Below are 288,358 nucleotides of genomic sequence, written 5' to 3'. Positions count from 1 at the left end.
AAAATAAGTAACCTCTCCCTCCCACACACCAGCGGGCAAAAGATTTGAACAGATATTTCACCAAAGAAGATACACAGACTATAAATAAATACATAAAATATTGTCGATATCATTCCATAGAGATATGCAAGTTACAACCACAATGACATCTGACTACTATCCATTAGAATGGTAAAACAAACAGACAATCAAATTGACAATATCAAGTCCTAGCAAGAATGGAGAGCAACTGGAATTCTCATCCATGGCTGGTAGAAGTGCAAAATGGATCAGTCACTTTGGAAAAACGGTTTGGCAGTTTCTTGTAAACATACATTTATCATTTGACCTAGCAATTCTACTCCTATATATTCACTCAAGAGAAAAGAAAATATAAGGTCACTCAAAAATCTGTATGCCAATGTCTATGGTAACTTTGTGCATAATCACCAAAAACTGGAAACAACGTACATTTCCTGAATTAATGAACTGATAAATAAATTGTGATACATCCATAGATCAAAATACTACTCAACAATAAAAAGGATTACATTGTTAATACACACTACAACTGTATTCAACTATAGCTGAATCTTAAGGTAATTATGCTGAATGAAAGAAGCCAGACTAGAAAAGAGTACATACTGTCTGATTCCTTTCGTATAATATTTTGGAATAGGCAAAACTATAGAGATAGAAAACAAGTGGTTGCTAGCATCCAGAAGTGAAGGAAGTGACTGACCCACAGAGGAGCACAAGGGAATTTGTTAGAATAATGTAACTGTCTTATATCTTTACTCTAGTGGTGGTTATATACCATACGCACTCATCAAAAAACGCATACAACTAGGGACGGGGGAGCCTGGTGGGCTGCCGTCTATGGGGTCGCACAGAGTCAGACACGACTGAAGCGACTTAGCAGCAGCAGCAGCAGCAGCATACACTAAAAGGGTTTACCTGGTGGCTCCAAGGTAAAAAATCCACCTGCAATGCAGGAGATGAGGGTTTGATCCCTGGGTGGGGAAGATCCCCTTGAGGAGGGCATGGCAACCCACTCCAGTATTTTTCCCTGGAGAATCCAATGGACAGAGGAGCTTGGTGGGCTACAGTTCACAGGGTTGCAAAGAGTCAGACATGACCAAAGGGACTGAGCATGCATGCATGTATACACTAAAAATATTACTTTTTACCATTCAGAAATTAGGGCTCAATAAAATTTACCATATCCCCAAAGTCTTATATACAGGCTCTATCACAGATTTTAATGGTCATATTTAAAAAGTATAATTCCTCTCTTTCTCTTATGAAAAAATTGTATCATAACTGAGAAATCAATAAGGACAATAAAACTTTAAGTTAGAATGTAAAATACTTAAGATACAAAATCTTTGTGCTTTGAAATAAGTAACATTAAATATGTACAGTATTTAAATGTTTACTTATGTTAGTAATTTCGATCTTTTTTAGTTTTTGATTTTGTGAGTTAAATGTGAATAAAAGGTTTTGTTTTTGTTTTCTTCCTAGAGATATAGTACTGTTTCATTTTTTTCTTCAAATAATGTTGATGCTGGAGTTTCTCAGATAAACCCAGCTTGCCACCTTCAGGCAAGTGAAAGATTTACAGAGACGGTCACCAGAGATAAAATACTAATTTTGCAGATTTCTCAATCATCTGTAACTAATAATATCTTGGTCACTCTATTAGTGTCTTTGTGAGATTTCCTCTATCCAAAATCTTTCCCTGGCATTTACTGCAACCTTTCCAACTTTCAAAGCTCAGTTCAAATAGCATTAACTCCAAAAAATCTCTGGTCACTCTAGCTAGTTTTTCCTCCTGTAATTATTTAGCTCCTTGACTACTTGAAGGTAATGATAATCTCTTATGTGTATTTTTATGCCTCTATATGGCTATTAAGAAGGATGAATAATATGGTTGTGCTTTCTAATACTTACTGAATGAACACATGAATGAATGAACAGGAAGTTAAGAGTACTCTTTGAGCTTTCTAAAAAAATATATATATTTATTTATCTTTGGCCGTTCTGGGTCTTAGTGGTGGCACGCAGGATCTTCACTGTGGTGCGGGGGTCTAGTTGTGGCACACGAACATGTGGGATCTTAGTTCCCCAACAGGGACTGAACCCCCGTCTCCTGCATTGGAAGGCGATTCCATTGCATTGGTTCAGTGGATTCTGAACCACTGGACCACCAGGGAAGCCCCTCACTGAGCTTTTATTTGAAAGAGTTCCTGTTTTATTGATAGACTAATGGGAATGCCACACATTCATGCACAATTATTACATATATGTGTAAAGTATCAATTTTCACTGACAATGACTAAAAGTGTCACACGTTTTATTAGTCTCTGCATGAAATAAAATTTAAAACTAATTTCTTTGGCCCCACCACACAGCATGTGGGCACTTACTTCCCCAACCAGGGATCAACTCTCAATCCCTGCATTGGAAACACAGGGTCTTAAAGACTACCAGGGAAGTCCTTCAATTAAATATTATTATTGATGAATGATTAATGACTGCTTGGTAAGTGGCCTTGTGATACTTATCAAATCTTAATATATGCACACTGAAAAAAGAACAAAGAAAGAGAAGAAAGTAGGATGATGTTGATTTTTTACTTTCGAACTGAAGGGTTCAGAAAGAATTGCTCAGTCATGTTCGACTCTTTGTGACCCCATGGACTGCAGCACGCCAGGCCTCCCTGTCCATCACCAACTCCCGGAGTTTACTCAAACTCATGTCCGTTGAGTCGGTGAAGCCATCCAACCATTTTATCCTCTGTCGTCCCCTTCTCCTCCCGCCTTCAATCTTTCCCAGCATCAGGGTCTATAAGTTCAATGGTATGGCCATCTAACTGTTTTCCTCAAAATGCCTAAATCACTAACATCTACAGGAATGTTAATAGAATAGATAACAGTGGCATAGGGTCCACTACCTCACTTATAAAATTCTCTATTGTTTCTGTCTAACTGTCTGGTTTAGGGAGTGAGGTTCTTCTTCATGTCTCCATTCCCTGCAAAACATACAAGCTTCCCTCTCACTTTCCAGGCTTACATGCGTCCAGGACTGCTAAGTGACTAACTGGTCATAGTTTTGGCTTTTAACTTATTTTTAAAGGAGGAATGGTCCATACTTCAGGTGGTTCATCTTGAATGCCTGCCACTAGGACTTTCTAGTGAAAGATCCTCTTTCTCTTGGTTACTTCGAGGGCGCCTTATTCCTTCAATCAGTTCTTCCTTTCTCCTTACATTCTCTCTTCTCTCTGCCCTCTCGAGGCTCAGTCTTACCTGCCTGAGAAAAGCAATAACCAGTTCTTCAGCATGTACAGAAAGCTCCGATCTAGGCCTCTAGGTCGGCCATGTACTTATGTCTTTGTTTCTTCTCTGGTGAGGACTGGAGCAGAAGAAAACTCTTTGGTTTACAAGAAAGACAGAAATAAAGGAGAGAGACAGAGAGGAACAATCAGATTCATATTTGGGGATACAAATTTGTCACAAATGCAGATGTATTACACCTACTTTGATTAAAAGTTTCTTCTCCTTCTTCTAGCCCTGCATTCATTCTCAAGATGTGAACGTACTTTTTCTCCCTCATCACTACCTCTGTGTTTCAAGTCTCCTAAAGACACCCTGTAATTACACCCCCAACAATTTCACTGACCATGAATCATCACACATACACTGTATCAGCAGCAGCTTTTTCTGGCTATTCTCTTCTCTCCTTTCATTTACCTTCCTTGACTCTAATCAAACATCTCCAAGTGCATTAAGTGCATTTTTCAGTGTGCTCTCTAATTCTTTTCCCACCCACTTACAGTCTGGCTCTTATCTACTTCTTTTTACCAAAACAACTATTGGCTTGGTCAAATTCATGGATTAAAAAAAAAAATCCAGGGACTTTGACACTATCGCTCACTCTCTTTCTTGACTTTCTGTTATGATTAACATTCAACATATTGCCATTTGTCTGGTGTTTTTTTGACTTTCTGGATTTTACTGTATTAATATCTGTGATGATTTTTCTTTCTGTACCACTTGTTTCTTTTAAATTATAACCATGGTTCTCTACTCTCTACTCTCCTTTCTTTCTGAAAAGGATTTAAAAATTATGTGTGTGTGTGTGTGTGTGTTAGTCGCTCAGTCATGTCTGACTCTTTGCGACCCCATGGACTGTAGCCCTCCAGGCTCTTCTGTCCATGGGATTCTCCAGGCAAGAATACTGGAGTGGGTTGCCATTTCCTTCTCCAATTTAAAAATAAGATTCCATTTTTGTAAGTTTTTTTTTCCTCCTGCACTAAGGACTGAACCTGAGGCCTCTGTAGTGGAAGTGTGGGGTCTTAACCACTGACCGCCAGGGAAATCCCTATAAATATTGAATACCGAGACTCCTTCCTGTCTTTTGAAAGCTCAGAAGTACATTGTATGGATTCAAGAACATTTTAAAGACTGCTTATGAATCAATAGCAGCTAGGTGCAAGTCACAGTTCTCACACTTTTTTGAATATTATTTCCTTCAGGTTTTCCTTGTGAGCAAAGAAAACAGGATGTAGAGTCGATGTTGTTGAGAACACTGACTTTTCTTTGCAGATTCAACCCATGCATTTTCTTATTTTCAACCTGTACTTCTATCTTACTTGCCATTATAATTTGTAAACTCACTGAGCAGGAAATAACTGTTGATCTTTCAATATGAAGTAAACCTGAGCACATGGTTATTAATGACAACATGCTTTAAATGGCCTTGGTTTTAAAATCAATAGCGTTAAACAACATTTGAGCTTTTCACTTTTACTTTTTCTTATTCTTGGCTTGCAGGTTTTATTCTGGATCCTCTCGTTGGGTAATTCTCATGTGAGAATGAAATAATTTTATAATAGTTGATTTACAAACATTGGAAGAAAATATATTAGCCACCAAGATTTAGGTATTTCCATCTCCCATTACAGTATAGTGGTTATTAGCGTGGCTTTGAAACCTAGTCCTATTACCTCTTTGTTTTGTTATCTTGGGCAAATACGTGAGCCTTGATTTCCATATGTGAAAATTAGTGATAATTACTTTTATGGGTTTTTGTGAAGAAGAAATGAAAAAATTTATATTATACGTTTAACTGCTAAGCGCTCAATAAATGGTCACTGTCATTGGTCTGAAATGATTCTGCTCATTTTCTTAGAAAGGACTATTTTCTTTAAAAGATTTATTTCCCTATGGCTGCACTGGGTCTTTGTTGCTGCAAGCGGGCTTTCTCTAGCTGCAGTGAGTGAGGGCTACACTCTAGTTGCCGTGTGCGGGCTTCCCATGGCAATGGTTTCTCTTATTGCGGAGCATGGGCTCCAGGCTCGTGGGCTTCAGTGGCTGCAGCTCACAGGTTCTAGAACACAGGCTCAGTAGTTGTGGCACATGGGCCTAGTTGTCCCGAGGCATGTGGGATCCTCCCGGATCAGTGCTGGGACCCGTGTCCCCTGCACTGGCAGGCAGATTCTTTACCACTGAGTCACCAGGGAAACAAACTGAGATCATTCTGTCCTTTTTGAGATTGCACCTAAGTACTGCATTTTGTACTCTTGTTGACTACTCTATTTCTTCTAAGAGATTCTTGCCCGCAGTAGTAGACATAATGGTCATCTGAATTAAATTCGCCCAATCCGGGCCTGTCACCATAAAGAAGGCTGAGCACCGAAGAACCGATGCTTTAGAACTATGGTTCTAGAGAAGGCTCCTGAGAGTCCCTTGGACTGCAAGGAGATCAAACCAGTCAATCCTCAAGGAAATCAATCCTGAATATTCATTGAAAGGACTGATGCTGAATCTGAAGTTCCAATACTTTGGCCACCTGATGTGAAGAACCGACTCATTTGAAAAGACCCTGATGCTGGGAAAGATTGGAAGGCAGGAGGAGAAGGGGACAACAGAGGATGACATGGTTGGATGGCATCACTGACTCGATAGACATGAGTTTGAGCAAGCTCTGGGAGATTGTGAAGGACAGGGAAGCCTGGACTGCTGCCGTCCATGGGGGTCTCAAAGAGTCAGACACAACTGAGTGACTGAACAACACCATCATCAGGGAAGCCCCAAAACTGACTTATCATGCCCTGTACTCACCAATACCTTGCCAATACTACAAATGTATTTTTGCTTTTTTGTGGTTTCTCTGATTTGTGATAGTTTAAATTTCTAGCAGAATACAGGATGTTAGGAGATTCCTTTAACGGATGAGAGAAATCTGGGATGTCCTTCTATAGATCTATTCCTATAGAATGCAGGTTTGGAGATACAAAGTTATTAGAAAGTTGCTCTCACTCAAAATCTGATAAACTTGCATTTTAGGAGATGTTTATCAGTCCCATTTAAAAGGAGTTGGTATACATATATTTTTAATGAGTATAGCAAAATCTTCAGGTCCAATGACATCTTTTGAAGCCTAGTCAGATAGGAGAGTAGGGACTTCTAGTTAACGTAAAGTGATAATTTGAGTTGTCTTTGGCAGTAAATACTGGTTAAGTCTAACAGCAGGAAGAGTTGGGAAGTCCAGGAAATAATCTTCTTGCACCGCTTTTGTTATGATTGACACTACTTACAAAATTGCAAGTTTCTACAACAGAAAGACCTGCTTCACAAAGTACCTATGCTGAAAAATTCACCCCACCTGAATCGTTGTATATGCATTTAACTTTTCAATTCTTGTGGTTTCCAAGGAATCAACAACCATTAACATGAGCTTAGCGGACTTTCCTGACAGTCCAGTGGTTAAGACTCCTTGATTCCAGGGCAGGGGGCACCGGTTTCATCCCTGGTTGCTGAACTAAGATCACACAAGATGCCCGTGGTGCAGCAAAATAAATAAATAAATGCGATTAACTTCTCTGGAAATCAAATCATTCATCCAACCATCCAGTAAATTAAAAAAATATTAACAGCCCACTTTGAAACACTTTGCTGGGTCGAGTGTATCACAGTTTTCTCAAGTTGCTGCCCTGCGTCTAGCTGGGGGAAAGGAGAAGGAAATACGCATGTAAATCTAATTTAACATGCAGGGTCCTGTGCATGTTCACAGTGTCCCCGATGAACAGCGTGGGGAGCCTAATTTTTGACACTACAGAACAAGAAGTTCAGGTGTGCCTCTCAAAACCCGTGTGCCGTTGCAGGACATTTCAGTACGAGCAATTGTGGCTCAGCTAGTAAAGAATCCGCCTGCAATGCGGGAGACCTGGGTTCGATCCCTGGGTGGGAAGATTCCCCTGGAGAAGGGAACAGCTACCCAGTCCTGTATCCTGGCCCGGAGAATTCCATGGCTTGTATAGTCCCTGGGGTCGCAAAGAGTCGGACACCACTGACCGACTTTCACTGAAGGTGACAATGTTGTGGAATGCCAAACGCTAGATTTCAGCTCCTGACAAAGGGTCACATCACGTTAGGTATGTGAAGGTTGGATACGTCTGCAGCGACCACTGATTTAAAAAAAGGCGTCTCCTGGCTCTTGCGCACAAGCGGAGACCCTGGACAGGGCCCTCCCGGACGTCGGGGCTAGCTTCGCGCGCGGAGGCGCAGAGCACGCGGGAGGCTGGCGGGAAACACCCGGTAGCTGGCGCTCCGCTCGGCGTCGGGGAGGGCGGGCTCCTCGTGCCACGTCATCGGGCGGCTCCCCCGCCCCTCGCCCGAGTCGCACGCGCGGAAGTAAACACCGCGACGTCATCAGGGCGCGTCTTTGCCTCTCCCCGCCCATCTACCCAGGACCGGTGGACGTGCTCACCTCCGCTCGGGGCCAGGTCTATGTCCCGGTTTCCCGCCGTCGCGGGCAGGGCGCCAAGGCGGCAGGAGGAAGGTGAGAGATCGAGAGACCTCCAGGAAGAGCGGCCTTCGGCAGGTTCCGTCGCTGATAGAGGTGCGGTCCGCGGGACTCCGTAGAGGCCAGCGGGAGTGGTAGCACGGGGCTTTGGGGAGGGGGCGGGGGGATGAAAGTCCGCCTGAGACAGGAGGAGAAGAGGAGGCTGCAAGGTGCAGCCTTCCTGTCGCCCTCTAAGCCGGAGGCGAACTTTGCGTCCAGTGAGCCACTTTGGACTGGAGAGGGGCGGTCCCAGATCTAAGTTGGGCGAAAACCCTGCTGAGGAGCAAAAAAGTGCACCCCAACGCCGGGACGCGTCCTGCTCTTAAATAGGCTCAGAAAGCCTTTGTTCTCTACCCACCCGTTCCCCCCCACCCCTCCGCCCCTCCGCCCCTCCGCCGGGCCGCCAGCCTGCCTTTGGGTACGGTATGAAGGGAGCCAGTTTCCAGGAGCCAGTTTCCATGGTTACCCACCACTTGGCCTTCTGGGATATCAGTCGCTCTGAACAGGGACCTAACTTGAACCGTGAATCAGAAGCAAATACAGGTGGCTTTTCATTCAGCCGAGAGTTTTTCTACCCTGTTCCAGTTTTAGGGTCTATTATTTAATAAAATTGGGTTTTGTGCTTCTGGATAGGTATACCTGCAAATATATTGCCTTGTGCTAGGCTTACTTTGTCAGATACTTTGAGTCATGCATTAAGAAGTGCTCAAGTTGATCTCACTAAAAAGTTGCTTTGAGCTTAGAAACACTCGCTCGCAAATGGGATGTAAGCGATTTCACCGAGAAGTCATGGGTTGATTCTTTCCAGCCCTAAAATTCTATTGTCACTCTCTTTTTCAGTTATGGGAAATTGAGATATCTTTACAGGTCTTTTAATTGCACCTCCACCCCCACCCCCGCCCTGTCATTACAGAAGAGAAAGGATGCACATCACAGGAGGGAGGAACTACTCCAACTTTTCCCATTCAGAAACAAAGAAAAAAGCTTATTCAAGCTGTGAGGGACAATTCATTCCTTATTGTTACTGGAAATACAGGAAGTGGTAAAACAACTCAGCTCCCAAAATATCTATATGAAGCAGGTAATTTTATTCTGGGATAATATTGGGAGCATTTAAAAATATCCTCTTAAAAGCTAATAGGACTTCTGTATTACATAAATGCCTGTCATTTGTTTTACAGTCCGATTCTTCTCTTGGCACACTGTCCTTGTATGTTTCGCTCTTTTTTACAGTCTTATGTCGGATTCCGGAATTATTTGAAATGGCATTTTCAGTTACCATAAAAATTCCAGATAGAATTATAGGTAGATATTGATTCTCTGCTGTTAAGTAGGTTGTCTTGCAGTAGACTGTTGAACGTTAGGTATTGAAATGATTTTCAGGGGAAGGGATATATTGATATCTGTTGATGACATTACTATTTCTGGGTTCTTTTTCCAGAGTGATATCAGGTAACTGTTTATTCCTTGATTTTCCTAACACCAAGCCAGCTAACAAATTACCCTTACAGTGTCTTTCCTTTCAGTATGGTAAAACTTTATATCATAAGGTTGGTATACAGCAAAATTATGTTGGATATTATAAAAATTTCTTAGCTTATATATTAACTTACTCTGATAAATCAGGTCTTTTAAGATGCTATCTGTTGGGCTTCCCTGGTGTCTCAGTGGTAAAGAATCTGCCTGCCAGTACAAGAGACATGGGTTGGATCCCTGGTCTGGGAAGATCCCACATGCAGTAGAGCAACTAAGCCCATGCGCCACAGCTATTGAACCCTTGCTCTAGAGCCCAAGAGCCGCAACTCCTGAAGCCCTCACAGCCTAGAGCTTGAAACGAGAAGCCCATATACCACAACTGGAGAGGAGTCCCTGTTGCTGAAACTAGAGAAAAGCCCATGCAGCAATGAAGACTCAGCACAACGAAAGATAAATAAATAAATAATTTTTTTAGAAAGATGCTCTTAAGACATAGCACTATTTTACATACTATTAGTAAAGAAAAAAATACCATCAGTTATAAGATCCATTTCGCTTTCCGAGATACTAAAATGGTAGAACCTATGAAAAGTGGTATATTTAAACTTCTGTGGAAAAAGTAAGTCTATTTTAGGAAGTGTGTGGAATTTTATGTCTTCCCAGGGGTTAAAAATTCTTGGCTTACTCTTTAGAGTAAATCTTAAGACTGAAATTGGAAAAAAATCTAATTAAAATATGTACATTTAAATGGTTGTTAATATGTATTCTTATATATGTGAGAATGGTTATTATGTATATGTGTATGGTTATTCATATATACTCTTATTTTTAATTAATACTTAAATTTCCATGGTGCAAATGTAAGACAATGTGTTGTTAATTTTGCCTAGTTTTCTTTTAGAAATTCTTGAACAGTTTGTATCAATGGACCAGAAACAGTTTAATGGGAAGCAATGGTTAACATTTTTGTGTATTTTACCTCTGCATTTGGTAGGGTTTTCACAACACGGTATGATTGGTGTGACCCAACCACGAAAAGTAGCTGCCATATCTGTTGCTCAAAGGGTTGCTGAAGAAATGAAATGCACATTGGGATCCAAAGTAGGATACCAAGTTCGTTTTGATGATTGCAGCTCCAAGGTACCAAAGTTCTGTTTGTATTTAGTTAAGTAGTGTGAAGTTATAGAAAGAGTGGGAAAAGTTATGGAAGATTTTGACTTCAAAATTCCATCTGCATTTTAGAGAAACAAAGCCTCAGGTTAGAATTAATTTGTATTGCCCGTTATTAATGTCTTGTCCTGGGTGCCTTCCCTTTTCTCCTTTTCTCTCTTCTCAATTAGTTTTGTGACAGTTATGTTGATTTTTTCATAGGATTCCCTTGTGTATTTTAGCTGTAACAGTTCTTGACATGTAACTTACGTTTGTGTTCTTTGAAAAGAAATTTTATTATAGTAAAATATACATAAAATAAGATTTACCATTTTTAGTATTTTCAGATCACATTTAGGTAAACAGTGCAGTGGCATTAAGTACATTCATAGTGTTTTGTAACCATTACCACTCTCTATATTTTCTGAACATTTTCACCATCCCAGAAAACAGTGCTGTATCTCCACGTTCCCATCCTCCCACCTCCAGTAGTCCCTGGTACCTTCTATTCTGCTTTACATCTCTATGCATTTCTATATACTTAAAACGTGGAATCATGCAATTTTGTGTGGCTTGTTTCATTTAGCTCATGTTTTCAAGGTTCATCCATATTATATGGTTGAATTCTTGAAGTCAGTGGAAAACTGACAGTTAACAAACTTATTGAGCAAATATTTGTTGAACATCTTCTGTATTCATGGTAATAGTTCATAGCCACATTCAGAAATCCCCTCAGGATTTCTGAATCCTAAACCAGATGCAAAATAATCCCAGATTTGCTTATGGTCCCTAATAGGAATGGCTAGCAATAATGGCACAGAATAACTCCCCAAATACTGTCTTTGCATTCCTGGTGGTCACTGCTCGGATTTTTCTTTTCTCTTTGCCTTGTTTTATGGATAGCTCTGTTGTTAACTCCTATTCTCACCTTCTTTTAATGCTAGTCGGCTGATACTATTTTTGTAATAGGACAATGGTCAGGGAGGAATAGCATGAGAAGAATGGTGCCACCTTCCTTTATTTCCTAAGTTCTCTAAAATAGCAGCTGAGACAGAGGGATGAATCCCATTTCATTATTGTTTCCCACAGCTTGCTCACCAGAGGTCACTGCGGTGTCTTAACCACTTTCCACTGACTTCATTGTATTTCCTTATTGTTGCTTTATCCCAGAACATTCCCCTTTTACTTTTCCTGCCTGTGTAGATCACAAGTTTCATAATTTAGCATCCATGTTATTAAAATATATTATTAGACTATTTCATGTACTCTCTTAGTCAGATTAGTTTGATCCCTTGATGTCTGTACATTTGAGGGGAAAAATTTAATTTGCGAAACAGGAGTGCATTTCTGTGATTTTTATTTTTATGTGTATATTAATATACTCTGCTGTTTGAACATTAGGAAACAGCGATCAAATACATGACTGATGGATGTTTACTGAAACATATTTTGGGAGATCCGAATCTTACCAAGTTCAGTGTCATTATTTTGGATGAAGCCCACGAGAGAACTCTAACTACAGTGAGTATTTAACTTTATTACTTATTTATTAGACAGTTTTCTTTCTTTGGGAGTAGCTTTGTACTGTACAGTGAATTGCCTTCCCTTCCTTACATTTTAATCAATTAAAATCGGAATCCTTTGGTTAAGGAGAGCAAAATATTTAAAATAAGTTGGTTGTTATGTACACTTGTGACTTATTAGAAATTTACTTTTCTTTCAGGACATCTTATTTGGTTTACTGAAGAAGCTATTTCAGGAGAAGTCTCCTAACAGGAAGGAGCATTTAAAGGTCGTGGTGATGTCAGCAACAATGGAATTAGCCAAGCTCTCTGCATTCTTTGGAAATTGTCCAATATTTGATATACCTGGAAGGCTTTATCCAGTCAGAGAAAAATTCTGCAATTTGATTGGTCCACGAGATAGAGAAAATACTGCATACATTCAAGCGGTATTACATGTCATCCTTATTGTGTCTTTTCTGTATCTATGATTCTAGTTGACTGAGTAGTTGGTAATTCATTTTTTTCTCTAGTGTTTTAATGGCAGCCTTTATAGGTCCTAGGACTTTTGAGAATCAGATTTAATTTTTCTGTGGAACTGAGGGAGGTGGTGGTAGTGGTGGGGGGGACTTTATCTCCACTAGCATTTTATGCTTGTGTTTCTTGCTTTAGATTGTGAAAGTGACCATGGATATCCATTTAAATGAAATGGCTGGAGACATCTTGGTTTTTCTGACTGGTGAGCATTCAGTACTAGGTTTAAAAATTTTGCCCTTTATATGAGGGGAGTGTGGCACCACACTACTGTGTACCTTTGTTGGAAAATCTAGGCTCTACTCATTTTATCCTAGCCTTTTATGGTTATCTGAGTAGTTTTAGATGTTGTATTTATTATAAGATATGTAAGATAATTTTACAGTGCCCTAAAAGCACAAGTCTCCTTGAAGTGAAGTCGCTCAGTCGTGTCCAACTCTTTGCGACCCCATGGACTGCAGCCTCCCAGGCTCCTCCGTCCATGATATTTTCCAGGCAAGAGTATTGGAGTGGGTTGCCATTTCCTTCTCCAGAGGATCTTCCCAACTCAGGGATTGAACCCGGGTCTCCTGCATTGCAGGCAGACGTTTTACCCTCTAAGCCACCACAAGTCTCCTTAGTAAACATATGTAAAATACACCTACCTTTCAGTAGGAAGATACTAAATGGTAAAATATTAATATTTTTATTACCATATATAGAGCTGTTAACCACTGAACAGTCCTGGATCTGAATGACTAATTTCATTATTTCAAAAGACGTCCTTCTGGCTGCTTTCTTCTTTGAGTGGTGGGAGGGTGCTGTGTGGTAGCAGTGCATAGGGTGTGGGATCCGTGTCTCATCCGCATGCTTTTTTGGATCAAAAATAGAATAGTTACATCTCAGACTGGTGTGATTCTTCAAGTAGCAGCATTCTGCTAACAGATCTGAGTCATTTCATGGCTCACCTCCTACACTGCCTGTACTAATGTCAGAAGTGAGACATTGTAACAATCTCTCAGCCTTTTTAAGGAACTTAAGTATTTTTGACATCAAATGCAGTATCCCCTATGGTAATGATTAACTTTATTGAATCTTCCCCAAATACCATGTTAGCGAGATGAAAGACTTGATGACTGTAAATGTTTTTATTCCTTGAGAGATTTAAATTCCTTGGAAACTGGTATTTCCTGTATTTTTTATTTTATGTTGGGATTGGGTACAACTTGTGTTCATCTACTTTAGATCAAATGAGATGTTTAAAATATGCAAAACTAACATAAATCTAGAAAGCTTTTTCTTTTTCATTCTTAAATTAATTTTGCTGTTCAGTTGCTGACATTATTTTCTCCCCTCATTTCAGGTCAGTTTGAAATCGAAAAAAGTTGTGAGTTACTTTTTCAGATGGCAGAATCTGTTGATTATGATTATGATGTCCAAGATACCACTCTAGATGGCTTGCTAATATTGCCCTGTTATGGATCTATGACAACAGGTAATTACTCACTAGAAAAGAAAATTTGATTTTTAAAGAACTTCATATTGAATAATCTATTGGATAATCACATGTTTACAACAGTGTGCAGATAGTAAGTGTTTAGGTTAATGAATTTCACAAAGTGAACTCACCTTTGAAACCAATAGCCCAGATCAATAGTGTTTGGAGAACCATCCTTCATCCCTTGAGAGACATGACTTTTTTTTTTTACTGAAGCCTTTTTACATTCACTTTTTTAAGACTTTGGTCATCTATCCCCCTTATTGTTGTTAAGAGAGGGCAGTGTCCTCTCCCAGCAAAACAAAAATATTGTTATTAATTTTTTGAAATGGGGGCTATAATTCCTTGATAGTAGTACCATAAATCAAATCTAATTTGCCACTGCCACAGAATTTCTAGGAATCTTATATATCCAGACGTATCAGAGAGTGGATTGTTTTCTTTTTATGTAGCCACGCATACTAGTCTACTTTTCAAGTACAATGTAGTTCTTTTTTAAGTTCAGAGAGCAAATTCTAACTCTGATCATTCTATTTGTTCATAATAAATGTTACTGAATGAGGTTTAGATTTGTTTTGTATAACTATTGTATTATGGGATTTGACTTGTAACACGAAAGGGAAGTTAACCTGTAGTCTCCTATTTAGACTTTCACTGGGATTAGCATTTATGTAATGCAAAAAAGCAATTGAATGTTTTTATATTTTATGTGTAGTTTTGTTTTTGTTGAGTAGGTGGTTCTTACCCGTATATTAACAAAAACAGTTCAGAAACGTATGTGTTGGTAAATAACCGTAGACATGCCGTTTTAGAAATTCCTTTTGTGATGATGGTATTGGGCCCACACACTCAACATTGACATCTATTTTAAATTGTTACATCTTCAAGGGAATTCTTAGGGTCTTTGTTAGGTATTTAAGGTTCTCATTTATTTTGGAGATTCTATCTACTAATTCTTTTATAATTTACTTTGTAACTGATAAGGTAATTCAAAACCTGCTATAGTTGCTTTGTGTTAATTGTTAATACATACATACTTCCATATAAAGTTCATTCTTTCCATCTTACTGCCTCATTGAAAATAATAGTTCTTTATCTGCCATTGCTTCTTGTTTATCTTCCTGAAATTCAGTTTTTATACTATTAAAGCTTGCTAGTGACCTGTTCCTCAAATCTCATGGCATTTTTCTATTAGTTTGTATTTTGATTTTGGGTTAATAATAAGTCTCCTTAAATGCTGTTGTGTAGGATAGTTATTTGGTTCTTCTGACCACTATTTCCATAAGGCTGTTGCCTTACCACTCTCCCTGGCCTTTGTTCCCCTCTGAATATGACTATTTTCTAAGGTTTCTTCCTTAGCTTGCTATTTTCTTAGAATTCTCTGTTTTAGAGAGGTTGGCTTCTAGGATTCACCTGTCACTTCTTTGTGACGACTCCTGAAAGCTGTCTGTAGTTCAGTCTCTGGCACTCTAGGCCTCCTGGGTCTCAAGGGGCTTTCTGGTTTGCCTTTATCTTCTCCAGAGCCTTCGTTTTTCATCTTTTTTTTCCCTCATTGTCATTAGAATTGGGATCCTCAGTTTGCTTTCCTCGGTTGTTAACATATCCAGCTAACTGATTTTCCCTGATTTAATTTGCCATCCTATCTGCTGTGGTAAATATAATCTTCCAAAAGCATAGCTCTGATTGTGTCGGTCTCCTATTCAGTACCTCCAGTCATTTCCTGTTGTCAACTGAATTAAAATGCCAGCTTAATAACTTGCCGTTCATTTTCCTTCCAATATGACTTTAGCCAGCTTTCAGCCTTAAATATCAGTGTATGTGATTTTCTTTGTTGGTGTATATCAGTTCACTTCAGTTTCTCAGTCGTGTCCGACTCTGCGACCCCATGGACTGCGGCACACCAGGCTTCCGTGGCTTCATCACCAACTCCCGCAGTTCACTCAAGCTCATGTCCATCGTGTTGGTGATGCCATCCAACTGACACGTTGTCCCCTTCACCTCCTGCCTTCAGTCTTCCCCAGCATCAGGGTCTTTTCCAGTGAGTCAGTTCTTCTTATCAGGTGCCAAGCAATACCTTCGTCTATTTTATTCTCATAGGACTGTTCAGTTCAGTTCAGTCGCTCAGTCGTGTCCGACTCTTTGCGACCCCATGAATCACAGCACGCCAGGCCTCCCTGTCCATCAGCAACTCCTGGAGTTTACCCAAACTCATGTCCATTGAGTCAGTGATGCCATCCAGCCGTCTCATCCTCTGTCCTCCCCTTCTCCTCCTGCCCCCAATCCCTCCCAGCATCAGAGTCTTTTCCAATGAGTCAGCTCTTCGCATGAGGTGGCCAAAGTATTGGAGCTTCAGCATCTGTCCTTCCAATGAACGTTCAAGACTGATTTCCTTTAGAAAATCAGTGACTGGTTGGATCTCCTTGCAGCCCAAGGGACTCTCAAGAGTCTTCTCCAACACCACAGTTCAAAAGCATCCATTCTTCAGTGCTCAGCTTTCTTTATAGTCCAACTCTCACATCCATACATGACCACTGGAAAAACCATAGCTTTGACTAGACGGACCTTTGTTGGTAAAGTAATGTCTCTACTTTTTAATATGCTGTCTAGGTTGGTCATACCCTTTCTTCCAAGGAGCAAGCGTTTTTTAATTTCATGGCTGCACTGACCATCTGCAGTGATTTTGGAGCCCCCAAAAAATAAAGTCTGTTTGCACTGTTTCCCCATCTATTTGCCAGGAAGTGATGGGACCAGATGCCATGATGTTAGTTTTCTGAATGTTGAGTTTTAAGCCAACTTTTTCACTTTCCTTTCACTTTCATCAAGAGGCTCTTTAGTTCTTCTTTGCTCTCTGCCATAAGGGTGGTGTCATCTGCGTATCTGAGGTTATTGATATTTCTCCTGGCACTGTTGATTCCAGTTGGTGTATATAGGTAAATGGTAAGGATGAGAAATTGGGTTTGAGTAGAGCCATTACTGAAGCGTTTTGTTTATTTATTCCCCTTCTGGTTCCAGGGGCACTGTAAGGTGAGCTACTGGTGATCCATTATGATCATAACCATATTTATTGTAGCAGTTTATGACAGTGCAAAGAGGCATTCAGATGGAGCTGATGAGGTACTGAGTAATGGGTGAGATGGAGTTTGATGAAGCAGAGAGACAGTAGCATTCCTGGGATCTAAGGCTTTCTTTATAAGCCTGGTAAATACAGTATAGCACTTAGTTTTGTTGCTTTTGCTACTTTGGGTTGTGGGGAGAGACCTTAATACAGTGTTATTTCTTTTATTTCCTATTAGCTTGAGGAACAGAAAGCTTGCATTTGGGAGTGAGGAAGGGAAGAAGGGTTTCCTACCTATAGCCTGGAGTGAGGGGGTTCGGTCAGTTTAGTGATGAGGTAGACATTATGAGGTAGATATTTTATATTTGCTCTTAACTTCTGAGCTAGCTGTGAGTGTGGCTATTTTAAAGAGACATTTTTAAATATCTTGCTGCTTGACATAAAAAATTCTCATCTGTCAACTGTGAAGAGGTGCTAAGGTGTTCCTACTACTACCAGGTCATAGGACCCCCTGCTCACCGGGCTGAACCCTCCCTGACCCCCACCCTTGTGATGTTCATTCAGGCTCAAAATGTAATAGCTATTTTTGATTTCTTTTCCTCTGGCAGCGTTTTTGTGATTCTGTGTTTGCTCCTTCCTGCACTTGAACTCCTTTCCCTTTTACTCTCCCCCCTCACTGTTCGAAATTCTGCTATTTTGTTTCACAAGTGCAACCAACTCCATGAAAACCCTTCGTGCTGTCCCTCCTCACAGCTGGCTTTTCTCTCTTCTTTGTTTGACCCTCTCTGTGCTTCACTGTGCCTCTGGTGGCATTTAACACGTTTGACGTGTGTTACGGTTGTTTCATCCCCTGTGAGACTGGACTTCCTGAGGACAAGTACTGTGTGTTGAGAAAGTTCTAACTAAATGTTTTAGAGTTCCAGGTTTTTCTCTTTCTGCTTGATATTGTTATACTAATGTCTTATACCAAACTCAAGAGTAAGAACCTTATTCTTGTTTCTCTCAAACCTTTTGTCTTCTTACTTCCTCCTTTTTGTTCAGGTCTTACATTCCTTCATGTTTGTTGTGCATTTAGGGAAAGCTAAACCCCTACAAAATTTATGAACTGAAATATACTTGTTGCTTCATAAGTGACAATTATTTGCATTGAATTAGGCATTTTTAGCACTGAAGTAATTCTCTAATTCAGTGCAGAAGCCTTTTGTGGAGGGTGGGAATCTTAGATTTTTTTTTAAGTAATGAAAGCCATGGCTGTTTTTCTAGAAAAATGCACATATACCTATATATATATGAATATGTATCCATAACCAGATTTCTTTATTTTTTACAGATAGAGGCTAAGTGATGTTCCTGAGGTCACATGGTGAATCTAAATTTGATTACTGGTTATTTATTCAGTAGTGGAGGGTCTAACAGTACATGTGTTTCCACAATAGATGAAGAAAAGGAGAGGAGTTTTACCTTGGGGTGGTGTACAACATTTTAAAAGAGGAGAAACTACTCATTTAGATTATTGCATACATCCAAAAATAGTTTTTTCTCTTCTGCTTACAAAACAAAGATACTACTTTCAATATGTCCAGTACCAAGTGTCTAGGATAGTTTCCTTAAATGTTAAGATTAAAGATGTGGGGGAATAAGGCTAGTGAGTTTCACATAAAAGCTTTTAGTCTATGTGTTTTCTCCCCAAATGAAAAATTTTCTTATCTTAGAAAGAAATACATACTTTTTTAAAACAATAAAATCATCACAGTAAGAAAAATAATTAAACTTAGATGCCACCAACATGATTAAGTGATAATCACTATTAATATTTTGAGGTATATTGTTCTGACCTTTTTATTTATACATTTAGATATGTTTTATTGTTTACATTTTTTAAAAGAAAAATGGATTGATTTTACATATGCTCCTTTGTTTTTCTTTTCTGCCCTTTGTAGAAGTTTTAAAAGTACAGAAAAGTACCAAAAAATGCCTTTTCCACTATGCAGAATTAACCTAGATGGTGTCTCTCTTTAAAGAAAAATTACTCAATTGAGGGAAAATGGTACAGTTTCATTATAACGAATTCAAGCAGTGTACAAAATTACAAAGGTAAACTTAAAGAAATCACCTCAAACTCCATCCAGAAATAACCATCTTTAACATTAGAAAAAACATTCTTCAGATCTCTGTGTATGTGTGTGTGTGTGTGTGTGTGCGCGTGTGTACATATAGAAGGATAAGTAAGTAGGTAGGCTGAAAGAAATACCTTTTCAAGAGTGAGATTATACTATTAGTTGCTTTTTTAGGAAGTAATTTTACTTGAATTTACTTGAAGGAATTGTTAACTTTTAACTTCAAGTAAATCTTTACCATGAGATAATATTTTATAATAAAGATTGCTCTAAGTTTAAAAAAATGAAAATATTAAGCTGAAGTTAATATCTTCCTTCTAGACTATATTTGGTGCTTACTTTGGCAGCACATATGCTAAAATTAGACAATATTTGATTGGAGATCTTATCTATTGCCTGATTTGAAAGATGAAGACTTAAGTACTTATATTCTTCTATATCCTCCCCTTCTGATTTTTGTCAGTTATTTTTACATTGTTCAGATGTATTCAGTGTTTATCATCAATCCTTTTACCATGATTTTTCCATTCCTAAACTACTTTCGATTAATTTTAGATTGGGTAGATTTTAACCTTTTTTTTTTTTTTAATAGAAGGCATTCTGGGTGTTTTTGTTTTTTTGTAGTTCTTTTGTTTAAGAATGTCAGGCTTTCGCCTTTATACTTGAGCTACATCTTGGCTGGGTTTTATGTTCTTGGGTTACACTTTCTTTTCCTTAGAACTTGGTAGACGTTGTCCAGTTGTCTTCTGGCATTGAAAGTTGCTGCGGAGAAGTCTGAGGCCAACCTGATTTTTTTTCCCCTCCTTGTAAGTGATTTGTTTTATCTGTCTGATTGCTTGAAATTTCCTATTTTTATCCTTAAAGTTCAATAGTTTCATTTAGAATATTTTTTGGTGTTGAGTGTTTTATAGTAAAAATTTCCTGGAATTTTATGTGCTTTTAAAAAAAATCAACTTTATTGAGGTATACTTTTCATACAATAAACTATGCCTGTTTTAAGTATACAGTTTCATGAGTTTTGAGAAATGTACATATCTGTGTAGGGGCTTCCTGGGTGGCTCAGTGGTAAAGAATCCACCTGCCAGTGCAAAACATGCAGGAGATGTGGGTTCAATCCCTGGTTTGGGAAGCTCCCCTGGAGGAGAAAATGGCAACCTACTCAAGTGCTTCTGCCTGGAAAATCCCATGGACAGAGGAGTCTGGTGGCTGCAGCCAGTGGGGTTGCAGAGAGTCAGACATGACTTAGCAATTGAGTACACACGCACACGTATCTGTGTAACTACCCCACAAACACGATACATTGGTTGCCCTTTTGATCTGCAGTTTTAATTGTTAGGTTGGATTGCCTCGCTTCTATATATTTTAGCTTCCTTCCAGTTACTTTATCTTTTCAACTGCATTTACTGATTATCTCAAGCCATTTCTCTGTGTCAGAAATTTGATTTTCAGCTGTGTTAGTGAGGATTCTCAAGATATTTTTGATGCACCCAAAAATGACTTCCAGTGGGGGTAGAGTTTGAGCTGAACAGTGTTGTACTACTTTTATTTTGTTCCAGAATCATTTTTTCCCCCTTTGATTAACAGTTTCTGTTTATAGCTCTGTGTTCCTTTTATACACATTTCCTCTCTCTCTTATCTCTCTCTCTCTCTCTCTCTCTCTCTCACACACACACACACACACACATTCTCTTTCAAACATGTTTCTGCTTTAGGAACAATTTGAAACAAATTTTATGAGGATGTTTCAGTTGGCCTTAACATATAATTTGGAACATACATGTATCTTAGGAATGTTAAGAGTGTTAAGTGGTCTAGCCTCAGTGTCTTTATTTCTTGGTAGATTTTGGAACATCTTTCTGCCTTTTTGCCAGTCCTCCCTGCTCGCCTGTTAATTTACATCCTGGTACCTTATTAGGTGGGCTTACCTGGTGACTCAGTGGTGAATAGCCTGGTGGAGGAGACGTGGTAAAGAGCCGGTGCAAGAGATGCAGGTTTGATCCCTGGGTCGGGAAGATCCCCTGGAGGGAGGGCATGGCAACCCATTCCAGTGTTCTTGCCTGGAAAATTATATGGACAGAGGAGTCTGGTGGGCTACAGTCCATGGGGTTGCAAAGAGTGAGACACGACTGAGGAACTCAGCTCGCACGCAGTGAAAGTATTGTTTCGCCTTTTCTTTGTGGAAACTGAGAATGTGCTTTAGGATATATGTATTTAACTTTTCCCCTGAACCTTTACAAAGAGACATAAAATTGGCATATGTTTATACTTGTGGAATATGGTGTTAAAGTATATGGGTGAAATGTAAATGTGAAACAAACGTGAGTCTTGTCAAAATAGCAGGTTAAGGACTTTTTAATTGACTAGTGAACAGTGATAAACTGAAATCTTGCTTGAATTGAAGATGAAAATTGGGTACTTTTAGAAATGAATTAATTGAAAAACAGAGTTGATCATAAATATGTTCAGAATGGACATTTCTAATTTATGTAAACTTTTACAGTAATGTGGAATTTTAAAAGTAGAAGGATCTCTGTTATTTATACCATGCATTTTAAAAAATTTATCAATTCATTGAACTTTATTGAGCACTTTCTATGGTCCAGGCATTTTAGGTACTGGGGTGGGAGGGGAGTGGTATGTCTTGAATAAGAGAAAGTCCTTGTTCTTACAGAGCTACATTGTAGTAGAATAGACAGCAGATAAATGTGTAAACATATAATGTGAAATACCGGGTAGTGTATGACTCATTTGAAGTATCTGGAAGAAATGAGCTACCTAAATCTAAGAAACACCTAAAAAATCATTTTTATCACTTATGTGTGAGTTGCCTTTCTAGCACTTTTTTTTTTTTTTACTTAAGTTAATTTCAGGATGATGTAGAAGAGCAGTAATGGTTGACTTGGTTTTAAACTTGCCTGTCTATATGTGAATCTTGGGCAAGCCACTTGACCTCTCTGGGCTTTAGTTTTCTCATCTATAAAATGAGATGGTTGGCCTAGTACATGATTTTAAAACTGTGCTTGTCTGCGTCATTCCTTTTCTCCTTTGTGAGAGTTCAACTTTGGTCTGTTTTATATACTGGGAATACCTAGATCTTTATAAGGTTTTATTTGGAAACATGTTTTGTACTTTATTTAAAAATAGGTTTGGTTAAGATTTCCTTGGCTGCTGAGGAGAGAACAACTTGAGGTTGCTCAAGTAGAAAAATTTTTCTACATGAATGTGGGTATATCTTGTGGAAATCAAATGCAACCATGCATTAAAATTTTTTTTCTTTTTACAGTATATGTATATACTGTTCAGTATAAATATATATGTTGAAATATATATATATACAGATACAAATACAAATTTATATATACAAATATAAATACATATGCTGATAATTTCTTTTCATATGCCAGTAGATTGACTTGTGTACTCCCTGGAATGAGCAGGGAGTCACCAGATCTCCATTTTTGGAGATCACTGAAACAGACAATCTACTAAATCCGTTGCTTGACCCCTTGAGCTTTAGTGACCTTTTCCTTCATCCCACCATGACCACTCATTTGAAAACCTAGCATTGTAGACTTTGTCAGTATCATCATTTCTGACCTCAGTTTTAAACATCTTTCGGATGATTACTTCCTGTTTTTGCCCATTCACTCTTAGAATTTAACAATTTTCAGAATGCATCAAGACTTTTAACAGTTTTCACTTATCTCCTTTCAACTATGGTGTTATCATTTCCTTGCAAACAGTAACTCTCCTATTCTGTTCTCTGCTTAACCAGGCAGGTGGGCAAGTCTGGCCAAATCCATCTTTCTACTTGTTTTATACCATGTCTCTTAAGGCTTGGAGATCACCAGGCACCCAGAAATACTCTCTTGTGAACTGTTACAGATCATTCATTCTTTCCTGTCTTTAGACTAGCTTTCCTCTATATATATTAGTCACTTCCCTATGGTTTACAAGTTAATTTTTCCTCTTTGCAAGAGACTGGCCTAATCAAATTGAGCATCTCTTGGACCTTATTCCAAGAGATTCAAAGGAGAATGAGAACTGGTCCATTTGGAGAGAGGTTTATCCTTGGCACCATAAACTATGGCCAGAGGAGCAAAGTTACTCTAAGCATTGCTGCTGGGGCCCACCCTTCAGAATGCGTGGGTAGTGAAAATCAGGATGGTGTTACTTGTTGAGAGATGGAGTCATCTGAAAAAGGAGAAGGAAATGGCAACCCACTCCAGTATTCTTGCCTGGAGAATCCCAGGGACGGGGGAGCCTGGTGGGCTGCTGTCTTAGGGGTCGCATAGAGTCGGACACGACTGAAGTGACTTAGCAGCAGCAGCATCTGAAAAAGTAAAAACTGATTAACCTTAGTTAATCAGTCTTTAAAGCATAGAAAGGTTCTTAATCTGTAGTGCATGGATGGGCTTTAGAGAGCCCCCGAACATCCTGATATTGTTAGAAAAATTTTGAGTATGTGTACATATGTGATTTTTAATGGAGACAAGGCCCACAGTTTTTAAAGCCTCGAAGGGAGCTATGACCTACATAAAGGACTGCTGTAGGGTTAACTTTAGCAAGAGTAATCTGGTTCCATGGATCTAGATATCTTAATAGTAAAAGATGAGTAAAAAAACAGTTCTTGCTATTGTATTTTTAATTCAAGATAATTAAAGAGGTGAAGAAAACAACTTCTCATGGAAAGAAATGAGTTTTTCAGAACTTGAGTTTGACACATGCATGTTGTGAATTATTCTTTTCTTTTCATATATGTTTCAGATCAACAGAGAAGAATATTTTTGCCACCTCCACCTGGGATTAGAAAATGTGTCATATCCACCAATATTTCTGCAACATCTTTGACAATAGATGGGATCAGGTATAACTTTTAAAATTCCTTTTAAAGCCAAGGAAGCCACTTAGCTAATCGTAAAATATTCAGTTTGTGTCTCTGTGCCCGCCACCAGTTCCCCTCTCACCTCCTTAACTTGTAATCACCCACCGTTTTTTGTAATTATTGTTTTCTCTGAATAGGAAATGGAGTAGGAGGTGCATATAGTATTTCTGTTGATACTTTTAAATACTTGTACTTGGCAACTTGTAGCTTCCTCTTCCCAAGTGTAAGATTATGTGTCATGTTTCAAGGATTTCTCTAAGTGGGAGGCCAAACCTGTTTTTCTATGTTCCCATTACCAGCGGATACCTAAGAGGATCTGATATTCTCTTCTGACCTGTCAGCTCCACTTCATATAGTTAGCTTTGTAAACCCAAGTATTTATCTGGAGGTACTGTTTCTTGCTTTTCGGCTGTTTGTGAAATGGACTTTATATTTCAGTGTAATCAATGATGCCATCAAATTTTTGAGAAATTTTGTAGAGAAACACTTGGAAATTTTAAATCTAGACTGATAGCTAAATGAGAAGTTCTTTTAGACCTTTGAGCCACATTCCTTTTGGATGCTTATCTTTTGCCCAGTATATTTTATGTCCTTAACTAAGTCTGTCTCTGCCAAAGGATGACTGGACCTGCCCCAAAGGTTCTGTATGTTTCTTTTGGGTAAAATGATCGTCCAGATCTAAGAGGAAGTTTAATTTCCTCTGCTTCTCTCCTTCACTTTAAAAATAATGGTTTCACTAAGGGCTTAGGTGAGCAATTCTCTTGAGTAAATTAATCTTTGTAATATTTTGTTTCCAGCCAAGGCAATATTCATGAAATAGCGTCTTTCAGAATGTTCCCTTAGTGAATGATAGACTTAGTACTGTTCCTGACTCAGTTTTTTACCTGACTTGTTCTCCATTTAATTGGCCTAAAGTGGTGTTGTTAAAGAGTAAATGGAGTTAATTCTGAACCTGTTAGAATGATTTAGAGCTGATTTTCAAGTTTTTCATTTGTTGTTGTTTAGTCATTAAATGCGTGTCTGACTCTTGTGACCCCATGGACTGTAGTTCGTCAGGCTCCTCTGTCCATGGGATTTTCCAGGTAAGGATACTGGAGTGAGTTGCCATTTCCTTCTCCGGGGGATCTTCCCCACCCAGGGGCTGAACCTGCATCTCCTGCATTGGCTGGTGGATTCTTTACCACTGAGCCAGCCACTAGGGAGGCCCTTATTTTCTATGGGACAACATAAGATTTACATTGAAAAGTGAATAATAAAGTAGTATTTATTCCATATACAGTGTTGTGCAACCACCACGTCTATCTCGTCCTAAAACTTTTCATCACCCCCAAATAAAACTATATACTTTAAGGAGATGTTGCCCATTTATGCCTCCACCCTAGCCCTTAGCAGCCACCACTTAATGAATACCCTTTGTTGGGTATTTCATGTAAATGGAGTCACAGCATGTGATCTTTTGTGCCTGGCTTCTTCCACTCAGCATGTTTTTTGAGGTTCATCTGTGATGTAGCATGTATCAGTACTTCATGCTTTTTTATAGCTGAATAGCATTGTTATATGTGTAGACCATAATTTGTTCACCCTTTCATCTCTTAATGGTTAATGAACATATATGCTGTTTCTACCTTTTGGCTCTTATAGTGCCCCTATGGTGCACTATGACTCTCTGTCTGCAAGTGTTTGTTGAGTGGGCTTCACAGGTGGCTCAGTGGTAAAGAATTTGCCTGCCAATGCAGGAGACATGGGTTTGATCGCGGGGTGGGGAAGATCTCCTGGAGGAGGAAATGGCAACCCACCCCAGTGTTCTTACTTGGGAAATCCCATGGACAGAGGAGCCTGGCAGGCTACAATCCACAGGGTCCCAAAGAGTGGGACACGCCTGAGCACACACACATGCAATATGCTGAGTACTTGTTTTCAGTTCTTCTGAGTGTATCCCTAGGAATGGAGAGTTTGAGTCATATTGTAATTCTACGTTTAATGTTCTGAGGACCCACCAAACCATTTCCCACATTGGCTGAACTATTTTACATTTCCAAAATAGCAGTGGAACCAATAGAGTTCCAATTTCTTCACTTTCAGGTTTTACCCTTAACTGAAAAGTTGTTGTGTAGTTGTTAGTTTGATAGAAAAGAAGTATCCAAAGTGGTTAAAAATTAGCAAGGCTTTCCGTATTTTCTAGAAACTTAACTTTTTTCCATGCTCTTTAGATATGTGGTGGACGGTGGCTTTGTGAAGCAGTTAAATCACAACCCCAGGTTAGGATTGGACATCCTAGAGGTGGTTCCAATTTCAAAGTAAGTCTCTGTGTTAAGCCTTTTTGTTCAAAGAGCAGTTCATTAGATAATTTCTGATTGCTTTGAGAAAGAAAATGAATTACTTAGAAAAAAATCACAGAACATTTTGGGGACTTTTTTGTTGTTTTTTTTCCTAAAGGAGTGAGGCGTTACAGCGAAGTGGCCGAGCTGGCAGGACTTCCTCAGGAAAATGCTTTCGGATTTATAGTAAAGATTTTTGGAACCAGTGTATGCCTGACCATGTGATCCCTGAGATTAAGAGAACTAGTTTGACATCTGTAGTTCTGACCTTAAAGTGCCTTGCCATACATGATGTAATAAGGTATGTAGATAATTTGAAAAAAAAAAAGAAAAATTTGTTAGGGAGTCAGGTTTTTTCCTCTGAAATTTTTTTGAAGTATTTGACAGATATGGTACTCCATTTCAAGGTTTAACTAAACCCAAATAAAAGGTTTCTTTCCCTTGCTTTACCGGGTTTTGATCCCTTGCTCATATTTTAACCTTGGCTTAATGGAGTGTTTCAGGCTGGTGTTTATTTGGATCATTTAGTGACCACTGTTTCTCTGTAATGAAAGGTATACAATGACCTTAATTCCCCTTTGAAAGTGTTGTGTTTTATTTTTGGGGGGATTAGCATTTTTTATGCAGCCAGCATGGTACCAAGTACCATGAGAGGGGAATACTCAGTAGGTTTTGCTTTCGCTAAGCTTAAATTCTAATGGGGAAATGAGATTGAGATATGAAGCAAAGAACAGAACAACTGTTAAATTGTAGTTAAATGTTGAACTATATAATTAGTATGGGACAGAATATTGTAGGGCCTTGAAATTTTACCATTATAAAATTTATGGTAGAAGAAATAGTGAAAGAAGAGTATTGTCTTTGTCTTAATTTTGCTTTTAATTGCCTGGGGATGTTGAAGTGTCAGGAACCTAGGGAGAAGATGACCATACATTCTTTTCTTTTTTTCATGCATTCTTTAAATTCATAATAAGGGAAATAGTTACTAGATACATCCAGATATGTTATATATACTCTTGGAAAGCCATCTAAGATTTTTTTTTTTTTTGGATAGTTATTGTAACATCAGAGATTTTCTAGATGAGAATAAAAATCCTAGAAAGAAGAAAGCAGATATATAAAATTGTTTTTGTATATGATACATATGAGAAAGGCCATTTTAAAGAAATCTAATTGACCAAACAGATGAACTCAGATTGAAAGTATTTATAAAGGCTAACAGAGCAGCATATAACCAAGAATAAATATATATTAGAAAACTAGAAACAATAATTGCTCAATGTCATCTGCACTGAATTATTTTTCCATCTTAAGTTTTAAGACTTAGAAAGTACTGAAAATTTTTAAAATGTTAGAGACCAAAAAAGAAAAAGACTTCTTTCCCCACCCCTCTTTCTTTTTACTTCTAGTTTTATTGAGATATAATTGACATACAGCACTGTGTAAATGTAAGGTATACAGCATAATGACTTATATACATTGTGAAATGATTACTACAGTAAGTTTAATGAACATCCATCATCTCATACAGATAAAATATTAAAGAAATGGAAAAAAAAGTTTTTTTCCTTATGATGAGAATTCTTTCATATATAACATACAGCAGTGTTAATTATATTTACCATGTTCTATCTCCCCACCACAGAGAACCAGAATTTGAAATAGATGGCATAGTATTCATAGGTGACAAAAGAAAATGGAGCTTTTGTTGTTACTGTGCTTCCCCATTCTCCTCCATCAAGGATGATTTTAGGGACTTTCCTGGTGGGTTGCACAGTGGATAAGAATCTGCCTGCCAGTGCAGGGGACACAGGTTCAATCCCTGGTCTGGGAAGATCGCACATGTCATGGAACAACTAAGCCAATGCGCCGTGACTACTGAGCCACACGCCTCAACTACCGAGGCTGGCACACTGCAGGACCTGCGAGCCCAAATACTGAGTCTGTGAGCCGCAGCTACAGCTTGCATGCCTAGAGCCTGTCCTCTACAAGAGAAGCCCCTGCGATGAGAAGCCCAAGCACGATAGCGAAGAGTAGGCCCTGCTTGCGGCAACTGAGAAAAGCCTGAGTGCAGCAACGAAGACCCAGGACAGCCAACATAAACAAATAAAGAAACATTTTTAATAAAGAATGATTTTAAAACTGAAAAGAACAAGTCTAGAAAAGAAGGGATGACAACTAGTATATATTAGAAAATACTGAGAGAAACCCTAACAACCATAGATGAGGTCATCTTGAGGCTTTAGACATTATTTCCACAATACTAAAAGAACTTGCTGATATAATGTCAGAGGTACTGTAGGTCATCTCTGAGAAACTATGCAGAACAGGTTACCAGAAAATTGTGAGAAACTAAAAAAAAATAAATTTTTCATTTAAGAAAAGAGCAGGTTATAGAAATAGCTGCCTAGTAAGCTTTACATTGATTCTTAGCAAATTCTACCATTGTTTATTGGAAAAAGGTTTAAGAGAATATAATGTTGATTTGTAATCATCAATGTGAATCAAAATGGATCACAAAGAATATGTCCTCAAACCATTCCCTTTTCAGTTTGAAGACAGGACCATTCACATAATGGATGCACCACAAGAAGTGATTGAATGATAACCTGATGTCTCTTGTTTTCACCACAGTATTTAACAAGATTACATCTGACGTCTTTATGAATAAGAACATGACAGTACTGCTGAATTAGGGTATAGCTGCCAAATAGCCAAACCCAGAAAGTATTGATTAATTGTTCACCAAGCCTTGATGGGGGTTTTACTGGTAGTATGCTGAATTTCACTTTTTCCTGATAAGCAATTTTAATGAAAATATTAAATAAATGTATTAAAATAACGATTTCCAGATTTTTGATAAAAATTTGTATACCTGATAGGTAGATGATTAAAACTAAGATTTAGAATGGTCTCATAGGCCAGAACCTTGGGCAAAAATCACCAAGGTAAAAGTCTGAAAGGGTATATCTTAAACCCTATGTTTTGATTGCACATTAAAGAAATTCAGTGTGGAAAAGATCTGAAGTTATCACCACAAACTTAATATGAGTTTGCAGTTATTCTGTTTAAAAATTTTAAAAAACCCTACTGCATAAACTATGATTATTAATAGTCTGCAGTGTCCACATGATTGGGAATTATAGCATTCCTGTTCAGTGTTGGTCACTCCACGTTTGGAATTCAGTTTTACATGTCATTGTGTTTTATGAGGAGTTTGACAAACTAGATTGTTTCTAAAAAAATTTATGGTGGGTCTCTTAGAAACCAGATAATACAAGAAGAGTTTGACAGAATTGGTACTTGATATAATCAAGGGGAGAAATAATTGTCCTTTTAACACATCTAAAATGGCTCTTATGTAGATGAGGAAGCTGACTAGTTTGGTATTGCTCTAGGATTGGGGTCACAAAATCTGGTCCAGGCTCATTGATAGTTTTTGTAAATAAAATTTTATTGGAACACAGCCATGCCCTTTCATTTATGTATGGCTGCTTTTGCTTTAGCAGTAGAATTGAGTGGTTGTGACAGAGACCATATGGCCTATAAAACCTAAAATATTTACTGTCTTGCCTTTAAAAAGTGGCTTCCCTTGTAACTCAGTTGGCCTTTAGAAAGTGCTTGCTAATTCTTGTTCTAGCAGATAACAGGACTTGTTGGTACAAGTTGTAGGAAAGCTGACTATAGAACAGTTGACCAAATTTTTGTTTATTTATATTGAAATAGAGCTGTCAGTCCTGGAATGGACTTTTTTTGTGTAAGATATTGGACCTTTTGTCCCCTTTTGGACATTTTCCAAAGTGAGAAATTGGAGTGGATCTAAAAACTAATGGTGGAAAAAATAATCCAGTGCAGATAATAAGTAATTACTGTCCTAGTGGGCAGGTATATATTCACCTTGGTTATATGTCTCTCTGCTGTCCTTTGTGAATATTACTTTTTTCCTTATTTGAAGAAATTATTATCTTCAAGTGTGAAATAGATCCCATGCTCTAGAGGCATCTCTCAATAGTCATACTGACCTTTGTGAATACTGTTAATTGTCTTATGTTGCTTAATGATAGTGTGGTATGTAAGAGAATGTCCTTTCTTTCAGGGGACATGCTCTGAAATATTTAGGGGTAAATTGGCATTGTGTTTGCAATCTGTGTGGAGACAGTTCAAGAGAAACTAAGTCCATACATATCCCTACAGACAATAAAGCAAATTGGTAAAGTTAATTGAAGATACTTATCATTGTATCAAAAACCTTTTTGAGGTACTGTTAAATAATTTGTAATTTTTTAGCCACTTTCAGTTAATTCTTCACTGTTTTTTAAAATTGTAATAAAAATTACAGATTGCAGAACAGAATAGATGATATTGGCTATGAAGAACCTTTGTTAAGTAGAGAGGAGTCGTGAGAGTATTACAGCTAAGGGGGAATAAAGAAAAGGGCTTCTTCAATTAAATAGAAGAGTGTGATTCAGAGAAAATGTCCTCCTTTGTCGAATGCTGATTACCATCATAGAATGCTAAAAAAAAAAAGAGAGAGAAAAGAAAGACTTGAAAAACAGAAGGAAAACCTTTTAAAAGAAATTTTCAAATCTGTATAAAATCTTGCCATGTTCAAGGAGTGAAGTCTCATTTTATGTATCACTTAAACACACAGGTTCCCCTATTTGGATCCACCTAATGAAAGACTTATTTTGGAAGCTCTTAAACAACTTTACCAGTGTGATGCTATTGACAGGTAAAGAAGAAAAAACCCTCAAAACAAAACCAACTACAATAGATGTTCATCTCTCTCTTTATTTTTAAAGGGTTCTTAATACTTCCCTTTATCATTAGAAAGTGATTTGTTTGAATTGAATGGAATGGAATTGAAATGAATTGTTTTCCCTGAAATTAGAATTTGTTCTCAGTCTTCCCTCACCACAATTCTGAAATTATACCATAAAACTGTTTTTGTTTTTTTTTTTAGTATTGACAGTATTTAACAAGTAATTTCTGAGCACCCTTTCCATTGCCAGGCATTGTGCTGGGCACATCAAAATAATAAGCGAGCCAGAGTCCTTGTTCTCATGACTGTGATGGGAAAAGATTTTAAGAGAGACAATAATAATTATTATTGTCTCATTTCCTTAAGGACATTTTCCATGCTTCTGTAGCATTGTGTGTCTGTTATTGTATTACTTTATTCTGCCGTATTGTTTAGTTTGTTGGATATATAGGCCCTTGAGAGCAAGGAATTTTATCATCTTTATGTATTATGATTATACAGTAGAAGTGAGAAATAGATTTAAGGGCCTAGATCTGATAGATGGAGTGCCTGATGAACTATGGAATGAGATTTGTGACATTGTACAGGAGATAGGGATGAAGACCATCCCCATGGAAAGAAATGCAAAAATGCAAAATGGCTGTCTGGGGAGGGCTTACAAATAGCTGTGAAAAGAAGAGAAGCGAAAAGCAAAGGAGAAAAGGAAAGATATAAGCATCTGAATGCAGAGTTCCAAAGAATAGCAAGAAGAGATAAGAAAGCCTTCTTCAGTGATCAATGCAAAGAAATAGAGGAAAACAACAGAATGGGAAAGACTAGAGATCTCTTCAAGAATTAGAGATACTAAGTGAAGTCAAGTGGGCCTTAGAAAGCATCACTACAAACAAAGCTAGTGGAGGTGATAGAATTCCAGTTGAGCTATTCCAAATCCTGAGTGCTGCACTCAATATGCCAGCAAATTTGGAAAACTCAGCAGTGGCCACAGGACTGGAAAAGGTCAGTTCTCATTCTAATCCCAAAGAAAGGCAATGCCAAAGAATGCTCAAACTACTGCACAATTGCACTCATCTCACATGCTAGTAAAGTAATGCTCAAAATTCTCCAAGCCAGGCTTCAGCAATATGTGAACCGTGAACTTCCTGATGTTCAAGCTGGTTTTAGAAAAGGCAGAGGAACCAGAGATCAAATTGCCAACATCCGCTGGATCATGGAAAAAGCAAGAGAGTTCCAGAAAAACATCTATTTCTGCTTTATTGACTATGCCAAAGCCTTTGACTGTGTGAACCAGAGATCAAATTGCCAACATCCGCTGGATCATGGAAAATGAGAGTTCCAGAAAAACATGTATTTCTGCTAACGCCAAAGCCTTTGATTGTGTGGATCACAATAAACTGTGGAAAATTCTGAAAGAGATGGGAATACCATACCACCTGACCTGCCTCTTGAGAAATCTGTATGCAGGTCAGGAAGCAACAGTTAGAACTGGACATGGAACAACAGACTGGTTCCAAATAGGAAAAGGAGAACGTCAAGGCTGTATATTGTCACCCTGCTTATTTAACCTATATGCAGAGTACATCATGAGAAACGCTGGACTGGAAGAAACACAAGCTGGAATCAAGATTGCTGGGAGAAATATCAGTAACCTCAGATATGCAGATGATACCACCCTTATGGCAGAAAGTGAAGAAGAACTCAAAAGCTTCTTGATGAAAGTGAAAGTGGAGAGTGAAAAAATTGGCTTAAAGCTCAACATTTAGAAAACGAAGATCATGGCATCCGGTCCCATCACTTCATGGGAAATAGATGGGGAAACAGTGGAAACAGCGTCAGACTTTATTTTTTTGGGCTCCAAAATCACTGTAGGTGGTGATTGCAGCCATGAAATTAAAAGACGCTTACTCCTTGGAAAGAAAGTTATGACCAACCTAGATAGCATATTCAAAAGCAGAGACATTATTTTGCCAACAAAGGTTCATCTAGTCAAGGCTATGGTTTTTCCTTTGGTCATATATGGATGTCAGAGTTGGACCGTGAAGAAGGCTGAGTGCCGAAGAATTGATGCTTTTGAACTGTGGTGTTGGAGAAGACTCTTGAGAGTCCCTTGGACTGCAAGGAGATCCAACCAGTCCATTCTGAAGGAGATCAGCCCTGGGATTTCTTTGAAAGGAATGATGCTAAAGCTGAAACTCCAGTACTTTGGCCACCTCATGTGAAGAGTTGACTCATTGGAAAAGACTCTGATGCTGTGAGGGATTGGGGGCAAGAGGAGATGGGGACGACAGAGGATGAGATGGCTGGATGGCATCACTGACTCAATGGACGTGAGTCTGAGTGAACTCTGGGAGTTGGTGATGGACAGGGAGGCCTGGCATGCTGCGATTCATGGGGTTGCAAAGAGTCGGACACAACTGAGCGACTGATCTGATCTGATCTGATCTGAAGGGAACATTTCATGCAAAGATGGGCTCGATAAAGGACAGAAATGGTATGGACCTAACAGAAGCAGAATATATCAAGAAGAGGTGGCAAGAATACACAGAAGAACTGTACAAAAAAGATCTTCACGACCCAGATAATCAAGATGGTGTGATCACTGACCTAGAGCCAGACAACCTGGAATGTGAAGTCAAATGGGCCTTGGAAAGCATCACTACGAACAAAGCTAGTGGAGGTGATGGAATTCCAGTTGAGCTATTTTAAATCCTCCAAGATTATGCTGTGAAAATGCTGCACTCAATATGCCAGCAAATTTGGAAAACTCAGCAGTGGCCACAGGACTGGAAAAGGTCAGTTCTCATTCCAGTCCCAGAGAAAGGCAATGCCAGAGAATGTTCAAACTACCGCACAATTGCACTCATCTCACACGCTAGTAAAGTAATGCTCAAAATTCTCCAAGCCAGGCTTCAGCAATACGTGAACCGTGAACTTTGTGATGTTCAAGCTTGTTTTAGAAAAGGCAGAAGAACCAGAGATCAAATTGCCAACATCTGCTGGATCATGGAAAAAGCAAGAGAGTTCCAGAAAAACATCTATTTCTGCTTTATTGACTACTCCAAAGACTGACTTGTGTGGATCACAATAAACTGTGGAAAATTCTGCAAGATATAGGAATACCAGACCACCTGACCTGCCTCTTGAGAAATCTGTATGCAGGTCAGGAAGCAATAGTTAGAACTGGACATGGAACAACAGACTGGTTCCAAATAGGAAAAGGAGTATGTCAAGGCTGTATATTGTCACCCTGCTTATTTAACTTATATGCAGAGTACATCATGAGAAACGCTGGACTGGAAGAAGCACAAGCTGGAATCAAGGTTGCCGGGAGAAATATCAATAACCTCAGATATGCAAATGACACCACCCTTATGGCAGAAAGTGAAGAGCAACTCAAAAGCCTCTTGATGAAAGTGAGAGTGGAGAGTGAAAAAGTTGGCTTAAAGCTCAACATTCAGAAAACGAAGATCATGGCATCCGGTCCCATCACTTCATGGGAAATAGATGGGGAAACAGTGGAAACAGTGTCAGACTTTATTTTTTTGGGCTCCAAAATGACTGCAGATGGTGACTGCAGCCATGAAATTAAAAGATGCTTACTCCTTGGAAAGAAAGTTATGACTAACCTAGATAGCATATTAAAAAGCAGACACATCCCTTTGCCAACAAAGATCCGTCTAGTCAAGGCTATGGTTTTTCCTGTGGTCATGTATGGATGTCAGAGTTGGACTGTGAAGAAGGCTGAGCGCTGAAGAATTGATGCTTTTGAACTGTGGTGTTGGAGAAGACTCTTGAGAGTCCCTTGGACTGCAAGGAGATCCAACCAGTCCATTCTGAAGGAGATCAGCCCTGGGATTTCTTTGAAAGGAATGATGCTAAAGCTGAAACTCCAGTACTTTGGCCACCTCATGTGACGAGCTGACTCATTGGAAAAGACTCTGATGCTGGGAGGGATTGGGGGCAAGAGGAGAAGGGGACAACAGAGGATGAGATGGCTGGATGGCATCACTGACTCGATGGACGTGAGTCTGGGTGAACTCTGGGAGTTGGTGATGGACAGGGAGGCCTGGCGTGCTGCTATTCACGGGATCGCAAAGAGTCGGACACGACTGAGCGACTTAACTTAACTGAACTGTTGTTTCTCTTATCAGTGTCCATATTGTATCATCTTCCTTATATTGAATTGAATTTCTAGAGGTAATTTAAAGTAATCTAACTTATATCTGACTTATTCTGAGTGATAAACATTTCACTTGTACTCTTTGAAGGCAGAAAGACTTAAGAACTTTTTCTTTCCACTAAGGAGTGGCCATGTGACCAGATTGGGTTTGTCTATGGTAGAATTTCCTCTCCCTCCACATCTGACATGTGCGGTAATAAAGGCTGCTTCTCTCGACTGTGAAGATCTACTGCTTCCAATAGCAGCAATGTTGTCTGTGGAAAATGTCTTCATTAGACCTGGTAAGAAATTTATTGATGAATTTTTTTTAATTAATAGAGTTTATTTTTTAGAGCAATTTTAGGTTTATAGAAAAATTGAGGGAAAGTACAGAGTTTTCCCTATTATTAACATTTTTCAGCAGCATAGTACCTTTGTTATAATTAAAGAACCAACATTGATACATTATTATTACTGAAGAGTTCACTGTTTGTGTTGTAAATTCTGTAGGTTTCGGCAGATCTGTAATGACACATGTTCACCGTCAGAATATTGGGCAGAGTAGTTGCACTGTGTTCCACCCAGTCATTCCTGCATCCCTTCCCCCAAACCCTTAGCAACCACTGATCTTTTTTGTGTGTGCCTTTTCCAATATCGTCGACTGTATATTTCAACTATACAGATTCCTGTATTCCTGTACTGGAAGGTATTCCTTCCAGTGTGCTTTTATGGCTCCTCCGTGTCTTTTGGTGGCATGATAGCTCATTTCTGTTTTTTGGTGGGAGCACATAGACTTTCTCCAGTCATAGCTCATGGGGCTTCTCTAGTTGCAGCATGTGGATTTGGTTGGCTCGTGACATGTGGGATCCTAGTTCCCCAACTGGTGTCAAAGCCGTGTCCCCAGTGTTGGAAGGTGGACTCTTAACCACTGGACCTCCAGGGACGTCTCAGCTCATTTCCTTTCGTTGCTGAATAACATTCCATTGTGTGGAGTTTGTTTATCCATTTTCCTATGGAAAGACATCTTGGTTGCTTTCAAGTTTTGGCCATTACAGATAAAGCTGCTGTAAACATTTGTGTGCAGGTTTTTGTGTGAACATTGATTTTCAGCTTATTACCAAATTGTATGATAAGAATATGTTTGTATTTATAAGAAAGTGCCAAAGTGTCTTCCAAAGTGTTTGCCATATTGCATTCCCACCAGCAGTGAGCCTGAAATTCCTGTTGCTCTACATTCTCTACAGCTTTTTGTGTTGGCATTGTTTTGGGATTTGGGCCATTCTAATAGGTGTGTAGTGGTATTTCACTGTGGTTTTAATTTGTAGATCCCTGATGGCGTATGATGTTAATCATCTTTTCATGTGCTCATTTGCCATTTGTGTATCTTCTTTGGTGAGATATCTCTTCTGGTCTTTTTAAATCGGATTGTTTGTTTTTTTGTGTGTGTGCTCAGTTGCTCAATCATTTCCCACTCTTGGTGACCCCATGGACTGTAGCCCACCAGGCTCCTCTGTCCATGGAATATTCCAGGCAGAATTACTGGAACAGGTTGCCATTTCCTACTCTAGGGGATCTTCCCCACCCAGGGATCGAACCTTTGTCTCTTGCATCTCCTGCATTGGCAGGCGGATTCTTTACCACTGCGCCACTTGGGAAGCCCTTTGTTTTCTTATTGTTGGGTTTTAGGAGTTCATTGTATGTTTTGGATAACAGTTCTCTATCAGGTGTGTCTTTTACAAGTATTTTTTCCGAGTCTATGACTTGTTTTCTCATTCTCTTGACTTTGTCTTTCCAGAGCAAAAGTTTTTAATTTTAATGAAGTCCAGTTTATCAGTGATTTCTTTGATGAGTCATGCCTTTGTGTCATATCTGAAAAATCATCCCTGTACCTAAGTTCATCTAGATTGCCTCCTATGTCATCTTCTAGAAACTGATGTCCTTCTGTTCCAGCCCCATTTGTTCGAAAGACTCCTTTCTCCATTGTAATGCCTTTGCTCCTTTGTTAGAGGTCATTTGAGTGAATTTGTATGTGTCTGTTTCTGGTCCATGTATTCTCTTCCACTGATTTGTTTTTCTGTACCTCTGTGAATAGCACACTGTGTTGATTATTGAAGCTTTATAGTAACTCTTGAACCTAGATAGGGTTATTTCTCCAGCTTTCCTCTTCCCCTTGCTAAAACATTGTTTTAACTTTTAGTTAACTTTTAGTCTTAGCCACTGGGTCTTTCCCTTTTCACATAAACTTTAGAATTGGCTTGTTGATATCCACAGAATAACTTTCTAAGACTTTAATTCAGATTACATTGAGTCTATAGATCAAATTGGGAAGAAGTGACATCTGGACGGTATTGTCTTCCTACCCATGTATGTGGAATATCTATGTATTTATATCTCCGGTAATTCACTGAACATTTTTTTTTTTTAATTACTGAACATATTTTCATCACCATGTATCTAGCCCTGCTGCTGCTGCAGCTAAGTCGCTTCAATTGTGTCTGACTCTGTGTGACCCCATAGATGACAGCCCACCAGTCTCCCACGTCGCTGGGACTCTCCAGGCAAGAACACTGGAGTGGGTTGCCATTTCCTTCTCCAGTGCATGAAAGTGAAAAGTGAAAGTGAAGTCGCTCAGTCGTGTCCGACTCTTAGCGACCCCATGGACTGCAGCCTACCAGGCTCCTCTGCCCATGGGATTTTCCAGGCAAGAGTACTGGAGTGGGGTGCCATTGCCTTCTCTGGTATCTAGCCCTACAGGACATGAAACTGAAGATAAACGATTTTTCATTTTGTTATTGTTTAACTTAGTTTTTTGAAGTATAGGGGGTATATAATGATCCTGGCTGAGAAAATTTCCTTTAACTGGTAAAGGAAGATAACGTGGTGAACCTTTGCCTTGTTACAGTAAATTAGTAATATATTAACTTTTTTTTCTCTGTGATCAAAAGAAATGGTAGTTCAGCCCTTGTACCCTTAGAGAAAGGATTATTTTGAGGTTTTCATGTCTTTAGACTTCTGCTTCTTTCCTTTCTTAGCATGTCAATATGGGACACAACTTAGTTCATCATATGTAAGCTTTGCTCTCTTCTACTATGTGTGTGTGGGGGAGGCACAACTTGCTTTTCTTTTCAAGGAGCTCCTGAATTGATAGTGTATCTTGCCTGCAACCAAGACTAACAGTAGTGTTCTATCTCACTGGCCATATCACTTTATGGCTATGACTGTTGGTTCAGATTGGTTTATTATTGTGATGATTATAATGGAGGATAAATTTTTGTATAAAAATACTCTGTAGTCCAATCAATGTTCTACCTATCCCAAATAGATTGCAGTGTAGTATTGGTTTTTTTAATGTGTGTATGTGTGTGAAGGATAGGGAAGCCTGGTGTGCTGCAGTCCATGGAGCTGCAGAGTCAGACATGACTTAGCGACTGAACGGCATGTATATATATTTATATGTGTATATATTATTTATACTAGTCACATTTATATATATTCTTGTGTATACATATATGTATACACACATATGTGTATATATTATTAAATTATACCATTAACATTTATTTATATGTTATTCGTGTATACATATATGTACACATATATATGTATTATACTATTTACATTTTATATGCATTTTTTGTATATATGTATATGTACATCTATATTTTATATATATATGTATTTGGGTATACATACATTACTCCTTGGAAGGAAAGTTATGACCAACCTAGATAGCATATTAAAAAGCAGAGACATTACTTTGCCAACAAAGGTCCATCTAGTCAAGGCTATGGTTTTTCCAGTGGTCATGTATGGATGTGAGAGTTGGACTGTGAAGAAAGCTGAGCGCCGAAGAATTGATGCTTTTGAACTGTGGTGTTGGAGAAGACTCTTGAGAGTCCCTTGGACTGCAAGGAGATCCAACCAGTCCATTCTAAAGGAGATCAGTCCTGGGTGTTCTTTGGAAGGACTGATGCTAAAGCTGAAACTCCAGTACTTTGGCCACCTCATGTGAAGAGTTGACTCATTGGAAAAGACCCTGATGCTGGGAGGGATTGGGGGCAGGAGGAGAAGGGGACGACAGAGGATGAGATGGCTGGATGACATCACCAACTCAATAGACATGAGTTTGGGTAAACTCCGGGAGTTGGTGATGGACAGGGAGGCCTGGCGTGCTGTAATTCATGGGGTCGCAAAGAGTTGGACACGACTGAGTGACTGAACTGAACTGAAATGAACATGCACACAGACACACACATCTCTATTTATTTTATATGTATTATTTAGTTGTGTAACGTATGTGCACACGTCTATATTTATTTTATATATGTATTATTTGTGTATACGTATATGCACACACACACATATTGTTTATTTGGCTGTCCTGCATTTTAGTTGTGGCACATGGGATCTTTTAGTTGCAGCGTGTGGGATCTAGTTCCCTGAGCAGGGATCAAACCTGGGTCCCTGCATTGGGAGTGTGGAGTCTTAGTTACTGGACCACTGGGAAAGTCCTGCAGTGTAGTTTTTTTTAAGTATCAGAATTTTGATTCTAATAGTATCCTAATTGCAGTTTGTTTTTTTTCCCTAGTAAAATACTATATGCAGTAAATAAGGTTGGCTGGCTTTTGTTAGGTAGTATCAAAGCTAATAATACTCTTTTTAAAAACTATTATAGAGTATTGAAGTGAGAGTCAAGAGATCAGGATTCTAGACTGTTGGTTTGGTTTTTCTGGATTTCATTTTTTATTTGGAAAACCAGGGAGTTGGATTGAGGTGATCCAATTGTAACAGAAATGTTGAAAGAGTTGTACCTTTTATACCTTTTATATCTAGTTTCAGCAAGTTTTTAACATTCTGCTGCATTTGCTTTATTATTCTATTCTCTTTCTTTCTCTGTGCATGTGTGAAGTGAAAGTCGCTCAGTCGTGTCTGACTCTTTGCGACCCCATGGACTATGTCCATGGAATTCTCCAGGCCAGAATACTGTAGTGGGTAGCCTATCCCTTCTCCAGCGGATCTTTCCGACCCAGGAATCGAACTGGGGTCTCCTGCATTGCAGGCAGATTCTTTACCAACTGAGCTATCAGGGAAGCCCTTAAAAGTGAAAGTTACTCAGTCACAACCCTTTGTGACTCCATGGACTACACAGTCATGGAATTCTCCAGGCCAAGAATACTGAAGTGGGTAGCTGTTCCCTTCTCCAGGGCATCTTCCCAACCCAGGGATTGAACCCAGGTCTCCCGCATTGCAGCCGGATTCTTTACCAGCTGAGCAACCAGGGAAGCCCTGCATGTGTACATATATATATTTATAAGTATTTATAAATATGCAGTTTATTTCTTTTTCTGAATCATTTGAGAGTAAATTGGAAACATTGTGCTCCCTTACCACAGAATATTTACATGTAATTTACTAAGAACACAGGCAGTCTCTTATTTAACCACAGCACATTTATCAAAATTAGGAAAATTAACATCGATACCTGATGCAATACTATCATCTAGTCCAGAGTTCATATTCAAATTGTTCATTGTCCCTAGAATATACAGAAGTGGTTTTAGAATCACTAAGCTATACCACTGTGAAAGGCAGTCCTTTATAACTAGAGTTCAATATTTGCTTATAGTTTTTTTCTTCTTTTTTTAATTTTTATTGTTTATTGTTTATCTTTTTTTTTGGTTTTATTTCTCTCTTTGTTTTTTTTTTATTTTGAGGTAAAATTTGCATGTAGTGAAAAGTGTAAGTGCTGTGTCTGTAATTCAGTGAATTTTGTGAAATACATTTACTACTGTAACCCATACTCCTGTCAAGATCTAGTTTTATCACTCCAGAAAATTCTCTCAGTGCCCCTTCTCAGATTCCATCCCACCTTCTTACAGCCAGCCTCTTTTCTGATTTTTTCAGGTTAGTTTTGCCTCTTCTGAAACTTCATGTAAATAATATAATATGTGCATTTTTGTGTTTGACTTTTTTTGGTCAACATATTATATGTGAGATTCATCCATATTTTTGTATGTATCAATGCTTTGTTTTTTTTTATTGTTGACTAGTATCCTGTTGCATACTACAATTGGTTTATCCATTATCCTGTTGATAGACGTTTGAATTGTTTCTTGTTTGGTGCTATTTATGAATACAGCTATTTTGAACATTCTTATGCAAGTGTTTTGTAGATATATATTTTTTATCTTAGGTAAACTAAGAAATTGCCAACTCTTTTGGTAAATTTTGAAATCAGTATTGTTTTGGTCATTTTATATTTTTTGCATTTACGTATCAGTTTTTAAAATCAGCGTATTAGTTTCTTCAACATAAGCCTGCTAAGAATTTTGATAGGGATTTTGTTGAACCCTTTGCTGGCTTTTTGCCATTTCTTAATATATCCTTGCTCTAGGGATTATAATACACATCTTTAATTAAAATTTACTCAAAGTTAATATTTTATTGCTTCATGTGAAATATAAGAAACATTGGAATTGTTTAGTTCCACTTATTCCTCCATCATTTGTGTTATTATTGTCATATATATTATATTTACATACATTATAAACCTCACAATTTACAGTAGTATAATTTTTCCCTTAAGGCTTCATATATCTTTGAAAGAAGTCAAGAGAAGAAGAGAAAAATTAAGTTGTTTCCATAGCTAGAAGTAAAATTCCAGGTTTTTAAATTCTTATTTAGAACCTCTATCTGTGATAGACTGTTGATTGTTAGTTTTGTAGCCCTTCAGGTTGTTCAGGTCTTAGGTTTTGATTATATGTTCTTTGGTTTTTCTTTTTTATTAAGTCCTTGAGGTGGTTTTTGGTATCTTGAAGGCTTTTAGTTGGGTTTAGCAACAACTTTATTACAGTTTAGCAACTTCAGGAAAGGAGGGACTTCCCTTTGCTTGCCTAATATTTGGCCTTTAGATATCTATGAACATAGGACAGTCTAATTCTTTAGAATATTGAGGTAATAGCCAGAAGGAATGTCTTGTATTTTGTGCTTTGATGGGAAATTCTTAAGTAAGTTTTGTCTTTATGAAGCACTTGATGTCAGTGATGTTAATGGATATAAAGGATGAATTACCTTGAAAGCACTCAAATAACACAGAGATTTATCAGTGTTTTTAAATTCCAAACAATGAAAATATAACTGTAAAGCAGTGGCCTTGTCTATTGTCTTGTCAGAGTCAGGATTAGGTTTTATTAGGTTTACTTGGGCATCTGCACAGTCTTCCAGAACATCAGGACAACCTATAGTTTTTTGGTAGGTTTCTCTGATCTTTATGTTAAACATTCGGGTGGTCTCATATATGACACTTCCATAGGTAATACCATATTTAGTGGTGAAAAGCTGAAAGCCTTTCCTCTAAAACAAAGATGCTCACTTTAGCCACTTCTGTTTAACATTGTATTGAAAGTCTGAGCCACAGCAGTCAGACACAAAAAAGAAATAAAAGGTATCCAAATTGGAAAGAAGAAGTAAAACTTAATCACTGTTTGCAGATACTATACATATCTCAAGTTGACTCTTTTGAACTTTTTTCTTTGTTTCTTCTTTCCTACCAGGAGCTCAAACTTGAAACCTCTTGACACCAATGTTTTTAAGTTATTATCTCCTAGTGTCATTTATATTTGTCCTGCCTTTCCATTCTTTTTATTACCATCCTAATGGGGCTTCCCTGGTGGCTCAGACGGTAAAGCATCTGCCTACAATGCAGGAGACCCGGGTTCAGTCCCTGGGTGGGAAGATCCCTTGGAGAAGGAAATGGCAACCCACTCCAGTATTCTTGCCTGGAAAATCCCATGGACCAAGGAAACTGGTGGGCTACAGTCCATGGGGTCGCAAAGAGTCGGACACGACTGAGCGACTTCACTTCATACATGCCTGCTGCTACTGCTAAGTTGCTTCAGTCGTGTCCGACTCTGTGCGACCCCATAGATGGCAGCCCACCAGGCTCCCCCGTCCCTGGGATTCTCCAGGCAAGAACACTGGAGTGGGTTACCATTTCCTTCTCCAATGCACGAAAGTGAAAAGTGAAAGTGAAGTCGCTCAGTCGTGTCCGACTCTTAGCGACCCCATGGACTGCAGCCTACCAGGCTCCTCTGCCCATGGGATTTTCCAAGCAAGAGTACTGGAGTGGGGTGCTACTGCCTTCTCCAACTTCATACATAGAAAATTCTAAAATCTCTTCCAAAAAATTATTAGAACTAACAGTGAATTTAGTAAAGTTGTAGGATATATGATTAATATTCAGAAATCTGTTGATTTTCTGTGTACTAATATATGACTATCAGAGAAAGCAAGGAAGTAATCTATTTTGAATTACATCAAAAAGACTAAAATAATGTTAATAAATGTAATCAACAAAATACTCTGAAGACTTTTAAGTTATTGAGGAAGGAAATTAAAGATGATATAAAGGGGATGATATCTCATGTTCTTGGTTTAGAAGAATTAGTATTGTTAAAAAGTCCACACTACTCAAAGCAATCTATGGATGTAATGTAATTCCTTTTAAAATATCTGTGACACTTCACAGAACTAGAACAAATAATCCTAAAATTCATATGGAATCATGAAAGACCCTGTATTGCCAAAGCAGTATTAAGAAAAAAGAACAGAGCTAAAGATGTCACACTCCTTGACTTCAGAGTGTACTACAAAGCTACTGTAATCAAACAGCATGGTATTGGCACACGCACACACACAAAAACAGACACTTAGATCAATGAAACAGTAGAGAGCCCAGAAATAAACCTGTATACTTACGGTTCATTAATCTATGACAAAGGAGGCAAGAATATACAATGGAGAAAAGACAGTCTCTTCAGTAAATGGTGCTGAGAAAACTAGACAGCTACATACATCCTTGTGGAATGTATGAAAAAGAATGTATAAAAGAACGAAATTAGAATGTTTTCTCACTCTATGTATAAAAATAAACCCAAAATGGATTAAAGACCTGAAAGCAAGACCTGAACCAAGCAGAGCACTCTTTAACAGATGGTGTGATCAGTCACCTAGAGCCAGACATCCTGGAATGTGAAGTCAAGTGGGCCTTAGAAAGCATCACTACGAACAAAGCTAGTGGAGGGGATGGAATTCCAGTTGAGCTATTTCAAATCCTAAAAGATGACGCTGTGAAAGTGCTGCACTCAATATGCCAGCAAATTTGGAAAACTCATTAGTGGCCACAGGACTGGAAAAGGTCCGTTTTCATTCTAATCCCAAAGAAAGGCAATGCCAAAGAATGCTCAAACTACCGCACAATTGCACTCATCTTACACGCTAGTAAAGTAATGCTCAAAATTCTCCAAGCCAGGCTTCAGCAATATGTGAACCGTGAACTTCCTGGTGTTCAAGCTGGATTTAGAAAAGGCAGAGGAACCAGAGATCAAATTGCCAACATCCGCTGGATCATGGAAAAAGCAAGAGAGTTCCAGAAAAACATCTATTTCTGCTTTATTGACTACTCCAAAGCCTTTGACTGTGTGGATCACAACAAACTGGAAAATTCTGAAAGAGATAGGAATACCAGACCACCTGACCTGCCTCTTGAGAAACCTATATGCAGGTCAGGAAGCAACAGTTAGAACTGGACATGGAACAACAGACTGGTTCCAAATAGGAAAAGGAGTACGTCAAGGCTGTATATTGTCACCCTGCTTATTTAACCTATATGCAGAGTATATCATGAGAAATGCTGGACTGGAAGAAGCACAAGCTGGAATCAAGATTGCTGGGAGAAATATCAATAACCTCAGATATGCAGATGATACCACCTTTATGGCAGAAAGTGAAGAGGAACTCAAAAGCCTCTTGATGAAAGTGAAAGAGGAGAGTGAAAAAGTTGGCTTAAAGTTCAACATTCAGAAAACTAAGATCATGGCATCTGGTCCCATCACTTCATGGGAAATAGATGAGGAAACAGTGGAAACACTGTCAGACTTTATTTTTTGGGGCTCCAAAATCACTGCAGATGGTGATTGCAGCCATAAAATTAAAAGACGCTTACTCCTGGGAAGGAAAGTTATGACCAACCTAGATAGCATATTCAAAAGCAGAGACGTTACTTTGCCAACAAAGGTCCGTCTAGTCAAGGCTATGGTTGTTCCTGTGGTCATGTATGGATGTGAGAGTTGGACTGTGAAGAGAGCTGAGCGCCGAAGAATTGATGCTTTTGAACTGTGGTGTTGGAGAAGACTCTTGAGAGTTCCTTGGACTGCAAGGAGATCCAACCAGTCCATTCTAAAGGAGATCAGTCCTGGGTGTTCTTTGGAAGGACTGATGCTGAAGCTGAAACCCCAGTACTTTGGCCACCTCATGCAAAGAGTTGACTCATTGGAAAAGACCCTGATGCTGGGAGGGATTGGGGGCAGGAGGAGAAGGGGACGACAGAGGATGAGATGTCTGGATGGCATCACCAACTCGATGGACATGAATTTGGTCGAACTCCGGGAGTTGGTGATGGACAGAGAGTCCTGGCCTGCTGCAATTCATGGGGTCTCAAAGAGTCGGACACGACTGAGCGACTGAACTGAACTGAACTGTAGCAATATTTTTTTGGATCTGTCTCCTACAGCAAAGAAAATATATATTGTATATGTATATATATATGTGTGTGTGTGTGTATATATATATATACACACACAGACACACCCCCATACAATAGAATATATTTATCTTGGGCATAAAAAAGAATGAAATTCTGCCATTTGCAACAAATGGATCAAGTCAGACAGAGAAAGACAGATGCTCTGTTATCATTTATATGTGGAACCTAAAAAAAGAAAATAGTGTGTTATTTGCTCAGTTGTGTCCTACTCTTTGTGACCCTGTAGCCTGCCAGGCTCCTATGTCCATGGGATTCTCCAGGCAAGAAACCTGGAGTGGGTTGCCATTGCCTTCTCCTGGGGGTCTTCATGACTCAGGGAGTGAACACAGGTCTCCTGAATTGTAGGCAGATTCTTTACCATCTGAGTTACCACATATACATTTATGTAAATAACAGAAACAGACTTACAGATATAGAGAAAGAAATTATGATTACCAGTGAGGAGAGGGAAGCAGGGACAGGTAAATTTGGGGTATAGGATTAAGAGATACAGACTGCTATGTCTAAAATAAATAAGCAACAAAGATATATTTTATTGCACAGGGAAATATGGCCATTATTTTGTAATAGCTTTAAATGAAGTATTTGTTGTTCAGTTACTCAGTCATGTCCGACTCTGCAACCCCACGGACTGTAGCACACCAGGCTTCCCTGTCCTTCACCATCTCCTGGAGCTGTTACTCAAACATGTCCATCGAGTCAGTGATGCCATCCAACCATCTCATCCTCTGTTGTCCCCTTCTCCTCCTGCCTTCTATCTTTATCAGCGTCAGGGTCTTTTCCAGTGAGCCAGCTCTTTGCATCAGGTGGCCACACTATTGGAGCTTCAGCTTCAGCATCAGTCCTTCCAATGAATATTCAGGATTGATTTCCTTGAGGATTGACTGGTTTGATCTCCTTGCGGTCCAAGGGACTCTCAATAGTCTTCTTCAACATTATATTATTAATATAAAGTATAGTAGTAGGATTATACTTAAATGAAGTATACTCTGTAAAAATATTGAATCACTATGTTATTGTTCATCCAAAACTGATATAATATTGTACATCAACTATACTTCAATAAAAGCAATTTTTAAAATCTGGCTGCTCTGTTTCAATTTTTGCTGGCCTGCCTCTATTGGTATTACACCAAGCTGTTAGTCTCCCCGGATTGCTAGGTGATTGATCTCTTGTTTTTAACAGTGCCCTAGAGCACAAATTGCTACATAGTCTGATCTAAATAAAGTTAGACACCTTGGTAGAGGCATTCCTTGGCATCATCCAAATCTAATTGCTTGAGGCAACAATTGCTATCAGTTTCTTATTCATACTTGGAGAGACACTCTTCTTATATGTACATATGTGATTTAGGGTTAATTTTTAAACTTAGATCATCCAGAAGTTCAGCTGCTACAAAATGCAGCTTCAGTTTTTGAGCATGTGACTTGCTGAGATCTTGTTACATCCCCAAATATGTGTTTGTTGTTCAGCTGCTATATAGTCTTTATAGGTTAAGCAATTCTTTCTTGGATCTTAGTCTTTGTAGATCACCTAATTTAGTTTATTACATCTGCTCTGCTTAGACGCTCAGTTGTGTCCAACTCCTTGCGACCCCATGGATTGTAGCCCACCAGGCTCCTTTGTCCATGGGATTCTTCTGGCAAGAATACTGGAGTAGGGTACCCTTTCCTCCTGACCCAGGGATCAAACCCATGTCTCTTCTGTCTCCTGCATTGGCAGGTGGATTCTTTACCACTGGTATCACCTGGGAAGCTCTATCATTGAATAAAGATTTTTAAACATCAAAATGATGATGCCGTCAACATTAATAATCTCTCTCTTGCTGTGGTAAGCTGTGTACACAGTGTCTGCTAGTATAGATATTGCTTTAGAAGTCAAACAATGGAGTGAGGGCTCTTAAGTGTTTTTAAGATGGTAAAGAGCGTTGCCTTAAAATGGACCAAATTTAAAATAACATTGTGTTGGTTTTAAATTTTTAAAAAATATTTAAACTGTGATATATTTAGAGATAAGTGGTAGTTTATTACAGCCTTACTCCCCTGCTTCTGCTCTGAGGATTGTTGTTATTGAAACTCTTTCTATGTAATAGTTTTGTTTTCTGGTTGATTGTATATAGAAAAGTATTGAATTATCTTCCCAAGGAAAGAAGTTAAGCTGATACAGTCTACAGTCTTGTTTTGCTGCTTCAGTTCCCTGTTTATGGTTTTTGCCTCAGAGCATTATTTGTCTGAGGTAAAACTGATAATAGAATTTCATCTGGGAAAAGATAAAAAATTTAAGAAAATGACAAGTCCACTGGGAAAGTAATTAAAGATAGATAGTCAAACTATTGTTCAGTCAGAGGATAAACTTGCTGAGATTGTTAGAACTGTGTGTGATAATGGTTTTTTTACTTTTCTACATTTCCTGAATTTACTTTGGGACTTCTGTCAGTTTTAATTTTAATTAATTAGGTTATTTCTGAGGGAAGAGTTAAGGAAAAGAAAAAAATATTCTCTATATTTTCTCTTGGCTTTGAGAATAACGGGGGGGGAGAGACAGAGAGAAGGTAATAGCTGTGTGGGAAGGACAGCCAGAAAATCAGTGGGCTCTGTACATGTTTTAAAGTCTGAGCAGGCAGCCACCATGAACAACAGAGATCCAACACTGACCACGCGAGTTAATCATCACAAAATATAAACTGAATTTCGAATTGTAATCACTCAAGTTTATTGTCCAACTCTTTTTTGACCCCAAGGACTGTAACCCCCTCTGTCCATGGGATTCTCCAGGCAAGAATACTAGAGTGGGTAGCCATGCCCTTCTCCAGGGGATCTTCCTGACCCGGGGATCAAACTGGGGTCTACTGCATTGCAGGCAGAATCCTTATCATCTGACCCATTAGGGAAGCCCTTACTGTAGTTACTCTGACGTTTTAATAAGAAAGGGTAAGCGTTTGTGTGAATAGTCATGGTAGATGTTGCAGCCAAACTGAATGTTTCTAGGGTCAGGTGCAGGGAAGGGAAGAATTGAACCATAAAGAGGCTTCTCTGAGGCTTCATAGCCCAAAAGTCCGAGGCAGCAGGGACTCTGAGTTTATATCCATTCAAGGATGTCGGAGCCCCTGGTTGATAGGTAAGCTTGTCTCTTAGTGCTGGAAGCCAACACATGGTTAATGCTTTATTTTAGTGCATTTTGTCTTTTGGCATAGTACCTTTAGATACTATTAGATAAAATAGATACTATTAGATAATTAGACAAAATTAGATATTTCAGCTTAAAAAATCAATACTCATGACTGATTCAAGACATGAGCGTTGTATCTTTACCTTGACAGAACCAGTTGTGTGGTCTGTGATAAATCATATTTGCTCCCCTTTTGTCTCTAGCTACCTCCTTCGGTTGTTACCCAGGTCACTTAGGTGGAAACTACTTAAAACCTGGGATGGAAGACTTTATATCTTAGTGAGTGTTTTGTTTAATCAGATTGCATTCTTCCTAATACCAGGAACTGATGCTTTGCAGATTCACATTGGAGTCTGTGTAAGTGCTGCTCCCTGCAATTAGGCAATGTGGGGCCTCTGCTCAATCTAGCTGTGATGGGTATAATAGGAGCTGTGGCTTGACGTTGCGCAATGAAGGAAGAAGCCCTAGAAAATTTTGAGGAAAAAAAAAATGTGGCCGGGGACTCCAAAAGAGTCCCTGGGTAAAGTGCTGTGTGGGGAACTTGGGCAAGAAACCAGATGCATAAAGTACATTTATATAAAGTTTAAAAACAAATAAAGCCCTTTCATTGGGTTAAAAGTCGGAATGTGGTTATCCTTGTGGAGGGGGCTGAGTAGTTATTGAAAGGAGAGTGAAGAAGGGGCTCTGGGATGCTGGTAATATTCTGCTTGTTGATCTGGCTGTAGAGTACATTGGTATGTTGGATTTGTGAATATTCACTGAGCAGTACGCTTAGAACCTGTGTAGTTTTCTGTATGCATGATATTCTTCAGTATAAAATTAAAAGAGAAAAGTTTGTAGTATTTCGGTTTTACATATGTGATGGTCCTAATTGTCGGTAATTAGGAATTGGATAAATAGAGGCGGGTTAAATTGTGTTATATCCTTATACCCTTGAGAAATACAATGTAGGTATGTTTGAGAATGAATGGTTCTATCCATACTTAGTTTTAAACTGTTATTAAATAAATAAAAGAAGTATCAGAAGAAACTTATGAAGAAAATAAACCATCATACACAATGCTTGTGTGTATGTATATATAGAAAATATCTTAAAGGACACATACTAAACAGTTAACAGTGGTTAGCCCTGAGGATTGACTTGTGGATAATGTGACAAAGTGGGGAACACTGAACTTTTACTTTTTTTTTAATGTGAACATGGGTTACTCTTATGGTAAAAACAAATAGTAAATTCCAGATACTCTTTTAAAGGTAAATCGATTAAGAGAAGTAATGTTGCTATTCTAGCAAAAATCTCCAAAGTATGATTAAAGAGGAAAAGGAGTTGTGGGAGTAGTTAGAGGTCCACACTCCCCCACCAAAGAGTTAATGTCATTCTCCTTTATTCCACCTCAGAGGGTGAGGCAGATTTCATTATGCTTGAAGAAACAAAGTAAAGAAAGAGGCTTGATGTAAAGTGGAACTAAACTGCCTTTCCAACTGTCGTTTTAGTTGATCCAGAGTACCAGAAGGAAGCAGAGCAGAGACACCGAGAGTTGGCAGCTAAAGCTGGAGGATTTAATGACTTTGCAACTTTAGCCGTCATCTTTGAACAGTGCAAATCAAGGTCTGTGAGATAGTTCTTTGAACTGGAGAGCCTTAGTTTGAAATATAGCTTCAGTAAGAATATGACTTCAGACAGTAAGTTTCAGTGGGGATTATACTGACCTCAATGTATTTTTGTGAACATTAGTGAGATTTCTCTGTGAGATGACTGTGACCGTCATTTATTGTGTAATATTAACTCTTGTCTGTCTTCTCTCCTTAACCTTTCTTGAAAACTGACCTCATAGAATTTTGATTCTGTATAACTAGTTTAGATGAGAAAATGATTGGATATTTGTTAAAGCATATATATATATAAAGAAATCTATTTACAAGTTATTTTAATTCACTTAGAGGTGTATTAATTTGTTTTTTCATATTCCTTAAAGTGCTTTCTTATTAATTGTTCAGGTCTCATAAAAGAGCTGACAGTTGCTTATCTGTTTCTAGTTGTGTAATAGAAATGAGAGTGTTAGACATTCACTTATGAAAGATACTTTTGAGACACCAGTGTGTTTGTGTTGCAGTGGAGCTCCAGCTTCATGGTGCCAGAAACATTGGATTCATTGGAGGTGCTTATTTTCTGCATTTCGTGTTGAAGCTCAACTTAGAGAACTGATCAGGAAGCTTAAACAGGTGATTGCTGTGACTTTTTTTCCCCTTGAGTGGCGTTTTGGCAAGACCTTCTGAGTTCTGTCCCCAAAACCGTGTGTATTATAAGGTGTTGAAGAATGACTTGTAGGAACAAACGCCGTTCCTGACCCTGTGCCCACAGCTCTGTTGTCCCTTATCCTTTTGGGAGGCTCTTTTCCTGTCCTTGGGTAATTTCCTCACAGTCATGTGCTTATCAGTTCTCAGTTGAACTCTTGAAGCCCTCCTGTAGATCTCTGAGGTCCTCTGCAGATTGCTTCTTTCCTGAACTTTGGCTGGGGATTCTAGCCATCTTGGTTTCTCTGGATTCTCAGCTCTGTCTCTTTAACTCAGGGAGTTCTCTAGGTTTCACTCGGGTTTTTCCTTTCCTGTACCTTGGTCCAGAATCTCTCTCAAGGTTGACTGTAAGCTGAAACAGTTGTTGGAGTTAATTCATTTTTTTTCCTTCATTTATTTCTCAGACTCATTGTCCTTCATATAGTGCTTTGGAAATCATTATTTCATATGTTTTGTCCATTTTTTTGGTTGTTTCAAGCAGAAGGGTAAATCTGGTCCCTCATATTCCATATCGGCCAGAAACAGAAGTCTTTAGAAATTTGGAGTTTTCAAACCAAAAGATTGTTTCAAGTTGTTCTGTGAGACTTACCACTATACATGTATTCTGTCTATAGCAAAGTGATTTCCCAAGAGAGACCTTTGAAGGCCCTAAACATGAAGTCCTGCGAAGATGTCTTTGTGCCGGTTATTTCAAAAATGTAGCTCGAAGGTAAGCACTAAGAGCTTCAGAGACGGATAGAGAAATAGAACTGTATTTGATGACCATATTGAACTATTTAATATTAAAGGCAATTTGATTTAAGCTCTGTGTTTATGATGACATCAATTACAGAGAAGCTTCTTACAATTGTCACTCGTGCCGGGGGAACTGCAGTGGCTGAGAGTGGGATATTGAAACTCATGTGGGGAGGAGGGGGGTCTGTAGGACAGCTGTCCAGCATGGGGGGTTAGTGCCCAAGCTGAGGGACAGTGGTTTTCTTGCAGAGGAGTGGCTCTTTGTGGAGCGTGAAAGCCAAATAGGTTGAGGATGGCATCCCTGATGAAGGATGGTTTGGTGTGGACTGTCAGGGCTTGAGCAGGATTGGGGAAGGTACTCACATGGGAATTGTTTGGTTGTTTGAATGTCAGAGTCTGAGTGGAGGGAGGGCATCTTTGTGGGGAAAGGGGTAAGAGTGGTGGTGATGGGAGATTTGTTATATACAGAGGAGTCGATCACATAATTGAAGACATTAACGTAAATGATGAAGGGAGTTAAAAATACTAAAAGAAAACAGGAATGAGCCCTGTGGTATTGATTGAAATTTCAGATATTACAGTTTTTATTTTTTATTAAGTGGATAGATACGATAATAAAAAATAGGTGTTACTCTGTGTGTGTGTATGATATGTATTTGTATGTCTGTAAATATTTATGTAACCTAACTATGAGATGGGCTAGGAGCAATAACTAATAGCAATGAATACACTTTGCACCCAGATCTTTTTTTTTTTTAATTTTTGACTGTGTCAGGTCTTGGTTTCGCCACTGCGGTCTTGGTTGGATCACGCAGGACCTTCCGTTGTGGCACATGGGCAGACTCTAGTTGTACATTCGGTCTCAGTAACTGCAGCGCGCGTGCTTAGTTACTCCACAGGAATATGTGTAAAGTCTTATAGTAAATCAGTTGTGACAATTAAGTTAAGGTTTTACTCTGAAAAGTTTTTTGAATAACCTTTATGTAGGGAAGTACGGAAGAGGATAAGAATTTCACATTAACAGAAATTAGAAAAATTATAGATGAACTGTTCTAATTATATTTTAGAATAGTGAAAATTATTTATACCTTTGAAAAGAGATGTAGTATAATAAATGTAAAGAATGCTGTATTTAAGTCCAAAGACCTATGTTTGGGACTTGCTTTCACCATGTATTAGCTCTTTGATCTTGAGAAATGTGGTATCGTAGTTTCCCAGCCAGGGATCAAACCCATGTCCCCTTCATTGCAAGGCTGATTCTTAACCACTGGACCACCAGAGAAGTCCCTCTGCACAGATTTTGACTTGGAACAGCCATCTGCCATATAAAGGACCTTTGGAGAAATAAGGCTGGAAAAGTACACAATGAGCCCCAAACATCTTATTTTACCTGTAAGCAAAGTGGTCATCAGTGAAGGTGGAGGCCATGTGACCAAGTACAAAGGAGCCAGTTTGATAGGCCCAGGCTGATCGAAGATGGGATATTTTGACATTCATAATACTGATAGTAATGGATTGAATAAAATGTGAAATCCTGGGTCTATAATCATATAAATTAACGAATGAGTAAATTAAAAGTTTAATGACAAATGGAATTGTTTACAGAGTTGAGCACCTTTTCACAAAATTCTTGTTAACTACAAAGGGAAAAAGTAACTTCTTAGTGAAGAAGCCTGGCAGATGTTACCTAAATCAGACAAGCAAAGTGAACATCATCAGAAATGAAGTAAATCAAAATCTTGTTCCTCCTGATAGGATGTAATAAAAACAGAACATCTCTTCTGTGATATTCTTGCCAAAGATCTGTAACCTGAGTCTAATTGTCTTAAAACAGACAAAATCAAATTGAGGGACATACTGCAAAATAACTAGCCTGTAATCCTTAAAGGTGTCAAGATCTTGAAGGTCAAAGATAGACTGGGGGGTGTTTTCCAGAATAAAGGAGACTAAAGGACCATAAAAAGTAAAGGCAATACATGATATCTGAACTGGGTCGTTTTGCTATAAAGGATGTTATTAGGACATTTGATAAAACTTCAGTGGGTTCTGAGAATTAGGTGCTAGTAATATATCAGTGTTAATTCCCTGGTTTTGATGGTTTTACGTTGGTTATGTAGGAGAATATTCTTGATTATAGGAAATACACACTTTCCTATTTGGGGATTTGGGGATGATGAAGCATAAGATTGGTGACTAACTTTCAAATGATTCAAGTAAAAAAGATTTTTGTACTGTCCAAATATGGACTGTGTAGATATATATACAAATAATTATAATGCAGTCTGACCTGGGTTATAATAGGAATATATGTAAGGTTTTATAGGAAATCAGCTGTGTGATTTAGCTAAGGTTTTATTCTGATAAGTTTTTGGAATAACCTTTATGTAGGGAAGTAGAGAAGAGGGTAAGGATTTATAAAGTTAATAGGAATTAGAAAAATTATAGATGAACTGTTCTAATTTAGAATGGTGAAAATTATTTATACCTGTGAAAGGAGATGTAGTATAATACAATATAAAGAATACTGTATTTATGTCCAAACACCTATGTTTGGGACTTGCTTTCACCATACATTAGCTCTTTGACCTTGAGAAAGCTATTTAATTTATTTGAATCTCAGTTTTGATCTTTTAATAAAGTACCTGGCTGTCAAAACTAGTAGGTTTATTTGATGCTTCATTATGAAAGCATTTTGGAAATTCTAAAGCACAAATACAGTATTATTGTTAATATTACTACTTACCAACCGGAAAGTTTTATACTTAAGTAAAATGACTGTATAAGTTGTCTCATTAGTTTTTTGTTTTTTGGGTGCACTGCATTGCTTCAGGAATTTTAGTTCCCTGACCAGGGATCAAATGCAGGCCCTTGGCAGTGGGATCACAGTCTTTACCACTGGATCACCAGGGAATTCCCTGAATCATTGATTTTAAGATGAATTGGTAGAGAAGTTATAGTGACCGTTAAATAAATACACACCTCTCCATACAGTACTCCTTGTAGCAGGACATATAATTTTTCACTGTTAGTGCTCTACTTATTTAATTGTTTTTACTGTTCTTGTCTTTGATCCTTTGGTTTTTCGGTTCTTAGGTCTGTTGGGAGAACATTTTGCACAATGGATGGGCGTGGAAGCCCAGTTCATATTCATCCTTCCTCAGCAGTAAGTACTTGAATTTTTACTAATAGAAAGAAATTTCTTCCTTTTGTAAAGGAAGCTGTAGAAATGTCTTCCTTTTGTAAAGATGTAGGAGTAAGTAATATACAGATGTCTTCTACTTTTCTCTGAAAAAAGAGATGTGAGGATATGTTTAGCATATATCTATATTACATAAAGGTATTGGTTGATGTGTGCCTCCTATTTGATTGAAGAATATAAAAATTAACTCAGAAAACTTGAGGCTGTTAATGTTTGGTTGGTCTAATCTGGAATAAGGCAGGTTATTGAGTTGTCATCCTTAAACGAATTCTTTTGTGTAGCTTCATGAACAGGAAACCAAACTTGAATGGATCATTTTTCATGAGGTATTAGTTACCACCAAAGTCTATGCAAGAATTGTGTGTCCAATCCGTTATGAGTGGGTGAGAGACTTGCTACCCAAGTTGCATGAATTTAATGCACATGATTTGAGCAGTGTGGCCCGCCGTGAAGTGAGAGAAGATGCGCGAAGGAGGTGGACCAATAAGGAAAATGTAAAGCACCGAAAGGGTGAGTGAGTCACTTGTTCTAGAGCGCAGGCGTCCACATTCTCATATAGTTGCAGGAATGCTGTTACAGAGCTTCGGTCCTGGCTGTCTCCTCAGAAAAGCAAACAGCTGTCATGAGCCTCAGACGTACTTTGACTTCCTTCTTTCCTTCCAGTTAATCATGTTTTTCTTAACCCCTTTGTCCAGCAGCATTATTAAAAATATCTATTGAACTTTTGTCATGTGCTAACAACTTAAATAACCCCATTAAATTTCCACAATAATCGTATGAAGTAACTACATATCCCCACTGTATGGATGACGAAATACTTAGCAGTGTACAATAATTTGCTGAAAATCTCAAGGCTAATATTCGGTGAATCTGGATTTTGAATCCAGGAAATTTGATTCTGTGGCCTCTACTCAACCATTACGCCATACTCCTTGCCAGTAGTGCTTTACTATTTTTATTTCATTTATAAAATTTTGTGAAATATTACCTCGAACATTTTTTTTTCAAGAGATTTTTTTTTTTTTCTTGAAATGTTAGGCCCCTAATTGCAGTAGTTAATATTACTACTTATCAACCAGAAAGGTTTGTACTTAACTATAAAATGACTAAGTTGTCTCATTAGTTTTTGCTTTTTTGGACCATTTCCTTCAGGAGGCATAAACACTTGTAGTGAACTAGGACAGAAAGCTTAATTCTCAGCTCACATGTAAAAAAAGCTTTTCAGCAAAACTTTTGGAGGCTGATTGATGGAACAAATTGCATTATCCTTATTTAACATCACTGGGAAATAGAATGGGGGGGATTTTGCCCAAGATTATAGAAGTGTCCTTGGCAGTGTTAACTGCTAGGTGTCGTTTGCAGTGTATAGCTGCACTGTCGGCTTCTCTCATGGCTCAGTTAAAGAACCTGCCTGCCGATGCAGAAGACGGGGGTGTGATCCCTGGGTCAGGAAGATCCTCCTGGAAAAGGAAATGGCAACCCACTCCAGTATTCTTGCCTGGGAAATCCCGTGAACAGAGGAGCCTGGTGGGGTTGCAAAAGAGTCAGACATGACTTAGCAACTAAACAACAGCAACAGGAATAACTGCACTACTTGCTTCAATTAGGGTCAATTTTTCTGAGTTCTCAGGCCTCTATACTCTTATTTTTAACCAGAGACTTTATATCATTTCTTTTTAAAGGGCAAAATTTAATTTCCTCCCCCCCCCCAAACATTAAAAAACAAGAGCATCTCTTTCTCTTAACATTTCTAATACCGAACTCAAAACTAAAATTTTACTGGATTAATTTGTAATGTTTTCAGATGGAATATCCAAAGAAGTCCTAAAGAAAATGCAAAGAAGAAATGATGATAAATCCATATCAGACGCACGTGCTCGTTTCCTGGAGCGGAAGCAGCAGAGGTCCCAGGATCACAGTGGCACACTGAAGGAAACCGGCTAAGCAGCGAGCCCTGCAATCCAGGAAGTGGGAGAAACAGCCAGAAAACGTGTTTCTACTTTGCCATTTATGTCAGGCAGCACTACCAAGAGGAAGTGGTCAGCAGCTGTTTTTAAGCATAATAGTTCAAAGCAAATCAGAGCTCGTGGGTACCAATAAATGGAAGTTTCAAAGAGAAAAATTGAGTTGCCATAGTCATAGGCAATGATACATGAAACCAATGCAAGACAATATATGTGGTATTTTCCTCACTTCAGTTTTGCTGGCCTTAACTGGTATCAAATGCTGTCAGTGAGATATTTTCAAAGAACATTGAATTGTATTTAATCAGTATGTATTCCATTTGCATTGAAGCATTAAAAGTTATTTTCCTTAAATCTCTTTAAGGCCTTCTTGTTGCTGATAGAGTAGTATTATATCAGGTTATCAGGTTTGTGACCATTTCCTTCAGAAGGCTAAACATAAGAGGTTTTTACTCAGCAATACTTAGACGTCTAACCGTTTAATTGCTACAGAGCTTTATAGATATTTAGAGAAAATACTTAATCAATTAGTAAATAAGAAAATTGCCTATGGCAAGATTCTTTGTTGAATTAATATTAATCCTTAAGTTGACTTTTCTGGAATTATACAAATTCCTTTTTATATAAAAGTATATTGTTTAAAACAGTAGCTATAGCCATTAACCAAAGGACAGATGATACATATATGGTCTTTTTTAGCTGTCCCTGCATACTTGTATCAGCACCACATATGTGAATGTGACAGTGTTTCAAACAGCCTTCCACCTGGCCTACTGTCTTGCCTCCAGCTGCTTGGATAGGACCATTTAAACATTTATTATGCTGATCTTGAAATGGGATTTTCAGAGCAGCCAACTCTACATCACCAGTGTTTCAAATTGGAACTTGAGGCTAGTTAGTATCACACTCAGGCCACGCTCAGCATTTGTCCACACTGTTGTTTACTGCCTTGTATTCTAGTTATTTGTGTATTTGTCTGTCTCCCCCACTAGATTATACGCTCCTTGTGGGCAGGGACTGTGTCTTTTTCATCTTTGTATCTTTCATGGCACCTAACACAGTGCTTTGCACATAGTAGTCATTCAATGTCTGTTAAATAAAGCTATTAGTGTTGTTCAAATTCAAAAGACATCATAATGTGTGTTTTTAGTTATTTTTTGCTAAAATTTAAGAATCTAAAATTTTTATAGATAACAGTCTTTTGCAATTCTTTCCTTTGGCATTCTTCTGTTAAGTATGAGGACCCAAATCCATGTTTGTTCTTGAGGTAAGGTGAGTGGGAATGGTTTCTTGGAACATTCTCAGCACTGTTAATTGGTCGTTTTGAATCTTCAGTGCTCAAGACACTGTTTCAGCATATTAGCCCTATCATTTTCTCTTCCCAGGTATACGTATCAGTGTATTTCCTTTGATGTGGTGGGGGTGTATGTGGATTCTTGGAATGAAAGCTCTTTTACTTCAGTAAATTATAATTAAGCACACATTCTAAGTCTATAATTTCATCAGTTTTTCCAGTAAGGTTCTTTATAGCATTTTCCCCTAGTTCAGGATCCAGTCAAGAATCATGTATTGTATGTAATATTCTTTAATATGGAAAAGGTGTCTTCTGTTTTTGTTTGTCTTTCACATTTAACCTTTTTAAAAATTGAAGTATAGAGAACTTGGGATTAACAGATACACACTACTATATATAAAAGAGATAAATGATAAGGACATGCTGTATAGCACAGGGAACTATATTCAGCAGTACCTTACAATAACCTATAATAACTGTACTCAACATCTTATAATAACATCTTATAGTGGAAAAGAATCTTAAAAAATACATATATGTGTATGTATATATAACTGAAACATTATAAATCAACTCCAGTTTAAAAAATAATTGAGAAAATAAACTGAAGTACAGTTAACCTATAACCCTGTTATTTCCAGGTGTGTAACACAGCGATTTGATATTTCTGTACATTACAAAATGATCATTACAATAAGTCTAGTCACCATCTGTCACCATACACGGATATTACAATATTATTGACTCTATTCCCCATGCTGTACATTTCATCCCCAAGACTCATTTATTTTTTACCTGTGAAGGTAACAAACCTGAAGATTGTATCTCTTGATCTCTGTCACCTATTTCACTCATCCCCCTACTCCTTCTCCTCTGCCAACCACATGTTTATTCTCTGTATCTATGACTGTTTCTGTTTTGTTACATTTGTTTTATTTTTTCAGATTCCACGTAGAAGTAAGATCATATAATATTTGTCAATCTCTGACTTATTTAGCTTAATACCCTCTAGATCCATTCATGTTATTGCAAATGGCAAGGTTTCATTTTTTTTTTTTTTATGACTAATACTCCATTGTAAATATTTGTATCACATCTTCTTATCCATTCATCCATCAGTGGATACTTAGGTTGCTTCCATATCTTAGCTGTTGTAAACCATGCTGTGGTGAACATAGGGATGCATATATCTTTTAGAATTAGTGTCTTTGTTTTCTTCAGAAAATACCCAGAAGTGGAATTGCTAGGTGTTAGGTTTTAGTTTTAATTTTTGAGGAACCTCTATACTGTTTTCCATAATGGCTGTGCCAACTTACATTCCCACCAACATTATAAGAGGGTTCCCTTTTCTCCATGTCCTTTCCTACATGTATTTATTGTCTTTCACATTTAACATATTTGAATAACATTTTTGACATTTTTTAATAATACAGGTTATTTTATACGATAGAATGTCCTCAGTTTGGATTTCGCTAATGTTTCCTCATGGTTTTGCATTTGTTACTGGAATACTATATAGGTGATACAGTATCTTTCCCAAGGCATCAAATCTGGAGGTATATGGTGAAAGAAAGAAAGTGAAGTTGCTCAGTCGTGCCCGACTCTTTGCGACCCCATGGATAGTAGCCTGCACCAAGCTCCTCTGTCCGTGGGATTTTCAAGGCAAGAGTACTGGAGTGGGTTGCCATTTCCTTCTCCAGGGAATCTTCCCAACCCAGGGATCGAACCCAGCTCTCTCACATTGTAGACAGATGCTTTACCGTCTGAGCCACCGGGGAAGTCCAAGAGGTATATGGTATTTGCCCCTTATTGGTGATACTAATTTTGATTAATTGGTTAGGGTGGTTTTTTAAATTTCTTCAGTCTAGTTACTCTTTTTTTTTTTAATTTATTTATTTTTTAACTTTACAATATTATATTGGTTTTGCCATATATCAACATGGATCTGCCATAGGTATACACGTGTTCCCCATCCTGAACCCTCCTCCCTCCTCCCTTCTAGTTACTCTTATAATTAAAAAGTAGTTTGTGGGAAGAATACTTTAAAATTATATGAAATAGCCTGTTCCTTATAAATTATTAATCCTCTGAATTTATCAGCTGATGATTCTTGTCTGAATCAATTGTATTCTTATGGTTGCAAAATGGTGCTTTTTTCCCTAACTGCTTCATATACAAGTGATCCTTGAACAACATGGGTTTGAAATGCGTGGGTTCCCTTATACACTGTGCTTAGTCGCTCAGTCATGTCCAGCTCTTTGTGACCCCATGGACCCCATGGGATTCTCCAGGCAAGAATATTGGAGTGGGTTGCCATGCCCTCCTCCAGGGGATCTTTCCAAACCAGGAATCGAACTGGGGTCTCCTGCATTGCAGGTGGCTTCTTTACCAGCTGAGCTACCAGGGAACCTGTTATACACAAGTTTTTGTTTGTTTGTTTGTTTTGTTTTGTTTTGTTTTAAATTAATACCTAGTGGAGTATTGAATACTACATGTGTTCATTGAATCTGAGGATGCAGAACCACTGATGTGGAGGGCTGACTGTAAAGTTATATGAGGATTTTCAACTGCAGGGAGGGTGGGCACCCCAGATCACAGAGGTCTTGAAGGGTCAACTCTATTTATTTAATGGCATTGCTTTGTAAGGAAGAACTTTCCTTGAGGTAAGAATTTCCAATAAACACTTGGGTGCCAAAAACAGCATAAATCAAGGCAGAATTAGAAAACTCAGGAGATATCTGAGAGGAGTGGTAAACAGTCTTACTTTATTTGGTACATTGAGTGTGTGTGTGTGCGTGTGCGTGTGTGTGTGTATATATATATGTATATATATATGTATGTATATATCATATATGTGTGTGTGTATATATATATATATATGAGTAATAGGCTGAAAATATTGGTTGAAGACAGATTATGGAAGGCTTTGGAAGCCAAATTATGGAATTTGGACTTACTTGGTACTATATGGGCTTCCCTGGTGGCTCAGCTGATAAAGAATCCACCTGCAGTTCAGAAGACCTGAGTTCAGTCCCTGGTTGGGAAGATCCCCTGGAAAAGGGAACAGCTACCCACTCCAGTTCTGGCCTGGGGTATTTCATGGACTGCAGTCCATGGGGTCGCAAAGAGTCAGACATGACTGAGCAGCTTTCACTTTGGTACTATATATGAATTTATTGGCAGGGAATGACATTATTACATCTTTGAGGTAATTGTGACAATGGTATTGATAAGAAAAATAGATTTCTACTGAGAGGACTGTGAGAGAAGTATGAGAGGAATTTTGAATCTAGTTAAGGTGGAAAGAGTCTTGGAGGAAAGGTTGTGGTTATGGAAAAATTTGTTCTTAAAGAGGAACAGACATTTCTCTAAAGAACACATACAGATGGCTAACAAACACATGAAAAGATGCTCAACATCGCTCATTATTAGAGAAATGCACAGCAAAACTACAATGAGATATCACCTCACACCAGTCAGAATGGCCATCATCAAAAAGTCTACAAACAAATGCTGAGAGAGTGTGGAGAAAAGGGAACGCTCTTGCCCTGTTGGTGGGAATGTAAATTGATACAGCCACTATGGAAGACGGTATGGAGATTCCTTTAAAAACTAGGACTAAAACCACCATATGACCCAGCAATCCCACTCCTAGGCATATACCCTGAGGAAACCAAAATTGAAAAAGACACGTGTATCCCATTGTTCATGGTAGCACTATTTACAATAGCTAGAACATGGAAGCAACCTAGATGTCCACTGACAGATGAATGGATAAAGAAATTGTGGTACATATTCACAATGGACTATTACTCAGCCATAAAAAAGAACGCATTTGAGTCAGTTCTAATGAGGTGGATGAACCTAGAGCCTATTATACAGAGTGAAATAAATACAGAGTGAAATAAGAGAAGGATGAATATCATATACTAACGCTTACATACGGAATCTAGAAAGATGGTACCAAAGAATTTATTTGCAGAGGCCTCAAATGGAGGCTCTGTATCAACCTAGGAGGGTGGGATTGGGAGGGAAGTTCAAGAGGGAGGGGTACGTGTATACCTATGACTGACTCATGTTGAGGTTTGACAGAAAACAGCAAAAGATAATTGTAAAGCAATTATCTTTCCATTAAAAAATAAAAAGAATGAGGATTCACCTTTAAATTACTGAATAAAATAAATGAAGATGAATGTTATCATAGAAATATGGGCAAAGAAGATGGTCAGTCATTTTGTGAAAGGAAACCTGGTCAATAAAACACTGAGTCTTACTAGAAATTCGGGAAATGCAGTTGAAAATAAGTGAGATCCCATTCTTTTCCATCATATTGGCAACAATTAATATGCCTGAAAAGTGTTGGCATAGGATAAATTGCTCTTAATTTAGAGGACATACTAACAGTATTTATAAAATTGAAAATGTGCACAACCTATGATGCAGCAAGCCCAACTTTAAATTTATATCCTAGGAACTCTCTGAGAGTATATAAAATATTCTGTTTCTAGTAAAATTTGACTCCTAGTGATTTAGAATCAGTTTGAAGATTTATATTACATACAAGTTATTAGAATATTTCTAGTAGTAAAAAGTTGATAATTACATATATAGCTATCAATAGGGGGAAATGTTTAAGTAAACTGTGATATGTTCCTATGGTCAAATTCTTTATATCAGTGGAAGTGATTTTTGAGACTCCTGTTGCCAAACAGGTGAACCACTTTACATTCCTAACAGCAATGTAGTGAAGTACCTTTCTTACTGTACTGTATGAATGTGGTCCCTCAAAAATATCCTTGTAAATATAGACAAGAAAGTGTCTCATTATTATGTTAATTTACATATTTAGATATTCTACTCTTTTTCCTTAGTTTTAAACTGTCTACAAGAAATGAAATTAATAAAATTAACTGATATGAATTTGATAGGGCCAGATAAGATAGTATTTAACTTCCAAGGCATACAGTCTGTTGCAGCTACGATGCTGTTGTAATATACAAGCAGCCATGGACAGTACATAAACAGATATGGCTGTGTTCCAATAAAGCTTTATGGACAATGAAATTTGAATTTCATGTAATTTTTGCATGTCAAGAAATATTCTTTTGATTTCATTTTTTACCCACTTGCACTTTATTCCAGAAAAGCTGCTTTTCACAAGCCCATTCTGATTCAAATTATTTTAATTGAAAAGAACTTAATTTCATGAAATACTAAGGGCTTTTTTGGTTTCACTTTTTTTTTTTAATTTATTTTTGGCCATGCCATGCAGCTTGTGGGATCTTAGTTTCCTGACCAGGGATCAAACCTGAGCCATAGCGGTGAAAGCGCCAAGTTCTAACCACTGGAGCACCAAGGAATTCCCAGCTTTTCTTTATAGCAGACCTGGCAGGATTGAACACGGACCACCAAGGAATTCCCAACTTTTCTTTATAGCAGACCTGGCAGGATTGAACACGGACCACCAAGGAATTCCCAACTTGTCTTTATAGCAGACCTGACAGGATTGAACACAGCAGTAATTTAATTTGTTAAAAAAACTTTAATTTGTTATCTTTATTCTCCTAAAGATTTTCAAAGTAACCTGTATTACTTTAAAGGAAACCTGAAAATACAAATAAAACTCTAATGAAGCTTTGAAGATTTTTCAAATAATCAATTATTTTACTTGTCCAGATAAAATCTAACATACGTTTCTTAACCTAATTTGCCTTGGTGCTCAGCTAAATCATGAGAAATAAGATGGGATGACACAGAATATAATCTAACACCCGATGTGGTCCTTTTTGTATGTGGTTGATACTTATAAATGCTGTGCTAACTCCAGGTGTGATTATTCACAAGGTAAGTTGGCCTGGGCTTCAAATTAAATAGGTAGTACAGTCGATAAATGCTATAGTAGCTTAAGAAGTAAGGCAAATAGATTTTAAGGTGTATTTTTAAGTAAGGGTTGGACTTGGACTAGCACAAAAAAGGAGACAGAATTTGTGTGGTTGGAGAGAGGACTAAGGGATACACAATGGAAAGATTATCAATGTCACCTTGAGAAGGGCTCTTTTGAAGGGTTTTGAGGTTTCCAGTTCTATAATTTGGATTAAGATTAGATAGGTCATATGAATGATAATTTGAGTGCTGCTCATTCTTACAGATTAGGAAAATTTGAAAGTCAGCTTGGACTAGAGATTTCTTTTTACAGCATGCAGTGCTTATAGACTGCCGTTTTGTGCTAGTTTGCTACTCCATCTAGTTCCCATTCAAGAAATGGAATTTTTAAGGCCTCTGCAGTAATGAGTATAATCTCATCTCTCCATCTGATCTGATGGCTTAGCTTGATAGTCCCCAAATATGGAGACATGAAGCACTGTTCATCTGGTTAGTTTTTATTTTCACCCCGTGGAAAGCTTTATTTTGAGTAACCAACTTTATATATTGATTGGCCTAACCCAAAGAGACCTTTTTCATGCCTTTTGGTGCTAATAGACTGGCTTAGAAAAAAAAAGTTAAATCAGTAAATACGATGTAGGAAAAAAATTGAAGTTGGCATATTTTTCATTACTGGAGTGTTGTTACAAAATGAATAGTAATTAGATGGTTGTATACTGTACAACATTAAACTCAGTTATTTGGAATATGAGCAACAAAGAAAAGGAAGTAAACAGGTTGTGGGTTTATTTTACCTAATGCACTTTTATCACCATGACACATCGAGGTTTAAGGCATTTGAAAAAAATGGTAATTTCTACATTTGCTACATATTCAGATCACACTACATTTGCAAGAGTACTATATATATCACTTCACAGTGATGAACCTGAGCTCTTTAAGATTCAGAATTGATTTCCCCATATAAAAAATGTTTTTAAAACCTTTTCAGGGACTTCCCTGATGGACCAATGGCTAAGACTCTGCGCTCCCAATGCAGGGGGCTCAGGTTTGATCCCTGGTCAGGGAACAAGGTATCACATGCTACAACTAAAGATCTTGTATCCCTCAACTAAAAAAAGATCCCATGTGCCACAACTAAGACCCAGTGCAGCCAAATAAAGCCTTTTCAGAAGATTGTAACATTTTGTTTAAAATTGTTTTTGACTGTGCTGGGTCTTCATTGCTAGCGGGCTTTTCCCTAGTTGCAGCAAGCAGGGGCTACCCTAGTTGTGGTGTGCAGGGTTCTCACTGCGGTGGCTCTTCCTGTGCATGGGCTCAGGAAGTAGTTGCAGTTCCCTAGTTCTAGAGCACAGGCTCAATAGTTGTGGCTCGAGGGCTTAGTTTGCCCATGGCATGTGGGATCCTCCATGTCTTCTGCATTAGCAGGTGGATTCTCTATCACTGAGCCACCAGGGAAGCCCCTTAACATTATTTTTCACTGTTATACACTGAAGTGTTTGGTAACCAAGTAAATCCTGTTTCCTTGACTTTTCCTTGACTTTCAGTTAGCCAAAACTTTACCAAATGTCAGTCCTTAATATTCTCTTCTGAGGATGAGTTTATTATAATACCATAACAAGGCTACAAGGCTGGAAAAGGTCAGTTTTCATGCCAATCCCAAAGAAGGGCAATGTCAAAGAATGCTCAAACTATAATACAATTGCGTTCATTTCACATGCTAGCAAGGTAATGCTCAAAATCCTTCAAGTTCGGCTTCAACAGTACATGAACCAAGAACTTCCAGATGTATAAACTGGATTTAGAAAAGGCACAGGAACCAGTTGTCAAATTGCCAACATCTGTTGGATCATAGAGAACGCAAGAGAATTCCAGAAAAACATCTAATTCTGCTTCATTGACCACGCTAAAGCCTTTGACTCTGCTTTAGTGTGTTAGTCATTCAGTTGTGTCCAACTCTTTGTGACCCCATGGACTATAGCCTGCCAGGCTCCTTTATCCATGGAATTCTCTGGGCAAGAATACTACAGTGGGTAACCATTCCTTTCTCCAGGGGGTCTTCTCAACCCACGGATCAAACCCAGGTCTCCTGCATTTGCAGGCAGGTTCTTTATCATCTGAGCCTGTGTGGATCATAAAAAATTGTGGAAACTTCTTATAGAGATGAGAATACCAGATTACTTATCTCCTGAGAAACCTGTATGCAGATCAAGAAGCAACAGTTAGAACTGGACATGGAACAACGGACTGGCCCAAAATTGGGAAAGGAGTACTTCAAAGCTGTGTATTGTCACCCTGCTTATTTAACTTCTATGCAGAGTACATCATGTGAAATGCCAAGCTGGATGAATCACATTGCCACGAGAAATATCAACAACCTCAGATATGCAGATGATACCACCCTAATAGCAGAAAGCAAAGAAGAACTAAAAAGCCTCTTGATGAAAGAAGAGAGTGGAAAAGCTGGCTTACAACTCAACATTCTTGCATTCTCCCATCACTTCATGGCAAACAGATGGGAAAAAAGTGGAAACAGTGACAGATTTTATTTTCTTGGGCTCCAAAATCACTGCAGATGGTGACTGCAGCCATGAAATTTTAAAAGACATTGCTCCTTGGAAGAAAAGCTATGACAAACCTAGATAGCATATTAAAAAGCAGAGACATCACTTTGCTTACAAAGGTTTGTATAGTCAAAGCTATGTTTTTTCCAGTAGTCATGTATGGTTGTGAGAGTTAGATAAAGAAGGCTGAGTCCTGAAGTATTTATGCTTTCGAACTGTGGTGCTGGAGGATTCTTGACAGCCCCTTGGACAGCAAGGAGATTAAGCCAGTCAATCCTAAAGGAAATCAACCCTGAATATTCATTAGAAGGATTGATGCTGAAGCTCCAATACTTTGGCCACCTGATGCAAAAAGCCAATTCACTGGAATTGGCTCTGATGCTGGGAAAGATTGAGGGCAGGAGGAGAAGGTGACAGAGGATGAGATGGTTGGATGACATCACCAATGCAATGGGCATGAGTTTGAACCCTAAGAGATCGTGAAGGACAGGGAATTCTGGCATGCTGCAGTCCATTGGGTTGCAGAGTCAGACATGACTTAGAGACTGAGCAGCAACAGCATTGCTGGATAGTGCATTGCTACTTGTAGAACTATCCCTGCAGTGTAACAGAATTTTTAAATTGGTAGGAGAACATGTTTGTGGGTCATGCCCTGCTTTGGAAACAGTAACTCCAGGAGGTGAAAGGAGACAGTTTTACATATTTAGAACAGGGTGGGCTGGGGGGGGGGTGCGGTGAGGGGGGAGCCCATAACAATCATTCCCACCCCTTCATTCTGTAGATCTTCTCAAGCTTCTTTTTGACTTTTGTTTTTCCATGTGAAAGGGACGTTGTGACACAGTATCTGACTTTGTTGATCAGTAGTGTTGGTACTATTCTGGGTTTTTCTGTCCCCAAAGCTCTGTGTATCACTATATTTGAACCAACTTTTCTGAGCTGACTTTTTAAGGTAATGTTCTGAGCTACTTCATTCCTCTGCTGGAATCTGATTTAACCTTTAGAAAACTTGGGAGGGGCCTAAAATATGCTAGATTCCAGATTGTATTCCCACAGGGGTAGACTGGACTGTTTACTTGGAACATGGTTGATCCTGATGCAGAACAGATTCAGTTCAGATCTTATTGCCATCCTTGATACATTATCAAACTTGTCTATATAAATCAGGTTTAGGACAGGCCTGGGCAGTGAGTGGTAACTGAGTATATGTTAAGGTCCATTTTATACTAAAATAATACCATGAAAGTTATTGTCTTGCTTTATAAATGTCATTTTGGGTGAGCTTTACCTGATTGGTGACTTGTTCAGGATCAAAATAAAGGGGGCACTGATACCCAAGTCACTAATTGGCCTTTAATATGCTCTTTAATCCTGCTGGGATTCATAGCAGTTAGTCCTAGGGGGCTGAGATGTTTCTCAAAGCTGCTGTTTAAATGGCAAAACCACTTATCTTACTTAGGTAATGCTCAAGTATATCCTTGATTTCATTAAAATCTGAATTTAAAATATTTGGTACAGTGGGTTAAGTTTAAACTTCTGCTTCAAAATTAATCTCTTAATGTCTGAGAAATGCCTTTACTTTGTGGCTTTTGCAATGCAGTTAGTTCAGGCTATTTTTAAAAGGTCAAGTTAAAAGGTATGGGCCTTAAATCCACCATTGCTTGAAGATGAAAACTACAGAGGAATCCTACAATGAAGTTTTTCTGATGTGTCATTCTCATTGATATGTATAACACAGGTCCTGTATAACACAGGTCCTGGCATAGTGTTCAGGAGACAATAAAGTTTTCTTGTGTAGGTTTTGAGAAACTGGCACTCCTCGAAATAGCTGACAAGCAATGCAGTTTTTGCTGTTGGCACTTGGTATAACTCAAAGCAAGTACCTACTATTGAATATTCTGCTAAAAATACCTTCAAATTCAAAAGAATGGCTATTTTATTAACATTGCTACCTTACTAAAATATTGGATTTCTGAAACCAAAAGCCATGATGACAATAACATTTATAGTCTTATTAAAAGACTTCGTCATAGTTCAATAACCTTATAAACCAGATAACAAATGCTGAGTGTTTTTCCCCCTCCATCTTCTCTAACTTAAGGTAGTGCCTGAAAACAAAGCCATTTAGTTACTGCTCAGGTAACCGTTAACAGTGACTCAGCCTCTAGGGCTTATAAACAAAGTATTGATAACCTTTTGTCCTGCTTCTACACATTAACAAGAACAGTGTACTACCATAAAAAGCTCTCTCATTATCTCAGCCAAAAATCCTTAGTTAAGGCACAGATTTGGGTTTTGGTGTTATTTTTTTTAAAGTTTATCATCTAGTACATTTTTTTCTCTTGAAAAATGAGTTGGTATACTGTAAATGATTGTGAAAACAAGGCATTCATTTCTCTGCGTGATGACACAGCAGTCGCTTTAACAATCTCAGTGCATTTTTGGTTACATATTCCACACCAAATATCCAAGCTAAAATCCATTGCTTTGTGGATTCTGACCGTATATTTAAAATTAGAGGTCTGTCTGAAAATGCAAGACTCTTATTAATAAAATTTTGGTCGCCGGTTCATATTATAGCTCATTTGTATCCCGGATTCTGAGACTGGAAATATAAGTTGATTAAAGCTACTGCTTTAACTGTGTAATAGAGCAGCAACACCTTTAGATCTTTAATTTAGAATTTGCATACTTCGAAAAAAGATTCAAAGCAGCTCGTGTTTAAACTGGTTATTAGGTCATTTCAAATGCTGCAGAGTACAGATCTTCAAGTATTTAGCTTAACAAAACATAATGAAATTTTGCCAAGCATAAATATTCACTCTGATGACATGGTGGTGGGGCTTTTCTTTGCAGAATAGTCTATCTGCTATTTTAACTGCCAAAGATTCTTCTCTCATTCTCAGTATGTGAAATATACTTTGGGGAAAACATTAAAAGCAATTTAAATGATTAAGCAAATTTCTCTAAGTAAAACTGCTTGACACACAAAATTACTGTCTACCTAATAGGGGTTTTATGTTTAACTGAAAAGGGCACTAAAAATAATTAATGTGTACTTGAATAGCTCCTCAAGCTCTTTCTGGAAAAACCATTACATCTCTTTTAAAACGAAAGGCACAGAACGAAAATTTTTATCCTTAATTGTATTTGTGCTGTTATGAAGCATCCTTATAGCTTATACTTTAGCAACAAAGTACTGGGAAGGTTATTAACCGATACTGAATACCGTAGACACCTTAACGCAGTGAGAAGACACGATGCTTCAGCTTTGAGGTACCTGCATTCCCAAACACTGCTAATTTACACTGTTGAGGTGGTCCCACTGAAACACACCACTAATAGTTAATCTCTTTCTCCAAGAGCGAATCTTAGCCACACGGAGGAAAAACCCAACTTTAACCTAAATCTTTGAGTTCATTATTTGACATGGCTGAAAAAAAAGTCTTTCTGCTACAATTTCAGTCCTATTCTTGAGCGCATTTAGGACACTCAAAATCTCCAGCAAATTACTAGGCTACACTCACGAACACGTCTGCCAAAATGTCCGCAGAAACGTTAAGAAAGGCCATCACAAGGCCTATTTGAGATACCTCATCAATGGCCTTCACTGCCCTTTGAGTCAATTGTTTAACATCCGAAGAGACTATTAGCTCTGCTAGAATCCAAGCGTCAGCTTCTCCAACCGTCAGAAGGGCAGAGAGGATTTTAAGCCCCATTTCAATGCCCCCTCCTTTGGAGGTAACCACCACCCACCCACCACACGGAACCCGGCGGGGGAGGAGGGCAGCAGCCTACTGCCAGGAGCGCTCTGCAGGGAGGCCGTTTCCCTGAGTCACGGAGAGGGCGGGAGGCTGGGCCCATCTGCCCATGCCACGTCCTCTTCCTAAAGGACTCGATTTAAACAGGGCGCAGAAGGCAGCAGCACCGCCATTCTTCAGGGCGGCCCAACAGCCACCTCGTTCCCAGGAGACGCCGCACTTCCCCAGAACTCGCTCTGCATTCTGGCAGCGACCAGCCGACCTTTCCCGACCAGCGTCACGTGCACCCGGAAGTACGTGGGTGGGACCTAAGGCGCCCACGGAAATGACGTTGGTCGCCCCTAGTCGCATGATGTGGCAAAATGCAAAAAAAGGTGGTGGAGGGGGAGGGAAAAGCAGGCGGCTGGGGAAAGTGATGAGGCATAAAAAGTAGTCCCTTCGATGCCTCTATTTATTGCAGTGTCGCAGCCGTCAGCGAGGCCCTGGGCGCACTGCGCCCCGAATTCCTGCGCACCGCGGCACCGCGGCCCTCCGTGGAGGGGTACATAAGGCGGAGGGGGGTGAAGTGACTGGGGCGGAGTTCTGTTGCCGGGATCCCTCCGCAGGGCTCAGCCGTTTCCGGAGTCTGCGCTGCGCCCGGTTCCGCCATTGCGGCTGTCCCGGACCCTGGAGCCTCCGCCCCCGACCTGAGCTCTTTCGTCTGCCTGCCAGTTTCCTGCGTCCCCGGAGACTCTCCTGCTGAGCCCAGCCTCCCCCCTCCCCCTTCTCCTCCTCTCCTTGGAGAGCCCGGGCAGCCACTGCCCCGCAGCCCCAGTGACAGGAGGAGACCATACCCCCCGACAGCGCCATGGCCCAGATTCTGCCAATTCGTTTTCAGGAGCATCTTCAGGTGCGGTGGGCCGGGGCTCGTGAGGGCTGTGGAGACGAGGGAGGTCTGAAGGAAGAAGCGGGAGTCTGAGTCCAAGCCAAAAAGAGTAGAATCGGAGGAGGGGGGGTGTCGGTTCCTGAGGTAGATGGAGAACGGTGCATTATCTCGGAAAGCTTAAAGGGTTAAATGATTGATGTGGGGCTTGGGTGGCAAGGAAGCGAGTCGAGATCCGTAGGGGAGCGAGGCCACGCTGGGGTTTGAAGGCCTCTCTGTCTTCGCTTCCTGGATGGCGAGGGCTGCGCATGATAAACCCTTCCACCCCCCGGTTTTATTCAGTTCATTCATTTGGGTTCGTGGAGCCGGGGACGGGGGGAGTTGTGCGGTGGTGGTGATCTCCCGCGTTTCTTCCGGAGCAGGAATTCTCTTCTCCCAAGCCAGCGCAGGGCTGTCACTTCTGATTGCGCTCGCTCTCTCCCCTTTCCCCCCATCGTGCCTGCACCTAGGAGTTGTGGCGCGGGTGGGTTGGGGAGGAGCAAGCTTTTTTTTCTTCCTCCTCCTGCGCCTCTCAGAGGGAAGGGCACCTTCCCCGGGGGTGGGGGAACGACAGCAGCTTCTCTCTTGCCTTGCCCAAAGCAGTAGGAACAGGGAAGGTCACTGAAGGAAAAGGAAGAGGATAGAATGGGGGAATGTGTTTAACAGTGTGGTGTCAATTTCAGAGTGCGTGGGGCGGGGGTGGGTCAAGGTTCTTAGGGGGGACTCGCCTTTATTCACTTTCTTGATTTGTCTGCGAATGGCGCAGCTTTTATCCCCTCTTTGGTTCTAGAAAAGAGAAATGAGTTGTCCAGAGGTTATCGTGGGGTCTGCCGGAGGTTAGCAGGTAGTTGCCTTGGTGTGAGTACCTCCCTCAGGATTGCAAGGAATTGAATGAACCCTGGGGATATAGCACACTTGCCCTGAGATATGCAGGGTTATTTGGTCTGTAATTGGCTGCCTTTAGTAGGTTCTAGAGTTCTTCCCCATGGTGCAGTATCCTGTAGGCAACAGACTGTCTTTATCTGGCAGTTTGCCCATGGCGGGCCCAGGCAGGTGATCATTGGAGGACTTGACTGAATTAAGTCGTCTTTTGAGCTTCTGATTTTCCTGGTTCACCAATCCTTGTTTTACTTTGGCTGAAATAAACTTATTCATAAAGTATGTTTTCTTTCCAGTTACCTCCTTAAAGAGTACTGCCTCCCCTCAATCATTTGAAGGACTAATTCGTAATGACATGAGATGCCAGTGGTTTGACATGGCACTCATACTAGTGACCTACTAGACACTTTATCATGGAATGCTGTTTACTTTCTGCCATTGTTATAACGTATAGAAAGCCTTCTTGTATTAGGTTTAATATTCTGGCTGTCAACATAATTTCGTTTTTTTACAGATTATCACCTTTGCTTGCATCAGCAAGACTTCTTTTCCTTTGTCTTGAAATATAATGAGTAATCTTTACTCAAAAAAATGAGTTAAGTAATGCACTTTTATTCAGCCATTTTTGGTTTTCAGATAACTCATCCGATGCAGTAGAACACTATTTGACAAAAGGTCAAAAAACATTAAGTGACAGAGTGGACCCAGAAATTATTGTTCATGCTCCATCCAAATTTTTATTGCTGTGGTTACTATTGTTGAATGTGAAGGGTTAGGAAAATAATGTCTTTGAGTATGAAAGGAAAACACACCCTTGTCCTCACACTGTATAATCTTCCTGCAGACAAAAGTATGTAAAATCATACACAAGAAAAGCAGTTAACAATTGCTGTTTGCTTTACAAAACAGAGGCATATCCCACTAGTAAATCTTGTTTCTTGACTAGTGGTAGTTTGAGCAATAGTTTTCTCATTTCTATTAATGAAGAAACAAGATTATTGAATAATTCCAAAGGTTGGATTTCAACCGTGTCACTAATTGAAGACACATTTAATATGGGTTTCCTTTCTAAGTGGTTCATAGTTTTTGCAAATACTTGAGTGAAGCCATCTTCTCAAATACTTTGAAGAGTTGAGTGTAAAGTAGCTATGCAAATATACTTAAAGAATTCAGTCTTTAAATTTTTGTAGTATATATATCCCATGCCTAAGCTTAAGCTTGCTATGGTGACTGTATACTAAGGATTATTTTAATTGGCATCTTAGGTCTTTGACCTCTGAGCCCCTGCCAGTTTGCTAAGTAGCAAAAACTTTCTGAAACACTTAAGATAATAATTGGGAACAAGAATTGAGGAACTTGAGTGTAGCATTAACCTGTGAAAGCTTCAAAGGGTGAACTTGAAATGAATTTATTTTTATACCATCTAACTACTTGGACCAACTGAAGGGTCTGTCATCAAGGGTTTAGAACTACATCAAATGAACTTAATATTTTAAGTTATGAAGTTTTTTTTTTCTTTTTTAAGATGTTTAGGCTGATAGCAGTGAACAGATGAGTGCCTATTTGAACAAGATTTTGTTAGAATTGCAGGTTCTGAAAAAAATCCTAAGCTGTGTATAGAGTGCCTGCAGTTATCATTTCTTAGCTCATTTAGTATCTTTATGCTGATTGACACATTCTGCTGTATTCCCAGGTTTTTTGGGTCTGAATTAAAAATCTCCCAACCCTGTTCTTTTCCCTTTGATCCATAAATGCAGGCATGGAATGTGTTGTGAACTCAGTGGTGGGGGTTCTTGATAATGGTTATTTTGATTTGCAAAGAGAAAGCAGTGCTGAGTTACTGGGATATGTTATATGCTTAACTCTGCCACCTGGAAGAGTCATATGGCCTAGAATCAGGTGGCAGTCTACTCTAGGAATAGCTTCCACATTTAAGATGTATCAGGTTTTTCAGTATTTTCCTAATGGTCAATTTACTCAACTTTTAAAGGGGTGTGGCTAATTCTAAAGGCTTCCCTGGTGGCTCAGAGGTTAAAGCGTCTGCCTGCAAGGTGGGAGATCTGGGTTCGATCCCTGGGTCGGGAAGATCCCATGGAGAAGGAAATGGCAACCCACTCCCGTATTCTTGCTTGGAGAATCCCATGGCTAATTCTAGGGAATGTGCTTTCACTCTGTTTAGGAAATAATTTAAGACATAAAATGCTGTGTGTGTGTGTGTAGAATCACAGTCATTTTCATTTTGGTGTGGAGTGAAGTACATGATTTCAGGAACCTTAACCTATAATATTTGAATTATATTTAACAAGATGTTTTCCTGTTACTGTTACTATGTGGCTTTAACTTTTTGAAAGCTACTCTGCAGTAGAACTTTATTCCATGATGAAAATTTATACTAGCTACAGGGCATATTGAGCACTTGAAATGTTGCTGTAATGACTGAGGGACTAAATTTTTACTTCTTTTCAGTTAGCGTATAAATGTCAATAGCTACATGAAGCTATTAACGAGGACATTGGACTGCACAATTGCAGGCAATGCTGATGTGCTTTGTAAGGGTGAAGATTTATTTGGTCACCCATATTTATATGTCTAGAACATTTAAAAGTATTTATTTACTTGACTGCTTTGGGTCTTCGTTGGAGAATGTGGGCTTGCCCTGCAGCATGTGGGATCTTGGTTCCTGTGCCAGGGATTGAACCCATGTCCCCTGCATTGGAAGGCGGATTCTTAACTACTAGACTCCCAGTGAAGTCCCTAGGACATTGTGTTAGCTAATGCTTATTAATACAGAGTGTTGGTTGAATACTGTCTCTTTTGGGAAGTGGTGATGATGGACAGTGACTAGTGAATGGAAGGAGCAGCACTTGTGAGAGTGTGTTGTGTCCTATGAATGTGGCAGGTGCTTCCAAGTCTTCACTTAGTATCTTAAACAGCTGGAGAATGAGACTCAAACTAGTGCCGAAAGGAACACTGCAGAGTGGGATTTAAATCTAGGTCTTCTGACACTAAATATTTCAAAGAAAAACAGTGATTGGCGTTAAGATGGTTATGCAGTATCTTGGTGTGCCTTTTTTTTTTTTTTTTCTGTTGGACTTTGCTCTGAGAAGTGACTTCTACTGCTTTAATGTGTGGTTAATGATGTGGTAGAGTAGACAGAGCAGGGGTCTGGAGGGTGTTGAGATCAGTGCCATCCAATAGAAAAATCAAGCCATATCTGATTTTCTAGTGGCCATATTAAAAGTAAAAAACAGGTAAAATTAATTTTAATGTTTTATTTAACTCAGTGGACCCCAGATGTTATTATTTCAATGTGTAATCAGTATAAATCTTTCAGGTGAGATATTTTATATTCCTTTTTTGGGGGTACTGAATTTTCAAAATCTGATAGGTATTTTATGCTTAGAGCACATCTCATCATTCATAAAGTTAAAGTTGGAAAAACAGGTTTGCATATATAGGTTGTTCCAAACATAAGTTTGCCATAATTGTCTTGATTTGTTACTGTTTAATTTTAATTAACTTAATATTGAAAATAAATTCAGTCACAATGACCACATTTCAGGTGCTCGGAACTGCATGTGGCTTGTGGAATATGCCTGGAGTATTGGAGAAGGCAGGTTAAGACTTGCCTCTTGCTCCTTTTTCTCTGTAAAATAGGTGTACTACCTCACAGTTATCGTGAAGGTCTGTCTATCGTGTATGTGAAAGTACTTGGTGTATCATTTGAAGGGTATTGTTAGCTATATAATTTTTGTCCAGTATATTTTGGTCAGATACCTCTCAGCCAGTGACACATATATGTAGACTTAAGACCTAGATTTTTATGGTTTATAAATATTTGGTACTCAACCTGAAATTTGAATATTTACTATATATCAACAATTATGTTACAATAAGGACAAAGTGGTGAACAAAACTGACTGCAGCTTGCATTGACTAGTTCTCAGAGGCTGTCCACATGTAACTGTAAGCATGGTTGTTACTGAATGTTTGATACAATGCAGGATTTAATACAAATAGTCGTATGATACAAAATTGATTCTGCTCTGAAACTACCCAAAAGAAAGAAATTTGTACATTAATCATTTCTTATATCCCATGAGTGCTCACATGTGCCATTGGTACATCTGTAATCAGTGTCCCTTGGTCAGATAGATGAGACTCCTAATAAACCACATCTGATAAAATGCCCACCTGGAATGCCAGTCAGGCCTTTGTTAGTATTGTTTATTTGTTCTTGTATAAAATGATAGTGCAGAAATGTGTGTTCGCTTAGATAGGAAATGAGATCTTAGTCTTTTATATTAGAAAGAGGCTATTTTTAAAAATTTATTTACATAGCTGTGCTTAAGCTGCTTCATAAAATCAAATTGTAAGCCATAGCAAAGTTTACAGCTCTAGATGTCTTCCCCCCCACCCCCCCCAACCCTTCTTGGCCAAGCGCCTGAGGCTAATGCTCTTAACTCAGGGGGGTGGCAGGAGGCCTGGATCTGAATGTATTATGCAAAACCCATCTGTCAGACTTAGATTTTTGTCCCTTCTTTTGTGTTACAAAAGACATAATTTAAGATAGAGGGTGTAACTATTCATCAAATCTTAATTGTCCTGAAATCTACAAGATCAAAAATTGACCATTAGAGTTATTTGAACACCTACTGTTGTGTCAGGAACTCTGCTAAATATTTTACATTCATGATCTCACTTGATTAGCAAGAACATCCCTTCAGGTAGGAAAGGTTAGATGGTGAAAATAGAAGTTCATAGCAGTTAACCTGTAGAGTCTCACACAGCTAGTGAGTGGGAGGTTAAACTTTAATATTTGCTCTTTCATTGTGGCATGTTGCCTCACTTGGTAACTATCTGTATGCTTTGTATATGTGCTGTGGTGATCTTTGTGTACATTTTACTAGTAGGAGGAGCCTGGTAGGCGTCAGTCCATGGGGTCGCTAAGAGTCGGACACGACTGAGTGACTTCACTTTGACTTTTCACTTTTCCTGCACTGGAGAAGGAAATGGCAACCCACTCCAGTGTTCTTGCCTGGAGAATCCCAAGGACGGGGGAGCCTGGTGGGCTGCCGACTATGGGGTCGCACAGAGTCGGACATGATTGAAGCGACTTAGCAGCAGCAGCAGTTGGTTGTTTTTAGGTCAGAAGTTTTTATATTATGAGAAAAGTAGGGGCCAGGTGAACCAATACCTGATTTTCTGTGCCTTTAAACAGGTATTTAGCTGAGGTTTTTCAAAGGGCTTTATCCAGGTTCCTGGTAAAAAGTTGTGCAGAATGATTGGGATCCGATTAACTTGTAATATCTAAGAATTAACTATATCCCTTTCATAAGGCTGAACTCAAATTTCTCTTTCTTTCCTTAATGACTGGAGAGTGAATGTGTTCCAGTCTGAAGCCACTTGTGAAAGCAGGAAACTTCTGCTTTACTATGTTATTCATGTTTTTGTGTTTATTCTAGTGTAAAACTAGAATGGAACTCAAGAAGACTGTTGTGCTTGGGGAGGAAGAAAGGGGAAAGTGGGAGTAGAGCATGCCTGTTCAGTTTGAATAGCATAACCATAGATGGGAAAGGGGTTAGAGATTTGTGGGATTGGGCTTTGGAGGCAGAACTGCCAGTAATATTAATACTTCCTGTTCTGAATCATTGGGTAAATAAGGGCTTTTCTTTAAGTTCTGAAGTACAGCAGATTTTATTATTTATTTATGGCTGTGCCTTGAAGCATGTGGGATCTTTAGTTCCCCTACCTATAAAGAAAGCTGAGCACCGAAGAATTGATGCTTTTAAACTGTGGTGTTGGAGAAGACTCTTGAGAGTCCCTTGGACTGCAAGGAGATCCAACCAGTCCATCCTAAAGGAAATCAGTCCTGAATATTCATTGGAAGGACTGATGCTGAAGCTGAAACTCCAATACTTTGGCCACGTGATGCGAAGAACTGACTCATTGAAAAAGACCCTGATGCTGGGAAAGATTGAGGGCAGGAGGAAAAGGGGACGATAGAAGATGAGATGGTTGGATGGCATCACAGACTCAATGGACATGAATTTGAGTAGACTCTGGGAGTTGGTGATAGACAGGGAGGCCTGGCGTGCTGCAGTCCATGGGGTAGCAACACACGGAGTCAGACACGATTTAGCGACTGAACTGAACCTGTGCAGGGATTAAACCTCTGCCTCCTGCAGTGGAAGCTTGGGTCTTAACCACTGGACTGCAGATTCTGAAGTACAGCAGATTTTAAAGCCTATTTTTGAAAGAGTAGGAACTGGGTCCATTGAAATCATTTTGTCACATTAAAATTTTTTAATTATGCAATATACCATTGTGTAAAATGTCTCAGATGTTTAATCCAAGCTCTATCTTAGCTTTCCTCAACTTCCTCATTTATTAAATAATTAAAATAATACTTTTTGGCAGTTGTTATGTTAGACTATAGTATGTGTTTGTATTTATATCATGATACTTAGCCCATACAGATACTCAAATATTCATCCTTAGCCCTTTTGCTGGAGGGCCTCTTCATCCAGTAGAGTTGAACATATATGCTATGCGAGAGGGGGCAAAAATGCCTATTTAGTGAGTTATTGAAGCCAAGCTCTTGGAGTTGTACCAGATTCTCCTCCTCCTCTTCCTCCTTTTCTTCATCCAGTCCATTTCTGAAGTGGGGGAGAAAGAATTGAGGTCCTGGGGGTTGCAGTTTTTAAGGACCCTTGGAATCGTGTGAAATGAAAAATGAGAATTGGATTGAGAGTTGCTTTCATCTATTTCTGACCAGCTGCTCATCTGAGAAAAAGGGCTTAAAAACGACTATTGTGGACAGAGGGAAGCAAGAGACTATCCACATATGCTCAGCTTGACAAACTGACTTTGGGTAGATCTCATTATTTGAAAGATTAATAATTAGGGAAGACAACTTGTAGGCAGAAGATAGTTTACAAAATCCATCTCTTTCCCAGTTCTCTATAATACTTTACATTCTTTCCTACTGAACTGTGCAAATCTATGGCAGGTTTCTTTTTTAAACCATAAAATATTCCTCTGGAAAGAGTTTCCTTACGTAAACAGTCTTACCAAGTACTCATATTACTGAGTCCTTTCACAGTTGCTTCTGTTTGAATTGAATACTACATCATTATTCAGTGAAGGCTACCATGGACTTGAAATCAGCTGCATTGGTAAGAGGTAACACGTCTTATTATTCTTCTCTGTATTGCCTCACAATTAAAACTGTCTGATGTTGTAAGCAAACATTTTAAATACTGCTTGAAAACCAGTCCATTAGGGAGATGTTTCTGGAGATTATAATCCAAAAAGAAGTGTAAAACAACTCCTGATACATAAAAAGAAATCAGAGGCATGTTATAAATTTACCATGATTGCACCATAATGAATTTTTTAAAAGCACTGTGATGGAATGGAGATGACTTTTCTACTGCTAATGAAGACTCTGTTGTGAAACATGCATTTGAAGAGTTTAAAATGGTTTCTGAAATGTGAACAGTAGAAAGTCATTTCCAGGTTACTCTATACGTTTAAATGTTTATAAACTTAAGTCAAATGACTACTTGAATTATATATTAAGCACATCTAAAATTAAAATTAACCATTTAAAAATGAACAATATAGTGGTATTTAGTATGTTCACAATATTTTGCAGCTATCACCTGTATCTAGTTCTAAAGCATTTCATTAAACCAGAAGGAAACCTCATATCCATTAAGCTGTCGCCTTCCTCCCATCCCCCCAAACCATTAATATGCTTTGTCTCCGAATATCTGTAAATGGAATCATACAGTCTGTGATCTTTTGTGTCTAACCTCCTTTGCTCAGCATACTGTTTGAGGTTTAGCCATATGTATTAGTATAAGTACTTCATTCTTTTATGGCTGAATAATACTCCTTTGAATGGATATACCACATTTTATTTTTCCTTTCATCAACTGATGAACAAACATGTGTTCATTCTACCTGTTGACTGTTGTTAATAGTGCTGCTGTGAACATTAATGTACAAGTTTTTGTTTGAATACCTATGTTTAGTTCTTTTGAATATATACTGAAGAGTGGAATTGTTGGGTCATATGGTAACTGCACTCTGCAGTGTGGGAGACTGGGGTTTGATCCCTGAGTCGGGAAGATCCCCTGGAGAAGGAGATGGCAGTCCACTCCAGTATTCCTGCCTGGAGAATTCCATGGACAGAGGAGCCTGGTGGACTACAGTCCATGGGATCAGAAAGAGTTGGGCATGACTGAGTGACTAATACTGTAACACTGTGGTAAATTCTGTATTTTAACTTTTTGTGGGACCACCCAACTTTTTCACAGCGGCTACACCATTTTACATCCCCATCAGCCATGTATGAGGGTTCTAGTATTTCCACATTCTTTCCAACAGTTATCAGAAGCTTTTTTGGATGACCAGGGAATAGTCTGCTTGGGAAAATGAATACCCTGTTGGGTGTTTTTATTTCTGTGTGTTCTCTCCCAATCTTTGTAGTTCTGCCCTCCATTAAATTGTGTGTCCTGCTTTAGATTGCATTTCTATTTCTTCTGAGATAATTAATACCTGTAACCACCACCTAGAACCAGTCATAACTTTGGTAGCATTCAGTTGTTTTGTGCCAGCTAAATGGCATTTATACATGAAAGGGCAAAACCCTGGGGAGTCACATCTATCTGCAAGATTTGGGGTGTACATGTATTCCCCTGCAGCTTGGTTAGAATTAATATGTGATATTTCATCAAATTATTGGGTTCTTAAAGAATGAGTCACATACAAGGTTTGAAATTTTCCAGTTAGCTGGCTACAAGTAGGAAAAATTCTTTGAGTCTCCTGATAGTTTACCAAAGCTAGTAGTCTTACAGTTCCTGTCTACAACTATGGTTCCTTCCTGAAAGTATTAAACATTTTGGAGTGAGTGACCAGAGTTAAAAAAAAAAAAAATTCTCCTGAGAATGATTGCTTCAGAGATTTACATGGAGTAGAAACAAATGTATATGTTAAGTATGGAGTCTACAAGGGCATTTTTATTTGTTGCTTAAAATGTGTGAAGTACATAGAAAACAGTGGCTGCTATACAATTGATGAAAGAACTAAAGGAATGCTGCGTTTTCAGCATTTTTAAAATTTCCTATAGGAAACAGCAATCGCAGTTTTTGACGTTGTGCTAGTTTCCTGGAAAGGCTCAGCAGTCACTACTGTCAGCATTTCTTCTCTGCGATTAATGCTGGTGAAGGTAGAGGATGTTTGGAACTTTAAAGGAAGTCATGCTGAGTGAAATCCTTGGGTAGGAAGTTAACCAGATCTTCAAGCACTTAAAAATATCAGTATTGGGTGACATCCAAGTATCAACAGGACTAAAATTGTTGACTTCTTTACTCTAGCAGTAAAGTAAATAAAGACTTAAGTCTTTATCAGGATACAAGATGCAGGGACTTCCTTCTCTGCCTAGTGGTTAAGACTGTGCTTCCACTGCAGGGGGTGAGGGTTCCATCCTTGGTGGGGGAACTAGGATCCTGTAGGCCACATGGTGCACCTCCCCCTCCCCCCAAAAGACGCATGGTTCATTTACAGAAAATGTAACTGAAGTAGGATTATATGAGAGCAGGCACAAAAACTGCCTTGTCTGAAACACAGTATCTGTACATCCTTCCTTTACATTGTAACTATTAAGACGAAAAAGGAGGAAGGAACCGGAAAGTGTAAAGCCAAGCACTAATTGTGAAACATACTCCTTAATAATGCTGTCATAGACACAAAGTTTAATATATTTTGATCTTCAGCTGATTCAGCTGGTAAATGAGTTGTGTCCTGAGCTTACTAGTCATTCATTAGGAAGCAGACTCCCCGGGTGTGCTTATAAAGAAACCTGTTTCCAGTAAATGTTCCTGTCTGATCAGATGTAGGAAGTGCTGGATGAAATTAGTAGACTCAAAGCAAATTTGTTATTCTTTAAATTGTATGATATTTGTAGGCACAAACACAATTGTGATTGATTGCTTAGACAGACGTTAGGCTGATGGAGAGTGTCATTTTTAGCTAGTCAAAGAATTGGACATTGAAAAAGTAGTCTGGTTTTAGTTGGTTGAATTGTCTTATGGCAGAATTTTTTACTCTTTTTATTTTTTCTACCCTTTTTAACACATGTATACTATTGGATTAATATAGACATAGTCCATTTGGTTCCTTTAACAACGTTTTCATAGTTTGATCACTAATGTATTCTAATAGATGCTGACTCACCGTCAATGGATTTCCTGATTTCCTTGATACGTGAAGGTTTTTCCAAGCTTTCTTTAGTAACAAGAATTTTGAAAAAAAGCGATTCCCACATTGGCCCTCGCTATGTAATGTTAGTAGCATGACATCAGAGCCAATCTGTTTTCGAATAGTTTGTCATGAGACCATGGTCCCAGAGTTAAATAACTGTAAAAGGATAGAAATCTCTAAAACAAATTCTTATGTGCCCCCATGCTATTCTAAGAGCTTGTGTGCTTAGTCTCTCAGTCGTGTCTAATTCTTTGCAGCCCCATGGACTGTAGCCCACCAGGCTTCTCTGTTCATGGGGATTCTCCAGGCAAGAATACTGGATGGGTTGCCATGCCCCCCCTTCAGGAGATCTTCCCGACCCAGGTATCAAACCCAGGTCTCCCGCATTGCAGACAGATTCTTTACCATCTGAGCTGCCAGGGAAGCTCTAAGAACTTGCCATTTATTAAACTGCTTAAACCTTTTATGCAGCACCTAATCATGCCTTGCTCCCCCTCATACAGTGATAGACACTTTCTCTTTTCTGTTTGCCACATGGACAGTTAAATCTATAGTTTCAAAACCAAGACTGGAAAATCAAAGCTTAAAATGTTAAAAACTGATGAGCATTTAACTTAGATTTCTGAATCTAATATTGCTGAAGTTAAAAAAATTTTTTTTACCACATTTCTTTGATTTTAATACAGTCTCTTTCAGAGTCAACATTTTTTAAATTGAGGGTTCATCTTCAGTTGTACTCTTTCTGCAAAAGCTTTTTGACATTGATGAGCATCTTAGAAATTGAGGCAGTGGTGGTTTATCAGGCACAGAGATGGGCTTTTCTTTTCCCCTGTTCTCTGAAGAAATTACATCAGCACCTGGGCCTTAGCTATTTGAATGTTCAGCGCTTTCTTGAAAGAAACACGCAGAGTGAGGTGGGCTCTTCCTTGGACTTGTAGCATTGAACTTTGTAGACTTTTTTCCCTTAAGCCTCCTGCAGCTACCTGGGCTCTGAAACCTGAAAGTTGTAATTTTTTTCTGCTTCCCCTTGTCTTGTCTGAAATCCTTATCTAAGGTGCGTGTGTCTTTTTGCCAGCTGTCCTTTATATTTTGCCAGAATTTAATTTAAAAGAAGTTCTCCCTTTGTCCTTGTTGGACTCGGAAGAAAAACTTCTGAAAACAGTGCTCTCCAGTAGAACTGTGCAATAATGGAAATATTCTACATTCTGTGCTTTCCAGCATGGTAGTCACATGTGGCAGTTGAAATGAGATCAGTGTGACTGAGAAACTGAATTTTAATTTTATTTACTAAGCTAAAGTAAATGGCTACATGTGACCATATTGGACAGTGCAGCAAACCTCTCAGTTTTAATTGGGCAGATGTTATTCAGCTTCTTTACAGAGCAAAATCAAACCAGATGAATGATTTGATTTTCATCTCTGCCTTTTAAGGTTGTATTCTGCCTTCCTGCCCTACAGGTAAACTGTCCAATAAAGTCTAATCCTTATAGCTTCAATTTAATTTTCAAGTTCTGTAACCTTTTCATCCCTTTTTTAAAACTTCAAAAAATAATAAGTTTGCACATTTTCATAATACTGGTGAGAGCATATACCCAGTCATCTAGATTTTTAATGCTATTTTGCTGTATTTGTTTTAAACATTTTTAAAAATTTAGGCTATTATAATGGTTCATAAATATTCCAGTATGCATGCATCTTTAGAAAATAAGAAAAGCTTTTTATAATCACAGTAGCATTATAACATCCTAATAGTTAACAATTCCTCAATGTTCTGAAAACCAGTCCATATTCAGATTTCCCTTATTGTCCCTAAATGTTAATTTGGTTTGTTTAAAGCAGGATCCAGGCAAGATCTGTATGTTGCCTTCAGTTATGACTCTTGTAAGAAACATTCTAATTCTTACAGAGTTTGAGATTTACAGAAAAGTTGAAGAATGGTACAGAGATTCTTTGCACACTTTACCCAGATTTGTCAGTTAATTTTTTTTTTTTTTTGCTGCATTTGATTTATCCTCTTTCAGTACATTTTTTTTACTGAACTGTTTGAAAGTGGTTTGCAGATATGATGCCTCTGCCATTACATACTCTGCTGCTGCTAAGTCACTTCAGTCGTGTCCGACTCTGTGTGACCCCACAGACGGCAGCCCACCAAGCTCTCCCGTCCCTGGGATTCTCCAGGCAAGAACACTGAAGTGTGTTGCCATTTCCTTCTCTAGTAGTGTGTGAAAGTGAAGTTGCTCAGTCATGTCCAACTCTTAACGACCCCATGGACTGTGGCCCACCAGGCTCCTCCATCCATGGGATTTTCCAGGCAAGAGTACTGGAGTGGGGTGCCATTGCCTTCTCCTATGCTACATACTCTAGTATGTGTTTAATAAGAATAACAAAATGGTCTTATACAGCCATACTGTAGTGATTGAGGTGAAGAATTTGACAGACTAGTGTTATCTCAGGCTCAATTCAGATTTCATCAGTTGTTCAGTAATGTTCTTTGTAAGAAAATTCAGGATCATGAATTGCATTGAGTTGTCCTGTCTCTTTTTAAAAGAATATAGGTCATTTTTCTTGTGGCATGTTCCCCAGTTTGTGTTCGTCTGATGTGTCTTCTGATTGAATTCAGGCTGTATGTCAGAAATACCGCAGGAGTGATGTGTCCTTTGTAATTCTTCACATTGGGAAGGGAAGCACATGCTGTCATTTTGACTCATTGCTAGTTATGTTAACTTTTATCATAACCCTTGGATGAGGGTTGGGTCTAACAGTTTTCTTCACCATAAATCTCCTTTCCCTTTGTTTTGTGGGAAGGTATTTTGAGACATTACAAATACTTCTTGATTCTCAAAATTTCATGTGTTCTTGTATCCATTGATGATTTTTGTCTGAATCGATTATTGTGTTGATTGCAAAATACTGACTTTTAAAGAATTCCATCAGTCTTTTACCATTTTTAAGTTAGCTTTCTTCTGCGAGGAACAGCTTCTCCTGTTTTATTTATATTAGTGCAGAATCTTGGGTTTCATAAATCCTTTAATCTGTAATTATCCTGAAAAGTAATTAGCCATATGCAATTAGTAAAGAAATGTTGTCCTTTTGTGTAAGAATATTTGAGCCTTTAGAACTATTGAGAGGCAGGAATGGCAGAGGCTTTCATTCTTTAAGAAAGTTTTTATTTGAGGAGCTATGGTTTAGTTGGGTAAATGGATCTGAAATAGTGGGGCATGGGCAGATTAGGAAAAATTGGGAAATTTTGGTTTTAGAAATGTATCGGGGGCTGGGGAGCGGTGTGTGCGTGTCTCTCTGACCCAGCTAGCTTCAACTCTTGGGCGCACTAAGGGAGAAAGTGCTTTCCACTTCAGCTGTTTCTTAGCCTTGAGCTCTTTAGGGTAAAGAGAATTATTTCTCCTGACCTTACGCCTTCTGTTTGCATTAGTTTTCCTGGCTTGCTCCCTAAACAAAGGTTTAGGAGATATATTTGCCAAGTTTGCTAGAAAGCCTCAACAGTACTGTTCCATGTGCCCCTAAAAATAATAATTGAAGTAAAATGGGGTTACTTGGCATGGATATATTACATGATTCTATGTTACGTGATTTTGAAGAGTCACGTGTCTACCTGACTTTTAGTTGGGTAAATTTAAAGAGCAGAATTGGAAATTTTAAAGGGTAATTTCCTTTTCTCAAAAGAAAAAACAAACATGCAGTGTCTACTAAGTTGAGCACAGAGAGACTAGTAATCTTTTTATCAGTAGTTCAAAGAAATTCACACCCCGAGTTTTAGCCAACTTCTAGCACAGCTGAATTAAGCAGATAAAATGCAAATTCAAAAAAAGCTAATCTTGAGCTGGCCAGAGTACTCATGTATTATATGTGCTAATAGTATCTAGTGAGGCTTTACTATGTTCTGAAAGCACTTCAGTTAAATCCTCACAATTGTGGGAAATGTACTATCATCTCACATGTTTCAGATAAAGAAATGGTAGATATACAGAGATAACTGATTTACCTTTGGTCATTTATGTGGCAAAACTAGGGCTAAACCCAGACATTTTTTCTCTTATGAATCCACAAAACTGATTTTGGATGGCATTTGTAGTTTATAATCAGAGTTATGCATTTGTATGGTAATTGTCTATTTGAATGGAGAACCTTCTCTGTTCTCTGGATTGTGGGGAATCTGAAATACTGTTTCTCACTACAAAACTAAGAATGCAGTGTCTTTTTTGTCTTTTGGCATGTAATCTAAATTGGGGGGACAGGGGGAAAGGAAAAGGAAACAATTCTGTATCATTTGTAAAATATAATTCCAGGGCACTCCAGAGTTTGGGTGTGCTGATTAACAGTAAATCTATTTACAGTCAACCCTCCTCTCCTTATCTGTGGTTTCCCATACATATAAAGGCCTTAACCAGCATCTGTGGATTTTTGATGTCTGCCAGGGCACCTGGAACCAATCTCCAGTGGGTAACTAGGGATGAAGGACTACTTATTTTTTAGCATCTGAACTAGATTTAAGTGTCAAGTCTTAGAGTAGTGCCACTTACAGACTAGTATGCAGAATCTAGCCTGGAAACGAAACAAACTGCAAAGTTCAGGTGACTTCTTTACAAGGGAGCAGTCAGTGGCTGTGTGCTTCTGTGCATGTGCCATTAGTGCTTTGGTTTTTTTTAAGGGAGACTAGTGTTGTTTCTTTTTAAGGGAAACTGGAAATATATATACATATTTTTTTTTTAACCTGGGCATAGGATATCTAAGATGGAAAAGTATCCCTAGTTGCTGGCGGGAGAGAGGTATTACTGGAAATGTGGAGTGAGTGCCTTTTAATAGTAGTTATACCCGTGTGTCACCCCACTCCAGTACTCTTGCCTGGAGAATCCCATGGACGGAGGAGCCTGGTAGGCTGCAGTCCATGGGGTCGCACAGAGTCTGACATGACTGAGCGACTTCACTTTCACTTTTCACTTTCATGCATTGGAGAAGGAAATGGCAACCCACTCCAGTGTTCTTGCCTGGAGAATCCCAGGGACGAGGCAGCCTGGTGGGCTGTGGTTCATGGGGTCGCACAGAGTCGCACATGACTGAAGCGACTTAGCAGCAGCAGCAGCATACCCTTTTGTATAGAATGAATTCTTTGTCATATGCATGTCACAACTATTCAAAAAGAAAAAGATTCATTTTTTTGGACCGAAGGGTATTGACTCCATATTCTTATTTTATAAATAATAGTTATAATAAAAATTATTTGAAGTTTAAAAAAGATACTTTATTATAGAAACTTCCAAGAATATCTCAGAATATTCCCAACTTCAACAGTTGAGAGTCCCTTGGATACCATGGAGATCAAACGAGTCAGTCCTAAAGGTAATCAACCCTGAATGTTCATTGGAAGGACTGATGCTGAGGCTCCAATAGAGTTAAGCCACCTGATGGAAAGAGCTGACTCATTGGGAAAGACCTTGATGCTGGGGAAGATTCAGGGCAGAAGGAGAAGGGGACCACAGAAGACATGATGGTTGGATGGCATCACCGACTTAATGGACAGGAGTTTGAGCAAAGTCCAGGAGATGGTGAAGGACAGAAGGGAAGCCTGGTATGCGGCAGTCCATGGGATCACAACACAGTTTAGCGACTGAACAACAAACTTCAAAAGTAGTGATATTTTGCTAATTGAGAGGATAAAAAATGTGGACAGTTTGAGTATTATTGTGTATTCTCTGAAAACAGCTGCAAGTATGTAGATGCTTAGTATGTTCTCTTAATTTATTAATGGTTTGTTCCACAATCTGTGATTCAGTTTCTGTGGTATATAGCTCATATACCATTCAGTTCAGTTCAGTCGCTCAGTTGTATCTGACTCATTGTGACCCCATGAATCACAGCACGCCAGGCCTCCCTGTCCATCACCAACTCCCAGAGTCCACCCAAACCCATGTCCATTGTGTTGGTGATGCCATCCAACCATCTCATCCTCTGTCGTCCCCTTCTCCTCCTGCCCTCAATCTTTCCCAGCATCAGAGTCTTTTCAAATGAGTCAGCTCTCCGCATCAGGTGGCCAGAGTATTGGAATTTCAACTTCAACATCAGTCCCTCCAATGAACACCCAGGACTGATCTCCTTTAGGATGGACTGGTTGGATCTCCTTGCAGTCCAAGGGACTCTCAAGAGTCTTCTCCAACACCACAGTTTTCAAAAGCATCAATTCTTCAGCGCTCAGCTTTCTTTATAGTCCAACTCTCATATCCATACATGACCACTGGAAAAACCATAGCCTTGACTAGACAGACCTTTGTTGGCAAAGTAATGTCTCTACTTCTTAATATGCGGGCTAGGTTGGTCATAACTGTCCTTCCAAGGAGCAAGCTTCTTTTAATTTCATGTCTGCAGTCACCATCTGCAGTGATTTTGGAGACCAGAAAAGTAAAGTCAGCCACTGTTTCCACTGTTTCCTCATCTATTTGCATGAAGTGATGGGATGGGATGCCATGATCTTCGTTTTCTGAATGTTGAGCTTTAAGCCAGCTTTTTCACTCTCCTCTTTCACTTTCATCACCATTAGACCTTTATAACTGACTAGAATATTTTATGGCTAGTATATGTTGTTTTGAAAATGAAACCTGTTTAAAAACATTACAGTGTGTTGGGTTTTGTTCTTTGTCTGCACTGTGCAGCTTGTGGGACCCTAGTTCCCTGACAAGCGATCAAACCTGGGCTTGCAGCAGTGGAAATGTGGAGTCCTAGCCATTGGATCGCCAGGAATTCCCTTCGTTGTATTTTAAAGTTTTAATCTACACAAATACTATTAGACATAGATATCTAGTATGATAACCCTTTTATGTGACCCCATTTTGAGAGTGCATCTACACCAGAATTGCTTTGGGATGTTTTCCTTTTTAATATACCCTTGGAAAATTTGGGAAGAATTGGTGAGTGTTCTGGGCTGGAAAAGGTCAGTTTTCATTCCAATCCCAAAGAAAGGCAATGCCAAAGAATGCTCAAACTACCGCACAATTGCACTCACCTCACACGCTAGTAAAGTAATGCTCAAAATTCTCCAAGCCAGGCTTCAGCAATATGTGAACCGTGAACTTCCTGATGTTCAAGCTGGATTTAGAAAAGGCAGAGGAACCAGAGATCAAATTGTAAACATCCGCTGGATCATGGAAAAAGCAAGAGAGTTCCAGAAAAAACATCTATTTCTGCTTTATTGACTATGCCAAAGCCTTTGAGTGTGTGGATCACAATAAACTGTGGAAAATTCTGAAAGAGATGGGAATACCAGACCACCTGATCTGCCTCTTGAGAAATTTGTATGCAGGTCAGGAAGCAACAGCAACAGAACTGGACATGGAACAACAGACTGGTTCCAAATAGGAAAAGGAGTTCATCAAGGCTGTATATTGTCACCCTGCTTATTTAACTTCTCTGCAGAGTACATCATGAGAAACGCTGGACTGGAAGAAACACAAGCTGGAATCAAGATTGCCGGGAGAAATATCAATAACCTCAGATATGCAGATGACACCACCCTTATGGCAGAAAGTGAAGAAGAACTCAAAAGCCTCTTGATGAAAGTGAAAGTGGAGAGTGAAAAAGTTGGCTTAAAGCTCAACACTCAGAAAACGAAGATCATGGCATCCAGCCCCATCACTTCATGGGAAATAGATGGGGAAACAGTGTCAGACTTTATTTTTTGGGGCTCCAAAATCACTGCAGATGGTGACTGCAGCCATAAAATTAAAAGACGGTTGCTCCTTAGAAGCAAAGTTATGACCAACCTAGAGAGCATATTCAAAAGCAGAGACATTACTTTGCCAACAAAGGTTCGTCTAGTCAAGGCTATGGTTTTTCCTGTGGTCATATATGGATGTCAGAGTTGGACTGTGAAGAAGGCTGAGCGCTGAAGAATTGATGCTTTTGAACTGTGGTGTTGGAGAAGACTCTTGAGAGTCCCTTGGATTGCCAGGAGATCCAACCAGTCCATCAAAAGGAGATCAGCCCTGGGATTTCTTTGGAAGGAATGATGCTGAAGCTGAAACTCCAGTACTTTGGCCACCTCATGTGAAGAGTTGACTCATTGGAAAAGACTCTGATGCTAGGAGGGATTGGGGGCAGGAGGAGAAGGGGACGACAGAGGATGAGATGGCTGGATGGCATCACTGACTCAATGGACATGAGTCTGAGTGAACTCCGGGAGTTGGTGATGGACAGGGAGGCCTGGCGTGCTGCGATTCACGGGGTCGCAAAGAGTCAGACACGACTGAGCGACTGAACTGAACTGAACTGAACTGAACTGGGGATTCTCACTGAGAAGTATCAGCAATGAGGAAAAATTCTTACTGACCTTATTTGAAGAGGAGGGAGAAAAAGTAACTTTCTGTTAACCTTTTGGAATAGGTTACTTATCCTAACAACTGGGAGAGGCTTTTTAGGAAGGAGAAGTTTCCTATTTAGTTGTGTAAATGGGCATTACTTAAGTATGCTTCTTAAAATGTTTAAATGTGTAGATTGGTGAGGATTTGCCATCTAGTTTTTATTTAATTTATTTTTAATAAAGTATAAATCTTTCATATGGAGTACATTGTTGATAGAGAAGGTTAAAATATATATACACAGCTTTCTTGGTAGAATGTGTTTAATGAGAAAAAAAAGTAAAAGTACTACATAGATTGAGAAGTATCAGGAAGTGCCCCCACTTTGCAGCAAATCTTTGCTTTTTTCTGCAAATAAAACAGCTATGAGGCTAAAGGTCTCTGCTGGCTTTTGAAGACATTTCTTGATGCATTTATCTGGAGATCTGGTAAAGAATAAAACACATGTACCATTTTCCCTCCTCTTTATTATCTCATAGTGTTTTCTTCTCTTAGAGTTACCTTCTACCTACCTCTTATGTGGAGGAATGAAAAAGAATCTCTTGGAATCATTTAGTTTAGTGTGTTTGTGGTTTGCATCCTTGTTTTAATTTTACTGTTTGACTAGCACTGTTTATTTTTACTTTCTCAGACACTATAGGATTTAAGCTGTGACAGCTGAGACTCAAAATTGCTTTTGGTGAATGCTTGGTAGTAACTTAGAGGCCTAGAATTCTTTTAAAGAGTCGTTTAGAAGATAACTTGTTGCTTTTATGTATATGGTTCTGGGAACTCTAGGATCTACTGAAATATTTTTTTAATTATTGGAAAGGTAACTCAATTAAACTTGAGCCTGAGGAGTGGTCTACTCAGAAATACAAATGTATCCACCTCTTATGAAATCAGACAGCCTGGTTTGCACAAGGCATCCCTTAACCCTCCACAAGTTCCCTTCATGGATTGTTGAGGACCACTTCTTTATCTTCCTCCATTAGTTCTAAAACTGAATGTCACTAAAAGTTAAAGTTAGGAAGAAATGAAAATTGGTAATTCATAAAGTTGTAACCAAACTCACTTATAAGTTACATATCTCACAGCTTGTATACTTGCCTTGCACTACAGCATATACTTGAGCTTGTACAACTAGTTAATCGTCCACTTTATTACCATGTTTGTGTTAATAGTTAGACAATTGCTTGGTTACTTACCCTGGTATTCATTGACAAAGTTACTGTAACTATATCATTGTACCTACAGTCATTGAGGAGTAAGAGGGAGGTGAAATTACAATGTAGTCTCTTAATCTTACGTTGTATTCTTTTGAAATCCTGGACTGGTTATACTTAAGCGCTATTAGCAGAAGAGTTTGACAGAATAATTTATGTAAAAGACAGTTACCTTTAGGGCTTCCCAGGTGGCTCAGCAGTAAAGAATCCACCTGCCAATGAAAGAGACATGGGTTCAGTCCCTGGGTCAGGAAGATCCCCTGGAGTAGGAAATGGCAACCCACTCCAGTATCTTGCCTGAAAAATTCCATGGACAGAGGAGGAGCCTGGAGGGCTACAGTCCATGGGGTTGCACAGAGTTGGACAGGACTGAGTGACTGAGCATGCATGCACAGTTACCTTGGCTCAGCTGGTCCAGAAGAGAGTAGTGACAGTGATTTTTCTTTTCCCATGCTTAAAAAAATTTTTTTTTCATCTTCCTGCTTTAAAATTTTTGTTTGTATTTTGTTCCATGTGAATTTGTTACCTGTTGGAGGAAAAAAATAAAACCCTCAGGCTGGTCAAAGCTAAGAAAGCCTTCAGGTAGCCTTTGAGTGGTGGTCTATTATACTACATTTAGTCACCTAGAGAAGTGACCCAGTCTGGTAGAAGTCTCCTTCTCCTCTTGTTCTCAGTTATATATTTAACTAGTTTTTAAAGATGTGTCATCTTTAGATCTTGTACATTTGCTTAGCAAATTAATAGCTTCTGCATACACAAAGCAAATCTGATTCCATTATTTTCCTTGTTAAAATCCTTAAGTAGTTTCCTTAGGATCAATTCCTGATTCTTACTGGGGTACATCTATCTTACCAGTCTAGCCCATACTTGTGTTTGTAATCTTAATTCTCCAAAAACCTTTCATACATAATCTCTATTCCCAGTGTTACAAGAGCACTTAGAATTCCCTTAGCAGACCACACTTCTTTTTTTTTTTAGTTATTTATTTAGCTGTTTTGGGTCTTAGTAGCAGCACATGGGCTTAGTTGCCCCACAGCATGTGAGATCTTAGTTCTCCAACCAGGGATCTAACCAGCATCCCCTGCATTGAAAGGCAGATTCTTAACCAGTGGACCACCAGCAAAGCCACAGCAGACCACACTTTCATATCTCTAGGCCTTAATATGTGCTCATCCTTCTGTGGTGTGTTCTCTAGTCTGCTTCTGTTGAACACATTCACTCCCTTGCCTGTAGGCTTCCTTTGACTGGATCTCTCTTAGGTATCTTTGTTTTGGCACTTTTTGCCAAGTATTGTAACTTACTTGTCTGCTCTGGCTGATCCAAGTTACTTTAGACCAAGAACCCTGTGAAATTTTTAACTCTCTCATTTTATGCTATAATTTATCAATAATTTTCAGTTTCCTGAAGTCCAGTACATATGATCAAGTAACTACTAAATCCTAAAGGGGATTAGAGAGGACAGATCTAATAGTTCAGAAATCCCAAGCCAAGAAACATTGATTACCTCAGGTTCCTTGACCCATAAAGGCTACCTCTCAGATGTAGCTCTTACCTTTATATCTGTCTGTTCCTCCTCTTAGTTGTCACCAGATGGTTATACCTCTCAAGTTACAACTGCAGGATTATAACAAAACAATTGAAAACCATACTTGTTGGAAGAGAGAAGGTCCATTATATTAATTGCCTCATTTGAATCCGTGTAATGGAGTTGTCAGTGTTGACCTTGAAGTAGTAATGGTTAAATGAGGATTTGTAATGATGATCACACATGAATATCAAGTCTTTCTAATTCACTTTGTAGCATGATTTATTAATATTTTTTGTTTTTTTCTTCCCTCAGCTCCAGAACCTGGGTATAAACCCAGCAAACATTGGCTTCAGTACCTTGACTATGGAGTCAGACAAATTTATCTGCATTAGAGAGAAAGTAGGAGAGCAGGCCCAGGTGGTAATTATTGATATGAATGACCCAAGTAATCCAATTCGAAGACCAATTTCAGCAGACAGCGCCATCATGAATCCAGCCAGCAAAGTAATTGCACTAAAAGGTATAAACAGATTGTGTTTTTTTCTTAAAACTTTTCCAGTCCAGGTTCGATGCATGATACTGGATGCTTGGGGCTGGTGCACTGGGACGACCCAGAGGGATGGAATGGGGAGGGAGGAGGGAGGAGGGTTCAGGATGGGGAACACATGTAAACCTGTGGCGGATTCATTTTGATATTTGGCAAATCTAATACAGTTATGTAAAGTTTAAAAATAAAATAAAATTTAAAAAAAAAAAAAAAACTTTTCCTATAGGAATTTATTCAAATACAGTAATTAGAATCTTTTTTTTAGTATATTAAGTTTGGTTAAACAGATCTGCAAAGTGAAAGCTGTTACTGTGATTTTTTAAACTATTTTCATGACTTTTACTTGGCATAATTCTGTGAGCTGTCTTACTTTCTACTCATACTTGGAAAATTTTAAGATTTAGATTAAATGAATTTAAGCTTTATACCTATGGTGTGGTAATATTATATTAAAAACATAACCCCATTTACAGAAGACACAAGAAATTAGTGATTTGTTTTCTGGAGTAAAATATACTTTACTAGTATTAGCAACTAAACGTGGCAGAATTTTGTTATGGTGATAAACTTGCTCTTCATTCTGTGTCTTTTTTATATGTCAGGTTTGTGTTACATTTAACAAATTCTAAAACTGGCTTGAACTTAGACTAATTTTTAAAAGTGTATGTGTATATATAGGTGGGTATTAACTTTTTGGAATCAATGGTGTTAGTTTATTCAGACTGACTTCAATTGCCATAGTAGGGAACTAACTCTACAACCTGGCAGTCCAAACAGAGTTCAGAGGCCCTCACGCTTTCTGGGAGTCTTACGTTAAGTTTTGTCCTTTGAACTTTAGACTGAAAGTAGAATTGACTATTTAAAACAGACTCTTACGAGGGCTAGATAACTATCTCAACTTGAAAGAGACATTTAATTGGCTGTTTTTTGGTTTGTTGCTTTTCTTCTTGATAGTAGGAGGAAGTCTTCAGATTCTTGGTAATTTCTTGGTAAATTTGTGGGTGATTTGTTCCAGGTGCTGAAGTATTTAAATAGACTTGTTTTTTCCACATGATTTATATTTTGTGTTTAGTAGTAACACTGTTTGGAAATTAAATTGGTTGGGTGAGGGGTGGACTGAAAACATTCAAATAAGTCACTGTTACATCTCCAAGATAGAAGTTGATCTCATCTCTGGGAAAGATGGTCCAGATTTTACCTGGGGTACTTGTTCTGTGGCAGTGGTCTGTTATTTGCAGTACATGTTTAAGGTAGTAAGTTCCCTTCAGCCTCCTTAAAGAATTTAAATTCAATTGCTTAACAGCTCTCATTCCTCTATTAAAAGGCCATCGTTTTAATTTTCTCATAATTCTTTTCTATTTTTAATGTTATTGTTATTTTATCACATTTCTTAATGCTTTCTTATGTGTGCAGATGGTGAGTTTTCTTAAATTAGATTGTGTTAGTTATTGTCCTGTTTTATAAAAAGAATAAATTGAAAAAGTTTTCAGAGCCCCATACAGTAATACCATTATAGATTTGTGCCTTTGTGTCTACACTACATAGTTAAGCTGTCAACCCTTGCCCTCCTCCCCAAAACACCCCATGTACATATGCTCCAACCTCTTTCACATAAAGAATAAAACATGTAATTAACTAGGGGTTGGGGAAGAAACAAAGGAAAGTTAAGTCATTCCCAAATATGGCTTCCTTCTGAAACCAGTTTCAAACCCCTTAGTTTCTTTTTATAAACAGGACCATAACTCTCACAATTGTTCAAGTCTGGTTGTGGTTTACATATTGTGTGGGATGGGGATAACATTCTTCATTTTATGGAAGAAGTTTTTACCCATGTAGTAATTAAGGAGGGTTGTGGTACAAAGCTGTATGTTTTGTGTCCCTCCCATCCCTCTCTCCACCCCCACTCCCTTACTACCTTATAATTTTTGTTCTTCAGGAGCCAAATTCTCTTGAGGCTCAGGAATGGAGTTTTCCTTAGTCTCTAAGGACTAATATGAATTAGACAGCCTAGTGTTAGCTGTGGGCTTTGATCTCTATTAACCCAAATCACTTTTTGGATTGTGATGGGTCTCAAATTTTAAGTATAAACCTTTGCATCTGACTCAGTGAACTCTTTTAACATTCACAGCAGATTTCATCCTCTTTTACTAAATGTTTGCTGTTTTAACTGGTTGAAGCTTGAATTTTGTTCTTACCTTTAACATATTAACATCTGAAACCATCCTCCTTTGTCTTCCTCTCCTTTTCTGTAGCACCTCTACCTTCCCTTTGTATCTTAAACCAATACAGTGTAGCATGCACCTCTCTCATGTGTTAGTGGTACAGGTAGAGTTGAAGTAGATCCTCTTCCGAAGAAGTTTCCACAAGATATATTTGAATGGGGGATGGCTGCCTTTTAAAAAGTAGACGTTTTCCCCATGTGCTTGAATCAGATTTGTTTTTTTCTGTGTACCAACCTTTTTTTTTTTCTGTGTACCAACCATTAAGTTTATGGGTAAGCATTCTTAATTAAGTATGAAGGTTACAACTTGTTTTTCATCATTAAGGGAGCTGTTCATTTTTAGTTGGGATTCAAAACTCTTTGGAAGTAATACTATCTGTTTAAAGTGGGTTTGTTAGAGGTGGAAGTAATACTATCTGTTTAAAGTGTGTTTGTTAGAGGTGATAGTTTTTGCTTCACGTTTAGGTGTAGATTGCTCAGCCCCAGCTCCTTAGTGGTTGCAGCTCTGTCACTGTGACTACTGTAGATGTTATTAGTCTCACGCTAGGACCATTTTGTTTGGAAGTTACAGATTTTGCTGCAGAGATAGTCTGATCTAGCTAGATATTAATTTATCTTGAGCTTTGCTTTCTTAGTGATTCATAATTCTTACTTTTGTTTTTAGCTGGGAAAACTCTCCAGATATTTAACATTGAAATGAAAAGTAAAATGAAGGCCCATACCATGACTGATGATGTCACCTTCTGGAAATGGATCTCTTTGAATACGGTTGCTCTTGTTACGGATAATGCAGTTTATCATTGGAGTATGGAAGGAGAGTCGCAGCCGGTGAAAATGTTTGATCGCCACTCTAGCCTCGCAGGGTGCCAGATTATCAATTATCGAACTGATGCAAAGCAAAAGTGGTTACTTCTGACTGGCATATCTGCACAGGTAACATTTTTCTAGTTTTTAATAAAGAAAAGGTCTAGAGAATTTATGTGCTTGAAATGTAGTTTATTTTGAAATTGGATCTTCTTTGCCCATCTGACCCCCCCCCCCTTTTTTTTAAAAAGAAATAAAAGTTGCTGGTTTAATCCCTTATACTGTCATACAGGTTGGAGTACTCTTAGCAAGGTGTTTTGAGGTCTTCTCTGCGGGTTGAGGGAATGAGTTTGAGTGATTTGGAATTTATTGTGGATATTTACTGCAGAATGAGTACTCCTGCTGCTACTGCTAAGTCACTTCAGTCATGTCCGACTCTGTGTGACCCCATGGACAGCAGCCCACCAGGCTCCCCCGTCCCTGGGATTCTCCAGGCAAGAACACTGGAGTGGGTTGCCATTTCCTTCTCCAATGTATGAAAGTGAAAAAGTGAAAGTGAAGTCGCTCAGTCGTGTCCGACTCTTAGCGACCCCATGGACTACAGCCTACCAGCCTCCTCTGCCCATGGGATTTTTCCAGGCAAGAGTACTGGAGTGGAGTGCCATTGCCTTCTCCGAGTACTCCTATATCTTTTTTTTTTTTTTTTTTTTTAAAAGATAGTGTAAAAAGATGGTTGTATGTGAGGCACATTTTAAACATTCATGTTAAGCTTTAATAGAATGTTTGCAACTAAATTTTAAATTAAGCATCAAATCTACATTGAGAGAAAAGGAATTGTAAATCCTTCTAAAGATGATAAAGTGTTTTAATTATTTCACTGATTATTGTATCTGGAAGTTACTGGTTCGTTGGTACCCTAAACTTTATTCTGCTTGATCTTTTAGCAAAATCGTGTGGTGGGAGCTATGCAGTTATATTCTGTAGATAGGAAAGTGTCTCAGCCCATTGAGGGACACGCGGCTAGCTTCGCACAATTTAAGATGGAAGGCAATGCAGAAGAGTCAACGCTGTTTTGTTTTGCAGTACGGGGTCAAGCGGGAGGGAAGGTAAGTTTTGCCTTTGGAAATTGTTTTAATGAGAATTTGCCTTTTGTCTTTCTGTTACTAATTAATTTGTTATCTGATTCCAAAATAGTCTTCTCTCTTGTTAATTTGTTTTTAACATTCAGATTGGTGGTGGCTTAATTTCTTTTAATTCTGTTTCTGGTGATACTTGTCTAAAGTGAATGTTTCTTAAGCAACTTGTTTGTGTCTGCTGTTTATAGGCTTTATTTCATTGCCTTTACCAAAGGCTTTCCTGTGCATTAAGAATCACTAGGGTGGCTAAAATATACATTTGTGTGCCTTCCATCTAGAGAGTTTGATTCAGTAAGTGGAGCTCATAATGTGCATTTTAAACGCTGTAGATGACTAGGTAGAGTGGACCACAATTTCAGTACCATTGCCTTAAATCAGAGCTTCTCAACCCTGACTACACTGAAATCACTTGGACAGGTTGAAGTGCTTTGCAGGGTTCTTAGTTGCAGACAACAGAAACAGGGTATGGTTGCTTAGAGCATAAGGTTTAATAATGAAAGTATAGTGGGTAGTTTGCATTAGCTAAGAAGGTGTAGAACCAAGCTGGGAGAATTAGGAGGAATAAGGGAGAGTGGGCAGCAGCCAGAAGCCCTGGCGCAGAGCTCTGAGGCCCTGCTGCTGCTGCGATTGCACTGCTGGGTGCCCGCTTGGCACGACTGCCCCGGAAACGCAGTCTACTGCTCTTCTCATCGCCACAGCAGGTTCTCTGAAGTTTTAATATATTTTCCATGCTAAGTAGTTTTAAAAAATCAAGATAGAGATTGCTTAAAATACAGTAATCAGTAACCTGTAATCTGGGCGGGAACATATGTACAGAGGTAGCGTTCTCCCTAAAAGGTCAGAGTAATAATCACTGAACCGAGGAGTGTTCCTACCAGCCTCTCAGTAGGCCAAGCATAGAAAATACAATTTAGATATTTAGATCTGAATTGATGAATTTTAAACAGAAAACCCATAGACATTAGAAATTAGATGCACTAATTAAGACATAAGGCTGTGACATTTTTTGAAAAGTCCTCCTAAGAAAAAACCTTGTGTATAATTTTTGTAGTATCAGAAAACCAGTTTATAGGTTCTTGAGCTTACTTGATACATTGTGCTATATATTTTATAGTCGGCCATGGTTTTTTTAAGGGAAGACAATTTTTTCAGTATGGCTAGTCATTCTAGTTAAGGATGAGACCCTGTAACTTTCATATGGTTATATATCTTGGAAACCAAGTTATTTTTTAAGTCCATTCCTCACATGACTAAGCAAAATGTATAGTAGTCTTCCATTAACATTATTTGCTCTCTCTTGCCATTGCTTGCTGATGTATAGCATCAGACATTTTAAGCCAGAATGTTCTCATCCAGATTTCTGAGGTGTATGTGATTAAAGCGACTACTCACGTTGAGTCTATACTTATCTGTATTTAGAGTAGGTGTGGGCAAAGAAGACTTGAATAACTTCAGTTAGATTTCTATTTGGAAAATTTAATTGTAATCGAAAGCCATGAGAATGCATTTTTGTGTGTATTGTTTTACCATTCTTACTTTAAGGTAGATTGAGATGTGGTTGAGCTATTCAACTGACTTTTTTAAAATTTTTATCTTGAAGTAATACATATTATTCATGGGAAACTGCAAAGACAGTACAGAGAGATCCCGCGCTCTTTTCCTAGTTTACCTTAATGGTTACGTCTTACATAGCCATTTAGTACGTTTGACAAACCAGAAATCGACATTGGTTCAATTATATAATTGTGTAATTTTGTCATGTATAGATTGAAGATACATACTATTCCATTACCACAAAGATTACCTTCTTGCTACCCCTTTATAGTCACAACCACTTACTGCTAGCTTGCCATCTCTAACCCCTGAAAATCACTAATTTACTTTTCATTTCTGGAATTTTGTCTCTTCAAGAGAATTTTGTCTCTTCAAGAATGCTTTATAAGTGGAATCATATAGTATGCGATCTTATGAAGAGTAGCCATTTTTTATGTTTCCACTGGACATTGTGTCTGAAAGTTCATTTTATTACTGAGGAGCGTTCCATGGTATAACGGTTGTTACCATATAGTTTCAGTTCAGTTCAGTCACTCAGTCGTGTCCGACTCTTTGCGACCCCATGAACCGCAGCACTCCAGGCCTCAGTGTTCAGCTATTGTAGGACATTTGGTTGTTTTCACAAATAAAGCTGCTCTGGTCCTTTTTAGCAGTTGATCATAAGTTTCACTTTTCTTTTGAACAGTTACATATCATTGAAGTTGGCACACCACCGACAGGGAACCAACCATTTCCAAAGAAGGCAGTGGATGTTTTCTTTCCTCCAGAAGCACAAAATGACTTTCCTGTTGCAATGCAGGTATTTTAAGCAAAACAAAGGAACTTAAAATTTGTCCTCTAAACAACGAGTAATTAAAAAAGTACTACTGACAGTATAATTTAAGTGGTGCCTTTACTCAGAAATAGCGAAACTTTGTAAAGTAATACTTCTTTATGTAATATATAAATTGGGTTATCCCTGGTTCTTCAAAATTATGTTTTCTCTTTTATCTTATACAGTTTATTAATATTCTTGTGTTTTATGTAAGAGCTTGGGACATTGCATATTTGAATCTGCAGTAAAAATGAATAAACCATAAATACTAGTTTTTAATTTTTCATAAAAGCCTCTTGTCAAAATCCTAGAATTTTACCATCTCTGAAATGGAATGGGACTACATTTTCTGATCATTATTTACTGAAGTACTTATTTTCTTTATACAGATCAGTGAAAAGCATGATGTAGTATTCTTGATTACGAAGTATGGTTACATCCACCTCTATGACCTTGAGACTGGTACCTGCATCTACATGAATAGAATCAGTGGAGAAACGATCTTTGTCACTGCACCTCATGAAGCCACAGCTGGAATAATCGGAGTAAACAGAAAGGGACAGGTAAGGACACCTTGAAAAGCAAATTAGGTGATAAAAGAAAATAACACTTAGGACGGTTAGCCTTTTTCCAAAAAGTAAATGGTAATTTTGGATGTCAGAAAATAATGTATATCTGAAAATACAGATGCATATATATATTATATACTATTATATACTCTGCAATCTCTCTTTAACACTATCTCAGAGAGAGGAACTATTTGGCATATAGTATAGCCACCTAAGGATTGTGTTTGTGTCTCTGTTATCAAGAGAAGTGGCTCTACATGCAAAGAAATTGATAGGGTGACATCTGACAGATGTATACTTTTTTTTTTTTTTGGCTGTACCCCAGGGCTTATGGGATCTTAGTTGCTTAACCAGAGATTGAACCCAGGCCCCAGTAGTGGTGAGTCCTAGGGCTGGACCACCAGGGGATTCCCAGACTGTATACTTTTTATAGGGTTTTCTTCCTATAATCTGTAAGACTCATTATCAACTATAAGGAAAAAAATTCTTCCTATGTCTTTTTTCTCACCTCTTTAATTATTACTGAATGTTTAATGTGGGAAGGTGATATGTTACAGTAGCTATGGTAGGTTCAGTGGGGTACTTGAAAAGTTACCCAATTTGCTGTTCTGACTTGTCACATTTGACAAACCTCCTCACACCACCTAACCCAAGTGATCTTTTTTCCTGTGTTTTAGTGTTTTAATGTAATTTAAAATATTATGCCTAGAAGTATCTTTTTCCCTAAAAAAAATGGCTCAATGTTATTGACCTTTCCTTTTGTTTGTTTTCCTCCAAATTAGTGTTTTTCCTCAGTGGTAAATGAAAGCAGATAGGTTTTTTTTTTTCTCCTTTATTCTATTAATTTTCAGAACATAGTATGTATCTGAAGAAAGAAATACTGTAGAGAAAGGGAGTCTCTCCCTACTCATCCATCCTTTCCATCGGTTCCACACCTGATTAGGTGCTTCTGCTTTAGGGAGCCCTCCCCGTGGCACTTACCACAGTGAGTTACAGTTGCTTGTTTAACTACTTCGTCACTGTTCTTCCTTAGGAAAGGGGCTTTTCTTTGTTTAATTGTATTTCTGCACTAGTCAGTGTCTGGCACAAAAGCCACTTTAAAAATTCAGAAGCATTCATTTATTGAGTTGCATGTGCCTCTTGTGGAAAAATCAGGAATGAATGTGTCTTTTGGTGAACTAGATTACTGATAATTTATAATCATAAAGTTGTTAAGCCAGAGATAATTGTTTTAACTAAAATATCCTGAAAATTTTACCATTATATATTAATATTCATAACTTTGATTATTGATTGTTTCCCTTCCCTCTCTCCACAAGTTTTCTTTGCCAACTGCTTTGAATAAGATGAATGTTCACAATAACCTGTAGGGCTCAGGGCTCTACTCTTTTGATCAGAGCTAACTATAGCTGGACCTGACCCAATGCCCTGAAGGAATGAGTATGGTTTCTGTTGATTGCAAAATTAAAAGTGATCAAGATGACAGTCTGAACTTGGTAGAACTGAATACTTTAGAAGATACAAGAACCATCTTTTCCCCCTGTATGTCTTAAATACTGGTTTCTAGAACTCTGCTAATACAATCTAAAAATGGGATAAAGATGAAACTATGGATTTGGTATTTGGGGAAGGCTACAGAAAGTACAGTTGGAAGTGGGTTTGTTCATCTTCCTTATTTTTCCTAAAAAGTAGTATTAAAGATGAAAATGTAAATAACTATAAAGAAAAAATTCTTTCTTTTAAAAAAAGATGTCTTAACATGGGGTATAGTGTCACATTGCAGATAGAGAATGACCTAAGCTTTGGAAGATGGGGGTCAGATCTGTAGAAAGGAAACACTTGGAGGTTAAAATTTCATTTTCCTCAAAGGGAATAATAGAACAGGCAAATATATATTACTTGTTTGGTTATTGAGTTCTCACTTATTTAGCAAATATTAAGCATTTACTTTGTGTTCAACACTGCCCTGGTATGAAAAATACAATTAAAGACAAAGATAAGTTCCTTTCTTCATGTGGAATAGTGACTGAGAAACACTGGTATGAGAAATAATGGTATGAGAACTGTCGTTACGGGGAATAGAAGTAGTTTATAAGCTGGGGTGTGTACCCAGATCTGGTGTTGGGGAGAGGAATGGATGCATGATGAAGGACTCCTTTTTCTCTTTGGCAATTGACAGAAATTCAGCTTTTAAGCAAATAGATCGGCATTCTGTGACAATGACTTACTTGGGGGACTGAGGGTAGGTAATTAATTGTTCTTTAAAAAGAAACAATTAGAAGTTGCTCTTTACTGGTGCCACATTTATTAAGCATCTACTGTATACCTTGCAATATATAAGGTGTGTGAGGATTTAGTGGTCCTTTCCCTCCTTGAGTATATAATTCGAACTCTGGGAATGTAAATGTAATTAAAATTACTGAAAAATCAGAGTTAAGAGGAATCTATCTTAAACTTCGTCCATGTGAGCCCATGCCATGTTAAGAATGGATGGTAGCAAAGCAATTAGAGTTTGGACTGTATGAGATCGGGAGTTATTTATATTACAAGACAGCTCTCTTTTCAGTTCAGTTCAGTCGCTCAGTTGGTCCGACTCTTTGCGACCCCATGAATCGCAGCATGCCAGGCCTCCCTGTCCATCACCAACTCCCGGAGTCTACCCAAACTCATGTCCATCAAGTCGGTGATGCCATCCAGCCATCTCATCCTCTGTCATACCCTTTTCCTCCTGCCCCCAACCCCTCCGAGCATCAGGGTCTTTTCTAATGAGTCAGCTGTTCGCACGAGGTGGCCAAAGTATTGGAGTTTCAGCTTCAGCATCAGTCCTTCCAGTGAACACCCAGGATCTCCTTTAGGATGGACTGGTTGGATCTCCTTGCAGTCCAAGGGACTCTCAAGAGTCTTCTCCAACACCACAGCTCAAAAGCCTCAATTCTTTGGCACTCAGCTTTCTTTATAGTCCAACTCTCACATCCATACATGACCGCTGGAAAAACCATAGCCTTGACTAGATGGACCTTTGTTGGGAAGTAATGTCTCTGCTTTTGAATATGCTCTCTAAGTTGGTCATAACTTTCCTTCCAAGGAGTAAGCGTCTTTTAATTTCATGGCTGCAGTCACCATCTGCAGTGATTTTGGAGCCCCCAAAAGTAAAGTCAGCCACTGTTTCCCCATTTCTTTCCCATGAAGTGATGGGACCAGATGCCATGATCTTCGTTTTCTGAATATTGGGCTTTAAGCCAACTTTTTCACTCTCCTCTTTCACTTTCATCAAGAGGCTTTTTAGTTTCTCTTCACTTTCTGCCATAAGGGTGGTGTCATCTGCATATCTGAGGTTATTGATATTTCTCCCGGCAATCTTAATTCTAGCTTGTGCTTCTTCCGGCCCAGCATTTCTCATGATGTACTCTGCATATAAGTTAAATAAGCATGTTGACAATATACAGCCTTGACATACTCTTTTTCCTATTTGGAACTAGTCTGTTGTTCCATGTCCAGTTCTAACTGTTGCTTCCTGACCTGCATACAGGTTTCTTTAGGAACCCCCATTTGGTTTAGCAGCACCCCTTAGTCTTCTCTTTCCTGCCCCCCTTTTCTTTTTTGTTAGTGGCAGCAGGAAAGCAGCCATCACAGTTTTATTACTTTGTCACTCAGTGGTCATCAGCATTAAACCTATTTAGTATCTGATGCTCAAGTAAACGCATTGCATCTGTTCATTAGATCTTAAATTGCAGGTTCTTTCAGTATGTGTGGAAGAAGAAAACATAATCCCTTATATCACCAATGTCCTACAAAATCCTGATTTGGCTCTGAGAATGGCTGTACGTAACAACTTAGCTGGTGCTGAAGAACTCTTTGCCCGGAAATTTAATGCTCTTTTTGCCCAGGGAAATTACTCAGAGGCAGCAAAGGTGGCCGCTAATGCACCAAAGGTACGTAGTTATGAAAATTGCCGTGTTTGGATTGATGCCAGCATGGTCTGTTTCTAATACTGTTAGGAGTGGAACCAGCTTCCCACAGAGAAATGAGTATTTTTTTAGGATATGTTTTCCAGTAGAATGAGTTTCTTCTAGATTTAGTTAGTTACTTTTCTATGCTCTAGATTTGGTTAACTTTTTAAAACTCAGATTGTTAGAATGATGTGTAAATCTAACAGGCTCTGATTTACATAGATGTAATAATGTTTACTTAGTTGGATCTTATGATAGCTACTGATTTTATGTCTTAAAGATGAAACAGATCTTGTTCAATTCATGGTACGAAGAGTTGTCTGAACTTGACCTGAATTTATCCTCATCATTTTTGTATTATGTTGGACTGAATTAATACCTTACTCCTGACTGGTAATGAAATTTTTACTTAACCTAATATGAACCTGGAATAATACATTAGCATTATGATTAGGTTGGTATGTTTCTGATTCAGAATAATCTCACAACATTGAACCATAAGTGTGACAGACATTGCCTGAATCTTTACCATTCAACATGTTGAAAAGTTGAGATTTGGTTTCAGTAGATGGAATTATGCCTTTAAAATTGACTTAACAGATCCATGAAGTTATTAGTGTGATATTGAATCATCTTTAAAAGGAGTCCTTAACATTTCTATTTCTTAAAGGGAATTCTTCGTACCCCAGACACCATCCGTCGGTTCCAGAGTGTTCCAGCTCAGCCAGGTCAAACTTCACCCCTACTTCAGTACTTTGGAATCCTTTTGGACCAGGGCCAGCTAAACAAATATGAATCCTTAGAACTGTGTAGGCCTGTACTTCAGCAGGGGCGGAAACAGCTTTTGGAGAAATGGTTAAAAGAAGATAAGGTATATTAACTTAATGTTAACATATTTTCACTTTGATTAAATACCGCGTTAGCAAGTTAAAAACACAGGCTGTGCCAGAACATCTCCATCTGTGATTCATTGTTTGTAGGAATGGTGAAAGAATAGACACTGCATGAGATGCATAGACGTGTTTTCTTTTGAAAATGGGTTGTTATTGTGGCATGTTGAGGTATCTTTATTTTAAAAGGGAATCCAGGATTACTTGCTTGGTGGTTAAGCTTAGTGTGAGACACTTTGCATGCTCTGCGTATTTGTCAACATGTATAAACTCATGGGGACCTAAGAATGTATTCCTGTCTCCCACATCCCACACTTGGGATGCCCAGTATTTTCAGCTATACAACATTGTATCTTTTCTTCTAGAACTTCCCAAGTATCAAAATGGTGGAGCCGGTTAGGTGTGTAAGGGAAATATGTTATATACAATGTGGAATTGGTCAACAGGACATCAGGACTGTCTGATTAGCAGTGATGCAGATCCCCAGAGTCACTTCCCAGAGAATGTTAGCTGGCGTTACATGAAAAAATATTAACTTATTAGTTTCTTGAAGTTATTTAAATACGAATATTTGAAAACTGTTGTTAACCAGCTTTCTTTACTGTGGGATTTCTCTATCCATTTTATGTTCGCTCAGTAGTTAACGAGTTTCTTTTCACATAGAGCATCTAATAGTATTATGTTTTCTAGTGTATATTATGAAAAATGTCACCTATTTGTAAGACAACTAATGAGTTTAAACAACCCATTAGTGATGTTACTGCTTTCATACCACTATAGAAAGCCTTTCTCCACAAAGTGGCAATGTTGAATTGTCATGTCTTAGGTCAATGTCAAGAACTGAGGTGGTCCTATTTTATAGCACTCTGGGTTGTGAATAAGTTTTAATGTTAGACCTTTCAGCTTTAGTGTATGTTGGTAGTATTTCTACATTACTAATGCTAAATCCTTGTTTCTTGACCCAGCTTCTGGCAGTCTTAGAGGATACTGGAGGATAGAACTTCAGAGTTGGGGTGCTTGGACAGGAGTCTGCTGAAGAATAGTTATTAGCCACATAGTACTTGAGGTCCGTCCTAATTGTTTAAGATAAGGGAGGATGAGAACAGCCAAGGTAACTGAGTTGACCATTATAACAATGTAAGAGCTTTTTGGGTATCATTACCTATTTTGATGAATGGTCATGTAGGATTCATTTGTGGTGAAAAGGACACTGGTCACCTCTACATTAGTGTGTTCAGTTGAGAGGGTATAGACTCTGATAGAACGTCTCATTATTGAATATCAGTGATAAGCACTATTCTTTTGACATACTCATAAAATAGAAAGTCAACTGTAGTGTGTAAAGCAAAGCTCCTTTAGAGAAGCGGTTTTCCAGATTGAGCAGCTTAGGCAGATTGAACGGCACAGAGGAGTGTGTCTCCATGTATACCACCTTAAAATTCTAACATTTTTATCTGCTTGACTTTGTGAAATTAGTGTCCTGCTTTACAACTTTTAAACCCAAAAGTCAAGAAGATAATGAAGCTTCGGTCCTACAGATCATTCCCTAATTTTAAAGTGGTCTTTATGGTAAACCTCAGCTGGCTTTTTGAATCAGATTTTCATTTGATAGCATTACATTAGGAGCTGGATTATTCTTGTAAAATTGAGACCATCTGGGACTGATACCTGAGTAATCTTAATAGTGAGAAGTGCAAGATTCTGCTTCTTAAATATTTATATGCCTAACAAGATAGTTGGTAGAATCTGTACATGTGAAGTCTTGATGGGTTTTTATCCTTAAGTAGAATGTGTGGAGAGTTCTACTGAGACTTTGCTCTGAATACAAAATCAGTAGTCTTTATAACCATAACTCCTGCATATTTATAATACATTTTGGGACAACTGGGTAACTAAATGCCTGTCATATTAGTTATTATTTATAATGGAAGTAGTAACAACTGCCTATTTATAAAATAGCTCATGGATTACTAAATAGCCTCTTTTCCCTTTGGACAGCTGGAATGTTCTGAAGAACTGGGAGACCTTGTGAAATCTGTGGACCCTACATTGGCGCTTAGTGTGTACTTAAGGGCTAACGTTCCAAATAAAGTCATTCAGTGCTTTGCAGAAACAGGTCAAGTCCAGAAGATTGTTTTATATGCTAAAAAAGTGAGTTCAATGAAACAAATTCTGAACATAAATTCATTAAAACATTAAGAGAGAAATTATCCTATAGTCACTCTCAGTTTTATTAGTAAATTTCCTTAAATTTTTATGATTACTTGGGAAAGTATAAAGCACTAGTATGGTTCTCATTTACAGAATCACTTTTCAAAAATGGAGACAGTTACTCTTGCATGGCATTTAGAACTTAAACTGCTAGGGCATGTTTAACCTATTAGAACAAATTTTTTCATGTTCAGTGAGACTGAATAAGCTGATTATAAAAATTTATAGCCGTTTGTTCAAATATATTATCACCAAGATCAAATTGTCTTATATAAACCAAGATCAAATTGAGCATCTGTTAAAACTGAATTTGTACTTTCACCAGTAGTTCTCTATAGTAAGAAGATTCTATTGTAGAAGAAGCATTTATTTCTCACTGGGGTGGAGGGGGGGGCACCCATTGCTTTTGGTTTGTTTTTGTTCTGTGATTTCTTCTGTCTTTTAAAATCCATTTTTGGAGTATAGTTGCGAAAAAGCCTTTAAGTAATGTAAAAATGGAACTCTGCAGCAGGGCTTACATTTTTGTCTGTTTTTAGGTTGGATATACTCCAGACTGGATCTTTCTGCTGAGAAATGTTATGCGTATCAGTCCAGATCAGGGGCAGCAGTTTGCTCAAATGTTAGTTCAGGATGAAGAACCTCTTGCTGATATCACCCAGGTAAACAATTTAAATGTAATTAAAATGTATTTTGTAGAAGTTAATTTATGTAGAGAATTGGGGTGGGGGGAGCAGATCTGAGTTTAAACAACCTGGAGAACAGGTTAACTTTTTTATTTGTAGAACTTAGAGCTGTGTTTATTTATTTACATGGAAAAATTTCAACTCTGTTACCCAAGAAAAGCAAGTTGTAGAAGAATGGACAGTAAGATACCATCTATATATATAGCTTTAAAACATGCAAAACAAATCCTACCTCATTTAGTGATATATGTATTAAAAATACAAAAAATATAGGTATAATAAAACACAAAGGCTAGTCTCTGCCACTTGGTGAAGGGAGAGAGAAAATGCATATATGAAGTGGGAATCAAGGACTCTTTCATTTTTATGCTTTTGTGTATTTTAAACAGTTCATCAGGGACTTCCCTGGTGGTCCAGTGGTTAGGAGTCATGCTTCCACTGCACGGGGTACAGATTCAGTCCCTGGTCAGGGAACTAAAGTCTGGCATGTCCTGTGGTGTGGCATGCACGTGTGCATCAATCAATCAATCAAAATTTTAAATCTTGCAGTTTATATTCTGCTACTATATAGTATCTTGAAATATTTTATGGGTGTGTTTACTAGAACTAAAGTAACTGCGGAAGATAAAACTTTCTGTTAAATTATGAGGTTATGTTATCTAAATAATATTCTTTAAATCTGGAATTTGATCTGGTAGTGTTTTATGTATGAAGAAAGAGATAATGTTTAATTTCCTTTCACTTACCTATATTGTCAACTGTATCATAAAGTAGTTTTTAAGTATCTTAAAACAGTTTCCCTTACATCTTTTTTTGCAGATTGTTGATGTGTTTATGGAATACAATCTAATTCAGCAGTGTACTGCATTCTTGCTTGATGCCCTGAAGAATAATCGCCCATCTGAAGGTCCTTTACAGACGAGGTTGCTTGAGATGAACCTTATGCATGCGCCTCAGGTACGTGTTTTCATGCATTTTATAGCATGTTTCTGTCACTGTTTTTCTACAGCTGTTATTCAGAGCTGCTTAGATTAAGTTATTTGAAGCTACTGAGATGCCCATTCATCATTTTAGAAAATTTGGCTAAAATTCTCTTTGTACTTTCTCTACTTTATCAGTCCAGTATTGGATCTTAAGGTGTAATCTGGATATGGAGTTACTGATACAGGTGGAGTGGTAAGATAAACTCATCCTTTTATGGTTTTCTAGGTCGCAGATGCTATTCTAGGCAATCAGATGTTCACGCATTATGACCGGGCTCATATCGCTCAGCTGTGTGAAAAGGCTGGCCTCTTGCAGCGTGCATTAGAACACTTCACTGACTTATATGATATAAAGCGTGCGGTCGTTCACACCCATCTTCTTAACCCTGAGGTATTTCAGTGTCTTACCTATTAGTTACCATTAATTGGTATACTGAAAATGTGTTTGTGTAACCAAATGATCCATTGGATTTAATATTTACTTATTTATTTTGTTCTCTAGTGGTTAGTGAATTACTTTGGGTCCTTATCAGTGGAAGACTCCCTAGAATGCCTCAGGGCCATGCTGTCTGCCAATATTCGTCAGAATCTACAGATCTGTGTACAGGTGGCTTCGAAGTATCATGAACAACTGTCCACTCAGTCTCTGATTGAACTTTTTGAATCTTTCAAGAGTTTTGAAGGTAATTAAAAGTTTGAATCATTTTAAATGACTTAAGATAGCCAAGAGGGGAATACATCATAGGTTATTAATGGTCATAGGCTATTGGAAATTCTTTCTCCAAGCTTATTTTGATGGAATATTTTAAGTTTTATTGTCAATAAATATAGTCAGGCATCATCTGTATCAGGTTCTAGGGACATGAAGTGAATAAGTGAATGTCTGCATGGATATATTATAGGTCAGTTAAAGGCAGAATCTTAACATACAAATATATGTAGTAGCTTTGTCATATTTGAATAAGATGAAAATACTAATGATCGGGTATATCATGATCATGTTTATATTGTCTGACTTTTGTAATTGCAAAGGATTCTAGCCGAGCAAATTTTGTGACTTGTCCGTGTAGCAGGTTTTCTCAATCTCAGTGCTGTAGACATTTTGGGCTGGATGATTTGTTGAGTTGGAGGGTATGTTGTATGCCTGTAGGATATTTGGCAGCATTGCCGGCTTCAGTTCAGTAAATGCCAGAAGCATCTGCTCCACCAGTTGTGACCACTGAAAATGTCTCCTGGGAAGAAAACCATTTCGTCCACAGTTGAGAACCCCTGTTGTACTGAGTGCTGATGTGATCACTGTCAGTGGCTTTTAGATTCATGAGCTAAACATCTGGTCTCTGCTTAACTTTTCCTCCCTCTTTTTGTTGGACTACTCTAGACAGAAGGAATAAGAGATTTCTACATAATTTTCTTAATTTTTTCACTTCTTTTGTTAACTGTGTACTACATTTATACTGTTCATTCAGTACATAGCCCCCAGCCGCATATAGCTGTGTAAATAAAAGTATTAAAATTGAATGCAATCAAAACTTTAGTTCTTTAGTCACACTAGCATTTCAGGTGCTCAGAAGCCACATCTGGTTAGTGGCTGCTATGTTAGATAGTGCTGATCTTCATAGAGTATTTGCATCACTGCAGAAAATCCTGTTGGACAGCACTGCATTAAATTCTTTTTAAGCTACTTTTGTGTACTTTCTATTAACTGCATATATAAAAGCACCTGTGTAGTGGACTTCATTCAGAATTTCTCATCTGGAATATGTTGTGATAATTAGTTTTGATATTAAGTAGCTGTCTCCTATTTCTCAACTATCATTAGTAGAAAACATTGAATTTTCTGTTCTGTAGGGATTAAAGTATAAATCCATTTATTGAACTGATTAGTGGATTATTTAATATTGAGTTTTTTGAGCAACTAGTTTTTAATTTGGGAGTGGAGTGTGCAGTATAACAGTGTTTTGTTTGCTTGTTTTTTAGAAGTTTGGTATAATTGACATAATGTTTTTTAATTGCTTAAGTATTTTTTCAGGTCAGTTGTTCTCAAAGGTACACCTGTGCTTAATTTCAATTATTTCTTTCTTTAAGGTCTTTTTTATTTTCTGGGATCCATTGTTAACTTTAGTCAAGACCCAGATGTGCACTTTAAATATATTCAGGCAGCTTGCAAGACTGGGCAGATCAAAGAAGTAGAAAGAATCTGCAGAGAAAGCAACTGCTATGATCCTGAGCGAGTCAAGAATTTTCTCAAGGTAAGTGGTTTTGAGTAGTACATTTTCTGGTTGGCTTGAAGATCAGCAGTCCTGCAAGGGTTTGCTCATAGTTTAAATTTTTTTTTCCCCTAAAAGTGAAATTCTTAGAATCTCAAAATTGTATACTGAATGGTTTCTTCTAAATTTCATACTCTGTGGTTTCCTTTGAAATAAGGAAGGAAATTGGTAAGTAATATTTAAGAATGACCATCTGTTTAAGTGAAGAGGAAAAAATCACTATCTTTAAGGAATTTCCTTTCTTTCACTTTAATTTTGGAAGAAAATTTTTGTTAAGTGATTGTAGACACTCAGTGTTATTTTAGAATATCATTTAGGCACTTTTTGAATATTAAGGTCAGCTTGCCCTCAGTATTCTTTTAAGGGGCCTGTGTATGCCAAGGATTCCACTGTGTAAAGGAAATAGGTTTTTCTCTCTCATCAATTAGCCCAATTCTAGAAATTAAATATTAATCATGCATAATTTATAAACTGAAGGCACAGTCAAACAGAAAAACTACAGCTTTGTGACACACAAATTTGGTTATGGAGAAGTAGAACTGCCTGTGTTGGAGTGAAGAGTAATAGTTTAAAGATTCTTAGGTCTTTAAGGCACACCTAAGGGCAGTTTATTTTATTTAATGTTTAGCTTTGTCATACTTACTAATTACTTTGTGGGGAAAATAAGACTTTAACGTTGGCAGTCATTTATAAAAATTAGGAAGTTACAGAACATTCAGATCGTCCCAATATGTATTTATACACTTTTAGTTCAGTTCAGTTGCTCAGTCATGTCCGACTCTTTGCGACTCTATGGACTGCAGCACACCAGGCTTCCCTGTGCATTACCAGCTCCCAGAGCTTGCTCAGACTCATGTCCATCGAGTTGGTGATGCCATCCAACATCTCATCCTGTTGTCCCTTCTCCTGCCTTCAGTCTTTCCCAGCATCAGGGTCTTTTCCAGTGAGTCAGCTCTTCGCATCAGGTGGCCAAAGTATTGGAGCTTCAGCTTCAGCATCAATCCTTCCAATAAATATTCAGGACTGATTTCCTTCAGGATGGACTGGTTTGACCTCCTTGCAGTCCAAGGGACTCTCAAGAGCCTTCTCCAACACCGCAGTTCAAAAGCATCAACTTTACACTTATATTAAAAATATGTTAAATGATTTCAAAGATTGTATATGAAGTTCTTAAGTATTTTTTCTTTTGAAAGAATTTTAGATTGAAACTAAAACCAAAATACTCATTGTGTAAGTTAGTAGGAAAAAATAGGCTTTTCTTACTCCTACAGTGATCATTTTTAGATAATCTAAAGAGCTTAAACCCTTAGGAGTTTTAGTGTAATGATGTAAAATGCTGAAGTTGCCTTATATTTTAGATTAAAAGATAAACATTCTCCCAGAAGTATAATGTCTGGGCCATCGTGAATATTCTGAAGATCCTGGCTAGTATGATATGTGTGAACCCAAGACTTCTGGGGTCAGAAAAAAACATCCAAATGAGAAAGATTTGATACTCTGTGCTTGACCTAGTGTACCTATAATACAAGTCAGTTCCTCCTTTGAGTATCAATACTGTATCCTTTTTTGAAAAACGCTACCAGATCTTAGTGATTTTGTTTTCATTACGCTCTCAGCTTTTATGCTTCAATTGTAATTTCTTTAGCATTGAGTTGTAATATTTGAGTTATCATATATATGTAAAGCAGGACTAAGTTAACTATTTTCACCTAATTATGAACTTAACGTTCAAAAAAAACTCTTGAAACTAGGATGTGGCTGTCTTGCCTTGCTTACCCCTCGAGATCTAATTAGATGAGGAATCCCCCCTCCATGCTTGTGAATTGTGTGCAAATCTAATAGAGGAGAGTGGGTGTGAATTACGGGCTTTTGAACCAGTCAGACCTGGTTCAAATTGCTTTTCTTTCTATAATGAGCTGTTCATTCCTTCAGTAAATGCCTAGCTCTTATCTCAGGCAAATTAACTAACGTGTTGCAGCCTCGGTTTCCCCAGCCACAAGCTGTGTTTGTGAGGGACCTGATGCCATAGGTGTTCAAGTGATAACCGTGCTTAATAAGCTCTTAATAAGCTGTGTTGGTGGCCTTGAAAATAAGCTATTACCAACCTTGCTAGCAGGCAAGTTTTGTTTCTTTCTGATTTTAAGTTATTCCTGACTTGAAGGAATTTTAATTCCCGCCCAAGTTAGAGGAAAAACCTAATCTCTTATTTAATAATTGGAGATGGGAGCTCAGTGCTAAGATGCCACTGTTGGCTATTCAGCCCAATGAGAATGAACATACTGGACCATTTACTCACTTTCCTTATTGATCTGCCGTTTGTAGCTACATGCTGCATCTTATCATCACTGGTATTCAACTTCATTTTGGAGGTACTGGTTGTATTATAATTGACTGGTGTTGTATGTAAACTGTGATAATAAAAATACTTCTCTGAATCTAATCTTGAATATTAGACAAGGGCCAGTTATATACTAGGCACGAGGAGAACAAAGAGTGATAGAATAAGAACTCTGCTTTAAAGTAGCCTGTAAGCAGGATGAAGTTCTTTCATTAGCGTTGACTCGTGCCCTAAACTTGTGGAACTCTAATCTTGCGTAGAAAACATAAAACTGTCCTTCAGACCCATGCCTCTTGCTACTTTTGATCTTATTTTCCATCTTTTTTCTTTTCCTGGTTTTGTTTCAACCTCACTGGCCTGCTTGTTATTCCTGTAGCTCCCCAAAACCTCTCCTGTCCCAGAGCCTTTGCTTGCCCTTTCCCATTTTCCTCACAGACCTTCCTGACCTGCTTCTGTACCTTCTTAGAGATTTCTAACCAAATGTCACAAGGAAGGATGTCTCAGATTACCTTCTTCCTATCTAAAATAAAACTTGTCTGTCCTCACTATCCTCTTATCTTGTTCTCTTTTTCTTTATAACACTTAACATTGTCTCTTCCCACCAGAATGTAAGTCTCTTTGGGGAATGCTTACTTTGTCCCCTGGTATATCTCCAAACTTCATATTTAAGAAAACCTGAATTTGTTTATATAGTTGCCATTTTGATCCTAATGTCTCTAATCATAGTATCTAAGGAGTAACCTTTAAGTAAAATTTTAAAATGTTAATAGCATAATTTTTATATATGAAATCATATGCAAATTTAGGCAATTGAGAATGTATCCCAATTTTTCTACTTTTTTCAAATTTAAATTTTCTTTGCCAATACAAATAAGTTATCTTTCACAGTAGAAATCTTAAACACTCATGCATGAGACTAGAATACCTAAGTAATCTTGGATTACTTGCCAAGTATGTTTTATCCCTAAGTGGTAAAATACAGTAGGTAATACTTTATATATGTAGTAAACAAGATAATGATTAAGTGTGTTGATGTTTGTTTTGTAGGAGAAACCTGCCCTATTAAAAAATCTTCTGCATAGGTAGATCAAACACTTTTTAGAAATGATTGTAGCTGCTGTTAGTACAGAGTTTCCAATGGTGCTAAAGGACTTTCCTTGGTGTAAAAAGTCTGCAGCTGGACTTCCACTTCAGATTTACAGCCATTTTGATTTTTTTATTACTATTTTACAGGATTTCTTACAACTCCAAGGTTTAGTGTTCCCTGAACACTTCGTAGACCAATCTTCAAATTATTTATAATTGGGTGGCTTATACGTGCTAGACTTAGGAATTTTATTCTTACCTTGCAAATAATGTTCTTAGTGGCTGTCATTGAGGAAAGTCCTGTCCTGCTTAGTTCTCCTTTAGTAGACTGTCATAGAGGAATCATTTATTGAGAAATGTTTCACTGTGTGTAAATGAATTCCTGATGGAAACTGTTGTTTTTTGTGCTGTACCTTATGTCTATGGAATGTAACAGGACATGTATCAGGTAAATGCCCAGTACAGGTGTTACCTACCTGTCTGTAACATCTGTGTCAGTCTGTAAGTAGGATTATAGCTTGGTATTTGTAATGGTAAAAGCAGTTCGCAATTTAAAGATGATTTAAACGCTTTTTATTTTGTAAACCTTTTTTGTTTTTAATAGCAACATGTGGTGTATTTAAATTCATGGCTGTCACCATCATTCTGCTCCTTGTAGGATTTATTATAACAGTATTAGAAGCTGGCCATATAGATTTGAATGGGGAGGGGTGTTCTAGAAAGTCATCAGTTTGAAACAAATGTGAGCCATATATGCCTAATTTTGACAATGTGAGTCTAGCTCATAAAGCAACTACAAATTCAGTTGTTGCTATTAATGAAAGTCCCAGTGTGATGATTTTATATCTTGAGTGCCGCTGGAGACTTATAAATCTTGTTACTCTTTTGTTGTAAAGGGTATATGTGGGAAGGACCTGGTATTTTGCTATGACTCTGGATGTTACTTCATAAAAATTCATGGAAACTGAGTTGGACGCTCTCCAACTATTGGGACATTTCTTTCTTTAAAAGAAGAACCGAGTTTATGTGAACCTTTCCCACAAGTGTGGAACCGATTCTCATTTTACACTGATAACCTCACAGAAGAAGAAAATTAAGGTTTCTTTTTTTTCCCTCCAGGAAGCGAAGCTAACAGATCAGTTACCACTTATCATTGTGTGTGATCGATTTGACTTTGTCCATGATTTGGTGCTCTATTTATATAGAAATAATCTTCAGAAGTATATAGAAATATATGTACAGAAGGTAAGTAAAACTTAGATAACTTGAAAATATAATCTTACAAATTTTACTTCTCACACTGGACATCTTCATCCTTTTGAAACCCTGTGCGCAGTAAGAGTGGTGTGCTACAGTGGCTTTCCTTTTTTTTTTCCCCAGCAGAATCCTTTCTTGGATTAAAATTTTACATGCATTCCAAGTATGTAAAACAGAACAGAACTGCAGTAGTTGAAAAGTTGAGTGGCCTACGCCTTACTTATCTGATAGTCCCTGAGATATCCATGTAGAGGCCATAGCCTCCAAAGCACAGTATTAAAACCATCTTGAATAAAGGTATTAGAAACTTTGCATTCTAACTCCAGAAATAGAAGGGCAGTTTGCTATGATGGAGGCCTTGTTACCAGATAATATTTCCAGTCATTCTGTTCCTTTCGCTTCTTTGGACTTATTTCTCCTTAGGCGTAACCAAGGCGGATTTCCTACTAAATTCCTTTGTCTAGTTTCAAATTTAGAAAAAACAGGTTGAAGAGGATAATGCGTTTTTCTTGCTTTTTGCTTTTTTTTTAAAGAACTCTTTTCAGTTATGTTTCTTAGTAACATAATGACATTCTTCCTTTTTTTTAAACCATAGGTGAATCCAAGTCGACTGCCTGTGGTTATTGGGGGATTACTTGATGTTGATTGCTCTGAAGATGTCATTAAAAACTTGATTCTTGTTGTAAGAGGTCAATTCTCTACTGATGAGCTTGTTGCTGAGGTTGAAAAAAGAAACAGGTGTAGTACTGTTTTAATCTTCACAAGTAGGATAAATTATTAGTCTCTCCTAGCATGGTATTAAATAGAAGTGTAAGCTGTCAGTTGCCTAAAACTACTCAGTACTCATGGATCTTAATTCCCTAGAGATACCTAATTGAGAAGTGATAAGCTAGCTGTAACTTGCTGTATATGGCTGTCATATAGAATATCTGTTAATCTAATCATTCACCTTTTTTTGATTAATTAATTTTAATTGGAGGATAATTTCTTGATAATATTGGGGTGATTTTTGCTATACATCAACATGAATCACCCATGGGTGTACATGTGTCTCCCCTTCCTGAACCCCGCTCCCAGTTCCCTCCCCACTGCATTCCTCTGGGTTGTCCCAGAGCACCAGCCTTGAGTGCCCTGCTTCATGCATTGAACTTTCTCTGGTCACCTGTTTTACATACAGTAATGTACATGCTTCAGTGCTGTTCTCTCAAATCATCCCACCCTCGCCTTCTCCCGCATAGTCCAAAAGTCTTTTCTTTACATCTTGTGTCTCTCTTGCTGCCTTGCATGTAGCATCTTTACCGTCTTTCTAAATTCATATATATGAGTTAATATACTGTATTGGTATTTCTCTTTCTGATTTACTTCACTCTGTATGATAGGCTCCAGTTTGATCTACCTCCTTTGAACTGACTCAAATGAATTCTTTGTTAGAGCTGAGTAATATTCCATTGTACATATGTACCACAACTTCCTTATCCATTCGTCTGCCCATGGACATCTAGGTTGCTTCCATGTCCTAGCTATGGTAAACAGTGCTGCAATGAATAGTGGAGTACATGTATCTCTTTCAAATCTGGTTTCCTTGATGTGTATGCCCAGCAGTGGGATGGCTGGGTCATATGGCAGTTCTGTTTCCAGTTTTTTAAGGAATCTCCACACTGTTCTCCATAGTGGCTGTACCAGTTTGCATTCCTACCAGCGGTGTAAGAGCATTCCCCTTTCTCCACACCCTCTCCAGCCTTAATTGTTTGTAGACTTTTTGATGGCGGTCATTCTGACCACTGTGAGATGATGTCTCACTATGGTTTTGATTTGCATTTCTCTAGTAATGAGCGTTCACCTTCTTTTTGCATGTTTATAATTACGTTAAGTCAAACCACATAGCTGTGTGTTTTTAATGTAAACTATGTAAAAAGCCTCCTTTTAGGTATGATACCTAGTAACTAATTCCTTTCTGGTAAATTATCAAGTGTGACAAGAGAAAAGCATTCCCTGTGTATTCCCTGAGTTAAACTTGTTTTTAAGTTGAACCTTGATATAATATAAGTTAGGAATTTCCAATAGAAGAGAACATAATATGAGTGCTTCTGATACTTATATCATGAAGTCTTTTTTTAGCCAGGACATTGTGTGTTCACAAAGTGCTGACGTAGTAAATGAGGTTAGTGAGAAGTAATGAGGTTAAGTAGGAAGTTCCTCTAGCAGTGAAACCATCTCAAGAATAGGGTTTAATTTTAACCTGAGTTGGTACAAGTGTTCTACTAATGGTAATCACAGAATTTGTATCTAAATGTTTCAAGCTAAATGTTTCAGAAAATGTTTGAAAAATTCTGCACTTAAGGACAATGGAGATGTAGAATATATACTGATTTTTATTTTTTTTAAGCTTGAGACTGATTAAAGTGATTATTGTTGTATAGTTGCTAAGTCATATCCAATTCTTATGTAACACCATGGACTATATAGCCTATCAGGCGCCTCTTTGCGTGGATTTCTTGTAACTATTTAATGTGTTATTTAAACCATGATAAGAGTGTTGGTCATCTGAACCATTGGAAAATAAGCTGTAACTTATGATTTTATGACTGCTAGAATTTTAAAGCTAGAGCTTCTAAAGTTATCAGATTTTGTTCCTAGCATGTGTTTACGGTGCTGCTGCTTTTTGCTGTATGAAATGTCGCATGTTAATTGTGGTAAAATTAAGAGGAACCTCAGATAATCTGGCTTGTTTCCTCATGCCACATCTCTGTCCTACTCTTAAACAACATTACTCAGAAGTCCAGCCATTTGCCCCATATAAAAAAGAATAATCTGTGAATCTGTAGTCTCTTCTCTCTGTATCCTGTCTAGATAATGTAGCAGATAGGTCCAGGAGAGTATGAAAGAAGTCTTATATATCTTATATGTAACATTGGACAAATCCTTTAACCATCTCTGAGTCTTAATTTCTCAGTTTCTGATAGAAATGTTGAGAATTCAAAATAGGATATGGGAAAGCACTTTATAGACCATAAAGTACTTACATAGCATGTCAAGAGTGTGCTATTTATAATATAGTATGTGTATATGTGGGTTTTTGTGTGTTTCTTTTCCTGTTTTATTTTCTTACTAGATTGAAACTGCTTCTGCCTTGGCTGGAGGCCAGAATTCATGAGGGCTGTGAAGAGCCTGCTACTCATAATGCATTAGCCAAAATCTACATAGACAGTAATAACAATCCAGAGCGGTTTCTTCGGGAAAATCCTTACTATGACAGTCGTGTTGTTGGAAAGTATTGTGAGAAGAGAGATCCGCATCTGGCCTGTGTTGCTTACGAGCGTGGCCAGTGTGATCTGGAGCTTATCAATGTGAGTACTGCCGGCTGACATATAGAGAAGACAGCATTTTTAAAACCTGTTATATAATGTTACACTAGTGAATTTTGAGAGTTTCAGAGTGGTTTTAAGTAATATGGAGCATTTTTGGAAGGTACATGCTTTTTTAAAAAAAACTTTGTTGATAATTATGAACTTAAACTGGCCAAAGTAGTTGATTACGTTTATATTCACCCATTGACATTTACGCCCCCGGTTTTATCACATATGTTCTCATACACTCATATGTACACACACATGTATATATTTTTTACATATACGTGTATATGTATAGGCACATCTAAACTTTTAACCTTATGAGAATAAGTTGCATACCTCATGGCCTTATAACCCTTCAGTGTGCATTTCCTAGGAATAAGGGTATTCTCTTTCATGACCACATTATGGATAGCAACTGCAGTCAATCTGACACCAGTAGAATACTGTTAAAAATCTGTTTCATTCTGATTTTGTCAATTGACCTGAGAATGTCTTTTAAAAGAAAATTTTCCCTTTAGTCTAGGATTACATACTGCTTGTACGTGTCATATCTTTCATGTCTCTTTTAACCTGAAACAATTCTTCAGCCTTTCTTTGTCTTTTATTGACAGACATAATTGTAAAAATAGTCTTTTTCTCTTTTTTTATTGAAGGTAAAATTCACATAACATTAGCTGTTGAAAGTGAAAAGTTCCGTGGCAGTTAGTACATTTACAGTGTTGTGTCATCACTCTCTCTCTCTTGTTCAGAGTTCTTGTTCCAAGTTTTCGTCACCACACGAGGAAATCCAGTACTCACTAAGTAGTTGTTTCACATTCCCCGCCTCCTTCCAGCCCCTGACAACCTCCAAACTGCCTTCTGTCTCTCTGGATTCACCTATTCTGTATATTTCTTATTAGTGAAAAATCTCTTAAAAAAATAGAATGTTCCTCGCTTTGAATTTCTCTTATTGTTCCTCCTGATTAGATTTAGATTGTATGTTTCCATCCAGAATGCATTACTTAAGTGATGTTTTTCTTATTCTGTAACATGCAAAAGCACCTGATGTCCTTAGTCCTTCATTTTGAGGGTCACTTTTTATCAAGTTGTCAGCTTCTCCATTATAGAAATAAATTTCCCCTTATAGATGTGTTTCCCCTTGCAGGTATTAAGACCATGCGAGTATCCTACTGTGTGTGTGTGTTCGTTCCCCTTGCAGGTGTTAATTAGTCTGTGATTTGTGTGTGTCCCCGCCCCCAATTTTGACTCTGTTAATTCTTACTAAGCTATTCTTAATGTGTTGGTTGCAAAATGACAATTTCCAGCTTCATCACTTTCTCCACATTTATCAGTCAGCTTGCATATTTTCATGGACTTACGAGTTCTGTGGGTTAATGACGCATGATTTTGATTTTCAAATTATCCCCATTTTGACTGATAGAAATCCCATCAGCCTGCCTCTCATGGCTTTGTGTCATGATCTCATTGCTCTTGAGCACATCTTGTTTCCTGGTCCAGCAAGTTATACAAGCTCATTTTATACCCTCCCCTGCCATGGATCATCCATTTTTTTGAAGGACTTTGATTTTGTTCAGTGGGGAGTGCCATTAGAAACCCAGATCTAGACTCTAGGGTGTATTTGGTTCTAGAGTCTTTGAGTGATCAGAGCTGGGAAAGAATGCATCTGTGAACATACAAATTCATATATGTATGAACATATGTATGCATATACACATGGGAAAATGAACACTGAAAGAAAGCTCTGAAGGTGGACTAGCCTTACCAGATGTTAAAGCACATTATAAAACCTCTATAATTAAAAATTGCATCCTGGTGCATGAATACACAGGCCAGTAGAGTAAAATATAAAAGTCCAAATATAGATCCACCATCAGGGTGCTTTTTAAAAGCCTTCAAAAATTAATAACTTTTTTCTGTTATTTGAATTTTAATAAGAAAAATATGGTTGTGAGTTACTAAAGCTTACATGTAGAAGTAATGGTTTTTTGTGTTTTTTTTTGGGTATGAAACACTAAATAGGGTATAATGATAGGATATAACCTTTTAAAATTACAGTCAGTCTGTAGAAAGCTTTTATTGTTTACCTTGAAATTAATCTTTAATTTCTCATTTAGGTCTGCAATGAGAATTCCCTCTTCAAAAGTCTGTCTCGCTATCTGGTACGGCGGAAGGACCCAGAATTGTGGGGTAGTGTGCTGCTGGAAAGCAATCCTTACAGGAGACCCCTCATTGATCAGGTAAAATTTGCAAATGCATTCAAGGCTCATCTTTTTAACTATAAATAAAACCTTTTCCCTCATCATATACCAAATATACTCAAATGGATCATATTTAACTGTGAGAGAAGGCAGTAAAAAATAGAAGAAAATAAAGATTATACTAAAATATATATATATATATATAAATGTTAACAAAAATGAAGTATATCTTCTCCAAGAAAATACATCCCCAAGGAGAGAATTTCATTACATAAGACTCCCTCAACTCATCATGGCTAAAAGGATAACAGTAAATTAAACATTTAATAAAATTAGTAAGAATTGCTGTTACAGATTACCTGAGAAGTAACTAAATTGATTGGAAACATTCAAGACAAGGGTAAATCAGCAAAGGATAAAGACTGGTGAATGATCTAGTAGATAAATGTTAAGTCTCAATAGTAAGCAAAGAAGATGCGAGTTTATAGCTATAAATAATTGAAAACATTTTTTAAAACCTTAAAAATTGAAGGTTGTTAATAATGGTTCTTAAATTAATAATAGAAGTATGAATATGGAAGAGAGTAAATTGAAGAATATTAATTTTTCATTCCTCTCCTAGGAAGCATTTCTAAGGAAAATTCCCAAATTGATACAAAGATTCCTAGAGCAAATATTCATTGCTGCATCTGGGAGTCATGCAAATAGCCATAAACAGAAGAATTACTGAGTATATAATGCCACATGTATATGGTTGAACTTTATGTGACCATTAAAGTGATAATGAGGAGTGGTTATTGGGAATAATTGTTAATCAAGGAAAAGATAGAAATTATGCAAGTAGGGTGATTCCCCTACCCATCCCCCCCCCCCCCCCCCAAAAAAAAAAAAATTGGAAGTACAATTACGGATATATGTGGACTTATGTAGAAAGATCTTTGGGTGGTAAATTATCTCATTCCTTCTTCTCGACCTTTCATTTTCTACTGAGAGGCCAGCTTATTCTTATTAGATAATATCATCAAAACCACCTGGACTCTCAGTACTTATTCTTTGTATATCCTCTGCAGGTTGTACAGACAGCCTTGTCTGAAACTCAGGACCCTGAGGAAGTGTCAGTAACTGTCAAGGCCTTTATGACTGCAGACCTTCCTAATGAACTCATTGAACTGCTGGAGAAAATTGTCCTTGATAACTCTGTATTCAGTGAACACAGGTATGCTATGAGAGAGGTTTCCTGGCTCTTTATAGTCAGTCTTTAATTATGGCCTGTCAGTTTGGGAAAGGAACAAAGAGACAAATGTTAAGAGAATGTTATCTTAATTCTCACTCTTCTAATACCCTCTTGTGACCCTATCTCCCGAGACGAAATACTTAATAGCCACAGTGTTTATTCGTTATGACTAATGAGCCTTTCAAATATTGCATTCAAATCTTTCTTTCTTAAAGGAACCTGCAAAACCTCCTCATCCTCACTGCAATCAAGGCTGACCGTACACGTGTTATGGAGTACATTAACCGCCTGGATAATTATGATGCCCCAGATATTGCCAACATCGCCATCAGCAATGAGCTCTTTGAAGAAGCATTTGCCATTTTCCGGAAATTTGATGTCAATACCTCAGCAGTGCAGGTAAACCTTGACATTACCCGAGCTGATTTCCTGTGTAACGCCTTCTCTTGGTTCAGTGTATGCATTGTCCTCAGAGAAAGAGCATAATTTATTGCTGTGGTAATAGAAGAGCAATAAAATCCTAACCGCTTAAATGTAATTGCTACATGGTAAGATTCATTGTTCTATAACTGATGAAGAATTGGTTGCCTAGGTCTTGATCGAACATATTGGAAACTTGGATCGGGCATATGAGTTTGCTGAACGCTGCAATGAACCAGCAGTCTGGAGTCAGCTCGCAAAAGCCCAGTTGCAGAAAGGAATGGTGAAAGAAGCCATTGATTCTTATATCAAAGCAGATGATCCCTCATCATACATGGAAGTTGTTCAGGCCGCCAATACTAGTGGTATGACTTCTCACCTTTATGCGTTTGCCAGAAAATGTGCCTAAGCTAAGCATTAAGTTTTACATCCATTCTGCATTGTGTTGGAGCTAGAGACTGGTGGTTTGCCCTCCTCCTTATTAAATTAAATATTAATTTAATATTTATTAAATAAATATTAAATTAATATTTAATATTTATTTAATTCTGATATTAAATTCTGATCTAGTTCTAATCTGATAACTTTAAGGAGAAGAGGGATTCAGCTCTTCATTTGGTCAGTAATAATACAGAGACATTAATAGAAGTTTCACTATTTTGATAACCTTTCACAGTTTACATTTGTTATTCTCTATACTGTTTCTTTGAAAAGGAAATTAATAGCAGTTCTCATTTACTTCAGCGAGAAGATAGATGTTGATATCATAGTGTTTGGATTTATTCATTTGTTTTTCTGTACCTAGGAAACTGGGAAGAGCTGGTAAAGTACTTGCAGATGGCCCGCAAGAAGGCTCGTGAGTCCTATGTGGAGACAGAATTGATCTTTGCGCTGGCTAAAACAAACCGCCTAGCAGAGTTGGAAGAGTTCATCAATGGGCCAAATAATGCTCATATCCAGCAAGTGAGTTTCTCATTCAGATTTTTTTTTTAAGGAGTGTAAAAATAGTTGGGTAACTTTACTAGCTTATTAGGATCAACACATGACAACTGAAGTTTCTAAGGAAAAACCTTAATGGGAAAATGTTGTTTCTTCATACTAAAATGAGTCCTAACTTTGGAAAGGAGACTGAGTTTCGGCTTGCTGAAAATGGTTTGTGTTTTTTTCAGGTTGGTGACCGTTGTTATGATGAAAAAATGTATGATGCTGCTAAGTTGTTGTACAATAATGTTTCCAATTTTGGACGCTTGGCATCCACCCTGGTTCACCTGGGTGAATATCAGGCAGCTGTTGATGGAGCTAGAAAAGCCAACAGTACTCGAACATGGAAAGAGGTAATCTAAATGACAGTTTGATTGATGAATTAAGATGCTATTTAGGAATATTCTTTAAACTGATTAATTGAATTAACCAGCCATGTTACACTTGAGTTCACATAACTGAAATTTTTAAAATTGTAGGTCTGCTTTGCCTGTGTAGATGGGAAGGAGTTCCGTCTCGCTCAGATGTGTGGGCTTCATATTGTAGTACATGCAGACGAGTTGGAGGAACTTATCAACTACTATCAGGTAATGCAGTGAAGTCTTTTATGTTAACTGAGATCTTTTGCCACGGATATTCTCATCTTTAATTGCATTTTTCTATTATGTAGGATCGTGGGTATTTTGAAGAGCTGATAACCATGTTGGAAGCAGCACTGGGACTTGAGCGAGCTCACATGGGGATGTTCACCGAATTAGCTATTCTGTATTCTAAGTTTAAGCCACAGAAAATGAGGGAGCACCTGGAGCTGTTCTGGTCCAGAGTGAATATTCCTAAGGTAACTAACCTTTCATTGTAAGGCAACTCTATAGCTAAAACTAAAACTTCAGTTTTCATTAAAAAAAAAAAAAAAAAAAATATTTTTTTTTTCCTGTTAACTAGAATTAGAGACCCATATCTAAAGCAATTAAATCTTCCTTGTGCAGGTGCTAAGAGCTGCAGAACAAGCCCATCTTTGGGCAGAATTGGTGTTTTTGTATGACAAATACGAAGAATATGATAATGCCATAATTACCATGATGAATCATCCGACTGATGCATGGAAAGAAGGGCAGTTCAAAGACATCATTACCAAGGTATGTACCTTGTTTAGAAGATAGTCTTTAGAAGGAGGAAGCTCATGAGGAAATAACTCTACCTCATATATGGATTTTTGCTGTCTTAGGTTGCCAATGTGGAGCTATACTACAGAGCAATACAATTCTACTTAGAATTCAAGCCACTGTTGTTAAATGATTTGCTGATGGTGCTGTCTCCAAGGTTGGACCATACTCGTGCAGTCAATTATTTCAGCAAGGTAATAATTTTTAAAACCTCAAAAATTCATAGCTAGAAACTAAGACGTTCTTGGATAACTTTGTCCATTAGCAATGTACTACATTTGTAACACACCCTTATTTTAAAGGTTAAACAGCTACCGCTGGTGAAACCCTATTTGCGTTCAGTTCAGAACCACAACAACAAATCTGTGAATGAATCACTGAACAACCTCTTTATTACAGAAGAAGATTATCAGGTAAAACATTTTGGTTCTTGCACGTGTTCTCAAAATTCACAACATTTATTTTTTTTTCTCAAAAATCTCAAAATTTACAATTCTCAAAATTGTAAAGTTGGTATGTTTTGCAGTTTAAAAAGCCTATCCCTTAGGACTGTAAACAGTAGGTACTTGTATGCCTTGGATCTAAATTTAGTCAGGTTTTCAGGATTGATAAATATGATGTCTCCTAATTAAATGCCAAGTTTGCAGAGTCCAAGTTAATGCTTTAGAAAAATACGATGGTTACTTCATCCGTAAGCATCTAGATTGTATATTGAGTTGAAAAAGTTTTTGATCTCTTAAACTAGTTCATAAACCTTATATGGTATTAACTCTTTTATTCACTGTTTTTCTTGCCCAGTAGCTTATCAGTACCTGTCTTTTAGTAAACTTTCTTTGTGAAGAATTTTGCAGAAACGTAAAAGTTAAGGTTAAGCTAAATTGCCTTTTCTTTTTCTTCTTGTCAACATGGTTTTCTTTCAGGTGCAGATCCCATGCTGATCTCTATGACTGAATACCATGTTGAACTGTATCGGGAGTTTCCCTAGGGCATAAAATCTTACCCTCCAATTACAAATCTTTGCAGTTTCATAACCATTCAAGTTAGTCCTTTATACCGAAAACCTTGGAGAAAATTGTTCCCTTAGAAATTTTATAGCGTCTTCAAGGACCTTATTGTTAAACAATTAGACTGAGGAATGTTGATACTTGTTCATAGTACAACTTTATTGTTTGATTCTTGAATCTAGGCTGTCTTAATTACAATAATGGCTGATTGATCAAGTCGTATTAAACATATTTATCATGCAAGACACTGATCACATTACATGCAGTCAGTCATATACAGTAATGGCTCATTGATCAAGAATGATGGAACATAAAATTAAAATGAAATACTGGTTTGGCATTTCAATGGCTTTGTTTTATTTTTTAAGGCTCTGAGAACATCGATAGATGCTTATGACAACTTTGACAATATCTCGCTTGCTCAGCGTTTGGAAAAGCATGAACTCATTGAGTTCAGAAGAATTGCTGCTTACCTCTTCAAAGGCAATAATCGCTGGAAACAGAGTGTAGAGCTGTGCAAGAAAGATAGCCTGTACAAGGTGAAGAAAGATGGTGGGGTGGGGCTATTAAGCCAAGTACTAGATGATCTATGTGAGTCCTAAGATGGCATATTAGAAGTGATTACGGTCTATAAAGGTATTAGTTTTTGCAAATACGGGAATTGCCTTTAAGCTCCCAGTTGAGGAGATGATAATTATGTCACTTCTTAATGTTGGAGGCTGTCATATGCTTATGTCAGACCTCTCTGTTAAAAAGAGAATGCTTTCCTTTGTCTTTTCCTTTTCTTTCAGGAAATCCTTAATTTAAATGATATAACTGGGAGTTTTTTTTCCCCTGTTGTGTTATTTAATTTACCAGTTCATCATATTTGAATTTAATGTTTGACTTTCTTCCTTTCCTTTAAATAGGATGCAATGCAGTATGCCTCTGAATCTAAAGATACTGAATTGGCTGAAGAGCTCCTACAGTGGTTTTTGCAGGAAGAAAAAAGAGAGTGCTTTGGAGCATGTCTCTTTACTTGTTATGATCTTTTAAGGCCAGATGTTGTCCTGGAAACTGCGTGGAGGCATAATATCATGGATTTTGCCATGCCCTACTTCATCCAAGTCATGAAGGAATACTTGACAAAGGTAATGGCACCTCTGAGAACTAATTATCTTCAGGATATGTAAAATTCCATGTATAGACTTTCTGTTTGCAAAGGTTTTTTTCTCTAGTATAATTAATTTAGTTGATCATAAAATATTCCTATTCTCCAGTACTTTTTAATACCTGACAAATGACATTAATGGAAAGGTAACTCAGACATATCTTGGCAGAATGTTTACACTCAGAATACCACAGAATGTATTTCTGAAGGGCAGATAGTATTATGTCCATATTGTATGGGTTTTTGTTTTTGTTTTTTTTTTAAATTTGATAGAAACATTTTTTGTCAAAATAATGTCTTCCTCAAATCAATTCTTGTAACTCAGATGACCATTACTTAGTAGTGTAGATTCCCTTCTCTTTGGTTGGTTCTTGACTTTAATACGTATGCCTGTTTCCCATGGGAAAGTTACATCTGTATTCTTAATGTCCTGTTAATCTTCTCAATATTTTGATAGTTTAACCCCTTATTAAAAAATATTACAGGAGGTTAACAATTAATGACACATTTCTTAAAAGTGCATTAAACAAGCTCGGGGTATAATCATCTTATAAAATTAACTTATTCTTCTTAGTATCTGTTTTTGATGTTAGGATGTTTTTACCCTGTCCTGCTGTGGAACATTTTAAAATGGTCTTAAAGGATCCATTTTGTCAAAGCAAAACATGCTTATTAAAGTCAGTTTCGCATCTGATCTTTCAGCATGTCTGAGTTAAAGGCGGGTGTCGGGGTGGGAGGTGCGCTACTAACAACCCCCAGTGTAACAGTATTTCCTTGGGCTATCATGTCATTAGATATCATTGTGTTAAGTTACAGTTTTTTTGAGAAGTAACATTTTTCTGTGTAGAAACTGCTTAAATCCAGTGTAAGAAGAAAAAGAAAGTTGCCTTATCTTAGCCACAGATGAGAAATAGCTTCTCTTCTTATGCATAATGCCAACTTGTGAGACCTGGCTCTAAGCTGCTGTTAACTGAAGTGCTGTAAATTTTACTAGCGATTAAGCTGCTTTCTTTCACACTTGACTCTAGCATAAATTCTTCTGCAATAAGCTCTGAAGTTAAAAAAAAAAAAAATTCTGAGTTTTGCTTCCAGTATGCCCTTTATTTTCACTTCTCTCATACCTTTTTTAGTGGTTAGATGTTTCTCCCCTAAACCTTTGTTGCTGATTCTACCTTTTTATGCTCAATATGGAATTTGATTTTTTTCTAAGCTGCACCTTCTGAATTCCTTTGCAGGTTGATGCAATAAAGGAAAAGGTGAAAGTTGATTCTTTTCCATCTTTAAGTCTGGAGGACTAAGTCTAAGGAATTTGCATGATTTTTTTTCCTTCCTTTTCTACACTGCTGCTTCTGCTTTTTCCCCCCAGTAAATTTTCACTAAAGCCTCTGCAAGTCCCTTAAAATATAACTATAATAGAGCTCTAGGACATTAGTAGATGTTTGCTACTAATCGGCTAATAGGCTTTAGGAAGGGCAGGAGGCTAATCAGTAGTTGGTTCACAGTCTCTCTTAAATATATTATTAAAAACTGAGCATGTTGAGTTTCCATATTAATTCCAAAGTTTCAGGAGATTTCTCTTCCCTGTCAGGGTATCTGGACCATAATAGGATTTTCTCAATACTTTAAGTAAATTTAAACAGCCTCTGGTATTATTTTGTGAGCGTGCCTGACAGTTGTTGAATTTAAATACGTATATATATGCCCTAAAAGGCTTTTGGGGGTTTTTTGTTTTTGTTTTTGTTTTGTTTTGGTATTGAAGGACTGTGATCCAGTTTCTGATCTCTTGATTCTTACTAATTTTTTGCTGAAAGTAGATACAAGAGATACTAGCTGCTTCCGAAGAGACTTTCCTCATGTTTCTCCAGGTGTCCAGTTCTTATGGTGCTAGTTCATTTTCAAGAGGAATCAAAACTTTTAAAATCATCAGATTAGCTTGCTATAATTGTTGCTAAGCAACATGGATTATTTCTGTAAAATATGGAACCATATTAACTTCTGCTTTCTATAATAAGGTACATCTCTGAAAGCTATAAATTTGCTGTTACTCATCCCTTTGGCTTGTCCAAAGTCAAATTTAGGCACCTTTTGGTTGCTCCTTCCTTCATTGGCTTGTCTCCATCCCGGTATAAATGAAACAAACTTATAAACTTGTGTCTGGTATCAAATTATGGTGAGAAAAGGGTGGGAAGATAAAGGACAGTTAAAACAATTTAAAATAATTTGGAGGAGGGGACAGTGCCTTGGAATTATGTTGAACCAAACCAGAGACACCATTGGAACTTAGGGCAAACCTGAGTAAAATGCATTGTGCGTGAGGCCCTTCAGCAGCTAGTAAGCAAGGCAGTTAGAAAGCGTGTGTGTGAAAAATAGGTAATTGAACTGCAGTGTTATGCGTTGTTTTAAATCAAGCATGTACAACAGTCATTGCAATTACATCATACTACTTTCGAAACTCTTCAAGCATTGCTGTGGGCTGTGTGTGTTTCTTGAGAGCCTGTATAGCAACAGTCATCTTCAGATCTCACTTCTTGCTTCAGTACTTTTGCCTTTTTTTCATGCACACATACACCAAAATAACTGGCTGCATGTTAACTTTTCCTCTGCAGCATATTGCAGTCTTTGTGGAAAAGCCTTTTACATTATCATGAATTTTCAATAGTACAGATGGAATTGAACTCAGTGACATGTTTACCTGTAATTTTTCTTTTTTAATCCAAGGATCAGAAACTTTTGTTACAGCTCTTAACAAAAGCTTGTGTTCATAAAAGCCTTCTCTGCTTTTCTGTTTGGAGGAGTCCAAATTGGGTCATTGGAAACAATAATTGGATATTGCTGAGCCAGAGGCTGTCCCATTAAATAGAAAAATCAATTTTTGCTTAACACGATGCTCCTCCTTCACAGTTGTTACTTTTTGTGTTGTCTCTGTGCCCAGCCTGCCTGTGTCTGTGCCTGGGCATTATGACAGTGCTAGCTCTTCTAAATCTTGAACATACTTCCTGTCTTCAACATCCAACTCAGACATTAACTTTTAAACACATATTCACTTTAGAGTCTTTTCCTTGAAAGTCTGGCAATGTATTATGCAATGGGTTTTTTTGTTGTTTGATTTTTCTTCTTAGAAGTTATTAATGTACACTCATCCATGTACTTTTTTTAAATAACTTCTTTAGCTCACTCTTGGATACTTAGCAAAACCCCATCTGACTGTCCTTGGTGGCACAGGTTGTACTTTAAATTAGAGAGCTGTAGTGATTGTTAAGTTTGGATGCCAAACAGCGTTTCTTGTGGTACTTACACTCCATAGTAGTCTTTAATTTGATAGTGGGGTAATTTTAACACATGAGCCCTTAGGTTATAAAATTTAAACAATGAAATACAGAAGCAAACTAATAACCCATCTTCCTAGGGTAGAAAAACCACATTTTATCTGAAGGTGTCTAGAGTCTGACTCATATCACTTTTCTCACATTTTGCTCCCTGACAAATTAGGGTGGATTAGACCCACATTTAAGATACTCCCTATAAAACAATTAAAATACATGTAAAATACTGTCCTAACCTTAATGGCCTGTGTAGGATTGAAGCACTGTTTTTTAAATAGCTGCAAATAGAAACTAGGTGCTGCTTTAACCTTTCTGGGACCAAGTCTTTAAAGCCTTTTCACTGAAGTCCTGCATGTCTTTTTTTGTGAGTGATTTTTCACTATTTACCTTTTTGAAGGACATGCAGTGAACACTCATAAAAAAGTTCTATCCTGCACTCTACCTCCCCATCTCAGCACCCTTAGGACTTTGAAACCCTCTAGTAATAGATAACATTGAGATTTGAAATTTAGTTTTACATCAAGTGTAATGATATACCAGTGATAAGACTATATAGTCTAAAAGACAGATACAGAAGTTTAAAGGCAAATGGAAGTGGTATGGTGATTTCCTAGTCTGTGTCCTGCTGCCATCCTCCCTAGTCCTTCACAGAATTCCAGATTCAAACCGTGCTAATGCCAGAAGGAGCTTTGTAGATTTTCTCATTCAGCTGCCTCACTATATAGACAAGGAAATTTGAGGGTCAGTGCAGTGGTTTGCCAAGGTCATGCAACTAGTTAGGTAGGGAAGGGTCTATGTATTCCAGCTCTTTTCTTTCACTAATATGTTTGGACTCCTCTAGAGTATTATTTCTGTCTGATACTATCCACTTTAATTTAGAATAGCTAGTATATAACAGTCATTTATTTCTTGGGCTTAATTAAAAGGTAAACATTTCTTAAAGAAGTTGGGGAAAAATCAGGCATTCCTTGGTTACTTAGAAAACAGAGCATTAACACATGCAGCCTGTCTTTATATAAAAAAGATTAAATATGGAGCCACTTGAATCTTAAACTTCAGCCGGCACATAATCAATATTGACAGAAGTTGTGCACAGTGGGCAAAAAAGATTGTTGGTTCTGCAGACATACTTACCTAGTCACAAGACTTACTTCACTTTTTTGAATACCATTTCCTTTGGGGAAGGAAGTCTTGTCCAGTCATGAGTTCATCATTGTTATCTTTAGTAGGGCTAAAACTTCATCAGAGAAAGTGGTTCCTCTGGTTATCTCCCTCCCTCAGGCTGGCTGCATCCTAGCATGCCCAGTTTTAGCCTGGCGTGAGCTTTTATGGCATTTATAAATCCCTCCTTCCTGAGGGTTTATAATGACAGTGCTAAAAATCACCTTGACTGAAGTATGAACATTGCCATTGAATTTGAAGGGGCCTGAGAATGTTCTTTCTACTCTAGTCTGTTTTATTTTGACAAAATTTAACATACTAAGGCTTTTCCACTTTCTGCCATAAATCTAGGTTTATAATAGTTTTGAGGTTCTAATTACCATTACCTGTTTTTCTCTAGGTGGATAAATTAGATGCTTCAGAATCACTGAGAAAAGAGGAAGAACAAGCTACGGAGACACAACCTATTGTTTATGGTAATCTCTTTCTCTGTGTAACCTCAGAAATATAGTAGACAAACAGTTCATTCTAAAGTGCAAAAGCTCAGTAAGTTAAGGAATAAGTCTCTACTGTCATTTTTTTCTGAAAACAGCCTTAGAGCAGGCATTGACCTTATTCACTAAGATAATTTTAAACGCAAAGATAATCTCAGAAAACAGTTTCTTGAGATCAGAACCTGATGGATCTATGGCCTGATCATGAGTTATTGCCTATTCATGAGTTACTGACAAAAATTATTGGTGAACTCAGTTTTCAAAAGTGGAGAAGGTGAGAGATCATGCCATAGTCATCTTAAGTATGCTTTACAGTAGTACATCTCTTTAAATTCTGACTGAGACAGATAACTGAATAAATAGTTTCCATTTGAAGATTTTCCAGAGAGGATCTTCAGACTCTGAATATTTAAGGCAATTTAATGTTTTCTTACTTGGTGCCTTTCTGAAATCCTTCCCCTTTCTGTTTCTCTCTCTGAGAGAACAGTGATTTGAGTAGTGAATTTGAAGTGTGTAGGTTATAGCACTTTAACCAGGTGGTGTTGGGAGGAAGGTATACAGTTACAACTAACCTGTTAAAGGAAATGATAGTAAACAAATCTATTGTGGCATTATCTCCATTTTTTACTTTACATGAAAAGGACTTTGGGAATTTAGATGACAGGGTAGTTTTGATAAAGTTGGAAAACATAAAGTAGATTCTCAGAGATGGGAACAAGATGCTTGACATATTTGTGACAAGAAACAAGGTAGAAACAGGGTGGGTGTAATAATTGGGGGAAGCTACTGAATGGCTTCTCTTCAGGGTGTTTAGATGGATAGTCCTTGTAAGCAGTTGACAGTGGGGTTGAACCAAAGACAGCTGTTGACAGTGCCACCTTCTCACCATTCCACCCCCCGTACCACACACCCACATACCCGCACACACTCAGTCCTGGCCAGCTGGCTATGGAGAAGCATGATGTTAGAAAGAACTACTCTGGTACTTTGTCAGGCAACCTCCTCCTGCCCCCATTGCCTTGAAGTTCTCTGCTCTTTATTAGAGATTTGCACACTCATGGGGTTTTTCTTTATTGTTCTTGTTTTCTCATGATTCCATTGTGATACAAAGAAACTGAGAAGCTTAATGAAAAAACAACATGCTTATGTTGTTTAGAAAAAAAAAGTGGGGTTGAAATTTCAAGGTAGATGTCAATATCAAAGCTAGAAGTGGATTTTTAACAAACTGCTGGTTCCTAGAGTTCATTCACTGAAGACAGTTTGGATTTTTATTCACCAAAGGAGAGACATTAGGTCACTTGTGGGAGAAATACTACTCTGGATTTACATTAGAGACAGAGATTAAGAGTACTTCTTTTGCAGGAGGTAGGGAGAGGTGTTAGGTATGTTCTTCTATTTAGCCAGTTTCTCCACAGGTTGGTTCCTCTGTACAGTAACTATTTAAACTTCATGAGAGTGTTAGCTTAGTATTTGAAAGAGGTTGTATCCTCTAATGTATTTCACACCTAATGCATATTTGAATATGTCTTAACTTTTTCATTTTGGTACTGGATACTTGGTTTTGTTACCATTTAGAGACATCTAAATCAAGAATTTAAATCTTAACTTTAAAAGTTCAGTTGTGTTAAAAATGTATCTTAAAAAATTGTTTTCCTGTGCTAATTATATCGTCATCAGATAAAATGTGCAAACACTATGTGGTGGTAATAGGCTTATTGCTGAACGTCTTGCCTAAGCATGTCAAGCATGCATGTGCATATTGCTTTAAATGACATATGAAGTAACATCATTACTTTTACAGTTCTGGCCCTTGGCCCTGCATGGTTTTTGTTGGCTTTTTAGGCAGAACCCTTCCCAGGGTGACTGCCATGCTGAAATTGAGACAGTCAGTCAGAAGTGTTCCCTCCCGCCCCCCGAAATTCATTCCAAGCTGTGGTTACGCTGCTGCAGTCGGGTCGGGGGTGCGGTCATCCTGCGGTGCTAACAGTGTCTCCCGCCTCCTCGCCCTGCCCTGCCCCTTTCTGCTCTCTTCTGTAGGTCAGCCCCAGCTGATGCTGACAGCAGGACCCAGCGTCGCAGTCCCTCCCCAGGCGCCGTTTGGCTATGGTTACACTGCGCCAGCCTACGGGCAGCCGCAGCCTGGCTTTGGGTACAGCATGTGAGACGGAAGGCTGATCCTGTAGTCGCCTATTTTCGTACCGAAACATCGTCTCTACCCGCTTCTCAGTTTATAACGGGAAAACAGGCACATGTTCTTGTAACCTTTATTTCATGAAGGACTACTTTTCGTTTCTAACTATAAACTCGGATCACCTATGTTTAAAGCTTATTTCACATTCCGCATCATTTTAGAATTTATTTTCAAAGGGGAATAGTTTCAATGTTTTATTCACTTGGGCTTTTCTTCTTCCCCCCCTCATTCTTTCAAGAACTGCTTAATATTCAATCTATTGTGAAGAACCTGATTTGCACTCTGTAGCGTTTAAAGGAAAAAAAAAACAAAAACTCTAATATTGAATCTCTTAAATTTAGTGTATGTAAACAGCTTACAGTATGTATTGTCTAAATGCATTTAAATCTCTTTTATTCAAAGAAAAGCTAAAGCAAAAATACTGGTATATGACCATGCAAGACTGTCAATGCCAACAAAGACAACACTAATGAGCATATCCTCCGTGGGATTGCAGTGCTCTCCAAATTGTTTAAAAAATGCATTACAGACAACTTGCCTGACTTTTAAATGAGCATAAAAGGCCCTCTAACCTATGCAGGTTTCCTCATTACGCATATAGAAAATGCTAGTGTGTTTTTGCTCACTTCATATGTAACAGGTGCCCTTACGTTGTGCTGTATCCTGTGCTTTTTCTGTGGGACCATTCCATTCAGGAACAAAGAGCACCATGATTCCAATCTGTGTGTATTTACTAACCCTTCCCTGAGGTTTGTGTATGTTGGATATTGTGGTGTTTTAGATCACTGAGTGTACAGAAGAAAGAATTCAAACAAAATATTGCTGTTCTTCAGTTTTGTTTGTGGAATTTGAAATTACTCAAATTTAAAATAAATTACTGGACTGTGGAAATAACATGGAGAATGGCAGTTTTACTTAAATCTCTCTTAAACCACAAGAACCATTTCGTACTGGATACTAAGGTAGTATAGGGAGAAGGGGGGTAAGGGCTGGGACACGTGGAAGCACTGCATCACACTGTGTGCGCTCCAGTCGTTCGAGAGGTCCATGCAGAGGCCAGAACAACCCATCAGTGCTGACGTGGGCTACCTCCATCATTTCAGGCAGCACTTCAGCTGTTTATCTGAGCATTTCATTCAGATGAAGAGATCATGGATGTTATATTAACTTGAAATAAGAATGTATAAGCACATAGTCAACATGCTGTTCTTCACCATGAAATATAAAGGCCTTCAAATTATGAATATTTTAAGTTGATTTTTTAAAATCAGTGTTTGAATTCAAGTTTTTTTTGCATATGACTGAGAATGTTACTCTAAGTTCATTTCACAGTTAATTCTCAGTAGAGCTAGAGAGCCGCCACCTAGCTTTGTATTGCTCTAAAGTTGAGTCATTGACCATAAACTCCACAGAAGTGCTTTTTTAAAACTTAGAACTCCTGTCTTCCTCCCCCCACCACCTATATTCCTATAGGAAATTACAGTATTAGTTGGAAAAATCCCTTTTTGTTTTTTGGTTTGTCTTAGGGACCATCTTGCTGCTCAGGTCCTGGGAATACTGGTGTTTCTCCTGGGTCTCTGCCCTCTTTCTTCATGTTTATCAACATCAAGAGGGAGAATAGTAATGGTCCCTAGGAGCTCCTTCTCAGAAGCAAGATTTGTTTTCCTAGACATACTTTGAATCAACTGGTTTTTATCAACAGAATGATTTTTCTCTTTTCCCTGCCCTAATAGAAACAAGTTAAAATTTTTCAGTAAAGCTTTTCTTACAGCATAGTTAAGAATTTTTTTTTTTAACTTAATTTTAATCTGGTGCTATGTCTGTGATACCGAGTTGCCACTTAAACCATCCATAATAATGGGCTATAGTAGAAAGAGAAACTGCAGCAGTGTATTACTTAGGCTTAAATTGAGAGCAAGCTGAACTTCTGAGCTTGTCCCTCATGTGTATGTTAACACCATGAGTACTTTTCAGGATTATTTGGAGACATGTTTAAATAACAAAACAGGTAGCTCAATACTGGGCAGTAGTATTGAGTGCTGTACAAGGAGAGACAGAATGAATTAGTAATAAAGTATAAGGGGTTTCAGTAACTTTCCTCTGAATAGGATGATGGTCGATGGTCTGACAGAAGGAACTAAAAGTAAGAGTTGTTGCCACTCTAAAAGTAATTAGAACAGAAGGGAAGAATGGGAAAGAGGTTAATAGGAAACTTTCAAGGTAAACATGTTTTCAGTGATCCTCCTCCTTAATATCCAAATGTAGACGTTATACCCCCCCCCAAAAAAAGTGCTAATTGTTGGCAATCATTTCAACAGACATTGGTACGATAGCAAGAGGTTGGTCTCCACGTAAAGCTGCTTTAAATTAATGTAAGTTGATTTAGTCATGCAGATATCTCACTGTAGTGGTTCTCAAACTTAGGATCTGTCTATACTTAAAATCATGCATGTATTTTTTTGAAGATGTAAAGCTATTTTAATTCATAGATGACCTAATCTTGTATGAAGAAAATCCTAAGTAATGTTTTTATAAAAATAACTCTTTAAAAAGCTTGTTTAGCAAGGTCTCAAAATTAAAAGAGCAATAAAAGCAATATGAAATTTTGCAAAACAAGAACTGAAGAAAATTAACTAGTGATAAATTTAACAAAAGGTAACTATAAAATCATGCTGAAAGAAACTGAAAATTAAAACAAATGGAGAGAGAAAATACATTCATGATTTAGAACTTGGAAGATGCCAGTTTTCACCAAAAATACCTACAAAGTTGATGTAATTTCTGTCAGTATCATGGAAGGCTCCCCCGCCATAAATTCACATAAATATGAAAGTGAAAAAACCTAGAATAACCAGCTCGATTTTGAAAAAGAATAAAAGATTTTAAACTCCCTGATTTAAAAGTTTACTATAAAGGAACCATATTCAAATTATTGACGATCCCAAAGAGTTTATGTGGGATTGTATCTATGCCTACTTACTTATTATTGATAGTTAAAACAACTTTTTAAAAACTGTTAACCCATTTAAATGACAGTAATAAGCATTGCATGTTAATGTAAGCAATAACAACATGAGCATATTTCCCCAAACGAAAGCAAGAATGAATGGCATTGTACTATTTTTTACAAGTCTGTAAAGTTTGTCTGAACAAAGACTCTTCCGTATTCAAAAACTTGGCTTCATACAGCTATTTAGTTAGGAAAGGAAAAGAGTATTTTTTTGGCCATGTAGCATGTGGGATCTTAGTGCCTTGACCAGGGATTGAACCTGTGTCTCCTGCACTGGAAGGCAGATTTAATAACCTTTCCAAACACTTGTGATTAGTTGAAATGTGGACTCTGAAACCATGAAATGAATCTTTTGTAGTTTATATCTGCTGAAAATCAAGATCTGGATAACTAGATTCTGTCAGTTCTTGCAAGTAAAAATGTTTGATGACAATAGCAGCTAGTTCTGCTCAGTACTCAGCTACACAAGTTGTTTTTTTTTTAAGATGACAGTTTTACTTCAGTGTGCACCAGAAGTGTTTGATGTTACATAGAATAGTAAGACAAACAGTCAAGAGTCAAATTTAATAATTTTTTTACTGCTTCATCAAGGACATTAAACTTTTCAAATTAAATGTAGGGCAGTGAAAACTATACTGACTCCTTATACAGATAGGTGCCAGCAGTATTACTCACCGTTGCTTTTTTATCATCACTGCAAATGTCAAAACAATGGAAAAGAATGAGTACCAGGGAAATTGTTTTGACCCTTTGCAGGTGTCTTTAGAGAACCCAGGGTTCTCTGCTTTGTGAATGAAATAAAATTATGAACCTTACAAAATAAATAGCAAAGTACAGGCGAGCTAGAAAACATATGTTTCCATAACTACCAGCGTTTGTATCCTAGTAGATATGCCACGATTTACCTCAGTTACGTTGTCAGCAAGGGCAGATGGTCCTGTTGGGGATGTGCTGTCTTTGAACCTGGAATCGTCAATCTCTGAGGCAAAGCTCAGAGATTATCTGAAGTGGAATCATACATACATTTAGGACTGAGTTCTCTCCAACTCAGTTACATGCTGTTGCATCACTTTGGAAACCAGTATAAACATTCTGTTTAGAACCAGTTGCTACTGCGGCATCACTCACAGCTGCAGTTTCTTCTGTGCTGTCAGAGAGCAGTGTAAAAGGAGACTGACCTCTAAGCCTGGCTGCGGTCGTCTTGAGTGTTCTGCCCAGACGCCACTGACCTAGACCTTGCAGTTGTGCTACATTGCTGCTTATGTTGAAGTTAACAACTAACTAATGCTAATCGTTGAAGTTAACCATGGTGAGTTGCAATCTATGCGCCTGTTACCAAAATTCTCCCTGACATCGAAGTTCTTAGGAATATACTTAATTTAGAAATACTGGCAGAATCCCCCCAAAGAGAGCTTTCAAGACAAACAGCTTTTTGCAAAAAAGGAGATCAGGAAGCTATGTGGCTCTTGGGAGCTGGGAACCATCATATTCTGGGCAGCTGGTAATTATTTGGATTATGTCATGCTGAATGTATCAAGATCAAAAGGGAGATAAGGTACCCTTAAATAGCTGAATTGTCCAGTTCCTTAAGTTCTAGGTAAAGAAAATACTGGGATGTTACGATGATAAGTAATAGTCACTTCACAATTACCATAAATTTCTGTGTGGGCCCATAACCACCTTCACGGTCCATGCAAGTCACTTCACAAGTTTCAGTACCTGCGGGACAGGAGTGAACTGAAGAGATGTAGAACCACTGCTGAGAAATTTTAGCCAGCGTGGGTGAGCGAAGACATGAAACACGGCACAGGTGGCTTAGGTCAGTGCTGTCAAAACCTCAACTTGGAGAAAAATCCACAAGGTTAGATTTTAAACTCATTGTGGGTGGCTATACCATTATCTATCGATAAAATATTCAAAAACTGAGGTAAGGAAAAACAAACTGCAGTTTACATCTAAATTGGGAATACCCTAGAACCCCTGATCCTCCAAGGAGGACAGCAACATAGTCTTGGAAGAAGAGCTGCTGCTGTTGCTAAGTTGCTCAGTCGTGTCCGACTCTGTGCGACCCCGCTGACGGCAGCCCACCAGGCTCCCGTCTGTGGGACTCTCCAGGCAAGAACACTGGAGTGGGTTGCCATTTGCTTCTCCACTGCATGAAGGTGAAAGTGAAGTCACTCAGTCGTGTCCGACTCTTAGCGACCCCATGGACTGCAGCCCACCAGGCTCCTCTGTCCATGGGATTTTCCAGGCAAGAGTACTGGAGTGGGGTGCCATCGCCTTCGCCGGAAGAAGAGCTAGTAACAAACAACGGGGCCTAATCACTCATAGGAAATGCTGTTTCCCACCTCTAGTCCAATTTTATTATGATCTGTGCCTCTCATCTTAAACATTTCTTGTTTCAGCACTCATCACTTGAATCACCAGGACTTATTAACCAAACTTTTTTTTTTTTTAGCCCAAGATAACTCTCTAACCAGGCCAAGTATATGACAGAAGAACATGTGAATGGAATTTCATCTCAAGAATACTTAGCTGGGGGAAGAAATTCAGCTTTTATTGTTAGAATTTGACAGTTTCAAACACTTGTGGTGGGACCACCATCATCATACAAAATTCCACCTAGTAAAGTTTTAGGTGACCGGTGACCTTGTCAATTAGGTCTGCTGGTCCCGGTCCAATTCCTAAAACAGTTCGAGAGCCTGGTGCAATCTGAGTACGTCCTGCATCTTGGATTAAACTTACAGTCAGTCCCAGCACTTTTGCATGGGTCAATAATTCAACCAGAGTTTCTTCATCAGGAGCTTTGACCACCACTTTGGGCTGGCCACAGTATTCCCACTCTTTGAGTAACTCAGGGTTTCTCCTTTGAATTTGCTTGTAGGCAGAAACAGCAGCATGAGAGCACTGGGCAGCCACCTTCCCCTTCCCCATCTTTAAGTCATTTCGAACCACAAGAATCATTTTGTACTCCCCACTCTCTCCGAGGATACTTGCTTCTGTTTCAGTGTCAGGATTTGTCTCCCTCACTGAGCTCTTGGGGAGCATCCCAAAGCGCATTCGGAGGCCCCAGCCCAGGCACACGCCACAGGCAACTCCAGCAGCCAAGCTAAGTGCACCAGGATTAGTCAAATATTCCATAACCAGGGATCTGGAGATCATCTGAAAGGAAAAGAAAGTGGTCATTATCAAGGGAGGGAAAGTTATAGTTTATCAGATACAACACCCTGACAGTATATAAGCAGCAGTACTTTAATTCATCCAGAAAAAAGGCAAAATATGTTTTGGATCTTGGGCAGGTACTGTTTCTTCTCCCCTGAGTACTAGAAAAAACTCAAGAATACAGGCAAAGCAGTTTAGGTCATTTTGAATCTCAATGTGAGGAGTACATCTCTCTCAGATATAACAGCTCTGCTCGTCAGTCTTTGCTAAGTCTTGTAGAGAAAGGAAATGTTCTGTTTTACCAAAATGCCTGAAGTATCTAAAAGAACCAAGAGTAGCTCACTCTTTTCTGAAATATAGTGCTTATTCACTTGTGTCTTCAATAATGCAGTAGTTCTCCATGTACCAACCCCTCAGGGAAGTTCCCGGTTGTCATAGCAACGGGCCTGGACTGAGGTGGGCTGCTGACGTCTACTGACCCTGGCACGGAAAGCTGAAAGCCTCACACGTGAATACTGGTGCCCCTGGACATTACTGTAGGTGAAAACCCCAGTGTCAGCTTGCATATGAATGCAAAGTACTTTTTCCATAGTTTTAATACACACTGAATTTGCCAGTAGACAACCATCATAAAAACAAAGGAAGATGATCCTTCATCCTTTACTACTTTAGAAATTCCTATTTCCCCAGCAAAGCTGTTCATGGTGTCTGAATCGTCAATAAAGCATTTACATGAGTCTACATTTGAGGCTGTTGGATTCAATACACTTCAATGTACAGGTATAAACAGTCATCAGTTTCTTCCAGTGGAATACATGGTATCTAAGCATTTATGAAGTATATCATGTTTGTAGAACTTACAAGTGGTGGCCTTGGAATTCTACAGTGTGTAATCTGCGTGGCACAGATAGCAGTCCTGAAAATTCATACTTTATCATAAATTTTTTAAAAAATCGTCATTTAAGTTAAAATTAGGATGTTGAAATTATACTATAGGCAAAGTGTGCAATGTTATCAAATATTTTAAAGTGACGATTGTACAAGGATGTTAAACTTTATTTATTTGGCTGCTTTGGGTTTTAGTTGCATCATGTGGGATCTTGGGTTGCTACAACATGGGCTTAGTTGCCCCACAGCATGTGGGGTCTTAGTTCCTTGACCAGGGATCAAACCCACGTCCCCTGCACTGCAAGGTCGATTCTTAGCCACTGGACCACCAGGGAAATCCTCATTTTTGAGATGCAATTCACACGCTATAAAATTCACCTTTTAAAGTGTACCATTCAGCGCTTTAACGTATCTGCAGTATTGTGCAACCACTGCCACTATCTAATTTCGGAACCCTTTCACGGCCCCCCAAAGAGACCCCTGTAACCGCGAGCAGTCACTTCCCATTTCTCCTTCCCCTAGTCTCTGGTAACCACTAATCTTCTTTGTCTTTATGGATTTACTTATTCTGGACACTCGTATAAGTCAAACCATACAAAAGGTGGCCTTTGTTTCAGGGTTCTACCATCCAGCATAATATTTTCAGGGTTCATCCATGTTGTACCATGTATCAACACTTCATTCCTTTTTCACATAGTTTTGATACACACTGAATTTACCAGTAGTACAACCACCATAAAAAACAATGATCCTTCATCCTTCATTACTTAAGAAATTCCTATTACCCCAGCAAAGCTGTTCATAGTGTCTGAGTCATCAATAAAGCATTGGTGTATTCACTGATGATGAATAATGTACCGTACCTACCAGCTGATTTTCTCCAGCAGTACTTAGCAGCCTGAGTTTAGGTAAAAACACAGAAGGGATAACTTCATACTTCACAGAGAAAGTAGAAGCCGAAAGACTAGAACCACCTAATCACTGCCTCCAAACATATAACTAAATCTGCTGCACCCATATTCTTCCTTCATCTTCCCCTTCTATAACAGATGGCTGGATTTATCCAAGTTTGAATTCTACTAAGTAAGCACTGAGACACAGGGCATAAGGGAAGTTGGGGTGAGAGTAAGAATGAAATGACAGGTCATGAGAAAGGTAAGGACAGGAAGGGGACAGAGGATATCCACATGCTATTAAGAACAGGTATGATAGAAGTGAGCTGGAAAGGCAGTTGGCTGAGGCTAGAGAGAGATGTCTGGGGTTTCGAGTTTGGAAATAGAACATTAAGGTGATACAAAGTCCAGAGTGTAGCTACAGGAACAGGTATGTACAGTACAGTCAAAAGGGTGTCATTAAGCACATCTGCTTTCTTAATTCTTCTATTTTTATGCCTCCTTCATCCCACAGATACTAACTGGTCTTGCTCTAGAATCTAGGGGAATAAAGGAGAAACAGTCCCTTCATGCACAGAGCTTACATTCTGGTAGTGGTTTAGAGATGACCCAATCCTAATTTTGAATTTCTTACGTTTTAAAAAACATTTTGGCCACGCCATGTGGCATGCAGGAGCCTTAGTTACCCAATCAAGGATCGAAGCTGTGCCCCTGCAGCTGAAGCGTGACGCCCTATCCACTGACCGCCAGGGGAGTCCCTCTTTCATTTTACTCTGCTGCTGCTGCTGCTGCCAAGTCGCGTTGGTCGTGTCCGACTCTGTGCAACCCCACAGACGGCAGCCCACCAGGCTCCCCCGTCCCTGGGATTCTCCAGGCAAGAACACTAGAGCGGGTTGCCATTTCCTTCCCCAATGCATGAAAGTGAAAAGTGAAAGTGAAGTCGCTCAGTCGTGTCTGACTCTTCGTGACCCCATGGACTGCAGCCTACCAGGCTCCTCCGTCCATGGGATTTTCCAGGCGAGAGTACTGGAGTGGGGTGCCATTGCCTTCTCCACATTTTACTTTAGTAAGACTTCATGTTGTCAGAACTCAAAGCTTCAGTGGTATTTTGAAGGTACTGTGTTATTTGATCCACATAACCGTAAGAGGTCAGCATTCCTTCTATATATTGAAAATGAGGAAATGAAGGCAAAGAGAAGTTTAAAAAAACCAACAAAAGACACGAATGTCTGCTGGCGTCCTTTGTGCCAGACACATGCCTTGACTGGGAGTACACTGATGAACAACACTGGCCACCGACAGCGCCTAGGTGAGTGGAGGAGAAGACAACTGCACGTCGGCAAATGTTATGGAAAGATGTTAGGGGAGTGTATAAAGTGCTTTAGCTCAGTTTAGGAGGTCAGGGAAGGCCACCTTGAGGAAATATTTAAAATGCAACAAAGCAACAAGAAGACAGAACGAGGAAAGATCATTTCAGGCAGAATGAACACCAAGCACAAAAGCCAGAGGAGAGAAATATGGTGTGCAAGTGCCCTGAAAGTGGTCCAGACAGCCCGAAGACGGAAGGGGAGAGCGGCAGAGAAACACGCGAGAAAGAAGGGCGGCCTGCAGATCGCAGAAGGCCTCGTAAGCCACGTTTAGCAGCTTGGAATTCTAGGGATGATGAGACACTGCTGCAGGGAAATGATTTTTGTTTTCTAAAAGATCACCTGGGACGTCAGTATAAAGATGGAATTAGAAGCTGGCAAGAATAGATACAGGGGATTGATTAGGAGACTGCTATAATGTAATAATAGTAACAGTAACTGCTAAATATTTTGCTATATATTAGGTATTGACACTCTACATGAACTGTCTCCTTGAGTGTTCCCAACACTGAAGTCCTTTAAGTAAATATGTAATTATTATCCCCATTTTTCAGATGTGAAGATTGGCTCACGGAGAATATGTCACTCACCCGAGTTCAAAAAGCCAGTAAGTGGTAGCCTGACTCCAGAGCCTGTGTTCTTAACACTACTCTACGTTGCCTTTCCCAGTAGTCTGGATGAGATGACAGTCGGGCAGGAGTGGGGACGTGGGAAAGGAAAGCGGCTGAAGCACACCTGTATAAATTGCTGATTCACTGGAAGTCTGGTGATAAAAGAAAGGGAGAAGTTTAGAACAACACCTACATTTGAACAAATGGAGACTGGGGGTATACTCTTTACTGATGAAAAGAGCAGGTTTGAAAGTAAAAGACACTGAAAGGTTTCAACTACATTACACTGAAAGGTTTCAACTATATTACATCAGATTTGACCAAAAGACATCCTGGTTGAGATGTCCAGGAAAAAGAAAAAGACACGTCATTTTAGAGATCAGAAGATAAGCGCAGGCTAGAAATGCATGTTTAAAAGAACTTAACATATTGACTGAAGGCTGATAAGCAGATAAGGTCACTGGGTCAAGTATACAGAGGGAAGAAAGGAACCCTGAGGAAACAAGTATTCAGGGGTAAAGGGAGAGTGACAAAGAGAGTCATAAGTGGTCAGGCCTTTAGCACCTAGTTTCAGTCCTCTTTCACGACTGTGCCCAAAATGGTGCCAGGGTCTACTGACAGCACTTTATGGCTCTGGATGCCTTGGCGCGCACGCGCGCGCGCGCGCGCACACACACACACACACACACACACACAAGAATTAAAAAATCCTTATCAGAACCCACATATCTCATAATGCACCTGTCATTTAGTTACCATATGATGCTCACAGATCAGCAGAACTTCTTTATGATAATCTAACCGCCAGACTACAAATAGAACAAATACTCAATTATATAAAAATACATATATACAAACTTCTATGTCAAAGAATTAGAAGGATTTTCTGCACCAATTACTAGGTTGCAAAGTAACCAAATATTCCACATACCAGACTCAGGTACTATCTGGAGAAAGGCAGTACATACAGAGGAGCTATTGTGTGTTGAACAGCAAACTAAAAACCCTTTACTTCCATTTATTGTTGCTATGAAAATAAGATGATAATACCAGCCTCTCTTTAAAGATGAGAAAAATAAAGATCAGAGAAGTTGCTTATCCACAGCCACAAAACTAGTAAGAGCACTATAAAATATACTCATCCAAAAGGTCATGATGGAAAGTTTCTCATTCTCTCACCTTTATTTAAAAACAGATCTACCAATAAGAGTCACCATAAATAGCAGAAAAAGTTCCAGAAAGAACCAATTTGTTTATTGCTTCTGTCCCTAATCTTATGAAGTCCCTAATTCCAAAATGCTGAGCTTAATGCTAACATCTCTGTTCTTTTAATCTATCAGCCTGATCAGATCATCATCTAACTCTTGTAAAAGGTGTTTCAGGCTGTCCCCCTTTCTGCATATCTATTATAAACATTTATCAATAAACCCAGTGCTTGAAATGAAGGTAAATGTAACTATTTTCAGCCTCATCTCTGTTGTCCCAGGCAATGATGGCATCACAAAAGGAACACTTCCTCTAAGACCCTCCTCTTGGTGCCTTCCAGTGGCCAGATTAACCCTCTCACCAGTGCTTGTGATTCTGTTACCTCCTGAACCACGCTCCACCCGCTAACCCTGTTCCACTGGCTACTGCCCCTTGGCCTTTTCCAACCTAAAAATCCATCCTCTTGGACCCTTAAACCACTGCCTCACTTTTCCTCTCCCTTCATCTTTAAACTTCTTCAGTTACCTGCCCGCCTTTCCCATCCGACTGAAACTGCTAAAGAATCAAGACACTATCTAGCTGCCGCTTTTTAGGCCTCATCTTGAGTTTTCTGCACCACCCACTGGTAACTTTTCTTTAAACCATCTTCCCTTGAATTCTTTAACACAATGTTCACCCTATTATCATCCTACCTTTCTGACACCTTTCCCCCATTATCTATAGTCTCTTTCTATTTGCCGCTGAGGTATGTATTAGCCAAGCTTACACATTTCGCCCTCTTTTCAGTCTCTACCTATGTTGTCCTATTAGCAACTATTAGCAACTATTAGCCAAATGCAGGTATTTAAACTTAATTAAAACTAAATAAAAATTCAGTTTTTAAGTTACATATGGCCACATTTCAAATGCTCAGTAGCTCAACAACTTAGAAGTGGCGAGGGAGCTTCCCTGATGGTCCAGTGGACCACAAGCATGTAGACCCCAGACCAGCTGGACCTGAAGGCTGATGATGCAGACTCCCACTTAACCTCACCACCCACCCATCAGAAGAATGTCCATGAGCTGGTCATGCCCTCTTTGAACAATTACTATAAAACTTCTCTATCTTCCCCAAGTGGGGACACATGGTTTTGAGGGCCTGCTGTGGCCCCCTCTGCCTGGCAAAGCAATAAAGCTATTCTTTTCTACTTAAAAAGAGTCCACCTTTCAATGTAGGGGACACGGGTTTGATCTTTGGTCAGGGAACGAAGATCCCACATACAGCTAAACCATTTTTTTAAGTGGCTAAGTTCCACTCTGAGTTAGTGAGATACTGAACATTTCCATGACTGCAGAAAGTTCTATTTGATAGGGCTGGTTTATATATCCTCTTTCCATTCAATCAATCAATATTTTCTGAGAGCCTATTGTGCACAGTTTTGGACCCTGGAGACAGAGCTCTGAACGAAACAAAATCTTGCTCTTCATAGAGCTAACATTCTAGTAGGAGGAGATACACAATAAATAAATAGTTTGTAAAATGAACAATCTCACTTATTCCTGAAACAATAGATGCTGAGGATTCCTACAGCCTCTCTTGGGCTCCACACATGAACTTCATGTCTATGAAGTGGTCTAGACTATGTCCTATATTGAACTCAGTATTTTTCCTTCCCTCTCAAACTTCCTGTAATCTTTCCATATTCTTCATTTCGTCCTAGTACATCTGCCATTATAATTAATTGTACTTATAAAGCACAAATCTGATTTGTAATTTCTCTGTAATCTGTAATTCCTCTGCTCAAAAATCACTGGATAAGCATCTAAGGAATAAGGAAACCGAGTCCTCCTAAAACTGAGTCCCCTTATCAAGTTTATGATTAATCTCCCTATCCAAAACTTTATTTTCTCTCTTGTCCACTGTGACCTCAATCCTGCGTAACTGACACTAATCAACCAGAGCTGACGACTAAAACTGCTGTTGTCAATACACTGTCAATATAGTAAAATTGCAGATATCACATACAACTCAGGTTGTTTCTCCAGGGCAAGATGAGTTAACAGACCCTCATACCATGGACCACCTGGCCAGAGAAGAATGATAAACCAGAGACATCCTGATTCCTGAAACTATAATTATGAAAAAAATCACAGAGTTTAATAGAAACCAACAAAACATTGTAAAGCAATTATCCTCCAATTTAAAAAAAAGTCACAGAAATGTTATAAAATGATTAGTTCCAGCCTCTTTGTTCTTCCCCTTAAAAACAAAAACAAACAAAAAAAAAACCCCTAACTAAACACCCAACTGGAGTGGATTTGAGGCTTGTCTCCCAGTCCCTTGCTTAGAGCCCTGCAATAAACGCTGTGCTTTTCTTCACCACAACCCAGTGTCAACAGACTGGGTTTCGTTACGTGTTAGTGGACTCAAGTTCGGTGGGGTGACAGTAAAATATAAATCCCTCAGCAGAAATTCAAAGAATACACAATTTGGTTTCAACCTACTTTATCCTTCTAACCTAATCTCCTGCTACATAGTCTACTATTCAGTCACACCAAATTACCAGGTGTTTTCAAGCAGCAATCTCCCTGAAATACTTCTCTCCACTTAAAACACAAAAACGTCCTGGAGCAATTACACATAACATTCGCGACATTTAGTACAGTGCCTGGGGTAAAATGTTCAAGGATTATAGACTTCTTTATGTTCGTGTGATACAGCGGGGCAACTTTTCCATCATATTCTTAGAAGTCTTTTCTTTCCTCGTAGCACTGGACAACTTGCTACGCTGTGGGTGTTCAATACTCAGCAGAGTGTGAGGCCTGCTCGGTATTTTCTCACACGCGGAGCGAGGGCATCGATGCTGCCCGACCGGAGCCCTTGACTGGGAACTAAAATTTTGGGTCCTTCCCCTCCCCAGCAGCTAGGTCCTTTCTTTTAAAAGACGACTGGCCAAACCGGAAGAGTGGCTCCAGGGGCCACTTGGGTGGAAGACAGTTTAGAAAGGAGATGAGAGTGGGCGGGTGATTTTTTATAGAATGAAATAGTAATAAACATTCCAACAGGAGAGTCAAGAAAAACACCCCTCTCCCTGGGAGAAGCCCACCTACCTAGCGCACCTCTCCTCCGCCTCACTGGCGCCTTCGCGTTCTTCAGTTCTGGGTACCGAACACGCCGCTCTCACGCGAGTTACCTCTTCCGGGGTATCTCGACAACAAGTTCCGGATCAAGAACGGCGACGAGAACAGTCATTCTTCCTCTAGCTCCGCCCACAGGCCCCTAACCTAGACCCGAACTGAAATCCCGCGACGACCCGCTGAGGTGGCCCAAAGGAGAGGGGAACGTTTTTCTTTTGGAGGCGGTCTCCCGCGGGGGGAAACGGACCGGAAGTGACTCGAGCGAGTTCCGGTTGGCCGGAGTCCAGCAGCGGGTGTGAGAGTCGGTCGGGAGTCGCTTCCAGGATCCCGAGATCCGAGAAACCGGAGTCAGAGCGGGTAGGTAAGCGAGCGCGGGGAACTGGGGACGGACGCCTGAGACGATCCTCAGAGCTTGACTTTTTCTGCGCCCAGACGGTGCAGATTTAGGGCACCGTGATTCGACTGCCAGCTGTGTTGTAGAGCGGTGCTGACTCTGTCTCAGTCTGACAATATCTAAATTATTTGGGACACCTCCCGGTGGTTGGCCAATGGTAAGCTGAACCCAGGCACTGAACTCCCGACCATTCCCCTCGTCGTGGTGGGCTTGGAAGCTCTCCTGAGCTTCTGTAGAATACCCAGCCCCTCTTCGTCTCTGGGAGTCTAGAACCTTAGAGTAAATGAAGAAGATCTCCCTTGCTGATGACCAAGCTGTTTCTCAGGATTTGTCAGTGGGGTTCTCGTTCTCCCAACCACTAGCTCCTGCTTCTATCATCTATCCATTTCTAAATAAAATTCAGACGTGTGAATGCCTTCTAAAGTAGTTGGTGGCCAAGGGAATGGGGCCTCCCTCCGTAGATCTCTGGCAGAGGACCTTCACCTTATTTCCCACTTCCATGAGGAATAGTGTTCTCTGCCTTTTCCAAATCCCTGACCTCCTGTATTTCTTTACAGTGGGGATATTTGCAATAAAACATGAAGGTTAGCTACATCTCTAATAAACTTCCAGGAAGCTATCTGTGACCCTATGTCACACTGCTTGAGAGTTATTTGTGACCTCCAGTAAGTTTTGCACTGTTATTTTTTGTTTTCCTGAAAATTCATACCAAAAAAGCTCATAACATGTAGGCTGTGGTACTGATACCTGTCTTGACAACATAGCTCCTTTTCCTAACTTTAATGTCTTTCACCTCTCCTTTAGATCTCCTTGATCCTTTGGAGGAGTTTGTACAAGTATTTCTAATGTTGTAGAGAATTTAATGTTCTGACTGCTTATTCCCTGTTGTGTGGTCATCAGCCCTGATTTTAGTTGTGTATTCTTAGCATAAATGATAATAGTAAGAAACTGTTATCTACTAGGCAACATTCTATGCATTATGGATTATGTTTTTATTGACCTTTGGAAGAGGTGGTGGGTCCCAGACATATGAGGCAAATTTATATAGGTGTGATATGACTGTACATACTTCTTTGCCCATATTATTTTAAAACGTTGGAGCATTTTTTTTTTCCTTTGAGGAATATATCCTACCTGATTAGCATAATTTAATTCCTGTGATTCACATTCCAGAATAACCAAATTTCTGAAATAATGATTTAATGTGCCTTTTAGCAATTTAATACCTTATAGCTAGTTTAATCAGTTTGTTTTTATTTACATATTTTTCTTCTTTTTGAGTTAGAAAATTTTTTCACACTTGTCTGAAATCAGGTGACAAGATTTTTGAGATGTGGAATTATATAAATTAGATGTTACCATTTTTAACAGCTGGTAAATTTGCTTTTTGACTTGAAACTGCTAAACCTGGTCTTATATTCTTTGTGTTCAGTCCAGTTATTCAGGGATTGATTATCCAGATTTTCTCACTTTCCAACTTCTTCTTGAGTTTGGCTTGAATTACCACTTTTTAGGATTACAAAGATCATTAAACTTTAAATCAGAAGACCTACAGTGGAGTCTGGGCTGCAACACTTCTTGAGTGTAGGTTGGCAAGTTACCTAACTTTCTAAACTGACCTGAATTGTGTTGATTAAAATGCTGCTTACTTCATAGGATTGTCACAATGATTAAGTGAGATAGTAAATGTGAAATCACTATATAAATGACAATATAGTGATACTGTTCTTTTACTCTGAAAGCAGGAAATATATCAGTGGAGAATACTGTTAACTTTGATCAGTTCAAAATTTGATGTTTTGTATTATTAAGTATGTTTCTTCTCTGAAAATTTTATCACATACTTTTCTGAGATGATCTTTGCCCTCCTTTTGAACTCAATAAAAGCTAGCCAGGAGTAGTTGAAACTGTAATCTACTGTATTAGTCACCTTAGTTAATAAGTAGGTGACTTGAAAATGAGTTTAGTTTTGCATTTGGGAGTTTAAGTTTGATCTTTTTTGGCCAACAAGTACTGTCATTTAAGAATTTACAAGAGTAGAGGAAGTTGAACTTTTGGGTGCTTACATGTAGTTAACTAAAGCCTTATGTTATTTCACTGAAACTTACTGAAAGCAATATTTAGAATGAGATGCAACCTCTGTGAACACATAGTTGGATTCTTCTTACTTAATAGAGGTGAACATTAGGGCCCAGAAACAGTCAGTAATTGGCTTGCCTGAGGTCATATGGCTTAGGTAGTGCCAGAACCTGAACTGGAAATGAGGTCCCAAGTGTTCTTTCTTTCTGCTGAGGTTGTCTCCAGGCATCTTTATTTGGTTTGGCAATATTTCCTGGCGTGCACGAAAATGGTTTCTTATGTACTAACGGGATCTATATATGTGAATACATTCCCCGCCCCCCCCCCCCAACTTTTTAGCTGATTTAGTCTTGTAAATTCTAGGAAAACAAAAACTATGCTTGGCAAGATTTGCAGTGGAGTGGCATAAAGATAGGACAATTTTACTTCTGTTCTTCAGAATAGTTACTCTTGAGTTCATGCTTCACTACTATCGGATATCAAGGTGTCTTCTTTCTGGCAAGTGGAAAAGACAGAAGATCTTTGTAACACATGTCTCTACTTGAGTGAGTGTTCTTGTTAATGAATAGGAGGAAGCTGTATTAATTTCTTTGCTCCTGATAAAAAAATTTCCCCAAGCTGTTTATAATTTCAGTGTAATTGTTTCATTCTGGGTAAAGAGCCACCGTAGAAGAGTTAATTTTTTGTCCTGTTAAGAATCTTTTTGCTTCCATTGATTTCACAAAACTTATTTAGTTTCTTAACTATAATTTAAAGAGTTTGTCAGTATTCCAGAAATGAATCTTTTCAGTAGGTCATTGTGGTGTTTTCTCTTATTGAGGATCATTAATAAAACCTTGGTCTTTATAAAGATTTTCCTGGAAGGACTATGTAAATAGTGTTAAGAGCCTAGGCTATGAATTTAGATGGCCTTCGTTCAAATTCCACATCTACAACTGGGTAACCCTTGGGCTAGTTACTTAACCTCTTATTATCTCAGTTTCCTCCTAGATATTGAAGTTAGTACCTGCCTTGATTAGGGTTAACTTTACTTAAGTAAAGTTAAGTAAAGCATTTAGAAAAGCACTGCCGTGTATTTAGCCACAGTTGTTATGTCATTTTGTGGTCTACTGAGCAGTTGCTAAGAATGTTTTTCCAACCGTCTTTGGAAAGCATATCTTTGTGTTGCTGCTTACTTGATTATTGTTACCTCATTATTAATAAAGTTTCAATAAATATCTACATGTATATATTCACATTTCATTAATATTTTACAACATATACAGGATTCTTAACCAAATGAGTTGTTCTTGTAGGGCATTACCTCAACTTTTTTGTATTAGTAACAGTTTACATTATATATGTGCACCATAACACAGAATTTGAGAATGGAAATTTGAGGGTTTGATGCTTAACAGTGTCTTCTTTGCATGAGAAGATCCTTTTGCAGTATCTCTTGTCATATCTGTCCATTCATCCAATCAATGAACAAACACCTTAGGTCTTAAGCCTTTTACCAAATTCTGGGAAAAACAGTGGGAAACAAAAACTAATAGATACTTTAGTTGGGAACCCTACAGAGAAAAAAATACAAAAATGAAAGAATAAGCACAGTGTAATAAGTATTATGAAGGACACAAGGATTTGAGAGAGAGTTAATGTGGGTATGTGCTTGTTTAAGACTCTAGCACGGTGCACCAAGAATATAGTGACGTGAGATGAGGTAGGAAACATTCAGGGTCCAGATTATGTAGAGGTTTATAGGCCATGGAAATGAGTTTGGATTTGATTTTTAGGGTAATTAGCAAGTCTTTCTACAGTTTCAAGTAGGAGAGGAGTATGATTTACAAGCAGTTTACTCTTGCTCGTATGTGAAGGATGAATTGAAGGGGCCAAGAGTAGAAATGGAGACATTGAGTCCATTGCAGTGGTCCAAGTGAGAGAAGAAAATGGCCTGAATCAGAGTGGAGGCAAAAAAGTGGAGAGCACAGTGGGTGGACACTAAATATATATGGAGTAGGACTTGGTCTTGGATGTGAGGGGTAAGGAATTGAGAAGAGTCAGGGATGACTGTTCTTCTGGATCTAGTAACTGGGTGGATGGTTATGCCAAGTACTGGGAGAGGAAAGGTTTGGGAAGGACCAGGTTTGTTATAAGAAGGGGGATGGGGAGGGAGAAGAAAGTACACATTCAATTTGAGGTGATTAGGATTCATCCAAGTACTGCCATTAGGTATACAAATCTAGAGGTCAGGATGAGAAATACAAATTTCAATACAAAGGAATGCATGTAAAGAGTGATATAGTGGGTTATGAAATTGTTGGATTACAGGATGGTCACAAATTCTTTTCATCATTATATGCATACTCTTCAGCAATATGATTTTTACTTCTAGAGTCTGTTATTCCACCCCTTGTCTTTGTACTTGACTGTGTGGTTTACTCTGGGCAAAGGGACATCAGGAAGTACGACCACAAGGAGAGACTTGAAAAGCACTTGCACGTAGGGGCCTGTCTTCTCGTAATGTTCTGTTGAACCTGGAGCCCACCATGTGAGAAAGGGCCCAGGCTAACGTGCTGAGGTGTGGACGACCAGTTGGAGCATCCAGCTTAGACCAGCCCAGCTCAAGAGCCAAGCTAGCCCAGACCGGAACTGCCCAACCTAACTCACAGAACCATGAGAAATAGTAAATGATTTTTTTTTTTTTTTTAAGTAAGTTTTGGAGCTCAGTTGTTTGCTACTGCTAAGTCACTTCCGTCGTGTCCAACTCTGTGCAGCCCCATAGACGGCAGCCCACCAGGGTCCCTCGTCCCTGGGATTCTCCAGGCAAGAACACCGGAGTGGGTTGCCATTTCCTTCTCCAATGCATGAAAGTGAAAAGTGAAAGTGAAGTCACTCAGTCGTGTCCGACCCCCATGGACTGCAGCCTACCAGGCTCCTCCGTCCATGGGATTTTCCAGGCAAGACTACTGGAGTGGGGTGCCACTGCCTTCTCCGGCTCAGTTGTTTAAGCACCTGCAAAAGTCAGTGGATGAACAACATTGTAAATCAACTATATATCAATAAAACGTTTTTTAAGATGATAATGGATGCAAATGATACCTCACTACAATCTTGGTGTTTTTGTGTGTGTGTTTGAATTTATTTACTTATTTTTTTGGCTGTGCTGATCCTTTTTGCTGCGCATGGGCCTTCCCTGTCTGCAGGGAGCGGAGGCTTCTCTTGTGGAGCACAGGCTCTTGATGAGTGGGCTTCAGTAGCTGTGGTACGGGGGCTTAGTTGCTCTGCAGCATGTGGGGTCTTCCTGGACCGTGCATTAAACCCTGCATTGGCAGGCAAATTCTTAACCACTGGACCACCAGAAAAGTCCCTTGGTTTATATTTTTTGATTATCAGTAAGGTCAGGTAGATCTCTGTTACGAAATACCTCTTCATGCCTTTTGCCTGTTTCAGTTTTGTGGCGTTATTTGTCTTTTTTTTAATAATTTAAAATTCTGTGTATACTCCAGCTACTAGTTCTTTTCAGTTACATGTTCCTCTGGTTTGTTGTCTCGTTAAGATACTTTGTGATGAATTTTAAGTGTAATTTCAAGTTGTCCAATTTTTCAGTCTGTTTCTTTTTTGGTTAGCTCTTTTGTGTGTCTCAGGAAATCCTTCCCTACCCCAAGGCAGAAAACTTGTTTTCTTCTACAAGTTTTGATTCTTGACTTTTAAATCTTCAGTCCATTAGGAATTGAATTTTGTGCATGGTTCAAAGTGGGATCCAGATTTTCTTTTCTTTTATGGATAATCAATGTGAATAGTCTCTCCTTTTCCCACTAATCTGTCTTGCCATTTCTGTCATGTAGAGTTCCAAATATACAAGAATCCTTTTAAAATTTTTTGTTTGTTTGTTTATTCATTTGTTTCTGGTTGTGCTGGCTCGTGGTTGCCGCATGGGCTTTGTCTAGGTGCGGTGAGAGGGGCTGCTCTTCATTGTGGCGCATGGGCTTCTCATTGCAGTGGCTTCCCTTGTTCTGGAGCACGGGCTCGAGGCTCCTGGGCTTCAGTAGTTGTGGCTTCTGGGCCCTGGAGTGTAGGCCTGGTAGTTGTAGCACATGGGCTTAGCTGCTCTTCTGGGAAATCTTCCCAGACCAGGATTGAACCCATGGGAAATCTTCCCAGACCAGGAGATTGAACCCATGTCCCCTGCATTGACAGGCGGATTCTCATCTGCTGTACCACCAGGAAAGGCCAACAAGAATCTTTTGAGAAGCCATCTTTTCTGTTTCTTGGTCAGTTTGTCTGTCTCCATGCCTGTAAAGCACATCTTCATTATATATTACTCTAACGTATGTATAGAAAGATAGATATAGTCTGGATAAAAGAACTTTGGGTTGGGAAGATCCCCTGGAGAAAGCAATGGCAACCCACTCCAGTATTCTTGCCTGGAGAATCCCATGGACGGAGGAGCCTGGTGGGCTACAGTCCACGGGGTTGCAAAGAGTCAGACATGACTGAGCGACTTCACTTTAAGAACTTTGTCAGATATATATATTGCAAATATTTTCTCTCATTCTATAGCTGACCTTTTTTTTTTTCTTTAACAGTGTGTTTCAGAGAGCAAAAGTTTTTAAACATGAAGTCCAGTTTATACAATTTTTTTCTTATGGTTCCTGCTTTTTAAATCCTAAGAAATATCTATCTACCCCAAGACTGCCAAAATTTTTTGTTTTTGTTTTTGTTTTAAGAAGCTTTATAGTTTTAGTTCCTATGTTTAGATCTGTGATCCATTTCAAATCAGTTGATCATATGAAAATAAGGGTCAATGTTCTTTTCTTTTATAAGAATATTCAGTTGAGTGGATATTTCTTTCACCATTAAATTGCCTTGTACTTTTGTTGAAAATTAATTGACCCTATGTATGTGTGTCTGTTGCTGTATTCTGTACTCTATTAATTTATGCCTATCCTTTTGCCAAAGCCACACTGTCATGAATACTGTAGCTTTATAGTAAAGCAAGTCTTAAAATCAATTAGCACAAGTCTTCCACTTCTGTTGTTTATCCAAATTGTTTTAGCTAGTCTAAATTCTGTGCTCTTCTATATAATTTTGAATCCATTTGTCACTTTGGATTTTTTTAAAAGCCTGCTTAAGTTTTTGTTTGAGATTGCCATTAAAGCTATACATCAGCTTGAGGGAAATTGACATAGTAACGATATTGAGTCTTCCTAATGGTGAGCATGGTACATGTTTTCCCATTTATTTAGATCCTCCATGATTTCTTTTTAAAACCTTTTTAGAATAGGTCTTGTGCATATTTTGTCAAACTTACCTCTAAGTATTTCAGATGCTATTGTATATGCACTTTTTAAAATTTAACTTTCTGTTTATTCCAAGTATATAATATTGATTTTGACTTTTTCTCCTGACTTTGCTAACATTTATTAATTCCAGTAGTTTTGAGCATTTTTCAGTTTTCTCTTATTTTGACCCAAGTGATTTAGAATTGTGTGCATTAGCTGCTAAATATGTTCAAATCTTATATTTTTGTTGCTAAAGTTTGACATAATTTCTAGGTTGAGAATGTGGCCTATGATGCCCATTGTTTAGAATTTTTTGTGACTTATTTCTTAGCTTAATAATCATAAGTGGTTTATGAAAAAAATCTGTATTTTCTAATTGTCATATGCTGAATCTTGTACATATTCCCCCCCATATTTTATTTCTTAATTTTGTGGTTAAAATCTTCTATTTTAACCAACATTACTGAATGTTTTGTTCTTGTTTTTTTGTTCGTTTGAAATATCAGTAATTAATAGTTGTTTTGAAATTTCCCAATATAATGTTGGATTTATTCATATCTCTGTGTATCTTTAACCTATTTTTATGTTATAAATTTTGGTGCTATATTCTTTTAGGTGAATTCAAATCTAGAATTGTTATGTCTTCTTGATGAGTTGAACCTATTATCATTATGTTCTCTTTCCCTAATAATGACTTTTGCCATTTGTCTTATTTTCAACCTTTCTTTATCTTACTTTTAAAACCATGGAATTTTAAAAAATGTAATTGGCAGGGACTTCCCTGATGGTCCTCTTTCCACTGCAGGGGGTGAGGGTTCGATCCCTGGTTGGGGAACTAAGATCCCACATGCCTCGAAGCATGGCCAAAAAAAAAAATTGCAATATGTTTTTCAAGTGATGAGTTTAATCTGTTCATGTTTATTTTGATTATTTACATACTGGACTATTTAGACTTGTTGCTATCAAGTATTGTTTTGATGCTACTCAACTTTAGAACACTTTAATCTTTTCTCTTTCTGATTTATATACCATTGCCCAAATTTCACAATCTGCTTATAAATCACAAATTTTAGAATTATCTGGATTAAAGCCTTCATTTTGATATAAATAATCTGAAGCATGTACCCTTGCCATTTGAAGATATTCTGTGACTTAACTTTTCATATTAATGACTTGTGTAGAGCAGCTTATGTTCCTCAAGTGTTTAGGGGCAATAAAATAGTGAGGTCTGTTAAGCGATCTGAATGTAAAGTTTTGTCAGAGAAATATACAAACAGTAACAACCTACAAATGAGTCAGTTTGAATAATGAGAAGCAATAGAGCTTAGTGTTCTCATAATTCTAATAATGGGGAACATTTATAAATGCTAGGACAAGCTAAACCTTTGAGACTTTTTTTTTTTTGGTCTTTTTTTTTTCCCTGTGACTCCAGAATTCATTGGTAAGAATTGAAAAATACTGTTATTTGACTGTTTTGTGTAGTAGAAGAAACATTGAATTTGGGCTTGAGAAAGTGAGGTCAAACTCTTACCTTGTCATTTATATGCTGCTGAGTTGCTCTTTGGGGCCCTTGGAGCCCTCACTTTCTCGTTTGTAGAAGGCAAGTACTCTTGCCTGGAAAATCCGATGGACGGAAGAGCCTGGTAGGCTGCAGTCCATGGGGTCGTGAAGAGTCGGACACGACTGAGCGACTTCACTTTCACTTTTCACTTCCATGCTTTGGAGAAGGAAATGGCAACCCACTCCAGTGTTCTTGCCTGGAGAATCCCAGGGAATGGAGAGCCTGGTGGGCTGCCATCTGTGGGGTCGCACAGAGTCAGACATGACTGAAGTGACTTAGCAGTGTAAAAATGACTGTTTCCTACAAATGTTGTTAGTATCATATTAGCTACTCTTTATGCAACCTGTATATCACTGTACAGAAGTAGTTACTATTATAGAAATCCAAAACCCTGGCCTTGGTCTGAGTAGGATTCATAGACTCCTAGAATAGGAAGAAAATTATGACAGTCTCTTAGTCTGTATGCCTAATGATTGGATGAGGAAAGGGAGAGTCAGGGTGCGAAATGACATTCTGAAGGTCTCTCAGTTAGTGGAGTCTCCCAAATCTAGACTGTTAACTCCTTTTATTATCTTAAATCTTGACCTTACTCTTACTCTCCATCTTTTTGGTGAAAATGCTTTGCTAAGATTGCATTGGTTATAAAAAACTGAATGAACATTTAGAGATAGATTGAGAGAAAGTGAAAAATGAGATTTTTAGGTTGTAATTTTAGAAGTTATACATTTTGCCTATGAAGATAAAATTGTGTTTTTACACCCAAAACCTATCAGACTTGAAAAAAGGGAGTTCCTAAAGCGTCTTTCAGGTTGTTGTTTTTTTTTTTTTTAACTTGGATTTTTACATAAAATTTAATTAAAAATTAGACCTGGAGCAGCGGCCTTTTTCAACAATTAGAAGACTTTGATGAGTTGCATATACATTTCGCTTCATTAAGTTGAGGGATATTTTAGGCCAGAAACTTATAACCTGCTAACCCATTATTAGGAGATTTATTGAAATTCTGAATGCTTTTAAATTGTTAACTAACTTGGGATTTTAATTTTTTTAATTTCCCCAAACTTTCAGTTCAGTTCAGTCGCTCAGTTGTGTCCGACTCTTTGCGACTCCATGAATCGCAGCACGCCAGGCCTCCCTGTCCATCACCAACTCCCGGAGTTCACCCAAACTCACGTCCATCGAGTCAGTGATGCCATCGGGCCATCTCATCCTCTGTCGTCCCCGTCTCCTCCTGCCCCCAATCCCTCCCAGCATCAGAGTCTTTTCCAAACCCCAAACTTTAGAAAGTTCAAAAAGATTCAAGGAATATTTTTCATATATTCTCATTCAAATTATGAATTTTCAGAGAACAGATTGTTGGACTGTCACTACCATGGGATGGAGACTCTGGCTCAGAGGCAGATGATCTGATAACCACTCTGATACTGTGCATGGTCTTGGAATTATCTTTGCCTTTCTGCTCCTATACAAACAGAAAGCTGGGTCAGAACCTCACTGGTCAAGATGTATTACTCTTCGCTTACAGTATTTATTTATTACGTTTCCAAGAAGAAATTGCAGTTTCTTAATCTTTTTTTAGGGAAGTCTACCACTATTTTGAAATGGTCTGTGACTGAATATACTAAATAATCCAACCAAGGACACACACTCTAAAAGCAAAAGAGTTTACCAAAAGATGTAATATTCTCAGGTTGGCTGTCTTTGTGTGCCTTGTATGACAAACACTGTAGTTTTATTGAGAAAGCTGACAATATTTTTGTGAGAAAGTAGAATCATGTGGATAGATGGTTTTCTTAAAAGGAAGTATGTTCATTTTATTTTGGAATTCAGTGATGAAGAAAATTCACTACTCTGTTTTATTTTTATTTTCATCTTGGTAAATTCTCCAGTAAGTCTTGTGTCATTCAGTAAGTTGTATTTTCATGACATCCTCCAGTGTTTTTTGTGTCACGTTAGGGGACTCACAGTAATTTAGTTTTACATTGTTTTTGCCTTACAAGTGTAGCTAATGTTTAAAATGAATGGAGCATTATAGTCTTAGTACACTGGATGTACAGCCTACAAAGAACCTTTGTGAGCTGCTTTTAGCAGTTTTCTGAGCACTTCTGCCAGAAACAAAAAAAACCCACATATTTTAATATCAACCTTAGGTTTTAAGTGTGCTTCAGCTGTATTTAAAATCTGCTAGTTACAGCCTTTTATAGCATTTCTTGTATCTAGATGTATTTTCACAGTGAAAATTATTTGACGTTTGAGTTAATCTGCTTTCGTATTTTTGTCTTCTCATCCCATCTATAGACCTGTAGAGTTTATTTCAACAATTTTATTCTTAGAAACAAAACTACGATGCATGCTATTCAAATCGATATTATAACAGTCTCTGTGCAAGGCTGCATTGAATGTCAGGAATATGTCTATGTGCTAGGTTCCTTTTTGAGGAGATTTCAGTCTTTTAAACAGGCTAGTAATTGGGTTTATTCCCACATCCAGGGATCTGACTGACAATATTTAGTAACAGATTTTCAGAATTTGTGCTACTTCATTAAACTAAAAAGCGGCTCTCCTTAAAACTGTTTATTTCCTCTTTCCCTTGATACACTGGCTAGAGCTTTTTTGTTGTTGTTCAGCCACCCAGTCGTGTCTGACTCTTTGCAACCCCATGGGCTGCAGCACATCAGGCCTCTCTGTCCCTCACCATCTCCCAAAGTTTGCCCAAGTTCCTATCCATTGCATCAGAGGTGCCATACAGCTATCTCATCTTCTGATGTCCTCTTCTCCTTCTGCCCTCAATCTTTCCCAGCATCAGGGACTTTTCCAGTGAGTCAGCTGTTCGCGTCAGATGACCAAAATATGGGAGTCTCAACTTCAGCAACAGTCCTTTCAACAACTATTCAGAGTTTATTTCCCTGAAGATTGACTGGGTTGGTCTCCTTGCTGTCCAAGGGACTCTCAGGAGACTTCTTAGCACCATAGTTCAAAGGCATCAATTCCTCGGCCCTCCACCTTCTTTACTGTCCAGCTCTCACAACTGTCCATGACCACTGGGAAGACCACAGCCTTGACTATACATATGGACCTTTGTTGGCAGAGTATTGTTTCTGCTTTTCAACACACTGTCTAGGTTTGTCATAGTATTCTTGCCAAGAAGCAAACGTCTTCTTTTTTATCCTAAAATGATTTTTAACAGATTGTCCTTTTGGTACTTTTCAAAGTGGTTGCATTGATGAAAAATAATTCATTTTTGTTATCTTGCATAACAAACCAAGATCTTTCTGTCGATGCTTCTGTAAAAATCAGTTGTGCAGGCTCTTGAATATTATAGAAAGATGGAAAACAAGTGCCTGTAAATGAATACTCGGGCAGTATTGACTATGGTTGTTTTGGAAAATTGAGACATTCCTGGAAGGGGTGTAGAGAAGCTAACATTAAGTGCCTGCTGTGTGCCAGCCAGACTCTGTGCAGGACAATTATATATAATTTTTCTGAAAGTAGAGAAAATAAATGAGAGTCCCCAGAGCAACACGAAGAACATTTAAGGATGACATGAAAATAGGAATGGGGGTATTTTACGAATAACTTAAATGCAAAAGCTTAAATTACTTACCCAAGGTTATGCAACTAGTAAGTGATGTTGGTAGGATTTTTTTTAGCTCCAAGGAAATAAAACTACTTTCAGGTGGGAAGGAGAACAGAATTAGAATAGCATGGATGCATTAGTCTTGAAGAATGGAGTACAGGTGAAATGCTGCTTGCCCTGATTTGGCCTCTGATCAATCGAGACATATTGGCAGCTTTGGGGCACCGAGTTAATGTTCTCAGTTCTGGAGGCTGGATGTCGAAAATTAAGGTGCCAGCTCTCCTCTTGGCTGGTACATGGCTGTCTTCTTCGTGTGTGCTCACATGACATTTCCTTTGTATGCATACATACATACAAAGAGAGAGGTCTCTGGTGTCTCTTTTCTCCTCTTCTAAGGATACCACATCTATCTGATTAGGGTCTCACCCTTAGGACCTCATTTAACCTTAATTACCTGCTTAAAAGCCCCAACTATAAAATAAATACAGTCACTTTGGGGATTAGAACTTCAGCATATAAGGGAGGGGGAGGTACAATTCAGCACATAACTAGCATATTCTCTTCTTCTGTAAGTGTGTAATTCTGTCCTTATGTAATTGAGTAATTATGGCATAAGAAATGTATATTTGGTCTTTGTCCCAGTTCCAGGCACAAAGCTCCCAAATCCTTTGTAGTTTTCCTGAGTGATATAAGTGAAAGGAGCACCTTTTATTCTAATGAGGCAACTTCTGTTGGGCCCGTTGTTATCTCCAGGGTGGGGACTGGTCACCAAAAAAAAACCTAGACATGATTAGAGGGGTTGAACTTTAACCCTCATCTCCCAACCTCTAGTAGGGGAGTGGGGCCAGAGGTTGCCAAAAGGTTTTCAAAAACTGTTTTTTAAACTGTGAATTTATTTTGTTTGTAAAGAAGTGGACAGATTAACTTAGTCTCTTACGTTATTTCTTGCAAAACAAAATTCCAGACTTTTTTTCTAGAGAATTTTTTGAGTAGGAAATGCCAGTGGACTGTTTTCTTCTTTAGCATATTGTGTAAGAACACATTATTTGCTCAAATAAAAGTTCCTCTTGCAATGTCTTGTAAATCGTCTCTGAGTGGTTGCATAATACCATTGTTATTAAGTAAGAACTTAAACAGACCCAAGTTGTTTTGAATAAAACTTTGTCTCTCAAAGAAGATACCATGGGAAAGAGTAAGACTGGGGAAATGAGTTATTGGTATTTTGTAGGGGGAAAGGTTTTAGAGTGTGTCCTTCATAACACGTAAGCTCTTTTCTGCCTTCTTACATCTTTGCATCACAAATTAATTAATTGTTCTTTATTGTGATGTAAGTGAACGGCTGTTCATCTCGAAAATGAATTGCCTGCAGAATTTGGCTGAATATGAGTTCGCAGTTTTAAGTCTTTACAGAACTTATGTATGAATGATTAGAAGACGGAAAATCTTTAACTTCATGTTGAATGATTGGAAGATGGAAAATCTTTAACTTCTTTATTATATGGTTCATTTAAGATACATTCAGTTAATTTTATTAATAAAACCAGAAAGCATGATTTGTGGAATAGATTTGTATTTTTTAAACCTATTGTGATGGTTTGATCATACAGATTTTCACAAATTATCTTCACATTTTTTTGTAATTGCTTGTCTTTTGAAAATATTGTCACAGAAGTATGACTTAAGTTTACAGAATCAAGTTTCAGCTTCTATGACTACTATGAATGTATTGCCCTCTGAGCTCCCATACTTTATCCTGTACTTTCTGTCTCCTTATTGTCGGAGGAGTTTGTAATTTCCTCAGTTCTGTCTTGTCGCAACAAAAATTTGAAGCAACTGGACAGACCAGCATTACAGCCCTTGGACAGACCAGTGTTACAGCTCTGTGTTACAGCTCAGTTTTATTTACAAAGCAAAGGAAAATATATCCTTGAGGCGTGAGGGCATGCCAACCCAAAAGACATGAAGAGAATAGAGGCCCCAGCCCATTTTTGGGTCCTCTTTTTATATGTTTTTTTCTCCTCCTCCTGGGCCTGCCCTATGTAAATTGGGCTAGCCTTGGAGTGCTGTTTGTTTTACCTGAGGTCCTCACTCCGGTTTTCCAACCTTTGTTCTACCTAACATTATCATCATTGTAACTGGTATATATTGAGTGCCTATAAAAGATGAGACAATATTAGTATTTTATGTATATTATTTTATTTAATCCTCAGAGTACCTTTTGAAGAAACTGATATATAGAGAGATGTAAAAACTTGCCAAAGCTTAAAATAGATACTGGGAAGTTTGGATTTGAATCCAGTTCTGTTAGATTCCAAAACCTGTTGTCTTTCTGCTAAGTTATTTACTGTGTATCTATTTCATTGTTTTATGTTATAATTGAAGTCTTGTGTTCATCTGGTTTCCCTGCTAGACTATGACCTGCTGGAGGATAAGGATCTTCTGGTATTCACGTTTGTGTCTTCAGTGGCCATTGCTGACCCCAGAACTTTTATAGTGAGTGTTGGATGAAAGATGCTGATGTGACTTATGTGGCAGCCATGAGGCTTGTGCTATGAAGTACTTTCTCTCACACACACAGTTGCTAGGTTTACTGCTCCATATACCTGCCCTTTTGGTGTATTGCCATTTATGGTTATATGCACACTAGCATGCCCAAACACACTCCTTCATCGTCATCAATTTTATGGACATGAGAATTTTTGTTCTCCTTTTGTAGATCCAAAGAATCAAGATCTAGAAAAAATGAGACTTACTTAAAATCATGCAGCTTAGTCAGTAGCAAATCTGGTGTGCAAATCCAGATTTTAGACTCACAGTCCTCTGCTCCAGGCTCTCCATCTGTGCTGAGGGAAACCTGTGCTTTATTTCCTGATATGTTAATTTGTTTATTGAAAAATGAAGGCAACAAAAAAAGGTGTCCAGAAATGGATTGTGTCTAAAAGAAGAAACCTTCTGTTGGAGTAATGAATGTAGGCTTTTTCTTCAGCCTTTATAATCTTACATTTGTTTTCCTTTATGAAGCCTAAAGTATGGTTGGAATTTTAGCCAAGGGATAAAATAGTTCTAACTAACAAAGTGTAGGAAGATTGAACCCATGACCACGTCATCTTCTCATCAGCTGAGTCTAAATCTAGCAGGACTCACGGCACGTGCAGAGGACTCAGCACTGAGACTTTGAAGTGATACACATTTTGAGTAGCAAGATGTGCTTTACTAGCACCTGAAAGAGTGATACAGGCACAGGTAATCTGATGTTTTTGTATAGAATAATTACATCAGCACCGTTTATATGTTGTAATTTAGAGATTTTAAGTAAAAGATTTACATCTATACTTGTAATATAAAGTGTAATATGACAAGTCTATTTAAATACTCACTCATTCTTGGCTGCCTCAGGTCTCGGTTGAGGCACACAGGCTCAGTAGTTAGGCAGGGCGTGTGGGGCCTTAGTCCCTGACCAGGGGCCGGAACCATGTCTCCTGCATGGGAAGGCGGGCTCTTAACCACTGTACCACCAGGCAAGTCCTTAAAGAGTACATTTAACTCATCTTAAACGTTTAAAATTTTCACCTTCTATGCCTGTACATTTTTTTCTTTCAGTAGAATTGCTTGCTAAATATAATGAATCTTGGATCTGTTGTCAACATTTTTAACATGTTTGATAATGTAATCTTTTTTTTTTTTTTAAAGTAATTCCAAAGGACTGAAAGATTGGTAAAATTTGAGTAGATAGTGTGTATGGTATTAATGAACTATAAAGACTTTAGACCTTTTAAGTTATCTGTTTGAAGGTAGTAGTATTTTATAACCTTCTATGGAAAAATTGCCTCCAAATTTTAATCTGGAAAAGCACTGGGATAGCTGTTTGGAAAAGGATTGCAACAACATGGCTTTTATATGTTTAATACTTCTACTAGACTTTTATGCAGATTATTAACTCTTGATTATAACTGAGAAAATTAAGGTGTCAACATGTTGAGATAGCAGGTGGGGATTCCTACCATGTGGTTTCTGTATTCAGTTTCATTCAGCCACAGATGCAAGGCAGGAATATGTAACATAGCACTGGATTTTATTTTGTTTTATTAGCTCCTCAAGAGTTATTGATCTATGAAATGGCAGAGAATGGAAAAAATTGTGACCAGAGACGTGTAGCAATGAACAAGGAACAATATAATGGAAACTTCACAGGTAAAGGATGGTTGTTTGGAGGGAGAAGATCTGTGGGTTTAAATGATATCCTTTTCATTGGAATAAAATTCAAATATATCTAATATGTATTATCTTTTGTTAATAAAATAATATATAGTAATATAAAATACATAAAATTCTTATAAATCTTATAAAAGATTATCTTTTGTTTCATCTTCATAGTAAATTAAATTATGGATGTATAAGGGCCTATAAGGTGATTTTTCACAGTGATAGCAGAAGCAGCTTGGCCATAGTCACATCAGCAGTGTTCTAGACACAAAATTCTTGCTTTTTAATCTTATGGTGTGGTAAATATTTATTTGACTTTGTTTGCCATTCAGTTCAATCATGCTATTTTGTAACCTTAGAAATAGATGATAAATTTATTTATTATGCTAATTGTAATTTTTATAATTATCCAAAAAGTCAGAATGTGATTATTGTGTATTTCTTTTTAAATTTTAATTTGAGACAAATAAATTTTTATTTTAATTGAATTAGGAATTTGTGGTAAATTTCAGTATGCCGCTGCTGCTGCTGCTGCTGCTGCTGCTAAGTCGCTTCAGTCGTGTCCGATTCTGTGCGACCCCATAGACGGCAGCCCACCAGCCTCCCCCGTCCCTGGGATTCTCCAGGCAAGAACACTGGAGTGGGTTGCCATTTCCTTCTCCAATGTATGAAAGTGAAAAGTGAAAGTGAAGTCACTCGGCCGTGCCCGACTCTTAGCGACTCCATGGGCTGCAGCCTACCAGGCTCCTCTGTCCATGGGATTTTCCAGGCAAGAGTACTGGAGTGGGTTGCCATTGCCTTCTCCGAAATTTCAGTGTATTTGACTCTTATTTATACATTCACCCTAAAAATTACAGTTATCATTTATATAGACGATTTAAGTAAGAACTTTCCCTTATGTGTTTAAAAGAAAGTGAAAGGTTTTCCTTTTCTGTTAATTGTAATGATTTGCTTTTTAACTTGATCATTTGACATCTCAAACACATTGCAAATAATATCAGTACTTCAGCAGGGTTATAATTATATCATAGAAATCTTCTTCTACTGGAAGGACTGCAAGCTTTCTGAAGTAGTAGTCCCCATCTGTTCATTTTAATCACTACATTGCTTTGCAGAATGTGTTTGCAGCACTTAACTGACTCTTGGGTTACTTTGGTTGTCAATAAATATTGTATCATTTCACCATGAGTCTCAGGATTCAGAGATAGGCATTGCATGTATCATAGTCTCGTCCCATTCGGAGCTTTCACATGTCATTTTTTCATTCCTTTCAGCAAGCGCATGCATTTGTATATTCTTCTTCTATTGCCTACACCTTTGGAATTTAAAATTAATGTGAGAATGGCACACTTACTGTTCTGTACCATGGTGTGCATTTGTTTGAGATTTTTAACTTACTATTTTCTAGAGATTGTACATGAAGAGCTTATGCTTTTTTCTTTTATATTTGTTTATTTTGGGCTGGACTAGGACTTCGTTGCTGTGTGCAGACTTACTCTTCATGGCACTGCACAGGCTCCTTATTGCTGTGGTTTCTCTTGCTGCAGGCACAGGCTCTAAGCACAGGCTCAGTAGCTGTGGCCCACGTGCTTCATTGCTGCACAGCATGTGGGGTCCTCCCAGACCACGGCTTGAATCAGTCCTCTGCTTTGGCAGGTGGATGCTTATCCACTGAACCACCAGGGAAGTCCCAAGAACTTATTCTTTATTGCGGCTGCTTAGTGTTCTGTTGTTCAGGTATAACATATTTTAATCACTCCTCCATCTTATTAAAGCAAATAACACTGCACTGAATAAACTTGTACAAAAGTCATTTCTCCTTACACCTAATCATTCTCCTGAGTAGAATTATTCAGTGACAGTTCAGTTCAGTTCAGTCGCTCAGATGAGTCCGACTCCTTGCGACCCCATGGACTGCAGCACGCTAGGCCTCCCTGTCCATCACCAACTCCTGGAGTTTACCCAAACTCATCTCCATTGATTGAGTCAGTGATGGCATCCAACCATCTCATCCTCTGTCGTCCCCTTCTCCTCCCGCCTTCAATCTTTCCCAGCATCAGGGCATTTTCCAGTGAGTCAGCTCTTTGCATCAGGTGGCTGCAGTATTGGAGTTTCAGTTTCAACATCAATCCTTCCAGTGAAGACTCAGGACTGATCTCCTTTGGGATGGACTGGTTGGATCTCCTTGCAGTCGAAGGGACTCTCAAGATTCTTCTCCAAAACCACAGTTCAAAAGCATCAATTCTTCAGTGCTCAGCTTTCTTTATAGTCCAACTCTCACATCCATACATGACTTCTAGAAAAACCATAGCCCTGACTTGACAGACCGTTGTTGGCAAAGTAATGTCAAAGTTGGTCATAACTTTGCTTTTTAATATGCTGTCTAGGTTGCTCATAACTTTGCTTCTAAGGAGCAACCGTCTTTTAATTTTATGGCTGCGGTCACCATCTGCAGTGATTTTGGAGCCCCCCAAAATAAAGTCTGCCACTGTTTCTACTGTTTCCCATCTATTTGCCATGAAGTGATGGGACTGGATGCCATGATCTTAGTTTTCTGAATGTTGAGCTTTAAGCCAACTTTTTCACTCTCCTTTTTCACTTTCATCGAGAGGCTCTTTAGTTCTTTGCTTTCTGCCATAAGGGTGGTGTCATCTGCATATCTGAGGTTATTGATACTTCTCCTGGCAATCTTGATTCCAGCTTATGCTTCATCCACCCTGGCATTTTACATGATGTGTTCTGCATATAAGTTAAATAAGCAGGGTGACAATATACAGCCTTGAAGTACTCCTTTTCCTATTTGGAACCAGTCTGTTGTTCCATGTCCAGTTCTAACTGTTGCTTCCTGACCTGCATATAGGTTTCTCAAGAGGCAGGTCAGGTGGTCTGGTGTTCCCATCTCTTTCAGAATTTTCCACAGTTTGTTGTGATCTACACAGTCAAAAGCTTTGGCATAGTCAATAAAGCAGAAATAGATGTTTTTCTGAAACTTTCTTGCTTTTTCAATGATCCAGCAGATGTTGGCAATTTGATCTCTGGTTCCTCTGCCTTTTCTAAAACCAGCTTGAACATCTGGAAGTTTATGATTCATGTATTGTTGAAGCCTCGCTTGGAGAATTTTGAGCATTACTTTGCTGGCATGTGAGATGAGTGCAATTGTGCAGTAGTTGGAGCATGCTTTGACATTGCTTTTCTTAGGGATTGGAATGAAAACTGACCTTTTCCAGTCCTGTGGCCACTGCTGAGTTTTCCAAATTTGCTGGCATATTGAGTGCAGCACTTTCACAGCATCATCTTTCAGGATTTGAAATAGCTCAACTGGAGAGTATATGCATTTATAATTTCAAGAGATGATGCCAAGAGATTTACTATTATTTACAATAATAAGTAACCTTAATTGTACATATATATACAGGTATTAACTCATTTAATCTTTAACAAGACCCTAAAAAGTAACTACTGTTTTTATTTTAGCGAAGACAAAACTGAGGCACAGAAAGGTTAACTGGCTTTGACCAATAGGTGGCAGAGCCAGGGTTTAATGTCCCTTCAGAAGGTTTTTTTAGAGCAGAACCTGCTGGTCTTCCCTGATAGCTCAGATGGTAAAGAATCTGCCTGCAATGCAGGAGACCTGGGTTTAGTCCCTGAGTTGGGATCCCCTGGAGAAGGCAATAACAACCCACTCCAGTATTCTTGCCTGGAGCATTCCATGGACATAAGAGCTTAGCAGGCTATAGTCCATGGGATCGCAGAGAGTCGTATATGACTAAGTGACTAACACTACTACTACTAATTGGCCTTCACATTTTGAGCTCTAAATCACTTTGTTCTATGATATGATGCTAAATTGCCCTTCACAGAAAGTGGACTAATTTAGTATTCCAGTAATGTATGGGCTTCTGAGCTGGCTCAGATGGTAAAGTGTCTGCCTGCAATACTGGAGACCCAGGTTCGATCCCTGGGTTAGGAAAATCCCCTGGAGAAGGAAATGGCAACCCACTCCAGTACTCTTGCCTAGAAAATTCTATGGACGGAGGAGCCTGGTAGGCTACAGTCCATAGGGTCGCAAAGAGTTGGACATGACTGAGGGACTTCACTTTGACTTTCAGTAATGTATAAGAGAAACTTGTGTACTGACTCTAAAATAATTCCAAAAAGAATGATAAGAGTAGAACAGCAGGACATAGCCTAGATTTGGCACAGTGTGAATCGGGTTGTTTGCTTTTGAGGTTTCTATGCAGTCCTTCAAACATGGGATGGGAAGATAGGTGAGTTTTGAGAGTGATTGGGAAAAGTAGCATCCTGTTTTAACTTCTGCACTAATTTTTTCAGACCCCTCTTCAGTGAATGAAAAGAAGAGGAGGGATCGAGAAGAAAGACAGAATATTGTCCTGTGGAGACAGCCACTCATTACCTTGCAGTATTTTTCTCTGGAAACCCTAGTAATCTTGAAGGAATGGACCTCAAAGTAAAGAGTCTTCCATTAACTTTTATATAAACTGTTTTTACTAATTCTAGAAGTCTTCAGCAATCTCCTATTCCTGCCACCTGCTCTATCAAAATGGATTAATTAAATTTAGAATGTTATAGGAACATACTTATTTTCCTTTTTATATGTAGTTTGAAGAAAAATAGATTAGGGAAACTTACTGCTATTTGTTCACTGGATTATTACAGTTGACCATTGTCTCCTATTGAATCCTTTATGCGAAGGAGAACCCTAAGAACGAAAAGTGTTTTCTTCTGGCTTTACCTTCAGGAGAAATCAGGCCTGTGTACGATACACTGATTCTTTAGCAGGTCAAGGTTCAGGATACGTGGCACTACTGATAGTTTGAGCCAATGAAAAGGACTCTGCCATGGAAATTGTGTTCTGTCTTTGATTTTAGTACTTGTAAGCCCTGTTTCTGATATCATAAAGAGCAAGTTGAACTTTTAATTGCCTTAATCATTTTATGGTTTACCTTTCCAAGATATCTGTAATAATATCTGACATTTTTATTGTACTTGCGGTTTATACAGTATTTTGTAACACTTTTTAGTTCATTTGATTCTTCTAGCAGTTCTGCAAAGAAGGTAAAATAAGTATATGATCATTATGATTTTAAAAACAAGGAACAGAAACAGATTGGTTGAGTGTCTTACTCCAAGTGCAGTACTTCAGAGGCTCTGATCCAAGTCCTCTGACTAAAGGCTAAAGCCCTATGCAGTATATACTTGTTCAAATTCATTTCTAGTTGGAGGATAATAGTTTTACAGTGTTGTGTTGGTTTCTGCCATACAGCAGCATGAATCAGCCAGAAGTATACATATATCCTCTTCGTCCTGTCCCAATTAGAGGCTGGAGTATATACAAGCAATTTGGGGATATGGGGAGGGCGGCAGTGGGGTTTCTAGTGAGAAATTAGATTCTGTACCCATGTATCTTGTTTATTCTCTTCTGTACATCAAGAGACTATAGTCTTTAAGAACAAAAGAGCTCAGTCCACCAAGAACCACTTCTAAACCTGAGCTAAAAAACTTCATTGTTTCAGTGAGAAATGTCTTGAGAGTGATGAATCCTAAAAATGAGACTGATGTATCTCATTTTTTTGTTTTGTTTTTAAGATTATGGCATCGTCAAAGCATTGTGGTGTCTGTTTTGCTGCTGCTTGCTGTGCTTACAGCTACGTATTATGTTGAAGGAGCACATCAACAGGTATGAGGTTCAACGCTGTTCTTCCTTCCCGAGTCCCAGGCAGTTTCAGAATGGAACTGTTTTGGGATTTGTTGTGGCTTTTGTTGATTTTTTTAAAAAATTTATCTCATAAGTGGTATCTTAATGTCTTATTTTTAAGGTCAAATATTAAAAATATTCTTGTGGTAATTCATGGCTGCTCAGTATTTATATTTGGTATATATCATTCCTTTTTACCTTTAAGGATTTAAATGTAACTTTCCAGGCAATGTTTAGTCAAAGCAGCATGAATTCTTTAATCACTACCAAGGTCTTCATATTTTCTATACTGTGACCTATCAAAGCTCATATACTCATCCTAGATTGAAAGTTCAGTTTTATATGTATAAAGTGGAGGGAAGTTTGCTTGCCTGTTGTCTATAAGTACAGCATAAATGAAGGGAAATAGGACATTTTGTTAATAACTTTTGTTAAAATAGCAAAATGTTCATGTATTCTGATAGGAAATGGTTCTAAAAGGGTACCATTTCACATGTTAAAGCAGTTTACCTCTATATTCATCAAAATGCCAATGGTGATTATCTTTGGTAGGGTGGAGATTATGGGCGATAGTTGTTTTTTACTTTATGTATTTCTGCTTGTCTATAATAAACATATATTGCTTGTAAAATTAGGAAACAATAAATGGCATTAAAAGGAGGGGGGTGAAGCAGTTTGCTTCTCATCAGAGAAGTTTTTATACATATAAATGCAGATTTTAAATATATTTTAAAGAAATCTGTGTGTGCTATTAAGAGTTTCCCGGGAACCAGCTTGATGGATTTACTGTCCAGTATGAGCATCTAAACTCTGGAAATCTTCCAAGTCTGTATCCCAGCGGGCTGCAGTTTGCTTTTGCTTGTAAAGCATCTTGGTCTTAAATATATAAAAATAATTTTATGTACATTTTTTACTAGGATCAACGAGAATATGTTCTGGTTCCAAATACTATATAAATAACCCCCCATCTCTTACCACTGTATATTATCATGCTTTTTTAAACAAAATTTGTGAAACTTTTAAGTGTCTAAAATTTTTATTCTCATAGTTATCAGTAATTTGCATATTTCCTACAAATGTCATTGTAATAGTAGGACTTTTAAAACGTTAGAAATGAGCTTTATTACAGTCACATGATTTTTTCTTTTTTGGTCATCTCTGCTACCACATGTTAGAGGAATTAGGTCTCTTTGAGGAGCCTTGACTCTTAATACTTTCTTCCTATTGGAAACAGTGTTTTGTTTTGTTTTTTAATTGTAGTTGATAAATACATTTCTGCTTAAGAATTCCGATTTTGTTTTTTATCACCTTATCTCTTTTGTTTTTCAGTATGTGCAACGTATAGAGAAACAGTTTCTTTTGTATGCCTACTGGATAGGCTTAGGAATTTTGTCTTCTGTTGGGCTTGGAACAGGGCTGCACACCTTTCTGCTTTATCTGGTAAGATTAACTTTTAATAATCGAGGTTGAAAGAGATTATGTTTTAATTTGTGCTTATACTTCAGAAGTTAAAATTCTAAGGCTTTTATTTGACTATCTTTGTGTTTTATACGTATTCTAATCCTCCAATCAGTGCTTTAGGTTTGATTCAGAACTCTGTTTTGGTTTTCCTTTTGAGTTGAGAATTTAAAAAGAGAAGGGAGAGGAAAAGCCTTAGGCAAATGAGATTGTTTACTTATATTAATTCAGCCAGGAAACGTTTTTTCTGTTGAGATTTCGAAATAGTGGCTCTCTTGCTTATGCAGTTGCATTGTAATAGTTGAAGTTATTCAGTTGTACAAAATTCCATGTACGGGTTGGAATTGACTTGGACAGTAACTTTCTCTGTTAATAACCAATGAGAATGGTGTCTCCCTCACACCCTCAGATAACCTTGTGCACAACGGGGTGGTTACTCTGGTGTTTTTACTGAATGCAGCTCATGAAGTGTGATGTGTGTAGAACTTTCTTAAACTCTTTTAAATCAAAATATAAAATGTACCTTTCCTAAAAAATATATATATTTTTTTACTTAGTTGAAATTAGAAATGAAAGAGAGGTTTTTGCTTTGGACACTGTCAAATGTAATGAAATGATGGCAGGGCTAGGACTGGGGGGTGACAAGCGTGACATCGAGGGCATGGGATTTATACAGTTGCTTTTGGGGTCATCGAAATGTGGGGCTCCTGAGTGAAGGCCTCATTAAATTTGTACTCTGGATGTCTCTCTTGTTTCACTCTCTTCCTGTCTCTGAATAATATATTGAAAACAATTTCATATTTGAAAACAGCTTGCTCTTGATGGAGAAAACAGGTGAAAAGTAGTCATAGCAGTATGATGGCTGAATAGAGTTCAGCAGTGCAGACACTTCTAATCTCTATGCTTCAATGAATTCACTTCTGAAGCAGGTATGATAAATATTAGGAAATCAATATTCAGAAAGCTGTTTAATAATCTGAAGAATAAGGATTAATCTATAATACATAAGTTCTGTGAGTTTATGGGAATTTTAAAACATGGAATTTTAGAATTCTGTTCATGACTGCTTGTTGATTTTAACCCAGATAGAAACATAAATCCTAGATAAGTGATCCTATCAGTGTTTCTTTAATTATTCTAGAAATATAATGCTATACTAGAGGTTGCAGCAGAGGAGGAAAGAAGAAAAGACCAGTTCACTTTCTATTCTTTTCTAGACCTGTCCTCTTAGATTCCTTGGGAAGATCAGATTAAGGAACTCATTAGTTGCATTTGATTAATTTGGAAGTATTTAAAAAGCAACCCAGCTAGCAGATTCTACTGAATCTTTAAAGGGATTCTAATGAACCTTATAAATCCCATAATAAGAATAAGAAAAATGTGAAACTTATAAGTTTCACGTTTTCTGTTTCTTTTCATATCCTTGAGAAACTTTTATAAAATGGCATTTATAAACTGTGTTGTTGTAAAAACAGTATAGTTTTAGTTCCATTGATTCATGTAACCAGTAAAGGATTTAAAACATACAAATAAGCATTTACTACAAAATGTATTTCAGTGAAAAGTCAAATCTTTGTTTCTGTAAACTAAGTAGTTATTTCTGCCCTTGATCAGAGTGCAGGGTTAAGGGAATGTGGTTAGATTTTTCACAAGTTTAGAAGGAATTCTTCAAAAACTACTTGAAGGAAAGTATCACTCTCTCCTTACTAGTTAAGCAAATGTGGAGATAAAGTCAAGGAACATCTGAAACTGTATTGCATTATACATAAAAACCATATAAAAACATTGTGGCGTTATCATTGCTGCTGATAAACTGGCATCCAGATGGATCAGACCATGTTTTTCAGCATTAGATTAATTTGATTTTTGTTTGTTATTTGTCAGTAGCATTTAGAGTTATTTTTAAGTGCCCTAAAAGCAAAATAACCAGATCTGCATTTTTGTTGTTCAGTCACTCAGTCATGTCTGACTCTTTGCGATTCCATGAATGGCAGCATACCAGGCTTCCCTTCCTTCATTATCTCCCGGAGTTTGCTCAGACTCATGTCCATTAAGTTAGTGATGCCATCCAACTATCGCCATCCTCTGTCGCCCCCTTCTCCTCCTGCCCTCAGTCTTTCACAGCATCAGGGTCTTTTCCCATGAGAAAGCTCTTCACATCATGCGGCTGAAGTATTGAAACTTCAGCTTTAGTATTAGTTGTTCCAGTGAATAATCAGGGTTTATTTCCCTTAGGATTGACTGGTTGAATCTCCTTGCAGTCCAAGGGACTCTAAAGAGTCTTCTCCAACACTACAGTCCAAAAGCATCAGTTCTTCAGTGCTCAACCTTCTTTATGGTTCAACTCACATCCATACATGACTACTGGAAAAACCAGAGCTTTGACTATATGGAACTTTGTTGGCAAAGTGATGTCTCTGCTTTTTAATACGCTGTCTAGGTTTGTCATAGCTTTTCTTCCAAGGAGCAAGCGTCTTTTAATTTCATGGCTGCAGTCACTGTCCACAGTGATTTTGGAGCCCAAGTAAAAAAAGTCTGTCACTGTTTCCATTGTTTCCCCATCTGTTTGCCATGAAGTGATGGGACTGAATGCCATGATCTTCATTTTTTGAAAGCTGAGTTTTAAGCCAGAGTCTTTAGTCTCCTCTTTCACTTTCACCAAGGACTCTTTAGTTCTTCTTCGCTTTATGCTATTAGGGTGGGGTTGTCTGCATATATGACGTTGTTGATATTTCTCCCAGCAATCTTGATTCCAGCTTGTGCTTCATCCAGCCTGGAGTTTCTCATGATGTACTCTGCATAGAAGTAAAATTAAGTAGGGTGCCAATATACAACCTTGTCCCAGTTTTGAACCAGTCCATTGTTCTGTGTACAGTTCTGTCACTTCTTGACCTGCATACAGGTTTCTCAGGAGGCAGGTAAGGTGGGCTGGTATTCCCATCTCTAAGAAGTTTCCACAGTTTGTTATGATCCACACAGTTAAGGCTTTGGCTGTGATCCACACAATCAAAGGCTTTAGCGTAATGAATGAAGCAGAAGTAGATGTTATTCTGGAATTCCTTTGCTTTTTATATGATCCAACAGATGTTGGCAATTGGATCCCTGGCCTCTCTGCCTTTCCTAAATACAGCTTCTACATCTGGAAGTTCTTGGTTCATATACTGTTGAAGCCTAGCTTGAAAAATTTTGAGCATTACCTTGCTAGCATGTGAAATGAGCAGTTATGCGGTAGTCTGAACATTCTTTGGCATTGCCTTTCTTTGGGATTGGAATGAAAATTGACCTTTTCCATTCCTGTGGCCACTGTTGAGTTTTCCAAATTTGCTGGCATATTGAGTGCAACACTTAAACAACATTATCTTTTAGGATTTTGAATAGCTCAGCTGGAATTCCATCATTTCCACTAGCTTTGTTCATAGTAAAGCTTCCTAAGTTCCACTTCACTTCACACTCCAGGATATCTGGAGTGACCCTCCATCATGGTTAATCTTGATCATTAAGACCGTTTTTGTACAGTTGAGGAACCAATATTGATGCATTACTAACTAAAGCCAATTCTTTATATTAGAGTTCATTCTGTGTTTTATATAGTTTTATAGGTTTTGGCAAGAGCTTAATGTTAGACATTCTTCATTACAGGATCACAGAATAGTTTCACTCTCCTAAAAATACCCTGTGCTATACCTTTTCATTCTTATCCTTCTCATTCTCCCTACTCACAGACCCTAAGAAAACACTAATCTTTTCCTCTCTCTGTAAGTTCTGATTTTGTTCGTATAGTTGGGATTATACAGTATGAGTTTTTCTCTGCTTGACTTCTTTCACTTAGCAATATGGATGTAAAGTTCCTCCATTGTCTTCATGGCTTGATACCTGAGTTCTTTATTTTGTGGGGGGCCATGCCCTACTTCATGTGGGATCTTAATTCCCCAACCAAGGATCAAACCCACACCCACTGCATTGGAAGCACAAAGTCCCCTGGATCACTGGGAAGTGCCAATATCTCATTTTTTAAATTCCCAAATAATATTCCATTTCCTGGATGTACCACCACAATTTGTTTATCCATTCATGTATTGAAGATCATCGTGGTTATTTCTAGGTTATAGCAATTATGAATAAAGCTGCTATAAATACTCATGTGCAGGGTTTTGGATATATATACATATATAAGAATTCAGCTCATTTGGGTAAATACCTAGGGACATGATCTGTAGATCATGTATATTAATTGATGATACGTAGGAAAGTAATCAGCTTTTGAATATTAACCTTGTATTCTGCAACGTAAATAGTTTCAGGACTTTGTTGTTGATTCTTTAGGATTTTCTATGTAAGATAATCGTGTCATCTGCAAATAGTTTTGTTTTTTCGTTCTCAATCTGTGTACCCTTTCATTTTTGCCCCTTGTCTTTTATTGCATTAGCTCCGTCTGATGTTGAATTGGAGTGGTGACAGGGAAATCCCCTTGTTCCCAACCTTGGTGAGGAAGCCTCTAGTTTCTCACCATGAAGCTACATATCATGTTAGCTACAGGTTTTTGTAGGTGTTCCTTATCAAGTAGATGAAACTTACTTCTGTTCCTAGTTTGTTGTGAGTTGTGTGTGTGTTTGAGAGGGTTTTTTTTTTTTTTTTTTAAATCATGAATCAGTGAGGATTTGGTCAGAAGAACACTTTTTTAGATCGTCGTGATCAAAAATGGACAAAAGGTCAATATAGCAAACAAATTCAGAATGAGAAGTCTTGAAGAACAATATATTAATGTTAAAAATAAAGAGATACCCAGAATATGCCATTTCCATTTGACCAGATTATCTTTAGTTCTTAAATTTGTTAGTTCTTAAACACAGAATTCCTTCCAGAATTTTTTAGGTATAATAGGGAAAATGAAGAAAAACAAGTATTTGGAAAAAATAATTTCCCGAGAAGTCAAGCAAAAGGAAGATAAAAGATGTCACTGCTTTTGCTTATTTTTAATTACCTGATTGGGATGAAAGTCAGATTCCAAGAAGTTAACTACAGCTGTCTCTACTACTACCACCAAAAATGGCAAGCATTGCCATCATTATTGTCAGGGTAATACTAAGTGAAGTCAGTTCTGTTGTTTTTTACCCATATTTGGTATTCATTTTTGTGAGGAGGTGTTGCATCCTCACCCTGTTGAACTCCAGCCAGGTGATTTGCCTTCGTCAGAGAAATGTGAGCATAACTGGTAGATCTTGCTTCCTAACGGAAGCCTCAAGGTTTGTCATGCTGTGTTTCACCTGGAGCCCGAGTCTCTGACTACGAGGAGCAGATTCACCTTGCTGGCCTCTGGCGGATATGTAGAGTAAGGGAGATAGACACTTAGTTGTCTTAAGCTACCGAGATTGGGGGCTATTTGCTATTTTAACCTATCCTGACCAATAGACTAACATTTATTGAATGTTTACCACATGCTAGACTCTGTGCTCAGCTCTTTACCTGAATTATTTCATGTAGTCCTTCCAAGAACCAGTTCAGTTCAGTTCATTCGCTCAGTTGTGTCCAACGCCTTGCGACCCCATGAATCGCAGCACGCCAGGCCTCCCTGTCCATCACCAACTCCCGGAGTTCACTCAGACTCACGTCCATTGAGTCAGTGATGCCATCCAGCCATCTCATCCTCTGTCCTCCCCTTCTCTTCCTGCCCCCAATCCCTCCCAGCATCAGACTCTTTTCCAATGAGTCAACTCTTCGCATGAGGTGGACAAAGTATTGGAGTTTCAGCTTTAGCATCATTCCTTCCAAAGAAATCCCAGGGCTTATCTCCTTTTGATGGACTGGTTGGATCTCCTTGCAGTCCAAGGGACTCTCAAGAGTCTTCTCCAACACCACAGTTCAAAAGCATCAATTCTTGAGCGCTCAGCCTTCTTCACAGTCCAACTCTCACATCCATACGTGACCACTGGAAAAACCATAGCCTTGACTAGATGGACCTTTGTTGGCAAAGTAATGTCTCTGCTTTTCAATATGATATCTTGGCTGGTCATAACTTTCCTTCCAAGGAGTAAGCGTCTTTTAATTTCATGGCTGCAATCACCATCTGCAGTGATTTTGGAGCCCCGAAAAATAAAGTCTGACACTGTTTCCACTGTTTCCCCATCTATTTGCCATGAAGTGATGGCACCAGATGCCATGATCTTAGGTTTTGTGAATGTTGAGCTTTAAGCCAACATTTTCACTCTCCTCTTTCACTTTCATCAAGAGGCTCTTTAGTTCCTCTTCACTTTCTGCCATAAGGGTGTTGTCATCTGCATATCTGAGGTTATTGATATTTCTCCTGGCAATCTTGATTCCAGCTTCTGCTTCTTCCAGCCTAGCATTTCTCATGAGGTACTCTGCATATAAGTTATAAGCAGGGTGACAATATACAGCCTTGAAGTACTCCTTTTCCTATTTGGAACCAGTCTGTTGTTCCATGTCCAGTTCTAACTGTTGCTTCCTGACCTGCATACAGGTTTCTCAAGAGGCAGGTCAGGTGGTCTGGTGTTCCCATCTCTTTCAGAATTTTCCACAGTTTGTTGTGATCCACACAGTCAAAGGCTTTGGCATAGTCAATAAAGCAGAAATAGATGTTTTTCTGGAACTTTCTTGCTTTTTTGATGATCCAGCGGTTGTTGGCAATTTGGTCTCTGGTTCCTCTTCCTTTTCTAAAACCAGCTTGAACATCAGGAAGTTCACGGTTCACATATTGCTGAAGCCTGGCTTGGAGGATTTTGAACATTACTTTACTAGCGTGTGAGATGAGTGCAATTGTGCGGTGGTTTAAGCATTCTTTGGCATTGCCTTTCTTTGGGATTGGAATGAAAACTGACCTTTTCCAGTCCTTTGGCCACTGCTGAGTTTTCCAAATTTGCTGGCATATTGAGTGCAGCACTTTCACAGCATCATCTTTCAGGATTTGGAATAGCTCCACTGGAATTCCATCCCCTCCACTAGCTTTGTTCATAGTGATGCTTTCTAAGGCCCACTTGACTTCACATTCCAGGATGTCTGGCTCTAGGTCAGTGATCACACCATTGTGATTATCTGGGTCGTGAAGATCTTTTTTGTACAGTTCTTCTGTGTATTCTTGCCACCTCTTGTCAGTATCTTCTGCTTCTGTTAGGTCCATACCATTTCTGTCCTTTATCTAGCCCATCTTTGCATGAAATGTTCCCTTGGTGTCTCTAATTTTCTTGAAGAGATCTCTAGTCTTTCCCATTCTGTTGTTTTCCTCTATTTCTTTGCGTTTATCAATGAGGAAGGCTTTCTTATCTCTTCTTGCTATTCTTTGGAACTCTGCATTCAGAAGCTTATATCTTTCCTTTTCTCCTTTGCTTTTCGCTTCTTTTCTTTTCACAGCTATTTATAAGGCCTCCTCAGACAACCATTTTACTTTTTTGCATTTCTTTTCCGTGGAGATGGTCTTGATCCCTGTCTCCTGTACAATGTCACGAACCTCAGTCCATAGTTCATTAGACACTCTATCTATCAGATCTAGGCCCTTAAATCTATTTCTCACTTCCACTGTATAATTATAAGGGATTTGATTTAGGTCATACCTGAATGGTCTAATGGTTTTCCCTACTTTCTTCAATTTAAGTCTGAATTTGGCAATAAGGAGTTCATGATCTGAGCCACAGTCAGCTCCTGGTCTTGTTTTTGCTGACTGTATAGAGCTTCTCCAACTTTGGCTGCAAAGAATATAATCAATCTGATATCGGTGTTGACCATCTGGTGATGTCCATGTGTAGAGTCTTCTCTTGTGTTATTGCAAGAGGGTGTTTGCTATGACCAGTGCTTTCTCTTGACAAAACTTTTATTAGCCTTGGCCCTGCTTCATTCCGTATTCCAAGGCCAAATTTGCCTGTTACTCCAGGCGTTTCTTGACTTCCTACTTTTGCATTCCAGTCCCCTGTAATGAAAAGGACATCTTTTTTGGGTGTTAGTTCTAAAAAGTCTTGTAGGTCTTCATAGAACTGTTCAGCTTCTTAGCGTTACTGGTTGGGGCATAAGGGGCTTGGATTACCGTTGGGGCATAGGCTTGGATTTTTAAGTTTATCATTCAGCAATCTCATTTATAATTTTTAGTTACAATTGAAAGTTATAACTTAATTCAGATGTTCTAGAAATTCTCATCATTTCTCTAAACATTAGATGTAAGACTAGTTGCTTGATTAAATTTAAATGTTAAAATTAATGAAAATCAACCAGGAAAAATGACTTGTTTGGTCTCCTGTCAAATTTTGTAAATTGATTTGGGAGCAGTAGAAATCTTGAGGTTTGCCGAGAACAGGTATGTAACCACAAAGGAAAAGTTAAATACTGTTTATGCAGAAATAGTGATTGTTAAACAGAGAGAAAGAGATTGAAGGGAAAATGAAGAGAGTCCTTCTCAAGGCTCATGTGGAAGTTGTTTGGGCCTCTAGGTTAGTTGAGGGGCTTCCCAGGTGGCACTCACATTGAAGAATCCACCTGCCTGTGCAGAGACGTAAGCTTGGGGGTTCGATTCCTGGGTCGGGAAGATCCCCTGGAGGAAGGCATAGAAATCTACTCCAGTAATCTTGCCTGGAAAATCCTATGGACAGTGGAGCCTGGCGGGCTATGGTCCACAGGGTTGCAAAGAGTTGGACATAGCTGAAACAACTTAGCATGGCACAGCTCGGCTAGGCTAGTTGGTTCGTTCCATTAATTCTAATAGTCAACAAATGGGCTTCAGGAGGTCTTTTAATTTCCTGAACACTCTACTTTTTACATATCTTCACAACTGTGCATCTTTCTGGGAGAAAGGACCTATAGTGTTAGATTCTCCAGACTCTGTAACCCATGCAAGGTTAAGAACCACTCTTCTAGGACTTTTTTCCTATCTATGGCTATATTAGTTTGCCACTAGGTGGCATTGCTGATACAACCAATATACTATCCTGTATTTGCAGGTTCTACTCTGGGTAAATATGAAACCCTCAAATAGATTAGAGGCATATTCTGTTTTTCTCTGTATTTATGGTTGCGTAATACCAGTTAATGCATGTGAATGAAAATGTTTTCTTAATAATTTTGCACATTCATTAATTAGTTAAGCAGTTATTCGTTAGACTTTCTGTTCATTGTCATACATGTTTACATGCAGAACATACGCCCGTGGCATGCCCAGTTTCAGGTACAATGCCTTAATTCTCTTTCTTTATTATTTAAAAATATGCAAGTCATGGAGGGTGATTTTGTTATAAGACTAACATAGTCCTATCATGGGAGGTAAGTCATAGGGCATAGTTAGAGCTGGGTTTCAATGCATGGTCCAGTATTACTAACTCTGTGATATTTCACAAATATCTTAACTTGTTAAGCCTCAGTGTATTCAACTGTAAATGGGAGTGATAATAATAGTACCTATCTCATAAGGCTATTTGGAGGAGTAAATGAAATAAGACACGTATACTTTTCAGTTCAGTGGCTAGTATATATAAGGTGCTCAGTGAATGTTAAGTGACCGTGATCATCATTATTATTATTATCATTAGTCGTACTCTGTTTTTATCTTTAAAACACTCCTTTTCAGACATGCTTTGGAAGTGGTCAGGTATATGCCCTGATAAACCTGCGGGCTTGACTTTGGAGCCCTGAGAGGCCACAATTTAAATGTAAGGATGAATGTCATACAAATCAGCCCATACAGAGGCTGAAGCTCAGGTGTAAATTTTAAGTCTGGAGGAAAATAAAGTCATCCTAGGTGTCACATTATATTAAAAAATATAATAAGTCAGACACTCAATCCAAAGTAATCAGATATCTGAGGAAACAATATAATTTGGTCAAAACAAGAAATAATAGAAATAGATCCACAGGGTATCTATATAATAAGGTTAGTAGGCGTGTACCTTAATCCCAAATCAGTGTGTTTCAAAGAAGTAAAAAATAAGTTAGAATATTTTACCAGAGGTCGAAAACTTTAAAGGAGAGCAAGTGGAAATTTTGAATTAAAAGAATAGCATCTGAAATTAGGAACTCAGTTAATGGACTTCAACAGACCACAGCTAAGACAGGATTAATTGACCAGAGAAAAGTATCTAGAACAAAAAAGGAGAGATGGAGGGAAAAAACATACTGTCTTCACAGGAACTTCAGTAAGACTGATTTGTCGTAGCTTTTGATGAAAAAAATCAGCTGACAGTGGGCTGTCTTTAGATGGCTAAAAGAAAATAACTGCCAGCAGATGATACTCGAAAGTGACCCGTGAACAGTATTAAATAAAGATATTTTCAGAAAAACATAAACAGTTTGCCGCTAGCAAACATGCTGTAAAGGAAATAGTAAAAAAGTGTTCTTTGAATGAATGGAAGGAAAGTAATTCTACATTAAAGCACAGAGTTTCAGGCATGAATAAAGATTAAGAAAAGGGTGTATATATGTACACATATATACATATATACACACATATACATATATATATACACACACAAGTAGGTGCTCATGCTCAGTCACTAAGTCGTGTCCAACTCTGCGATCCCATGGACTGTAGCTTGCCAGGCCTCCCTGTCCACGGGATTTCCCAGGCAAGAATATTTGAGTAGGTTGCATTTCCTTCTCCAGGGGCTCTTCCTGACCCAGTGATTGAACCCACTACCTGTGCCTGAAATAATTCATTAAGATGCTTGCATTATGCCCTTTTTTCATCTGCTTTTTTGTTTTAGAATTTTATAGTCATTTTGCATAAGTCCACCTGTAGTAGATGACTATTTCATGAACTTGATGTCTATTTCATGAGCTGGTTTTGCCTGGCAAGTAGCGCAAGTTTACTGATTTCATTCATTTACTTTCCTCATATTTTTAATAAGTAAGGTGTGTGTGTGTGTGCACATGTGTACATGCGCACAGCTCAGACACTCGGTCATGCCCGACTCTTTGCGACCCCGTGGGCTGTAGCTCACCAGGCTCCTTTGTCTATGGCATTTTCCAGGCAAGAATACTGGAGTGGGTTGCCATTTCCTGCTCCAGGGAATCTTCCTGACCCAGGAACTGAACCTGCGTCTTGGGTCTGCTTCCTATCTTTACAACTAGCACCACCTGGGAAGCCCCTTTTATAAGTAGATCAGAAGTCAGAAGAGCTTCTGTGGCGGGTAGATTTTTCTTAGATCACATCTTCCGAGCCCTCTTCTCTTAGATACTAATTTCCAGAAATCCATTAACAAATTTATTTTAGTCTTAGCATGTATGTAGCAGGTTTCCTTTCAGGTGATTCAGAACTTGAGTGCTTATTTACTAGTGGAAATAACGCCCAGAGTAAAAGCAGCTTAATAAAGAGAAGGTGACTGCTGTTAACTTCTTTGATGTATCTCTGTGTTTGAATGTGTCAGAATTTTCACCTTAATAATGGTTTGGCCCAAGGGACCATGACAGCCCAGGGGCAGCACTTTTGCTGTAAAGGGGCCAAATAGTAAATGTTTTAGGCTTTGTGGGCCGTGCAATCCCTTTTGTAATTCCTCTGATCTGTCATTGTAACAAGAAAGCACCCAGGAACAGTATATAGGAACGAATGTGACTGTTTTCCAGTCAATCTTTATTCAAAAAAACAAATAGCAGACTGGGTTTAATCCACAGGCTGTAGTTTGCTAACCCTGGCTCTAATTCATGGGATGACGATAGTACACCAGAAGAAGCATATTGAACTTGGGAGCCTTAGTGAACTAACCACTCTCTAAGGGTTTTTACGTGACATTTTACGTGACATGTTATGCATTTGATTTCTCCATTTGCCAAATAAAGGATTTCTTTTCTCTTCCAGGTCATAACAGTAGACTTAACATGATGTTTTGGGAGAGAATATAGCTGTGCAAGTGCTTGAGTGGTCTGGAAGACCATCAAGGGTTTAAAAAAAAAAAAGCAACTTTTCATGAAGGGAAAAGTAAAAGAATTTCTTCCAGTTGAGCTGCCTGATGACAACAAAATTTAGTTCTAATCTCATGTTTAAAACCATTAATGTGTGCAGAACCAGTCTGTTGTAAAAATACAACCTTTACAACACTGCAATCATTTTGAGAAATAAATAATTTTTGAATTACATTTAGATTGTTACAAATAATTGGGAAAAGCGATAAGGTAATTTCAGTAGCCACATTAGAATTATTCCCATTACTAGAATATATGATTCGTAATTTTGTAAACAAGCAGGTTAAAAGCAGGAACATTGGAACTTGATAATAAGAACTATATCTCAGACATGCTCCTTATATGCAAGTACATTATTATTCCTAATGTTCTAAGACAAGGTGATTTAACAACTGCCAGGTGGCTCAGTGGTAAAGAATCCGCCTGCCAATGTAGGAGACCCAGGTTCAATCCCTGGGTTGGGAAGATTTCCTGGAGTAGGAAACAGCAACCTGCTTCAGTATTCTTACCTGGGAACTGCCGTGGACAGAGGAGTCTGGCAGGCTACAGTCCATGGAGTTGCAAAAGCGTTGGACACGAGTTAGCGACAGACAGCAACAACAAACTTCGTATGCTATTAATGATTATAAATCATTCTGTTCTGTTTAACAGTAACAAAGAGAATGAGTCGTTCAGCAGGAATTTACAAATAATGTGTACACAGACAGTTTTGACACTAGGTGGAGCAGTTTCCTGGAGAAAGGTTTACCAAGCCCTATGTTCCTTTCAAAACAAGCCCAGCTCTTAGACAAAGAACTCTGAGAACAAAAACTATCAACAATCACCTTAAAGTTTTTAAAGACTCTCAAATATTGAGCTGTAAATAGAAGGCTGAATGTATTGTACAAAGTGCCTTTTCTCTTTGGCATCTTTTTTAACCATTGAATTCCCTCACCTTTGGGAATCAAAATGGGAGGGATTTTCTCATTAGAACTACCTTATTTAGATGGCAATTGGTACATAGAAAAGTTTTGAAGCTATTTAGTTACATTGTAAAGTAGATCAGATTTTATAAAAAGATATACCATCAGGGCATTATTATCTGAATGGTATTTATGAGTCAGTTGTGTTAAAAGACCGTTTTAGATTAAGAATATCATTTTATAGATAAAGATTGGTGGTTTAAATACATTGCATCTAAAAATCAGTGAATGTCAGGAGTGTTTTAAGTACCAGGAGAAACCATGGCCATAAAACTGTAAGTTTAGAATGTGGTTATCAGATATGGTAATAAGATATAAATGAATAAAGAATTCTACTTGAAAACATAAACAAAGACCATTTTAATAAAAAAAAAATTGGGGCTCTTTGTTATATAGTAAATACAAGGAAAGTAAGTAGTGAGATATTTGCCCCTGTATAAAATTCAAAAGTCTGCTTTTGCCTTAAAGTTTAATGTTATTTCATTGCTAATGTGGTAAAAATTGTACATTTTAAAAAGTCCAGCATCTTGATTACTATCAAGTGTTCATAGAACTTCTCTGTCTGTAGCACCCTGTTTTCTTTAGTGAATAAGCACTTCATAGTTCGTATATGGTACTTTATAGTACTCTATTATATGTATACATATAAAGCCTTTCTTATACTTTTTGACTCTTGGCTATTTATTGCCTAAAGAAAATGTAATTTGAAAAACTGCACGGATATGGGTTGGAGTGAAATAGTGAAGCAGTTTCAGGAAGAGAACTATTGTAGTAATCATTTAATGCCATGAGCTGGAATAATTGTTTTAAAAATTGTTAGCCAACCTTTTCCCATTTTTTCCTTCTTGACTTCTGATGATTGCTCCATAGCTTACCTGTCTATCCCTCTATAAGACAAAAAAGGGAAGAAATTGCCAAAAGGAAGGTTCTATCGTGACCTAATATTGCTCTGTATAGGTACAATGACTCTGGCTATAAGTATGCGGTGACTCAGGGCTCTTGCGGGAAGACCATCAGGCCCTTCTTAGAAAAGATCTGTTTGCCCTTTTTTTGATGAGGGCATGATCAGCTCTGAGTCTTTCCCCAAGGAATGACTCATGTATTAACTCTTAAGACTATCACCACATCAAAAGTAGAAACCAGGATCTCCAGGACAGGGCTGGGTTTTCACCAAACCCAGAAGGATATGCACAGACTGACTGACTTCCTGTCCTGAAGTCTCTATTAATGTGCGTTTAAATGAAAGCTAGTAAGATTCAGTTTACCTGAAATCTGTTCTTTTGGATATATATTGTAGACAAATTATAACCTTTTTAAAAGTTCTCTTTATAAGTACGTGGTCCATTCCTCCTGAATATTAAATCAACTTTATGATCAAAATTGTTTAGGTTTAGAGAAGAAAAGTGAAACATATCTTTACTTATGGATTGATTTAATATAATAAAAATGACTTTGAAGACAGGTCCTTATAACCTAGAGTCTGATTATAGAGTTTACACATTTTCATTTTGGTTATTTTATACTTACCAACCATAACACTTTTACTACATAACCTCATTACATTACCCTGTTACTTAGGTTGAACAGGCATTATTATCATTATTATTAATCAGACTTTTCATCAAATAAGGAATGTGAGATAGAAGTCTGAGTACATCTAGTTAAGTTACTAACAGATTTTTAGAAAACTAAAATCCACATTAACTAATGGCCAAATTACTGCTTCTTTACACATTGTAGCACCTTTTATAGGGATAGATTAGGGGCTTAATTTATAAACTCTTCTTCATAGAAAAAAACCCCACAAACACTAGTTGAACTTCTCAGTGTCCATTTGGAATCAATTTTATGCTCTAGCCTTCTAGAGTTATTTGTTGTACACCATAACCTTAGGTAAACTGTTTTCTGACTACGATGAGAAAAGCAATGAGTAAAAGAATTTGAAGGGTAGAATTCCTGTTTGTAAAAGCATTTCTAAACTCCCCTGAGAGTTGGACTTAAAGAAAACAAAAGTTTTGCAAGTCATACAGACAACCGTTTGTCATCTCTTTTCATTTATTTATCACCCAGATATTCCTAATGAATCACATTCCAGACTAACCACTGACTCCTTTTGTTCCTCAGTGAAGGAGTGTGGCAAACAAATGTTTTCCCAGTGAATCAGCACAGAATTCTTGATTTTATTACCTTTGCCCTAAACTTTCCAGACAAAACTAATTGGAAATTTTGCCTTTGGGATCATACTTGACTTCTGTGTATGGATGATGGATTAGGCTATGAATTGACATTACAGATGTTATACAAACAACTCCAGTCTTTAGGAATGTTTTATCAGTTCTGAGGGAGCTGCCTGGAATGGAAGAATGTCTGTCTGTCTGCTCATCTTCCTTAAAAAAAACTCATACATACACATACTACACTCTTTGGCGGGGGCAGCCCCCCAGCTGCGCAGCATGTGGGAACTTAGTTCTCCAACCAGGGATCAAATCCAGACCTCCTACATTGGAATCTCTGAGTCTTAACTACTGGCCCTCCAGGGAAGTCCCCGTACTACACTATTATTGTGATACCATATTTGTCATCTTGGTTGATAAAAAAGCTTGGCTAAATTAGACTTACGATTAACTAATACAATCATTTTAGGTTTTCACTTTTTCAAAAAATGTCTCTGGAAAAAAGGGCTCCCAAAGGAACCAAAGTTAAAAAATCCAGAAAACACTTGTCTTTAAATGGAGCAACAATACATAGACTAGTTTTTGTCATTTACTAATTTGTGTTTGTGGCACCAGGACTGCTTTCTCAGGACTTAATATAGGTACTGCTTTATCAGGGCACTGCTTAGAACTCCTCACTACCAGCTTAGGATATTTTTGTGTGCTGTAATTTCAGGAATGATCATTTTACCTCTAGGATAATTTTTTTTTAATTCTAAATTTCTATTAATTTGATAGAGCTAATAGTATATTTACTATTCCTGAAAGAATGTAAATTATAGAAGTGTAACTTTTTAAATTTATCTTAAAAGAATGTTTTAAGTTAAAATACTTTTCCTGCAAATACCTGTATCTGTTCTTGTTAGAAATCCTATCTCCTCCCCAACCTCCCACCCACCCCCAAGCTAACTATGGTCTTACTCTCACCCAGACGTCCTCTCGCCTGGCCAAGCACTACATCTTTTTATCCTGGACAGAGCAAAATTATTCCACTATCAAAACTTTGGAAAATATCGTGTAATACAGCTCATGAGACTAAGATATATGAGGCTTTGAACTGAAGCAAAACCAGATGTTCGATATATTACAAAGAGCTGAACTGTCTTGTTGAGTTGACTTCACTTAGAAGGACTATGTTAAAGTAACCACCCACCCCAAAAAAGGACCCTAAAAACCTGTCACTCTGATGAGAGTGTAACTTTTCATCCCAATCATAAAATTTGACCTTTGGAATCATTAAAGGGAACTTCCATTGGCAGTAATTCGGAACTCTCAGAGGCAGTTTGTGAATGTTACGAGTGACCTGGTTGCTAGCTAGGAAATTTATAGAGCTTCCTGTGCTGGGGAATAACAGCCTGTGCTGTATATAGCTGTTTAACTTCCATTGATTACCACTATCTAGATTTAAGGACACTGTCCTTAAATAGAAAAATTAACTTTCAAGGACTATCATTTGCTACTTTTCCTTAAGAAGTGCTGCTTGTATTACCCTTGTCACATGGTACATTCTTTTAAATGTTCTGAGACTCACTTGGTACCACAGTATATGATCTCTCTTGGTGACTTTCATGTATACTTGAATGAAAAGAATACGTATTTGGCTATTTTGGGGTATAGTGTTCCATGTTGTTCAAGTTTTCTGTATTCATTCTGGTTTTCAGTTTGTTTATTCTGTCAACGAAAAAGAGAAGGGTGTTGAAATTTCAACTCTAATTGTAGATATGTTTTTATTTCTCATTTTAGTTCTGTTAGTTTTTGCTTTATATATTTTGACATGCTGACAGATTTAGGATTTTTCTGTCTTCCTGAGAATTAGCCTTTTTATCATTATGAAATGTCCTTATTCATTTCTAGTAAAATAATATACCCTCTCCTGAAATCTACTTAGTCTCTTATTAATGTAGAATACTCCATCTTTTGTATGATTATTTTTACACAGTTTGTCTTTTTTCACCCCTTTACTTTTGGATCTGGATATTTTAAATGGGCTTTTTGTAGAGAGCATATACTGAGGTCTCGCTTTTTAAATCAGTCGGACACTCTCTGTGTTTTCATTTGTATATTTGGTACATTTGCAATTAATCTAATTGTCAATATGGTTGGATTTAAGTCTACCCTTAAACTGCTGGTCCCCACCTGTTTTTTATTCTTTTCTTACCTTTTTTTGAAATGAGTATTATTTTTAGGATATATAATATAACCACATTATAATGTTATACTCCCTTTTCTCCCTCCCATACTTTATGATGTTGTTGTCTTATATTTGCTGTCTTACATATGCTGCAGTCCATGGGGTTGCAAGGAGTTAGAGATGACTGAGCGACTGAACTGTCTTATATTTTAACTTCTGCATGTGTCATATGTGTGTGTGCTTATGTGCTCAGTCATGTCTGACTCTGTGTTACCCTGTGGACTGTAGTCCATCAGGCTCCTCTCTCCATGGGATTTTCCAGGTAAAAATACTGGAGTGAGTTGCCATTTCCTCCTCCAGGGGATCTTCCCCACCCAGGGATTGAACTCATGTCTCCTCATCTCTTGCCTTGGCAGGCAGATTCTTTATGGCTCAGCCACCTGGGAAGTCTGACGTACATCATGGTTTTTGCTTTAAACAGCTAGTTATTTTTTTAAAGAGATTTTAAAATGAGGAAAAACGGTGTTCTCTCTTTCCAGTGCTTTTCACTCCTTTGTGTAAAGTTTACATTTGCTATTACTTTTCTTCTGAGAACTTCCTTTAACATTTATTGTAGTGCAGATCTCCTGGAACAAATTCTTTTGGCTTTTGTCTATCTGAAAATGTTATTATTTCATCTTTATTGTTGAAATATATTTTTCCTTAATTCTAGATTCACAGATTTTTTTTTTTCCCCTTTCAGCACTTCAGAGAAGTAATTCTATTGGTTTTTGGTTTGTTTCTGATGAGAAAACCCTATCTGTATTTCCCTGTAGATGACTCAGTCATACCTTGGAGATATTGTAGATTTGGTTCCAGAGTACAAGCGAGTATGGTGATAAAGCAAGTTATGAATTTTTTGGTTTCTTAGTGCATCTAAAAGTTATGTTTACTATATATTATACTCTATTACATGCCTAAAATATATATACATACCTTAATTAAATAATAATGCTGTGGGAAAAATGGAGCCAATGAATTTGCTTGACACAAGATTGCCACAAACCTTTAATTTGTAAAGATCACAATATCTGCAAAGTGCAGTGAAACAAGATTGCCTATATAATGTGTTATTTTTATCCCCTCTGCTTTTAAGATTTTCTTGATATTGCTGAATTATAGAATTTGATTATGATGTGATTATGATAATTTTCAGCAATTTGATTGTGTTTTATTTTATGTTGATCCTGACTGAGGTTTGTTGAATTTCTTAAATCTGTGAGTTGATGGATTGATATTTTTCATCAGATCTTGAAAATATTTGGCCACCCCTTTGCCAACATGCATGCACGTGCGCGCGCGCACACACACACACACACACACACTTTCCCCTCTCTTTCTGGAATTTCAGTTACCTATATATTAGACTGTTTGGTATTATTCCACAGGTTACTGAGGTTCACTTCTCCATAGGCTTTACTTTCTGTATCCTTTGGTTCACATACTTTCTATTGCCTTGTCTTCAAGTTCTCTAATATTTGTCCTGTGGTATCTAATCTGTTGACTATCGAGTGAATTTTTCTATTCAGATATTACATTTTCAGCTCTAGAAGTTCCATTTTATTATATTTATTCTTGTATTTCTTCCCACGTTGTGTTTATGTTTTCCTTTAAATCAGGGATCAGCAAACTAGTTCTGTAAATGTCCAAATAATAAATGTTTTAGACTTCATAGAATACAACGTCTAGGTCAGAGCTGCTCAGTGTTACCCTTGTAGCAGAGAATTAGCCAGAGGTGATATGTGTAGCCATGTATACATGGTTACCTTCTTTGAAACTCTGTAAAACGGGTGGTAGGCTGAATTTGGCCCCTGGGCTAAAATTTGCCCGTTATTGCTTTAAATCTTTGAACATATTGGGTTGGCCAGAAAGTTCATTTGAATTTTTCCATAACATAACAGAGAAACCCACTATTTCTGGGTTATGGCCCACCTAATATTTTTAAGGCCTTGTCTGCTAATTCCATTATATCTAACATTTGTGGGTCTGTTTCTATTGACTAGTGTTTCTTCAGGTTATGGGTCATGTTTTCCCAACTGTTTCCCATATCTAGCTATTTCTTATTAGATGCCGAACTGTGGTATTAAGTTGTTGATTATTTGGATTTTGCCATCATCCTTTACAGAGTATCAATTTTTTTGTTTTGGAGGGCACTAAGTTACTAGTGGGCTGGCTTGGTCCATTTAAGTCTTTTTAAAACCTCTATTATGATCTATTTAGTTTTTACTAGGCTCTTTCCAAGGTCATCCCTGAATGCTAAGTCTTTCCATTCTAGCTTAACAGAGTTCAGGTGTTTCCCAGCCCTGGGTGAAGTCTTGGAATTGTTCAGCTTCTTTTCTCACTAAATGTACTTTGCCTGGCCTTATAGAATCTCATCATAGCATGCAATGCAGCTTTGTATGCTAGAGTCTCAGGGGGACCCCCACACACAAATGGAGAGTCCTTTCTCTGCATTAAGTATTCTGCCCCACAGATTTCAACCACTCAGCACCCAAATTTTCTTCTCAATGCAGCAGTACTACCACGCTTTTCTTAGGGTCTTCATCTTTGGACAACAGATTTTATTATTTTTATTCTTTATTTTACTTTTTGGCTGCACTGGTGTTCGTTGCTTTGTGCAGGCTTTCTCTGGTTTTGGTGAGCAGGGGCTACTCTAGTTGCGTGGCGCAGCTTCTCGTTGCAGTAGCTCCTCTTGCTGTGCAGCAAAGGCTCTGGGCACGCAGGCTTCGGAAGTTGCAGCACTCAGGCTCAGTCGTTGGCATGCAGGCCTAGCTGCTGTGTGGCATATGGAATATTCCTGGACCAGTCATTGAACCTGTGTCCCCTGCATTGGCAGGCCAGTTCCTATCCACTGCACCTCCAGGGAAGTCCCATGGACTATGGATTTAAAAACTTTTTTTTTTTAAATTTGGCTGCCTCAGGTCTTAGTTGTGGCACACAGGATCTTTTTGTTGTGGCCGGGGGACTTCAGAGCATACAGGCTCAGTCGTTGCAGTGCTCAGGTTTAGTTGCTCTGCAGCATGTGGCATCTTAGTTCCTCGATCAGGGATCAAACCCAGGACCCTGGCATTGGAAGCTCAGAGTCCTAACCACTAGACCACCAGGGAAGTCCCCTGGACTGTGGATTTTGCTGCAGACACACAGTGTGTCTACACTTGGGAAGCCAGAGTCATCACAGGGCTTCTGCATCTGTATCCCTTTTCTCAGCAGTCAAGAAATACGGGATTACAACGTCTGAACAGAATTGTTCCATGTATTTTGTAAGGATTCCAGTTGTTTTGTGTAGGAGTGAACATCTGTTCCAGTCACTTCATGATATAAGGCAGAAAACCCTTAGCCACAGGCCAGAATCTCTAGTCCATGCATATCAATACTTGCCTACTCGCATGAGAGCTGGAACCTTCTGCTCAGTACACATGGTATTACTTTTATGTCTTGCGGTGAATCTTTCCAGGTAGCCTTTGCTGCTTATACTGTAGCTTTTTGTCTTTATCCCTCGTTTCTTCATTTAGTATGGCTTAAATGTGATTATTTTATGTTTGATAACATTGTAGTAAATTGTACATTTTAGAAAATCGACTTAAAAGGTAATTTAATACGTGTTACTGTTAAAATTCTCTTAATCAAAATGATCGTCTTTTGGTTTTTGTGTTTGGATTCTTCATGTAAACTAATATTTATTTCAGTCAAGTCCATTATATTTAGGAACTATTAACCTATAATGTTAAAAAGAACTTTTGAGGCTTGCTATCACTTAACATAGCTTAAACTAAAATGTCGAGGTACAGGCTAAATGGGCTCCTGAGAATGAGAAACAGACCAGAAGCTGAGTTATTCATGTTCATTTTGTCTGGGAACCACCACATCTGCCACTAAGGCTGAGTAATCATGACTTATTAGTGTGGTTATGGAAAGTATATATCAGTTTAATTGTGTGAACCATCCTTTCTTTAGGGAAAATATTTTCAACAGATTGCTGAAAATTTTCCCTTTTTAGAATCACTTAAAATTAAAACTGTGAATAAGTCTTTTATCTTGTTGAATGACCTGTTTAATCGGTTGGGGTGCATATTTTATTTATATTTCTGGAATAGAAATGTAGTTTTTTTCCTTCCTCTGTATCCCAGAAATCTCATTATTTTAGTGTCTAAGTTCAAATTTTGTTCTCCTAGAGTTCATTTCTAGAGGATAGTTGTGTAGGGATATCATGAACAAACTCTTGAATTTCTTTTGTTTTACCTTAAGTTGTATCACATTTCTCTTTTGTGTTTTCAAACAGTAAATGTGAAGTTAACAGGTTTTTTTTTAATTATGTCTGATGCTTGTCTGTAAGTGTACAACAAGAAATTTAGTTCCTCTGAATTCTACAAACTTTAGTGTGTGTGTTTGTGTGTGTCTGTGTGTGTGTGTATGTAGAATCACAAAATAATTCCTTTTTCTGTAACTGTGAAATATCTTTTATGCACATAATAATGTTCAGAGAAACAGCTGTATATTTCATGATTAATTGCTGTATATTTCATGATTAATTACAGCTTCTCAAAAAATACACCATTCCTTTTTAAAAGATTCTGTAATTATTTTTAAACTTATTATTACTATTTATAGTTTTCTGTGAATTAAAACTCAAGAAAAAGAGGAACAGACTAAAAATTCACATAGGTTTCTTTTTGGCTCAGAGGAAAACTTTATAGTTAATTGATTCAGTGCCAAGTGTAGGCCTTCTTTTTATAGATTTTTATTTGAACACAAAGTGCCACTGCATTTAGGGGGAAATGGAGCTTAGATTTATGAATATCTTTCTTTTTCATATTATATGCAACAAAAAATTTGCTTAATATCACCTTTGATAGCAACAGGAGTTCTTTAATGTTTTATTCTCATTGCTACATCTTATTCAGTTTGTCTTTGAACCACAAATTCTTTTACCATGTGGTTTAAAAAGACTTTTTTAAATCCAAAGATCACTTACTATATGTGTGTCTATATATACATCCGTGTGTGTGTGTAATTTTTTCTACAAATACAGTATTTTTCTTTATAACAGTGAATAGCTAATACTTTCTGAGGGCTTACTATATGCCCAGCACTAAGTCAAGTATATTTATGTAAATTGACTAATTGAAACCTCACAGTATCCCCAGAATGTAGGTCCTGAAGGTGTTTTATCATTACCATTTTATAGATGAGGAAAACAAGACTTAGTAAGAGGCAGAGGCCAGAACCTGAGTCAGTACATCTGGCTGTAGAAGTTATGCTTATGGCAACAGTATGTTTTAAAGTGAATACTGGCATCATGTATGTTAGAGCGACATGTTAAGAACATCCAGCTTCTAGAGCTTACACTTCATGAGAACCTTGGAAATTAGCAATGGATTTGATAGTCAGCTTGATTGTATTTAGGGTTTTTTAATTTTGGAACTAGATAAAGCCATCAAATGAATCTAATTCTTTTGCCTTGCTAAAGAGTGGGTTAAGTGATTTTTCTGAGGTTGCGTATTTTCTGACCCTTAATAGACTATAAGAACCTACTTGAAACCCTAAAGGAACTTGTGTAAAACATACATGTTCCCATGTCCACTTATTGAATCAATTTATGCTTAGGGGACCCAGGAATTAATACTTTTAACAAAGCCCCTTGTTGATTATTATGCAGATACCTCATATTGGCATACATGTTCATTTCAGAACCATTGTATTTAAACCTTTATCACACATCTAAATACTAATTCATTTTAATCTAATATATTATTATTAATTTATAATGTTTCAAAATATAGGTACAAAGCAGCACAGAATTTTCCATAGAAAAAAATTACTTTAAAAGAAAAATTCATTGGTACTGGTTCCACAATTTTATTTTTGTTTTACAATCTCAGTGAGAAAGATCAGTGAGGTAGTTACTTCATCAACTATTGTTTTTTGAAATATAGTTAGTTTATAATGCTGTGTTAGTTTCAAGTGTACAGCAAAGCAATTCAGTTATATAAGCATATGTATATACTTTTTCAGCGTCTCTTCCATTGTAGGTGATCACAAGATACTGAATATAGTTCCCTGGGCTATATAGCATGTCCTTGTTTATGTGTTTTATATATAGTAGTGTATATATGTTAATCTCAAACTCCTAATTCCTGCCCTGCCCCCCACTATTCCCTTTGGTAAACATAAATTTATTTTTCTGTGTCTGTATCAACTTTTTAAAGTAAGGAAAAAAGTAGTATTTTCAAAGTATGCCTAAAAGAATACGGACACAGGAGGTTTTTTAGAGGGGATAGCATTCTTACAAATGAGGTGTATGGATAAATAAAATAAGAATCAAGTGAGAAATCATGGTTTCCAGAGACTCATGTTAGGGAAAGGACGCAAGGGAACGTTTTGCATTGAGGAAATGCTGTGTACCTGTATCCTGGTTATATGACTAAATATAATTGTCAAAACTTACTGAACGATAGATCTAAAAAAATTACTCTTGCTATATGTAAATTATATCCCCATAAATTTGAAATTGTTTTTTTAAAAAGTAAACCTTGAAGAGATTCTGGGAGTGATTATTTTTTCAAATTTATCAGTTGCATCTTGAAATACTTGGGTGAATTCTTGCTCTTTAAAAGCTAACATTTTTATATTAATGTGTGGTGATTAAGGTAACATTGAAATAACATCATGATAATTCCTTTTTCTTTAATATTTCTCATCAAAGTTTTCTCATTTTATTTTTGTAGGGTCCACATATAGCTTCAGTTACATTAGCTGCTTATGAGTGCAATTCAGTTAATTTCCCTGAACCACCTTATCCTGATCAGATTATTTGCCCAGATGAAGAGGGCACTGAAGGAACCATTTCTTTATGGAGCATCATCTCAAAAGTTAGGATTGAGGCCTGCATGTGGGTAAGATGTCCATTTTCATGCTTACCTAAAATTAACCTCACTGTCTTGATTCTTTGTACCTTGTTGAAATTGAATCCAAACATATACCAAGTCAGTAAATAATTCATAAAGTCACCAACTACCTAACTTCCATGGAAAAGAAATCTCTAGAGCTTCTTTTTGTGAATAACATGCAGAAGGAAGGCAGGAGACTATAGGTACCACCAAGTATTGATGCCAAGGAGTCAGTAGCAGGGAAAAGGAATATAAATGATGCAAATATATTACTTTGTAAAGTTTTACTGATGTTTATAAAATTTGATAAACACATAGCAAATGGTTATATATCAATCCAAACTTGGTAAGTATTATATGTCTCTCTCTTAGATTTAAATACTCTGTGTTTAGTTTTAGAAGATTCGTTTCATTTTCGGAGTTGTTGTAATACTAAAGGAAGGTCAGACATTTCTTAATAAACTAAGCTTTACTGTATTTGAGGTGAGATCAAACTATATGATGATTTACTTTCAGTAGTATCAATTATTCTTTTTATGGCTTGGTTAATATATTTTGGGAAATTTTGAACTGTGTGATCAATGATAAATGTATTTTAATCTGTATATCTACACAAAGCATTTTTTTATATGCCTAAATTCATTCAGGTTTCTATCACTGAGGAATAGTTCAGTTGCTAAAGACTTCCTATTACCATTTGAATTACTTTTTAATTTATTATTTGGAATTATTAAGTTTTATGTTCCCTATAACATTTTCCCTCTAACAATTTCTTACAAAATAGAAAATGTGAAATACTTCTCTTAAATGTCTTAGTTAAAGTGAAGATGAATACAGTGCCCACAGGAGAGGCAGTTTTGAAACATTCAAATGTTAGAGGTTATGTTGTGCTTTAAAAGAATTAAAAGGGAAATGCCATATATTGAATTTGTTGAATATGAAAAACAGGAAAAATTGTCATATTTCCTGTTACTGTCTTAAAAATACTGGAAACAGATTCATTGTACTAGTTGCATATGTTTTATAAATTTCATCACATTACTCCTTTGATAAAAAGCTGTTAATAAAATAACTAGTTACTTGGAACATGCTAGAAAGGGGGTATGTATATAAACTTCAGTTTTCTGTTTTTCTTTTGTTCTTTCAAAATGATTTACGTGGCTCAATTAACACTAACGCCAACAAAGACATTTTCATCCCAGCTGGCAGTGATAACTGCCTCTTCCAAATTCCCATGGTGTGTATTATCTGAAGCGCTTATTTGGCCTGGCTCCATGCATGCCTCAAATTATTTAAATTGGCTGGTGTAGTGGCTTACTTCCCCAAATAAATTTTTAGCTTCTCAAAAAAATTCAGACTGTACCTTAAACGTATTACCTTCACAACAGTCAGCATTAGGCTTGGCTTGTAGTATTACAAGAATGTCAAAAAACGCTGATTAATTGTCTGTCTGTTTGTTCTTCATATTCCCTTCTTTGAAGCTGTCTTTTGTGACAAAAAATGTAGCACATATCAAGTTGTGTTTAAATTGGTTCCTATTGTTTTCACCATTTATAAGGACAGTCCTTTTAACAAAAGGTGCTAGGAAAACTGCATATGGTTATTGTTGTTTAGTCCCTTACCTCGTGTCCAATTCTTTGTAACCTCTGCACTGAATACACAGGTTATATGTATGGACAGAGGCTCCTCTGTCCATGGGATTTCCAAGCAAGAATACTGGAATGGGTTGCCATTTCCTTCTCCAGGGGATCTTCCTGGGATCAAACCCATATCTCCTACATTGGCAGGGGAATTCTTTACCATTGAGGCACCAGGGAATCCCAGGGAAAACTGAATATCCACTTGCAAAAGAGAAAGATTGGATCCTTACCTTATACCATATGTAAAAATTAACTCAAAATTCATCAAAGACCTAAACTTGAGTTCAAACTCTAAGATGCTTAGAAGAAAATATAGAGACAAATCTGCATAATGATTGGCAGTGGTTTCTTAAATAAGACACTGAAAGTAGAGGCCACAAAAGAAAGAAAATACATAAATTGAACTTTGCTAAAATTAAACCTCTTGTACATCAAAGGATACAGTATCAAGAGAGTGAAAAGAGAACCCACAAAAAGGAAGAAAATGTTTATAAGTCATATATCAGGTAAGGATTTAATATTCAGGATGTTTAAAGAACTATGCAACTCAACAATAAAAAGACTAACAACCCAATTAAAAAATGAGCAAAGAACTGGAATAAACACTTCTCCAAGGAAAAGATACAAATGGCCAGTAAGTTCACGAATTCTCAACATCAGTAGTTTTTGGGGAAGTACAAATCCAACCATAAGGGAATACCTCTTCGCACCTATTAGGATAGCTATTATTCTTTTAAAAAGAGTAATGAGTATTGGTAAAGATGTGGGGAAATTGGAAAACTCCTAGGTTGCTGGTGGGAATGTAAAATGATTCAGCTGCTATGAAAAAGAGTTTGGTAGTTTCTCAAAAATGTAAACATAGAATTACTCTGTGACCCTCTTCTAATGTAAATACCCAAAAGAACTGAAAACCAGGACTCAAATATAAGTATAGAAACTTCCAGTTCACTGTTAAGCAACATTATTCATATTATCAGAAAGGAGGAAATAACCCCAAGTACCCTCAATAGATGAATGGATAAACAAAGTGTAGTATATACACAGAATATTACTCAGCCATAAAAAGCAATGAGGTTTTTATACACGCTACAATGTAGATGAACCTTGAAAACATGGTAAATAAAATAATCTAGACCTAGAAAGATACTGTATGATTCCACTTAAATCAACTATCAAGATAATTCAAATTTGTTAATAAAGACAAAAAATAGATTTGGAGGGACTTCATTTGTGGTCCAGTGGTTAAGAATCCACCTGCCAATGCAAGGGATGTGGGTTTGATCCCTGGCCTAGGAAGATCCCATGCGCCATGGAGTGACCTAAGCCGACGTGCCGCAACAACTGAGCGCGCGTGCTGCAACTGCTGGAGCCCACGCGCCTGGATCCGTGCCCTTAGATGAGAGAGACCGCTGCAACAGAGAGTAAGCTCTGCTTGCCGCAGCTGTAGAAGGCCCGTGCACAGCAACGAAGACCCAGCGCAGCCAAAAATTAAATACATATTAATAATTAGTTAATTTAAAAATAAATAAGCTCCGTGAAGCAGTAGATTTTTTTTTTTTTTAAAGTAGATTTGAGATTACCAGCATTGTGGGGAATGAGAAGTTAATGCTTAATGGGGTAACAGTTTCCATTTGGGTGAAGAAAAATACTGGAAATATTTTTTATATTTTATCCTTTCATAAAATTGATCTCATTTGTGTTCACATCCATATTTTTTATTTCATTATAAATATAGTAAATCAGTAAAATCCTTGAAATATGTACTTCCAGTTATAAAAATCAGCGTTAACCTCAGTTTAAGTCTGTTCATATAAGTCTTTGGAGCCCATTACAATGAATTGTTTGGTGTTGCTGATCAGTGGGTTACCTTTTTTCAGTTTGTATCTTTCTGATACTTCACAATTTGTCTGTATCACTAGTGTTCAGTTCAGTTCAGTTGCCCAGTTGTGTCAGATTCTTTACGATCCCTTGTCCATCATCAACTCCCCGAGCTTGCTCAAACGCATGTCCATTGATTTGGTGATGCCATCCAACCATCTCATTCTGTCATCCCCTTCTCCTCCCACCTTCAATCTTTCCGAACATCAGGGTCTTTTCTAGTGAGTCAGTTCTTCGCATCAGGTGGACAAAGGATTGGAGTTTTCAGCTTCAGCATCAGTCCTTCCAAAAAATATTCAGGACTGATCTCCTTTAGGATGGATTGGTTGGATCTCCTTGTGGTCCAAGGGACTCGCAAGAGTCTTCTCCAACACCACAGTTCAAAAGCATCAATTCTTTGGCACTCGCTTTCTTTATAGTCCAACTCTCACATCATACATGACTACTGGAAAAACCATAGCTTTGACTAGAGGACCTTTGTTGGCAAAGCAATGTCTCTGCTTTTTAATATGCTAAGTTGGTCATAACTTTCCTTCCATGGAGCAAACATCTTTTAATTTCATGGCTGCAATCACCATCTGCAGTGATTTTGGAGCCCCCAAAATAAAGTCTGTCACAGTTTCCATTCTTTCCCCACCTATTTCCCTTGAAGTGATGGGACCAGATGCCATGATCTTCTTTTTCTGAAAGTTGAGTTTTAAGCCAACTTTTTCACTCTCCTCTTTCACTTTCATCAAGAGGCTCTTTAGTTCTTCTTTGCTTTCTGCCATAAGGGTGATGTCATCTGCATATCTGAGGTTATTGATGTTTCTTTGATTCCAGATTGTGCTTCATCCAGTCCAGCATTTCGCATGATGTACTATGCATATAAGTTCAGCAAGCAGGGTGACAGTTATGTATACAGGCTTGACGAACTCCTTTCCCGATTTGGAACCAGTCTGTTGTTCCATGTCCAGTTCTAACTGTTGCTTCTTGACTGCATACAGGTTTCTCAGGAAGCAGGTCAGGTGGTCTGATATTCCCATCTCTTTAAGAATTTTCCACAGTTTATTGTGATCCACACAGTCAAAGGCTTTGGCATAGTCAATAAAGCAGAAGTAGTTTTCTGCAACTCTCTTGCTTTTCTAATGATCCATTGGATGTTGGCAATTTTATCTCTGGTTCCTCTGCCTTTTCTAAATCAAGCTTGAACATTTGGAAGTTCATGGTTCACATACTGTTGAAGCCTGGCTTGGAGAATTTTGAGCATTACTTTACTAGCGTGTGAGATGAGTGCAGTTGTGTGGTAGTTTGAACATTCTTTGACATTGCCTTTCTTTGGGATTGGAATGAAAACTGACCTTTTCCAGTCCTGTGGCCACTGCTGAGTTTTCCAAATTTGCTGGCATATTCAGTGCAGCACTTTTAACAGCATCAACTTTTAGGATTTGAAATAGCTTAACTGGAATTCCATCAACTCCATTAGCTTTGTTCATAGTGATGCTTCATCAGACCCACTTGACTTCACATTCCAGGATGACTGACTCTAGGTCAGTGGTCACACCATGGTGATTATCTAGGTTGTGAAGATCTTTTCTGTATAGTTCTTCTGTGTATTTTTGTCACCTCTTTTTAATATCTTCTACTTCTGTTAGGTCCATACCATTTCTGTCCTTTATTGTGCCTATTTTTGCATGAAATGTTACCTTGGTATCTCTAATTTTCTTGAAGAGATCTCTAGTCTTTCCCATTCTATTGTTTTCCTCTGTTTTTTGGCATTGATCACTGAGGAAGGCTTTTTTTCCTTGCTGTTCTTTGGAATTCTGCATTCAAATGGGTATATCTTTCCTTTTCTCCTTTGCCTTTCCTTCTCTTCTTTTCACAGCTATTTGTAAGGCCTCCTCAGACAACCATTTTGCCTTTTTGCATTTCTTTTTCTTAGGGATGATCTTGATCACTGCCTCCAGTACAGTGTCACAAACCTCTCTCTGTAGTTCTTCAAGCACTCGGTCTGTCAGATCTAATCCCTTGAATCTGTTTGTCACTTCCCCTGTATAATCGTAAAGGATTTGATTTAGGTTATACCTGAATGATCTAGTGGTTTTCCCTACTTTGTTCAATTTAAGTCTGAATTTGGCAATAAGGAGTTCATGATCTGAGCCATAGTCAGCTCCTGGTCTTGTTTTTGCTGACTGTATAGAGCGTCTCCATCTTTAGCTGCAAAGAATATAATTAGTCAAACTGATTTCAGTATTCACCATCTGGTGATGTCCATGTGTAGAGTCTTCTCTTGTGTTGTTGGAAGAGGGTGTTTGCTATGACCAGTGCGTACTTTTGGCAAAACTCTATTAGTCTTTGCCCTGCTTCATTCTGTACTCCTTGGCCAAATTTGCCTGTTACTCCAGGTATTTCTTGACTTTCTACTTTTGCATTCCAGTCCCCTATAATGAAAACAACATCTTTTTGGGGTGTTCTATAAAGTTTTGTAGGTCTTCATAGACCATTCAGCTTCAGCTTCTTCAGCGTTACTGGTTGGGGCATAGACTTGGATTACTGTGATATTGAATGGTTTGCCTTGGAAACGAACAGAGATCATTCTGTCGTTTTTGAGATTGCATCCAAGTACTGCATTTTGGGCTCTTTTATTGACTGTGATGGCTATTTTATTTCTTCTCAGGGATTCTTGCCCCCAGTAGTAGATATAATGGTCATCTGAGTTAAATTCACCCATTCCGTGTAATGCTTCATAAATTTTCTTTTCATTTATTATTTCAAATTCCATTAATAGTTATTAAGCTTCCAAGTATTGGAAAATAAGTGAGTGAAACTTAACATGGAGCTTTATATTCTAATAAGGGAAATAGTTATGGGAAAATGTATGTATGTGTATCGTGGGAAAGTTATATAAGTATTTAAACTAATTGTGATAAGTGCTATGAAGGAGAAATCTACTGCATAATACAAAGTTTTTTTCCTAGTCTGTGACTCAGGGGAAATTTCCATGAAGCAGCAATGTTTCAATGCATATGTAAAGATATGCTCAGTCTCTCAGTCGTACCACTGGCCTGTTACCTCACTTTACTCCTTAAAGATAATAAGGTATAAAGTGAGGAGGTGTAAACTAATTTATTAGTTAATTCATGGTTTTGGTTTTGGGTTTTTTTTTCCTATTGTGGTAAAATATACATAACAGGTTATGTACACAATTTATTGACATTAAGTATACTCACAGTGTTGTATAACCATCATCAATATCTACTTCCAGAACTTGTTTGTCATCCCCAAACAGAAACTCTGCACCAGTTAAACAATAACTCCTCGTTCCCTACTCTCCCCAGCCCCTGGTAATTTTGAACTTTCTGCCTCTGTGAAATTGCCTATTCTTGATACCCCATATAGATGAAATCACGCAGTATCTGTCCATGTCTGGCTTACATCACTTAGCGTAATGTTTTCAAGTTTCCTCTGTGTTGGAGCATATATCAGAACTTCATTCCTTCCTGAACTCATTTTAAAACTGACCTCAAGGGAAACTGGAAGCACATTTTCTTTCTCTTTTTTGTTTGTAAAACAATCTGATAATTTTACTAGAATTGGTATAATTTTTTTAAACATTGCTGTAAAAACCTTAAGTTTCTCAATGGTTCCAAGTTACCCTCCAAACTTTGGCTTTTAACCTCTGTTTCATGTTTGTAGTAGTTAGAATATTTAATGGAAAAAAGACTTTGTTTTTTAAGATTATTAACACTGATAATACCAAACTACTATAACTTCTGAGTAGTCAGCATATATAAAATATTCTACTCCTAGATTTTTAGCATTAAACTTATAATTCCTAACACAAAAGAGCAAGATGCTTGTAATTTACTTGTGATTCCACTTGACAAAGCTTTTTGAAAGTACAAAAATTCAGGATTTTTCTCCTCCTAAAAATCTTTTCATAATATTGACACTCTGGGAAGTTATTGTGTTTCTCTATTGGTTTTGCATATTTTGTGCACATTAAACTCTTCTCCAATTCAAGAAACAGGAACTTCAAGATAATAAATTGATATATAGTCAACAATTTTTAGAAGATTTTCTGAATTATTGCTTGACTAAATACCACTTGTCTTTCTTTTGCAATAAGGAAGCCAGTCATTTCTTCCCCTTAATTAAACTTAGGCTGACAGTTTATAGTGTTCCACAGTTTAGTTTTGTTTTTTTTTATGTTGACTTCGCAAGAATTATAAAATTGTTTTGTAAGAATCATGAAATTATGGGACTTCGGTATCCAACTTCTGTGTTTAGAATATAATGTGTCTTGAGGGGACCTATCTGGAAGACTATATTTCCTTTTTACTTACATGCATAAAAAGTAGAATACTAGCTCCTGATCACCATCTCTTTGCTAATATGGGAAAACATGAACAGAATTATTAAAATGTAACAATGAAAATGATCAACTAAGTATAAAATAGTTTGTAGGTCTTGATTTCATTTCAGTTCATTATTACTTCCTTTTAACTATAGAAAATCTGTTGTAAGTTTGAATGATATGATTGTTTTCAGAACTGTTGAACATTTGAGAAGAAGAGAAGTTCATGTTTTGAATAAAATGTTACAATTAACTTTTCTTCTTACTTTTTGTCATAAAAAAATTTAAGTACAGGAAGTTATATAATTAATTCAATATACTATTACCCAGCTTTCACTAGTGGCTACCCAGCTTTCACTAGCCAGCTTTCACTTGTGGCTAATACTATTTTATCTAGACCCTTCCTCACTCAACTCACAATTATCTTGAAGCATACTCCAGGTAACATAGCATATTTTATCTGTAAATATTAACCTTAGGACTTAAAAAACATTGTCACACCTAGGAGAATTTACTAGCCTCTTTAAATCTGTTACCCAATTAGAGTTCAAATTTTTTTTTTTATTATTTATTTCATTTTCTTTTCAATATCTTTGATTGGTTGATGAAACTGTATTGTTTGTCAAGTATAGTTTTCCATGGGCTGAATTTTACTGTTTGTATTCCAGTTGGTGTTATTTAAATATATTTCTCTGTTTCCTTAGAATTGATTGCTGGATTGAGAGGCTTGGGGGAAAATTATTTTTTTACAAGAATATACTTTATGGTCTAGTGTATTCTGGACATAGTGCAATAATGTCTGGCTGTCTATCTGTTTATATTAACACCATTATTATATAAGTCCATTATTTTACTGGGGTTTATAAAATGGGGGCATTCCAATTGCATCATTTTTTCTTTGGTTAATGACTGGAATACTTTTGTAAAGAGAAACTTCTCCTTATCATCAATTTGGTTACCCTGAGTTATCTTCCATATAGATAAGACAGGATAAATAATTGACTGTTTCTCTTTATTTACCAGTTTTTAAAATAATTAATTCTCTAACATCCTCGAGAGGAGGCAAAGTTAACTTTTCTTGTTTCAAAGAATATGATTTATGCTTTCTTCCAGTACCTTTCTCTGTGTATGTCTCTCCCCTTCCTCTGTTCTTTAGCTAGGTATTTAACTAGTCTTATTCTTGTGGCACTTAAGTATATTCTTTTGTTCACTCTTGGCTCACATGTAGATAATGCAGTTACACTTGGAGATCGTTGATTTTACACACTGGAGTATAACACTGTGATCACGGGATGCTTGAATTTGATAATGTTCCTTGAGGATTCTTATCAGGGCATTAGCAGGCAGAGCCATAGGACAGAGCAAACAAAAAGACCTAAAGTTGCTTCTGAAAACTACCAAAGCTTTTTCATTCACTATGACTCAGGGCAGAGAAGGGTGGCTCAAGTTAAGAATTTTCCTGGGTACTATAGGTCTCTTGAATTATTATCTATCCTGTATTTCAGCCATTTAAGTTCAAACCAAGTTCCTGATTCTTTTACCTTTGTTTACCTTTGTTTTCATCCTTATATCCTAAGATGATTGAAAAAAAAAAAAATTCTCTTCAAAAACAAGAATCCACAAAGTGACTGAAACATGAGTCACTCAATGTCCTGAGGAAATCAACATTTTTCCTGTGGTGAAAATTTATCCATCCTAATGTTGAGATTTCAGGGGGCTTCCTGACCACAGTTTGTTAACTCTGCACACACACAAAAAAAAATTTGCTACTGGGATTAAAGTAACATCCTAAATACAAGAAGATTTCCTAGAAAATATATATCTAAGAGCTATACTAGCGAGTGCTCATTAGCAAATCATTTGAAAAAGGTAGGAAGACTGACAAAAATAACCGTGTATGAATATATATTTATGTATAAATTTTTAAAAATAAGGGGTTATAACAAAACAATTTCAGATAAAACTAGTGGTTGCTAGTCAGGAGAGGGAAGAGGGGAAGGAGGGAGCAAGATAGCCATAGGGGATTAAGAGGTACAAACTATTGTGTATAAAATAAATAAGCTACAAGAAAAATAGGCCATAGGGGGATGGCTATGCCCAGGTTTATTGAGAGTTGTGTGGTTGGTGTAAATGAGTGAGGCAGTAGGCCCAGTAGATTCGTTGATCCAATGAATAGGATTAAGGACATTAGTATTAGTGTCCATGTTTGTCCTTTGGTGTTGTGGATTCCCTTTATTTGTTTTGATACAAGTTGAAGTTTTCATTGTTGAAGGAGATGAGGCGGTTGTTTACTAGTCTGATGTGGGGAATAATAAGCTAGGAAATAGGACGATAAGAGTAACGAGGGGGAGGCCTAGTATTATAGGGGTAATGAAAGAGTCAAATAATAATAACTTTAAAATAACTTTAAATATAATCTATAAAAATTTTGAATCACTGTGTTTTACACTTGAAACTAAATTTACAAATCAGCTATACTTCAGAAGTCTAGAAAACTGTGAGCTATTTCTAGAATTAATAAAATGAAAAGAGATGTAAAAATAAGAGCAGAGGATATAAGTAGAGATGCTGGAGAACTAACTAACATTCATTTACAATCTGCAGTGTACCCAGGATTGCCTGAGAATTCAATGTATGCCATGTGGCCAAGCATTGTGTAGATCCGTATTAATTAAGGTCAGGATTCAAACTCATGTCCTCCTGATCATGTAGCATGTCTTTTCCTTCCTAATACATACATCTTAACATGCTTTTGGTGATATTGAAAATTAAAGATTTAATCTGCTTTGCATCACTGTGTTGAGAAAATCTCATGTAAATGTTTTGTTCTTTTTATGTAGGGTATTGGTACAGCAATTGGAGAGCTACCTCCATATTTCATGGCCAGGGCAGCTCGCCTCTCAGGTGCTGAACCAGATGATGAAGAGTATCAGGAATTTGAAGAAATGCTGGAACATGCAGAGACTGCACAAGTAAGATCAGTGGGGGGGAAATAGCTAATTATCTCATAAACAGGTTATGATTAAGGTAAAATTTTTAATAGTTTCTCCAAATAAGAAAACTGCCAGTGTAAAAAAAAAAAAATCATACATGGTTTAGTGTAAAATATTTAGAAAAGCTGAATCATAAAAAATAATTATAGAGACTTGCCTGGTGGTCCAGTGATTAAGACTCTGCCTTAAAAGGCAAGGGATGCAGGTTCAATCCCTGGTAGGGGAGCTCAGATCTCACATGCTGAGGAGGGCAGCAACCAAGCCTGTGCACTACAACCAGGAAAAGCCCGGTGCTGCAATGAAGACCCACCACAGCCCAAAAAAAATGATTATAATCATGATCTTAGAGAAATAGAGAAAGAGTCAACAAGACAACTCAGACTAAACCAGGATAAATTCATGTAGCCAGTGAGATTAAAGAACTGAAACATTATTATTTGTCCATTATGTGTTTATAAGTCTTACTGAGTAGACCACTGAATAAATAAGGGGGATAAATAGGTGGACCACTTGTGAGCCCAAAACAGTAGAACTGTCTAATTACTTGTTTGAAAAATAATAGTTTACCATGTTTAGAGGAAACTTAATTCCCCAATCAAGAAGGGAGAATTAAGATAAACTTACCCACTGTTGTGGGGGAAAAAGACTGAGGCCTTCGACACCTGAGCAAAAACTATATATAGTTTTTTTGATATATATATCAACCTGTATCTTAGTGTTACTAGGTTGGTGCGGATGTAATTGTGATTTTGGACCTTGAATTTTGAATCATTGTAACTAGGCTCAGACACATCATTATTATTCAAAATAGGAACCATTACAATCAACACATTTTTGCCAAGGAGAGATAAGTCTGTTTATTCCTGTAGCATAAAAATCCATGCTTCGGGATTCAGCGAACTCTTGGAAAGCATTTTCTGCCTCCTGCTGGTTGTGGAAGCATTTTCCTGCAGATGCTGAAATGCTTGAAGAAGCGGTAGTCAGTTGCTGAGAGGTCAGGTGAATATAGCTGATGAGGCAAAACTTCATAGCTGATTTTGTAGAAAACTGCAGATCTAGAAATGGTTTATTGTTGTTGTTTAGTCACTAAATTGTGTCCAACTCTTCGTGATATCATGAATTGCAGCATACCAGGCTTCCCTGTCCTTCGCTGTCTCCCTGAGTTTGCTCAGACCTCATATCCATTGAATCAGTGATGCCACCCAACCATCTCATCCTCTGTCACCCCTTCTGCAGTTGTGGATATGTCTGGTGGTGAAAGTAAAGTCCAGTGATTTAAAGAACAGTATTTCATAGGAAGCTGGAATGTTAGGTCCATGAATCAAGGTAAATTGGATGTGGTTAAGCAGGAGATGAAAAGAGTGAGCATTGACATTTTAGGAATCAGTAAACTAAAATGGACGGGAATGGGCAAATTTAATTCAGATGACCATTTTATCTACAGCTGTGGGCAAGAATCCCTTAGAAGAAATGGAGCCCTCATAGTCAACAAGAGTCCAAAATGCAGTAGTTGGATGTAGTCTCAAAAACAACAGAATGATTCAGTTCGTTTCCAAGGCAAACCATTCAACATCACAGTAATCCAAGTCTATGCCCCAACCGCTAATGCTGAAGAAGCAGAACAGTTCTGTAAAGACCTACAAGACTTTCTAGAACTAACACCAAAAAAAGAGGTCCTTTTCATCATGGGGAACTGGAATGCCAAAGTAGAGAAAGTCAAGAGATCCTGGAGTAACAGGCAAGTTTGGCCTTGGAGTACAAAATAAAGCAGGGCAAAGGCTAACAGAAGTTTTCCAAGAGAATACACTGGTCGTAGAAATGGTTAACTGCCCTAATTTTACATGCTTAGAAGTAAGGCTGGAACCAGAACTCAGAATGGCAGCACCGCTAGTAAATTCCATTTACTGAAACAATGTCCATAGATGGTTGAGTATCCCCATTTGTGCTAACTGATACCTCTGTCCTTTGTGACACTAATTATTACATGTCATTTAACATATCAAAACCTTTTATCTATATAAAATCAGCAAGTTGAAGTCAAATCATTTTTTCACTTGTATAGTTTCTTCAGTGTCTTCTTTCTACCAGTTTTGTGAAACTCTTCCAGCATCACTTTCCACTTGGTAACACAAATTAATTTATCAACTCTGTTTTTTTCTTGGGGTCATCACTCTGGATTCCTGCATGCTCCTATTCCAGTCTGTATTTGGTGTTTTTTTTTTTTTTTTTTTTTAAAAACCCTCTGCACTATTATTTTTCTCCTGATTTGGATCACTTATCTTCCCCTTTCTTGATTTTGCTGTTTAGTTGCTAAGTCTTGTCCAGCTCTTTTGGGACCTCACTGTCTGTACCAGGCTCCTCTTTCCATGGGATTTCCCAGGCAAGAATACTGGAGTGGGTTACCATTTCCTTCTCCAGGGGATCTTCCCAACCCAGGGATCAAACCTGGGTCTCCTGCATTGCCGGAGAATTCTTTACCACCTGATGTACCAGGGAAGCCCAATGCCATGCTGAGCACTCTCTGTAGTTAGTCTTTTTGGTTGTTTTGGTTTTTTTCTCTAGAAGCTTTTAGATTCATTATCTGAGATAGGGGTCTTTTTTTTTTAATCAGAACTCGAGTTTTATTGTTCTGTTATTTTTTTGGCTGTGCTGGGTGTTCATTGCTGTACATGGGCTTTCTCTTGTTGCAGTGAGCAGGGGCCACTCTCTAGTTTTGCACAGGCTTCTCGTTGCAGAGCACAGGCCGTAGGGCATGCAGGCTTCAGTAGTTGCAGCTCGGGCTCAGTTGCTGTGGTGCATGGGCTTTAGTTGCCCCGCGGCATGTGGAATCTTCCCAGACCAGGGATCAAACCCATGTACCCTGCGTTGTCCTGCATACTCCAACCACCAGGCCTCTAGGGAAGTCTGAGATATGGTCTTTTTAAAATTTATTCTGCTAGGCACTCAGGAAACTTGTCAACCTAGTGTCCTCTAGTTTTGGGAAACTTTCTTGTATTTTTTGTGTGTCAATTTACCATCTTTGGTCTCTACTCTTACTATCTGGAATTTATTATTTTGATAATGGGATCTATATCATATCTTTTTTATTTTTCTTTATAAGTTTCCTCCTAATATTTATCTCATTTGACTTTGTATCCAATTTCTTCAACTTTTTTTCTCTAATTTAATATTAAAATGTTTTCCCACTGTCATGTATTTATTTTGAAAAAGCAATATGTATTATACTTCCCCCAAAATGGCTTATCTTTTTGAAGATATTTAGTTTCTTCAAGTTTTCAGTACTCTGGGCATTTTTTTTCCCCCTTTGTCTGTTCTGTTTCCTGTTGGAAGCTTTCCCCAAAGCCTGGTGATCTTCTTTTTCTATTTATATTATATATAAAAATAAAGCACATAAAGCTGAATGGGAACTTTGTATGTTGAGGCCACCTGGTTTATTGGAACCTCTGTGTTCAGTTCCTATCCATCTTTCCTTTGGGATAGTTCAGTTTTTCTAGTGATGGGTCTTCTGTTTTCTTGCCTAGGGATTATAAAGCTTGCTCTTGACATTCTAAAGCTAAGCTGTGGAAGGCAGGTTAGAGATCTTCATGTACTGAGTAGACTTTCACTTAACCTACTTTGTGGTAAGTCTGACAGTGCCTGCACAAACAGGTCCTGAGTCCAGAACCTTTGGTTTTCTGTTTAGAGACCATAGTTGATGTGTTCTTTAGGACTGGGGCAGGAAGTTGTCTCACAGTGCTAAGTATATTTATACTGTCTCCTTGTTTTCAGCCCTGTCCTCATTTCTTCTGTAGTTATGATGATGATCCATTGTGGAGTTCTATAGTACTGATACAAATCACTTTGCTTCTTTTCCGTGTCTTTCACTGCAGGCTCTCAGATACAATATTTTCTTTCCATCTGCCCCTGTCTTAATAATTAATTAATGCTAGTTTCATCAAAGACAGAGTTCAGTGTTTCTCTTTGGGGTTATTATTGAGATAAAAGGTGTTCCAGTTATCTATTGCTGAGAATATAAACCACCCCAATATTTAGTGATTTGAAACAAGAATAGCTTATATTGCTCACAGCTGTGCAATTGGGCAAAATAGCTTGACTGTCAGTTGAAGTATCTACTTCCAAAATGGTTTACTAATATAACTGGTAAGTTGATTCTGGCTGTTGGTTTGCAGTTCATTTGGACTTTTGGTTTAGGACCTCAAGTTATTCTTCATGGGGCTTCTTGGATTTCCTCATGTCATGGCACCTGAGTTCTGGCAAGTGTTCTGAAAGATGCAAATTTTCTTGTGACATAACCTTGGGAATCCTAGTCACTTTGCCACGTTGTGTTGGCACGAAGTAGGTCACTAAAGCCAGCACAGATTGAGAAAGGGAAATTAGACCCACCTGTCCATTCGAGGCGTAAGCAAAGAATTTGCAGTTGTCTTTAATCTCCCCCCGGGGCAAAGGTCTTATTTGGTCATCTTGACATAGAAAGCTTACTATACAACTAGAATTTCTCTAGGAGGGAGAATGAGGTGATAATTGATCTTGACATCATGCAATGTGAGCAATTGTAGAAAAGGAATTTAGACATGGTTCCTAGAAAGAGGGAAGTGATGAGCCTGTCGGATAACAAAAAGTTGTCTCTCCTGTGGCAGGAGGATATACTCATGTGAGAAACTGTAAAGCTTTGTCTTAGAATTAGCCAGTGAAAGCTTATTGAGGCCCACATTGGCTCAATTTTTTTTTCATATTGGCTCAATTTTAAAAATTCTTGTGAGTTTTATTGTGTACAAATGGAATTGCTATTTCCAAAAAGAATGAGTTCCTTGTCTCACTCTATGTGATACCTTTCATGGATCCCTACATAGCAACTCCCTGCCTTGAGGAGAGCATTAGCTGGATGAGGCATTTCATTCTTCACATTTTTTTGATACTTGGGTTGTAAATAATGCATTTTATAAATTTGTCAACTTCCAAAAACTCAGGTCTTCTAGAATTTGATGAAGTAAATCATGCTTCATCTTATTCATGTAATTTGAGCTCTTAAAGACTTTTGCATCTTGAAGACTCTAAATCTTTATCTACCATTAGCATAGTAATCTTTTTCCTTCATCCCTTATGACCATAATTATTTTGATTACTTTTAGAATAGATCTTCTCTAATTCTACTTTGTTTTAAATTGTACACAACACTTCTGATGGTTATAAGGTTTAACTGTTTTTGTCCTATAAAGCCAGTAATTACCATCACTATTTTAGGGTAAACTCCCTAATTTCATACTTGCTTGTATTAAAAAATCAAGTAAACAAAATATATACCTCTGTTTCATGTTCTTTAGTGAGAAATTTGAGCAAGCTCCCAGAGATAAGGGAGGACAGAGGAGCCTGGCATCATGCAGTCCATGGGGTCACAAAGAGTCAGACACATTTAGCGACTGAACAGCATCAGAATTATATACTCTTTATGAACATTTTATTTAAAATTTATATCCCAAATTATAGTTAACATCTAGTTAACTACAGTTAACATCCCATATATAGTTAACATATATAAACTAGAAATAATAAGTAAAATAGTTTAATAAAAGTAATCATCCCTAACAATTTTGTCATCTTCCCTATCAATTTTCTTTTGATTAATTTCATGAGAATCTATCTATAAGGAACTTGAATGAAGTGCCTCAAGACAACCATGATGCAGAAGATTTTTTACCCAATTTGAATAGGAAACACTCAGGAATCTCAGAGCCAATACTAAAACCAGTTTTCTGACTTTGAGATTAACACTTTGTTTACTGTAAGCCAATATAGCAGCATTTTCATATAGGTTAAGGCAACAAGAAATGAAGAACTGATTAAAAAATTTTTTTCTTGCTACATTGAATTTTTCTTTTCTTTATTGCCTTTAATGCCTTTTTTAACAGTATCTATTCATTTTGTGACTTTTACTATAGATTTCAATGTATAGGTATATCTATCTCTACATACTTCTCCCCAGGTTAAGATAAGAGGTTTTATGAGGCTTTTCACTTTTTTTTAAATGCTTATTTGTTTGTTTGTTTGTGGCCATGCAGGGTCTGCGTTGCTTCGCAGGTTTTTCTCTTGTTGTGTAAAGTGGGGTCTGCTCTCTGGTTGTGGTAAAAAGCTTCTCATGCCCGTGGCCTCTCTCGTTGCTGAGCACAGGCTCTAGGGTACAAGGGCTTCAGTAGTTGTGGCTCCTGGGCTCTCAGTACTTGTGGTGCATGGGCTTAGCTGCCCTGCAGCGTGTGGGATCTTCCCAGATCAGGGATCAAACCCGCATCTCCTACATTGGCAGGCAGAATCTTTAGCACTGAGCCAGGAGGGAGTCCCAACTTTTATTTATTTTGCGGGTGAAGAATAGTTGGGGCGGGTTGTTGCCAGTTGCCACATTTTATATTGGCTGAGAGTACTAATGTTTTAATTCATGAGTCACTGAAGAGTTTTATAAAATAAGTTTGTCAGATATAAGATTTTCGCTTTTGTTTGTTCTTACTTAACACTGTGGAATATTACTAGATCCAAGGAAGATACTTCAGTTGTTTTCATACACTTTTGGAATACATCCTTGTGTTTGCTTTTTATTTTCACTCTGCAAATAAATTTACAACAATTTTGTCGCTTTATTTCTTAAATCAGTGATGTTGCAAACATTTTTTATGTTTTTAGTAACAAAGTTGTCTTAGGCTCATTACTTCTGTTACTGTTTCCAGGTTTGCATATTTACATACTGTGTTAAGGCTTATAGATTGACACTTTCCAGAAGTATTAAAAAGTGAAAACCCACACACATCTGCTCCCCAAAGTAGGATAATAACCACCATATTCTAGACTATTTTCTTTGTATGGATAACTTTTTTTAATAAAAACTAAAATCATACCATATGTATTAGTCTTAGGTACTTTTTCAACATATATATCATAACACATTTAATACTGATCTTTAAAATTGTGTTCTTATTCAGTTCAGTTCAGTCGCTCAGTGGTGTCCGACTCTTTGCGACCCCATGAATCCCAGCACGCCAGGCCTCCCTGTCCATCACCAACTCCCAGAGTTCACCCAGACTCATGTCCATCGAGTCGGTGATGCCATCCAGCCATCTCATCCTCTGTCGTCCCCTTCTCCTCCTGCCCCCAATCCCTCCCAGCATCAGAGTCTTTTCCAATGAGTCAGCTCGTCACATGAGGTGGCCAAAGTACTGGAGTTTCAGCTTTAGCATCATTCCTTCCAAAGAAATCCCAGGGCTGATCTCCTTCAGAATAGACTGGTTGGATCTCCTTGCAGTCCAAGGGACTCTCAAGAGTCTTCTCCAACACCACAGTTCAAAAGCATCAATTCTTCGGCGCTCAGCCTTCTTCACAGTCCAACTCTCACATCCATACATGACCACAGGAAAAACCATAGCCTTGACTAGATGGACCTTTGTTGGCAAAGTAATGTCTCTGCTTTTGAATATGCTATCTAGGTTGGTCATAACTTTCCTTCCAAGGAGTAAGCATCTTTTAATTTCATGTCTGCAGTCACCATCTGCAGTGATTTTGGAGCCCCAAAAAATAAAGTCTGACACTTTTTCCACTGCTTCCCCCTCTCTTTCCCATGAGGTGATGGCACCAGATGCCATGATCTTCATTTTCTGAATGTTGAGCTTTAAGCCTACTTTTTCACTCTCCACTTTCACTTTCCTCAAGAGGCTTTTGAGTTCCTCTTCACTTTCTGCCGTAAGGGTGGTGTCATCTGCATATCTGAGGTTATTGATATTTCTCCCGGCAATCTTGATTCCAGCTTGTGCTTCTTCCAGTCCAGCGTTTCTCATGATGTACTCTGCATAGAAGTTAAATAAGCAGGGTGACAATATACAACCTTGAAGTACTCCTTTTCCTATTTGGAACCAGTCTGTTGTTCCATGTCCAGTTCTAACTGTTGCTTCCTGACCTGCATACAAATTTCTCAAGAGGCAGATCAGGTGGTCTGGTATTCCCATCTCTTTCAGAGTTTTCTACAGTTTATTGTGGTCCACATAGTCAAAGGCTTTGGCATAGTCAATAAAGCAGAAATAGATGTTTTTCTGGAACTCTCTTGCTTTTTCCATGATCCAGCGGATGTTGGCAATTTGATCTCTGGTTCCTCTGCCTTTTCTAAAAGCAGCTTGAACATCAGGAAGTTCACGGTTCACATATTGCTGAAGCCTGGCTTGGAGTGTTCTTATTACAAAGTGATTATATACAACTTATTGTAGAAAATTGATATTTGTATACTTTCAAAAAATCTTTTCATCCTTCATTCTTTTTCCTGTAAATATTTGTAAGTGAATTGTATTCTATCTATTATTTTGACTTGTTTTGAAAATAAAAACATAATGAACATTTTTCAGTGTCATCAACTATTTTCTACATCTTTGGTTTTTTTTAATAATTTTCTTTTTGACTGCAAAGTATGTTTATTGTATAAAATTTTGAAACTACAGAAAAACAAAAAAAGGAAAAAAGACCTTCATCTAGTTTACCCTTTTTTTTTACCCTTTTTTTTTTTTTAGTTTACCCTTTTTTTTTGTTTTTAGTGCATTTTTCATTTTCCTATTGATGGACATTTTTAAGGTGATTCTTTTTGTCATATGCTTCCAGTAATTTTTCCTTATTGTTTATTGTGTGTTTTACCATGTTTTGCTTTTTAGATAAGGAAGTTTACATTTTATCTTTATTCCATTACCTTAGATGTTTCCTTTTAGAGTTATGCGTAAAATTACCTTCCTGAACCCTTATGATTATGATATTCTGGTGCATTTCCTTTTAGTCCTTTTATGGTTTTATTCTTTTACATTTAAATCTTTTATGTATTAAAATATTTTTACCTATCATATAATACAGAAATCTAAATTTCTCTTTTTCAAGTCATTACCTATTTGTGTATTGTTCTGACACAGTTGTCCCAGTGATTTTAACATGATAGTTTTCTCTTAGATTTTGTTGTTATAAATTGAATATTATATTTTTGTAGATAGTTATTAATGGTATATAAAAATATTTTTATTTGGTAATCTATAATCCTAACATCTTTTTAGCTATAGTTTATCGATTGGGATTTGAAAGTTTTTATAGTAATCAGTTTCATAAAGATGCAAAATTTTGTCTGACTTTGGTGCTGGAATTTCCTCATAGATGGTGTTCTGTAGAACTCCGAACTTGACAAGGTCAATAAAATAGTAAAAAGTTGGATCAATTTTAGCTAGAACAGCAAATTAGGTAAAATAGCAAATTAAGTAAAATGACATGAGGTGGGAAATGTGTTTTTTATTTTTGAAGGTAAAGCCCTGTGGTAGAATTGAGTTTATCAGCAGGAAGAGTGAAAAAAAAGCCTTGGCTGTCGTTGCCTTACCATGTGCTCTCCACCTCTGTTAAAGGATGTAGATGCTTTTATAGGAAATTGTTTCTAGGTAACAATTTTAAAGCTAAGTATTTACCTAAATTCCAGTTTGGACTGATGGTTGGATTTTGTTCTATAGGTATTTAGGGGAGGAAAAAAAGATTATTAATGCATTTATTTAAATTCTGATTCTTTATGGTACCTACTTTATTTTTGTGACACAAGAGCGAGATTAGGCAGTGTTTTTCCACTAAGCTGACTTCCTTTTGCCCTTGGCTTCCTATCATGTTTTTACTAGATGTCTCTGGGAGGTAGACATGAATGAATGTAGCTTCCTATGACCTTGAACAATTCTAGCATCATTTATGAAAGTTAGGTCTAGAGACCTGTTTATGTGCCTTGTGAACTATTTCATGCAAGATTTAATTATTCTCTTTATGATTTTTTTCTCCTTTGTTCTGTTAATGATATCACCATCCTCATAGTCACTTGGAGTCAAAATCTAAGTCTCTGATGCCAGCCTCACCTCCCATATCCAGTATCGTTCAAGGCCTGTTGATTCTACTTATTGCCACAGTATCTTCAAATCTCTCCTCTCTTTTCCCTTACTACTGCTGGTTCATGCCTTTATCACCTTTCCCCTGAACATTTCTAGTGACTCTCTAATAGATCTCCTCTTCCAGCCCTGTTTCCCCCAGTCTGTTTCCAAATAAAGCAGCAAAAATAATTTTCTGAAAAATACCTCTGGTCGTGAAACATTGCTGCTCAAAAATCTTCCTGTTCAGGTTGTAGTCTGACCCAACTCGTAAGAAAGCCTCAGGATTCTGAGAAAGGGGGTGATCCTTACCTCAGTCACATCCTGCTGCAAGGCTGTCCAGGCCAGCTTTTCCCGGATCAGCCCAAAGTTGTGAATTTTCTCCCTAAACAGTATAATTAGCAGCATTATCCACCTGGAAGAGGGCACGTGTTTAAAAAAGAAAAAATCTTCCCATTCCCTGGAAATCATCTCTTGCTATATTTTTCTTATGTCACTTTCTGCCTTCTTTTAGAACTACTTTTAGGCTTTTCTCTTCTTACCCAGGAGCTTATAAGTTCCATGAGAGAAGACCACAAAAGAAGTATTTTTGGCAGCACCTGCATGGTCTTGCACATACTACTCAAGTGGTAGATTCTTTGAATGAACTGGAAATATCAGTTAAGAGAGAAAATGTACAGTTACATGAAACATGTTCATTTAATATTCATGCTTTTTTATTAGCATCACAAATAAGATTTTTTATTGTCACTCTTACAAGTCCGAATTTTATACAGATTTCTAGACTGGTAACTGATATCCATCAGCTTGTTCAACTTTAGTCCCTGTCTCTTTCCCAGTTGCTTTTCCAAAATTACTACCTTCATCATGAAACATGAGTTTTCTCAATTCAAACTTGGGAAAAAAGCAATTTTACTTTTCTAACAAAGACATCATAGAGCAGATAAATAGATTGGCAAGCGTTTTCCATGTCTTTTCCAAAACTGTCTGGACTCAGTTTATTGACAGTTTCTTTCAGGTCATCCTCTGGTTTTGGCAGATCCGTTGGTGCTGAGTGTGAGGTTTTCCAAGTCTGGTTGTTTACTGCTTTTCAGTAAAACCAACAGAGCCTAAATGAAGCTCATCACGATTGGTAATCTTGACATCAACACGAACTTTACTCATGGGCTGCCGTTTTTTGACCATGGAACACATTTTGTCACAAGCAGGACCTGTGCCATGAAAATCAGCCAATTTTTGCCCTGAACATCCTCAGTAATTAGCTTGAATTTTCTAAATGCAACTTCATCATTTTGCAGATTAGCTAAGCTCACTTCAGAAACATGACCCTTGCTGTCCAATGTGATTTTGGTTCCTTGAGTTCTCATGACCAGTTTTTGCAATATTTTTATGTTGGACATAGTTGGTGCTTTCTCACATCATTCCAGTTTTTCTTAGAACATGGATCAACCACTTTTCCTCTAGTCTCCCTTTTTGCTACCTTTTGTAAGGTGCTTAATCTGGCAAACTGCCATGTTGCTGCTCAGTCAAAAGGGAGCGTTTAATCTTATTCCACCACAAAATAAAATATAAAATATTTTCAACACAGAAATCCTCTTACGTAAAAAAGATTTAATTGTTTTCCATCTTTGAGTTTAATAATCATCTGATTACAAAGCACTATAGAATTTAAAGAATCTTTCATTAAAAAAAAAAGTTTATCTGAGCACTTCCCTGGTGGTCCAGTTAAGCCTCCATACTTGCACCTCAGTGGGGCATGAATTTGATTCCTGGTTAAAGAAGTTTCACTTGCCTCGTGGTGCAGCCAAAAAAAGTCATATGAAAGCAAGAGTTGCAGATGATATAGTAGACATCATTAAGTTAGATGACATAATTTTTAATTCACATTTAGTAAAACAAAGCTTGTAAAGTTCTGTGCTTTAGGGGAAAAAATGAAGGTTATTGTGGTGACTTGTTTATTCTATAAGCTGCATGACCAAAGGAAAGAAAAATTAAAGACATTGGAATAAAAGAGTTTTAGAAAAAAATAAAGTAACTTATTTGCTTCATGTACCCTAAAAGGTTAGGTCAGCCAGGGTTATTGAAGTAATGGGGAATGGGAACATGGGGGTGATTGTGGTATTTCTGTGTTTAAAACTTACACAATAGGGTAGGAATGTTGTACATATTTATTTAGAAGAATATGCTTTGAATAAGTTTGCTTTCCTAAATGACATCTGTCCAAGTGACCTAGCTACTTGGATTCTTTTTTGCAAGATATTAGGTTGCTGACTGTGAAAGTTACCGTTTCTTATTATTCCTGTCACTATAGAAAATTGAGAATTGAGTTAGAAATAAGAAATTTAAATTTCCTAGAATTTCATCTTTTAAAAGAATACAGTATTCCCCTCCATATTAATCGTGGTTAGCTTGTCTTTTTATTGGGTATAATTCGTGATTCTGTACATCACCTTAGATTAAGTAGTTCCTCAAAAGCTATTTTGTAATTTCTGGATTTTATTTTATTTTAAGGGAGCTTTTCTTAGCTTCTGTTTAGGACAGCAGTATTTAAATTAATTAATACTTGCCACTTACACTTAGTCTGATTTATTGAAACTGAGTCCCCAAGTTAAGTTTAAGTACTGATAACTTTGACTAGTGTGTATTGAATATATTTGAGGCTAAAAATACCCTTTTTTGACTTAATAAGATCTATATCCTATTCAGAAATTTCAGGTTATTTACATTATTTTATTTAGTGAAAACACATAACTTAAGAACCAAAAAAGTTTATCAGTTGTACTGTTCTCTTTTTTTATATTGAAGTATAGTTGATTTACAGTGTCTCAGTCTACAGCAAAGTGATTTAGTTTTGTGTGTGTGTGTGTTTTAGATTCTTTTCCATTGTAGGTCATTACAAGATACTGAGTGTAGTGTAGTCAGTGAACATCCCCTCAAAGCACAAGGTGATAATTAAAGGGGTTTTTAATTTTACTTTTTTTTTGCTAATGATAGAATGTATGTTTGATCATTTGAGGTTAGAGACAATGAGAAAGCATTTAATAATGATTATTTACACACTCACTGAAGGCTTTAACATTCCTGTGATGCCGTTTTTTTGTTAAGCACATTTTCCTATTAAGTGTTTGTAGTTGCACAGACCGTGTCAATGCCTGCTGGTTTTTCCCTCTGTGAAGTGTCTGTTCTTTTATAATATATACAGAGATTTATGAGCGACTTCATGGTGTGGATGATCAGAAACCCACCAGGACTCATTTTCATATAATTTAGTGCCAGTTGAACACTCTGGGTGTCGGTTGTTGCTGGGACCTGTTTTTGACTCTGTTGAACCTTTACTGGCTGTGGTTTGTCTGGCCATCACATGACTTCTCTGAAAATTCCCCCTCCCCTTCATTTCCAGTAAACTGTTTGAGTAGGAGTGAGTCAGAGTGAAACCAGCTTCCCTGTAACCACAGGGCTTGTTAAAGAATTTGTCAACGTGGACTCTAGAGGGTTTGCATTAAGCTTTGCAGTAACTGCTATGGTTTGTGTTGCATCAGGAGTTCCACAGAAAAGCTTCCTGCTTTCAAGATCCCTTGCTTGTTTGCAAAGGGTTAAACTGATCAACTTTACCATAATAAACATGAGAGACACATTAAACCCATTTATTTTATCATTTAAAGGCTGTGTCAAAGCTACCAAGGCTTATTGTAGTTTCTCTTTTCAGAATCAACCAACCACACCCAACAACGTTAAGTTTATGAAAAGGCAGGCCTGCTAGATCTTCTTTCAGAGCTGGCTCATGATTTTACCACTAAGTACCATCAAGATTAAGCAATTCCAAGTGGTCTCTTTTGAAGGATTCTGTTGCAGGATATTGCGACTACTAGCACTGTTAGCTTTGGGTACATAAAGGTCACTTACATTTGGTTCAACAAGAAAAGGTAGCACTTAAAATAGTTATGTAGTTGTAGTTTTTTTAAGCACATGTAGCATAGGTATGGTGGAATTCTTAATGCCTCATTTTATTTGCTTTCTCGGGAAGGTTTCACTTTATTTTGAATTCTTCTCTCTCCATTCCACTCCCAGACTTTTGATCTTTCTTCCTTTTCCGACTCTTCTGTTTCTTTAACCCATTCTTAGAATGGTATTAATGGGAAAGAGAGTTTTGCAGTTTGACACAAACTGCCGAATGAATGACCATTGGGAAACTTAGTCTGCTCCTTGTGCATATTCCTAAATCCACCTGTTCATTTCTGTGTTTCATCACTTCATCTTGGGCTGACTTTTATTTTAAACATAAATGTAATAAATGCATTTAAATTAAACCTCCTAAAAATCAGTTTTATTCTGCTTACCTTTTTTTTTTGTAACAAAATCAATTTAGGGAAAAGAACATGATAGAAAATTTTGAGCTAATTATTTCTCACAGGAAAGACTACTACAGAATAATGGAAGTTTAAAATTATTTATATTCTAGAAGAGAAACATTTGAAGATCAGGCAATTCTAGTTGAAATTAGATGATTTAAAAATGAAAATAGAGATTAACACAGTCATTTTCAAAGCAATGAGTAATGTTTAAGATTTTTCTTGTTAGTTTGCTTTAAACACTGGAGAAAAATATAATTTGTTATATGTCTGCTTTGTTCTTCTCATTTGCACACCTGTTTACAGATATGGGGTGGGGAGACAAGCAGTGAACAGGCATTAGGTTACCTTTGTTAAACTCATTTAAAGATTTTATTCAGGTTTGTCTTTCAAAGACCTTTTGTAAAGTGCCTTTAGAAAGGCCCCTTTCACTGAAACTTGGACTGATGGACTTCATGTATACTGTGCTTTTGCTCGTGGTTTGCAAATCAGTAATACGCTAAATACAAACCCACCCTCTGTTGTATCTGCTGAATGCTCCTAGGGATTCTGGCCTAAGATGAGAGTTGATTCAAGACATGGACTGCTCATTTCCTATTTCAAAAGGTGATTTTGTTTCTAATTAGTCAAGGTTCTTGGTTTATCATAATAGATCTGGAATTCTCTCTTGCTGAGTATTTAAGGAAATATTTCTTGGAAGTGTTCTTCCCGTTTTCCTGTCTTGGGCCTTATAATGTAACATGACTATCCTGCTCTTAAACTAAGGAGTTATGTGGAAGTGGGCATGGTCATTAGTTCATTTCTCCCCTCAAAAGTAGGCATGTACTCTATAGACTTCCTTCTCCACATTCCCTGATAGGGGTCTTCATCCAATAATTTATCAAAACTTACGAAAACTTATATTTTTACTACTTCTTGAAGTAAAGACTTCAGTAAGTTTATAGGCTGTTATTTAAATCTGTGCTTCCGTTAGTTTGTTTTAAATTTCCCTGTTTCATCTTATAAAGGGTGCAACCCTCATTCTAGTATTGTAAGTTTTTTTTTTTTAAACACTTCCCTTTTCTTCTTTTCATAAATTTTCATCCTCTTTTCATAACTTAGAAATGTCAGTTACCTTTTCAGCCTTTCTAGAGAAAATAATTGTTTACTTTTTATATCTAATATCCCCAAAACCCTTTGATCATTTTAATTCCCCCAGGTATCTTTATCTAATTCTTTTATATCTTTTCTAACATGAAGTTGTCAGAACTGCACATGATTTTTTACTATTTATATATTTGTGTGTTTTCAGATTTCTACAACTGCAGACCTGTTTAGCAATGAATTTTGCTAATTTTTTTAATAAATTGTTTACTTTAATAAACTGTTTACTTGGGAGACCACACTCAGTTTCCTTTCCTTTGTTCATAACTTAAAACATTCGTAATCCATCATTTTATATTTAAATAATCCCTAAATGTGTTCTCCTACTGTTGTCCACTTTGAAACTTACCTGCCATGTTTCCTCCTTCTCAAGTTTACATGATCCTTAAATTTATTGCCACGATTTTGGCACTTGCTACCTTAAAATTCTAATTTCAACTATAGATTTGGAACTTAAGCTCTGTTCCTTTTTCCAGGACCATTTATAAACTTGTTTAGTGGGATGATTGGTTCTGTCTTAGGAAAGAATCCTACTATTTGCATTTTCATCATAGAGATGATCCCATTTATCTTTATCCTTTGTTTTCAGTCTTTAAATTTCCTGTCCCTGACAGCTTTGTAAATTCTGTACTGACTTGGTATTCATAGCTTTGCATGTTTAAGTTTATCTCAACCATTTTTAGTTTTTTCTTTTTCACTTTCACAGACTCATTTTCTTGTTCTTACATACACAGCAGATTGTCATGTGATTTTTGTTTTTTAAATTCCAGTTTGAATCTGGAAATAAAAGTTATTTATTAGTTACTTGTAACCAAAATACAATCAATTATAAAAGCTAAAAATAGAGGGTGATTTTTTTCCTTCTCTAGCATCAAATAAGATTTGGTAAATACCCTGTCTGGTGAGACATGAGGAGATCACATGAGGAGATACTGGCTTCAGACAGGAAAAAGAGAAGAAAAGAAAAATGCATTACTTGTGTAATGTGTCATTTCTAATAAATCTTGCATACTCAGACATTTTCCCTGAATGTCTAGAGCACTGTTGTTCTTCTTGGGCAACAGTGTTCATTGTTATTTCAAGTAGAGGCCGGCAGGCACTGATTGGAGTGGATGCCTGCCTGCCTGCCTTCCTAAAAATCACCATATGGTTTCTTTTCAACAGAAATCTAAGCAGGGATAGAGAGAGGAAAAAAAGCAGCAGATACTGGCAGGTTTTACTGCTGATGACTTGGACTATGCTGTTGTTGTTCAGTAACTAAGTCAGGTCTGATTCTTTGCAACGCCATGGACTGCAGCATGCCAGTCTCCTCTGCTCTTCACTATCTCCCAGAGTTTGCTCAAATTCATATCCATTGAGGCCACTCCAACCATCTCATCCTCTGCCACCCCTTTTCCCTTCAATCTTTCCCAGCATCAGGATCTTTTCCAATGAGTCACCTTTTCACACAAAGTATTGGAGCTTCAGCTTCAGCATCAATCCTTCCAATGAATATTCAGGATTGATTTCCTTTAGGGTTGACTGGCTTGATTTTGCATTCCAGGGGACTCTGAAGAGTCTTCTCCAGCACCACAATTTGAAAGGATCAGTTCTTCCGTATTCAGCCTTCTTTATGGTACAACTCTCATATCCGTACATGGCTACTGGGAAACCATAGCTTTGACTATACAGACCTTTGTTGGCAAAGTGATGTCTTTGCCCTTTAATACACTGGCTAGGTTTGTCATAGCTTTCCTTCCAAGAAGCAAGCATCTTTTAATTTCATGGCTAGAGTCACCATCTACAGTGATTTTGGAGCCCAGGATAAAAAAATCTGTTACCGCTTCCACTTTTTCCCCTTCTCTTTGCCATGAAGTGATAGGACTGGGAGGAAAAAGCTCTGAATGGTTACCTGGACCTTCCAAAAAAGGTTCTCTACTTTTTATCTGAAAATGTTAACAAATGCTGAGGGTAAGCCCCTAAGAAGGCCACCTAAAACCTTACTTTTTCTATCTCTTCTTCCTCCTAGACCACCCAATAGTTGATTTGTGAGTTTTAAGATAAGTGGGCTTCCCTGGTGGCTCAGATGGTAAAGGGTCTGCCTGCCACGCAGAAGACCCAGGTTCAGTCCCTGGGTCGGTAAGATCTCCTGGAGAAGGAAATGGCAACCCACTCCAGTACTCTTGCCTGGAAAATCCTATGGACGGAGGCACCTGGTAGGCTACAGTCCATGGGGTCAGAAAGAATCAGACACGACTGAGCGACTTCACTTACTTTTAAGATAAGTAATAATGCTATGGTGACCATTACAGGTGTAAATAACTAAAAAATTTCCTCTTATTTTCTGGAGACAAGAATATGTTGATTAAGAACTGGCATTCAGAAATAGTAACCTCATCTACCATTACCCACTTTTCGTAGAGTATTTGGTAAACCAATTAGTTGTACAAGGCAGATTTGATAGATTTTCAATTCTTAATGCATTTCCTTCCTTCACTCCTTCCTGTTTTATAGCCCTCTTCCTTCTTTGATATTACTATGTTGCTCTTCTCTTTTTGAAATTAGAAACTAAATGAAAGCCTCTTATCCCCTTACTTGTTATGTTGTGCTTAAACTGAGCTCACAGAGTCTCTGAATAAGAAATTGGACAAGATATTTTATTTCATCTGGTCTCAGGTTTTGGGGGGCTTCCCAGGGACTTCCCTAGTGGCTCAGACAGTAAAGAATCCGCCTGCAATGCAGTAGACCTGGGTTCGATTCCTGGGTTGGGAAGATCCCCTGAAAGAGGGCATGGCAACCCACTCCAGTATTCTTGCCTGGAGAATCCCCATGGACAGAGGAGCTTGGCGGGCTACAGTCCATAGAGTCAGTCATACAGAGTTGGACATGACTGAAGTGACCTGGCACACACACATGCAGGTTTTTTTCCTTGATGGTAATATCAGTGCAAATAGTTTTGTCCCATAATCAGTTTTATCTCTCAATTATCATGGTGATAGGTATTATTTATCATCATTTTGCAGAAAAGATGAAGAAATTGTGGCTAATGGAAGTTTGGAAATGACATAGTTGGTGCTCTATCATTTTTGCTGCATTAAGTCTGTAGAAATGGTGTTCGTATGTTCTGTTTCTAAGCACTTTTTTTGTTTTTCATGCTTTCCTAGTCATTGTAAGCTTCCCGAGTCTTCATGTCTTTCTGCATTTCTGCCAATTGCAACCCACCATACACAGATACACACTAGATTATTCCTCTATCTCTCAAGGGAAAAAAACTTGCTGGAACTTTCTTCCCCTACATTCTTAGCCTGGCTTATTCCCTCATCTCCATTAGGTTTTTAATCAAACATCACCTTTTCTCCTCAGTCCTTCTTCAGCTATTGTATTTAAAATTACAACTTGCCTGCCACCCCATTCTTTGGTTTTTGTCTCCTCCCGTTAGACTGTGAGCTCTGTGAGGATCCAGATTATCCGTTTAATTCAGTGTATCTGTTGTTCCATGTGTTTGGCATGTACTAAACATTTGTTGAATTAATGTTTAAACACAGTCTCCTCATCTTTACTACGTTGAGTGCATATACTGTATATATATAAACACATATTTTATAAATGTATATATATAATGTACATTAATATATATAAATGATAGAACAAAATAACATACTTGGTGTTCTGTCATTTGATGCTGCATATATTTCATATATATTTGATACATATATATTTAGTTACAGCAAATTTGGAAAACTCAGCAGTGGCCACAAGACTGGAAAAGGTCAGTTTTCATTCCAGTCCCAAAGAAAGGCAGTGCCAAAGAATGTTCAAACCACTGCACAATTGCACTCATCTCACACACTAATAAAGTAATGCTCAAAATTCTCCAAGCCAGGCTTCAGCAATACGTGAACCGTGAACTTACAGATGTTCAAGCTGGATTTGGAAAAGGCAGAGGAACCGGAGATCAAATTGCCAACATCCGCTGGATCATGGAAAAAGCAAGAGAGTTCCAGAAAAACATCTATTTCTGCTTTATTGACTATGCCAAAGTCTTTGACTGTGTGGATCACAATAAACTGTGGAAAATTCTGAAAGAGATGGGAATACCAGAGCACCTGACCTGCCTCTTGAGAAACCTATATGCAGGTCAGGAAACAACAGTTAGAACTGGACATGGAACAACAGACTGGTTCCAAATAGGAAAAGGAGTACGTCAAGGCTGTATATTGTCACCCTGCTTATTTAACTTCTGTGCAGAGTACATCATGAGAAACGCTGGGCTGGAAGAAGCACAAGCTGGAATCAAGATTGCCGGGAGAAATATCAATAACCTCAGATATGCAGATGACACCACCCTTACGGCAGAAAGTAAAGAGGAATTCAAAAGCCTCTTGATGAAAGTGAAAGAGGAGAGTTAAAAAGTTGGCTTAAAGCCCAACATTCAGAAAACTTAAAATCATGGCATCTGGTGCCATCACTTCATGGGAAAGAGATGGGGAAACAGTGGAAACAGCGTCAGACTTTATTTTTGGGGGCTCCATAATCACTGCAGATGGTGACTGCAGCCATGAAATTAAAAGACGCTTACTCCTTGGAAGGAAAGTTATGACCAACCTAGATAGCATATTCAAAAGCAGAGACATTACTTTGCCAACAAAGGTTCGTCTAGTCAAGGGTATGGTTTTTCCAGTGGTCATGTATGGATGTGAGAGTTGGACTGTGAAGAAAGCTCAGGGCCAAAGATTTGATGCTTTTGAACTGTGGTGCTATAGAAGACTCTTGAGAGTCCCTTGGACTGCAAGGAGATCCAACCAGTCCATCCTAAAGGAGATCAGTCCTGGATGTTCATTGGAAGAACTGATGCTAAAGCTGAAATTCCAGTACTTTGGCCACCTCATGCGAAGAGTTGACTCATTGGAAAAGACTCTGATGCTGGGAGGGATTGGGGGCAGGAGGAGAAGGGGACGACAGAGGATGAGATGGCTGGATGGCATCACCGACTCAATGGATATGAGTTTGAGTGAACTCCAGGAGTTGGTAATGGACAAGGAGGCCTGGCATGCTGCGATTCATGGGGTCACAAGAAATCGGACACGACTGAGCAACTGAACTGAACTGATTTAGTTATCAGCACTAATGGGTTGAATTTAACTGCTTTTAAATAAGAATTTTGGTTTTTTAAAAAGATTCTAATTTTGTCTTCTAAAATTCTGTATGAATAGTAAAAACCAAAACTCAGCATTTAAAGCTTTTCTTTTCTTTTCGTGCTTGAATTTATTAATTAATTTAACATTAATATGTTTGTGTTATCAAAGCTCCTAATTATCACAGATTCATTAGAATCATCTGTTTAGTTCAGTCACTCACTTGTGTCCAACTCTTTGTGACCACATGAACCGCAGCACGCCAGGACATCCTGTCCATTACCAACTCCCGGAGTTTATCCAAACTCATGTTCATTGAGTCAGCATTAAGGTCTTTTCAAATGAGTCACCTCTTCGCATCAGGTGGCCAAAGTATTGGAGTTTCAGCTTCAACATCAGTCCTTCCAGTGAATAATCAGGACTGATCTCCTTTAGGATGGACTGGTTGGATCTCCTTGCAGTCCAAAGGACTCTCAAGAGTCTTCTCCAACACCACAGTCCAAAAGCATCAATTCTTCAGCGCTCAGCTTTCCTTATAGTCCAACTCTGATATCCATATGTGACTACTGGAAAAACCATAGCCTTGACTAGATGGACCTTTGTTGACAAAGTAATGTCTTTCCATTTTAATATACTGTCTAGGTTGGTCATAACTTTCCTTCCAAGGAGCAAATGTCTTTTAATTTCATGGGTGCAGTCACCACGTGCAGTGATTTTGGAGTCAAAAAAATAAAGTCTGCCACTGTTTCCACCATTTCCCCATCTATTGGCTATGAAGTGATGGGACCGGATGCCATGATCTTAGTTTTCTGAATGATGAGCTTTAAGCCAACTTTTTCACTCTCCTCTTTTATTTTCATCAAAAGGCTCTTTAGTTCTTCTTCACTTTCTGCCATAAGGGTGGTGTCATCTGCATATCTGGGGTTATTGATATTTCTCCGGGCAATCTCGATTCCAGCTTGTGCTTCATCCAGCACAGCGTTTCTCATGATGTACTCTGCACAGAAGTTAAATAAGCAGGGTGGTAATATATAGCCTTGACGTACTCCTTTACCTATCTGTTGTTCCATGTCCAGTTCTAACTGTTGTTTCCTGACCTGCATACAGATTTCTCAAGAGGCAGGTCAGGTGGTCTGGTACTCCCATCTCTTTCAGAATTTTCCAGTTTGTTGTGATCCACACAGTCAAAGGCTCTGTTGTAGTAAGTAAAGCAGAAATAGATGTTTTCCTGGAACTCTCTTGCTTTTTCCATGATCCAGCGGATGTTGGCAATTTGATCTCTGGTTCCTCTGCCTTTTCCAAATCCAGCTTGAACATCTGGAATTTCACGATTCATGTATTTGTTGAATCCTGGCTTGGAGAATTTTGAGCATTACTTACTAGTGTGTGAGATGAGTGCAATTGTGCGGTAGTTTGAGCATTCTTTGGCATTGCCTTTCTTAGGGATTGGAATGAAAACTGACCTTTTCCAGTCCTGTAGCCACTGCTAAGTTTTCCAAATTTGCTGGCATATTGAGTAAAGCACTTACGATCATCTGTTGGAGAGGGGAAAAGTTTAGATTTCTTTTTTTAATTGAGATTTATTGTGAATTGGCAACATGAATGCAATATTAAGAGTAATTTATAGTATGTTACAGACCACTTTCAAAAAGAGTTTGACACTATCTACATAAACATACACTGAAATACAGCAGTTCCATTTTGTGTATTTATACCTAGCAGAAAGATGCTCCAAAAGACTTGTACAAAAATAGTCATAGCAGCATTATTTAACTCCATACTAGAAGCAACTCTAATGTCCACCAATAGTAGAATAAATAGATTAATATAAAGGCAAGAGATTGATTACTGCCACATTCAACAGCAGATAAAGCCAGAAATAAAAGAGGACCTACTTTATAATTCCATTTATATGAAGTTCAAAATAGGTAAGCTACATCTATTGTAGTAGAAGTCAATAGTTGGTTGTTTTGGGGTAAGAAGTAATTACTAGGAGGGCCAGCAGTGGGGTGTCTGGCGTTCCGGTAATGTTCTATGTCTGGACCTTGGTGGTAGTTACATGGGTGTGTTCATTGTAAAATTCCACCAAGATGTATATTTTAGATTTATATATATTACTGTATATCTACTGTACAGGTAAAAAAATACTTTTTACTGCCCTCCCCCCAAGGTAAATTTGGTAATAAATATATGAGTGAATGTAGAAATTCATTATTGGAAAAGACAGTGGCACCCCACTCCAGTACTCTTGCCTGAAAAATCCCATGGACGTGGGGAGCCTGATGGGCTGCAGTCCATGGGGTCGCTAAGAGTCGGACACGACCGAGGGACTTCATTTTCACTTTTCACTTTCCTGCATTGGAGAAGGAAATGGAAACCCACTCCAGTGTTCTTGCCTGGAGAATCCCAGGGACTGGGGAGCCTGGTGGGCTGCTCTCTATGGGGTCGCACAGAGTTAGACACGACTCAAGTGACTTAGCAGCAGCAGAAATTCATTATTAATTATGACCTTGACCCAGATGTGACTGGTAGCTTCTTGTTTTATACACAACACTCTGAAATGTGTGTCATTCACAGATTATATATTCCACGTGTATCCTTTTATGTGAAAAAACTTAACTGATCATTCACATATAATTTTTGAAAGTTACAGTGTGGATGAAGTGCCATAGAACCTGCAACAGACCTTACTGTCATTGTATCAATGACTTCGGGACCTTTCTTTTTTACAATATTCCATATTACAAACGACGTTGATTGTACTTAGAGCCTATGCACCTGTAACTGAATTAATGAAATAATGAAATAGGCTTAGTGACTAAAACAGCAGTTTACTTACACCACACGTGTTGATCTCACATTTTTATTCTGTTCATTAAAAGACAATGCTATTTGTGAGCCACTAAGTCTTCACAATATGCAGTCTCATAAAACCTCATTAAATAATAGAAACACATGAATATGAATAGTAAAAATACCTGAATTTTCAGATTTCTACGTGGATCAGGTTTTTAGTACTTACTAAATTTAGCTCGTTGCCAAAATAAATGTTTCTTACTGTTTCAAAAAATACACAGATCTTCTTTGTGTTCATTTTTGGACATGACTTCATAGATTTTGATTAAAAAAGAAAATTTTTATGTTTATATTTTTATATATAATACACCAATTTTTGAAGGGGAAAAGATAGCCTTTATGTTCAGTTTTGTTTTTAACATGTCAGAGAGAAGAAAACCATATCACATTTTTAGATAGTGGCTGACAGAAGCAGGCAATAGATAATTCTAGTTAGAGAATCCAATACTGTTTTATAACCATTATTTTTAACTTCCTAGAAACTTCATCTACTGACTGGGATATGAAGAAGATAAATGTTTGTTCATTGCATTATTGGAATACACAGATTTCTCATATTTGTCATTTACAGATTTTTGCCCCACTTGAGAACAGTCTACGGAACTATTAGATCCTTTTTGCTTTGTCCTTCTTTTAACTGCTGAATTTTTATGTTTTTTAATTGCGATATAATTAACATCTAACACTGTGTTAGTTTTAGGTGTACAGCATAATGACTTGATGTATGTTCATGCTGCAAAATGATGACCACAGGAAGTGTTGTTAACATCCATTACCACATATTGTTAAAGAAAGTTTTTTCTTTTGAAAACCTTTTAAGATCTGCTCTCTTGCTGCTGCTGCTGCTGCTAAGTCGCTTTAGTCGTGTCCAACTCTGTGCGACCCCACAGACAGCAGCCCACCAGGCTCCCCCGTCCCTGGGATTCTCCAGGCAAGAACACTGGAGTGGGTTGCCATTTCCTTCTCCAGTGCATGAAAGTGAAAAGTGAAAGTGAAGTCGCTCAGTCGTGTCCAACTGTTAGCAACCCCATGGACTGCAGCCCACCAGGCTGCTCCGTCCATGGGATTTTCCAGGCAAGAGTGCTGGAGTAGGGTGCCATCGCCTTCTCCGATCTACTCTTTTAGTAACTTTCAAATATACACTACAGTCCTGTTAACGAGAATCACCATGCTATACATTACATCCTCAGAACTTAGTTTGTCGTTTAACTGGAAGTTTGTACCTTTTGACCACCGATACCCATTTCACCCACCCTCCCTTCCTCTGCATCTGGTAGTCATCAGCCTGGTTTTCTGTATCTGTGATGTCAGGATCTTTATTTAGATTGCACATATAAGTGAGATAATTTAGTCCTGTCTTTTTTTATGACTAATATTAGCATGTGTGTGTGTCTGTCTATCATATCCCACATTTTCTTTATCCATTCATCCATCAGTAGTCATCTAGGTTGTTTCCATGTCTTGACTATTGTAATAATGCTGCCATAAACTGGGGGCGGTGTGGGGGGTTGCAGATATTTTTTTCAAGATAGTGATTTCATTTCTTTCGGATCAAAACCCGGAAATGCCCTGGTAGCTCAGACAGTAAAGCGTCTGCCTGCGATGCAGGAGACCTGGGTTCAATCCCTGGGTCAGGAAGATCCCCTGGAGGAGGAAATAGCAACCCACTCCAGTGTTTTTGCCTGGAGGATTCCATGGACAGAGGAGCCTGGTAGGCTACAGTCCATGGGATCGCAAAGAGTTGGACACGACTGAGCGACTTACTTATGGTAGTTTTAACTTTAATTTTTTTTGTAACCTCCATACTGATTAGTGGCTCAGACGGTAAAGTGTCTGCCTACTATGTGGGAGACCCGGCTTCAATTCCTGGGCTGGGAAGATCCCCCGGAGAAGGAAATGGCAACCCACTCCAGTATCCTTGCCTGGAAAATCCCACAGACAGAGGAGCCTGGTATGCTACAGTGTGTGGGGTCACAAAGAGTCGGACACGACTGAGCGACTTCACTTTCTCACTTTCACTTTTCATCCTGGTTGTACCAATTTACATTCCCACCAGCAGTCACCTTTTTTTCTCCACATCTTTGCCAACACATTATCTCTTGTCTCTTTTATGATAGCCATTCTAACAGTTGTGAGATGTTATCTCATTATGGTTTTGATTTCCCTGGCAATTAGTGATGTGGAACAACTTTTCCTATACCTGTTGGCAATATGTGTCTCTTTTTCGAAAAATATCTGTTCGTATCCTCTACCTATTTTTAAATTAGATTTTCTTTTCTGTTGAATTGTATGAGTTCCCTATATGTTTTGAATATTAACCCCTTATTAGGTACGTAGTTTGCAGATATTTTCTCCCAGTTGGTAGGCTGACTTTTCTTGTTGCTGATGAAAGAAGAAAAAAAATCTTCGCTAAGACCAAAATCAGGGGGCTTACCCACTATGTTTACTTCTAAGAAGAGTTTTATGGTTTCAGATCATCTGGTCTAGTGTTTAATCCATTTTGAATTGATTTTTGTGTGTGATGTAAGATAGGGGTCCAGTTTGATTCTTTTGTGTATGGCTATCTTTTTTTTTCAATACCATTTATTGAAGAAACTGTTCTTTCCCCATTGTATATGCTTGGCTCCTTTGTCATAAATTAATTGATCATATACATGAGGGTTTATTTCTGGGCTCTCCATTCTTTTCTGTTGATCTGTGTGTCAGTTTTTAAGCCAATATCATATGCTTTGTAATACAGTTTGGAATCAGAAAACGTGATGGCTCCAGCTTTGTTCATCTTTGCCAAGACTGCTTTGGCTATTCTGGGTGTTCTGTCACTCCATACAAATTTGAAGATTGTTCCTGTTTCTGTGAAAAATGCTTTTAGAATTTTATTTGGGATTGATTTGATTCTGTCGATTGCTCTGAGTGGTTATGGACATTTTAACAATATTTTTCCAATCCATGAGTGTATCATGTCTTTCTAATTTCTTTCCTCAGTATGCAAGTTTTCCGCTTCCTTGGTTAAATATATTCCTAGGTTTTTTATTCTTTTTTTGTTTAACTGTAAACACATATATTTTCTTAATTTCTTTTTCTGATAGTTCACTATTAGTGTATAGAAGCACAATAGATTGATTGGTTTGTCTGTTTTTGGCCGTGCTGGGTCTTTGTTGCTGCCCAGGCTTTTCACTTTTCTCCAGTTGTCATGAGGGGGCCTGTTCTCTAGTTGCAGTGCTCAGGCTTCTCATCGCAGGGGCTTCGCTTGTTGCAGAGCAGAGGCAGTAGCTGCAGCACCGTGGGCCCAGCAGTTGCGGCTCCTGGGGTCTAGAGCAGAGGCTCAGTATTTGTGGTACATACACTTAGTTGCTCCACGGCAGGTGGGATCGTCCCAGATCAGGAATCGAACCTGTGTCTCCTGCATTGGCAGGCAGATTCTTTACCACTGAGCCACCATGGAAGTCCCCACGATAGATGTTTGTATATTGATTTTTGTTATCCTCCAACTTGGTTGAATTAGTTCTAACAGTTTTTTGCTGAAGTATTTAGGATTTTGTGTATATAATATATCATCTACAAACAGATACGGCTTTACTTTTTAATTTTCCATTTGAATAAAAATGGTAAGAGTGGACATCCTGTCTTGTGCCTGAATTTAGAGGAAAAGCTTTCAGTTTTTCACAAGACTTATGATATTAGCTAAGGCCTTACTGTACTACATTCCTTGTGTACCCCCTTTTTGAGAATTTGTGTGATGAATGGATGTTGGATTTAGTCAGATGCTTTTCTGCAGCTGTGAGATGATCATATGGTGCATCACAATTTGCAGATGTTGTTTAGTCACTAAGTTGTGTCCTACTCTTTTGCAACCCCATGAACTGTGGCCCTCCAGGCTCCTCTGTCCATGGAATTTCTCAGGCAAAGATACTGGAGTGGGTTGCCATTTCCTTCTCTAGAGGGTCTTTTGACCTAGGGATTGAACCCTTGTCTCCTGCATTAGCAGGCAGATTCTTTGCCACTGAGCCACCAGGGAAGCTGTCTAAATCCCATTTGATCATGGTGAATAACCCTTCTAATGTGTTGTTGAATTCAGTTTGCTGATTTTTTTTAAAGGGTTTTTCCATCTATGTTCATCAGGGATATTGGCCTATAATTTTCTATATTTGTAGTGTCCTTATCTGGTTTTGATTTGGGGGTAATGCTGGTCTCTTAAAATGGAGTTGGAAGTGATTCCTCCTTTTCAGTTTTTTAGAACCATCTGAGAAGATTGGTGTTAGTTCTTCATTAAATATTTGATAGACTTCACCAGTGAAACCGTCTGGTGCTGGACTTTACTTTGTTGGGAGGTTTTTGATTACTAATTCAACCTCCTCGGGCTTCCCTGGTGGCTCAGAGGTTAAAGCGTCTGCCTGCAATGCGGGAGACATGGGTTCGATCTATTAGTATGTTCACATTTTCTATTTCCTCATGATTCAGTGTTGGTCAGTTGTAGGTTTCTAGAAATTTATCCATTTCTCTAGATTGTTCAGTTTTTCAGCATGTCATTGTTCATAGTAGTCTCATGACTCATAAGTAGTCTCTTAGTATTTATGTGGTATCAGTTGTTGTGTCTCCTCTTTCATTTTTTCTTTTATTTCTATAAGTCCTCTCTTTGTTTTCTTGGTGAATCTAATGAAAATTTTGTCTAATTTATTATCTTTTCAAAAAATCTTGTAGTTTTATTGAGTTTTCTGTTGTTTTCCTAGTGTATTTTATTGACTTCCACTGTGACTTTATTTCCTCCCTTCTAACTTTGGACTTAGTTCTATGGGCTCTCATTCCTTCAGGTGTAAAGTTGGGTGTTTGAGATCTTATTTCTTAATGTATTCATTTATCACTCTGAATTTTTATCTTGGAATTGCTTTTGCTGCATCCCATAAATTTTGTGTTTGCAATTTTTTGTGTCAAGACAATATTTTTGTTTCACTTTTAAGTACCTTGACCCATTGATTGTTCAGTAGCATGTGGTTAAATCTTCACATATTTGTGAATTTTCCAATTTTCTTCTTGAAATTGATTCTTCGTTTCATACCATTGAGGCCAGACGAGAATACTGATATGATTTCAGTCTTCTTAAATTTATTAATACTTATCTTACGTTCTAATATGTGATCTATCTTGGATAACATTCCATGTGTGGTGAAGAAGAATGTATATTCTGCTGCTTTGGAATGGACTGTTTTGTAAATATGTCCATTAAGTCCAGCTCGTCTTACATGTCATTTAATTCCAATGTTTCCTTATTGATTTTCAGTTTGAATGCTCTATCCATTGGTGAAAGTGGAGTATTAGAGTCACCTTCTATTATTGTATTGGTGTCTATTTCTCCATTTAGGTATATAAATACTGCTTTTTTACTTTGGTATCTCTTAGTTCACTATAGCTTTGTGGGTCTCATGGACACAAGCCCTGTTGACTTTCAAAGCTAGATGTTTGTGGGGCCCGTCTATCAGTTGGAAGTCTTAAAACTTAGAGCATCAGATGTGGGTTTGTGGGGAGCCAACCCTTTCACTTTACAGGAAGAAGATGGGATTTGTGCGTTCAGTTCAGTGTGTTCATGGGAGATGAGTTCAAGAGCCTCCTATGTTGTTATCTTGAATGAGAACTCTCTAATCTCCTATTAAAACTTCTAAATCTCCATAAATTATTTTTAGAATGAAGTTTCTTTGCATTTTTGAAATGTGTTTATGTGATATATTCTGTTTGCATGATTATAGAATTTTACCCTAATTTCCAATTTAAATAGAAATTCTGGTTGTCATCTCTGGCTTAATTATGTAAAATCTATAAATTGGATATTGAAACTTTCATTTTTGAAAGTAGTTGAACCATTCTTTTCTGGTCACTTTTTTGGGGAAAATGTGTTGTATTTTATAATCCAGCATCCTATAGGTACTGAATTTAAAATTTATTAATTAAGTTTCCATTATTGCAGTCACTTTATTTTATCAAGTTAATTCCCCTACTTCTTCTTGTAATTCTAGAGTTTATTTCCTAACAATCTTCATATTTTGTGTGAGTCCATTATAATTCAAAAACAGAATAGGTGATATGTGACTCCTTTGAAATTATACTTCATTTAAAGGAGACCTATTCAAATATGTAATATTTAATCATATCAGTTACATTAATAATATTGTTGAGGATGTCATCACTAAAATGAAATGTTCAATTTGTATTTAATAAATTAATGATTCATATCTGTATGTGAAAGAGCTCAGAAAGAGTCTTGATAACAGGTAGGAAATTGCAGTTAACAAACATTTTATTCTGTTTTTAAGAGGAGAAAGATTTTAAAATTATGAGTTGTGTTTCATTCTAATTTCTGTGAAGATGATAATTAATTATACCCATTAATTATGTTGTTTACCACATGTAATATTATTTCATTGTAGAAAATACTTAATTACATGGTTATTAGTATCTTAACAAGTTAATATTTCAGAATGATTGTCCATGATGCTAAAACAACTTACAATATTAAGTCATTATTACTGTCTTAACTCCATTTCTGGTTAATACAAAATAATAACATGATACAATATATTTGAGTAGAACACAGAAATTAGCAAGTCATTTTTATATGCCAAAAGAACTTCACAAATGCAGTTTAACACAAATCCCTCTTATAACAAGAAATTATTATTGAAGCAGTTGCTCTGTGAATTTTAATATGGACTGTGGAGCCAATTCAGTGTCACACCCAAGAAGAGCATTAACTCAGCAGAAATTTTAACATATATTAAAAAGCTGTTGATTTATAAAACTGCTGACCAGTTACCTCACATTGATGGTGATAGATCAGCTCAAACTAACATAAGCTGTTAACCAAATACATATTTATCTCTAGTAACATTGCATTCATTTAACATGTTAGAGATTTTCTCTTGCTTTTAAGGAAATCTTAGAATTTAATGTGATCCCTTATCATGAGAGTGAAAAGGTTTACTGTTACCACTTGATAAATATTATTGCAAATATTTAAATCTAAGTGAACCTCTTCAAAAGTTAGTATTTTGCAATCTAATTATAATTGACTATATAGTTTCTCTTATCTTCATCATAAATATTTCTTAGGAAAAAATACGAAACAAAAGTAGTACAGAAATATTCATACTGGAAAGCATTGTCTGCTTTTCTTTATGAATCCTTGAAATCTCAGTAGTTAAGTACTTATTGTAATTTCTCTTCATCTTATCTTCTGTAATCATTGGAAAAATATTCCTCGTGTCTCTTGTTCTTACTTTCAGAAGCATGATAATCACTGTCAGTGGGATTGGGAAGGATAATTTTATTTACTTGTATTTTGTTTATTTACTTCTAAAAAGTAGAAAGTGATCTATGATTACTAACTGTGAATGCATAATACTTATTTAGGTAGAGCTAGAGGATGAAACTCTGAGCTCTTGGGCACTAAAATTGTGAAATACATAAACGTTGTGAAATGTGAGTCCAGAGAAATGAAACTGTTAAAAGGAATTTGGTTTTAGTTGTACATATTTTTTTTTATGAAGAATGACAATTGAGGAAGTAATCAGATTGAACTTGCTACACTGTTCCCACAAACACAAGAAAAGAGACTAAAATGAAGTATTAATTTCCTTTGATATTTAACTTTAAGGTTGAAAACCTAACATATTGACTTGTTAAACTTTTCCTTTAAATGATTGTTGTTTATTATAGTACACATTTTTTCTTGGCTAGTTTATTTTATCTGATGGCCTAAACTGAATAGCAAATTTTGTTTGAAATTGTTCTTTTAAACATTAGTGAAAGAGGGTTTTTTTTGCTGAATGTGTGTGTGTAAGTTGGGTTTATATTCTAATATTTTATCTACAGTACATTTCTCTCTCTTTAAAAGAGAACACAAATAGAAATATTTTAATGCATAGAAAATGTTACTTTTACATCATTAGAAAGCTAGCAGATTATGCAAATGATAAAGTATTGAAGTTATTTAAAAATAAAAAATTTAAAACTGCAGAGCAGCAAACAAAAACATATAACTGCATTTAATGTGTAGAACATTTTAGACAATTTAAAAATGATGTTTTTAATAAATATGTTAACAAAGCCTTTAAAGCCATACCAGTAAGTTTTGAATATGACTTTAAAAGTGAAATAAGTTTAAAAACAACAAAATATAGTTATGTTTATGAGATCTAAATATGAGTTAATTTACCATTGTAAAATATTTCAAATTTGGTACAGATACTAGTATAATGCTTCCTTGAGTTTGTTTTCATTACTCTGGCAAGGAAAAACAAAATTCTGCCTCGAGCTGTATACTCCTGCTATTGGTTTCTTGTAATGAAAGTAACTGTGCAGACTTATTAGTTTAATTTAAATAAATTTTTATGGGTTATTTAACATATAAATGTAATTTTAATTCCGAGAATATTGTGAAAGACATGGAAAATAAATTAATAGGAACTGAAAGTAGCATGGTCATTCTCTGTGTATGTGTGCGTGTGTGTGTGTGTGTGTGTAACACATAATAAGATTTATGAAATCTGTTTTTAGTAGATGACTTTCAGACTTTTTAAAAAGTAAAGCTCCCTATTAAAAAGGCACTTAACTTATTTTCTTTGTGAGACATGCTAGCTAAAAGTTAATTTGAAAAAGAAGAAAGAGAGAGAGTAAAGAGAGCTTTCTATTTCACTGATTTGGGTTTTTGAGTCTTTTCCTTCAAATAAAGATTCTTGAAGTGCTCTTAAGGATAATTGATGATGAGCACCTGGGAATCCAAAAGAACAGAGAGTCTTTTCCATTGTTTTTGTCTAATTTCGGATGAGTAAAGAGATTATGTCAAGGGATAAAATAGCTCCTTACTTTCAGGATGTTTTTAAAAACATGATTTCTTGAACTTATGAAGGCTTACGTATTTGTATTATTTTGTATATTAACTGATCTGCATAATGTTAAATATTTTCTCTTCTGTGTAACCAACTAATATAATCATACCTGTTTTCTAATTTAAATGTATGTATGTGCGTTTCTATAGTAGAAAAATAACAAGTTTAAAATAATGGCACTGTCGTAGTCACTTGCTTTAAATAAATGCAAAATTCTAAAGCCTTGAAATTAAAATAAAGGGAAACAGGACAGCAAACCTTTCAAATTCAATGCTTTGTTGATCTTGTCTACACCATTTTACGCAAAAAATGAATTTTTTGTAACTTTATATATTGAGGATTGCATAAATTCTGTGGTAGAAAATGTTCCTATATTAATCTGACTTGGAAGATAGCTTTATAAAAACTTTTTTTGTTTTTAAAATAAAATTTGTATAGTTTTTGTTTTCTTTGTTTTACTTTTTCTTCACAGGTGAATACCATCTTTCACTAAAGTAGATTTGCTCTGAAGATATCAAGAGCTGTAAAGAAAGACATTTTCCTGAATTTATATTTTTAATACTTGGGCTACAGTAATTAAAATTTTATAACAAATTTATAATCTAATAGTATTGTTTGGTATATGTAAAACTCAAAACATTTCTATTAATTATGGCCAGTTTTTATTTAGTGCTTTTATGAATTTCAAATTTAGTTATTTGTGAATTATGTAAGTTATTGAAAACAAATGGAAGTGTAATTTGTTTTTAATGTTAATAGGAAAACTGATTTCATTATATATCCCTAAACAGTTTTTAAATCAATAAAATCAGTGTTTCACATTTAATGCAATAAATGTTAATTTTAAGAAAAATTAAATCTTCAGTTAGAAAAATGTTTTTAAATACAAAGAACTCTTTGCTGTGGTAATTCAGTTGTTTAAAAATATTAAATCTGAAACAATTTATTTACTGAAATAGTAAGCCTAATCTGAAAAGAAAAATTCTGTCTTTGAAAATAAGTTGTAAAATTACAAAATTGCATTGTAGAATTTAATGATTAACTTTGAGAGCCTGTATGTTTGATTACAAAGTATTTGTATTAACTGCTAACGTCTTTAAAAATATATATTATTGCTTTAATTGCTTTGACTTTCTCACCATCCTCAACAAGTAAGTAGGAGGAGGGTCTTCCCTTTTTTTTTTTTTTTTTTTGTAATTTCAGTATTCAATGTTGTAATAGAACTGTTCAACATAATATTTTGGGTTAAAGTGGTTTTGGTGTATTTGTTTTTTTAAGATGGAATCCACAAATGCTTTAAACCCTATTCCTATTCTATGAAGGAATCTTCTATCATTTATATTATGAATATTCTACACGATTATTGAGAAAAAAATAAATAAATATAGTTTCAGCATGCACGTGCTAGAAGAAGAGTGTGGAATAAACTACCCAGCCAAATGTATATTTCAGTCTGGGAGATGACATGGTGAAATAAAAAGAGCACTGATTTTAGAGTCTGAAGAATCTGCTCTACTTGCACCCCAGGATTACTGAAAGGCCTGAGCCTTTTCAGTAAAATATTTGTGAAAACCATTTTTATTTCTAGCACAAACTTTGCAATGTAGGATGTTATTTGTTTTGGGGGTAATGAATGCTAAGTTACTGCCACATAACTTTTTTCTCATCTTCTGGCTAGTAATCAGTAGAGGTGTCTTCATTTTCTGTCTTGGAAAATTCTTTGATTTCCTACCCCGCTATTAATCAGGGAGTAAGTCTTGTGAATTATTAAAGGAACAAGAAAGAGATAAGTAGTAAACTAGCATTTTCAAAAAAATGGGTTGGTTTATGGTTGGTTTATAATATTTTGTTCATCTCTAGATAATCCAAAGAGAACCAAAAAAATGCAGTAAATGTCTTGGCTTATTCTTGAAATGTATTATAAGTTTATATTTAAGGTTGCGTAGTTAATGTTTTACGAAGATTTTATTCACATGTTTTTCAGTGTAACCTGCTGTGATTTTTTTTAATATCATCTTATTAAATGAATCACTGCTTTCAGATTATTAGACATTTAATATTATAAACTGTAAAGAGCCATCTTTCCTTCTTCCTTCTACTTTTCATTAATTTTTTTTTTTAGTTAATTTTTATTGGAGTGAATTACACAGTTGTGTTAGGTTCTACTGCTCAGGAAAATGGATCAGCTATACATATGCATATCTACCCTTCTTTTGGAGGAACTGGGAGTTTGGGATTGACACATATACACTATTGATACTGTGTATAAAATAGACAGCTGAGGGGATTATTAATGTTTTGATATCCTCCTTTTATACAGGATTTCGCCTCCCGGGCTAAACTGGCAGTTCAAAATCTAGTACAGAAGGTTGGATTTTTTGGAATTTTGGCCTGTGCTTCAGTAAGTAAATTGTATTTAAATGGTGGATTTATATTTTGATTCAATTTGTTTTTAAAGTGTATGAATTTAAAAAAAGTTATCACTTTTAATGAGTATGTAATTTTATTAATCATTCATCTTACTCATCAAATGAGCTATTTTCTGTTGGTTAGGTTTCTATCTTATTTACTGACTTGTAAGCATTTCATCCTGCCATGATGACTTCAAACCTAAATGGCTTGATTCAATAAGAAAAAAGAGACAAAATCCATCCTTCCCATAAAGAATATATAATGAAGTACATTTAAACAAATAACAATGACTTCATTCTTTTCAGAGTTATAGACAGGTACTCCTTTTCCAAAGCCTCAGGCATATAGTTATAAGGAAGAATTCATATAAAACCTCCTTAAGTGACTGTAATACCTAGCTTGGTAGTTGAAACATCTGTGGCAAGATTAAGGGCATCTGTGGCCACAGTGAACTAAACTATTTGTGTCATACTATTTGTGTCTCACACAAGAAACTTAAAAATAAAAACAAAACTTAATGTCTCAAATTGCAAATTTGTGAAATTGACAATCCTTCTTGAGTTGATGTTTATCCTGGTCCTTTTCTAATATAATAGAAACAGATATATTTGAAATGAAGCATTTTGATCTAAGTTTTCTTTGGTAGTTTGTACAAAATTCTTGATAGTTCAGTGGTAGATTTGGCCAGAATAACTAGATGCACCTAGTTAATATGATAAAAGTTGCAACTATAAGTAAAATTCAGAAGATTGTTACCTGCTGGCACATAGTTTCTTTACCCATTATATATTAGAATATGAATATACCTGAGTAAACTCTTTCCCACCATAGCAAAGTACATACCCAAAAAGGGAAGACATTTGGTGCCGAAATTTACAGGAAATCAACCCTAAATATTCATTGGAAGGACTGTTGGTGAAGCTCCAATACTTTGGCCACCTGATGCGAAGAGCCGAGTCACTGGAAAAGACCCTGATGCTGGGAAAGCTTGAAGGCAAAAGGAGAAGGGAGAGGCAGAGAACGAGATGGTTAGATAGCATCACTTACTCAATGGACGTGAATTTGAGCAAACTCCAGGAGACAGTGGAGGACAACACAAAGGAGCCTGGCACGCCACCTCTGTGGGGTCGCAGAGAACCAGGCATGATACAACTGAAGAGCAGCAGCAAGCGATCAACATTCTAGAGCAGTCTAAAATGTACACGTGCTTCTAGTACTGTCTTTTAACCCTGGCAGTACTTGAAATTTTCATCTTCTAACTTTTCTTTTTATTGGAGAAGCTCTTTATCATAATATTGACAAATATTTGAGCAGTGTATAGGTATGTTGCAGTGTGATGCAGTGAGATGAGAACTGGTTTTGGAGTCAGGCTTACTTAGGTTCTTAAACCAGATTTTCCTCTTAGCTATGTAATTTCAGTCAGTTTACTCTCTTTGAGCCCTAATTTTCTAATTTGGGGACTTCCCTGATAGCTCAGTTGGTAAAGAATCCACCTGTAATGCAGGAGACCCCAGTTTGATTCCTGGGTTGGAAAGATCTGCTAGAGAAGGGATAGGCTACCCGCTCCAGTATTCTTGGGCTTCCCTTGTGGCTCAGCTGGTAAAGAATCCGCCTGCAATGCGGGAGACCTGGGCTCGATCCCAGGGGTCTTCCCCTGGGTTGGGAAGATCCCCTGGAAAAGAGAAAGGCTACCCACTCCAGTGTTCTGGCCTGAAGAATTCCATGGGGTCGCAAAGAGTCAGACACGACTAGGCGACTTTCACATTTCTAAGTTTTAAAATAGAGCATCAAGACACTCATTACTGATGTGAGGATTTAGTCAGTTCAGTCACTCAGTCATGTCCAACTCTTTGCGACGCCATAAGGATTTAAGATAATATATGTGAATTGTCACAGTGCCCATCCATTTTTTACTGTTATTCATCAGCTTTGAATCAACCCCTGAGTGCTTGGACGAAGAAGTGAAAGCTGTATTTCCTTTTCTCAAGGATCCTGAAATCTAGTGAGGGAGACGGTGCTAAGTGAAAGGTACTATGGAAACCCAGCAGTGTAGGATTAAGCTGAGAGGCCTAAACGGTGATAATGTGCTTAGTTCAGAAGCTAAGAGAATAGTGTGGGAGCCATGTTGCTTGGGTTGAAAGCCTGCTCTGCCGCCACCGATAATGAACAAATTGCTTTACCTGTCTGTCTCACTTTTCTTATCTATAAAATGGATATCATATCATATAACATTGTTTTGGAAATTGAGTTGATATAAAAATCCTAGAAAAGCACATAACAATTCAGTAAGAGTTAGCTTTCCTCATTCCTGGGGAAAATACAAGTATCTTCGATTTATTGAAGCAAAAAATATTTATTGTTTGGCATTCACCTATACCTGTGTCTTCCCTGCTAAAATTCCACTTTCTATGCTAGCCAATCTTCTTTATTTTTGACTAGGAAGAGTCAATTTTTAACATAGATGAATAGATCTGACCCTCTAGGAAATTAATATATATATATTAAAGTATTAAAAGTATATATACTTTATTTAAGGTGAGGTAAGTAAAGAGTAAGGTAAGGAGAAGTTTATTAATTAGTAATTTTGTTGTTAACATTTAAACTAAGATAAAGCTAGCTGAGGGAAAATCTCAAAGCTACATAATAGTTCTTTTTATTCTAATCTTCCTTTCTGTGTATTAGGTTAACAATTGAAAAAAGTAAATAACATGCCTTTGTAAAAACAAACAGTGATTATTCTCTTCTGAGAGTATCAAACATACAACTTCTAATTTTTATCCACTCTGATTTGCATATCTTGTATACTTTAATTTCCATTTCAGTATGAGGTAGAGCCTGATAATAAAGGGAATCTATTAAAATTTTAAATCATAGAGTTGTGAGAGTCATATGAGGAAATAAAAGAAATGACGGTTGTAAGGATGTGGAAGTGATACAATTATTAAATGGTTGTAAGACATGAAATTACAGAAAGCATTTAAATTTGGATAAGAAAAATTATATTATTGAATTTGAGTATTATTAATAAAAGAATACTTGAATTCTGAGTTAGTTATGGCATTGTTTTTAAAAGAACATACGTGACAAATATCTTTTAAACAACTGGGCTTTTCTTTGGAAGTACAAACATGAAATTATATAAATTAATTAGCTTATAAATGGTTCCACCAACAGACTCAAGGACAAGAGTACTTCTTTGGCAGAAGAATGGATGAAGTGCTCAAAAACAGCTTGTGGTTTCTTTGCATTTTTGCATGAAATTGTCTTTTAGCATTCTTGAAATGTGGGAATATTCAGGAAAAGTATTTGTTGTGAATCACTTCTTTGTCTGGGACTGAGTATTCACAACATCTGTATTTGTGCTCTTGTGTTTCCACACTTGATTTTTTCCTAGAATAAATCACATGGCCCTGTGGCCTTGGACTGTCATAAAGTAAAATACAAATAATTAATTTTTTTATGTTGAAAAATGAAAGCACATCCCACCTGTAAATGTATTTGTGAATTTACAAGAACGTTTTCTATAGAGTAGAGCACTTTCCAGATAATCTTATTTCAAGCCAAAGATTTTAGGACCCTAATAACTACTGAAATAATCTTGAGGCTTTTTCTTCATTTATACCTCACTGCTGTCAAATGGTCAAGTATCTACCGAATGGGATTAAATTCCAGACAGTCTAGCACTGATCAGGGAATCCATACCTCTCTTTGCAGTGGTAGACAAGGATTAATGCATAATTCCACACACCTGTAGGTAGTAAAATTAAACTGTTTTTTGGATTATATATGGATGTTTCATTTTATTTTTTCTCTTTTGAATAGATTCCAAATCCTTTGTTTGATCTGGCTGGAATAACATGTGGACACTTTCTTGTACCTTTTTGGACTTTCTTTGGTGCAACCCTGATTGGAAAAGCAATAATTAAAATGCATATCCAGGTAATTATACCCTTTGACTCCCTGCTCAATGATGATGAACCTATTAAAAGGCACTGAAAACATATTCCCCTTGCTCTTTGCAAGACAAATTGTTAGGATTTTGAGTTCTGCTCCTTGGTGGATTGGTATTCAGACACAGAACATCACTGAAGATTACTGGGGGCAGTTTTCCCTTCTTCTGTTGGAAAATTATTCCTCCTTGTTTTATTGCTTTCCTTCTTTTTTTCTTTTGTCCCTTCCTTTCTCTCTATCGTTATTTCACTTTTGCCTTCTGAAACTTTTAATCCAAGACTTTTACCAAACAAAAACTCATCATGAGCTGAGGAAGTATTCTCTTTCATTAATTCTGCTTTTCTTTCACATATTCTATATATAACACTTCCTCTCAAGGCACCGATATCCTTTACAAAATACCAGCCAGGTGTTAGTGTGGAGAATGGAGAAGAAAGTGGGCCCTGAGGAGGCGAAGAGATGTGGGTTTTGGTTAGAGAAGTGAGAATCTGCTAGTCTCAAAGCCACTCTTAACATAATCTTTAGGATAAGGATGTGGGGGAGGTGTTGGGTTGGAGGCAGTGTGGGTGTGTACTAGAGCAGAGAAAAGAGACCAAGGACTTAAATGAGAGGAAATGAATATATGCTTCTAAGACTTTGATATGAGTTGATAGGAGTAGTATAAAAGGCAAATCCTACTGGAATGAAATAGAGTTAACATGGAAAAGATTGTCTTAATTAATGAGGCTTGCAAGGAAGCATTCACCAGAGGAAAGGCAAAAACAGTGAGTAATGTCTTCAACCCTGGTCTGATTCCATAATAATTGAAAGGACATCTATCCCCCAAGTTTCTACTCACCACCTCTCTACCTACAGTTCTTAGAAGAGAAGAATAAAAAGGAAGACTTGAGGGACTTCACTGGTGGTCCAATGGTTAAGAATCCACCTGGCCATGCAGGGGGAGTAGGTTCAGTCCCCAGTCAGGGGCCAAGGAAGCCTACACACTGCAACTAGAGAGTTTGTGCACCACGATGAAGATCCCATGTGCCACAGCCAAGACCTGAGGCAGCCAAAGAGATAAATAAGTTGTTATTATTTTTTTTTTAAAAAAGGAAAACTTTAGCTGCTTCTGCCTGCCCAGTTTCTAATATTAGATTTTGGTGTTTAGGATGAGTTTATTGAGCTTGTCTTCTAATCCTGCCATGATAATCTCTTAAAATTTCAAGACTTTATTTTTTCTCCTTCAAGGAATATAGTTTCTCCTACTTATATTAAGTAAGTGTGTTGTTCAAGACGATGGGTTTTTAAATACTGGAATGCTAGTTATTTGGTAAAGATTTAAAACACTGTAATAGGATTTTTCTAATAATCATTTCACTTTTTGAAGTCCTTTGAGAGTGTTAATACTTAAGGAACGATAACAGATTCTTTTCATTCCCTTTATAATAGCAACTTCTCTAGGAATCCATAAACTTTATATATTCTGCTTTATGAATTATACTGACTTTCTATAAAATACAGTAAAATATATTATGCTAAAAGTACCCTATAGTTATAGAGTTTTTAACATTCTTAGTTTTTTTTCAAGTCATAATAATAATGCTTAATTTTTTAATATAGTGCTTCACACTCTAAAGTACTTAATGTATGCCATCTGATTTAATTCTTATAATCCTGGGATAGAGAAATTACTACTCCCATTTTGTAATTATCAAACTTAGAGAAGGGAAGTAGGTGCCTAAAAGAGTAAGTAACAGCTGGAATTTGAACCTGAGTCTTTCGGCTTCAACTTCATTGTTCTTTGCACTCTTTTGCATTGCCTTACTGTAATTTATTTATATGATCTCAAAAACTGAAATGTTTAAGGCCTGTTATTTGTCAGGACCTATGCCAAGCAGTTTGCATTGGTTATCTCAGAACAATCCTGTGATGTGGTTATTATCCACATTTCATAGATCGGAGGGCCTAGAATTCAAACCAAACTCTAAAGTCAAAGCTCATTCATTCCCCGTATCTATGTGGAAGCAAAGAAAGAAGGCTAAAATCCATCTGTGTTTCTGAAAGGAAAAAAATCTGAGTTCCTTCACTAAACTGAGACCACGGGATATGTTTGTTGTGTTCCGTTGTATCAGAGAGACATACTTTCTAAAGGCATGTCACTTGATGTGCATCCAGAAGTAGCTCAGGACCACAAACATTTCTCATTCCTTGGGTAAGCAGTATTAGTGAGTAATATAAACGTTACGAGTATTTCTAAAACAATAGGGCAGACACACTACACACAGACTTTTCTGTAATCTGATAATAAACTCTTCTGGTCCTCTTCTCTTTTTTCCTCAGTTTAAACTGTACAACTTCCCTTGATATATATTGTTACTTTTATTTATATCTTGCTATCTGTTAAACATCCCCTAAAAGAAATCAACTCACCTAATAATGTTAATTAAGGATTTCTCTTTCTACTGGACAAGTTCAATTCCTGTGCCTGTATACAGTGCCTTAGAAATATTTCTGTTCTCCTAAATGATGAAGAAAGGAAGAAGTCAACAAGCTTATATAATATTTCATGTACCATATAATTTATTTACCATGTGTATTCTTTATTGCCTCTCAACTTTCTCCCTACCACCAAATGCACACATACTGAAATATAAGCTCCGTGAGGACAGTTTTTTGTTTCTTGGCTCTCCAAGGTATTCTAGTGCCTAGAATAGCATCTGGCATGTAGTTAGCACTCAGTAAATATTTAATATATGATTCAGCCTATGATTCTTCTTTCCAGAATCTGGAGGAATCTTCTTTTGCAGATATTGTATAGTTTCTTCTTTGTTCTGTTGGTGCCATTAGTTCCCTACACTCATATCTTTTTTTTTTATTTTTCTACTCTACCCTTGTTTTCTTTGTACACATGGTTGATTGGGCTCTTTGGGGATCTGTGCCTTTTTTTTATTATTTGGTAGAATCCCCATTCAGATGATTCTGAGACATATGTTCTTAAATGTTCTGAGACATATGTTCTTAAGTGTCTTGCCCAGCACAGTGAATTTTCAAACTGTTATATATAAAAAGAAAGTCTTGTTTTGTTTTCAAGAAATGAAATTGTGCAATTATCCTGGCATTGGCTTATTTTGAATGTTAGGAAATGATGGTAGGGAAAACACGTGGTGCAGTCACTGAGAGGCAAATCATTAGCTCTGTTTTTTAGTAAAAGATCTATAGCTCTGAGTAACTGGCTTTTAGTATGGATACTTAGAAGAGTCCCATATATTAATGCTTTTCTCATAAATGATCTACACTAATTGTCTTATTAGCTTCATAATCTTCATACACCATTTGTATAGGATTGTTTATAAATCATCATCCATCTTGTAACTGTTTGATATCTATATGTGCTTACTTTTTTCATAAGATAAGAAATATCTTTTTCACATTAATAGATACCTAAGTGAAGTGAAAGTTGCTCAGTTGTGTGCGACTTTTTGTGACCCCTGGACTATACAGTCCATGGAATTCTCCAGGCCAGAATACTGGAGTGGGTAGCTGTTCCCTTCGCCAGGGGATCTTCCTAACCCAGGGATCAAACCCAGGTCTCCTACATTGCAGGAGGATTCTTTACCAGCTGAGCCACCAGGGAAACCCAATAGATACCAATAGATACCTACTGCTACTGCTAAGTCGCTTCAGTCGTGTCCAACTCTATGCGACCCCATAGACGGCAGCCCACCAGGCTCCCCCGTCCCTGGGATTCTCCAGGCAAGAACACGAGTGGGTTGCCATTTCCTTCTCCAATGCATGAAAGTGAAAAGTGAAAGTGAAGTAGCTCAGTTGTGTCTGACTCTTCACAACCCTGTGGACTGCAGCCTACCAGGCTCCCCTGCCCATGGGATTCTCTAAGCAAGAGTACTGGAGTGGGGTGCCATTGCCTTCTCCGATAGATACCTAAACAAATACCAAAAAGGACTATGAACTTATTTTTCTAGCCTTCTTTCTTTCTCACCTATCCAACTGTGCAGCTGTCAGTGTCTTTGTTAACCCTAGGACAGTGATTAAGAAAATATCATTGCCTGATTGATCTTCTACCTGAAATAACAAGCTTTAGTCTGAATTAACCACTTTCGTGAGATGCACAGTGGATGGCTAACACGATGTTATTTAATTTCACTTCCCTCCCATTTAGTAATACAGGCTATAGTTATTATTTAATGCACAGTAACAAAGCACTGGAGAGTTTGTTTTTAGGAATTAAAAGAATTTAGAATTACTCATATTTATTCAGAGAATTGGACTTCCCAGGTGACTCAGTGGTAGAGAACCCACCTGCCAATGCAGGAGATGCGGGTTTGATTTCTGGCTCAGGAAGATCCCCTGGAGAAGGAAATGGCAACCTACTCTAGTAGTCCCACCTGGGAAATCCCATGGACAGAGGAACCTGGCGGGCTACAGTCCATGGGGTAGCAAAAGAGTCAGACATCACTTAGTAACGAAACCTCAACAACAATTCAGAGAATTATTATCAGTCCTTTAAAGCTAAATTTTAATATCATTTTCTAGAATCTCAAATTAGTTGTACTTATGTGACCTTTTCTTTCTTTCTGTGAACTTCTGTAATACACTTTTTACTGCTGAGGCCTTTACAGTTTATCCTTATACGTATTATTTTTTGTACTTAATCGTCTTTATACTATATATCGGAAAACTGGTAAATTTCTTCAGCATATTAAAGAAGTATTCTTCCCATCTTTGTGTTCCATGAAAGTCTTATTAATGCTTACATTATCCATAGTAAGTACTTTTTGTAATATTTGCTGAGTTGAAAATATTTGCTACCTGTAAGCCTAAAGGCATCTTTCTTTATGAGTTAAGTAAGGAATCAGTATCTTAATTAGTGAAGAATACCTCAGTAACAGCAAACAGAAAATTCCCCAGATCTGATAAAGATTCCCAAAAACTTGTTGATATCTTTGCTTGTACCCTCAGCCTGAAAATCCAAGCTTATTCGGGATCTGAGAATGAAACTTTCAGTGATACTTTTTTTTAAATTGGCGTATAATTGCTTTACAGTGTTTTGTTAGCTTCTGCTCTACAGTAGTGCGAATCAGCCATAAGAATACAGGTATCCCCTCCCTCTTGAGCCTCCTTCCCACCCACCTCCCTGCCCCACTCCTCTAGGTCGTCACAGAGCGCAGAGCCGAGCTCGCTGTGCTGTGCAGCAGCCTCCCGCTAGCTATCTGTGTTACACGCGGTAGTGTGTACACGTCAGCGCTACTCTCCCAGTTCATCCCGCCCGCTCCTGCTCCTTGGTGTGTCCACAAGTCTCTTCTCTACATCTGTGTCTCTAGTCCCACCCTGCAGATAGGTTCATCAGTACCATTTTTCTGGATGCCATAGATGTGCATTAGTATACTGTATTTGTTGGCTGAGTAATAATCCATTGTATATATGTACCACATCCTCTTTATCCATTCATCTGTCGATGGACTTTTAGGTTGATTCCATGTCCTGGCTATTGTAAATAGTGCTGCAGTGAGCGTTGGGCTACATGTGTCTCTTTGAATTATGGTTTTCTCAGTTTATATGCCCTGTAGTGGGATTACTGGGTCATTTGGTAGTTTTTAGTTTTTTAAGAAACCTCTATACTGTTCTCCATAGTGATTGTATTAATTTACATTTCCACCAATAGTGCAAGAGGGTTCCCTTTTCTCTACATCCTCTCCAGCATTTATTGTTTGTAGATTTTTTTTTGACAGTGGCCATTCTGACAGGTGTGAAGTGATACCTCATTGTGGTTCGATTTGCATTTCTCTAATAATGAGCTGTGTTGAGCATCTTTTCAGGTATTTGTTGGTCATCTGTATGTCTTCTTTGGAGAAATGTTTGTTTAGGTCTCCCACCCATTTTTTTATTGGGTTGTTTGTGGTTTTGATATTGAGCTGCATGAGCTTGTATATTTTGGAGATTAATCCTTTGTCAGTTGCTTCCTTTGCAGGTATTTTCTCCCATTCTGAGAGTTGTCCTTTCGTCTTGTTTATGGTTTCCTTTGCTGTGCAAGAGCTTTTTAGGTTTAATTAGGTCCCATTTGTTTAATTTTGTTTTCATTACCCTAGGAGGTCAAGAAGGATCTTGCTGCTATTTATGTCAGAGTGTTCTGTCTGTTTTCCTCTAAGAGTTTTAGTATCTGGCCTTACATTTAGCTCTTTAACGTACTTTTAGTTTATTTTTTGAATGGTGTTAGGGAGTGTTCTAATTTCATCCTTTTAGCTGTGGCTGTCCAGTCTTCCCAGCACCATTTATTGAAGAAGCTCTGTTGTCCATTGTATATTCTTTCATCTTTGTTAAGGACAAGGTGACCTAGGTGTGTGAGGTTTATCTCTGGTCTTTCTGTCCTCTTCCATTGATCTGTATTTCTGTTTTTGTCGCAGTACCATACCATCTTGATTACTGTATCTTTGCAGTGTAGTCTGAAGTCAGGGAGCTTGATTTGTCTAGCTCATATTCTTTCTCAAGATTGCTTTGACTATTCAAGTTCTTTTGTAAAAACTGTCCATAAAGGATATGGAAGATCCTCTGGATTAGATTTAGCCCAGACACCGGTCATCAAACTGATCAACTTTAATTTCAGTGATGGAGGCCATACGGGAACCCATGACCTCAGTTGTATACTCCATTCTAAAACACGTAGAACATGTGGATCATGCACCCAGCCTTGGGTTTCGTGACTCATATTTTTCCCTCAGACATGGTCATGTATCCTGGCAAGATGAGAACTGTGCTTAAGGAAAAACATCTTTAAAATACAAAGTAGGTAGCATTTGTCAAATGGTGTTTGGTTTTGTTTTTTAAGAGCTTTTTAAATTGCAGTTAGCAGCAGCAGCAGCATGGTTACCTTTTTAGACTGTTATCAGAATTGTGAGTTTATATTGGTTTTTTTGATAATAAGAGAAATATTTATTTTAACTGGCATTTTCTTTACAGAAAATCTTCGTTATCGTAACATTCAGCAAACACATAGTGGAGCAGATGGTGGCTTTCATTGGGTGAGTAATTCTTTAAGGACTAACACTATCATCATGATTTGAATGAGAGGAGAGGTATAAAAAAGAATTATTGGTATAGAATTTTTGTGATAGCTCTTTATTTTTTGAGTAGGAAAAATATTTTGCCCCATTATTAGTTAAATTGAAGATAAACCTCTTACAGTAGGGAGTGATGAAGCTCAGATTATCCTTAATTCTGAGCCAAACATGTATCAAGTCATATCATTCTTGATTTAAAAGAAGCTTTGCAGTTTGAGACTTGCCTCTCCAAAGAAATACGAAATTCTCTTTAGTACAAGACATGTGTATATCGTTAAGAGTTTAACGGTGCTTTGGTACAATGCTATGACTTTCAGCCAAAATTGGATGCCAGATACACAGTTGTATTTCATTTGTATATAATCCTACATAAAATATTAACATTTCATTAAGTAAGGCTTGATAAGATATCAAAATATGTGTTATGAATCTATTACTTCATTAGAAAAAAATTAGGCCGTTTTAAAAGGCTATCCGAAGCTTTTATTTGTATGTCTAAATGAGTAACAGCAGTTTTAACATATGCTTTAAATGACAGTGTCACAAACTTTTGGACTTGACTTTGATAAAACAGTATGGAAAGGACTGTTTGGTTAATCAAATTAATGTCAACTTGAATGTGAATCCTGCCAGATAGTAAATGAGCCCTTTTTTTCCAATATATGATTTTTTTTTGAATTGAGTGTTTGTGAGTGAGAGGTTTTCTTTTCATTTAATAGCATAAATGTCCTATGGTGGGTTGGTGGGAAAGTGTTAAACTGTGTTTAAAATGTGTAAATTGAAGTGTCCTTTATGTAGTTTAACACAAATTTTTGTCCTAAAACCTTTTATTAAAAAAAAACTTTATGAAAAATTTTGCTCTTGAAAACTTGCCACTTGATAGTGAGTTCATAAATACTAGTTTTATTATTCTTTGGGCCATTCATTGCATATTACTTGCTCTTTTCTGTGTATGGTATGTTCTATGATAAAACAGTTCTTAAAATTTTCTGCTTAGGTATTAATATAGCAATTGAGGAAAAACATATTCTTGAGAATATACTCAGTGGAGTCAACCATTGATTTTATTACTTCCTATACTTCTGATTAGAAATATAGATTATGTTTTGTAAATTAAATTTTAATTACTCCAGTTTTTTGTTGCCTGAATTCTTACTTATAAAGTGGTTTTTAAGTCACAGTATGTCACATTCAAAAAGAAAGAAGGAATATTCTTGTCCCTTTTTTGAAATATGAAGATGACATCCTTTCGTAGAGATTATTGTGCCACCTTGAGAGAATTCTGAAGAACATACAGGACTGCCACACCAACCCACACGCAGGAACGACTGCATGCAGCACAGAACATTCATTCTTTCTCCTCTTTTCATACTGAACATTTACAGAAGGAAGTTTTCCAGCTACTTCTACATCCTCACCACTAGTACCTTCTGTTCCCCACCCTTTAGAGTTTCTAAGAAGTTACGTTAGCTACCTATCTCAAACACACACAGCCAGTTTCATTTCCTTCCAGTCTATCTGCCGTACTGCAGTTAGTAACCTTTTAAACATCATGTCTGACCTTGTGACCACCACTGTCTTCACTCCCTGGTTCTTCCTTTTCTTGAAAGCCTTCATTTTTTTTCCCCTTCATTTTTTTTTCAAAAAAAATTTTTAATTGAAGTATAGTTGATTGACATTGTATTTTCCATTATGGTTTATCACAGGATATTCATATAGTTCCTTGTTGTTTTTCCCCTTCATTCTTAAGGTAAAGCTAAAACTCCTTACCATGGTCTCTGTAGCCCTGAATGATCTATCCCCTGTACTTTTCTCTGCTTGAGTCTCCCACAACTGGTCTTTGCTTGTGTTTTTCCCTTTGCCCTGTTCAGGGTTTCTCAACCTTGACACTGTTGAGATGTTAGGCCAGGTGTGGGGACTGCCCTGCGCATTGTAAGGTATTTAGCTGCACCCTTGTCCTCTACGCACTGGATGCCACTAGTATCTGCCGGTTGTGACAATCAAAAAGGTCCCCAGACATCGTCACATGTTCCCTGACAAGTAGTAAGCTGCTGCTGTCACCACCAATCCCTCTGAGAACTACTCGCCCAGATAATATCCTTTAGATTTCAGCTATTATCTTCACAAAAGCATCTTCCTTGACTGGGTCACAATTACCCTTTTTCCTAGGGGCCTCTTAGCAGTATGTAGTGCACGCACCGACAGTTGCGTTTTTACATTCATGTTTGAAGGGTGTATGGTTACTGTCCTTTTGCAACTAACCTGTAAGCTTCTTAATGGCCGAGGCCATGCTTATTTTTGTCTGCTGTTGTGTCCACAGCACCTGGCATCTTGATTGACACATAGCAGGTTCTTGATAAATATCTGGTGAATAAATGAACACGTGGTGTCCAAATAAAGATCTGGCCAGTAGGAATTATCAAATGATTTGTATAGCCCAGATTCTTCTGTTTCCTCAGCCTTTGGAGTTTCTAAGAAGTTACATTACTTATCTATAATAAATAGCAATATGAGATTTCCCTGGGGACCCAGTGGTTAAGCCTGTACTTCCAATGCAGGAGGCACAGATTTGATCCCTGGTCAGGGAACTAAGATCCCATTAAGTGCAGTCAAAAAATAAAGTTACAGTAAATAGCCATAAAAGTATTTTTAAGCTAGACCAACATACTAAAGTAACAATTTCTTATTCCTTATATTTTTCAAAATCAGTAGTCCCTCCCCTTGACTGTCTCCTCTAGCACAGCCCCTAAAAAATAATAATAATTCCAGTGATTCCTCTTAAAGATGATTTTACATAAAGTTATTCTGAGATATTCAAGACCTACTGGAATGGGTGGTAGTTTGGTTTGGTTTTGCATGTATCATATTTTAAAAACTATTTGCAGGACACATGTTGGAATATCCTGATATCATCATTTCCCCTTCCCCCCAGCACTATCTACAGGGATTATCCATCAACTTGTTTTCCAGATAAAATATTAAGCAGTATAAACAATTAGACCTAGCAGTATAATAATTCTTTATTACCAGATGCTACAGGGTATCTTTTCCATGGGGATGGTCTTGATCCCTGTCTCCTGTACAGTGTCACGAACCTCCGTCCATAGTTCATCCAGCACTCTGTCTATCAGAGGTAGTCCCTTAAATCTATTTCTCGCTTCCACTGTATAATCATAAGGGATTTGATTTAGGTCATACCTGAGTGGTCTAATGGTTTTCCCTACTTTCTTCAATCTAAGTCTAAATTTGGCAATAAAGAGTTCATGATCTGAGCCACAATCGCTCCCAGTCTTGTTTTTGCTGACTGTATAGAGCATCTCCATCTTTGGCTGCAAAGAATATAATCAGTCTGATTTTGGTGTTGACCATCTGGTGATGTGCATGTGTAGAGTCTTCTCTTGTGTTGTTGGAAGAGGGTGTTTGCTATGACCAGCACATTCTCTTGGCAAAACTCTATTAGCCTTTGCCCTGCTTCAAATTCTGAAAGAGATGGGACTACCAGACCACCTGACCTGCCTCTTGAGAAACCTATATACAGGTCAGGAAGCAACAGTTAGAACTGGACATGGAACAACAGACTGGTTCCAAATAGGAAAAGGAGTATGTCAAGGCTGTATATTGTCACCCTGCTTATTTAACTTATATGCAGAGTACATCATGAGAAACGCTGGTCTGGAAGAGGCATGAGCTGGAATCAAGATTGCCGGGAGAAATATCAATAACCTCAGATATGCAGATGACACCACCCTTATGGCAGAAAGTGAAGAGGAACTAAAAAGCCTCTTGATGAAAGTGAAAGAGGAGAGTGAAAAAGTTGGCTTAAAGCTCAACATTCAGAAAACTAAGATCATGTCATGACATCTGGTCTCATCACTTCATGGGAAAGAGATGGGGAAACAGTGGAAACAGTGTAGACTTTATTTTTGGGGGCTCCAAAATCACTGCAGATGGTGATTGCAGCCATGAAATTAAAAGACACTCACTCCTTGAAAGGGAAGTTACGACCAACCTAGATAGCATATTAAAAAGCAGAGATATTACTTTGCCAACAAAGGTCCATCTAGTCAAGGCTATGGTTTTTCCAGTGGTCATGTATGGATGTGAGAGTTGGACTGTGAAGAAAGCTGAGCACCGAAGAATTGATGCTTTTGAACTGTGGTGTTGGAGAAGACTCTTGAGAGTCCCTTGGACTGCAAGGAGATCCAACCAGACCATCCTAAAGGAGACCAGTCCTGGGTGTTCATTGGAAGGACTGACGCTGAGGCTGATACTCCAATGCTTTGGCCACCTCATGCGAAGAGTGGACTCACTGGAAAAGACCCTGCTGCAGGGAGGGATTGAGGGCAGGAGGAGAAGGGGATGACAGAGGATGAGATGGCTGGATGGCATCACCGACTCGATGGACATGAGTCTGGGTGAACTCTGGGAGTTGGTGATGGACAGGGAGGCCTGGCGTGCTGCGATTCATGGGGTCGCAAAGAGTCGGACTGAGCAACTGAACTGAACTGAACTGAATGGGTATCTTTATCATCTTTGTAATAACTTTTATCTTTTAATTTAATTCTCCAGTTAAGCTTGACATGGTTTGTTTTCCTATATTTTGAAGTAGGAAATGCTATACAAGGGTTCAGGTGATAATTAATAAATAATATCCCCAAGCCTCAACTGAAAATTAACTTAAACCAGGAGAATGAATTTTTAGTAGACCTAAATCTCTTATTTTATACCATAATAAATAGCTTAGCAGTTTATTTCAGAAAAGGAAAGGAGACAATTAAAATAAATTAATTAATTAAAAAAAAAAGGAAAGGAGAACAGCTAAATTGATTCCATAGATTCATTGAACTGAACTAAAAATACTGCATGTAATATGCCATAGAAATATTCTCCTTTCTTAGCTCTCCCTCTTCACACTGTTAATACGATAAATGTGTGTGTGTGCGTTTGTGTATGGCAAATCATCAAACTAAACTAGTAAAGTTTGGAATATAGCACTTTGAAGGATATTTAAAACTTCAGTTCAGTCACTCAGTTGTGTACAACTCTTTGCAACCCCATAGACTGCAGCACGCCAGACCTCCCTGTCCATCATCCACTCCCAGAGCTTGTTCAAACTCATGTCCCTTTTTCCATTTCTTTTTCTTGGGGATGGCCTTGATCACTGCTTCCTGTACAGTGTCGCAAATGTCTGTCCATAGCTCTTCAAGCAGTCTATCAGATCTAATCCTTTGAACCTATTTGTCACTTGCACTGTGTAATCGTAAGGGATTTGATTTAGGTCATACCTGAATGGTCTAGTGGTTTTCCCTACTTTTCTTCAAATTAAGTCTGAATTTGGCAATACGGAGTTCATGATCTGAGCCACAGTCAGCTCCTGGTCTTGTTTTTGCTGACTGTATAGAGCTTCTCCTTCTTTGGCTGCAAAGAATATAACCAATCTGATTTCGGTGTTGACTATCTGGTGGTGGTGTCCATGTGTAGAGTCTTCTCTTGTGTTGTTGGAAGAGGGTGTTTGCTATGACCAGTGCATTCACTTGGCAAAACTCTATTAGCCTTTGCCCTGCTTCATTCTGTACTCCAAGGCCAAATTTCCCTGTTACTCCAGTTATTTCTTGACTTCCTGCTTTTGCATTCCAGTCCCCTATAATGAAAAGAACATCTTTTTTGGGTATTAGTTCTAGAATGTCTTATAGGTCTTCAAAGAACCATTCAACTTCAGCTTCTTCAGCATTACTGGTCAGGACATAGACTTGGATTACTGTGATATTGAATGCTTTGCCTTGGAAACGAACAGAGATCATTCTGTCATTTTTGAGATTGCATCCAAGTACTGCATTTCGGACTCTCTTGTTGACTACAAAAGACAACTCTTTTGTTGCCTACGACTACATTTATTCTAAGGGATTCTTGCCCACAGTAGTAGATATAATGGTCATCTGAGTTAAATTCACCCATTCCAGTCCATTTTAGTTCTCTGATTTGTAAAATATCAACATTCACTCTTGCCATCACCTGTTTGACCACTTCCAATATGGCTTGATTCAGGGACCTATGCAATATTGCTCTTTACAGCATCGGATTTTACTTCCATCACCAGTCACATCCACAACTGGGTGTTGTTTTTGTTTTGGCTCCATCTCTTCATTCTTTCTGGAGTTATTTCTCCACTGATCTCCAGTAGCATATTAGGCACCTACCGACCTGGGGAGTTCATTTTTCAGTGTCCTGTCTTTTTGCCTTTTCATACTTTTAATGGGGTTCTCAAGGCAAGAATACTGAAGTGGTTTGCCATTCCCTTCTCCAATGGACCATGTTTTGAACCATATTTAAAACTGTTTAAGTCGCTTCAGTCGTGTCCGACTCTGTGCAACCCCATAGACGGCAGCCTACCAGGCTCCCCTGTCCCTGGGATTCTCCAGGCAAGAACACTGGAGCGGGTTGCCGTTTCCTTCTCCAGTGCATGAAAGTGAAAAGTGAAAGTGAAGTCGCTCAGTTGTGTCTGACTCCTAGCGACCCCATGGACTGGAGCCTACCAGACTCCTCTGTCCATGGGATTTGCCAGGCAAGAGTACTGGAGTGGGTTGCCATGGCCTTCTCCTATGTACCTACAATTAAGGGAGTGATGAATTGTTACGGTAGAGTAAAAATCAAAAGAAAAAAGACAAAGTCAGCAACAGTTCAGATTTAAAATTATGAGATACTAAGCCAAGGAAGTATGAAAAATGAATCCTGAGAGTAAGGACAGCTATGGAGTATAACGTAAAAAGAGCAAATAAGCTTTGGACCAAACAAATCCGAGTTTGAATATAAACCCTGACACAGGCTGCTTATTTAATTCCTCTCTGTATCCACTTGTAATTGCTGTTGTTGCAAACAGTGTTTCTTTTGAGTAGCATTTCTTCCCCAGTTTTGGGAGACCACTGGTGATCTTTCCAACTTGCAGTCAAAATGTGAAATGTTCTATCTCAAAATACCCTACATGTAGTTGAAATGCACTCATGTCAGTGATTTAAAATTCTAAGGCATGTGGATTTTTAAAATGCCTTTCCTCTCCATTTTTATGTTGCCTCTTTTCACCTCTTGTTTTCCAAAGTTTCTGCTGACTGTGAACAGAATGGTCGAGTATTAGGTGACTGTTTTATGTGCTGTCAGGGAAGATTGAGGAAGGCTTACTTCTCCTAAAGAAAGTACCCGTTTCTTTACTCTCTGATGAGTAAAACGCCTTTTACCAGGACAAAGTTTTTCATCAAAGAGTTTACAAGTAATTCTTGAGAGTACTATTTATTAAACACCGTGAACACTTCACACACAATTGTGGTTACTGTTTAGTTCTAATTGCAGTCCTATATGATCAGTATTTTCCTTTCTTTTATTGATAAGGATGTGGACTCAGAGTGGCTATAAATAACTCATATAATTTTTTATTGTAGTCTTTTTAACTTAATAACGTGTATCAGACTATATGTAATCTTTTGAGACTTTTTGCTTATTGTTATGGTGCTAATATTTTTGTGTGCTGCTGAAATCGTTTGTTTTGGGTTCCTCCTCACCAAGGGGTGTCGCCCACACCCTCGCTCTCAGGGTGTGTGTCTCTGCCTTGCTTCTAACAGTTTCTCTGTGTGCTCTCCCACTTTTTGTGCTATGTCCCTGGTAATAAACTTTGTCCCTGAAAAAAAAATTGTTCATTTTGACCATTGTATATTATTAGCCCATTTGTTCATCCACTCTCCCATTGATGAAATGGGAAATGTTTCCTTTTTTTTTTTGCTGCTTTGAACAAAAGCATTTGAGAAATGCTTCTATGAGCATTTCTCAGTGCAAGATAGGTGAGCAAGTAGTAGAGCCTAGAGTATGATTAAAGGGAGAACTCGGAAGCAGGAGAAGGTGGATAAAAAAGAGATTGGACATAAGCAAGATGACTCTTAGTTTTGATAAGTTAGTTTTGCCTGGGGTCAAATTTTGTATAGGCAGGTGTACCTGTGGCCTGCCATGTCAGACTACTCACCTCCCCAGTTGGCAAGGGAATAATCATTTAGAGTTGAGTGTTACATCTCTGGTGGTGAGATTTCTTATCAGTTTTATACAGCTTTGAATGCTGTACTGATGGCTGAAAGAAATATCTCTTCCACAAATGGCTCTAGTCTTAGTGTGACTATGAAATGGCCCAGCTACATAATAAGTATGCCTTTGACCTGTGGTATTTTTAGTATAGCATGTCATGGTATGACAGTCCTAAGGTCCCAGAGAGCATATAAGCCCTACCTCCAAACTTTATTGTAATTTTAAAGGTAAATAATTCCCCTCCCTTGACCAGAAATAGTTATTTGTAGATTTATTTCTTGCACAGTTCTGGAAAGTAACCGTTAGTATCAGTAGGCTTAAGGAAAGATATCCCTGTTATGTACTCCTAAATCAAAGGGTTTATCTAGTTATATATGAAACTCTGAACAGATATAATGTCAGTAACATATTCTGAAAGGTTAGAAAAAGGTAATAGCCTTGAAAAAGCCTTTTGGTTTTTGGTATTTTTGTCAAGAGGACAAAGAAAAGGATCTGAAAAAAGATTAAGCATGTGATGGATTTTTTTTCACTCTCTTGTATCCTAAGCTGAAGTAAGTCAGAGGACAGAACCAAAGAGTCAGGGAACTTTGGAGCTTCAAAGGCCTTCCATTTGTTACAGCCTTTTTTTTTTTTAAGATTTTAAACTTAATTTTTATTTAATTTTAGATTTTCTCCAATGAAAGACTTGGACCTATTTCTTAAAGAGCATGACCAAAGTCTAACTTTAAAATCATGATTAAGATGACATGTTCCGGTATTCTCACGAAATAGAGGATGAGAATTCCCAGAAAATAACATCAAGAGTATGACTCGTAACAAACCATAAGCAGATCATTGGCTCATTGTTCGGTTGCCAGGGTCTTATTGGAAGACAAAGTCCCCAGTTTCACCACACAAGAAAGTTTCCATAATTCAGTCATTGAACTCGGGGGATGGGGTTGACTGGAGCAGAGACTTTTTACCAGATACAGAATGTTCCATGCTCTGCTGTCTCCTATTTCTGAGTTAACTTGACGTTTGACCTCAGAGTCGGACTTGCCTGTGGCAAGAGAGATCATTTTAACCAGAGTAATTAAGTGCTTGAATCTTAATGTTGTTTCTTGTTGCTTACTCTGTGACAGGTGGTCAGAATGAGCTGTTTGCCTGGACTTTTTCTTCTACAGAAAAAAAATCTGTCCTTTCATTTTAAAATATAATGGTTTGCATACTCAATTCTCTTTGACTTTTTTTGACCATTGTAAGATACTCAGAAATTTCTAAGTTATGGAAGTGTGGAACACAAATAATTGTATTAACTGGAAGAGGATACAGAGATTTTTAAGGCCCCAGCTGCTGAGACTCAGTTGTACATACTGACTTTAATATATATAATCTTCTATACTTCAGGTAGAATACTCCTTCCTCTTCATGTCCTCTTCCTGTAGTTTATCTTCTCTTTTGACTTTTAACTCCTTTGTATTTTTGTTATAGATACAGGGGAGGCAGGATAGTGAAAGGTTAAAGCAGGATCTCTGGAGTTAGACTGTAAAGTGAGAAATGGACATTGTATTAGGAAGTTAATATTAACCATAATTAGAGCATTTCAGTAGAATGAGGAATACTGAAACCCAGTTATATCAGACTACATTGTGGGTAAAGAAAAAGTCAGGCCAAGGTCACACCTGACACATTTTTAAGTGTTCTATAAATATTTGTTGACTAATTGAACTCATTTATTCATTATTAGGGGAGACCTCTATATTTTAGGTTGAGGGAAATACTCTAGTAAAAAGCTAGAGATGGAAAATACAAATGAAAAAAAAAAGGAAGGACATGGGTTGGATATTAGCATTTAGTAAGAACTCTGCCAGATGCTTTACATATTTTTATGAAACTGCATAATAAAATCTGTAGGGTGTTATCACTGGCTTCATGGGAAACTGAAACGTATTCAAATTCATGTAAATAGTAAGAAATGTAAGGAGATAGGATCAAAAGCCTGAGTGGATTGATTTATCCTCCTTAACCACTTCTTCCTTCAAAGGCTGGAATGAAGATTTCCAAATCTTTTGAGGTAGAGAAGAGGGACATTGAGATAGCTCTGTAGAAGACAATGAAGAAATCTGCTTGAAGTTGGAGATTTGGACGAGAGAGCTGGTTCCCAAAGGCTGCCTCATGTGACAAGAGGCCGGCATGAGTTCTTTCTAGCCGGTCTCCTTGTTCACACTTGTATCAGCCTGGCACTGCTGAAACTTGGTGCTACCGGGGTTATTTTGAGAAACCTACTGGGGTTGGTACTGTAGGTTTAAATGCATTTTTTCCCCCTTATTCCTCTAATCACCCTTATGGATGAAGTTCATTGAGGTCAGAGATCCTGGCTTTTCTTTTTGAGGTTATGTACTGCATTTAGTGATTTTCTGCCTAATGGTTGGAGTAACTAGATTTTTCTTGATGAGATTAAATTCCTGTCAATAGTCACTTTTTTTTTTAATCCATTTACCATCATGATATAAAGGCCAGTGAGGTTCCATGCTATTTCATCTTAAGTTTAAAATTCCACAAACTATTCTTTGTTCTTGACCTTTGGGTCTGTGGGTTCCTGTTGCTGATTTCTTTTCTTTCTTAGAACTCAGTGGATTCAGCCAGCCACAGATGAATTTGTCACCATATAAAGCTACCATCAGTCTGTCATTTTCTGTAACTGAAATCAGTTGATTTTTAACAGGGTTTTGTTTGGCAGCCAATCACTTTACTTGGTTCTCATAGACCACTTCTTGAGCTCTGGCCTCATTCATTAACGTAAATGCCTGTTTGGCTTCTGTTGCTCATGTCTACATTCCGAAATGAGGTTTGTTTTCAAAAGCTTCCCTTTAATGATAGCGTATTTCAAAGAGTAGCTGCTAATTGTAAGGAGGTATTACTTTCTTTCTGATTCTCATAGAAAACAATTCCAAATGTTCAAAAGCAAGTGCAGTTGCCAATTACTTTTTTTGAAAGACGCTGGTGATAGAAATATGCTGTGAGGCAGTAGAAACCATACACCTGATGTTTCTCGATAAAGCAGTGGTCTTCCTTCTACACAGCAGCTAAGAAACTGACGGTGTCAAGTGTTTATAATTCTACTCAGCACACAATAGACTAACTTGAGTACAAAAGAGGTTTTAATAATTTGAAAGGGGCACAGCTGTGAATGAAACTCAAGATGTTTTAATCCCAAATCCTGAGGTTGAATCACAACGAATTTTAGATGGTGCCAGAGACTATCAACTCAAACTTATGTATATGAGAAAGCCCTAGATTTTAACACTTTCATTTCAGTCACCTAGTATTACTGGATCTCAGTTTTACTAGGTTAAATATAAGTTGATTTGCAGCTGACACCAGTTCGTTTACTTGTCATATTCCTGGGTTAATTAGAGATCAGTTTGTTTCTCTTTTTCTTTCTCTAATCTCTGAGGACTAGAAGGCTATAAATATTAATGAATGTTAGCATGATGGCCTTTGGCTTCTTCAGAAAGATTGTTTGATGAACTACCTCCCCTCTTGCCTTGCCTGCTTCATCTCCTGAGCAGTCTACCTTAGGAAGAAAGAAAGGTTTTGTTTTTTGGGGGGGGGGGTTTGGTGGTTTGTGTGTGTGTGTGTGTTTTCATTTGTAGGGCAATCTATCATTGTTGAATCAGGCTAGGAGCCTGAGATCCATTCTGAGTCACTATGAATAGAGTTCTAGTACTGGTCGGGCCCCAGGGAAACTGGTGGTTAAATACTGTGAGAATCTTTATCAGACAGGAAATGACAACTCATTAAAATACTAACCGTTAAGCCTGTTTAGATCCTGGCCTCACTGCCCAGAGGGGGCGGGGGTGAGGGGGGGATGGTTATGGAGGAGTGGTGTTCAATTCTACTGCATTTGACTAAAATGCGCACATTTCTGAAAACAAAGAATTACTTAGAAGACTGTTATCAAGAAAGGGACTTGCTAGTCCACCTTGTCACTGAACTTCTGCTTTACTGTCATTGCCTCTTTTGTTCAGAAGACAGATGAGCATGTAATGGAGATGGGGTACGGATGGGCTTTTATTTCATCCCTGAAAATATATCCTAAGTCACTTCAGTCGTGTCCGACTCTGTGCGACCCTGGAGACGACAGCCCACCAGGCTCCCCCATCCCTGGGATTCTCCAGGCAAGAACACTGGAGTGGGTTGCCATTTCCTTCTCCAGAAAATATATCCTGCTAGTATCTTAATTGGGCTTTCCTGTTGGCTCAGACAGTAAAGAATCTGCCTGCAAAGCAGGAGATCTGGGTTCGATACCTGGGTTGGGAAGATCCCCTGCAAGAGGGCATGGCAACCCACTCCAGTATATTTACCTGGAGAATCCCATGGACAGAGGAGCCTGACGGGCTATAGTCAGGGGGTCGCAAAGAGCTGGACACCACTGAACGACTAAGCACAGCATAGTACCTTAATTATAAAATTTAATCTCTTTAGCAGAAGAGTCTGTAGCTTCTGTCTAGAAGAGTCTGTTTAGGACTTCTCAGCTCCCAGGCCAAATCTCAACTGATAGAGGAATTCTCTGGAGTCAGAGGATAAATTTGATTTATTGATTTACATACAGTGATCCTCACTCAGTCAAGAAAATTCTAAAAACTCTAATATTCATTTAAAACAAATATAAGTTTAACTGTGGGCACAAATCTCAGTTTCTTGAGGTCTGGCTGTCTAGGTTCTTAAAGGTCCTCTTTACAGTGGTCTTTAAGAGCCACTCTAAAGCATGGAAGGGCAAAAGAAAAGAGAGCCTTAGTCTGGATCTTTGTAGAAATAGCTTTCTTTTTTTCTCTAATATGTTGCCTAACAATTTTACACTGAGTTGTTCTGCTAACTAAACCTTAAGATATTTTGACCTTTTGGGAACAGGTAAAGTTTTTTATATATATATTTGTATATGTATTTGTGTGTGTGTGTGTATATATATATATATATTTGTATATATATAGTATTTGTACCCCTTGCAGTTCAGTTCCCTGGTCTATTCCAGTGGTCTCCACCATTGGTGGGACTAAAATAAAACTTATATTTATATTTATTTTCATCTTTGTCATTTCCTTTTTTTGTGTATTTTTGTAATGTAAATAGCATTATTATGGTTCTACAAATAGACATAATTATGGTTATACATCCATGGAGGATATAGCTTACCATCAGTCTGGTTGGCACTCCCTCAATCCATATGTCAGAAGATCACAAATTAGGTATTACAAGTACAGGGAAGGAGTGTTGTTGTTGAGTTGCTAAGTTGTGTTTGACTCTTTGCAACCCCATAGACTGTAGCCCACCAGGCTCCTCTGTCTGGGATTTCCCAGGCAAGAATACTGGAATGAGTTGCTATTATCCTCCTCCAGGGGATCTTCCTGACCTAGTGATTGAACCTGCATCTGCTGTATCGGCAGGCGGATTCTTCACCATTCAGCCACCAGGGAAGCCCAGGATAACAGTAGGAGTTCTCAGTACAAAAGGGGCTTACAGGGGACATGCTGCAATTTATTGTCTTTTCTATGCCCCATTAATCAGAAATATTTGCTAAAGATAGCATGAAAGTCATCATAATGAGACATTTAAAATTGTTTAATGTTTCATCTGTATTTTATCCTTTTAAATTTGTATTTATACATTTTACTCTTTGCATGAATAATATCCATATATCAAAAATGTTCACAGACCATTGGTCTAGGCTTCTCTGCCTTTAAAAGCTGCTTTTGGTGCTATCAAAAAACAGGCTACTTCAAAAGACTATTGTGCTGTCTAAATTGTAGCAGCAGTAGACTTGATCAAACTCTTCTTTTCCCTTTCTTTTAATACTACCCCTAAACTGTGTCTTATAAAAACATTTTCTCACATTCATAAGCTTTCAGTGGTTTAACTAATCACACCCTGAGAATGTTACTTAGATGTTCTAATTAATCATCAGAAGAATGTTAAATAAATCAGCCTCAAAGTACTGCACAAATAGTGAGGTAAAGGTTTAAAGAAATGTTTCTTAATTTTAAAACCTTTTTTTTTTTCTAGGAACAACAAAGGTATATTGCCCTTTAGCCTTACTTGGAATCCATGTCAGACAGTTTCCAGTATATTGGAGCCAGTGATATGACATACACAATCACATCAATGCTAAGGTCCTCAAAAAAAGTGGTCAAGAAAGTAGAGCTTATATTAGAACTTTACTTTATTAATAACTGTTTAATTCCCTTAGGCATTTCAACTGCTTAACCTTCACATAGGCACTGTGTAAATAGAGCTAAACAAGACTAATCAATTTTTTTAAAGTTTGTTACTCTTGTGTTATTAAGCACTGTGCCCCAGTTTTATGATGGCACTTATAGTAAAAAAAAAAAAAGAAAAAACTCATCTGGCTGGAAAAATCCAAAAAGAACCATGAACATGAAGATTTCAGGTCTTTTAAATAGTAAGTGCTAGTTTGATGACTATGTCCATGATGGAAAAGAGATTCAAAGTAAATCAAATGGTATGTTTTTTATATCTAGTGAACCAGTTTGTTTGAAAGTAACACAGTTTGAAGTAAGTTCCTTGAAAACCGAATAACAATGACCTATGAATTTTTGGAATGGGTGTATATGCTCATGACTAACCAACAAATGAAAATGTAAGCATTGTGAAAAACCGGAGTAATCACATCACCCACTCTATGCTACCTCTGCTGATTGTGATGCTTCTTCTGGAAGATTTTTCTGGTTTTTTTGTGGGACCTTTATTTATAATGAGTTGATATGGGGAGAGTTTAAGATACAGATTTCTTATCAGATAAGTGATTCCAAAAATGGAATTACATATATGCTTTAAAAACTAGAGAAAAATAATAGATTTTGTTTGTATATTGGTCAGGGCCCTTGACAGAATTTTGCAGAGAAGTTTGTCTTGTTTCTGTTTTAACATATACTTAGGTATATAAGCATGCAGAATATTGTTCCCATGAAACTCCTTTTGAGCTCTGGGTGGGTTTAGACTTCTGTGGATTTCTTTTCTCCTCCTCTCTTGTTTGCATTTTCTGAGGATTTCTTTCTTTCTTTATTAAGTTCAAAAATATTTCCATTTAAACAATTTGTTGGAAATTTGTTTCTTCATGATTATATTATCTGAAAAGTGTTTTTGTATGTCAAGAAATAAATATCAACGTATTACTGTCCACACAAGGTTTTTTTTTACCCACCATGCTGAAAGGTCTACAGCAAGGAAAAGTGGATGAGATTAATTTTATTCTTGCTTTTGTTTTCCCTTCTTTTTTCTTTAAGGCTTTGTCACCTAGAGAAAATGGCTGTTTACAAGGCTAGTTTAAGTATATTTAAATACAACCACTGACTGGAAAATAGTATTGAATAACAATACTTTGAACTTAATCAGCACCTAATTGCAGCATCTTACCCACCCACTATGGGCTGAGATGAGAGTCCTTAGCCAGGTGCACAAGGTCCTCTGAATTTAATGGCTTTCAGAAAAGGCATTTAAGTTATTTCCTAAGCCAACTATAAAAAGACACTCAACTGTGTTGCAGGTTATTCCTCCCTCCTTTCTTCATGCGTGTACCTTAAATTAATCCTGAATGTCAGAATGGACTCTTTTTTTTTTTTCTAGAATGGGCTCTTACTTCTGCTGCTTGAAAATAACTTGAGGGATGAGGTCATGGGGATGGCATTCTTGTTTTCCTTAAATGCATGTTAAGAGTAAAAGCTATAATTTCAGTTTTTATCTAGTCTATTACTTAAAGAGCTTTAGTGTTAATTTAGAAAACTCTAGTATAAGAGTGCTTTGTATAAGCTGAGGCATGTGTGCCCTAAGCCATTGTTTATAGACATAAAAAAATTAAAACTAAGATTTTGAGGCATATATTTAAAAACTTGAGGACTTGACTAATAATTCATTATGTAACATTTATTACCTAGATTTCAAATATGTTAACTTTTTAGATTTATTGGGATCATGTGGCACTTATTCATAATAGTTTTGGTCAATATGTTGCTATAAAAGACTTTTAACTTCTACTTTCAAGTGTTTCTAGTATCTTATAAAAAACTGAATCTCCAGTGCTTGCTTCGGCAGCACATATACTAAAATTGGAACGATACAGAGAAGATTAGCATGGCCCCTGCGCAAGGATGACACGCAAATTCGTGAAGCGTTCCATATTTTTTTTTGATATTTGGCAAATCTAATACAGTTATGTAAAGTTTAAAAATAAAATAAAATTAAAAAAAAAAAAAAACTGAATCTCCCATCCCACCACCCAAAACTCTAAAGCATGTAATAACATAGCACCTTGAAAAATTAACGTCTTTATTAGCCCAGGATAATTCTTTGAAAGTTACGCATCATGTAAATGTATATTCTCTATCGGCCAAAAGAGTAGCCCTTAATGGACTTACAATGGCAAATCACTTATGCTTTTCAGTTATTTTGAAAGGAATTTAGAATGATTGTTGCTAGTCCCTTCCTCATTTCCCTCAACAACAGCAAAGTAGAACCTTTCTAACATGGGGTCTTGAGTCTTAATTTTCTCTTTAAATAAGGACTTGACCCTAGAACCCAAGAATGATTTGAGGAAAACTGTAAGCCTTAGTTTTGCTGAGCTTTGGTCTGAAGTTAGAGGTCGGAAGAAACAGGATACACATAATAGAACCCAGCTCTTGAAGGACATCAAAAAGGGAATTTTCAAGTCGTTGCTTGTATATCCTAGCTGTTCAAATAAACCTACAATCATTTCAGTCTCACTAAATAAGTTTTTTTTTTTTTAACTAGCCACCCGTGGGAGTTTAAAATGATGATACAAGGTATTGTTATTAAGGGTGAAAGAATAAATGTCTGGGAATTCCCTGTTGGTCAGTGGTTAGGACTTGGCACTTTCATTGCAGTGGAGCCAGGTTCAGTCCTTGATCAGGGAACTAAGATCCTGCAAGCTGTGCACCAGGCAAAAAAAACAAAAAGAATCAATTTCTGAAGAAAAGTTCTTAAAAATCTGCAATCTTCAAAGCCAGTCTTCTTATGCATTTATTTCATTGGATTTTTTTTTATATTTCTGTGGTTTATTTCAAGTGTAAGTGGATGAGCTATTTGCATTCTTTCATGCGTTATATAAAGAACTACCCAAGGAAAGTCTTTCTTTTAAAGAGAAAGTTTGTGCTGTTGTTGCTCCTTTGTAGAAAAGTCATTACCGAAAAACAGCAACAGAGTTCAGAGACCGCGCTTCTGGTTTACCATACTCACGTGAGGCCACACAGAAGGCTGTGAGAGGAAAGGAGACTTCATCTTTGAGGTCTGTCTTATGGGTCTTCTGGAATCATCCATGCAAGTCACTGCCCCTACTACATATATCTCTTCAGGCCTTTTAACATATCTTTCAGTATTCCTTAAAGGACTTTTTAAACAGCTTCACCCCACACTGGTCTCTCTTTTCTCCCTTCAGTTTCTTTGGAATGTGTCTTCTGTACCAAAAAATTGAGAAATTTATTACTGATTTATAAATTCTGTTGTTCGCAAATGAGTTCATGTGTGTGCGTGCGCGCGCGGGTGTGTGTTTTTGAATCCATATAATAATGATTTGAGTTCTTGGCCATTGACCACTTCTTGCAGTTTTTTCCTCTCCCCATAGTTCCAGTTACAGTTTGGATATAAAATAAGGACTCTATTAAGGGCTTGTGGGTTGATCATTAACAGACCAGAGAAAAGTGTCAGCCAGGACAATGTATTGGTTACCCTCTGGTAAATATAGTAGCAAGAAATTTCTCTTCTGTACTCCTGCTTTTTGTTAGAGAAAGCAGCAACTGAAATTGTTCTAGAAAAAAGGTGGGGACATTAATACTTGCTTAAAGAGGAGAACCTCAGGCACTGGTGCAAATACAGAAAATACCCTTTGCTGGCCCCAGGAAAAGGACGGCTCATTTAGCTTTCGGCCCTATTATGACTGATGAGAAAATAGAGGTTATAGAAAGTAGAGATGTTTGGTTTTCTAAGTCGCCCCAAGTTACCGTTTTTTAAAATGCCTACAAGCATTTCTAAATCGGGAGCCTGGTAGCTCCAGTTGCCAAACCGGTTTAACAGCACTGCCTGCACACATTCTAGGTGAGAGGGAGCTCTGAGTCCATCCGCTTATCAGGGATCACTATCCCAGCCATCTCAGAGCAAGTTGTTTAGTAATGTTGTGTAGTTTCTATGTAAGCCATCCACCAAAAACCACGATGTGATTCAAGGTTCATAGTTCCTTCTTTGTTCCTTTGTTAATCACTGACTTCTGACTGGTAGGAGGTGCCTCCCAAATTTGCTAATGCATTCTTTTTGGATAAGGATGACGCACAGATTGTCCTAATAAGGACTTGGATTGAGAAAGGACCGCCTCCTCTGAGAAGATGGGACAAGTCAGTGAGAGGGCGGGCAGTTTCTTTTTCAACCAGGGATGACACAAGCATAAGTCATTTCCTTATTAATCGGTTCAAACCAGTTCTTACAGGAACTGGTGGTGATAAATGTGAGACTTCTCAGAAGTCATTCATTTTACTCTTTGTACCACACCAGTGTGCAGCATCGGCTGAGCTCGCCTCACTCTGAGAACTAACTCTTCTACTAGAAGGGACTCTCAGCTCCTATTTCCTTCTTAAACATGTTGGTGGGAGAGAGTTCTCTCCCGTAAGGGGGTTGTGAAAGGATGAATTTTTATCCATTGGGAAGAGTTCACAGGATTTCGCCAGCTCTGCTGATTGTTGTTGGGTTTTTTCCTCTTTCTGTCTAATCCCTGTTTTTTTGAGTCAAGGCGGTAAGTGGATTTTCCTTTAACATTCTTTCCTGCTTTTCTTCCCAAATGTGTCTTTCTTCCTGGGGTTATTGTACCACGCCTCCAGTGCTGTCCCCGGCATAGGTCCGTCTCTGCAGAAGCCATTCCAGGAATACCTGGAGGCCCAGCGGCAGAAGCTTCACCACAAAAGCGAAATGGGCACACCGCAGGTGAGACTTTTCCCTGGTTTTCTTCTCTTTCCCACCCCCACGGTTTCAGGCTGCAGTTACATTCACGGCACTTACTGGCATTTTTAGGCAAATAGAGTGAGGTTTGTCAGGCTTAATAGAAGTTTGAAGCTCTGTGTACCCTCTACTGGCAAATGTGTCTTTGTCTAAAGCAGAAAAATGTAACTTTTGTTTTGTACTTCTCCCCAAAACGAGCATTGGGTTAATGGAAAATAATGGATATGTTATATAGAATGAGTTATTACCTTGATCTTCAATGATTTATTTATAAGTAGCAAGTATACTTTCCAAGTGGATTAGAAAGTTAAGATTTATAACATAACAAAATATTGGATTTAATGAGTTCATTTGAATATCCATTTTAGCTCTTCTTTTCTTTTCATTGATGGGAAAATAATCTTTTTTTAAAAATATATAAACCAAAGCTGTTTAAACTTTGAACTTAAAAACTTTAAGCCTGCCTTTTGTATAAACAGTTCTGTAGCAAAGAAAGGAAATGACTAGGAGAGGATGAGTAAGCAATAACCTGAAGTGGGGAACTTGAAGGAAGCATAGGGCTATTTTTGTTGTTGTTTGGTTTTTTTTTTAATGGCCTTACAACTCTTTATGTGGCCCTTTGCTGCCCTCAGTTGACCAAACATAACTCCAGAAATAGATAACATTTATGTTTTAAAAGCTGCTCCTAATATTGGAACAAGAATATATTTAAAACTATCTTGACGCTACTCTACATGTATCCCCATGGTGACTTCAGATAGTAGAATTTAATCAAAGACTTTATGTAGTGAAAGACAAGAAGTGACCTCACACCCCATTCTAAACTATATTCAACATTCTCTTTAACAAAGTGAAACCTTTAATAACTGGAGGTAAGAAGGCCTGAATGTAGATTTCAGGGTAGCTGAAGAGATAAGACTTTTCTTTTTTAATTGTTTATTAGGTTATAAGCTCCAAGTTCTCATTACTTTCGTTAAAACATGGTAGATGACTCCCTCTTTACTACCAAACTAATGAAGCATTTCTCGTGGGTTGTTCTGCCTTTCTTCCTGCAGGGAGAAAACTGGTTGTCCTGGATGTTTGAGAAGTTGGTTGTTGTAATGGTGTGTTACTTCATCCTGTCCATCATTAACTCCATGGCACAAAGTTACGCCAAACGAATCCAGCAGCGATTGGACCCAAAGGAGAAAACCAAATAAGCAGGAAAAGTTTTTAACTGCAGAAATTAAAATGGAAGGGTTCTGCCTTAAAGTGGGAGGACTCCAGATCAGGAAGGAAAATTTCCTTTTCCAACCTGTATCAGTTTTAATTCACCATCCCCCGCCCCCAAAAGCAGTTTAATCCCCATCTTGCACTGACATACTTTTCCTTTGTTAAGGTAAGGTATCCACCCTCAGTTCAATCCAGGTTTTATTTTATTAGGATGGAATGTGATGTTCAGCAGCAAAGTTAACAGAAACTGGCCTTCTATTTGTTACTTTCAAAGGCCCACGTGGTACAATTAAATAATTCCAACCACCACCCCCCCCAAAATTCCTAAGTTATGTTAAATATTTCAAGCTTTTTAGGCTTGTCAAATATGACTTCTTTGTTTTTCCAAGTCATCAAAAGTGTATATAAGTTATACTAGATTGGATAACAGTCTTGCATGTCTATCATGGTAAAATTTAATATGCCATCCTGCCCAACCCTTCCTCTCCCACCTTCGAAAAAAGGCCATTTTATGATGCATTGCACACCCTCTTGGGAAACTGATCTTTCAATTTTGAGACAGTATAAGGAAAATCTTGTTGGTGTCTTACAAATGAGCTGACACCATTTTTTATTCTGTATATTTAGAATGAAGTCATGAAAAAACTTTATAAATACATCTTTGATCATTCCAAAATTGTGTCCATTTTCTTGAGCGTTTTTTTTAAAACTTCCTTTTAGCTTCTACCAACTAAATTCAGCCTTGCCACATCCACCGCAGCGCAGTCTCTGAAGCCTTCATTTATTTGCATGAAAGGGCCACCACCGGGTGTTTCTTGGTTGGGTTGGAATTGGGCAGCTGGCTACACACTGCTGAAAGGGCAGCTTAGGTACTGGTGTATGGAGGGGAATTCTTGGTTTGTGAAAACAGGAGAGATTATAGTATATAAATCAAAGGACATGGAGAGAAAAATAACCTGTTTTAAAAGAAAAGCAAGCTTTCTCATAGCTATTAATTTTTAGCTCAGCACATATTCTGATTTGAGCAGAAATTTACTTTTATATATAACCTAATTTTCTTTCTTTCGTAAGTGTAAGTGTTTGTTCTTATGTGATTTTTCCTTTCGGATGTTTCTGGTTGAACTTGGTCATTTTATTTTGCTCCAGGCGGGGCGGGGGGGAGTGGGGCAGTGATAAGTAGTCTCACTTTTCTCCTTTAGGAAAATTGGTACTGACATTATATTGAGTATAGAATTGAGTTTAAATCTCAGCAGGCCAGAAATGCCTGGTTGGTTTGATCAAATCCTGCCTGAATGTCTGCTTGTTTTGCCTACCGTCGTGACATCTCCATGGCTGTACCACCTTGTCGGGTAGCTTATCAGACTGATGTTGACTGTTGAATCTCATGGCAACAGCAGTCGATGGGCTGTCTGACATTTTGGTATCTTTCATCTGACCATCCATATCAAATGTTCCCATTCAAACATTACCCAGCACTATGGTTTATGATTAAAAGAATTGGTCCTTAGGTCTAGTGGCACTTTGAATCTTTTATGCCATAATACTGTATCAGTATCAAGAGGATTTTATGCAAAATTGGGATAGTCTTTGTGATCAAAACTAAATAAAGGACAAGCAACCTGCCTTGTGAGTTTTGGAAAGGTTACTTCTTAACCATCATTTACCCCCTACCTAGAAACTTTCTAGCAATAGTTACTTACTTGAAAAGTGGTGCCCAGATGCCTTAAGTAAACTCAGGTTAACCATTATCATTTTTTAGTTTAGGGTTTGTGTAAGTCTCTAAATCAGCTTCCAGTTGTCTTTCATCGCCTTCACCTGCATTTTATTTGGTGTTTGTCTGAATAAAGGAAAGAGGAAAGCAAATCTGATCTGTACTGTTTGTACTAGATTTGGGGATTTGTTGATAAATTTATTTTGGGGTAACATAAAAAAAAAGCCTTGTTCCTTAGGCTGAAGGTCTAAGTGATTATAATACACTTGACTTGTGACGGCGGCTTGTTCATTCTTTCACATGAATTTGCTCTGAAAACAAATGAAGAGCAGCTCTCCTCCTTCCCTCCACTGCGTGCTCAGGTGACCCCGCTGAATTCCAGCTGGAGCCATGTGCTACCCTTCTGTTCCTGCAGTTGGTTGGTTCCTTTCTTTAATCCACCAAAGCAGACACAGACAACAAGATCCCAAAGACACCCTGAGTTAATTCCAGCTGATTGGAGACCAGAAAATTTGTAAATAGATGGTTTAATGTTCCTGCACATAAAAAAAGGGGCCTGGGAATTCTTTTGATTCCATCTCTGTTTTGTTTAAGTCTCTTCTGTGCCTTAAATGTCTGCAGCATCTTATCTGTCTCAACTCCGTGAATGTCAAGCAATGACAATACAAGGCGACACATTCAGGTGCATACACGAGTACTGAGGAGCACCTCCCTTCAGACAGCGCCGTGTAGGTGCGTGCAGTGTTCCCTGTATTCTCTGTATAACCATAACCCAGAGTGTAGAGCTTAGAGGAAAGAATTTTATTTTCATTTGGATAATGGCCTCTATCTGTTCTCTGAAAATCCAGAAAAAGACAAGGCTGGAAGTGATACTTCTGAACTACACTAGTTCGTTAGGTATATAGAGTAACGTGCGCTCCTTGCAAACCAGCTAGGCCTGTGTTCCCAGTGTGCTCTGTGCTGTCTGTAGCTTTAGGAGGGCAACTTGAGGCTTGGCACTCAAAGCGATCCAGTCAGTACAAATTAGGCAAGAAGCTAAAGAAAACAACTAACTGCCCTCTTAAAAATGGGTGAACTCTGTTTTGACTGACCCATATGTGAAGAACATGAGACCCCAATCTTTTTAGCATCAAAAAGCCTTTCCATGTTTTGAAACCCGTTTGCCTCCATGTGCTTAGTCTGTTAACAGTGGTTTAGATTTTTGCCTCTAACATATTGTGACCAGGAGAAAGTTTTTAACTCAGCCTTGATTTCAACTATAAAAAGAGAGATTATATATAGCCAGGTTGTCCTAAGGATGACATCAGATAAAATGTAAAGAAGCTGTTAATGTTAGTATGTTAGCAGTTTTTTAATTCATCAAAGACAGTATTTGCTACACGTGAGAATTTTACAACATTGCATTTGTTCACTTCAAAAATAGGATTTTAAATGCTGTCTGCATATGTTCCCTTGTTTGGGAGTAAATATGCTCTAAAGAACTTATTAACTAAATCCAATATACAAATGAATAGAGAAAAGCAGAAATTAATGAACTAATGACTTGATTAGTAGTACCAAAACCTTCTCAAATCTAGAAATAGGCCTCCAGGCCTCTTGCCTTCAGGGATGGCCCACTCTTTGGCTTGGAGTGTGTTTCTCCCATGGTGGCTCTTGCCTTTTGAGACTGCATTGTCTGTGATGTGCATCTCTAAATCCACTTCTTAACCTATCAAAAAAGTGGGGGGGGCAGCTAGTCTAATTAAGGTACAAAGCACAGATACACAAAATTTACTATGAATAACTGAAAATTCTTGTCTAACCTTGGAAAAAGAAGTGTCACTTAGTCGAGTCTGACTTTTTGCGAACCTGTGGACTGTAGCATGCCAGGCTGCGCTATCCATGGAATTCCCCAAGCAGGAATACTGGAGTGGGTTGCCATTTCCTTCTCCAGGGGATCTTCCTGACCCAGGGATTGAACCCAGGTCTGCATTGCCGGCACATTCTTTACCATCTAAGCCACCAGGGTCTAACTTTACCAGCTTTAAATGTTGACATTTTCTAATTTGTTATATAGTTAATGCTAAAAAGTCTAGAAGGTAGATGAAGAAAAAGGGAATGGTCAGCTTTTAATAACTTTATTGGTAACACTCCATCTATAATATCCAGTGAGATTTGCTAAGTGTCAAGAGGTTTTAAACAGTAAAAGGAAAAGCTGATCTGGTGGTCCGCCAGGTCTTCCCCAATAGACTAAAAGTCCCATTCCTGTTAGAAAAACACACAAGGGGGCCCTCACTGGCAGTCTGGCGGCTGATACTCCATGCTTCTACTGCAGGAGGTGTAGGTCCAATCCCTGGTTGGGAACTAAGATTCCACAGGACACACAACACAACCAAAAAGTAGAAAAAATGAAAACACAGATTGGTTTATTCTATTGATAAATAGTTATTAATGTGCTCCCAAAAGGTTAAGACAACCTAAGCAGGAGTTTTAGTGGCCATTTTTGAAAGCCAAGTAACATTCCACCTCTAACTGGCATGATCAAAAGCTTCTCTGGTAGTCCCAAAACATAGTAAATGAAATGCTACACAGAACTCCCACCTGTGAAGTGTTTTGTTCCTTTATTCTCAAAGACAACAAAAGAAAGCACATAATGTTCTTTAAAATTCTAAAAGCAATGGAGTCTTTTGTGTCTCGTAGTCAGGGGCTGAGGTTCCTGGCCCCTCCCTTTCCAGCAAGGCCAAGAGGTCACTTGAGGTAAAGTCTTTGCCTTGAGAATGAGGGCTTGAATTGCAGCCAATAACCTACATGTATTTGCATACTGAACCAGAACTCACAAGACGGATTATAACAAAAACCTGTTCTGGACAGCTGCTTACTCATTGCCTTTAGAGCTGTGCGGCTCTGGGACAGGCAGGTGCCAACTGTTCGCTCATTCTCTTTGACCTACTAGCCTTCCACGGTTTGCTGTGTGGGTGTTGATGCTACTAAAAAAAAAAAAAAAAAAGTTGTTTTACGTGGTACCCGCTCTCCCCATACACCCTGGATTCATTTGAGATCTGAGATATTAGACTCTGTAGTTGGGATGCCAGCCCAAACTGTGGCCCAGAGAGAGTGAGTCAATTCTAAGTGGCTGGCTGAGTCTCGGAACAGAAATGAAACGCAACTTAGAGGCTTTGTCAGCCAAATCCACAAATGTGTGGCTTTTTGAAACATCGGGCATCTGTTCTTTTTAATTTAAAATAAACCTTTTTAAAAAGCACAGAGTTACTTGGCGCCTTGTTCCTTTGTGTCAGCAGCAGTTGCTGCTGTAACTCAGTAAAGCCTCAAATCAGAGTTAGAAAATTTGGCATCTTTCAGGGCACACCTCAGAGACTAAGTGGAGCTGAATTGCTTGGGGAAGGGAAGAGATGATTTTACAGCACACGGTCTGTTTGGAAATCCCCTTCTGGGGTAATCAGCCCAGGTGTTCAACCCGTTTGTTAACCATTTCCAAATGACTCAAAGGACATAAAGGGAAGGCTTGGACACACTCCAGCACTGTTTCTACAGTGTTAGTATCTGTTTGGGTTGGAAACCGCATTCCTGAATTCTTGAGGGGAAGGCTCTGGCTTTTTCTGGGTATCCTTGGCTGAGAGGGACCCCTGGGCCACCTATCTAAGCTAACAGTCTCAGCCTTCTTCTGAGTTTCCAGGGAGGAGTGTGGACAGCTTGCTTTGATGGCCTTCCACCCAGAGCCCTTTGGGGAAAAGCCTTGTTTATTCAAGGAGGCCTCTGCCGGCCACTTTTCTCTCCCCCCCCCACCTCCCCCGACCCCACCTAATTCCAAACGTCATTTCCCTTTGTTGCCATTTATCCCCCTTTAGGGAACAGCATGAGCAGCTTTTTCCTCCAGGCCACTCACTTGTGACTGACCCAGCCCGACAGCATTGCTTAATTGTGTCCCGGTCTGTTTCTGACGGAGGGAAAAATTGTTTTTGTGGGCTGAGGCAGTTTGGGATTTGCAAAAAGGGATGGGTTCCGCCTTTCCCCAAAGGTGGGGAATGCCTGTTCAGATTACTCTTGTCTTCCTCTGGCTCCTCACCAGGCAGCAAAGAACAGCTCGGGTTCACTTCTCCCAGCAGGAAGTGCTGACAACCAATGCTCCGTATCATCAGAGAACCCTGTTGTCCTCGACCTCCTTTTACAACTTAAAAAAATGAAAGCCAAAAATAACGAGGGAAGGCTTTTTTCTGCCTTTCGTTTCTGAGGGCGCTTCCGAGTGTCTTGAGAATCGCTTTCCCTTGAAAGACAGTCCTAAGCCTCTTAGAGCTGCCAAATTTCTCTACCGAACCTCACGTGGTTTGGCCACACTCTTGAGACTCTTCAGATGCCTCTTCTCCATTCGGCCCTTTGCACCAACCTCCCTTCCACTCCCATGTCCCCTCCAGAGTGTGTTCCTTGTAAACAGCCTCACATCACCAGCAATCAAGATTGGCTCCCAGGGACCTCCTCTGATATGCCCTGTACCAGGAAGCACAGTGGATTTATGGTAACTTTGATAACGATTGCTTGCTTGCTTCGTACCAGGCAGGGTTTTCAGTGTTGTTTTACATTATTGTATTTAATCATTAAATCCTTCCAACAGCCCCATGAGGAAATGAAGGCAGAGAAGTTCAGTGATTTGCTGGAGGAAGCAAGGAAGTAGAGCAAGAATTAAACCTAGGTGTTCTGGCTGGCTCTTAGCCACTCAGTTCCATGGAAAAGTCCAGTGCAAAAGTCCAAGTGTCTGCTTACTTGTTTCATCTGTGATCACAAGGTAGGTGATGGGAAAACCGAGATAGCAGAAAATCAAGGGGATAGCCCCAGAGCGTTTGGTATTTAACCAGATGACCAGCCTTTGCTTTGCGTGTCCCTGTACCAGCTCCACTCTTAGCCATCCTGTGTGGGCAGGTTTCCAGAATGATGTTTGCTGTGATTATGATTGCAAAGCAGTCTGAACAAAGGTACACACCTTTTTTCTTTTTCGAAGCACTGTCACATCTTGAGTTTTATTTGATCTTCATAACAAGCCTAAGAAATAGGGCCAGTTGTAGTTTTAACCACATTGAGGGGGAAATTTTTTTTTTTTATTCACTTTTCTAATCTCTACTGGTTTAAGATACAGTAGAGAGGAGACAAAGTGTTGAAAAGGGATCTCCCTTCAAGAGCTTACAGTCTTCTTGGGGGTTATGCAAATATGCAGGTAACTACAAATGTAGAGAGTAAGATGGAGGCCATGAGAAAAAAAAAAACTGGGAAGAGGAAGAGAATTGCTGACCAGGAAGGATCAGAAAAGGTTTCATGATGATGTATGTGGCATTTGAATTTCCAAGTAAGGGTGGGGTGAGGTGGGGTGAGGGGAAAGCCCTGTGAGAGACACCAGGAAGCACCAGAGAGGGGGTTGTGTTGAGGGTGGGTAGAATAAACAAGACCCAAGACCAAGAAGCCTTCAACTTCTATTATTCTCTGCCTAGCTTCCTTTTGTTTCCTTTAAAGTACGTACATAAAATACTCATCTGTTGACTTGGCCCAAAAGTTCGTTTGGGTTTTTCCATATTTTTTTAATGTACTATTTGATCCATTGTTTTTAAAAGCTGTTATTTTGGCCGTGCTGGCTCTTCGTTGCTGGGTGTGGTCTTGGTCTAGGTGCTGCGAGCGGGGGCTACTCGCCAGTTGCTGTGCTCGGGCTTCACACTGCGGTGGCTTCTTTTGTTGCAGAGCACGGGCTCAGTCATCACAGCTCATGTGCTTGGCTGCCCCGTGGCACGTGGACTCTTTCCTGGTCAGGGATTGAACCTGTGCCTCCTGCACTGGCAGGCAGGTCCCCAACCGCCAGAGCACCAGGGAGGTCTGGGTTTGCCCATAAGACTGTACAAAAAACCAGAGGGAACTTTCTGGCCAACCCAGTAGTTTGTTTCCTCATCTTCACTGTCTCCTCCAACTCGACCCTAAGCACCAGAAGGGCAGACACTGTTGTGTTCTCCTTTGTATGCTCAGAGCCAAGCAGAGGGTGGGGTCATACTGAGTGTTTGCTGAATGGATATTGCAGTGGGTGAAGCATTAGCGGAGATCCAAAGCAGGCAGGAGATGCTACCTAAGTAGAATCCAGGTAAGGAGGAAGTAAAAGATGGAGTAAATGAAGAAGGAACCAGGGAACCCTGAGCAGACAGCAATAATCATTGATCACTGAGCCAGGAATATATTAATAAGAGGAGGATCAAGTTAGAGGGAGAGAGTCATTGTTCTGTTTTGAATATATGAAGGGAAGAGACCAATAGAATAGTGGGACCTTGTATAGGAATATACAGTTTTCCCAACTCCCCAATTCCTAGTGAATGTGCCATCCATAGACCACTCCCTGTCAGAGAATAAACTTGACTTTTTCAGAGAATTCTCTAGAATAGGGGTCCCCAACCTCTGGGATCTGATGCCTGATGATCTGAGGAGGAGCTAATGTAATAGAAATAAAGTGTACAATAAATGTAAATGCACTTGAATCATCCCCAAACTATCCCCACCCCCCAACCCTACCCCATCAATCTGCAGAAAAATTGTCTTCCATGAGCACCGGTCCCTGGGGCCAAAATGCTGGGGGCTGTGGGTGTAGAGTGGCATTTCCTCTATATTTTGCTGTAGGTGATCATCGAAGCCTCCCCATGGTATGTAGCACCGTTATGAAAGAATGGCCCTGTGACTGGACCTTGGAGCCACAGGAAACTGCTTTAAAATTCCTCCCCACAGTTGTATCCTGCTGGCTTCCCCAGTGGCTCCTCCCTCCTAGATCGGGGAGGATGGTAATTCCTGGAGAGATCATCTGTCTTTATAAGGAGAAAAGTTTGGCAATGTGATTTCCTGTATATTTCTACCAGAGTCCAAGATTCCAACAGTGCTCGCCTAGACAGCAGTGGCAGCCACCTAGAACCCAGATGCCATTAGTATTCCCAAGTAAGCGGGAGGGCATCCTCCCAGCCACCTCTGCCAAAGCCAAAAAGTCAGAATCATGGCCTTATTACACCTTCTAGAGTGTGTGGTAAAGGCAGCTTTCCATTTGGCTGCTTCAGTGCCGGGGTTGTTTACACGTTTCAGTAAATGAGTTATGCTTATTGAAGTTGGCTTGGGTAGGAGTTCAGAATCAATGACATATGACCACAGTCATACCACTCACCGGGAGCACCAGAGTTCAGGAGAGATTTGCTTGTGTCATAATCCTTGGGTAGAGAAGAGGGGCACAGAACTTGAGTATTCCCCCCCCTCAGGAGGGTGCACAGTTTTTGAAGCCTGGGAGAATTGGGGTGTGACCATTCCTAGCTTTTGGAGGGAATGAGATGAAATGAGATACCTATCTGGTAAAAGCATGGGTGTGCAAGTGCTTTGCATAATTTTAGAAGACAAAAAAAGAAAGTTGCAAAATAGGGCTTGTAGAAAAATGTAAGATCAAAGAAATATGCAGATGTTCTGCATTTTCTTCTTCAAACACAGTCTGTCTAAGCATAAAAGACATCCCTGGTCTCTGCAAGGAGGAGATAAAAGATTCTTTCATACATAAATGATTTCTGACTTTATACAGCTTTTTTTTCCCAGGCTGCTCCCAGACTTTGATATATTTACTAGCCTCCCGTCCCGTGGGCAGTGTTCGTTAGAACATGGTGAGACAGTAGGACCCAAGTCTTTCATTTCTCCCTTCCTCCTCTGCCCCTGACTCAGCCTGGGGCGCCCTGTCATTCCTGCACCCTATTTCTGTGATAGTCAGGATGACGAGGCCCATTACTACTTCCACCCTTTGTTGCTGCCTTCTGATTAGTTTGACTTATTCCTCTCTTCTTCAAACTATCTCCAGGTTTTAATATCCTTTTAAAAATAATTTGAGTTATTTTATGTTTATGTTGGATTTTTATAACTTTGTTTAAAAAAAAACCAAAACAAAACATGTAAGGGAGACTTCTCTGGTGGTCCAGTGATTAAGAATCCACTTGCCAATGCAGGAGACCCTGGTTCGATTCCTGGCTTGGGAGGATGCCCTGGAGAATGGATAGACCACCCACCTCAGTATTCTTGGGCTTTCCTGGTGGCTCAGATGGTAAACAATTCACCTGCAATGCGGGAGACCTGGGTTCAATCCCTGGGTTGGGAAGATCCCCCAGAGGAGGGCATGGCATTCTTGCCTGTAGAATCCCATGGACAAGTGAGCCTGTGTGAGCTACAGTGCATAGGGTTGCAGAGAGTTGGACATGACTGAAGTGAGCATGCACATACAGGAGTTCAGGGATGGATTTAGATTTCGGACCAGGACTTGCAAGCCAAGGCAGTTCTTCACTCTCTTAATATGGTGCTTGAATTTATATTGCCTGAAGTGGCTTCTACTCATATAAGATGACTTCAGAAACAAAATATTTTCAATTCTATTTCCAGGTCCTTAGTTGCATCTAATAGCTGTGAGATCTGTTGCTAATATAGGACCTTTAACGGGTTTTATTGTATGTCTGTAGTTTTGCAGCTTTACATCTCTTCCAGAGTTTGTTAGACATTTGTATTAATCTGTTCAGTAAACAGAGACTATCTACATGAGCCAGGCACAGGCTGTGCAGCAAGAAATCCACCAAATGGTGAACTCCGTAAGGGCAGGAGGCAGGGTTACCTCATTTTTAAAATTTCCCCATCTTTGCACAGTCTTTCCTTGCAGGTGTTCAATGGATGTTTGTTGAATTAAGCTCATATCCTGCCTCTTTCATACTGGTCACATGAGCCGAGCTTAAGCAAAGGCCTCTTTTTTTAGGAAAGGAAATTCCCACCTTTCTGCCTCCTGTCATGTTTCTCTGACTATCTGTTCCCATGAACTCTCACCTAGTAAGGACAAGCTTTGTTCAACTCCAGGGTCTACAATTCCCAGGATTTTGCTCCTGAAATGTCTAGAAGAGCCCTGTCCAACAGAAATATTATGCAAGCCATATATCTAATTTTTAAGATTTTAGTACCTGTACTTTAAAATATGAAAAGAATAAAATATAAAAAGAAACAGGTATTATACCAATTTGGATAATTTATTTAACCTATTGTGTCCAAAATATCATTTCCATAGTTTAAAATATTAATCTTTTACATGATTTTATTAATATTATCTTCAAAATCCAGTATGTATTTTATACTTACTAACCACATGTGTCTAATGGCTACCTTATTGGGCACCAAATGTTGGACAAAAAGATCGTGTGAAAACCTTTTGAGTTTTTGCATACTTACCATGTAAATAATTAAATCCAAATAGGACAAGAGAAACCATGAAAGCGTCCACTGTATTGGCTCCATCATTGGCAAAGGAAATAAATTCAAGTCAGACAGATTATTTGCTAAGTGACATGTAGTTCGGCTTGTTGTTTCTTTTTATACTGTTCTTTTTTTCTTTTGGCTGCACCACTTCGGCTTCCAGGTCCTTAATCCCCTGACCAGGGACTGAACCCAGGCCCTTTGCCTGTAAAGGTGCAGAGTCCTAACCACTGGCCCATCAGGGAACTCCCTATGCTATTTGTGTAAGTTATTCTTAGATTTTTTTTTTTTTCATCATTAGGTAAAATCCATAACTCAAAACCATTGAGTCTTTTTTTTTTTTTTTTAATACTTGTAAACTATTAGCAGTTCTTTGGGATCATCATCGTCAGTTCTCTGACCTTCCTTTTCATCTCTTTTTTGCTTCAGTTGCTCCCTAGTGCCTAAATGAGTAGGCTTTTCTATCTTTCCCCTCTTCTCCCTTGAATCCGTATCTTCTCCAACACTGACATGACACTGTGTTCTCTAGAAACTTAAAATATTTACATTGTTTTTCTTAACATTCCTGCTAGTGGGAAATGGGATTTCATTTACTAATAAGGCTGACATTGCATCATCTGAGACATTTCAGAGTGTAGGAATAAGAAGTTATCTAGTTAAAAATATAAAGCCAGATTTTTTATGCTCACATTCCTAAAACCCATAGGAAACAATGTGATTGATATAGATGAGCAAATATCTCTTAAATAACTGTTATAATTTGCCAAAAATGACAAGTTGGTGGACAAAGCCATATTTGGAAGGTAGGTGGAAGTACAAGAAAGGGTTCGCTGCCAAACCCTGGGCTCATGGGGAGAGAACAGCAGGATGGGAACATATGGAACATGTTTTAAGACAAAATTTGGACAGGAATGCAAGTGTGATAAACATGGTGGTCAGGAGAAGAATCACTGGTATGTCCACTGCAGAGCAGAGTACAGCGCCAGTGAGGAGACGTTCCCGACAAACTAGAAGTCTAGACTAGAGGTCCCAGTTCACTGTTCTTTACCTTGTACCACATCTTCCCTGTTTAAAAAAAAAAAAAAACTGAACACGGACATGGGAAAGATGTTTGTGAGCTGTGTTCTCAGTTGCTTGGTCATGTCCGACTCTTTGTGACCCCGTGGACTGTAGCCCACCAGGGATTCTCCAGGCAAAAATACTGGAGTGGGTTGCCATTTCCTCCTCCAGGGGATCTTCCCGACCCAGGGATCAAACCTGTGTCTCCTGCATGTCCTGCACTGGTGGATTCTTTACCACTGAGCCACCTGGGAAGCCCTGGGCAAAATAGCAAGCAATAATTGGGAAGCTAGAATTGTAGCTCCAGCTATGGAAAGAAACTTAACTGCCTTGTAAGCTTCTTCATTTAGACTTCATGGTATTGGTCCACTTAGCCTTAACATTTCTTCCGTGCCTGGCACTGAATGGATACTGGTTGGATGAATGAATGGACTAAGAGTGATCTGTGGGCCCCCTTCCTGAGTTCTGAGGGACAGGTTAAAGAAGAGAGAAAGGTGTTGCTGGTTGACTGAATAATATTGGTGAGGGGTTTGGGGGAATCCTCAAAGCTGGAAGCAAGAGAGAATGAATGGGAAGAAACAGGTTCTACTGCTCAAAGAGTTCTTAAGAAAAGCACAAATGGAGAAGAGTAAAAGGCTTGATTAAAATAAGAAGTAGACTTGGCTTCACACTGTACTCTCTGCCTGCAGGGGTGCATCTTGGCTCTGTGGGGTAAGCCTGAGTGACACACGGTGTATCAGTTACTCAGTAATCTAAGAAATTACATGTTCAGGGACTTCCCTGGTGGTCCGGTGGCTGAAACTCATCACTCCCCAGTGCAGGGGGCCCAGGTTCTATTCCTGGTCAGGGAATTAGACCCCACATGCTGCAACTAAAATTCTGCAAGCCACAACAAAGACTGAAGATCCCGAGCAGCAGAGCTAAGATCCAGTTCAGCCAAATGAATAAATAAATATTTCTTAAAAAAAGAAATTACGTATTTGAAGCTTTTGGATGTCTCTGCCCAGGAAATTATGATTCTATCGTTGTTTTAGCTGGTTGACCATTTTGTTGTTTAGTCGCTAAGCGGTGTCTGACTCTTTCGC

General features: G+C 37.9%; 4 protein-coding genes, 1 long non-coding RNA gene, 1 other non-coding gene and 1 pseudogene across 18 annotated transcripts; 4 read left to right on the top strand and 3 right to left on the bottom strand.

Moving 5' to 3' along the window:
• Window positions 1-7,658: 7,658 nt before the first annotated feature.
• DHX40 (DEAH-box helicase 40) lies at window positions 7,659-58,349 on the top strand. Of its 2 annotated transcripts, none has more exons than XM_055577440.1 (18): window positions 7,659-7,884; window positions 8,741-8,908; window positions 10,298-10,443; window positions 11,854-11,973; window positions 12,176-12,403; window positions 12,627-12,693; window positions 13,831-13,962; window positions 23,905-24,004; window positions 26,233-26,319; window positions 26,459-26,641; window positions 30,992-31,072; window positions 35,403-35,560; window positions 50,524-50,638; window positions 51,144-51,252; window positions 51,939-52,033; window positions 55,153-55,222; window positions 55,540-55,768; window positions 57,063-58,349. In XM_055577440.1, the coding sequence occupies exons 1-18, from the start codon at window positions 7,773-7,775 to the stop codon at window positions 57,200-57,202; spliced, it is 2,340 nt and encodes a 779-aa protein (XP_055433415.1). In that variant the 5' UTR covers window positions 7,659-7,772; the 3' UTR covers window positions 57,203-58,349. The 2 variants fall into 2 exon arrangements, with proteins under 2 accessions (XP_055433415.1, XP_055433416.1); XM_055577441.1 differs by having other exon boundaries at window positions 7,751-7,884; window positions 8,668-8,908.
• A 12,860-nt stretch (window positions 58,350-71,209) lies between these two features.
• Window positions 71,210-146,475, top strand: CLTC (clathrin heavy chain). 6 transcript variants are annotated; one of them, XM_055577435.1, is made up of 33 exons: window positions 71,210-71,610; window positions 94,182-94,389; window positions 97,302-97,570; window positions 98,386-98,547; window positions 100,817-100,930; window positions 101,335-101,508; window positions 105,249-105,446; window positions 106,135-106,335; window positions 108,353-108,505; window positions 109,102-109,224; window positions 110,068-110,205; window positions 110,458-110,622; window positions 110,734-110,914; window positions 112,317-112,480; window positions 117,042-117,167; window positions 117,775-117,917; window positions 120,292-120,526; window positions 122,647-122,769; window positions 123,801-123,946; window positions 124,180-124,363; window positions 124,557-124,749; window positions 125,190-125,347; window positions 125,554-125,718; window positions 125,845-125,952; window positions 126,036-126,203; window positions 126,352-126,501; window positions 126,591-126,722; window positions 126,831-126,941; window positions 127,901-128,071; window positions 128,441-128,662; window positions 129,918-129,938; window positions 133,567-133,642; window positions 142,441-146,475. In XM_055577435.1, the coding sequence occupies exons 1-33, from the start codon at window positions 71,569-71,571 to the stop codon at window positions 142,476-142,478; spliced, it is 4,962 nt and encodes a 1,653-aa protein (XP_055433410.1). In that variant the 5' UTR covers window positions 71,210-71,568; the 3' UTR covers window positions 142,479-146,475. The 6 variants fall into 6 exon arrangements, with proteins under 6 accessions (XP_055433410.1, XP_055433412.1, XP_055433408.1 ...); XM_055577437.1 differs by lacking the exon at window positions 142,441-146,475 and adding an exon at window positions 141,320-141,613; XM_055577433.1 differs by lacking the exon at window positions 142,441-146,475 and adding an exon at window positions 135,698-136,736.
• LOC129649716 (uncharacterized) lies at window positions 91,427-94,023 on the bottom strand. Its single transcript, XR_008713225.1, has 4 exons — window positions 93,894-94,023; window positions 92,741-92,867; window positions 92,514-92,553; window positions 91,427-91,561 (listed from the first exon to the last, which is right to left on the bottom strand). It is a non-coding gene; the product is annotated as an uncharacterized LOC129649716 (long non-coding RNA).
• On the bottom strand, window positions 141,398-150,093 carry PTRH2 (peptidyl-tRNA hydrolase 2). 2 transcript variants are annotated; one of them, XM_055577468.1, is made up of 2 exons: window positions 150,079-150,093; window positions 141,398-142,023 (listed from the first exon to the last, which is right to left on the bottom strand). In XM_055577468.1, exon 2 carries the CDS (start codon window positions 142,021-142,023, stop codon window positions 141,484-141,486), a length of 540 nt encoding a protein of 179 aa, XP_055433443.1. In that variant the 5' UTR covers window positions 150,079-150,093; the 3' UTR covers window positions 141,398-141,483. The 2 variants fall into 2 exon arrangements, with proteins under 2 accessions (XP_055433443.1, XP_055433442.1); XM_055577467.1 differs by lacking the exon at window positions 150,079-150,093 and adding an exon at window positions 145,762-145,903.
• Window positions 150,094-150,292: 199 nt separating this feature from the next.
• VMP1 (vacuole membrane protein 1) lies at window positions 150,293-280,455 on the top strand. 6 transcript variants are annotated; one of them, XM_055577461.1, is made up of 13 exons: window positions 150,293-150,466; window positions 165,391-165,473; window positions 167,070-167,171; window positions 171,516-171,651; window positions 172,791-172,881; window positions 174,229-174,339; window positions 198,317-198,484; window positions 209,173-209,304; window positions 243,880-243,960; window positions 247,794-247,910; window positions 254,874-254,935; window positions 273,913-274,015; window positions 275,086-280,455. In XM_055577461.1, exons 3-13 carry the CDS (start codon window positions 167,096-167,098, stop codon window positions 275,227-275,229), a joined length of 1,221 nt encoding a protein of 406 aa, XP_055433436.1. In that variant the 5' UTR covers window positions 150,293-150,466; window positions 165,391-165,473; window positions 167,070-167,095; the 3' UTR covers window positions 275,230-280,455. The 6 variants fall into 6 exon arrangements, with proteins under 6 accessions (XP_055433436.1, XP_055433439.1, XP_055433433.1 ...); XM_055577459.1 differs by having other exon boundaries at window positions 150,327-150,462; XM_055577458.1 differs by lacking the exon at window positions 165,391-165,473 and having other exon boundaries at window positions 150,325-150,462.
• On the bottom strand, window positions 219,990-220,735 carry LOC129649712 (40S ribosomal protein S3a-like; annotated as a pseudogene).
• Window positions 271,108-271,214, top strand: LOC129651842 (U6 spliceosomal RNA). The gene has a single exon (XR_008714349.1). It is a non-coding gene; the product is annotated as a U6 spliceosomal RNA (small nuclear RNA).
• Window positions 280,456-288,358: the final 7,903 nt, after the last annotated feature.

Source organism: Bubalus kerabau, chromosome 4 (genome assembly GCF_029407905.1).
Source record: "Bubalus kerabau isolate K-KA32 ecotype Philippines breed swamp buffalo chromosome 4, PCC_UOA_SB_1v2, whole genome shotgun sequence".
NCBI classification, from domain to species: domain Eukaryota; kingdom Metazoa; phylum Chordata; class Mammalia; order Artiodactyla; family Bovidae; genus Bubalus; species Bubalus kerabau.
This window is presented reverse-complemented; position numbering and strand designations above follow the sequence as displayed.

Coding starts and splice junctions, on each gene's coding strand:
- DHX40 (XM_055577440.1), top strand. CDS start 7,773: ATGTCCCGGTTTCCCGCCGTCGCGGGCAGGGCGCCAAGGCGGCAGGAG. Junction 12,694..13,830: donor CATCTTGGTTTTTCTGACTG/GTGAGCATTCAG, acceptor CCCTCATTTCAG/GTCAGTTTGAAATCGAAAAA. Junction 24,005..26,232: donor TTGACAATAGATGGGATCAG/GTATAACTTTTA, acceptor CATGCTCTTTAG/ATATGTGGTGGACGGTGGCT.
- PTRH2 (XM_055577468.1), bottom strand. CDS start 142,023: ATGATCTCCAGATCCCTGGTTATGGAATATTTGACTAATCCTGGTGCA.
- CLTC (XM_055577433.1), top strand. CDS start 71,569: ATGGCCCAGATTCTGCCAATTCGTTTTCAGGAGCATCTTCAG. Junction 126,204..126,351: donor CCAGAGTGAATATTCCTAAG/GTAACTAACCTT, acceptor TTCCTTGTGCAG/GTGCTAAGAGCTGCAGAACA. Junction 129,939..133,566: donor TTGATGCAATAAAGGAAAAG/GTGAAAGTTGAT, acceptor GTTTTTCTCTAG/GTGGATAAATTAGATGCTTC.
- VMP1 (XM_055577461.1), top strand. CDS start 167,096: ATGGCAGAGAATGGAAAAAATTGTGACCAGAGACGTGTAGCAATGAAC. Junction 171,652..172,790: donor TTGAAGGAATGGACCTCAAA/GTAAAGAGTCTT, acceptor TTTGTTTTTAAG/ATTATGGCATCGTCAAAGCA. Junction 172,882..174,228: donor TTGAAGGAGCACATCAACAG/GTATGAGGTTCA, acceptor TTTGTTTTTCAG/TATGTGCAACGTATAGAGAA.